Source organism: Anguilla anguilla, chromosome 3, assembly GCF_013347855.1.
Source record: "Anguilla anguilla isolate fAngAng1 chromosome 3, fAngAng1.pri, whole genome shotgun sequence".
NCBI lineage: Eukaryota > Metazoa > Chordata > Actinopteri > Anguilliformes > Anguillidae > Anguilla > Anguilla anguilla.
In genome coordinates, this window is record NC_049203.1 from 32942606 (window position 1) to 33230963 (window position 288358).

The 288358-nt window shown below is 41.0% G+C and overlaps 4 protein-coding genes across 12 annotated transcripts; 3 read left to right on the forward strand and 1 right to left on the reverse strand.

The window, feature by feature from the left end:
- Window positions 1-16445: 16445 nt before the first annotated feature.
- On the reverse strand, window positions 16446-19277 carry LOC118222371 (neurabin-1-like). Its single transcript, XM_035407919.1, has 2 exons — window positions 19060-19277; window positions 16446-18446 (listed from the first exon to the last, which is right to left on the reverse strand). Exon 2 carries the CDS (start codon window positions 18249-18251, stop codon window positions 16461-16463), a length of 1791 nt encoding a protein of 596 aa, XP_035263810.1. The 5' UTR covers window positions 18252-18446; window positions 19060-19277; the 3' UTR covers window positions 16446-16460.
- A 37808-nt stretch (window positions 19278-57085) lies between these two features.
- Window positions 57086-190428, forward strand: rapgef4 (Rap guanine nucleotide exchange factor (GEF) 4). Of its 7 annotated transcripts, XM_035409625.1 has the most exons (31): window positions 57093-57415; window positions 72227-72369; window positions 92486-92574; window positions 97698-97844; window positions 122476-122548; window positions 123834-123898; window positions 129768-129818; window positions 129939-130045; window positions 137348-137469; window positions 142466-142649; window positions 143501-143585; window positions 143692-143752; window positions 147345-147421; window positions 149546-149692; window positions 150876-150991; window positions 151446-151531; window positions 164753-164831; window positions 166164-166314; window positions 178665-178753; window positions 179926-179956; window positions 183581-183659; window positions 183825-183971; window positions 185096-185193; window positions 185477-185602; window positions 185723-185901; window positions 186101-186191; window positions 186581-186631; window positions 187513-187600; window positions 188682-188746; window positions 188835-188889; window positions 189335-190428. In XM_035409625.1, the coding sequence occupies exons 1-31, from the start codon at window positions 57333-57335 to the stop codon at window positions 189460-189462; spliced, it is 3093 nt and encodes a 1030-aa protein (XP_035265516.1). In that variant the 5' UTR covers window positions 57093-57332; the 3' UTR covers window positions 189463-190428. The 7 variants fall into 7 exon arrangements, 6 of the variants coding, with proteins under 6 accessions (XP_035265521.1, XP_035265518.1, XP_035265516.1 ...); XM_035409627.1 differs by lacking the exon at window positions 164753-164831 and having other exon boundaries at window positions 57092-57415; window positions 166178-166314; XM_035409626.1 differs by lacking the exon at window positions 129768-129818 and having other exon boundaries at window positions 57095-57415.
- A 1656-nt stretch (window positions 190429-192084) lies between these two features.
- zak (sterile alpha motif and leucine zipper containing kinase AZK) lies at window positions 192085-236706 on the forward strand. Of its 2 annotated transcripts, XM_035409018.1 has the most exons (20): window positions 192085-192267; window positions 196996-197185; window positions 198337-198424; window positions 210762-210863; window positions 211316-211381; window positions 211544-211572; window positions 211716-211853; window positions 214427-214513; window positions 216032-216106; window positions 217585-217691; window positions 222249-222384; window positions 228705-228749; window positions 228942-228972; window positions 229110-229249; window positions 229667-229729; window positions 229828-229920; window positions 232832-232948; window positions 233514-233588; window positions 233806-233956; window positions 234626-236706. In XM_035409018.1, the coding sequence occupies exons 2-20, from the start codon at window positions 197027-197029 to the stop codon at window positions 235291-235293; spliced, it is 2370 nt and encodes a 789-aa protein (XP_035264909.1). In that variant the 5' UTR covers window positions 192085-192267; window positions 196996-197026; the 3' UTR covers window positions 235294-236706. The 2 variants fall into 2 exon arrangements, with proteins under 2 accessions (XP_035264909.1, XP_035264910.1); XM_035409019.1 differs by lacking the exons at window positions 228705-228749; window positions 228942-228972; window positions 229110-229249; ... (4 more) ...; window positions 233806-233956; window positions 234626-236706 and adding an exon at window positions 223722-226375 and having other exon boundaries at window positions 192087-192267.
- Window positions 236707-260608: 23902 nt separating this feature from the next.
- On the forward strand, window positions 260609-266467 carry cdca7a (cell division cycle associated 7a). Of its 2 annotated transcripts, none has more exons than XM_035408209.1 (10): window positions 260609-260935; window positions 262105-262245; window positions 262405-262527; window positions 262751-262969; window positions 263058-263135; window positions 263592-263786; window positions 264147-264281; window positions 264373-264522; window positions 265546-265682; window positions 265895-266467. In XM_035408209.1, exons 1-10 carry the CDS (start codon window positions 260915-260917, stop codon window positions 265923-265925), a joined length of 1230 nt encoding a protein of 409 aa, XP_035264100.1. In that variant the 5' UTR covers window positions 260609-260914; the 3' UTR covers window positions 265926-266467. The 2 variants fall into 2 exon arrangements, with proteins under 2 accessions (XP_035264100.1, XP_035264101.1); XM_035408210.1 differs by lacking the exon at window positions 260609-260935 and adding an exon at window positions 261121-261215.
- The last annotated feature ends 21891 nt before the right edge of the window (window positions 266468-288358 follow it).

Genomic DNA, 288358 nt, shown 5'->3' on the forward strand with positions numbered 1-288358 from the left:
TTAAAACCAGAAGATAGACAAGTGTTACCTTCAAGAACATCAATGGCTAGATATTATTTCAGAAATTGGTGTGTTCTTTACAGGTATTCCCAACAACATGCATCCCTCCATACATACAAATTATACGTGTCAATGTGACCGCAGCAGCACCATCACAAAATAACCCTGAGCTGAGCCAGATTTTGAAAAGAGGGCAACTCACCCGAAAGCAGGTCTCTCCATCTGAGACAGAAAAGGTCACCAACAGAGTTCAATGTGGCTTAGTAAGCAGCTGGATCTTTGTCTGGGGGAAAACAACAAAATATAGTTTCAAGCATCAGTGATGACATGACTTCTGTCAGTAATCACTGTTCTACCTAAGACACACAGAGCCATGTCCTTGAAACCAGCTCCAGTCTTTCCTGGAATGAAGTTAGCATCATTTCCCTGGTGGCTGAAGGACCTAGATTTCAAAAATACTACCCAATCAAAGTGGTAGGGGAAGGAGCTGATTGAGACTAGGGGCTAGAAATGCTATATACTTCATATTCATTGAACATCTCCGTAATACATTAGTAAAATAATTGATGTTCAGATGTACTTATACATGTACAACATCTTTGTATGATTTCTTCTAGAAGCAGATAAGCAGTAAAGGTTAATTAAGAGAGCCCCATGAATGATTTATTTCAGAGAATTGGATCTGTAAAATATTTAGGGAATTTGGGAAGTGTCTGATCAGTGCTAATTTTGGTATCAGTGCAGTGCCCTCATTTCCCCGTTATTGCTAAGACTGTCACTTTGTAACCCTACACTTCACCACTAGTTCATCAAGTGTTCTGTGTATAAAATTAACTTTGTGAATCCAAAAAAGTTCATTTTTATTTCTGGCTGGTTGCGGTATTGCATTGCTCATTGAAATGTCATGTATCGAAGAGAATTCATTTTTAAAAAACTTTTAATTACATTTTATACTATTTTATTAGAGAAAATGTATCTTTTTCTTTCAAAATTATACTTCACCAAATTTTAGAATGCAGCCTGATGGGACCCTCAGGTGGGGTACCAATCTGAGGCATTTGCAATGGCCACAGTAAGGTTTCCAATATCTGGACAGGATCATCCCTTGTCAATGCCAGCTGTGGCCTGGGAGTCCTGTTGGGAGATGCGTAATTGGCCATAACAGCACCAAGAAGGAAAGGGTTGAGGAGGCAGGGTATTCCCTCCTTCCTTGTTCAGAAGGGATTCCCTTGGCCAATTAACTATTTGTAAAGTACTCCTCAGTTGCTAAAGGACATTGAAGTGATGAAACAAGCATAGCTTTATGAGTCTATATTGGTAGAGAGAGAGAGAGAGAGAGAGAGAAAAAAAAAAAAAACATTCACCCCATACCTTACATTAGACAGTTTCGGTCTTAGCAAGACAAATAGTATTGAAGTATGTTTTATACTGATAAAAAAATAGGATTAAGCATGATGAATGAAACTGTATATTTAAATGTTGGGCTGCTTTGAAACAAAACATAAATAGCTAAATATGGGCAGTAAGTTTTTATGAACTTTTCCTTTATCAGTGTGGTATGTTAAATTATATTTGTACACTATTTACCAACATTCATTTTATATTTTAAAGCTTGTATGGTCATCAAGATCTGAATGTTAATTATTCTGAAATCCATTTATACGATCACGCAAACTGATTGAGGACAGAGTGTAGCACAGTGGGTAAGGAACTGGGCTTATAACCAAAAGGTTGTAGGTTCGATTCCCGGGTAGGACACTACCGTTGTACCATTGAGCAAGGTACTTAACCGAAATTGCTTCAGTATATATCCAACTGTATAAATTGGATACAATGTAAAAATGCTATGTAAAAAGTTGTGTAAGTTGCTCTGGATAAGAGTGTCTGCTAAATGCCTGTAATGTAATGATTGAAATCAATTTATAAGGGAGTTAACTGCCTTTCTGGACAATATGTCCACTTGGACTACAATAACCAAGCAGATGGTGATCTATTTAGTTCACCATATTTAGAGCACTGCAGTTTTCGCAGAAGCCCCTGGGATGAGACAATATACATATTTCATAGCGAAATACTGTTGTTTTTTTTAACCTTTTGTAACAATAAAACAGAATCCAATGCAGACCAGCAGATATATTTCCTGTGCCACATAATCAAAATAAGCTTTTTAAAGGCTTTATTTCCAGCCAGCTGTCTCCTGTTCACTTTCCTTGGGATGAACCCATCTCATATAGGCTTTTTGTTTACTTTTGGTTATAAGAGACTCTGAAACGTGCTGAGCATGGATGTTGTAAAATCTGTTGAAATAAATGTCTTAAAAATGTCAGTACACCAGTACTTAGACCAATCAGGTCTTCATAAAGAAACTGTGAAACTGTTTACTGGCATTTCCTGGGGTGTGTGTGTTGGGTATTCCCGATTGGTGTTTTTTTTTTTTTTTTTTAATATATATATTTTTTAATTTATCTCTTCTCTGTGCCTCATAGCAAAGGCTTCTGGTTTAATAAGAATGTGTTTAGATATAAATTACATTTAGGTCTTCATGGGAGCTGCTTTGGAGCACAGCCACAGGGCTCAGAATGCACAAACGAATAATGTTATAAAAGTACAAGAAAAAATAATAGCAGAAAATATGCTAGTGCTTAATTTTTTTAAATATGTCAAACTGACTTTGCTGCTTGTTTCTATATTGAAATATCATTTTTGTCATAATTATTCACATGTTTTCTAGGGTCTATATGCTTTAGTTTAAAATAAATAAAAACAAACAAAATTAAACCTAAACACTTTGTCTCTAGCTATTTAAAACTTTTTTTTCCATTTAGAGACTTTTGATTATGTTTGATGGATTTTGCTCATTTACAGCTTTGGAACCTGGAAAACAAGCCACTCAATCAGACACAGCAAATGGGCTGATGCATTTCTGCATGTTGTTTGCATGTGTGCGTTTACTGCTACAACTGCACTGGATAATCTCCTAGCAACCACGGCTGGGCTCTGAAGGCAGGCAGGCAGACAGCCACTGGGCCTGCATTTCTCCTGAGAGTTCAATACAGGGCATTGTCATGATTACTGTTTCCATGGCAACTCCTCAAATAGTTTTTTTCTTTGGTATCTAGACAGCAAAGGGAGACAGGAGGAGTCAAATTTGGCTGTTGGTTAGCAAGGACTGATAATGTGTTTTCAGCATTGGTCCATGAATCAGATTACATGTCCCTGAGGGAATACTGGGATACAGTGTACAAAGCAGGCAGACGTGAGAACTGGTTGGGGATAATTGGTAGAACCTAGTGTTCTATTTACTAAGCTACTTTTCTGGTTGTTGTTTTATAATGCAGAATTTTCTTTCAAATTAATTTAAAGACAGTTAGGTATGAAAATTAATTTATAATTTTGATGTCAGAAAACAGTAGCATCCTTTGATTCAGCTGTACTGAACTGACCGATCACTATTTGCTTGTTATTTGTCTTCAAGCTGCAGGGGATCAATGCGATTAATGGTAGCAGCAAGACATTGTTCATCAAAAAAAATTCAGATTACCCACACGCTATGTCACGTAACGGGTAGGGGGGACCCAAACGCAGATAGAAAAAAACACAAACTCAAAAAGGGAAAATTAACAAAGACTTTACTTACATGACAGGGGACAAAAAAAACAGGAAACCAAAAGGCCACGCAGGGCACTACCAAAAACACAAAACAGAAAACTCTAAATTCAAAACACACACAGAGCAGAACACAGGTAGGACAGAAACCAGGCAGGAACTAACAGGCAGATCACACAGGCGGAAACTCAGTCACACACACAAGCAGGACAAAGCACAGGCAGGCAGATACATGTAAGTCAAACAAACACAAGGAACCAGCACCCGAGTCAAGGGAACAAAGAACTTAAATAGACGGGGGTAACAAGACACAGGTGAACTCAAAACAATCAAACCAGAAAAGGAGGGGATAACAAGACACAGGTGGGAACAATGATAGAATAACGAGACAAACAATAATACAATTAACAGGGGGGAGCAGGACACAAAACAGAAGTGCCGCCATCTGGCGGCCCAACAAGGGAAACACAGACAGGAAAACACAGAACCATGACAGTACCCCTCCCCCCCCAAGGGACGGCTCCTGACGTCCCAGTAGGCCGACCCAGGGAGGGAGTGAACAGAGGGTGGGAGCTGGAGACAGGACTCGGGACTGGGACGAGACGAGACCGGACTCGGGACTGGGACAGGACAGAGGGGAAACTCAGGACTCGAACGGGGGAACAGGACTCGGGACTGGACTCGGACGGGGGGACAGGACTCGGGACTGGACTCGGACGGGGGGGACAGGACTCGGGACTGGACTCGGATGGGGGGACAGGACTCGGATGGGGGGACAGGACTCGGACGGGGACTGGACTCGGACGGGGACAGGACTCGGGACTGGACTCGGATGGGGACAGGACTCGGGACTGGACTCGGAAGGGGACAGGACTCGGGACTGGACTCGGACGGGGGAACAGGACTCGGGACTGGACTCGGACAGGAACAGGACTCGGGACTGGACTCGGACGGGGACAGGACTCAGACAGGAACACCGGGAGACCTACAAGGACAGACAAAGGGACAAGCAAGGCGGGGAGGCACATGGCAAGTCCTATAGACACACTAAGGGACAGACAGAGAGGGAAGGAGAGGGGTGAACTCTGACACACGGACTGACAAACTGGCAGACATGACAAAAAACACGCAGACTGACACACCGACAGACAGGCAGACAGGCGGACGAACAGATTGGCCGACGGGCCGACGGCCTGGGGGGCAGACAAACAGGCCAACGTACTGGCTGACACACACGCGGGCAAACAGACAGACAGGCAGGCGGGCAGACAAATAGACAAGGGGGCAGGTGAACAGGCAGACATACGGTGGGGAACATGGATAGGGCGCGGTCTCGGGGCACTGGGTAGGGGCAGCGATGGTTTGGAAACATTAGGGGAAGCACGAACGCTGGGGGAGCACGAATGCTAGGGGGCAAGGCAGGTGGCTTCGCCTGCAGAACAGCGGCCAGAGCAGACCGCGGCGGACCCTGCGGGACAGACGGGGCAGGTGGCCTCTCCGGGGCTCTGGAGGCCTCTCCGGGGCTCTGGACGGCTCCGGAGGCCCCCCCAGGACTCGAGGCGGATGCGGAGCCCCCCCCCCCCCCGAGGGTCGAGGCGGCTCCGGAGGCCCCCCCGGGTGTAGCAGGCGGCAGTGGCCCCTGCGGAACGAGGGTCAGAGCAGGCGGCCCACGCGGAACAAGGGTCGGAGCAGGCGGCTCCTCCGGGACTCGGGGCGACTCTGGAGGCCCCTCTGGGACTCGAGGTGGCTCTGGAGGCCCCTCCGGGGCTCGAGGCGGCTCTGGAGGCCTCTCCGGGGCTCGAGGCGGCTCTGGAGGCCTCTCCGGGGCTCGAGGCGTGGGGGAAGCACGAACAGTGGGTGGAGCAGGCGGCAGTGGCCCCTGCGGAACAACGGGCGGAGCAGGCGAACCCCTGCAGTCTGGGCTGGGCAGGGGACTGGAACACGGACCCCAGCTGTAGGGAACCCAGCTGGGCAGGAGACAGGAACACGGATCCCAGCCATAGGGAACCCGGCTGGGCAGCCGGACGGGACCAGCGGGACCCCCGCGGGCCGGACCCCGGAAAAATGACCAGCCGAGACCCTTCAAAAGATGCAGAGCCGGGATCCGCTGGCTGAGCAGCTGGAGGTCTGGCCGACCGGGAGGCAGCCCGACCACGGCGCCTCCGTGACCGCCCGCCCCGGGCACTGGGAGGCTCAAGGGCGAAAACTGGGTCGAGCTCCCACCACCCTGGTGGCATTATAAACAATAAAAAAAAAAAAAAAAAAAAAAAAACTCTGCTGGGTCCAGCACTGGCTGGTTCCTTCTGTCATGTAACGGGTAGGGGGGACCCAAACGAAGATAGAAAAAAACACAAACTCAAAAAGGGAAAATTAACAAAGACTTTACTTACATGACAGGGGACAAAAAAAACAGGAAACCAAAAGGCCACGCAGGGCACTACCAAAAACACAAAACAGAAAACTCTAAATTCAAAACACACACAGAGCAGAACACAGGTAGGACAGAAACCAGGCAGGAACTAACAGGCAGAACACACAGGCGGAAACTCAGTCACACACACAAGCAGGTCAAAGCACAGGCAGGCAGATACATGTAAGTCAAACAAACACAAGGAACCAGCACCCGAGTCAAGGGAACAAAGAACTTAAATAGACAGGGGGTAACAAGACACAGGTGAACTCAAAAAACAATCAAACCAGAAAAGGAGGGGATAACAAGACACAGGTGGGAACAATGATAGAATAACGAGACAAACAATAATACAATTAACAGGGGGGAGCAGGACACAAAACAGAAGTGCCACCATCTGGCGGCCCAACAAGGGAAACACAGACAGGAAAACACAGAACCATGACACGCCACTTCTCTTGGAACTTATAAATTAGCAACATGACCCTGGAACAAAGTTATCTTGTTCTTTCCCAGGGCAGCCACTCATAGAAGAAAGTTCATTTGAGTAAACATGAGGCTCACCTGCTGTTTCTGGTGGTTTGCTTGCCTTTCTGTGAAATGGAATCAAGGGGGTTCTATGGCAACAAGAAATGTAAATATTTAGGCTTGCCAATTGTATACATATTGTCCGCAAGGTGAGGATTAACTGAAATATGTTTAACTTTCCGAACCCAGCAGTTTTAACCGTAGACATCCTCATTTGACGTCCGGCACTCTGAATACCAAACACAAGTGCATCAACACCTCCCTTACCCAACATGTAAAATATATTTATTTGATTTAATTTGGTAATTTGGCAGAGCAAACTGTTTGGATCAACCTTTATCAAAAAGTACAACTCACAACCAGGTGAAAATTAAGAAATGTATTAAGTTACAACAAATATTCACGTCTAACCTAAAGACGAAGTTCAACTACCTTAAAACAATTAACACAGGTTACAGACATAGACAGTCACACAAGAAATAATGAAAGCGGATACCAAACCACAGCTTTTGTCCCAAAGTAATCCAAAATGCAAAAACCAAAAGACAGCAGAATATTCCAAGAGAACCAGAGATCAAATGTAAAATGTCACAAACTTCTTCCTTGTAAGTTGCCCAAACTAACTGGAAACTAAAAGAAAGCCGCATATTTTAACTGGTGAAAAAGAGGAGGGGGCAGGGGCATGGACACCCCCCTGACACACACACACACACACACAGTTACGTCCCATAAGTCATCTGCGTTTAATAACCAGGTGTATGCTACCGGACGCAACACTAAGCCACCTCAATATTAACCACAACCCAAAAGAAGACCCAGTTAAGCATAAAGTGATATGTTAAATGCAAGGTGATTATTTACAGCAAAGCTTGAAGTTAGAGCTATTTGTCCTAAAGGACTTATAAGTAGGTATATACAGGTATATCACAGGTTGCAGGACCTCACCAGGCAGGTAGATGTCACCCAGCAAGATCATCTGGCCTAAAGGTCCGACCTCCAATTCCTTACAGATGTTAGAAACAGGGGTATCGCTGAGTATCACTACAATATGCACTTTCTGTAACTAAAAAGTAACATGAAGGCTACTATAAGTAATGTATCATGTTATAGAAGATGTCTTTAACACGTTGCAGACAACAGACAACGTGGACTATAGGCAGTAGTCTAACCAAGACTAAGACCAAGACTAACTTAGAAAGATGCACATCATAAATATATAGTCCGGAATCTTTCTAACATCGCTGCTTCCTGACGGTTCCAGCACCCCACAACAGGCATCCTTTAGAATGGTTGGCAAGCGATGGCGTGCATTGTCTCAGGCGCATCTTTGGACCTGCATTTCTGTGACGTCATTATGTCTGTCTGTAGGGGAGACAGAAACAACGCGGCAGCAAAAAAATGGAAAAACCAAAAAAGACTGGGACATAAAACATGCAGACACACAGATTCACACCTCATATGGTAACCCCCCAGTTCCTGCTCTGTCTTAACTCCAGGCTATGCTGGCCAAGCACTTTGAAGCTTCCTATGGCTGAGAATAGCCAAATGATGAATTACATGTCTGACAATATATATGTTTAAGGGTGTTGAACTGGTGGGTCTTGCTTAACTCAGGTCTGAATTCAAACAACATTATCTGTAATTTAAAATAAAATGTGAAAATTCCGTTGAGTTAATTTGATAATTGCTAAACTCACCAAAATGTTTTTAAAGATAAAAAAGAATAACTGAACTTATTTGAAGATCCCAGTGTATGATTGAATCGCAGGCTGTCTGTATCCAAAAACTCTTAAAGTAGCTTCCTTCCTTTCTTGACCTGATCTATGGAGCCTTTGTAGATGAAAGCAATATGACTGAAATCTCACCTAGTCAATCAGTAGCCAGTGAAATAATAAAGGAAGGCAGGAAAGATGGCACTTCTGAACATTTTAAAGCAGGGTAAGAGTGCAGTCCCTTCTTGGTTTTTAGCCTTGTCATGGTGGAAGGGCTTGCAATGTTTATAATCCTCAGAGCTATGTTTTCAAGGGCTTATATCCCCTGACAGCGTCTCCCGAACAGGTCTGGGGTAAGGACCCAGACGAATATGATCCACATCGACCCCTACTGAATGGGAAAAATAATAAAAATTTAGTTCACCCTGCCTGGAACAGGGTTGCCTGGACCCATCCCTGAAGCCAGGCCTGGGAGTGGTGTCCACAGATAAGCAGCTGGTAGATACGCAGCCCACGTACCGGGCTCAAGAACATTACCTCAGTGGTAGGGAAGGAACCAGAGCTGGTGAGGTTGAGAGGTACCCACTAAATATAGTTTAGTTCACCTCTACACACAGTGGCTCTGAAACCAAACTCCTTGACAGGGTATAGTCTCTCTCCTACTCAGGAGTTGTCCAGGTCCAGGCTGGGCTATACTCACAAGTCCCCCGCTGGCAGATGCTCAGCTTTAGTTTACTGCAGTGGACGAGAAGGTTACCTCAATGCCACTACGTGTTATATGCACTTATGCACCTAACAGTAATCCAGATAAATCTGTCTTCTTGGAGAAGGTGGAAGGGGTGCTGGAAAAGGCCCCACCTACTGACTACTGGGAAACTTCAATGCTCACGTTGGCAATGATACTGAAACTTGGAGGAGCATGATTTCCCAAACAGCCTCTCCGATACCTGAACCCAAGCAGTGTCATGTTATTGGACTTCTGTGCTGGTCTTGATTTGTCCATAACAAACACCATGTTCGAACACAAGGGTGTTCATAAGTGTACATGGTAGCACAGTACCTTAGTCCAAAGGTCAATGACTGACTTTGTAGTTGTTAAATCAGACCTGTGGTCATTTGTTTTGGACTCTCGGGTGAAGACAGGAGCTGAACTGTTAACTGATCACCGTCTGGTGATGAGTTGGATCATCTGACAGAGGAAGCTGCCAGACACACCAGGAAGGCAAAACATGTAGTAAGGGTTTGCTGGGAATGCCTGGTGGAAGGCTTTGTCCAGATGGATTTCAACTTCCACCTCCAAGAGAGCTTCTCCTGTATCCCAGAGGAGGTTGGGGACATGAAGTCCGAATGGACCCCTATGGAAGCAGCGGCTAGGGGCTGTAGTCTAAAGCTAGTTAGTGCATGTCCTGGTGGCAACCCAATGACCCTGGCTGATGTGTAGGATACCTGACTCAGGAGACATGTACCAACAGCCAAAAAGGATGCAGTTTCGCCAGTTGCATAAGCCAGGGCATGGGGAGGAGTTTTGAGAGGTCTTGGAGAAGGACTTTTGGTCGGCTCAAAAGAGGTTCTGGAAAACAATTAGATCTTTCAGCAGGACACCATCCAGGTTGTTGGAAGGTGGAAGGAATACTTTGAGGAACTCCTAAATCTGAAAGCTACACTCTCTGTTCAGGAGACAGAGTCTGGGGGATCAGAGCCCATCTCTGTGGCAGAAGTCACTGGGGTGGACAAGATTTGTCCATAAATGTTGAAGGCTGTGGATGTTCTTACCATGTCGTGGCTGACACAATATCCTCAATGTTGCATAGCGGTCAGAAACAGTGCCTTTGGAGTGGCAGACTGGGGTGGTGGTTCCCTTCTTTAAGAAAGGGGACCAGAGGGTATGTTCCAATTATCAAGGCATCACACTCCTAATCCTCCGTGGTAAAGTCTATGCCAAGGTACTAGAAAGGAAGCTCCAACCAATAATCAAACCTCAGATTCAGGAGGAACAAATGCGAGTAGGCTAATTCAGTGCTGCTAAACCTAGTCCACACATGCGAAATGAAATTATATTGGTGGGAGGTCTAAGTTTGAATCTGATCCAAATCTTACCCTATCATTATCCTAGTGATTATTTTGCTATATATATTCGATATTATTCAGATAATAACAAGTAATAACATTCTAAAACCATTGTGACGTACTTGAAGTTTCGTTGCAGGGTCCGTTGCTATGCCGACGCAGCCAGCCTTCCTACATTCTTTGGCAATAAAGATTCTAAGACAACTCAGCAATTTCTCTGGTTCAATGGGTTATTTTCCAGCCTGAAATGTGATTGTATTAGTAAATGGCTACACACAGCATCTAACTTGCAAGCAGTTAGCTATCTCCCTGGATATAAATTAAATGTTTTAACAGAAAATAATAATACATGCGATTTTATCCACGGAAATGGCTATACAAAAAGGAAAAATAAATGTTGTGGTTGCGTTTGCTTCTGTCTGGTTCGCCCAGCTGACCAATCCTGCTTCAGACTGATGTTAGGACCACCCACTCAATTAACATACTGACACAGAAATATAGAAATAAATAAATGAAGAAATATATAAATTAGTAAATGTAGAAATACACAAATAAATAAATAAACAAATGTAGAAATGGATAAATAAATAAATAAATAAATAGCCTTTTTCATTACCAAAATTTATTTATTCATTTATTTATGCTTATGTCATTTTTTGGTCCCCATAGAGCCACAGCCGTTTCCACAGTCAAATCGAGTCATGTTGAAATTTTATAAATCACTACTTTGATGTGATTTTCTACGTACGCGCCTCACAGTTGATCTAAAATACGTTTTATAAATGAGGCCCCAGATGTAGTAACCTAGTATGAAAGTTCACGATGTCCTCTATTCTACTGCCCGCTTGTGGAAAATAACACGCAGGCCAGTTTAGAGGGAGCGTCACGTGCATATTGTGCACGACAATAAGCAGCTTATTTTTGTTAATTATAGGCAAATGATATTTGAATATATTTGAACACTAACTAATTACAGAAGATAATATTTGAACTCAATTTCATGGCACTTTTGACAGCCTTAGAGGTGATGGGTTTACTTAATCTTTAAAAAGTCATATACATACTATAAAATAAAAATCAGGCAAAAATGAATATGTTTTAAAGGTACAGTGTGTAGAATTTAGTGGCATCTAGCAGAACAGACTTGGCAGAAATGGAATATAATATTCATAAGTATGTTTTAATTAGTGTATAATCCCATGAAAATAAGAATTGTTGTGCTTTCGTTATCTTAGAATGAGCCCTTTATCCCTTTATCTACATAGGGAGTGGGTCCTCTTCCACGGAGGCCGCCATGTTGCACTGCCATGTTTCTACAGTAGCCCCGAACGGACAAACGGCTCTAGAGAGGGCCTTTCGCGTTTTTTTCCCCCACGTTTTTAATTTTGGTGGGTGGCGTGAATGCACCAGTTGGAAGACAAAGAAGAGACTGAGTGGTCATATATTGTCTTGGACAATCCGTTTGTGAAATATACACGCATTTGCGATCCCTGAGTACCGTCCAAAATAGCCGTGTGTAATACCACACATGTTGTTTACGGCGTTGTCGCCCTTTTTATTACAGTCTGGCTTGATTGACAATCCATTTATTCAGTAGATGAGAGTATAAGCTTTCTAATGATGTATAACATGTCTAATTTTGCTTTTGGAATAGTGTTTTATTGGTCAGCGTAATCGAAAGTTTTGTTATCATCGCATTCACTCTGTGGTAGCAATAGAAGAAGCTGCACCTAACGAAATGTTGTCAATGATTTTTCGTAATTCCTTGGAAAATACTATTATTATTGAGGACTTAGCTAAGCCATATGTTTGCTGATAGACCTAGCTGACATTGTTTTCTGGTATAAGACAGAAGCGGATAGAAATATATCTTTGATTTACTGTCTCTGTCTATATCTATTGAAAACAGATAAGATTTCATCATTGCTATGTAAGTATTGGTGCTCAAAATATTTCCTTTATATACGTTATTTTTTAAATTTACACTGTAATGTAAGCGTTAGTTAGTAGGCTAGTGTAATAGTTTTTGTGACGCATCATGTCTTTCTATAATTTACCATGCAAAGCAGCTAACGTTAGCAATAAAACGCTTACTTGTAAGCTATGACCTATAGTTTTACAGACTAAATAACTAAATATAATTTATAAATCTATCAAGGAACCTCATCACTTGACACATGGCTACTCAATGCTGTCGTAGATGATGACATAATTTTTGGAACTTACAGGCCACCATAGCTTCTCCTACGTTGTTGAAAAGGGAGGGTTGAGGGGAGGTGGGGAGGGGGGGGGGAGGAGGTATTCAGTTGGTTGCAATCTGCAACCTCACCGCTAGATGCCACTAAATCCTTCTCGCCTAGTTGTGTCACACTTTTTGAAAGTGAAAGTTCTCATTGAGATTTGATGAGAATGCGATGCAGTCGTTCTTGAACTGACAGCACGGCGGCTACACACCTTGTCACGCAGTTGCTGTTGAGGTTTTATACCTTAAATTATTTTTTATCGGTGGCGTTGAAGAATGTTAGCTCAGTGTCGCAAAGATTTAGGGCTGGCCCGAATGCCATTTTATGCGCTTCGGACATTCGTTGGTGTTTCCAAACGAAGCTCCGAATGTTCGTTCTCACAAAACACGTTTAATAATTAGGAATACCGCAGACCTATTAGCTTTCATAACCGAAAGCTGCAGTTCATTATAGATCCAGTGGGGGACATTGTATAGCCTAGCCGTGAATGAAGGCCTTCAAGTTTCATATGCCCGTTTATTGAAAGGATCAAATTATACAACAGTTATTTCCAAAATTAAATTTTAATGCACAAAGTCATAAATATATAAAATCAGCAGATCAGTAGCCTAGTAACAGAAAAATGTAACAGGTGCAATCTCAGGGGATACACCTATAATAATAAATTGGCTATTATAATAATAATATAGTAATAATAATAATAATAATAATAATAATTATTATTATTATTATTATTATTATTATTATTATTATTATTAAATTTCTTTGACGCCAATCACCGTAACAATGCCTGTAACAAAGTTAGCTAGCTAGTTTAACTGCCTAGGCTAGCCTACTAGGCTAGCTACAGGATATCTTTTCACTGACAAATTCATTATACACATACTTACAGATTTCAAATGAGCACTCAGATTTGTTGTGTTGCCGTGGTATGCCAGTTGCTTGTTACATATTTGACATTGAGCCTTTTTCTTGTCATCGGTAATTTTGAAGTGTTTCTACACAGCGGATTTCTTCGCAGTTGCCATTGTGCTAATGGACACATGGACTGAAGCGTTTGTAGAGTGAGTGACGCACCTTGCGTGCTCTGGCTTATTTTATTTTATTTTATTTAGGTTATCTAACCTATCCTCAAATTACAAACAATACTACTACTACTACTACTACTAATAATAATAATAATAATAAAAACTTAAAAAACGAATTATCCGAATCCTGAATTGAGATTCGAATGCCAATATACTGAATGAATTCAGAACCATTTGAACGTTCGGAGCCAGCCCTACAAAGATTACATTTGACATTATTTTATGAAATCCAGTCAAAGTGAAAGCAAATAACAGTTTTTCTATTGCATTCTTGCAAAGCATTTTGAGGAATGTCGACTTCATTTTTGCCATGTTTGCAAGCACACACCTGCATTACCACTTGAGAGCTGATCAAGCAGCATATCACAATCTCACTAAAAAATGACACCAGACTAGCACTAGGCCTAATACTTTCAAACACAACCTTACAACATCTCAGAATAGGACAATGTAAAATGAAATGGGTACAAAATGTTGGCGCTTAAAAAAATGGGTTTAATCATTAAGAGATTTTCCTAAACGTTTAGCATTTTTGTTAATGTTTACGGATTAAAATTTAGAAGTCACACCCCTAGTGTGCACGTGTACACGCGTGTGTGTGTATATACAGAACTGATAAGAAATCACCTCACCTACCCTTTACTAATAAAACCTGAGAGGGGGGGAAAATGAGGAGAGAGAGAACAGCATGCCAGGGCAGGACCATGCTGTTTATGGGGATTCTAACAAAGATCATCCTTTCAAAATTTCAGGAGGAGGAATGTACTCCTACAGGGGTATTGCATCATAGTTTATTGTAGGCCTTTCGAGCTAGAAAAAGGGCGTGTGAGATCTCGTTGGGGTCTTAGTCAGTGTAATGTTACAGACTGAACAAAACATGAGAAAAATCCACTGTTTTTGAGGTGTCGATTTAGGCAGGTTTACTTGAGGCCTACAGAAGAGACTGGTTTTGTTATTGACCAGTGCTGTTCTCACACTCAGTGGAGGTTACTGGATTAAGGTAGCACATGGAGCCGAGCAGGGCACTAGACCTATAACTGGATAGTTGTGGGTTTAAATTCAAGTGCAAGCCCTTAATCCATCTGATCAGATGGTCTCAAGATTAACTTTGTAAACAGATAAACTGAAAGAAAAATGCTAACATGAAGTTGCCTATTTACAGAAAATGGCACCAGGGGAACAAAAAAAGTTGATATGACACATTATGAATGTTTATCTGAAAGGGGATCTTCATACATAAAATGTTGCCAAGATCAACGAATGGACTGTAACAGCAAGTGAGGAGCTCCGACACATAGTTACCAACATGCCTGGACGTGTGGCTATCCTCTGCCCTGGCTGCAATCAATGTCTCTGTGGTGCCGTGCGAGGGTTCACAGTTTTTGTTTTGACTAACTGGGGAGGGGCAAGCACCGCTCCTAGGACACCCTGCAGAAGGCCACAGGGCCACGTAAGCCCAGCCGCTGGGGGGCCGGCAGATAATACAGGAAGTGCGTGAACTGATGGGCTCTATTTCAGGCTCTGGATAAACACCACATTGTTCCAGAGGTAGTGGAATGCACTGAACCAATTTGTTTTCACATATTCTGACAAAATATTGATTTGGAGTAAGGGTACCCTCCATCCAAGCTGGGCCAGTGTTGATGTAGTCAGGAGCAGTGGCGCAGAGACATGACATCATGAGCACAGGAATGCCAATGCTACAGCAGGTAATTACTTTGTTGCGCCCTACCCACCACAAAACAAAAATAAAATAAAATAAAAGATAACATACAACCTCATTTATAGCAAACAGTAATCATGAACAAAAGAGGATAGCCTAATCCTGTCTGATGAATAACACACCAGAAATGTGACTAAATGGATATATAGTGGAATGGTATGTGCTACTCAGAATTTTTTTTCTTCATACTTCTAGTAACAGATTTAAGATTATAATCCAGAAACCTGGATAGCAATCAAATGACTTCAAGCCCCCAAGCTGAGACTTTAAATACTGTTCTGAACAAACCCACTGAAATAATGTTTGTTAACTCAAAGGGGTTTAGAGAAAGGCTCTTGGACTGTGTGGGTCATGCTCTTTACACTACAGTACTGCACTGCTTGTATGGGGATGTGGACCTGCCATTGGGTCCAGCTCTGTCAATGCCATCATCACTGAGAAACTCCTCATACATGCCCCCAGCGAAATGTCAACAATAATTCCAAAAATACTCCAGGGTCATTCCCTTCTGCACGACTGAGCAACACACATAAACAGGTTTACACAACTCATTACTTACACAGTAAATATGATGTGAAACACAGACATGACCTTCAGACACCTACTGTATTAAATAATATTTAAATAGCAGTCTGAGGACAACTAAACCAAAGATAGTCAGTGTCTTTGTTAGCTACCCATTATTTGTATTTATGCAAGTCATAACATTAGCGTATGCTTAGGTAATAAAAGACTTTAGCTAAAAGGAGGCAAATACATAGATTACCCAGTCAAGTCTCATACCACAGTGAAAAAAAGTATCTGAACATGTGATTGTTTGCAATAAGCTTTCAGAATGAAAAATTTTGATTAAGAGGCACACAATGTCAGAGGGCATCAGTTTTAGCACAGTCCAAAATACTATGGCTTTGAAAGGAATCCACACGAGAGAATCTGCGTTGTTAGCCTGTCTTGTTAGCAGGATGACTATCAAACATGAAAACACTTAAGAGTGTGTGACCTGGCATTTCTTAGTATTCCATGTGATAACTTAACTGAGGTGACAACTGCTTTCAGTGCTGTTCTCTAGGGGGAAATAAACAGTTACAAAATGTAAATGTATACCTGGATTGGTGCGGTGGAGAATCTGATCTTCCTCCGCGGTCCTGGGTCATCCTCATCTGATAGGCCAGGCACCTCCTCATACTCCTCAGAGGAATGGGCCTCCTCGTGATGTTCCTGATCCGTGTCCTTGTCATCCACAAATGCGGCGTTCTCAATGCCATAGACGATGGGAGAAACTACCGCCCGGGGACTTTGTTCCACCTGATCCTCCTGATCACTCTCCTCCTCCCCACCTTCTTCCTCCTCTCTGTAATCCTTGCTCTGCCTCACTGGCTCAACCTTGTCTCTGTGCTCCTCAACTGATCTCAATTCCTTCTCTTCACTGCTACTTCCCTTTTCCTTTTTTTCCAACATTTCTGTGACCTCTGACTCCTCACCTGTTGCCTTCTGAGAGAAGTGGTTTGTGGGAGGCTCTTCCCAACTCTCAACAACAGGGTCAACCACAGGCTCCTTTGGGGCATCTGGCTTGAGCTCCACTAAGGAGTTTGTTATGTCCTCCTTTGTACTGTCCCCTCTTAGCTTCTCTGGGAAATCTCCTCCCAGCTCACTTGAGCTTTCTGCTTTAGGCACCTCTGTAAGGTCTGTGTTTGGTTCCTCAAAAACACTGTCCTCTAGGTTTTTGTCCTCATTTTCCTCACTCTCTGATGACTCATTCTGGACCACCACCAACTCCGCTCGGACCACCCCTACTCCTGCAGTATCCAGTTCGACAGCCCGGTGGGGCAGCAGATCCCCAGTGCTGCGCTGCGCCATACCCTCTTCCCTGGCCACGTCCAGGACCTTGGCTTTGCTGGAACCGTACAAGGAGCTGGCATATGCTGAAGCCTGTTTCAGATCCGTTGCAGAAGGATTGGGAGGTTTGGTTGTGGCAGTGCCAGCAGAGGGTTTGCAAAGACCATCGCTAACTCGGGAGGTGGGTTTGTGAAAGTTTTGACCTTGACCAACTGGGGAGATGGCCAACAAGCGCTCAGAGGCACTGGACAGATTCCCACTGTCCACTGCTCCGGGTGTGGTCTTGTTGCTCGTCTCCTCACCATCACTGTCTGCCATGAAGTTCTCCAGCCTTCTGGAGATGGGGCCAGCATTCAGAGAGGACCTAGAGCCCTGACGCTTTTCTTCACTGTTGCCCCTGTCATCCTGCTGGGCTGTTTTGTTAAGTGGAGTAGGGCTGAGATCAGCTCGGACACTAACAACGGCAACCTCTGAAGAACCAGAGCATCGTCTGCTAACCCTCCCCTCGTCAGTCACGCTGCCCAGAGAGACCCGACCTGTTGCTTTAGTGGGGGATAGTTTTTCAGGCTGATCTTTGATGCCCTTCTCAAACAATTTCCTGGTCACAGAGAACTTCTCTGCCAGTGCTGCTTTATCAATCTCCACATCATCTCCCTTAGGCGATCTGTCTGAGCCCTGAGACTCTGGGCTGTTAACACTACCTAAACTAGCTCTATGAGCACTGGCTACACATTGTGGTTTTTGCAGAGTAACAAGCGGTGAATCGCTTTTGATGGCTGTTTTCACCTCTTGGCTCTCCTGTTGCTGGCCATCCATTTGCAAGAAAATGTTTTTGATCTTATTCACCCTGTTGCCGAACGGTCTTCCCCTCGCCTCCTCCCGGGGCTCGCTAGAGCCATTTGCATAAGACTTGGGAGCACTGTCGGATTTAGCCCCATCAAAAGAGCATTTAATTGCGTGGAAGTCTGACTTGTAAGCATTTCTATGAGGAGATGAGCTCCTTAGGGTCCTGTCGCTTTTGCTTTCGGTCTTGATCATTTTTCAGAGGTGAAATGGACAATGCAGATAAGACTTCTAACTGGACAGGCGTAAAACAAGTTATATCCATCCAAGTCTTTATTTCTCGGTCCGTTGGCGTTTCATACGCGCCCTCTTTTTCCTACTTGAACTGTGCCATGAGTCCTGCTGAGCTGTTCCCGGCGCCTTTCTTCAGTTCACATAGACTGCGGACATCTACAACAATAGGACATTTCTCGTTAGAACTTTTTAGGGTAAACTAGCCGAATTTCATAACATTCTTCATGTTTCTCTGTATTCGGTAATGACTATTCCAACTGTTTCATCCAGAGCTCAAGTTTCAAATTGCAGCAGAAAAGTATTTCGATAAACTATAAAAATGTAGTGGATTAAAATGGGAGACGCGGTCTCGTCTGTACTATAGCCTAGTTCGCAACTTTGCCGAAGTGATTTTGAACGTCTGTTAATAAACCGCAACGTTTAACTCGGCCACATTTCCTGAATCGTGCTTAAAAAATCCACACCTAGCCACCAAGCTAACTATTGTCACGAAATGAAGAGCAGTACACTAAGCTTTCGGAGTAGCCTATTAGCAGACAAGTCGTGTTTTTAATGAAAAATACCAAATTACTCACAAAACTACAAAACTCATACCGTTTCCACAGTTTGTATATACTTTTGTTACAAATTAGTCCCTCTGAGTCTACACTGAGTAATTCTTTACTGCAGTTCGCGAGCTCAGTAAGTTAACCAGATCACAGTAAGTTAACCAGATCACAAGGTGAAGGTCTATCAAACTTCTTCTATTCTCAAACATTTAATGATTTACCTCTGTTTCCTGCGTTTTCTGTGTCTTATGGAGACGTCTAAGTACTCTTTCGTTCAATTTACATTCCCAAAACTTGTCACTGCTTCACCGCCATCATTCCTCTCTCCAGCGTTTCTTTCCTCCTTCTTTCTCCAAGCACACAGACCTGTCGTCCCGACGCGCGTGCCTGTGACTATCCGGCGCGCCACACCGAGTACACTCCGAGGTCGGGGACGTGCGCATGAACACATTCCAGGACCAGCAGCCCTCCCTCTCTCCTCTCGACTGCATGGCGGCGCCGGCTTTACATACAGGACAGGAATGGCGTGGGAAAGTAATGTAGTTCATAAAGATGCTCCCACCTACCGCACTGCAGTGATATAAGACTCAATCTTAAAGGGTAGGAAGTGTGTGGTCTAAAAACATTTGAATGCATGAAATGCCACCTTTTCTTGAAAATATACATCTTGTAGATATGCTCACTCTCACACGCACACACAATCACAATCCATCAATCAACCAAAACTATGATATGATTTGCTCTTAATCTGAAGAGGAAAATAATTGTTTTCCTCTTTTGCTGGAAATATTTAAGCTAAGCTTGCTCTATGGGTAAATGGCCAGTCTATACCTATACCAGCTACCTTTCCTGGCTGTGATTATTGCTCTCACTCCAGTCTACTGAAAGTGCACCAGAATTACTACTGAAAAACAGCACCACTGAAGCTATCTGTTTAGGTGTCTGTTATTTAGAAATGCCACTCAAATGAACACTCAGTGGCCACTTTATCAGGTACACCTATCCAGTACCAGGTAGGACCCCCTTTGGCCTACAGAACATCCTGAATTCTTTGCTAAATGGATTCAACAAGGTACTGGAAACAATCCTGAGAGATTTTGGTCCATACTCACACAATAGCATCATTATACATGTACTCTCTTGTGCCACTCCTGTTACATTTACCTCCATCCAGCACTTTTGTGCCTTGTATCATTGTCTTGATATTGTAGCTTGTAATGCCTCCTAGTGACTTAGCATAGGTTAGGTCAATGTAATGTTCACTGTGTGGACTGGACTTAATGTGTTCATGGCTATGAATAACTGTATGAGTATTGTACCTTATCTGACGTGTTTTTTTAGTTCTTCCAATTATCTTTGTTATGCACTTATTGCACGTCGCTTTGGATAAAAGTGTCTGCAAAATAAATGTAATCTAATGTAATGTATTGCAGTGCCTGCTGATTTTTTGGCCACACATTCATGCTGCAAACCTCCTGTTCCACTTCAACCCAAAGGTGCTCTATTGGATTGAGATCTGGGGATTGTGCAGGCCATTGAGTAAATTTAAGTCATGTTTGTGGAACCAACTTGAGATGATGTGTGCTTTTTGACATGCCGCATTAACCTGCTGGAATTATCCATTTGAAATAGTGGCCATAAAGGGATGCATAAATGATCAGCAACAATGCTTAGGTATGCTGTGGCATCCAAATGATGCCCATTTGGTATTATTGGTACCTAATGTGTGCCAAGAAGACGTTCCACTGTCCATTACACTACCAACAGCAGCCTGCACTGCCGTCGACACGTGGCAGAATGGATCCATGGATTTGTGCTGTTTACACCAAAGCCTACCACCTGCATGTCACAACAGAAATCAAGATTTGTCAGACCAGGCAACAGTTTTGATGATCACGTTCCCACTGTAGCCTCATCTTCTCATTCATCACTGACAAAAGTGGAACTCAGCATGGTATTCTACTGCTGTAGCACATCCACTTCAAGGTTCAATGTATTTTGTATTCAGTGATGCCCTTCTGTACAACACTGTTGTAAACAGCTTGAATGAGTCTGCTTATTTTCCTCTGGCATTTCTCATTAACAAAGTATTTTTGCCCATAGAGCAGCTGCTCACAGAACGTTTCTTGTTTATCGTTCTCTGTAAACTTTAGGCTGTAGTGCATGAAAATCCCAGGAGGGCAGCTGTTTCTGAGATGCTGGAACTACCACGTCTGGCACCAACAATCATACCTTGGTCAAAGTCGCTTAGATCACACGTCTTGCTCATTCTAATGTTTGGTCAAATAACAGCGAAACCTCTTCATCATGTCTGCATGCTTTATATATTGAGTTGCAGCAACATGATTTGTTGTTTGGAGGAGAGGGCAAACTTTGTAAGGCAATGGCTTACTCTGCAAATTGAGGGTGTTGCTTGTTATCTGCTTTGTCCACATTGAAAGCTGTGCTGTAATCTTGGTAGCTTATAGTGGCAGAGCAAATCAAGTATTTTACTTGTATATTTAAGCATTAATCACACACTTTTATACAGAGCAACTTACAAGCCAGAGTCTTTACGCGAGTAACTGTTCATTGCATGGTGATTAATTGACAGAGTCAATTAATCACCATGCAATGAACAGTTACTCACACAAAGAATTAATTAAATGAACCCCCAGATTGTGCCCTTCAGCCAAACAGCCAATTCTGCCTGTGGATTAGCAGTAAAGCCTTCACATTGGTGTTCCTCAGAGAATCCCAGCTGAAACCATGTAGGAAAAAGCACATTTACATGATTAACCAAATGTATTTAGTATGCAAAAACATTTAGATGTTTAATCTCAAGCAGTATATCCTGGTAATAAATACACTGGAGCCTATCCCAGCATGTATTCCACGAGAGACAGGAATACACCCTGGACAAGTCACCAGTGCACCAGTGGCTCTGAAACTGTGCTAATGGACTGCACAGTGAAAAGAAGGTGAGTCCTATGGCACAGTGGCTCTGATACTGTGCTAATGGACTGCACAGTGAAAAGAAGGGGAGTCACATGGCACAGTGGCTGTGATACTGTGCTAATGGATTGCATAGTGAAAAGAAGGGGAGTCCTATGGCACAGTGGCTCAGATACTGTGCTAGTGGACTGCACAGTGAAAAGAAGGGGAGTCATATGGCACAGTGGCTCTGAAACTGTGCTAGTGTTCTGCGCAGTGAAAATAAGTTCTGTCCTGTGGCACAGTGGCTTTGAAATTGTGCTAGTGAACTGGATACAGACTGAACGTTATATGGAGAAAACATACTCATTTTAATTAATGGAAGATGTCAGATCGTAGCAAAGGAACACAATAATAATCACAACTGGGCATTCAATTTAGGAGAAAAAATCCTGAAACTCAGAGTATCTGGAGTGTTAGAAACTTGGGTGTTGAAGTATTTTTGAGTATTAATAAGCTCTGTCTGGCCTCGCTAGCAAAATTAATGTTAAGCCTGTACATAACTCAAAGTTGATCATCTTAAATATTTAAAATTGTGTCAAACTGACCGTTAATGTGAGCAAGGAATCCTCCTTAAAACCAGAAGATAGACAAGTGTTACCTTCAAGAACATCAATGGCTAGATATTATTTCAGAAATTGGTGTGTTCTTTACAGGTATTCCCAACAACATGCATCCCTCCATACATACAAATTATACGTGTCAATGTGACCGCAGCAGCACCATCACAAAATAACCCTGAGCTGAGCCAGATTTTGAAAAGAGGGCAACTCACCCGAAAGCAGGTCTCTCCATCTGAGACAGAAAAGGTCACCAACAGAGTTCAATGTGGCTTAGTAAGCAGCTGGATCTTTGTCTGGGGGAAAACAACAAAATATAGTTTCAAGCATCAGTGATGACATGACTTCTGTCAGTAATCACTGTTCTACCTAAGACACACAGAGCCATGTCCTTGAAACCAGCTCCAGTCTTTCCTGGAATGAAGTTAGCATCATTTCCCTGGTGGCTGAAGGACCTAGATTTCAAAAATACTACCCAATCAAAGTGGTAGGGGAAGGAGCTGATTGAGACTAGGGGCTAGAAATGCTATATACTTCATATTCATTGAACATCTCCGTAATACATTAGTAAAATAATTGATGTTCAGATGTACTTATACATGTACAACATCTTTGTATGATTTCTTCTAGAAGCAGATAAGCAGTAAAGGTTAATTAAGAGAGCCCCATGAATGATTTATTTCAGAGAATTGGATCTGTAAAATATTTAGGGAATTTGGGAAGTGTCTGATCAGTGCTAATTTTGGTATCAGTGCAGTGCCCTCATTTCCCCGTTATTGCTAAGACTGTCACTTTGTAACCCTACACTTCACCACTAGTTCATCAAGTGTTCTGTGTATAAAATTAACTTTGTGAATCCAAAAAAGTTCATTTTTATTTCTGGCTGGTTGCGGTATTGCATTGCTCATTGAAATGTCATGTATCGAAGAGAATTCATTTTTAAAAAACTTTTAATTACATTTTATACTATTTTATTAGAGAAAATGTATCTTTTTCTTTCAAAATTATACTTCACCAAATTTTAGAATGCAGCCTGATGGGACCCTCAGGTGGGGTACCAATCTGAGGCATTTGCAATGGCCACAGTAAGGTTTCCAATATCTGGACAGGATCATCCCTTGTCAATGCCAGCTGTGGCCTGGGAGTCCTGTTGGGAGATGCGTAATTGGCCATAACAGCACCAAGAAGGAAAGGGTTGAGGAGGCAGGGTATTCCCTCCTTCCTTGTTCAGAAGGGATTCCCTTGGCCAATTAACTATTTGTAAAGTACTCCTCAGTTGCTAAAGGACATTGAAGTGATGAAACAAGCATAGCTTTATGAGTCTATATTGGTAGAGAGAGAGAGAGAGAGAGAGAGAAAAAAAAAAAAACATTCACCCCATACCTTACATTAGACAGTTTCGGTCTTAGCAAGACAAATAGTATTGAAGTATGTTTTATACTGATAAAAAAATAGGATTAAGCATGATGAATGAAACTGTATATTTAAATGTTGGGCTGCTTTGAAACAAAACATAAATAGCTAAATATGGGCAGTAAGTTTTTATGAACTTTTCCTTTATCAGTGTGGTATGTTAAATTATATTTGTACACTATTTACCAACATTCATTTTATATTTTAAAGCTTGTATGGTCATCAAGATCTGAATGTTAATTATTCTGAAATCCATTTATACGATCACGCAAACTGATTGAGGACAGAGTGTAGCACAGTGGGTAAGGAACTGGGCTTATAACCAAAAGGTTGTAGGTTCGATTCCCGGGTAGGACACTACCGTTGTACCATTGAGCAAGGTACTTAACCGAAATTGCTTCAGTATATATCCAACTGTATAAATTGGATACAATGTAAAAATGCTATGTAAAAAGTTGTGTAAGTTGCTCTGGATAAGAGTGTCTGCTAAATGCCTGTAATGTAATGATTGAAATCAATTTATAAGGGAGTTAACTGCCTTTCTGGACAATATGTCCACTTGGACTACAATAACCAAGCAGATGGTGATCTATTTAGTTCACCATATTTAGAGCACTGCAGTTTTCGCAGAAGCCCCTGGGATGAGACAATATACATATTTCATAGCGAAATACTGTTGTTTTTTTTAACCTTTTGTAACAATAAAACAGAATCCAATGCAGACCAGCAGATATATTTCCTGTGCCACATAATCAAAATAAGCTTTTTAAAGGCTTTATTTCCAGCCAGCTGTCTCCTGTTCACTTTCCTTGGGATGAACCCATCTCATATAGGCTTTTTGTTTACTTTTGGTTATAAGAGACTCTGAAACGTGCTGAGCATGGATGTTGTAAAATCTGTTGAAATAAATGTCTTAAAAATGTCAGTACACCAGTACTTAGACCAATCAGGTCTTCATAAAGAAACTGTGAAACTGTTTACTGGCATTTCCTGGGGTGTGTGTGTTGGGTATTCCCGATTGGTGTTTTTTTTTTTTTTTTTTTAATATATATATTTTTTAATTTATCTCTTCTCTGTGCCTCATAGCAAAGGCTTCTGGTTTAATAAGAATGTGTTTAGATATAAATTACATTTAGGTCTTCATGGGAGCTGCTTTGGAGCACAGCCACAGGGCTCAGAATGCACAAACGAATAATGTTATAAAAGTACAAGAAAAAATAATAGCAGAAAATATGCTAGTGCTTAATTTTTTTAAATATGTCAAACTGACTTTGCTGCTTGTTTCTATATTGAAATATCATTTTTGTCATAATTATTCACATGTTTTCTAGGGTCTATATGCTTTAGTTTAAAATAAATAAAAACAAACAAAATTAAACCTAAACACTTTGTCTCTAGCTATTTAAAACTTTTTTTTCCATTTAGAGACTTTTGATTATGTTTGATGGATTTTGCTCATTTACAGCTTTGGAACCTGGAAAACAAGCCACTCAATCAGACACAGCAAATGGGCTGATGCATTTCTGCATGTTGTTTGCATGTGTGCGTTTACTGCTACAACTGCACTGGATAATCTCCTAGCAACCACGGCTGGGCTCTGAAGGCAGGCAGGCAGACAGCCACTGGGCCTGCATTTCTCCTGAGAGTTCAATACAGGGCATTGTCATGATTACTGTTTCCATGGCAACTCCTCAAATAGTTTTTTTCTTTGGTATCTAGACAGCAAAGGGAGACAGGAGGAGTCAAATTTGGCTGTTGGTTAGCAAGGACTGATAATGTGTTTTCAGCATTGGTCCATGAATCAGATTACATGTCCCTGAGGGAATACTGGGATACAGTGTACAAAGCAGGCAGACGTGAGAACTGGTTGGGGATAATTGGTAGAACCTAGTGTTCTATTTACTAAGCTACTTTTCTGGTTGTTGTTTTATAATGCAGAATTTTCTTTCAAATTAATTTAAAGACAGTTAGGTATGAAAATTAATTTATAATTTTGATGTCAGAAAACAGTAGCATCCTTTGATTCAGCTGTACTGAACTGACCGATCACTATTTGCTTGTTATTTGTCTTCAAGCTGCAGGGGATCAATGCGATTAATGGTAGCAGCAAGACATTGTTCATCAAAAAAAATTCAGATTACCCACACGCTATGTCACGTAACGGGTAGGGGGGACCCAAACGCAGATAGAAAAAAACACAAACTCAAAAAGGGAAAATTAACAAAGACTTTACTTACATGACAGGGGACAAAAAAAACAGGAAACCAAAAGGCCACGCAGGGCACTACCAAAAACACAAAACAGAAAACTCTAAATTCAAAACACACACAGAGCAGAACACAGGTAGGACAGAAACCAGGCAGGAACTAACAGGCAGATCACACAGGCGGAAACTCAGTCACACACACAAGCAGGACAAAGCACAGGCAGGCAGATACATGTAAGTCAAACAAACACAAGGAACCAGCACCCGAGTCAAGGGAACAAAGAACTTAAATAGACGGGGGTAACAAGACACAGGTGAACTCAAAACAATCAAACCAGAAAAGGAGGGGATAACAAGACACAGGTGGGAACAATGATAGAATAACGAGACAAACAATAATACAATTAACAGGGGGGAGCAGGACACAAAACAGAAGTGCCGCCATCTGGCGGCCCAACAAGGGAAACACAGACAGGAAAACACAGAACCATGACAGTACCCCTCCCCCCCCAAGGGACGGCTCCTGACGTCCCAGTAGGCCGACCCAGGGAGGGAGTGAACAGAGGGTGGGAGCTGGAGACAGGACTCGGGACTGGGACGAGACGAGACCGGACTCGGGACTGGGACAGGACAGAGGGGAAACTCAGGACTCGAACGGGGGAACAGGACTCGGGACTGGACTCGGACGGGGGGACAGGACTCGGGACTGGACTCGGACGGGGGGGACAGGACTCGGGACTGGACTCGGATGGGGGGACAGGACTCGGATGGGGGGACAGGACTCGGACGGGGACTGGACTCGGACGGGGACAGGACTCGGGACTGGACTCGGATGGGGACAGGACTCGGGACTGGACTCGGAAGGGGACAGGACTCGGGACTGGACTCGGACGGGGGAACAGGACTCGGGACTGGACTCGGACAGGAACAGGACTCGGGACTGGACTCGGACGGGGACAGGACTCAGACAGGAACACCGGGAGACCTACAAGGACAGACAAAGGGACAAGCAAGGCGGGGAGGCACATGGCAAGTCCTATAGACACACTAAGGGACAGACAGAGAGGGAAGGAGAGGGGTGAACTCTGACACACGGACTGACAAACTGGCAGACATGACAAAAAACACGCAGACTGACACACCGACAGACAGGCAGACAGGCGGACGAACAGATTGGCCGACGGGCCGACGGCCTGGGGGGCAGACAAACAGGCCAACGTACTGGCTGACACACACGCGGGCAAACAGACAGACAGGCAGGCGGGCAGACAAATAGACAAGGGGGCAGGTGAACAGGCAGACATACGGTGGGGAACATGGATAGGGCGCGGTCTCGGGGCACTGGGTAGGGGCAGCGATGGTTTGGAAACATTAGGGGAAGCACGAACGCTGGGGGAGCACGAATGCTAGGGGGCAAGGCAGGTGGCTTCGCCTGCAGAACAGCGGCCAGAGCAGACCGCGGCGGACCCTGCGGGACAGACGGGGCAGGTGGCCTCTCCGGGGCTCTGGAGGCCTCTCCGGGGCTCTGGACGGCTCCGGAGGCCCCCCCAGGACTCGAGGCGGATGCGGAGCCCCCCCCCCCCCGAGGGTCGAGGCGGCTCCGGAGGCCCCCCCGGGTGTAGCAGGCGGCAGTGGCCCCTGCGGAACGAGGGTCAGAGCAGGCGGCCCACGCGGAACAAGGGTCGGAGCAGGCGGCTCCTCCGGGACTCGGGGCGACTCTGGAGGCCCCTCTGGGACTCGAGGTGGCTCTGGAGGCCCCTCCGGGGCTCGAGGCGGCTCTGGAGGCCTCTCCGGGGCTCGAGGCGGCTCTGGAGGCCTCTCCGGGGCTCGAGGCGTGGGGGAAGCACGAACAGTGGGTGGAGCAGGCGGCAGTGGCCCCTGCGGAACAACGGGCGGAGCAGGCGAACCCCTGCAGTCTGGGCTGGGCAGGGGACTGGAACACGGACCCCAGCTGTAGGGAACCCAGCTGGGCAGGAGACAGGAACACGGATCCCAGCCATAGGGAACCCGGCTGGGCAGCCGGACGGGACCAGCGGGACCCCCGCGGGCCGGACCCCGGAAAAATGACCAGCCGAGACCCTTCAAAAGATGCAGAGCCGGGATCCGCTGGCTGAGCAGCTGGAGGTCTGGCCGACCGGGAGGCAGCCCGACCACGGCGCCTCCGTGACCGCCCGCCCCGGGCACTGGGAGGCTCAAGGGCGAAAACTGGGTCGAGCTCCCACCACCCTGGTGGCATGATAAACAATAAACAAAAAAAAAAAAAAAAAAAAACTCTGCTGGGTCCAGCACTGGCTGGTTCCTTCTGTCATGTAACGGGTAGGGGGGACCCAAACGAAGATAGAAAAAAACACAAACTCAAAAAGGGAAAATTAACAAAGACTTTACTTACATGACAGGGGACAAAAAAAACAGGAAACCAAAAGGCCACGCAGGGCACTACCAAAAACACAAAACAGAAAACTCTAAATTCAAAACACACACAGAGCAGAACACAGGTAGGACAGAAACCAGGCAGGAACTAACAGGCAGAACACACAGGCGGAAACTCAGTCACACACACAAGCAGGTCAAAGCACAGGCAGGCAGATACATGTAAGTCAAACAAACACAAGGAACCAGCACCCGAGTCAAGGGAACAAAGAACTTAAATAGACAGGGGGTAACAAGACACAGGTGAACTCAAAAAACAATCAAACCAGAAAAGGAGGGGATAACAAGACACAGGTGGGAACAATGATAGAATAACGAGACAAACAATAATACAATTAACAGGGGGGAGCAGGACACAAAACAGAAGTGCCACCATCTGGCGGCCCAACAAGGGAAACACAGACAGGAAAACACAGAACCATGACACGCCACTTCTCTTGGAACTTATAAATTAGCAACATGACCCTGGAACAAAGTTATCTTGTTCTTTCCCAGGGCAGCCACTCATAGAAGAAAGTTCATTTGAGTAAACATGAGGCTCACCTGCTGTTTCTGGTGGTTTGCTTGCCTTTCTGTGAAATGGAATCAAGGGGGTTCTATGGCAACAAGAAATGTAAATATTTAGGCTTGCCAATTGTATACATATTGTCCGCAAGGTGAGGATTAACTGAAATATGTTTAACTTTCCGAACCCAGCAGTTTTAACCGTAGACATCCTCATTTGACGTCCGGCACTCTGAATACCAAACACAAGTGCATCAACACCTCCCTTACCCAACATGTAAAATATATTTATTTGATTTAATTTGGTAATTTGGCAGAGCAAACTGTTTGGATCAACCTTTATCAAAAAGTACAACTCACAACCAGGTGAAAATTAAGAAATGTATTAAGTTACAACAAATATTCACGTCTAACCTAAAGACGAAGTTCAACTACCTTAAAACAATTAACACAGGTTACAGACATAGACAGTCACACAAGAAATAATGAAAGCGGATACCAAACCACAGCTTTTGTCCCAAAGTAATCCAAAATGCAAAAACCAAAAGACAGCAGAATATTCCAAGAGAACCAGAGATCAAATGTAAAATGTCACAAACTTCTTCCTTGTAAGTTGCCCAAACTAACTGGAAACTAAAAGAAAGCCGCATATTTTAACTGGTGAAAAAGAGGAGGGGGCAGGGGCATGGACACCCCCCTGACACACACACACACACACACAGTTACGTCCCATAAGTCATCTGCGTTTAATAACCAGGTGTATGCTACCGGACGCAACACTAAGCCACCTCAATATTAACCACAACCCAAAAGAAGACCCAGTTAAGCATAAAGTGATATGTTAAATGCAAGGTGATTATTTACAGCAAAGCTTGAAGTTAGAGCTATTTGTCCTAAAGGACTTATAAGTAGGTATATACAGGTATATCACAGGTTGCAGGACCTCACCAGGCAGGTAGATGTCACCCAGCAAGATCATCTGGCCTAAAGGTCCGACCTCCAATTCCTTACAGATGTTAGAAACAGGGGTATCGCTGAGTATCACTACAATATGCACTTTCTGTAACTAAAAAGTAACATGAAGGCTACTATAAGTAATGTATCATGTTATAGAAGATGTCTTTAACACGTTGCAGACAACAGACAACGTGGACTATAGGCAGTAGTCTAACCAAGACTAAGACCAAGACTAACTTAGAAAGATGCACATCATAAATATATAGTCCGGAATCTTTCTAACATCGCTGCTTCCTGACGGTTCCAGCACCCCACAACAGGCATCCTTTAGAATGGTTGGCAAGCGATGGCGTGCATTGTCTCAGGCGCATCTTTGGACCTGCATTTCTGTGACGTCATTATGTCTGTCTGTAGGGGAGACAGAAACAACGCGGCAGCAAAAAAATGGAAAAACCAAAAAAGACTGGGACATAAAACATGCAGACACACAGATTCACACCTCATATGGTAACCCCCCAGTTCCTGCTCTGTCTTAACTCCAGGCTATGCTGGCCAAGCACTTTGAAGCTTCCTATGGCTGAGAATAGCCAAATGATGAATTACATGTCTGACAATATATATGTTTAAGGGTGTTGAACTGGTGGGTCTTGCTTAACTCAGGTCTGAATTCAAACAACATTATCTGTAATTTAAAATAAAATGTGAAAATTCCGTTGAGTTAATTTGATAATTGCTAAACTCACCAAAATGTTTTTAAAGATAAAAAAGAATAACTGAACTTATTTGAAGATCCCAGTGTATGATTGAATCGCAGGCTGTCTGTATCCAAAAACTCTTAAAGTAGCTTCCTTCCTTTCTTGACCTGATCTATGGAGCCTTTGTAGATGAAAGCAATATGACTGAAATCTCACCTAGTCAATCAGTAGCCAGTGAAATAATAAAGGAAGGCAGGAAAGATGGCACTTCTGAACATTTTAAAGCAGGGTAAGAGTGCAGTCCCTTCTTGGTTTTTAGCCTTGTCATGGTGGAAGGGCTTGCAATGTTTATAATCCTCAGAGCTATGTTTTCAAGGGCTTATATCCCCTGACAGCGTCTCCCGAACAGGTCTGGGGTAAGGACCCAGACGAATATGATCCACATCGACCCCTACTGAATGGGAAAAATAATAAAAATTTAGTTCACCCTGCCTGGAACAGGGTTGCCTGGACCCATCCCTGAAGCCAGGCCTGGGAGTGGTGTCCACAGATAAGCAGCTGGTAGATACGCAGCCCACGTACCGGGCTCAAGAACATTACCTCAGTGGTAGGGAAGGAACCAGAGCTGGTGAGGTTGAGAGGTACCCACTAAATATAGTTTAGTTCACCTCTACACACAGTGGCTCTGAAACCAAACTCCTTGACAGGGTATAGTCTCTCTCCTACTCAGGAGTTGTCCAGGTCCAGGCTGGGCTATACTCACAAGTCCCCCGCTGGCAGATGCTCAGCTTTAGTTTACTGCAGTGGACGAGAAGGTTACCTCAATGCCACTACGTGTTATATGCACTTATGCACCTAACAGTAATCCAGATAAATCTGTCTTCTTGGAGAAGGTGGAAGGGGTGCTGGAAAAGGCCCCACCTACTGACTACTGGGAAACTTCAATGCTCACGTTGGCAATGATACTGAAACTTGGAGGAGCATGATTTCCCAAACAGCCTCTCCGATACCTGAACCCAAGCAGTGTCATGTTATTGGACTTCTGTGCTGGTCTTGATTTGTCCATAACAAACACCATGTTCGAACACAAGGGTGTTCATAAGTGTACATGGTAGCACAGTACCTTAGTCCAAAGGTCAATGACTGACTTTGTAGTTGTTAAATCAGACCTGTGGTCATTTGTTTTGGACTCTCGGGTGAAGACAGGAGCTGAACTGTTAACTGATCACCGTCTGGTGATGAGTTGGATCATCTGACAGAGGAAGCTGCCAGACACACCAGGAAGGCAAAACATGTAGTAAGGGTTTGCTGGGAATGCCTGGTGGAAGGCTTTGTCCAGATGGATTTCAACTTCCACCTCCAAGAGAGCTTCTCCTGTATCCCAGAGGAGGTTGGGGACATGAAGTCCGAATGGACCCCTATGGAAGCAGCGGCTAGGGGCTGTAGTCTAAAGCTAGTTAGTGCATGTCCTGGTGGCAACCCAATGACCCTGGCTGATGTGTAGGATACCTGACTCAGGAGACATGTACCAACAGCCAAAAAGGATGCAGTTTCGCCAGTTGCATAAGCCAGGGCATGGGGAGGAGTTTTGAGAGGTCTTGGAGAAGGACTTTTGGTCGGCTCAAAAGAGGTTCTGGAAAACAATTAGATCTTTCAGCAGGACACCATCCAGGTTGTTGGAAGGTGGAAGGAATACTTTGAGGAACTCCTAAATCTGAAAGCTACACTCTCTGTTCAGGAGACAGAGTCTGGGGGATCAGAGCCCATCTCTGTGGCAGAAGTCACTGGGGTGGACAAGATTTGTCCATAAATGTTGAAGGCTGTGGATGTTCTTACCATGTCGTGGCTGACACAATATCCTCAATGTTGCATAGCGGTCAGAAACAGTGCCTTTGGAGTGGCAGACTGGGGTGGTGGTTCCCTTCTTTAAGAAAGGGGACCAGAGGGTATGTTCCAATTATCAAGGCATCACACTCCTAATCCTCCGTGGTAAAGTCTATGCCAAGGTACTAGAAAGGAAGCTCCAACCAATAATCAAACCTCAGATTCAGGAGGAACAAAGGTGAGTTTCATCCAGGCTACAGAACAGCTTTTTACCCTCTCGCAGAGGGGGACATGGAAATTTGTCTATCCAGACTACCTGTGTTTAGTGTATTTGGAGAAGGTATATGATTGTGTTCCTCGTGGCATCTTGTGGGAGGTGCTGCGGGACTATGGTATGTCAAGCTTGTTCAATGTGGATGTCCGCATTTGGGGAAGAGTCCGCCTTGTCTCCCCTCCTGTTCCTGGTATTCATGGACAGGATCTCAAGGCGTAGCCGTGGTCTGGAGTGTGTCCGGTTTCGGGACATAGGGGTGGTATCTCTGCTGTTTGCAAATGATGTTATCCTTTTAGCCTCATCGTGCTGCAACCTTTGATGTGCACTATAATGGTTTGCAGCTGAGTGTAATGTAGTTGGGATGAGGCTCAGCATCTCCAAGTCTGTGGCCATGGTCCTCTCCCATAAAAATATGGCTTGTCCCCTTCAAGGGAGGGGGTGGGGGCAAATGCCGCAGACAGAGGACTTCAAGTATCTTGGGGTTTTATTCACGAGAAAGGGTAAAAGGGATACCGACCGCTGTGTAGGTGCAGTGGCTGCAATAATGTAGGCATTGTATTGGAGGGTGGCAGTGAAGAAAGAGCTGAACCAAAAGGGAAAGCTTTCGATTAACCAGTCAATCTTCATCCCTGCTCTTACCTATGGTCACTAGCTATGGGTAGTGACCAAAACAGTGAGATTGTGAATACAAGCAGCTAAAATGGGTTTTCTCTGCAGAGTGGTGGGGCTTACTCTCCTTGATGTGGTGAGGGGTTCAGCTGTCTGGGAGGACCTCACAGTAGACCCACTACTCCCCCGCATTGAGAGGATTTAGTTAAAAAGCATACAGTTATTCATTGGGATTCATGGCAATTCTATAGGCTGCTTGTCACCTGCTTCAACAGCTGGTAGCCTGATCCTTAAGTTCATGACAAAACATATAATAAATAGTTGTTTTTATAATTATTTATAAAGGTATTTATTTTGGTTCTCATAGTTATATATAAAATGTAAATGCATTTGTATTTTATAGTTTTTTGTTGTTAAACATTGTTATTAATTGACTGAATTGGTTCCAGTGTTATCAAAATGAAAAAAAAACTGTTTTATTTAACCATTTCAGGCCTCTGAGCATATTTCCACCAGGTACTCTGCTGATATTTTAATTTTTATACATTATAAAGCACTGGTATGTATTATTAACTTGGCTGTGGTTACTCCGATCAACATTTCCTTAGAAAGAAAACATTTTTTTCCTCCTATAATCGAGCCTACAAGCTAATCTATATCATATCATTTCTAATAGAGGAAAAGCTTGTGAACAAAATGAGGGGTTGCATGAGGGGGTTGTGTATTGGATAAACCTGCCTACTCTGTAAAAAAAACTGCTTGTAGTGAAAAAACATAAAAAACACAGGTTCAAAGAGTTAAGGTGGTTCAGGAATCTGATAAGGATGCCCCCTGGGTGCTTCCCTTTGGGGTGTTCCGGGTACGCCCAGCTGGGAGGAAAGCCATGGGTCTGGGATTGCCTTTGGATCCCCCAGGATGAGATGGAGGAAGTTGCTGGGGAGAGGGACATCCATGCTGCTCTGCTTGCCCTGTTGCCATGGCGACCCTGACTTCGACTTAGCAGTTATAATTTGGATGGATAAGAGTGTAATATAATGGTTAGGGAACTGAGCCTGAAACTCAAAGGTTGTAGATATGATTCTAAGCTTGGGCCCTGCTATTGTACCATTGTGCAGGATATTTAACCTGAGTAACTTCAGTAAAATGCTGGGTTGTATAAATCCAAATTATGTAATCTGTGTAAGTCTCTCTAAATAACAGCATCTGCTAAATGCCATGCAATGAATCTTAATTTTATACATTCATGATTTCTATCAATAATTTCAATAATTGAACAACCATAGTAAAAGAATAGTAGTGCAATGAACTATTGCTTCTTTTTTCAAAGAAAGTGCTCAGCACCCTATTAGAGATGGCAAATAACTCGGCTTCACCCCATCATGCTGTGCTATGCTAAAGCAGCATACACCTCATGGTTTGTAGTATATTTGTCTGATTATAGAGTTCAGCCAGCAGAAGGATCTTATTTTCATAATCTAGGATCTGGAAGTACTTTAACTCTGATAATTGTCCTACCATAGAAGTAGTTATTTACTCTCTGAGGCGCTGATTTATTTTATTCAATTTGATCTATGGTAGAATCGGCTGTAGCTGCAAACATTGAGAGCTATTTTAAAAGGCTTAGTGTAAAAACAGCTTAACAAGGCAAAAAATACTTTTTATTTTCAGGGAAACATGTAGGAAACCATAGGCCTTACCAATAGTGAAGAGAAAAATAAAATGTGCATCTTTTTGATTTTTACAAAATGTATTTAATGCAAAACTGCCCAAACAAGGCGGCTTAATGTGGCTTAATTAGCTGATTTTTTCCTTAATTAGGAATTTTACACCTTCTCCTCTGACCCCCTGGTCAGAGGGGAATGTGTAAGATAAATCAGGATGTATTTTAAAAAAATCTTAGGTCAGAATTCTGAAAACAAGAGTTCAATGCATGTTAATGACATGAAATCTTGATTAAGAAATTCGTATTTTATTCAGGCAGCAGGGGTATGTAAAGAGACAATGTGATTAAATTTTCAAGTCAAAATACAACCAATATTTATAAGTAATAATCCTGATTTATCTTACAAATTCCCCTGTGACTATAGTGAAGTCTCATGGTCCAAAATATATTTAGTACAATGTTCTGTTTTTCTGTTCAAATTTAACTCAAGCCCCATTTTTGGGACCGCTTGGCACTACATGAATTACAAAAATAAAAAATAAAAAAATACAATACAATACAAAAATTATTTAGAATGATCAGATGCAGTATGGGTCATATTAATATGTAGCTAATTATTATTTTTACTTTCAGAAAGGTCTATGTTTCTGATTTATTTTCAGCCAGCAGTCAATTAATCATGACACATTCTGTAAATAAGCCTGCTTTTAAACTCTGACTTGAGTCATGGAGTGAATTGGCACAAAAACCAATCTTTAGTCAGGTCTGGATTTAAAAGTTTTTAACCATGCAAGCGTGAACAATTTACCTTTCACAGAAGCATACTTTAGTAATTTAGATTTAGATTTAACTAGATTTAGATAACAGTAATAATAATTTGATATAATAAATAATTTGATAAGAAGATGAACTCTTGCTTTATTATTAAGAACTGAAATAAACTGTCAAACACCCTGTACAGATGAGATTTTGAAGCTTTACTGAAACAATTATCATTGACATATCCAAGGTTGTATAGGAGCGTGCAATATGGTTGCACCGTGGTTTGCACATTTGTATGTATCATGATTTTATCAGAATTTCTAAACTAGATTGTACACAAGTTTGTCTCTGCAACAAACCTTAGGGTGAAATAATGAGTTTATTTGTATGCACACCATAAAAGTATACATACAATAAAACAGAAATACAGCAGTTTTCAGCAATTTTTTTATGGGACATTCCTGTAGTACTTAGTATTGTTATACAACAACTAACATACTAGCCTTTACTGGGGTTATGTTTTTGCATGGACACTGACAACTTGAAATTGTGGAGGCAGAATTATATCTTTAAAGCAACCATTGTGCTCTGATGGGTGTTGTCTTTATTAGCTGCATGACCTATACCCACTGATAGGTAATTCAATTTCACTTATAGTGTGATAGCATGAATTTAAATACAGTATTTAAGGTTTTTGGGTAATATTTACCCAGCAGTAAAAACAGAAAAAAACATTGAAAGATCTTTGATGTGGTGGGGAAAGCCTCACAGATGTCAGAAATACTAAATTAGATCTAATGTAAAATAGTTGAGTATTGAGATATAAACGGTATGCCAACTGCCCACTGGTTTGTGGCACTGGTTTTACTTTTCATCAGTTCTTTATTGTTGGTAATGAAATGGCAACTTCCCCCTCATCTTCAGGGTCCAAATGAACCTATTCTGAGTTTAACAGCAGTGAAGACCCCTGAAATTTAATTTCTTCAGATGTAATTACTTTTCCTAGAATGACCCTACCATTAGAGGCTAACACTGCCTTTTACATATTACTTTAAAATTGGTACACCATTAGGGTACAAAAAACAAGTGGTGCAGACCAGACCATCCATCCATCCGTTATCTATACCTGCTTATCCTGAGCAGGGTCGTGGGGGGTGCTGGAGCCTATCCCAGCATTCATTGGGCAAGAGGCAGGACTATACCCAGGACAGGCCGCCAATCCATTGCAGGGCATACGCACCATTCACTCACACACTCATACCTATGGGCAATGCCTACCTGCATGTTTTTGGACTGTGGGAGTACCCGGACGTACTCCACACAGAAAGGCTCCAAGCCGAGATTTGAACCCACAACCTTCTTTCTGTGAGGCGACAGTGCACCACCTGCAGAATTATCAAATCAAAATGAGTCCAGAAGAAGGAGCGGGAGGTAGGCAATCTTTTTTTTTCTTCATTAATATTACTTTCTGAGGTGAAATTTCAAAACCATCAGATGCCAATATAGTCTAGCTAAAACGTTAAAATGGGTTGCTTCGGTGGATTTGACCAAGCAAACTATTTAGGCTACATCCGACGTGAGATCAGTTAGAACAAACAGAGGTCAATGAGTTAATTTATTAGCTTTGCGGCTGTCAACTTTGGCATGAAATTGAGTTTGAGTTTAACCTTCTGAAATTGGAATGAATCCTAAAATATTTGAATGTCCTTTGCATATGTATTTTGTCCGACATAATATGCAATATGAAATATGAAGGCCAAAGCATTATCATCCAGAAGGGTGTATTATAACAAGGGCCCCCAGTCTCTCCCCACCATATGACCTGCATGGATTTAAATTTTAATTTCAATGGTTATCCTGAAGCGGTCCCCATAGGCACTCCAACAGCACTGTTAAGCGACTATTCATACAATTGAGTTACACACTTGATCTAATGTGGGGAGAGTTAGGAAGGAAAGTAAACATGGATGGAAGTTTAAATGCTCTGAAAAGCATATCTTTGACCCAGTGGTCCTTATTTAAAAACACATTTAAAAACACTGCAACATGTCCACAGTAGTAAGTGATCGTTTTAAACATCGCTGTCAGTGCCTGTGCTTAATGAGTGCCATATTACTTTATCAACTTAGGTGTTTCAAATTTGATAATTGTCTAAGAATGGGCTTGACAAAGAGGCCATCGTGGCCTCTAGCTGGTGGAGGACTGAAGTGCCATGAAAAAAACAAGGGGAGACTATGTGCAGCAGTCAGTTTTCAATACATTAGTGCTGTTCGTACAACTGACCAAGTTTCGAAAAATGAATCCAGCAAATAAACAGGTTGTCTGTTACAGTAATGTAATTTGCCATGGCACGCCATTTGTTAAGCACAAACACAAGACGGAACAATAATCCAAGAGTGCATTTCAATATTGTCCAAAACTTCTAAATGATCCTTTTAAACGTAGATAAAGTTACAGTAAGCGACCTTGTAGGCCCAGGGAGCTAGGAAGAATAAGTAAATAAAAGTATAGTGTACAGCAGTGAACAAGGTTAACAATTCTGGAAACTGTGATTATTCACACTTGAATTTTAAAAAATATAAAACCAGAAACTCCTAAGATATACTCATGGAGCATGTGAAAAAGATGAATGGACAACAATGTTTAACTACATTATTTCCCCTTGGTCAAAGACTTCTGAACTGAAGTACGAAAACACGAAATAGCCATCTAGACATAAATTAATTACCACCAGATTAAACAAACAGGCCATGGCCAATATGGAAGTACATCAACAAGCCTCCCAATTTACAGTGTTGTATGTTATAAGATCATATAACATATATCAAGTTTGCTGATGATACGACAGTGGTGGGTCTCATCAGCAACGGCGATGAATCATCATACAGGGAGGAGGTGGTGCAGCTGACAATGTGGTGTGAGAGTCATAACCTCTCCCTCAACGTTGATAAGACCAAGGTGATGGTTGTGGATTTCAGGAGAGCCCGCACACAACACCACCCCCCGCTGACTATCGATGGCGTCGCCGTGGAGAGGGTCAGCAGCACCAAGTTTCCGGGGGTGTACCTGGCGGATGACCTGACCTTGACCACTAACTCCACGGCAATCGTAAAGAAGGCCCAACAACGGCTTCACCACCTCTGGAGGCTGAAGAAGGCAAGTCTCCCCACTCCGACCCTCACCACCTTCTACAGGGGCACCATTGAGAGCGTCCTAAACTACTGCATCACTGCCTGGTTCGGGAACTGTAAAGTGTTTGAACGAAAACAACTCGATAGGATAGTGAAGACAGCTGGGAAGATCACTGGCGCCCCTCTCTTCTCCTTGCTGGACATCTATCACCAGCGCTGCACCCGCAGAGCCGTCAACATCATAATGGACCCCTCCCACCCCTCCCTCAGTCTGTTCTTCCTCCTACCGTCTGGGAAGAGGTACAGGAACATCCGTGCTAACACCACCAGGCTACTCAACAGCTTCTTTCCGCAGGCTGTCCGCACTATGAATATGAACACACTGCCCCCCCCACCCCTGAACCCCCTCAGCATAGTCACTCACTCCGGTGACTATGCAGGCTGTCCAGGCTATGAACACACGGGGGATTCACTCTTGTGTATATGTGCAATTTTAATACACATTTTTTAATATTTAAAATTTACTCATTTTAATACACTTTTTTTTGAGAAAGGACAACAGTTTGTTATCTTATCTTTTTAACCGTATATCTTTTTAGTTAAGTAAGACTGTTTATTGTAGATTGTATATTTATTTGTGTGCACTGTTGGGCTGGGAGAAACGGCATTTTGTTCTAATGTATGAGAGTACTGAGGAATGACAAAAAAAGAAATCTTGATCTTGATTTTACTCTTGATCTTCCTGCCTCAACACCATGGTGATCATGAGCCACATATTTAAGATTTCCAATATTTTCCTCTGGCTCACAAATAGAGCCAATGTGATGAATTAATGATTATTTCCTACATCACAGTGCAGTATTTTAATTTTTTGTAAGGCACACAGGTGACTATGCAAAGAATCAATAATAATAATAAAAAATAAAAAAAACATTTTATGTATAAGGGAACAATATTTTACTAATTTGCTTAGGTTTTCTCATTCTTTATTAAAAGTACTTATGATGTTATGGCTCTATGATCTTTTGTATTGTATATTTATGCAGAGAAGTCAGCAGTTGGTGCTGTTCATCTGTGACCAGGAGGTTTTTACTTTGAACAACAGGATGTTTTTTTAGGTCCAGCTGAAACAGATTATGCCTTCATTGGTTTCCCCTTATGGGAAAAATGAGGCTCCCTGCTGACCTCACAGATTGTGGGACAGTCTGTATTTACATTGGCAAGACTTTTGTCGAGTTGTGCTTTACAAATGTGTGAGTCATTCATTAGCCAATTCTCAATATCTAGTTCAGTGCAAAGGGAAAAAATGATTTTACAGAATTTTGTTTGAACTTTTCCTGTTTAAATGATATTATCTTTAGTACACTTCTGCCCTGCTTGTAAAGTATGACAGAAAAGCATGCCATTCCCAATCTGGGTTTCTTCTAGGGAAATTTGTGATTGTGCACATTAGCTATTATTGCAAACAAAACAATGACATTTTCGCATTACTCTTTCAGGGCCACCTTGACAAAATACGCAATAAAAATATTTAGAGATTGAATTTCAGGAAATAATGTGAATGATTTGTACAATATAATGTCTGAGAAGCTGAAATGACAAAATGCATTTCTGCTTCCCCTCTTTTTCTTATAAACAATAATATACTTTGTATGTGAAAGCAGGTTATTGTTCATCTGAAGTGAATTGTTTTTATTAAAACAGGTGTTTGTTAAGGTGTTTAATAAATGGATTTCAAAGATTATGCCATTGAGAAACGCAGGCCTCCATCTGTTTAAAAACGTGCTACCTTTCAGTACAGGAAGGCTCTTTGTCATGGGTCTGCACATGTTTTGGCAAGCTCTGCTGAGGCAGGATGGAATGTCTGCCCAGGATCTGCAGCATGCCTAGCCTGATTGGTGCTGCTGAAGATTGAACCCTCCTTCCCAGAGAAAAGGCAGCCCTTTTATCACGCCCTCCTAAGGTAGGGCTGAGGCCAGAGGAACTTTGCACCTGCAGCTCACACCTCTAGGCATGACGCGTGTTGTGTCGTGGCCACCGTGGGCTCACTTACTGGGCTCAAGGTGTCATTATCAAACAATGATCCACAATCGACTTTTGTCACTTTGGCACAAACGGTTTAGTATTTATTGTATGGTCTTCTGAAGTACTTTTCCTGTTCTGCTATTTCAGCTGCTATGGAATTTACTAGTGTCCATGTATTGGATTTCAAAAAAGGAGGTCAGGGGCGGGTGGGTGTGAACACAATACTATTCTGCTATTTGTTTTCATGTAGTCTGTGGAACAAACAAAAGCTAATTGGAAATTTTCTGGAATTTAGACATCTCACCTGGACAGATATTTTTGGTCCCAAAAGAGGAAATGTCCAGGAAAAAGGTCAAGGAAAATTGAGCCTAGTGCAATGAGAGATAACTTTTAATGCTTGCAAACTGTCTTTTCTTGATATGCTAAGAGGCTTGATAACTAACATGTGATGTCCTGTTCAAATTAATGTTCCATAAAATTGTTTAATAATTATTTATAAAATTCTATTACAAACCTTGATAGGTGACGATTTATTAGCTCTGCCACAGTGAGGTATTCCCAGATAGCTTCTGACTTAAAACATAACACTGGCTAAAACTTAATCAGATCACAGAAAACAAGTCTCAGAGAAAGGGCCTGGGTCCACGTTCGTATCAACAGCCTTTGTATCATTTGATTAAGTCAATACTGCCATCTGTTGACAGTAACTGGAATAACTCAGGAACAGCACCCCTGCATTGCATTTCTCTTGTTTAGTTTGAAGACACACAGAAAGAAATAATAATAATAATAATAATAATAAAGTGTTTTCATATTACGATCCTTTTTATCCTTTAAAGTGAAGGCGGAAGAACTTCATCAAATCAATTCTATTTGTATATGGCTTTTGACAGAGAACTGTCACAAAGACACTTTACAGAGTAGCAGAAAAAAGCAATAAACAGGACAGCAAAAACAAGACCTGAACCCCTAAATAGCAAGCACATTCTCCCAGTCGGGAGAAAAACCCTCAAACAGTGGCAACAAACAATTCTCCAATGGGAAGATATCTCAGGAGGAAGCTGCCTATAGAGGGGGAGCCCATCCTCCACTGGCCGGCCTGGTGTAAAGTACGGCAGTGGTAGAATGGAGTGTAACAGAAATATAATAATGTATCTATCACAGCAATTAAAATCGGGTTGAAGTAAAGGTGTAAACTCAGGGTGAGGAAAACAAGGCCAGAGTGCTGTGTAAACTCAGGGTGAGGAAAACAAGGCCAGAGTGCTGTGTAAACTCAGGGTGAGGAAAAAAAAGGCTAGAGCGGTGTGTAAACTCACGGTGAGGAAAACAAGGCCAGAGCGGTGTGTAAACTCACGGTGAGGAAAACAAGACCATCGCGGTGTGTAAACTCAGGGTGAGGAAAACAAGGCCAGAGCGGTGTGTAAACTCAGGGTGAGGAAAACAAGGCCAGAGCGGTGTGTAAACTCAGGGTGAAGAAAACAAGGCCAGAGCGGTGTGTAAACTCAGGGTGAGGAAAACAAAGCTAGAGCGGTGTGTAAACTCAGGACGAGGCAGGGGCAGTAGCCCGAGGGAAAAAGAAACAGAGAAGATGATGTTTGGCACTATAAAGACTGCCAACACGCAGAGTAAATGTACAGGAGCCCCAACCCGATTTCAATTTATGCTCTAACCCTGCAGGGCTAACTCAGATCATACATTCATGCACTAGGCTGAACTATCAAGTGTGTCAGCTGCGTTAAAGCCAACTTGACGCTAAACTACCAAGTATTTCAGCTCTGTAACGGCCTGCTTGACACCTCGTATGTGTGTAAACAGCCCATTAACAAGTACTCCTTCAATTTTATAAGTGAGCATCTGGTCCTACTGGCTTGAGAAGCAGTACTGCAAGCATGCCTTGCTCGCTCAGCCATCCAGACAACCGCATTTAACTTCATAAACTCTATGATTATACTTGACCATTTAACAGGATATAGGACTATAGGAATGGCTAACTATAGGATTGGCTGAAGATTAAAGTCTATACTTAAAAACAGAGAGTGTGTCTGAAGCCTGCACATGCATAGGAAGATTGTTCCATAAGACAGGAGCTCGATAAGAGACGACTGTACCTTCCATTGTAATTTTAAATATACATGGAATTTTTACATAACCAGCATCTTGAGAACAAAGAAATCTTGTAGGAGAGTAAGGAATAAGTAACTCACAAAGATATTCTGGAATCAAACCGTTTAAAGCTTTGCAAGTTGTGGAATAGCCTGTCAGGTCAGGTAGTAGAGGCAGAAACTCAAGGATTTTTTTATATAAATGGGAGGTTTGAAATAGGTCTATAGTTAGCTAGGTCTGTAGGATCCAAATTTGATTTACTGAACAGTGGCTTGATTTCTGCCATCTTAAAGGGTATGGGAACACAGCCAGATAACAATACAGAATTAATTATATAAAGCATTGGATTGCCAAGAACAGGCAATAGCTCCGTCAGTAGCTTTATGAGTATGAGTATCAAGAGTACAGGTGGATGATTTGGAAGAAGCTAATTTGACTATTTCGCTCATAAGTATGGGAGTAAAGGATTCAAGTCTTTCTGCGTGTCTAGGAGGCAGGTCTGTTATATCAAAAAGCTGTTCGTGATTAGTGCAAAGGCAGATATATTTTCTCAAATTTCTGTAATTTTAAAGCAAAAGAAAGTCAAGAAATTGTTACTGCTACAAAATGCTGAGGCCAGGTGAAATACAGTTTAGTGGAGTGTAGGGATGTATCCGAATCCGAATAGTGTATTCGGGAAAGCACAAATAATGCGATGGAAACATATTTCTTCTACCCGAAGTTGCTCGTTATTATTCAGATTCGAGGGGGAAAAAAGTCAGCTCCATGTCGAGTTCTCATAGCCTCTATTTAACGTTACACGGGGAGAGAGAGAGAGAGAGAGAGAGAGATGAAAAGTACAGTATGAGGATGTAGAAATATATTTAATATTTAATTATATGCCAATATGAAATCAATTTGATGCTTTGAAGGCACAACAATTGCATTGCCAATGAATATTAGGTTAGAACATATGCCCAATTTAACGTGACTTCCGGTATAAACCACGCCCACTTCCAGTCTTCTATCCGAATACAGAAACAGAGAGAGATAATTTTGTTGGTTGAACAGATAGATACAGATTAAAGCCACAAGCGGCGTTGGGAGGGGTCCAAGCATCGGCACAATTGCGCCCCCTATGGAGCAATTTTTAAATGGTTTTGTTCTCATGATCATATATCTTCACCCAACATATCTACTGCATCGCCATGGATGTCTCCTAGCCGCTAGGCGTAAAGGCTTTTACTATGTCATAACACTAAAGGCTGTTTTATACTTCTGCATAGTACACGTAAAAATGGGTCTGTGTAGGGGTTGTGCGCAATGTGAGGCATGTGCAACGGTTGCAGACCACGGCCACGTTGAAGACGCAGACCTCCTCCAGAAATTAAAAGCGCGTAGTTAGTAACCAGTGCCCGCATACGCTGTAAAGAAGATGATTAGTTGACTGCTGACATGAGGTCACTGGCATACGGCTTTGACTAATAGGTTAGAACAGTTGATTCATAAAACCAATTGGCAACGTTAAATATGCGACTAAAAGTGCTTTTGTCAGGTGAATGTCTTCATTGCAACAAGTTACATCTAGCTGAGCATTTTTGTGGTCATTGGTGCAGTATTTAGTAGGTTTGGAAATATGAATGAAGGTGTTGTATTTTGAACTGTAAGGGTCAGTAACAAAATCTAATTGTGTCGCCTGAGCAACCTGTGCAATATGCCACACAAGTGATTTGGCCTTTCGCGAGTGCCGCACACAACGGAAACTATGCAGACTACGCAAAAGTATAAAACGGCATTTAGATGGTTCGGCGTGTATGTACAGCTGCAGAGCTTCCACACCGCAACTAAAATAGGTGTCAGACACATATTCCAATCCATTGCTCAGCTTATCAGAGAATGCACATTTCAGAGCGCCTCAGAGACAGATGGAATAATAACACATAAATACCCATTTCAAATAATAAATACGACATTGAGAAAAAAACGAAACAAAAGACGAAACATCAACTCGCGACCTGCATGCTGCGCGCAGAGGAGCCTACCGTATTATTTTAGACATTGGCAGATAAGCAAATTTTCGGTTACGCTGACCTATAAAACGCTATTCCAAAAGCAAAATCGTTAGACAGCGTTAGAAAGCTTATGCTCTCACCTACTGATTAAATGAATTGTCAATCAAGCCCAATTGTACTAAAAAGGGCGACAACGCTGTAAGCAACAGGTGTGGTATTACACACAGCTATTTTTGAAGGCAGCCTACCCAGGTATCACAAATGCGCATATATTTCACAAATGGATTGTTCAACACAATATATGACCACTCAGTCTCAAAAGGGACATCTCTACGCGTAAAACCAGTGGTAAGATTGTATATTTATTCAATGTTTAGTCCCAGATATTGACTGTAGAATGACATGGTATAATTTTTAAAAACTTTGTTTCGTTTATTTCGTTATTCAATGAGCAGCGTTTTCAATGCTGTATTGGCATATTTTAGGGCTAATGTCGGGTTTATCTTGTTGCTACGGAATACGATTTCTCTCTGCATAAAATACTAACAATAAAATGGTTTAGCTATTTCTCAGCATAATGACAGATTCGAAGACTAAACGAACTCACCCGATATTGTCTACAAATGGATCCATGCCAAAGAAAGTAATGATTCATCTTCTCAAAAAGCTTTTACTAACAAACTTCTAGTACCAAAAAACGAAATATCAACTCGCCATCCCTGCTACCTGCGTACTGCGCTCAGAATACCGTATTATTTATTTAGACATTGGCAGACTACAGCATAAATTGTGTCTTTTGTTAATATTAGTAATTGCAGCGAGAAACTGTAGACACAAGATCGTTTGTTATGTTATAGTAGCAACAGAACGAAGCGGACTATATATTATGTATTACCCTCATTGTTTTATTATACTGGCGTGTTTTCGCGGGTTTGCAAAGAAACTCAATATTGTCTACAAATGGATCCATGCCAAAGAAAAGTAATTATTCATCCTCTCGAAAAGCTTTTACTAACAAACTTTTAGTAGCCTAGCATGCACTCTGGCTGGCACTGTCTTCCATTGCTTCCCCGACGTTCAGACCTTCCCCTCACTGAGAAAAACTGGACCCTACAGTGTTGGATTACTTGTGTCACCAGGGATGTCTTCTAGCCGCTTGCGTAAAGAAGTTTACTAAATGTCGTAACACTTTAGATTTGGAGCTACAGCTCTTCCGCACCCCAACTAATAATAAAGTCCAAATGGCAGGCAAACAATACGACGGCCATAGGTGGTCCAATAGCAAAGTTGTAGAGCACATTCAGATGCATCAGTCGATGAAGTTTTGTGTTGATCTGACTTACGGTGTGGGAGTTATGACCTTATAAACATGACCCTTTGTTATAGCGTAATCCTAACAGATACAATAGGGTTCCACCAGCTTCGCTGCTTGGACCCCTAATAATGACGTCTCTGCACACCCCTAGTGGAGTGCTACTTGTGTTCCAGTTGACAAGACTTCTGCTTAAAGCTTGAATATAGTTAGTATACCAAGGGTCAAGTCTCTTCTCTATAACTTTTTTACCTTTTAATAGAGCAACTACATCAAGGGTTTTTCATAGCACAACAGCCAATCCCACTGCATGATCATCAATAGACAAGGAGGATGGTGAAATGCTTAAATCAAAGTACTCTGTAAGTGTATCAATAACGTCTGCAGCAGTGGCAGAAGTGATATTGTGACCTGTGTACATTATAGGTTCAGATGTTATGGGATGGGCTAATAGCACATGGAGTGTTAAAATAAAGTGGCCTGACTAAATAGGATTATGTGGGTGGATTATGACATTGCTGACATCAACTCCAAAATTTAAGACCGCATCTAAAGTATGACCGCAATAATGTCGGGGACTGACAAGGTTTTGAGTAAAGCAGATTCATTTTAAGATTCATATGTTAAAGGGCTGTCTGGAATTTTCATAGTGCAGTTTAAAATCACCTAATATCACTGCTTTGTCATAGCTTATATCTATGTGAGAAATAAATTCTGCAAACTCATGAACAAAGCCATACTATGGGCCAGGAGGTCTGCACAGTCAATAGGGGCAATAGGCTGAGAATAAAAATAGTTCCTACAATCATCAAGCTGAGAAAGGTTCATAACTAGCACTTCAATTTACTATAACTACTATACATAACTATTCACTTTAATTGTAAATAGTAGCAACACCACCCCCTCTTCGATGAAGACATTTGACGATATATGAAACCAGGTGGAGAGAACTCATTTAAAGAAAAGTTCTCATCCACTTTCAGCCATGTTTCAGTGAGACATAATATGCCAAGACAATAATCAGTGAGTAGTTCATTCACAAGAGCTGCCTGAGAATTAAAGGATCTTATCTTTAGTAGTCCAAATTTCAGAACAGTTTTATTGCTGGAATTAATAGCAGTTTGTGGCAAACTTTTAAATAATTTTAATTTAAAAAATGTATTTGGGTGAAATCTAATCTGTAGATTTGGGAAGCTAGCAGACATCTGTGTAGGACAAAATGTCTGCAATCTGTTCTTGGCTCTGAACAGTCAATATTGAGAATTCAGATAAGAGGCTACGTTTCTAGAAAGAAGAGCGGTGCCTACACAGGATGGGCGAACACCATTTTTTTCAAGAGATGAGGCTTTCCCCAAAAACTTCAATTATCTACAAAACCCACATTGCTTGATCCACCCCACTCAGCTAACCAGATAAAATAGACAGCTTGCGGGTCTGGCGCATATGGAAAGGGGTCCTCACTGGATTCGGAAGCCACACTGTAAAGCGGTGTTCATACCACACCCCCTGCCAGTTTACTACATTGTTCAAGTAATTTGGGTCTGTGTTTCTTCATCATGTCACCTCAAAAAATGTGTTTCTAGGAGTTTACATTAAAGTTAGCTAAAAGAAGCTAGCAAGCTATCTAGCCTGCTTTTATAGAGTGCTCCTGCATTATGGCAGAGGGTGAAAACCAAGGGTTAAAGTTGGAGCAGGGATGGCCAAAAAGGCCATTTAATAAAAGCTGAATATATCTGTCGAACACCGTGACTACCCTGGTAGGGACAGAAGAGCTGGACACGGAGATGCGGAAATTCCGGATATCTCCAGCGTTTTATTGGGAGTCGCGAGAGTGAGCTTAATCATTAACGAACACAAACGAAAACCTCTTTGCTTGTCACCCTCATGGGATCTGGGCAAAAACAACAAACCAAAACAACAAAGACAAAATAAATGAAATTATACGTCGCTTTTCGGCCTTCTCCGTGGCACGTGCTCTCTCTCGCTCTTGTGGGGGATCCCTGGTCTCAGGCGCCTACTGTGGAAAGAAGGACACTTTTAAATCCTGGACTGATTCGTAACATCATCCAGGTGTGTGCCTACTTAACCAGTGGGTGTGGTCCGCTAATTGCCCTGAATTCCTCCCGCAAACCGAGGGCTGCCACAATAGCACTACTAATTTTACTGAGAGATTGAACTGTGTATTTGAGCAGAAGCACTTCTCACCAATTCACAAGCCAAATCCAAAATTCAGGAGCTTTGTTATCTTAGCAGGTAGCTGGAACATTTATTCAGCAAAAAGTAGAAAACTACAAAAAAGTATATAAACTGTGCTTCATTACACCAGGCTGAATGTATAACTTGGTGGACGGCATACCTGTCATCCCAATCTGTACTATGACTGATAGGTGCTATGTTATTTTAAAGGAGCTTGTAAAAGCAGTATACCATATTCTATTTTTGTGGTGGGTGTATACTAGTGGTTTTAAAAGCCTTGCTGTGGCTTATTGAGCCCTTTGAGAATGACCAGTATTTACAGCTGGTTGCCAGGGAAACTGTGACAAGAAAGGAAGCATCGTGTCACTGCCATTATGGATTTGGTCATGTTTTCTTTCACTCAGAAAGCACTGTCTTCAGAGTGGTAAATGAGCGTTCACTAAAAACCTGTGGGACTGAACCAGATGTGTGATTCTTTTCAATGTGATAAACTGATTTATTCCTCAAACCAATCACACATTGCCCAGCAGGTTGGATCAAAGTAACTAAGGTTGTATTCCTAAGGGTCTACTCTGTTAGAGTTAACTTTACTAGTCATGTTTAAAAAACATGAAATTTGTCTTCTTGGTGCACAGACAAGGAAAAAGACAGAAACAACATCATACAACAGCAACAACATCATATATAACACTGAAACATAGTCATAGTCATCACCAACATGTATAACATAAAATATGAAATTAGATAAAATATAAAAATAAATTTATCTAAATAAATAAATTTAAATAAAAATAATAAAAATACTACTGCTGCCCAGAAACACTGGGATCTCATCTTTTAGATTTTTGATTAAAAAGGTGTGCTGCACTGGGGAGAAAAGAAATCTGGAGTGGTTTGTGCATGTCTTGGGTGGGATAATCTGAGTACCACTGCTGAGTGTAACTGATGTGTCTCGTCTATGATTATCGGATTTATTTTGTCCAACATGAACCTTTGACATAGTAATGCACTGTAGCTTCTTTAGGTTTGCTCTAGAGAGCCCATTTAACCACGCTGTTTAACTGTTGCTTTACAACTGCAAATGTGACCTGCTAATATCTCACATCATTAACTTCTTCCAAAGATATGAGTGAAACTTTTAATTTTGACACATACGGTACCACATCTATTTTAGATAGCTGGTGCCTGATCCCCTTGGAGCATGCAGTTTGAATTCCACTGTTCTTCTGAAGCCTCAGGAAAACCCTTTCTTTGCTTGCACACAAAAGTCAATGCTGTGTTTCTAATACAATGATCCATTGCATAGAGGCCTGAAATACACAGCAGAACATACAGCCCTAGAGTGGAATGGGCTGTGTGAGTGACACCCGTCCCTGGCCCTGTCTGTCTGGTCATTTTAATTACTAGCATGTTGCCGCATTGGGAGCCTTTCAAATGCATGTTCTGGATGCCAATCGCTCACTAACTGGCTCCTGAAGATATTGGGAACAGACTGGGTGGGTATACCCTTGTCCTCTGCCAGAACCCCACAGCTAAGAGTCACCAGGGTGGACTCTGAACCTGCATGACCAGGACAATTAACATGATGATGACAACCAGCCAAAGACAAGACCATATGCCTGATTTTATACAAGCACAAAGTCTGTCTGTCTGCCAGCCTACCTGTCTGTCTGTATACAACATCTTTCCATCAATGCATTGAAAGAGCATATCTCCTCATACACTTTCCAGTGTTGCATCCGTGTCTGACATGTTCTCCTTCACTCTTCTGGTCTTTAAGAATGATTTAATAAAAACAACCTCTGCCAGCAATGCTGTGATGCTCAGATTAGCACATGCACTGGGTTCAGCTGTTCACACTGAACACTAAGATATTCCATAATTTTCATCAGGTCTTCTGTTCATCTGTCGTAATTCTTGCTATGTGACATGGCTTCTGTGAAGGTTTTCATTTCATTCTTTCAGTGTAATGCAATGGAAAAGTATAGCATAATCCTGGTTCACCTTAAGAGAGGCACAAAGTTGTACTAATCAGATGACTCTAGGAAATGAAGTACACCTCAGACAGATATTGGATAGCTACACAACATGAAGGTGCAAACGAATACAGTCCATCCATCCATCCATCCATTCATTATCTATACCCGCTTATCCTGGGCAGGGTCGCGGGGGGAGCCTATCCCAGCGTGCACTGGGCGAGAGGCAGGAATACGCTCTGGACAGGCCGCCAATCTATCGCAGGGCACACACACCATTCACTCACACCTATGGGCAATTTAGGCTCTCCAATCTGCCAACCGGAGTCCCCAGAGGAAACCCACAAGGACACGAGGAGAACAAGCCAAGATTTGAACAGACGACCTTCTTGCTGTGAGGCGACAGTGTTACCCACTGCACCACCGTGCCGCCCAAAGAATACAGTACCCTCCAAAAATATTCACACCCTTTATAAAGATGTGCAAAGAAGGCCTTATAAAATAAATTATGCAGGGAATTAGTTATATTGTATATTGCTTTATAATAATTGCTTATAGGAAAACAAATCTACAGCTATAAGTTTTTTCCCCAAAAGACAGATGTCTTGTGTACCTTGTGCACCCTCCCTTCACTAGGAGTGCACTACTGAGTCATCTTCTGTAATGTTTCATTAGATTGGTGAACATTTGACCAATATCCCCCAGCTTCACTGCTTGGGCCCCTATTGTTTTTGTTCTGATTTTTATTATTACTTTTATTATTGTTATTTTAAAATTTTTGGTATAAATTCTTTCTTATCATGAAAATTGGTTGGACTGTTAAGGATGAGGGCCCCTACGATATGTATTAAAATTTCACTGATTTGCCAGTTCGTGACACTATTGCAATCAATCATTTTTTCAATATTTAAACTATTATACGTTGGCCAAAAAATGGTTTCTCGGACCATTAAAGTGCATTTGGTTAGATTTTTTTACTGTTTTTAATCTTTTGAATAACATTTAAACGACATCTCTTTTGAAGGTGACTGACTTTATTTGCAGAAAACTTTCACTAATACGGTCAGGGGACACTTCTCTTTAAAAATAATGTAAATTTAAAGAAAGTTGATACTCCAGAAAAAACGGTCAGAGTGAGCCAAAAAATGTATGTTAAAAAATGTATTAACTCCCAAATTGTTTGATAGAAATGTGGCAGCTGCATTGGCATTATAAACCAAAGGACAGTGATGCAGGAAAGTCACATGGTGGTGCTGTAGAGCACAATATTTTAAAAAAAGCATAAATTAATGAAAAATAACTGTTGCCTTTTAGACATTTAAAACTTGCTGTAGTGACCAATTTAGCCTTCTGGAACATAAATCTGTACCTTATTTGTCGTGGCCATCTTGGACTGCCACCATTTTGGATTGATGCTATTCTGAAAATGTTATTAGCCATTTTACTACACATTCTGTCCCCAATTCTGCCTAACCACAAGGCTGAGACCTTGGCAGATTGTTAGAGGCACTTCTCTATAGCCACTTACTGATTTTCTCACTGATTGGGCACTTGGTGGTGCTAAAGCTTATTTGAATATTCAAAGAATCACACGTATTGTACTTTGTATTGTCCTAATGTTGTAGCTTGTACTGCCCTCTAGTTAGAATTAGCATAGGTTAGGTTCACTGTGTGAACTGGACTGTGTTCTTGGCTATGAATAACTGTACAAAATGAGTATTGCACCTTATCGAACCTGTGTTTTGTAGTTGTTCCAATGACCTTGATATGCACTTTTGGACGTCGCTTTGGATAAAAGCATCTGCTAAATAAATGTAATGTAATGTAATGTCTCTCAAAAAGTTCTCTAAAGAATGTTTCTATCAAAAAACTTATGGCTGCAGTGTTCATTTTTTCTTATAAGCCTTAAATTAATCAAATTATATCTATTAAGTCTTGAGTTAGTTAATTGGCTTGCTACCTGGACTAATTGGTAGGGCACATCTTTCTGAATAAAACAAAATTTGAATGGTGTTGATTGGTTAAAAATATCGGAACAAGAGCTAATTTTGTGTCCAACCTGGAAGCCTCCTTGAATCTTATTGTTTTGGAAGGGTTCAACCTTATTTGCAGTGGCCCGCTTCAGTGTCTGCAAATATTTGCCTCAACCATGCACAACACCACCAGATTTCAAACATGAGCTTACTTTCTGACAGTGGCGGTTGCTGTGCTGAAAATTAACAGGGAAGATGCCTTCCCTTTAACTGATCATGGGTCTCAACCCGTTTGCATTACTTTTCATTGATTATCAAGAGTGCCAATGATCAGAATAACCAGACAGGCAAACACACAGCTTCTTTCTTCAATTTCAATTTAGGAAACTCAATTTTAATCACTAAATGCATGTAACAAAATAAGATACCCACCCTGTTAACTACATCAGTTGCCTTCTGGACAACCTTCAATTAAAACTAGAAGATCTGCCTTTAAATTACAAAATCTGTGCACTGCAGATCTTTGTCATCAATGTCATCAAATCCAGTCCCTCTGACAACCCCAGGCTCTGAAATCAGTCACTGTGTAGCTGACTTGGCTAAAAAATGTTAGCTAGTAAGCGGATGTATTAAGCCCACTGTTATACTGTAGCTATGCTGTACATTAGGTATAATCATGTAACATATCTGTAACTTAGTAGCTATGTTTCTAGTTACATATGCTGTTCAAGCAATAAATAAATAAATAAAAATAATCCAGTTCCAGATGCGTTTAGCAGTGTTTACTTGATGGCATTTCACTCATAACTTTGTCTGGGTCTCATATAGTACAAGCAAAAATGTGGGTCTCTGCATTTATTATCTGTCATTAGCAGGGAGGTCAAACATTTTGAGTGCAATGCAATCTAAATGGGCATTCCACACACAAACATAAAACAAAATTGCTATCTGGACCCACTTTAACAGGTCATTTTACAAGGAAAGGTGATATGTTCTGAGTAAGGACCCACACGCAGACCAGGGAAATCCAAAAAACGTTGTCTTTAATCAGTCCGAGGTTCGAAGCCAGGTAATCAGAGAGAGGACGGTGCCGAATCGAGTTTCCAAAAGAATAGTGAAAAGACAGGCAAAAAATCAAAAACCAGGAGATCAGAATGGCGAAGGTACAAAGGGACAGGCAAAAGAGAAGTCAAGGCAAAGCGAAGGTCAAACCAGAAGCAAACAAAACCAAAAGGGGCAGGCAAACTCGAAGTCGGGCAAAGGGGTGTCGCAGGAATCTCGATAGACAAAGGCTTACTAACAATCGGCACAATGAATTCGATCAACGTTCTGACTCTGAGCTGGTGAAAAAGACTGACATTTATACACTGGGGAAGGTAACAATCAAGGAGGGGTTAAGTGAGTGAGGGAGGAGTAACAAACAACATCCAGGTGAAGAACATTAGGAAAACTAATTCAATGACAGGGGACTGACAAAACGCGGACTGGAATCACATAGACAACAATGATAATAGACGGCCTGGGTGAAGCAGGTGAAACACGTGCAGAGAGAGAGAGGTGCAGTTAGAGCAAGAGACAGGTGCAGGCAATTGCAGAACTCAGCGTTAGAGCAGGCTAGAAAGAAAAGGGGCGGAGCTACAGCGCAGCATGGAAAAGGGGAGACTGGTTAATGTATTAGTATAGTGATCTGAACTATCAAAAACCCAAAACTAGTGTGTGTTAGTCCATTAGTAATATTCACATGTTAGTATATTAGTGAGGTTAGTACTTTACAATCTATAAGTTAGTAGGGATTAGTAGAAATTAGTAAAACTAGAAATAAGCAGGAAGTAAGTAAAGCGAGACTGGAAAGAAGGGGGGAAACCACGAAAACCCGGAACCACCCGAATAGTGAAATCACACAAGTACAGGGGAGTGAAGGAGCTCAGGGAACACAGACACAGAGACAGTACTGGGGAGACAAGTGACCGGGAATACAGACTACAACAGAAAGGAAAAGGAAGGTCAAGTAAATATACAAAATCAGAGTAAATAAAGTTATTAAATCATTTCAAAAGTGCACCGACAGTTCAGCGATGTAACTTTTTAACTTTAGAAGTCAGAAATGATTATTCTAATTTCTAATTTATGAGAGTCACAGAATTAGTACATAGATGCAGCTCTTCACAAGGAACAAATCTGCCTCTAGGACTGAAATTTTGAATAAAGTTAAACACTTAAATGACCTCTCTTTCAAGACTGTTTGACGTATTGGCATGCAGTTTGCACCATTTTATTCAGAAGACACTTCTTTGATATGCCATAAGTTATGCCATGTTAGTAGATATAGGCACACAAAAATACCAACTTTAAAATTTTGGACAAATCAAAACTAACGGTGGTGCTATAGAGCTCAAAATATGAAGAAATTCAAATGTTCATATAAAATCCGTTTTTTCACAGAGATCTTGAAATATCTACTCTGATCAATACCTCATTTGGAACATATTCATAATCTCTATGGGTCCCCTCCATCATTAATTGGCTGCCATTTTGGATGGTTTAATTTTTATTCCGCCAGTTTTGGATACCAAGGCTTGTGATATCAACAGGGATTGACAAAAACTCAACAAAATTTACAGTTTAATTGAGGAGCTCCTGAGCCATAGGATCAGGTGTCACACAATTTGGTACACACATGTAACTCCTTACCGGGAACAAATATGCCTTAAAGTCCCATGGACTCCACCATTTAGATTTTTTGTAAAACACTTTAACATCTCCTCCTTGTTACATTTTGGCATTCTTCAGGAGACCCTTCTTTTTAAAAGTTGTTCTAAGAAAGTTGCCATGCCAAAAACATGGCCACATTAAGCCAATGAACTTTCGGTGGGTGTGACCTGTGTTAATTGACAGTTCTGTTATATGCGCAAGCCCCAAGAATTTGGCCTGATTCAACCATGGGGTAGCGTTATAGAACTCAACGATTTTTAAACTGACCAAATTTGGTGTCGATTGGCCATTTGTTGGCACTATAGCAGTCTTTTACATTTCCAAGAATTAAAAATGGGTAAGTCCTTCTCGATTTGACATAGGAACTTTGCTCTTCTCATGCAGAATAAATTTGCCTTAGGGACCCATAAACCTACTATTATGCATTCACTGCCATTTTGAATAAATTAAAAACACTTAAAATTCATCTCCTCCTTGACGCTTTGACTGATTTGAAAGGAACTTGGAATATAGCATCTACCCATGAATATCTGAAATCGCAGCATAAATAAAGTTGTTACACTTAAAAACGTGCCCACAGTAAGCCAATTAATTGGCATGTGGGCACAGCTTATCAAAAAAAAACGCTAATAACTTTGGTAGCTATGTTGGCATTCACAGCACGAGCCAAACACAAAGGTATTGGCTCAATTCAATCAAATGGTGGAGCTATAAATTCATAAAATCATAACAAAACCGCTGGTGTCTTCAAAAGGCAATCAAAAGCCTAGAATCAAGATTAAATACTTAAAGCCCTCCTATACCTGCATTATGGAAGCAACTGAACACACCTGGCTAATCAGAAATACCTGCAAAGCCATTATTGTGCCCTGAAATGGGTGGGGGTAGGGGAGGGGTGAAACCAACATGCATAATACCTTTTAATAAAACTTTTTTTTAATAAATCTGCACTTTAATCACACGTGAACTGTTTGACTACAAATCTAAAATTGTGGAGCACAGAGCTAATATCAAACATTATGCAGCTCACTGTATATGAAACATTGCCCCTACTCCCAACCAACAAATGTGGATTCAGTAAGATACAATACTTAGTTCTATCATGTTCACTATCACTATAATGTTAGCAGGTGTGCATCAGATATGTATGTGTGCACTTTCAGGGATGACCCAGACTCACCCAATGTCCCCTTTATAGCCACCTCACTGGCACTGTCTCCCTTGCCGTAGCTTTAACTATGACTGCAAATAGCAGTAGAAAAGTCCTGTGAGCCTCGTCCCTCTGCTGCCCTCTCCACAGGCAAAATCTGTAAACACAGCCCTACTCAGCAACAGGGTCTCTCAACACTGAATTCACCAATACTCTCCATTCACATGTCCTTCCTCCAAACTGGTCTCTTCTTCAGCAGTAACAAAACCTGAAACCAACACCTCTCACTCAGGTATTTGCAGGGGTAGAAGACGCATGAATGGAGCCCCCTTAAACCCACTCACAGTTTGCCACATTCACAGGATGCTATGCTTTTCCAAGAAATGTCCTGGGCTCCTGGCCTCTGAGTACAATGGAATGCAAGTTCCTTGTTGACCATGAGGTCAAAGAGTTAAATGTGTTTCTTGCTTTGTCTCACAGGTACCTTCCACAGATCTCAAAGCTCCATTGTGACAAACAAATTACTTGACCTTGCCAGCCCCCTATGATATCTAATAAATAAATAAATATGTGACTGATCATATTTGGACAAAAACGATAAGCCGTATTAAAGCGAAGTAAGGATGTACGGTTCCGCCTATTAACCCGACGTATTTGGAAAAGTTTTCCAGTAAATAGACTTCAAAAGCACTCCAAATGCAGGTCTACCAAAAACGATGGAAAACATGTGATGTAGAACTATGTAAAAATAACGCATACATACAAATTATCCAGGTGTGACCATCTTTTTCGTATAGGCCTACAATCTGATTTCTCTGACGTAGGCTATAAAAGAAAGGTCACAAAACCAAACAAAACACTCAGACTAAAATATAAATGTAAAAAATGCCATTATGTCCAACTTTGCTACATATGAAGAACCCGCGAGTTCTTCTTTGACGGGAATAGTCAGGCTACTGCATGTGTTTGAACGATGTTTCCTCAGACCACAGAGAATAACAGAGCCTGGTAAGAAGTGAGGGTGATGTAAATCGTCTTCCAGCAACACCAGGTCCATGATCTCGCCAAAGATGGTAGCGGCACACACTTCTGCCCATGCTTCTGCGTCTGCAGAATGGATTATTTGCCTTGATAAAAGGTGAGTTGTAGTCGTTTCAGCGCGATTAATTAGCTACAAAATCGCGTGCTTTATTTCTAAGGCGGAATCACTGACTCACAAGCTGACAAGTAGGCTGTAACATAAAACATTGAAAACCTGCGCACTCCCGGCTATTTCTACCATTGTGTGCTAGATTGCTTAACGAACGTGTCAACAATGTTATTTTTCTGGTTATTTATTTACAGATAGTGTACATTATTTCCTGGAATCAAATTGATAAATCTGTCGATGATATGATGATGCAAAAATCACCGCAGCAGATAGATGTCCTTTAATAATCATGCATTTAAAACATATTTAGATTTAGACACAGAGGCTTGATATTTTGAGATACTGAATGGAAATGCAAGGGCACCTTGTTTATTGCTTATCAACAAAAAAGTAATTTGTATACTTATAAAATATATAGCCACGAATAGGCTAGCAGTCTGAATAAATCCAATATCATTGTCAAGAGGGAGGCAGAGCCGCAGTGGCTTGCATGCAGCAGACTCAAGTCCTCGCGTTACAGCCGTTCGCTGTTTAATCGTGTCTGAATTCTTTAAAACCAATCCCTCGTTTACGTATGACGTTAACGTGAAAATGGGTGCTTTGATTGTTACTGTCGGTTTTCACTTAAATAGTCCGTAATTGTGGGATTTGGGGTTTCGGTTGTCTTCGTAGGCTAGGCTATAATATAGCCTATTTCTGCGAAACAAAGGAGCGATAATCGAGGATAGTGTTCGTTACAGAATATTGTTTATAAATCTGAACCAGAACCCGTTTTGCAATACCATATAGCATATTTCATTTGTTTGTATATGTCTACTGTCGAATATAGGCTATTTGCCTACTCGTTAGCCTGTTACAACCTACACTATCTTAATTCTCTCGATCGAATTATCTTCTTTGGTCATCAGTCTCAAATTGAGATGAAAAGAAAACATTGATGGCCAGAAACCACGCCTGAGTGATGCTAATTTTACCCTTCCTACCCCTATTTGCCATTTCTTTTTTCGTGAGAAAGAAGGTACTGGGGTAATGCACTGGACTTAAGTTCCCTGCATTACAGGTGCAGTGGTCACAACAGCATTATTCTGGAACATTTCAGCAGGAAGCATCCTGCAGAGTGCTCAGGCTAATTACCATGGCAATTTGAACCACGGGGAAGGCATTCTCAGATCAGTTCATAATGTATTTATGACACATGAGCTCCTTGCGGGGACCTTTTAATGGGCCCCTGAACATGTGCAGCTCAAAGATGTTGCGGATCATCTCTCTGCAAATCAATACTCTAACATTTATTCTACAAATCCTCTTCCGATCTGCAATTGCAGGATTTTCAGGTCACATAATAAGGATGATTATCACTGACCCCTGTCACTCAGACTCTAGAAATTAGCTAACCTTTATTGTCAGGTATTTCATGAGTTCTTTGGAGAGGTATTTCAAGTGTTCTATCCTGTAAAAACAATGAAGGTGTTTGTTTAAATTAATTCCACAGTTCCAAAATTTGTTGAAAACAAAGAGTGTGTAGCATTGACGCCAAGCTATTTTAACAGTTGCCTATTTGATATTGAATAATTACTTCTTTGACTTGGCATACCCACTGCTGTTTGTGGGAGTGGTCAGTGGAACCTCTCACAATAGGTGAAGTAGAATACTCTGTACACGAAGCTGTGTCTGAACAGCTAGTGAAAAGCAAAGATCAAAATCCAACGGGGGGGGGGGGGGGGGGCGGGGGATGGCTACAGAGCTAAAAATATCACAGGTGATAAAGGTGGGAGGCTGTTTTTCTTTCAGGTTGCCCTAGATCAGTGGTAACCAACCCTGTACCTGGAGATCTACTGTCCTGTGGGTTTTCATTCTAACCCTAACAAAGCACAATGCATTTAACTGCTAGAGTCAGGTGTGCCAAATTAGGGTTGAAATGATACCTACAGGATGGTAGATCTCCAGGAACAGGGTTGGTTACCAGACCATTAGACTCACCAGTCTCACTTTATTAAATGTTGTAATGATGAGAAAACTACCTGTCTGCCAGATTACTCCTCTAACACAGATGATGCAGGGCAGCAGCCTTGTTTTCTTCTCTGCTGGCCCTAGGCAGAAACAGTGGCTCTGTTCCTTCAGTTCTGCATTACATCTAGTGTCTGAGGAAGGCCCCAACATTAAACTCCCTGTCCCTGGTGTACCACGAGCATGTACGTGCAGTAGGGCCTGTGTTGTTTGCTTCTCTGTGAGTGGTGTTAAACAGAAACTAGTGGGCTTGCATGACACTCCTTGTGATGCGTTATGGTGGCAGCTCAGATCAGTCATGCTCGCTGACACAGGGCACATCAGAACCTGGACTTCACATTTAATAAAAATATCAGTTTTCTAATCGTGACACACTGATTCCAGAAAAAGTGGACTGCCAGAAGCACCAAATTTTTAGTAGGATATACTGTGCAGTCCATACGTATTTGGACAGTGATTCAATTCTTGTTGTTTTGGCTCTGAACCCCAATGCACTGCATTAGAATTGAAACAAGGAATATGGGGTGCAGACTGTCAGCTTTAATTTGAGGGTACATCTATGTCAAGTGAACCTTGAAGGAATTACAACACTTTATACATAGTTCCTCCATTTTAGGGGACCAAATGTAATTGGACAGTTGGCTGCTCAGCTGTTTCTTGGCCAACTGTGTGCCATTTTCATCATTAGTTTGTGCATAATAAAGCTAACAAAAGGTCTAGGTCTATTTTGGACAGATGAGACTAATATTAACCTGTACCAAAGTGATGGAAAGAGGAAAGTGTGGAGAAAGAAAATAACTGCTAATGATCTAAAGCACCCCTCCCTCATCAGTGAAACATGGTGAAGCATAATGGTTTGGGCATGTATGACCGCCACTGGAACTGGTTCATTCGTGTTCACTCATGATGTGACTGCTGAGGGCTGTCATCCCTGCCCCATTACGGTAACATGTCACTGACAATATGCTTCATCAAAAACTCAAACATTGCAATGTACACCATGTTGTACCAAAATAAATTTTAAAGAAATAAAAATGTACACACGGTAGCTCAACCATGTTTTATTAGTAGGCCTGTTTTTCACATTCTTAAAAGGAAAAAAGCATGTTTTCTTGACTGAAGTCTATCACCAGTCTATCAATGTATTTTACTGATATATTTGTTCCTATAGCGGCAACTGCCTGCTATTCAGTTGCCTAAAAACTGCCTTTTTTAGTTTTTTAACACCCAGCCTTAATTTTGCATAGCCTATTATTATTAGGCATATGATCATATTGAACCATGGTTGTGTTAAATGGTGGTCTTAAGTGATGTTTTTATTGTATATAGGTTATTATAGTACACAATAACAAAAAAGTCTAGCAATAGACTGGGCAACTGAAAATTTCTGCTAATCAATATAAATAAAATATTAAAGACCCTGTGCAGTCAAAATCAAGATTTTAAAATGCTTATATTATGACCAAAGTCTATAAGGTTACTTACACATTGATTTTGAAAGTATTTCATAAATGTATGTAATGAAATTTTTTTTTTTCTCCTAAAAACTATACAGTGCTCGACATTGCCGTCTGGTGGAGTATTTGGTATTAGTGGTTTTGAGACCAAGATCGTGACATCACAAATGTTTCTAATTTGCATTGACCAATGTGCGGTGGCCAAAACACTCACCCAGTATGAATATTTATGATTTGATGCTATCGACAATCTAATTAAGCCTTTGCTTAATACGATCAGTTAACGTTAAAGTTACTTAACATTGATATAGATTATATTACAAATCATAATGTTAGCCGTCCTAACCTCAATTTACTTCGCTGTCGATGATGTTTAGCCCGAACGGAGGCTTACCGGTTGAACGGACCGGTTCCGGTAAGCATCCGTTCGGGCTAGATGACGTTCTGCTATTAATCGAATCTATCGAGCCTACAAACTATAACGTTACCGTTAACCTCATCTCCCCAATTTACTTGCTGTCTGGCTATCGATAATTTTGCTAATGTAGCAATGAGGCCTAGAACTAACAGCGATGGGCTCATACATAATATGTATATTATACGGCTCAATATTTCTAATGCTGTTATTGCTGTACTCGTTATCCATTATTACGGTCGTATGATAACTAGCTAACGTTAGCTAACAACTGACGTTACGTGGAGTGAGCGCTGATCCAGGTCAGTGGGAGTGAGCGGCCCCGGTTTGTCAATCAAAAGTGAATGCATAAATAATTAGGACAGAACTGGCACGCCCGACCGGTCTTGAGTCTGTTATATTAAGAAATTCAGGTTTTACATCAAAGCAGGTTTTTTTTTAACTTTTCAAAGTCTAGTAAGTAGAAAATAAATAAATAAATAAAACACACACACACACACACACACATATATATATATAGTAATTTAGTAACTAAAGGAACAATTTAAATGTAAGAAAAGGAGGCTGCACAGGGTCTTTAATTAGACCTTAAATAAACGTATTGTAGACTAAAAAAATCCTTATGTGGAGTTATAATGTGATACACAATTTTGGCTTGAATTTAAACTCACATTTTGATATATATTTTAAAGCAACTGAACACTCAAGATTGCTTAGAATAACTGACAGTGGTCAAATAACATTGGTGTTGATTGGGTTTATATAATTTGTGAGGATGACGATGTTGAGAACTTCTTTGAAGTCACAATACCTGTTGAAATGGCTACAGGGTGAGGAGCGAGGATTTCTGAAACTAACACCATTACCCGTAAAACAACAAACGGCTAAGGCTGCCTTGCACAAATACAGAATGAAATAAAACTCACGTGAATTTATTTTCAAGTAATTTTTTCCCGAATACTGTATAGTACTCAAGCAGTTCTTGTTATCTCTTGATATCACAGTGAAAAATAATGCAAAAAACATTGTGATACACTGTGGTACACATACCTAAATGCATGTTTTTCTGTTCTCTATGGTATGTAGATGGGACAACATTTTACAAATTTTACTATTTATGATGACTCCAAGGGAAATTTTACATTCATATGAACGCCCAGTAAATTTCAATGAGCATTTGCCATGTCCTAGGTGAGAAGTATAGCCCTTGGAGATACTAATGCTCCATATCATGTACAAAACGATCACAATAAAATAATATTCCACCAACAGAAAAATGTTGGCAATGTTCTAGCTTCATGGTAAACTGGTGCATCAAACATAGCACTTGACTAAGCTACCTACTGTATGAATGCTTATATTACACTACAGTATATGAAATACCCACATTAGAGAATAGCACAAACTTCTTGAAAAGACACTCAATTTCATTGTGAGTGTTATGAATACTAACAAAGCAAGCTGCTACAATCTACCAAGCTAACACTGCCCAATGTACACTAATAATGCCCCTATACTGACAGCTAGGCCTATTATTAGTTAGCCCCAATTAAGCCGCGTTTCCACCAAAATTACCCGGAACTTTCAGTCCCAGGAACTACTTTACCAGGAACTAAAAGGTTCCTTCAGCCAATGGTTGTCTGCGTTTCCACCGGGGTCTAAAGTCCCGCGAAGATTAGGCAAATTAGCCCACTGACGTATGAAAAAGCGACGTTGTCGTCGGTCCATCTGTCATATGATTTCTTCTGTAACCCCATACTACCACCGAAGTAGCCTACATTATTTTCTAATAACCGGGACAGCCCGGAGGGGTTTATTCCACTTATATACAACGGGTTACTAACAATGACTATATATGGTTACTTTTGTATTTATTGATTTTTATCGATTTAATCACATGGAATTGAAATATTCTTCTGTAGCCGTTTGGGCATATTTTACCGTTGTCAAGCAAAACTGTCGTTGGTAGTTGAACTTGGACCGTTATGCAACAAATAGGATATAACAGACCAATAGTCAGATTGTAACTGTTTTATATATCCTCTCAAACACATTCATTATGTTTTTATGCGAACATTCGCTTTCATGTCTTGACATCCGAAGCGACAGAATGCATTCACATTTCCAATATAACTGGCAACAACAGCAGAAAACATGCACACGTTGTAAACAATTTGCTGTTTGATTACTTTCTCGTCGTCAATTCTATATAGGCTAATCGCAAAATGACAAGAATAGAACGAAAACTCGGACTTGCATGAAAATTTAAATTAGTAGTGGTACAGCCACCGTTTGTTTTCCTTCGAAGTTACTGCTAGCCGAGCAGCGAAGTGTGCCCTTCAGATGCGAACCATGCACCATAAATTAGTCCATAGTCTTCCTGGTCTTTTTGTGGAATTGAAGAATGGCAGAGTAAAATTACGGCAGTCTGAAAAAGCTAAAGGTACGATTACTAGAATTAACCTGTTATTTTACCATGACAAAAAGTGCGGAAGGTGATTTCCAGTTTGCTTTTACTGTATCACCAATGTGAATTACGCAGAACTACCGCATACATCACATAACTGTATCAAACGTTTTGAGTCAATTACAACGGGCTAACAAAGAAAATCCGGAAGAAAATATTCAGTAACCGAATTAATCCGTTTGAATGTTTTAGTACGTAATATGCTGTCCCAGCACGAATGCTTAGCATTTTATAAAACGAATACTAAAGCAAGAAAAGAACAGAAGAGCACACGTTATAATTCCAAGACGTTGGCAGGCTATAACCAAAAGTAGGCTACTGCGCTACATAACATACACGTTTGATTTGAAGTTATTATGAAAATAAATCGGGTTGCGCCTGCATATTTTTAAACATGGCGCCTGAAAATAGACACAAAAAAGTGCTGCGAGTACTCGACCAGTCAGAAATGTTCAGCGCTGCAAGCTCCACCCAAAAGGTTCCTGTACTTTCGGAAAGTACTACCCCCCGAGCAGGAACCTTTTGGGGGGTAAAACAAAGCCCCCGGAACTAAATTTAGACCCTAGTTCCTGCGGTGGAAACGCACTGAGTTCCTCAAAAGGTTCCTAGTTCCGGGGTATAGTTCCTGCGGTGGAAACGCGGCTTTACATGCAGTATATTCTGAGCATTATTAGCAAAGGCTAACAGTTGTCTCTTACGAGCAATGCAAATATAAAAAATATGACACAACTTAAATAATTGACAAACAGTAATATGTACATGTTCATATCTATGCTTGCTAGACTTCATGCTTCTTCTTCCTCTTCTGGCCCACTCCCCAGAGTGTTTGCTTTAGCCAGGCTGATGAGTTGACAAAATTGGTAAAATCTTTTAAAAGCCAAAGGGAAAAAGCAATTACGCCTCAATGAGTGCTTCTATATTACTGTGTAATGTTACAGCTTACTGCACACTGCTGTGAATCAACAGTTAAAGTTGTTGCTCATGGCTGTAAATAAATACATTTAAAAACAGACATGTGATACACTGTTGGAAAGCTTGCACTGTTCTCTATTGGGCAAAAGAGGTATCAATCAAACCAGAAGGAACTTAAAAGAATTACCATGTCCTAAAAAACAAGTGGGGTTTTGTGTGTAGCCGGTATAAATGCCTACCCCTTTCTATTTGCATATTTATTTCTCAAATGGTTCAAGACAATAAAAGACCACTGAATCGTTACATGTAAACCAATGGTAAGATTGTAAATTTATGCCATATTCAATCACAGATATTAATAGTAGAATGACTTATTATACAAGAATTCCTCTTGTTTATCGCGCTATTCAGTGGGCAGTGCTATTCAGTTTCACCACTGTATTGGCATACCTTCAGGCTATTGTTGGCTTTATCTTGTTACTATGACTCAATACAAATTTTTGTTGGTGAATATTTTTTTTCACTACCAGATAGACGCTGTTGTTCAGTGTTGTCATGCTTGGGGGGCATAGACACTGCAGGGAGGGGTTGATTGTTAAGTGGACAAACTACATGACAATGGTGGCACTTAGAAACTATTTGGCGTAGTCCAAGATTCAATATTCAAGATTCAAAAAACTTTGTCTATCACATAGTGTTAGAAAATTGTCTTAGGTTAGGGGCTTACAAACAACATAAAAACACACACCCACAAAAGGCTCACAAAATTACATTAAAAAACAATTCCATAAATAATAGTTGTGCAAAGCTGCATTAAAAAGTAGTGACAGTCTGTTTGTCCTTGTTTAAAATGGATATTGCAGTGGGAATGAAAGAGTTTTTGTGAGTTTTCTTTTTGGCCAGAGGTGCTCTGAAGCGGCAGTCTGATGGGAGTAGCTGAAATGAGTGGTGAAGGGGGTGTGAAGGGTCCTTAGTGATGGAGTCTGCCTTTCTTTTTACTGCGTGATTGTAAAGGTCTGAGAGTTGGGTGTGGTGCCGGTGATTTTGGTTGCCTGCTTGATGATTCTTGTGAGTTTTTTCTTGCTTTTCTCTGTGAGGACGTTGTACCAGGATGCAATGTTGAATGTGAGGACTGATTCGATGAATGACCGGTATACTGCTGTTAAAATGTCCTGTCTGACATTAAAACACTTCAGCCTCTTCAGGAGAAACATGCGCTGTTGGGCCTTTTTGTAGACCTTGTCCACATATTGTGTGAAGGACAGGTGGTGGTCGATCTCAGTGCCCAGGTACTTAAAGGAGTACCATGGTGGTTGAACGTGACACTTCCCAGTTGTCTTTAGGCAACAACAAAACAAATGTGCATAATTTTTTTATTTTTCAGTCATTTCAATGTACTTTAAAACGTATTTTTCTAAGCCTAAATTTCCCACTATAAAAATTCACCCGAACCGTCTGGGCGTGGTAATGAGAACTGTCAGTTAGCTATGATTGACAGACTGTGCCCTGTTACCATAGCTACCCCCATGATACGCGCTCTCTTTGGGAGACTGAATTTTCACAAGCTTAGTAGTATATCAAGTATCGATAGATAGCTAAGGTAAGGACGTTGACTTATATCCAATTATAATTTTTGCTATCTAGCTAGCCAAGTTAAGATAAAAGCACAACTATAACGTCCTATAACGTACTATAACGGCAGGACGGAGTGTGGCACAGTGGATAAGGAACTGCGCTTGTAACCGAAAGGTCGCAGGTTCGATTCCCGGGTAAGGACACTGCCGTTGTACCCTTGAGCAAGGTACTTAACCTGCATTGCTTCAGTATATATCCAGCTGTATAAATGGATACAAATGTAAAGTGCTATGTAAAAAAAAGTTGTGTAAGTCGCTCTGGATAAGAGCGTCTGCTAAATGCCTGTAATGTAATGTAATGTAATGTCCTCATAAAAGCAAACTAGCAAGCTAACTTTATCGAAAACATTGCCTTATGAAAGCAAACCTCCTAGCTAGCTAACGTTAGCTAGCTAGCTAAATGAATATAACCAGAAATAATCTAAAGGCACTCACTTTAAGTGAACCTAACGTTAGTCAAATATTTACATTGTCTGAACAGCAGGACGGTGTGTCCTGTCAGATTTCTTTACGGGGCGTGGGAATGGTAGTGGTTACTGTATTCGTGACGCAGCAAAATGACAACTTTCTCAACCGGTTGAAAGTAGGACGATGAATTTAAAACGCATATTTCTCCAAAAATACAGAACGGACATATTTAATACTTTGCTCATTGTGTTTCGTCAATGCCTCTTGTGCAAATAGCACATAACACCGAGAAAGTGTGAAAATCACCATGGTACCTTTAAAGATCTTGACCTGTTCCACCACCTGCCCCTCCAGCCTGAATGGTCTGGAAGGCAGGGCACATCACTGCTTTTAGAATGAGTGCCTTACCCTAGACTATGAGTATTCAATCTTGTCCAGAAATGGCTGGTATAGGTGCTTTAGTACTCCTTAATTGTCAGGGTCCCAAAGGGAGAATGTATTGGAGTTGCAAGATAAGGCAGTAAAAAGGTACCTTTACTCTACATCCTTTACACTAATCAGAGTCATAGCCCAGAGCCAGTATGACACTGTAGCAGACACATCTTATAATGTGAGTATCACAAGATCCCTATTATAGTTACCATTTTGTAGGATAAGGAAGCTGTGGAATATAAATTTTATTTGTTGGTGTGGTCATTAATTTCTCTGATTACATGTGGATAAAACCAAGGACATGTTCAAGGCTTTAAGTACAATCCAGACACACCCATTTCAGTTATCATAAAGACAAAAGAAAAAGATTGTAGACAATTACAAAAATCTGAGAACCATCATTGACAAAGATTTACAGAACATACTGAATAGGAAAACACAAAGGCAGCTTCTTTCTCAGAAAAGAGATCTCACAAAAAAAAAAAACTTTTGTGAGATCTCGCAAAACTTTTACATAGAAGAAAGTAATATCTATAAATAACAGCACGTATGTACTTATGGGTAGTTGTCACAGTGTCATCACTTCCTGGGGAACTGCACACATGGAGGAGCAGCTGCTTGAGTTTTGCTTTGAACTTGGCTTTAAATATAAGGATGTTAGTTGTTAAACTATTTTGAATACATATGGCCTACACCCAGTCATTCCTCTGCCAAACACATAAATACTAAGCTAATCTGTATTTATTTACTGCTGTGTGCATATTGGCAAGGAGAGCTAGTTAAGACTATTCTGAATCCGTATAGCCTGGCTACACTCAGTAATTCCTCTGTCACACGCTACATAAATTCATAATATGTGTTTATTTTCTCCTGTGTATGTGTTAGTTAGCGAGAGGGATATAGGGAGATGAACATTCTGGTTTCACCATGCAGAAATTAAGGCCCTTTTTATGAATAGTCCCGCCATTTCAGGGCTTCATAATGTTTGGAACAAATGGAGTCAGTTGTTTCTGATTAGTCAGTAGTGTTAAGTTGTTTCCTTAGTAAAGGTATAAGAGAGTTTTCAGTATCTGGTCTTGATTCTAGCCTTTTTATTGCCTTTGGAGTCTGTTATTGGCATTTGTCAACATGAGGGCCAGAGTTGTGCCAATGAAAGTCACACAAGCACTCTAGCACTCTGTCAATGTGGTGTCCAAATATCATTTATCAGTTGTGACCAAACAAGTGTGCTCGTCTGCGTAATTACTGCTTGCGTCTTGTTGGTCTTTCAAGCCTAATGGGCTGGAAGCCTGTTGTTTTTGTGTACATTTAAATTAATGCAATGCTATTTAATGAAGTGGAATTGACTGGACAAAATAAAACATCGACAATAATTATATTTCCTTTTTTTCTGGCGAACCTGCAGACTGTAAACTTTGGTTACTTGTTACCATTCAGCGGGAACATCAGATACAGAACATGAGAACAATTTTACATCATTTTGTATAGAGATTTGTAAATTTGATTAAATGTATACGTCTACATAGAAAATTCACTGTGTCCAACCCACATTAGTCAGACTTACTGATTTACTATAAATTTTGTGAGTTTAATGTCATATATTTGTCAGGGTTATGGGGACCAGGACCCAAACACAGAGTGGGAGAACTCAAAAAAACTCCAAAAGGCGAATACAAACAGACTTTAACAGAGAACAAAAGCTGGGAACGAAAAAATGAGGCCACGCAGGGCAACTTAGAGGAACACAAAAAAATCCTCCAAAAGAAAACAGCGGAACTTCCAAAACCCAAAAACACGCAGAACAAATCGGGCAGGGCAGAACACAGGAAGGCAAAACAGGCAGGCAGAATAACGGGTACAACAGACGAGCAGAAACGCACACAGGCGGAAACACAAGGAACCAGCACCCTAGTCTGCTTCTTTGGTTTTTATTGGCGGTTGGAAAACTTAAATTAGTGCATTACCGCCACCTACTGTATGCATTGCTATCTGGTTTAATTCTCTCAAACAATAAATAAAACAGCCCAACCCTCCCATATCTGACTTGCGATTCTTTATTTCCCTATATCCCTGGCATCTGACTCCCTCCAAACCCTTTCACTAAAATTCCCTGTATTTTGTCCCCCTTCACATCCGTTATTCCCAAAATCTCTTTCACTGCGTCCACCACCATCTTGATACTCTCTGATTTAGTTTCTATTTCACTAGCACAATTGATCACTATCGCTATAAAGCCAAGAACCTTCTTCTATCCATATACATCATTTCTCCGTCACATCGCACTTGATCTTTTCTTCCTGTTTCAGTTCTGTTCCTTCCTCACAGCTCCCGTTTCTGTCCTCACTCTTCATTGCTTCTGCATATGTTATTTTATTCTGCACTCTTGTTCTTTCCACCTCGCTTTCCCTCTTCCTTCTTTCACACTGTTTTGCTCCCGCCTCATGATTTCCCCCACAGTGAAAACATATTGCCTGGTCTTTAGACATTGTGCAATCCTCATCCGAACATCCATCTTTCCCACACCTTCTACACCTGTGATCCCTTTTCCTACAAACTGCTGCCACGTGTTCATACTCCTGGCACCAGTATCACCTCAGTGGAACCTTTTCATATACCCTCACCCTGTAACTAACATGGTCTAAATAAATCCTCTCCGTTAGTTCTCCTTCAAATTCTAACAATATTGAGCCACTTTCTTGTTCTTTACCCTCCCAATAACTTTTCATTCGCCTCGCCTCGAATACTCCCTCCACCTCCAAGAAGCAGTCAGCATATACCGATACCAGGACCCCACTGATCACCCCTTTCCGTAGCGCTCTTTCCCTCATGAAAAAACAGACAACTTTTGTCAAACCAAATATTTTAGCTTTAAGCGCTTTATCCCTCAATCTTTTTGACTGGCACTCAATGATTATAATTCCCCCCCTGGTTACCCTCACTGCCCTAACTTCCCCAATCTCCACTCTTCTTCACTAATCTCCCTATTTCATGGACGTCATTAAAAACTCCATTTGCTTCCCATCCAGACCCGGGCTTAAGATCCACCTTCGTTCCTACTACAAATTTCTCATCCTTATTTTCATTTTCTATTCCTTTTTTCCTTTTCTTATTTCCACCTTCTACCACTTCACACTCCATTTCGTCCCTCCAGCAAGGAGCGACTGAGTCGGTTGCAACTCTTAAAACAGACCGTTCTAGCAAACTACTAGTCAGCAACGACCCAGCACCCTAGTCAAGGAAAGAGAGAACTTAAATAGGCAGGGCAACTAATAAGACACAGGTGAACTCAAAGAACAATCAATCCAAAGAGGGAGGGGATAACAAGACACGAACAGAAACAATAATTGAATAATTGAAAATCATAATACAATTAACCACAGGGGAACGAGCAGAACACAAAGCAGAAGTGCCTTCATCTGGTGGCCCAAAAAGGAAAAACAGAGACAAAGGCAGAATCCTGACATATTTATACTTTACATAACATATTAAATTCTTATTTTATTTGTATGTACCTTCTCCTTATGAGTATACAGTATAGTAGTCTATTAAAATAATTACATTTCAACAGTCTTAGGTGAGCTTTGAAATTTGTGCAAGGCCTGCAGAAATACAACGGCTATTTTGCAGGTATCCCATATGAGGTTCAGATAAGAGGACTGTTTCTATTGTTTTACCTGTAGTGTTTCTATTTGCTCCCTCCTACAGCACAGCTCTAAGTCCAGAATCACAGAGATAATATATATTCTAATTCAAATTAGACTGAAGCATTCATGGCAAAATCTCTTGTGACTACATGTCTTTCATTCTTCACCTAGTAGTTTTCGTTGGACTTACAGCATATGTTGTTTTGTTGTTTGTGTACTTTATATTCTGTTAGTGACAAATTTCCATGTGCATTAATATTTAATGTCAGCATTTTTCTAGCATCAACAATAGTATGCCAAATGCACATGGCCTAAGGCTTAAAGCAGAAAAAGACAACTGTTGATCTGTGAAATATTTATACTGATGTGGCCCTTCAGCATAGATGGGAGATAAGAATAGTGTTTTGCTGAAATAGATGGTTCAGCTCTCCAATGATCTTAGTATCTGAGTGTCTCTGGTCGGAGATGCAGGGGTGGGTGGCTGAAATACTCTCACTGCATCACAGAAGGCAGAGTGCTTAATTAGAAAAAGAAATGGCTGCTTGTTAATACTAAATATGTCCACAGAAAATGTGTAGAGAAAAAATCTGGTAAAGTGGTTTCCCGTAAATATGCTAAATAAAATCATTCTCAAAGCTTAAATCTATCCATGCCAAATACACTCAGGCAAAAGCCTGATAAATAGGGCATTTGTTTCAATATGTTTGACATAAATATATTTATTGTTTTCTGAATTATTAAATATTTGCCTATAGCAACATTTTTTTTAATTCACTTAATATTGGACTAGTGTTTTTTCAGTAATTGTTTATGCAATTTTATTTATTCCCACATTTGGAATGCCTGAAATAAAAGAAAATTGTATTAACATTCAGACATTCCAAATGGAATAAATAAAATTTAATTAACAATTACTTGCACTAATAAGCATGCAGCTGGCTACCACTTCTTTTCAATCTGCACTCCACCAGTTGAGCTACACAGTTGTAATACTGAGGGACTTCACAGTTAGCTCACTCAGTATAGGCAGGCTATGGTCTTGCCATACAATGTGTGAAAGTACAGGAAAGCCTCTGTGATGCCAAAAAAGTGGGAGGAGCAGAGAGGGGGCTGTTCCAGTGCCCCTGGTTCCCATTGAAGCCAGTGGCATAAGGGTGGCTTTGAGATTAAGTAGAGAAGTTTCATTATCATTTCCCTGGTCACAGCAATGTAGATCAGTTTTGTGACACACAACACACAGAGCAGAGAGTGCTCAGCATGGTACAATAGATGTAGCATGCATCTTCAGTATATTGGCTTCAAATCATTTTGATACCAAAATGTAGGTGGGATTGGTGTTTGTCAGAAGAGTGAACTGAGCAATGAGGGATATCATTCATTGTTTGGCTTGGTGTTATTTTTATTACAAATTGTTGACCTCTAGGCCTGCAGAACGATCTGGAGAAGACATTGACATCATATTGGCCCGTCTGAAAGATGTGAAGGCCTTTGAGAAGTTCCACCCCAGCCTGCTTCAGCAGATCTGCCTCTGTGGTTTCTACGAATGCCTGGAAAAAGGGATCACATGTAGGTCATCTTCAGTTTCTAATAATGTCTAAATACTCTGCTTTGAAAAATGCTGAATACTTTAAATGTATTATCATTATGGATGGCAGTTGTGTTACCACCTTGTGTGTTACCTGTATTTGCTAGTTTTATTATTTTCCAGTTTTGACAAATTACCTGGCCTGTTTCCCAATGGCAATGGAACTTAAAGGGATAGTTCACTTTCTGTTTTTTATATATTTAAAAACATTTTTTAAATCTAAAATATCCTTTATTGCACAGAAAAATTGTCTGGGCCAATGAAAACACACACTAAAAGTGGAACTATTTCAAAAACTGCCCCAGAAAGTGAACTCTATCCCTTTAAGCTTTTATTCTGGGTCTTGCAAGGTCTTATAACTAATATGTGAAATTTGAATGCTTTCCCAAAACACCATGTGGAGTGCATCATAGGAAGCTGGAGTTAAGTGTGTCATTAGAGGGGATGCCCCACACAGAAATTAAGATATTTAGCAATGCATCTAAAATACAGTTAAACATTAATTAAAAATAAGAACACATTTTAGAAATATTTCTCTTGAGTTATTGAGGACAGTACTGTCTATTAGGACTACAATGTTTTTACCTGTTACAGTTGAGGCCAAAAGTTTCATACACCTAAGGTAAAGACATTCAAACTCATTTTTTCACAACTCCACACATTTCATGTTACCATACATTTCCTGTGTTAAGTCATATTTTTAAGTCATTGCAAAATAATAGCTAAGAGACAGATTTATTTCAGCTTTTATGTACTATATAAGATTTTCAGTTGGTCAAAAGTTTACATACGCTTTGTTAGTATTTGTTGGTGTAGGATATGTAGTGTTTAGATTTTGGCCTTAGAGAGAGAAACAGTGAATAAGAATGTGCCCTGGCCTCCCCGTCACAAGCATCAAAGCAAATGTGATTGGGGCAATTTAAAATCCACTGACACCCTAATCTAGGCAGACAATCTATGGGTCTCACCTCCTCAGAAGAGACAAACTAGATGACACAGGACACCATATCGGGGGTCGAAGACCCTGCATGCCTACATGCCTAACATTTCCCATTATTTTAAGTTGAATGCAATCTTTAGGTAGGCCAGTCCTTGTCATAAATTAGTCTGACCCCCTTCCCTTCTATCCTACACCTTAACTCGGCATCACCCAATCAGGGCAAAACATCCTCAAGCCATGCTGCATAAGGTATTTACCACAGGAAAAAGGTTGTTGTGTTGCATTTGGTTTTGGAGCCTTGCAGAAGAATAGTTTTCTCATTTTATTTTGGTGGTGGTCAGGGGTTAAATTGGGATTTGGGAGGTGGGTGGAAAAAGGTACAAACCAATGAATGTCTCAGCTCAAAATAGTTGTATCTTTAATGTGTTGTGCACATAATTGTAATTAAGGAAAACAATGTTTTAAAAATAATATTGATGCAAGCTTTTACATAAAATATTTCAAGTTTGAATGTCATTAATGCTGAGAATTTTTTTACCCACAAAAATAATCGGTCATCCTCCTCTTTTGTCCTCCCTTTCTTCCTCCAAAACTTTCCTTTAAACTAATCACTGATCTCAAACTGTTTTAATTAATTTTCAGTTGATTAAAAAGCATGCAAATGATCTGACTAAGCAATTGGAAAGGGACACACAGCTTCTTTGCATTGTGTTAGGGAGATTAAATGATAAATGCGATTTAGAAAAATCAGATTTAATCACTAAGCAGTGGCGGAATCTTCCCGATTTTCCTTGAGTATCAATGCAATTAATCCACAAAATAGGCTACTCAATAGCAATACTATCATATATAGCCAGCTCTCCCCAAATAGGCAGTTTTAGCGAGTAGCCTAGGCCTTATAGCCTACATTCATTTTCATTTGCAGTACGAAATTGTGCACATTTTTAATCAACATTATTTGTGGAGACATGCACTTCTTTCTCCGCACTCAAATTCATGGCAAATATCTGCAATGCGTAGATTGTAAACAAAATTGAAGTGTAGGTTTTGTTTTTGCTGGTTATTCTGAAAGCTAACACGGTAGATACCAGACTGGTTGGTGTATCTTGTTTGTTAAGTGTAGACTAGGCTACTAGGTGATTAAAACTGATTTTTAACGGATAAATTGAATTTATGATTTAATCCCCCTAACACGGTATGAAGAGGCTGTGTGTTAGGCTACTTGCCATTTGATTAGTCCGATCGTTGGCACGCTTGATAATAAAGGAAAAATTACTAATGAAAACAGGTTGAGATCAATGATTAGTTTAAAGGAATGTTTTACGCCCCACCAATTTTCAGCTCACCAGTCGCCGCTTGAATAAAACATTATGTATGTGGGAAATATTCAATCCTAGCTTAGCTACTGACCAGCAACCTGCTGATTTTGCTCAAGCAATCAAAGTTGCCGTTAATAATAGCCGGCGTTCGTGGGGGCTGTTTATTAATCTCTCTTTAAAATGTTGCATAGATGAAATTACATGTTAATGAAATTACCTACTGCGTCCACTTCCAAACAATCAAAGATATTTTTCTTTCTGTGTCTGTCTATATAAACGACTGTTCCTCCTGAGTTTTTTTTCTTCGGATTTTTGATTGGTTGAGCGAGTAACTGGCTAGAGGGAACACATGGACTGGAGCATACGAAAAATGGACTGTATTCTCATAGTTATTCGTAAAACTGCCGGTCAAAATGATTTATTTATTTACCAAAGGTGGGTGGACGCCATCCACCCCCAATTTAACCCCTGGTGGTGGTTCTTTGGTGGTGTGTTTTTAGCTGGTTTTCTTTTCATCCTGTAGCGCTTAAACTGGGAGTGAGTAACACTTTGGCAAGGTCTGGCATATCCGTCTCTCTCTCTCTTTTCTCGTATTTCTAGATTAATTGTTTAATGTTCTCTTTCATCATCTCATATTCGAGATCCACCTATGGGGAATGACATCTGGTCATGACTCCTCGGAAGCATCCAATTGCACCACAAGTCTGGTTCTGACAGACAGTAGCGCGTCCAGTGCTACAGGAGGCACCGCCCTCCTGTAAGAGCATATAGGACGCTACAGCGCTACTACTCATCAGTTGACATTCGCTTCTCGCGATCATCCAGACTGTGCTCACAGCCTCAACCTTGCATCTCACAAGAACCTTATCAGTTAACTGTCCGCAGGAGGACATATCCTTGGATTGGCCTCCGCTGGATATGAAAGGCTTGAGAGTTCGGTCAGTGCTGATAAGCTCACTAGCTTGTCGCCCTCACTCGCTAGCTCCCTTCTGTATCCGGCAGCCCACGCCTTCGATACACCTCCTTGCTCACGCTAACGTGGAACAGGACTTCTGGCCAACCACGCTAGCCTGCTCGTGCTTAAAGCCAGCCACCCACGCTGCCTTTATTAGCTTAGCCAGTCTGCTAGCTTCCCACTACATGGCTGTTTTGTAAGCCCGTCTCTCTTGAATTCTCCGAGAGCTACGCTCGTGAGCCTATCCGGGCGCTTACGGTGCTCTCACTGCTGCCAAAGATACCCATCCTCTCTGTGTCATGTGCTTGGGTTTTCAACATGCCCAGGAGGCCCTCTACACTTCGGAGAGTTGCAGCCACTGCCTGGCTTTGCCCAGGAGGTTGCGGTGGCGAAGATTGAGAGTTGCTGCTACCCACAACAACGACCTCGGTCAGGAGGACTCTGATAAAGAGGACGACAGCACTACGGCCCCTCGGCCCCCGCAAGGCCCTCCGACCCTGAGCTGGGCTGACCAGTCCAACCCAGACATGTTGGGCCTTCCCCTCTCCCTCTACGGTACCCCTATAATGGAGGAAGAGGCGCCTGGTTCGGAGCACGACAACGTGGCAGTTGTGTATAATGACTCAGGCGAGGAGGACGCCATTCCTTCCACCCAGTTAGCACTGGCTATGGGGACGGCTAACGCCCAACCCCACGCTGTGCTTCTGGAGGTGTGCGAGCGGGCCGCCGCCCGTCTCCACAAAAGGGCATGAGACTGCAGGGCCGTGTGCACACAGAAATCACACACAGAAATTGAAAAGAAATGTTGAGAGAGAAGTCAAGAATGCCCAAACGAAAATCTAAAGATGTTCAGTAGTTCTGAAGTGGAGGTACTGCTCCAGGAAGTGAACAGCAAACAACCTTTCATATTTAGTAGCATCAGTAGTGGATATAAAATAGCACAAAAAAAAGATGCATGGGATGCTATTACTCGTTCAGTGAACGCTGTATCCGGAGAAGGTTGCACAACTGATGAAGTAAAAAAAAATGGTTTGATGTCAAATCTGAGGCAAAACAAAAATGCTGGTGGAAGTGGGCACAAGGAATTGCATGTTATGCATTCAAACGACAAAGCGCTTCTCGTCACATTAATACCGCAAATTAAATCAACCAGCAGTAAACAGCATCGGAGAAACTAGCTGTTTCAACCCGTTGCTGCACAAAAAATTTATTGCCAGTCATTTTGGTGTCAGCACCCTCTGATGGTGTCACCCTAGTGACGCCTCTGAATAAGTGCTCTCTTCTTCAACATGTCCATGCGTTTAAAAAGTGTTACCTAAGTGCTTAGTTTGTATTCAAAATTTAAACATTTGCTTTTGCAGTATAGACCAAACATTACATAATTGAAACCCCCAAAAATAAAAACTCACTACAATGGTTTGATTTTAATCATTTATTTACAGATGAACTCCCGCTGAGGCAACCACCATCTGAGGCGGAACCTGGAACCTTAATGCTTTGTAAAATAATGAAAATAATTATTAAAAAATATTATAAATGATAAAAATATTATTGTAATTTAAATCCTATAATATCATACAACTGTAGAATTAAAGAAAACGCAATAACCAATTTTTCACAAACGTCAGCACTCAAATGTGCGTAAGTGTGCTCTTGAGTGTGCGTAGATTCTGTTCTGACCTAAGAACAAATCCCAAATAAGAAAACATGGTGAATGTCAGAATCTTTGTGAAAACTGCGTAAGTGGGTTTTCAGAAGAAAATTATTTTCTTCTTAAAACGGTTGATGAATGAGGCCCAATGTTCTAATTATTTTTCATTATCTGAGCAATTGCTGCATTTTGTTCACACTAAAGTACTTGTACTCTATATTTGGTGCTGTGCTTCATATCAGTGAGTTCAGCACTGTCCTCTTCTACTTGAACAAAAATGAAACCTATATGTTTAATTAGTAGACATCGTAGTAAGAGCTGTAGAACAACTGATGGTGACATTGTAAAATAAAATTTTAGGAATTGGTCCAGTTTTAAAATATCCCAGAAAATCACAAAACGTCTTGTTAGGAAGATACAAATTTACAGTATTGGTTGGTGTCTAGTTCAGATGTTGGATTCTTTTTCCTTGTTGCAACTTGATAGTCAATTTTAGTCCATGCACCTTGATAGTTCAGTAAAGTAGCAGCAGGGTCCCTTATTTTCCAAATTGATAGAGGGAAATGGCCAGTGTCTGAATTTTGCATTGATTGGCCATACACAGTAAGCTCCATAATGTTTGGGACAAATATATTTTTTACTTGATTTGGCTCTGTACTCCACAATTTACATGCGGATACAGCGCACATTCTCAGCTATTTATTTAAAGAGCATATTGAATCAGTGTGTAGGAAATGATGTAGGAACTAGATTTTCATAAAAATATACTTATATACATACAATACAGTGACTTCTGGGCTGCGGTCGAATAGTCAAAAAAATTATGTCCTATGTCTTTTCCTAACCACTTTTCCTTGACCTCGATGGAAAACATCGTGAGGTCAAGGAAAGATGTGAATGAGAATTCATAAGGACTTAGGAAAAGACAACCGCGGTGCTAAGAGAATCCGACTGCAGTTACACTTACACTAGGCTACGTAATTATGCGACGGCGGGTGTTATTGATCTGGGTCTGCCCTGGTGAAACTACAATGTTCCGAAGATGGACTACTAAAAGTGCATCTTAGATACTTCGCCCCGTGCGTTCTTACCATGTTGTTTCATGCAGGCTATATAAACGTGGACAACCTGGTGAAAAATATTACTTCATTACCAAGGTTGGAATTGAAATAAAAAAAGGAATATAGGCTACCAGTTACAAAAGTGAAACGAAATGGTTGTCACATTGAGAATGGTTGCTCATGCTCACCCTCCTGTCCACTCATATTTATTGACATGAATCCCAATTAGTATGATTGTATGAAAATAATTGTTAAATTTAATGCAAGATAGGCATAACATGTTAGGCCTACAAATCTACTACTGTCATCATTCTTAAGTTTCAAACATGTTGCATTAAAAACATCATCTGGCTAAAAATGTCTCATATCCATTTTTCTTGAAAGACAGACTTCTGTGTTATGGTTAATATGCTGATTATGATCTGATTATAAGCCTATGCATATAATAGCATAAGAACCACCACACAACTCAGTCATGTTGATCGTTTGTTTTCGTGAACGGTCGAATGGTGCGTGTCTTTAAATGTTGCTGCCGCAAGGAATTGTGGGACGGCATTATCTCCTTTCATTTAGCAAAGGATGGTCCAGTGTACCCTATGCTAAAGGAGATAAGGACGCATTAAAGCACCTTTCCTTAGCATTTAGAAAATTCGACCAGCTCTCATCATGGCTGCCACTTAGATACTTCCAGGTCATTTCACTCAGTTAGGAACCGTCCTAAGCAAAAAAGACTATACGTCCGCAGCCCTGGAGTCATTTCTGTGAGAGAATTTTACTTCCGCATCTAAAAACGCCAAACCAGAAGTGACGTAACAGAAGGGAGAGCAGTCAAGTTGAACAATCCACATGTTTCTTCAGAAGCCTATGGGTGCTGCCATGACAGATGCCATGCCACTTGCCGGTTTTCTGTGTCCGGGTGCCTTGCAACTGTATGACTGAATGCCACCATGAGAGCAACAAACATAGCTAGCCCAAAGCAACGTTATATTAATTAGCTAACTTATAAATGTTAAATTGTTTTTAAAATGAGCTCAGGTTCAACTTGTGCCGTTGTTGGTTGTCACAACAATTCAAGGAAACTGAATATTTTGTCAGAAACTTCTTGTGTAGAACATCAACAATTTCGACAAAAATGTCCGTGCCCTGTGCCCTACACCCTGCATTCCATGCCGACGAAGGAGGAACGGAAACTAGCGTGGCTTGTGGCTTTGAGACTAAAATATCCTCCGAAGAGAGTGTATGTTTGCTTGTTCCACTTTGTCGATAAAAAGCCCACGGTACTGCACCCCGATCTGGAGCATTCCACCTGCGCTGCTCATCTGTACATGCGAGCCCTGTCTTTCCACTGACCACTGCATTCTGCACCTGCAATAATGACATCTTCATCATTTGTACACTTACTATTGGCATTACTCTTAAGCATGAAGCATATATCCTTTTCGGCAATAAAAGCACAATTAATTAGTGTCTTTGTAAATATATTTAATTGTTCCAATGTTTAAACAATAGAAAGGAGATATTTGAGTTTATGAATACCATCCATAGAATAGCTGCTGTATGGCTACATGACTTCCCTAACCCGGCAATGCATGAGCAGCCAACTGTCTCCACGACTCCACTTTTCTTCAGCATTACCCAACCCACGCTGTATGTTTAGCTTGATTGACGCTCTGGCTGGGCTCTACTGCTGCCTTCAGAAATATAAAGTCGCTGTGTTTCTTGAACAGTACTTTACACCTATTTATTTACTGTGCAGATAATTATATGCTTCTGTGCTTTTGTAATTCCGTAATTCTTCGCCATCAATACCTTCAGAAAACACAAGATAACTGGAAGAGTGCACTCAGTAGAGTGCAGATCTCCACCCGGCGTGTTAGCTTTGCTGATGCAACAATAGAGGCTACACAATCAATGCAACCAGACAAATACAATATTACAAGTTTTTACCATGTCCCACTGAAAATCCCAAAAATGCTGATTCAGTGAAGTAACGCTAAAGGTGGTGACATGTTAGCTAATTGCATTCATATCAGCCATGATGTGTTAAACAGAGCTAACATTGACGTTATAGTCTGGCACTTTTGTTTCAAATCTGGACAGGAACAATTCCAAATGACCAGCGATGTAAAATATCAATTTCAATGTGAAAACGCCAACAAAATAACTGCCACAGATTCAAACATTAACGTACCCTGTTAGTTGGCGGATTATTTTGTTGGCATTTTAACGTTGAATTTGACATTTTACATCGCTGGTCTTTCATTCCAAACGGAAGCGGTTGTTGATCACTTGCGGCCCCTACCGGCCGGTTAGGAGGAGTGAGGAGTTAGCAGCCAATGTATTTCAATGGACAAGGATGGAGATTAATTCAAATAAAATACTTGTCGTTGACCAATTTGCAAAATATTCGAGAATTCAGGTCCTTGGGCTGCTGTCAGCATGCACAACAAGTAGTAGGCTGATAGGCCCAGTAGTATGCGAGATTAGCTGCGGACAGATACAGAAACAAACAAACACACACAACCAAACCAAGTGGCCAAAACCAGACTTCATTTTTGAAGCTCATTTGCTGGTCTTGTTGTTCCTGGTTGCTCACTAGCACCACTATGGTTTGCTCCAGTATAGGTGTTTTCATATCCGGTTTCCATGTAAGTCTACGGTACAAATGCGGTCAAAATACAAAGTCAAAAAATTTTTCTCATGAGTACAAATAGTCACAATATGTGTATTTTATTCGTCTTATGACTGTTCGTGGGTCGATTTCATGATTTATTGTGTCATTTGGGCACTGTTATAATATTTGTTGTGGACCAATGAGGTACAGTTTGCGTCAATTCCTGATTACTGCCGAGGACTAAGCTACAGTAGGGGCTACAGTCTATGGTCACTGGGGTGGGAGGTGGCGGCTCTTGGCCTTGACATTGCGGCTCCAACCACGGTCCACCTGTGCGAAGGCAGAAAATGCAGGCATCCCATTTCGTAGTGATTTCATTATGGCGTGTGCTATTTACAGCTGCAGTAGACGACCATAAAATAATCCTCCTCTCAAGTTTTTCGGTAGCCGAGTCATTTTTACTATTTCCTTTAGCGTACTTAACCAAATAATTAGTTGGCAGAAAGCGTAATCAGCTTGCTATATTTGGAAGTCCAGTAGCCTATGCTAAAACAGCTCGCAACTTCGGCTACCAAGCCATTTGACTAGCTAGCTAACCCTAACCGGCAAATATTCAATCTGTCAAACGTGTTTGACGGCTTGTCAGTCGTGTACATTCCGTAAATGTCTACCTGGGCCATGCTTCACGCATGTGACAAAAGCCGCGTTTCCACCGCAGGAACTTTACCCCGGAACTAGGAACCTTTTGAGGAACTCAGTGCGTTTCCACCGCAGGAACTAGGGTCTAAATTAAGTTCCGGGGACTTTATTTTACCCCGCAAGCCCTGAAAATTTCTGATTGGTCAACTACTTGCAGTGTTTTGTTTCAACCGCCATTTTAAAAAATCTGCAGCCGCAAACCGATTTATTTTCATAATAACTTGAAATCAAACTTGTATGTTATGCGGCGCAGTAGCCTACTTTTGGTTATAGCCTGCCAACGTCTTGGAATTATAACGTGTGCTCTTCTGTTCTTTTCTTGCTTTAGTATTTGTTTCATAGAATGCTAAGCATTCGTGCTGGGACAGCATATTACGTACCAAAGCATTCAAACGGTTTAATTCGGTTGCTGAATATTTTCTTCCGGATTTTCTTTGTTAGCCCGTTGTAAATGACTCAAAACGTTTGATACAGTTATGTGAGGTATGCGGTAGTTCTGCGTAATTTACATTGGTGATACAGTAAAAGCAAACTGGAAATCACCTTCCGCACTTTTTGTCAGGGTAAAATAACAGGTTAATTCTAGTAATCGTCCCTTTTGCTTTTTCAGACTGCCGTAATTTTACTCTGCCATTCTTCAATTCCACAAAAAGACCAGGAAGACTATGGACTAATTTATGGTGCATGGTTCGCATCTGGAGGGCACACTTCGCTGCTCGGCTAGCAGTAACTTTGAAGGAAAGCAAACGGTGGCTGTACCACTGCTAATTTAAATTTTCACGCAAGTCCGAGTTTTCGTTCTATTCTTGTAATTTTGCGATTAGCCTATATGGAATTGACGATGAGAAAGTAATCAATTCAACAGCAAATTGTTTACAACGTGTGCATGTTTTCTGCTGTTGTTGCCAGTTATTTGTGGAATGTGAATGCATTCTGTCGCTTCGGATGTCAAGACATGAAAGTGAATGTTCGCATAAAAACATAATGAATGTGTTTGAGAGGATATATAAAACAGTTACAATCTGACTATTGACTACTGTTATATCCTATTTGTTGTATAACGACGGTCCAAGTTCAACTACCAACGACAGTTTTGCTTGACAGCGGTAAAATATGCCCAAACGGCTGCGGAAGAATATTTCAATTTCAGGTTATTAAATCGATAAAAATCAATAATTACAAAAGTAACCATGTATAGTCATTGTTGGTAACCCGTTGTATATAAGTGGAATAAACCCCTCCGGGCTGTCCCGGTTATTAGAAAATAATGTAGGCTACTTCGGTGGTAGTATGGGGTTACAGAAGAAATCATAGGACAGATGGACCGACGACAACGTCGCCTTTTCATACGTCAGTGGGCTAATTTGCCTAATCTTCGCGGGACTTTAGACCGCGGTGGAAACGCAGACAACAATGGGCTGAAGGAACCTTTTAGTTCCTTGAAAAGTAGTTCCTGGGACTAAAAGTTCCGGGTACTTTTGGTGGAAACGCGGCTAAAGCTACTATAATCCAGATTTGGGGATAAACACTGCAAAATTTTCAGTTTCACAAAGCGAATTAAGGGTCTTAAGGTTTATTTGCTGAATAACATACAACACACGATGAAATCACACACACAGAATTTAACGAAATTAACCATCTTTGTAAGACTGGCATTTAGAAAGGAACATGTTTTTAGCATTTAAGAGACCGACAAGAGCATTTAAGACAGTGGTGCTCAGAATCAGTCCTGGGGGCTCCTTGCGTATATTGGCTTTTCTCCATTGGTTTTGATGATTTACAAGAAAAAAATATTAATAGCCTAATAATAATTAGAAATTCAATGTACATTATTTTTGTCTTCATGCACCAGGTGGAAATCTTGCTGTACAAAGTGCGTTGTCATATTTACACGTCTGCAGATCAGTTATTAAAATACTTGGTAGATTTGTTAATCACCACTGACAGTGTTAATTTTTATTCGGTAGAAAGTGACTTGCGAACGATCAGTCAGCTAGCGTCACCCAGCAAGTGAACACCACAAACGGCGATGGAGTAGCTAGTAGCAGTTACTGGCTCATTCACTGACTGTGGCGAATACCTACGAGGATAACTTGCTCGGTTAACAGCAGGTCTACCAGACAGTTATATGAAAATTTGCCTAGTCAAATCACCAGTAGCCTACACATCTCTGATTGATTGACCATCAGTGTAGTCGATGTTCTTCCCCTGTGGTTCATATTGCTAATGCGTGAGCTAACCACAGATAGCCTACCTAGCTCACTGGCAAGCTGACATGCTAGCTAAGCATATTTGTTTTGCTGAGAAACATAAATTGAAGATAACTGAACATAATTGTATTATTAATGTCATACATATAACGTGATTACATGACACAGTACAGTCACGGATGGAAATTAAACTCCGTAAACATTTGATAATATATTTTAAAACATAACGGCAGACAGTCAGCTAGCCTCAAGTTCGTTCTGCAATCGTTCGTTCAGGTTGATGGGCTTTTCCGCACCGTACTGTCAATCACATTGTAAAAATCACAGAACCACTTAACTCTATGGTTTTGGCTCCAAATCGACAACATGGCCGCGCCCGCCATTGAGCAAAACCACGCCCATCCGGGTGAAATATCAAGTTTTCAGGGAGTCCCGTTGAGATCCATTCTTCTTACGGTGAAGCTACACTATACGCGGCGACGGTGTCTCCGTGCCGCGTCCCCACAATCGGCTGTTTGTGGGCGTGTCACCTATATTTGACAGACAGTTGTGTTTGTTAAATGTTGACCGGGTTTAATATCGTGTTTCATATTCATTGTCCTGTCTGAATAAAAATAATTTTTGCAGTAACCTAGATCTGAAAGATGTTAGTCAGCTGCCTAGCTAGGCTGTTTAATGTCTAGCTAGGGAGTAACAACCAACAACAAAAACATTGTCTGGCTAATTAGCCAGATAATGCCTTCAAAGTTACTGCTAGGTGGCTGGTAGAAACGAACAACTAGTAACTAATACATTAGGAAGATTTTTGTTTGTTTGTTATTGTTTGTTGTTACTAACTATAGCTAGACATTAGACAGCCTAGCTAGGCAGCTTATTAACATTTTTCAGAGCTAGGTTACTGCAAAATGATTTTTATTCAGACTGGACAGTGATAGTAGCGTTCCTCTTATCAATGTCTCCGTAGGAGATTTTATTAAGTCGGGAAACCCGATATGGAAATTACGAGTTAGGTCCTCCATTGTGGAACGATAGAATGTAGAACTAAAATTAGAAAAAAATAGGGACAATTTACTTGACGGATCATTAGATCAAATCAGATTGGTTACCGCGACGCGGCGAGGGGGTCAAAGTTGAATTTTTGCCATCTCCCCCGCGGCCTCGCCGCCTCTAGCCGCGCCGCCGGCAATCCCAACATGCATTGCGGGGTCTGGCCGCCACCTCTCATTCAAAGTGAATGGAGGCGGTGCCGCCGCGCAGCGGGGCCGCGTATAGTGTGGCTTCACCGTAAGCGGCGTGTAAGCAGCACAGCGCGTCTTTGTCACGCAAAGGCTTGCTTAAAGCTCTACATTCCTAGTAGCTCTCGCAGTCTGCAGTGGGATTACATCATGTATTTCACGTTTGTTCATGACTGTTGGTTATGGGTTAAGTGAATACTTGGTGAGAGACCTTTTTCAGTTTGCTAATTTGGTAATATTTTGTTAACACATGTAAATACATGAGAAAGTAAAGGCTTTAAAGAATTACCATAAGCTTAAATCGCAACGTAGCCTACATAATAATCAATCTCAAACTGTATTCATTTATTTGCTTGGTTAACAAGCGTGCCAACTTTATGAAGAATATGTAATGATCATAATAATAATAAATAATCCATAATCAACCGTTGGGAATTCCCGTGTCGTCTTGTTATTCACGTCAAAACATTTATATGATCAGATTTAGTAAAATCAGTTCATCGTCAAAAAGATTGCGTAACAGTTTAAACTCGAAGGGATATGAACACCACAACTCCATGAACACCGGAAGCTTTGAAGTACAAGTGCAATAAAGGCTTGCTTACAACTTCATTTATAAAATAGGTGCATTTTCATCGGCAAGACCACTAAATCTGATTTTTTAAAGCTCTGTGGATTATCTGATTCTTATTAACAGGCCCTTTTTGAAAGCACGGCGAACGAAGACATCAGAGAAGTCAAATAGGCTGAGCAATTGTTGGTTAAAACTACCTTCCAACACTCAAGCTAACAAACTTCTGCTCGGTGCATTCACTTCTACATCATTCAATAGGCTACGTCTTTCTGTGGTGTATTTTCAAATTTACCCCACTCCCTCTGCAAAATAAAATAGCGAAACTAAGTTTGAATTTTTCCCAGGTTCCAGTTTTTTTTCCCCCCTGCAAGGACAATACAAAAATGAAAAGGCTTGTATTTTTTAGCTGCTTATAAAATATATGGTAGGGAACTAGTGACACACCCCCAATAGCCTAATATAAGGATGAAATATAAATCAGAGGACATTGCCCGCTGCCGTTGTAATAACAGTACTTCAACTACGCTTCACTTACGTGCGTAGTACGCGCATCGTGCGCTCGCGGCCGCTACGCGTGCCGTGGGTGTCCGGCTTAAGGCAGACACACTCCCTTCTGTTACGTAATATGACGTGATGTTGAAAAAAGAGCCGTTTTTTTGTGCCCTTATGTCTTGTAAAAATGATTAAATCCTGCATTAACTTTTCAAATGGTCTTTTCAGACAAGGTTAAGTATACATTTGAACCAAATACTGATGTTGTCTGTGCAAAGGTCCATCAGCATATACTTTTATCAGAAGCTCAAAAGTTTTAATGTTGACTCCACTTGTATGAGAATGTTTTATTCTTGTTTTATTGAGTCTGTTCTCACCTTCTATTTTATTTGCTGGTTTGGGTCACTTACCTTGAACAGGTTAGAAAGAATTGTCAGAATGTGCAGTAAAATTGCAGGCACAAACCTAAATGACCTCTCCCAACCTCACAAAATCAGAGCCACAAAGAAGGCCCAGTCAATCTTTGCGGACCCTAGTCACCCCTTGTTCAGTTAGTTCACGTTACTTCCATCTGGTCGCAGATATAATCTGCCAAGATGCAGGACCAATAGATTTAAAAACTCATTTGTCCCTCCTGCTATTGGCCTTTTAAATAATATTAGGTAATTCTATGTTTTTTTTGTGAATTGTTTGTGTGTTGATTGGTGTGTGTTGCTTGTTGTTGATGTTTGTATTTACTGCTGGCTGTGCAACAAATTGCCCCTTGGGGATAATAGAGATTACCTTACCTTACCTTACCTTACATTTCGTAAAAAAATTTAACCTGCAAGATGCTCTTTAAGGGTATTTTTTATACATTTTTGTTTCAATATGTATAAATTACAGCAATTATAAAATATATATGTAGCCCCCATTTCTGGACACCATGATGTTTGTGACATTAATGTTATGTAAATGAAAGTAGTCACATTTGGTACTTTGTTGCATATCCTTTGCATACAATGACTGCTTGAAGTCTGTAGCCCATAGATAGCACGAGGTGCAAAGTCCCTTCTCTGGTGATGCTCTGCCAGTCTGAACTGCAGCCATCCTGCTTGTTTTGGGGGCAAGTTTTTTCTATAACATATTTAACAAATGTTCAATTGGTTTCAGATCAGGTGAATGACTTGCCCAGTCAAGAATTTTCCGGTTTTATCTTTTAAAAACTCTGTTGCTTTAGTGGTATATTTGGGATCACTGGGATCACGGAAGTCAAGAGAGTTATTACCTGTGGCAGCCATACATGCCCAAACCATAACACCCCCAGTCCCCCACCATAATGTTTCCCAGATGAGGGGGGTGCTTTGGTTCTTGAGCAGTTGCATTTGGTCTCCACACTTTGTTTTTGCCATCACTCTGATACAAGTGAATCTTGGTCTCATCTGTTCACAAGACCCTTTTCCAGAACTCTGCAGGCTCTTTTAGGTACTTCTTAGCAATCTGTGTCCTGGCCATCCTGTTTTTGCAGCCAACTGCAGTGCCGTGAAAAAGTATGCCCCCTTCCTGATTTTCTCATTTGTCATGCTGAGGTTTTAGACAAAGGGAATATGAGTAAATGCCTAACATATTTTTCTAATTATTACATTTATAATTAGCAAAAACCCATATCACCCATATGAAAAAGTAATCGCCCCCTTAAACTTAATAACTGCAGCCAAAGGCTTCCTGTAATTTGATATCAGTTTTTCATGTTGCTGTGGATGAATTTCACCCCATTCTTTGCATTCAGACAAATCAGTAGGTTTTCTAGCATTAGCTGGTCATTTCAGGTCCTATCACAGCGTCTCTATTTGATTCAAGTCAGCATTTTGACTAGGTCACTCCAAAACTTTCATTTTGTCTCTTTTCAGTCATTCAGATGTGGACTTGCTTTGGATCATTGTCTTGCTGCATAACCAAATTACATTTCAGCTTCAGCTTGCAGATCACCGGACATTCACCTTATTAATTTTCTGGTATGGAGCAGAATTCACGGTTCCATCAATAATGCCAAGTCGTCCAGGTCCCCATTACCACCACTATGTTTGACTGTTGGTATGATGGTCTTACTGTGAAATGCTGTATTTGCTCTACACTAGACATAATGTGACCCGTGTCGTGCAAAATCTTTCACTTTTGACTGTCTATATAACATTATCCCAAAAGGCTTGGTGATCATCCATGTGCTTTTTTGCAAATGTGAGACAAGCATTAATGTTTCTCTTGTGTAGTAGTGGTTTCCGCCTTGCTACTCTCCCATAAATCCCATTTTTGCCCAGTCCTTTTCTTATTGTGAAGTCATCAACTCTGTCCTTAGCTGAGGGTAGAGAGACCTGCAGGTCTTTGGATGTTCTTTTGGGATATTTTTAGACTTCTTGGATAAGTTGTTACTGCGCTCTTGGAGTTTTGTCTGGCTGGCTACCCCTGGGAATATTCACAACTGTTCCAAGTGTTTTTTATTTGGAGATAATGGTTCTCACTGTGGTTTGGTGGAGTCCTAAAGCCTTAGAAATGGCTTTGCAACCCTTTTAAGACTAATATATTTCAACAACTTTTCTCATCTCTGGGAATTTCCTTTGATCGTGGCATTGCATGCTTGTAGAAAATTTGTGGTGACTACTGAACTCTGATCGTAAGGGTCAATATGAGTGAGGTTTAGATTCAACTGAACTAACTGCAATCAAGCCTGGTTGTGCTCAGTTAACTGAATCTGTTTATGAATAAAATCTGGTTAATTGCTTGATTGAGTAACGAAGGGGGCAATGACTTTTTCACACAAGTGATATGAGTATTTGATAACTTTTTTCATTTTTCATTAAGTAAATAAACTAATTTTAAAAATGTGTTTTGTGTTTACTAAGTTTTCCTTTGTCTAATATTACAATTGTCTTAAGATCTGAAACCATTCAGTGTGTGACAAATATGCAATAATATTAAATCAGGAAGGGGGAAAATTAGAGCAATCCAACTGGGCACAATGCTATAAATTATCATGCTTAACAACATGCTGGTTGGAAGGTGAGTGTGATGTACAGTTAAGCCCAAAATTATTCATACCCATGCCAAATTTTGAGTTATAGTGAATTTTTATTTGACGAATAGGTTTCTTCTGGTTTCTTCTTAATGAAAAATGTTATCTGTTTCTATGTTTTTTTTAAACATTTTTACAAAAAATGCCATGTCCAAAATTATTCATACCCATTGAAATTGTCACACATTTTTGAGGAAATGCAAGCTTCTATACCATTCCAAATGGTCCTGGTAATTTCTACCATGTTCTAGAGCATTCTAATCAACTATAAATTGAGAACAGCTGTTGCAGTTGTTCTGTAGTCAGTTTCTAGTCAATTGCAAGTCATGGCTAAAACAAAAGAGCTCAGTGAGGACCTCCGGTTGCTGCTCACAAGAAGGGGAAAGGCTACAAAGCCAAATCCAAGTGTTTTCCAGTGCCAGTGGCCACAGTGCAAAAAATCATCAATAAGTACAAGGAGTTACACACTGTGAAAAATCTCAAAGGGTGTGGTAGGAAGCCAAAAGTGCTGGCAAGAATGGTAGTGCGAGAGGCTAAGAAGAACCCAAGGATCACCACCAAGGCCATCCTGAAGAATCTGTGCAATTCTGGTACCAACATCTCAAGGCAGACACTCCAGCGGACACTGCACCAGGCTGGACTCCATGGACGCCGACCAAGGAGGACTCCACTTCTCCAAGACAGGCACACAAAAGCTCGCCTAGCCTTCGCAAAAGCTCACCTGGACAAAGAAGAGAGCTTTTGCTCATTAATTCTGTGGTCGGACGAGACGAAAATAGAGTTGTTTGGACACGTGGATGTGGCTTTCATTTGGTGAAAGAAAGGAGAAGCATTCAACCCCAAGAACACCAACCCCATGGTCAAGCATGGTGGTGGGAATGTAATGCTTTGGGGGTGTTTTAAAGCCAATGGGACAGGCAACCTTGTCAAAGTAAACGGCATCATGAGAAAATAGGACTACATTAAGATTCTGGAGGAAAACATCAGGCAGTCTGCAGGAAAACTTGGTCTTGGGCAGCACTGGACCTTCCAACAAGACAATGATCCGAAACATACAGCCAGAGTGGACAAGAAATGGTTAACAGAAAACAATATCAACGTTTTGGAGTGGCCCAGCCAGAGTCCAGACCTGAATCCCATCGAGAATCTGTGGAGGGAACTAAAGATCAGAGTGATGGCAAGGAAGCCTTCCAACCTCAAGGACCTGGAGATCTTCGCAAAAGAGGACTGGAGACATGCAAAAAGCTTGTTGGCAATTATAAGAAACGTTTGACTGCTGTGGTGGCAAATAAAGGCTTTGCTATTGATTACTGAGAAAGGGTATGAATAATTTGGACATGGAATGTTTTGTAAAAATGTAAAAAAAAAAAAAAAAACCAACATAAAAATAGGTAGTTTTTTTATTAATATCTCTACCACAATGTCTTACCGTCTTTTGTCACCTTCTTATGCCATTTCCAGCCAGAAGAAACCTATTTGTTAAATAAAAATTCACTATAACTCAAAATTTGGCATGGGTATGAATAATTTTGGGCTTAACTGAAGGTGGAGTCGCTCGATCAGTTGAATAGGTAAGATAAACAACTCAACTTAGAAAACAAATCATTACCCCTGATTTAGTAAAAGAGTCGTTCAATTCGAATGAATCTTTTGCAAACTGCACACCACTAGTTTGGTGTGGAAAAGGGGAAGCCATTCACCCATTTCTTTAGTTCCAAGACACACAGCTTGATCCTTGTCGGATGCCTTGTGGGACCTGTAGGACTTATTCAGCTGGATAGGTCTGCTGTGTGGGGCTTTTGTGGTGCTTCTTGGACCACTACTTAATCACCCGAGTGTCTCGTCTGCGTTCTTTCGCGGCCAATAACATAGGGAAGGCCTATATTCAAGCTTGTGTTGCTCAGTTGTGGAGGCCTTGTAAACTCTTGCCTGTGTGCGTTCACACAATTTCAGTTTCGGTACAGGTTCGGGTTTTAAATTTGGCAATACCAGTCGAGTTTGGTCTGGTCGGGTCTCAAGGCCTCGGGTACAGGCCGGGTTCAGGCTTCAATTTCATGCCGGTGCAGACCTCTAGGGCAAATGCTTTTTCATGCCAGTGTATGTATGTATGGTGGCTAGAGAATAGGGATGTATCCGAATCCGAATACTGTATTCGGGAAAGCACAAGTAATGCGATGGAAACAGATATTTCTTCTACCCGAAGTTGCTTGTTATTATTCGGATTCGAAAAAGAAAAAAAAGTAAGCTCCATGTCGAGTTCTCATAGCCTCTATCTGACATTACAGGGGCAGAGAGAGAGAGAGAGTGGGGCGGCGGGCGGGTAATGTTACGCACGGCTGCTAGTTGTATCTGGAACTCCGGCACACACACCAACAAACTTTGAGCCACTGCGCTCAGACAGTTCATAAAACTTAGTTTAGTTAAAAATAAAAAAAAAATTTAAAAAGAGAGAGATGAAATGGTACAGTATGAGGATGTGGAAATATTTAATAATTATATCCCAATATTAAATCAATTTGATGCTTTGAAGGCACAACAATTGCATTGTCAATATTAGGTTCGAAAATACAGCACTTGCCCGATTTAACTTGACTTTCGGTATAAACCACGCCCACTTCCTGTCTTCTATACAGATACAGATACAGATAATGACGTCTCTGTACACCCCTACTAGAGAATGTATTTGTCTCTTGAAAAGTTTTCAAATTTTGTTGCCTTTGGTGGGTACAATACATGTGACCACTTTATAACCATTGACTATGACTGTAACAGGGATTGTGATTTTTAAAATACCCTTTTCCTCTTGATCTGTGCGTTTATACAACTTTATTCCTCAGCTGTCTTAAATGCTCCTTGGTATTTATGACTTGTCTGATTAAGCGAACAGACACATTTTTATTTTATTTTGTTTTTCTGAAATCATATGACCCACAATTATTACACATATACAGAGGCCATTCAAATATCAGTGTGATATATTTTATATTGTTTTGATATTAATATGTTTTATATTGTTTTGCTTCTTAGATAATATTGAAAGGGGCCCATTCACAATAACATGAGGTGAATTACAATTGCACATTGGTCCTTTTTCTGTGAAAGACCCATTAAGAGTCAGCCATTCATGAGTTGTAATGAGGCACCTAAAGGGGTTAAGACAAAAGAAAGTAGCTATTACAGTATATGCATTTAAGTGCTCTTATATTTCACATTTGACAAAGCCTTTAACTCTTAGGTGGACTCTTTCGTAGACCCTACCACTAGTGATGATAATGATGAAGGTTGTGTTCTTTTTCAGTGTACCGTCAGGGAGACTTTGGAACAAGCTGGTATGCAGTTCTCTCTGGCTCACTTGATGTCAAAGTATCTGAGACAGCCAACCATCAGGCAAGTACAACCAGAACCAAGAATAACAGAGAGACATGATACAACTCATATATCTGTGAACTGAACTAGCACTCAGAAGGCCTCAGGTTTTAATCTTGGGTTTTCACTACACTTGTAGTTTTGTTGAAGGTCCTTAACGAATTGGGGGGTGGAGAGGGAAGGTGACAGGCAGGGGGAAAGGAAGCTCATTTCGGTACATGTCTTCCATGAGCATATAATCTACAATATATATACAATATATAATATTTTACTCCTCTGAAGACCGGCCCTAGCATTTTGGTGGCCCTAAGCAAATGTGTTTGAGTGGGGGGGGGGGGGTGTTGCCATTCTGGTAGAGGATGAATAACGTAATTGCGAAGATAACGTTATTTACCTTGAATAAAAATTGGATTGTGTGGCCCCACCCTCGTGGTTGTGTGCCCAGCCCCCAGCGGTTGTGGCCCTAAACAACCACATAGACCGTTTATGCCACGGGCCGGCCCTGCTGAAGACTCATAATATAATTTTCTTACCAAGTGTCCTTTTGGAGTCTCTAACCCACCTAGACATAATTCAGGGAAAAATATGCTTAATACAATTTTTGGTGCCATTATCATCAAATTTGAACCAGGATTTATCCAGCATTCTGGCTGTATACATTGTGTTTCTAAGTTGGCCTGGCACTGCCAACAACATCTAGATCTAGCGAAAATCATTATTTGTTTTCTCGAGAAAACGAAATAATTAAGTCATGATCTTGAGAAAACTATTATTTGGTTTCTGGAGATAACGAGATAATTAAGACGTGATCTCGAGAAAACGGGATAAAAATAAATATGCATACAAGGCCGCTCTCGGCTTCCGTAGGGATCCATATTTTCTATTCATATCTTTCTATTTCTCTTGATTTACTGCTGCTGACATAAAGACTTCCTTTTAAGTCCAACGTCATTTAATTGCTTAATATCAATAGCAAATAAGTCAAATTTAATTGGACAATTAAGGACAAGAGAAATAATAGCCTGCTTGGCTGCATTGGGTTTTGTTTAGAGAAAAAGCCCATATGCTGGTTTATTTTTACCAAATGAGGGGAATATGCCCTCAGCACTGTTTAAAAAGTTCAATTTGTCATCAAGTTTGTCATTAATGTCATTATACGTCATTATAACCATCCCTGCAACATTATTTATCACAAATCTAAAAACCTTTTGTCAAACATACAGCATTTCCTATTTCTATTTGTGCATACGCCTGTTGCTTACATTTTGATAATTTAGTGTCTTGTCATGTGTCAGTATTAGTAACGAGAGTCATGCAGTGGCTGAAGAAAGAACCCGACTTGGTTGTGCACATAGGCGTTTTTACCATACGTCATAGGTAGGCAATTGCTTGGGGCCTCGTCCGCCAAAGGGCCTCGTGAATTTGTGTTTCCTTTTTAAAAAATTTATAAAACATTTTTCCTTTCTTGTCACTCCAAACGAATGATAATCTGTAATAGATAAAATAAATCTGTCCATATGTAAATGTGGGCATATCCAATTAAATATCTATATTTGCCAATATTTATTATCACCCACATATCACATTTAATGGACTATTCCACCTTGACCTTCCTGTACTTTTGCCTGCTGCATTTGCGCCAAATCAATGACGCAGCAGTTCGAGTTACCATCAGAGACAGACAGTCACTATCTTTCTTACAATGAAGCGTTTTCAAAGTGGATTTGAGAAGAGAAAGAGGAAGAAGGAAGATGCCCAGTTTAAGGAAAGTTTGCATAAACTGACAAAATTATTTACTAAAACAGCCAGAGACTCCACGATAGAGGAGCAACAAGTAGAGTGAGAGCACCTATTATCGACCACCCTAACCGCTAGTATATTTACTTCGTATTTATTAGAGAGAACTGGACACTTACCTGTTTAAATGTAAGTCCTGTAAAAATACACATAATAAACTGTCTAAATGTAAGAAACCAACTTCATACATATACATTTAGTTATATTAATACAGCCTTATTTACTATATCAACTTTAAGACAAGCAACACGCTCGGAATTACTCATCGTGACCCATTAAATCTGCAGACGTTGCTTCAGAATTTCAAACTGCTTTCCTAACAGCTATTTTGCGTCCTGCGACTTGGGTTACAACTGTGAATATGTACGGATTCCTAGAATGGAGGATGACAAGGACATTTTTTCCTACATAACTAGGTACAGGTTGTTACCGATATTTCGCCTATTTCATATATAGTTGCAAATCAGTTTACATTTTCCTGTCTGTCAAACGAAGGTGGTCGATAATAGGTACTCTCACTCTAGCTGACGTTACAACAGGTGTAACGTTAGTTGAAGAAGCTGAGCTAGCTAATGTTAGCAGCCTTACTGCTGCCTCAGCCTGTTGTGCACCCACCGCACCTACTTCAATTTTTAGCGTTACTGCATCTACTGGTTGCGGTGAACCAGCTGCAGTGGTCTCCAACCCTGGTCCTGGAGAGCTACAGGGTCTGCTGGTTTTTGTTTTCACCTTAAAATTAGCACCCAATTGAGACCCAAGACACCAGGTGAGTTGAGTTACTGTGTAATCAACTGCTCTAATTGATTCATGAAGTGCAGAGTCACTATGAAAACCAGCAGACCCTGTAGCTCTCCAGGACCAGGGTTGGAGACCACTGAGCTTCAGTGTAGGAGGAAAGTGTCAGAGGCGACACTGACAGAGAGCAGCAGCCCACCACAAACTAGACACCCGCTCGGACCGGGACTTTTACCCCTAGGGAATAGTGGATGTTCAAATGCTTTATCAAAAAGCATGTACTATACTTTTGTCTTGAAAGAATTAAAGATTATATACTTATAATCTTTTTCTTGCCATATTGTCTTCTTCTAACTGACTGAAGGTCATTTGAAGTTCTTCAGTTAGAACAGTTAGAATTCTCATTTGGGTCTGTCCTTAAGTTCTGCGCCTTTGTTAACTGAAAAGAGCTGTCTCCAAATAGTTTTTGTTCACTAGTTATGATTGCGTTAAGCAAAATGGAGAAGGGCCTCACATTGGTCTTTATCTGGGGCCTCAAAATCACTAAAACCACCCCTGGTTGTGCAGGCTCATTCTCAAACTGGTTCAGTGAAAAACTGCTCAGAAATAAGCCGTCTACTGTCCATTGCAGGTGAATTTCTACAGTAGCATACACCGTTGTTCGGCTTTTCACAAATGTTTGTGCAACATTTAGCCTGCATTTAAAAATAAAAATGTAGCTAGTTACGAAATCATTCGCAACAAATGATTGATTATAACAATATAATCTATAGGGTGTTTTATTATAAGAGTATATGATGCACCTCCTGTTAAAATGATTGATCGGTAAAGTTTGACCTTTGACCTCTGATTGATCGATCAGTTTTCTATGATGCACCTATTGTCAAAATTATTGATTGATAAAGTTTGACCTTTTTGACCTTTGACAAGGTTTGGTTGGTGAGGGATAAGGGGAGGTGCAAGGGGGTTATGGTTGCCAGATGGTGAGAGTAAAAAATAAATAAATAAATAAAATTAATTTTTTAAATAAAAAAAAAATAAAAAAATAATTAAAATGTTCAAAATGCTTGGTGTAACTAAACTCCTTGTGGGGCAAAGTGCTTGTGCAACTTGAAACATTTATTTATTCTTTTCCAGTAAATCAAGCAATATGTGAGAATATGTAACTAAGTTTTAAAGCAGTGGTTTGTATGTCAGTTTAAAGAAAACAAGCCCAGGCAAGTATGCAAAGTCTTAACAAGCCGATAGGGTGCCGATTTAAATGTGTGAAAAAAGAAAGCAATGAAACAATGTAAACTGTTATAAAAGCAATGAGTACTAAAAGCAAGGATTTGTAAAACAGTTGAAAACAGGGAAAAGTTGTTACATTAGTAAAGAAAAATGTATAAAAAGCAAGCAAGCAAGGCAATGTGCTATGAAACTGCATAAACTGTTATAATAGCAATGAGTATTAAAAGCAGGATTCGCAAAATAGTTGAAAGCAAGCAAGCAAGCGTGCAAAAAGCGGCGTTATTGTGAAACAAATCGAGAGTGTTAAAGTGGTATGAGAGGTTTTTAAGAAAGCTAAAGTAGAAAAAGTACACGCGTTAGCCAATTTCCTGCGACAAACAGAAGTGGTCTCTAGGTAGATGTTCACAGCTGACTCATGATCAGTTTGCTGAGTCTATGTCTGGAGGGATTAATGTCTTGCCACAAATAAAGAAAGCGACTGAAGCCTCAGCTGCATCAGCCTCTATTCTCTATTGATTCCCCTGGATGGAGTGCACAGTCTGGGAGAATGCGATGTGATTTTCATTGCCGGGTGAAGACTTTAATAGTCGGCTGCTGGTTCCTTTTTTCTTTAATTCTTCCTTTTTGTGGTACCTAGATCATTTTATGGGTTACTCTAATTCATACACCCTTGACAAATAATATTTAAATCAATTAACTGGAATCCTCATACATGTGGAACTGTGGTTCCTCATTTTACCTCTAGCTAATTTTGAGGTACAAAGCATTGAAGCACAGCCTTACTTCAGAGTACTTTGTGTGTGAGATTCCTGTCCTTGGGGACTCAAGATGCCCTTTGACTGCATTTTGCCTTTCCTTTGTGCTGATTGGAGTGATTGAAGGAGACCATTCAACTGAACACACTCTTGCACTCCACTACCTAGATCTGGGAGTGCTCTGAAATAATGTGGCCTGCTTTGAGAGGCCCTCATTGGTGGAAAATTTGCAAATGAACAAATACAGTTAGTTGCATAACGTTTGGGACAAAGACATTTATTCTTGATTTTGCTTTGTACTCCACTATTTTAGATTGCACATGCATGTGGTTAAAGTACAAGTTAACAGATTTTATTAAAGGGTATGTTAATACATTTTGGTTTTTCCATGTTGAAATAGCAGCACTTTTTATACATAATTCACCACATATGATTACAAATCTAATCAGAGTACAGAGCCAAAAAAAACAAAAAAACTAGGGTTTTGCCCTAAGCATTATGGAGCTTACTTTATGTCTGAAGTACCTGAGGCCCCTTCCCAACATGGTGAACAAATGAACCATGCAGGAAGACAGGCTGCCAGGTTTGTCACTGCACATTGTGTTATCTTTTCTGTGCTTTCTAAAGGATGCTGTCACTATCTGCACCCTGGGGATTGGCACGGCTTTTGGGGAGTCCATCCTGGACAACACTCCACGGCACGCCACCATCGTCACCCGGGAGTTCAGTGAGCTGTTGCGCATCGAGCAGAAGGAGTTCAAATCACTGTGGGAGGTATGTCTGCAGCAGGCTGCTGCATGACTTGGTCTCTAGAACAGTGTAAATACTCAAATGCTCAAATACTCAACTAGTGCATTACTTTATAAACAGTTTGGCTTTTCTGTGAAAGTTTGTTGTTGCTGTGTGCTGTAAACCTTGTTTTGTCAACAAAAAATATCCATACAATATTGCATGTTAAAGTATAGGTTAGCAGCTATAAACATAATTTATCTGAAAGTTTAAAAGAGCAGAGCACAGGAGATTTGTGCAGGATGTATTCATGTGATACAGCATTGGCAGCCTAACTTTGGCACTTTAGTTATTTATGCAAACTAAAATAGGATGAATAGTAAACAATTTTAGAAATTTGAATTCTACACTCATGCTGGTGCTTTTTAAAAAGTCATATGTCAGATTTATGTAAGAATGCCTTTTTTAAAACTACTGTACAGTAGTAACAGTATTTCAGAGTTTTTTTTTTTTAAAGTTTTTTTTTTAGAACAATCCATTGTTTTCCTTGGTCAAGTAAATAGCTGGTGATTCAGCCAAAAGAATATACTGTGTAGGCTTTGTATTGGGTTTGGGTCTTGGAAGATTTTCTAAATTCTGACTAATTTATCGGCCTAATCAGTCTACGGTGGTACCAGTTGTAGCCACTAGGGGTCAGTGTGTTTTTTGTTTAAAGATAAAAACAAACCCAGCTCCACAGTACTCCTCTTAAAAAGCAGCTTATGTAGGGTGACCATACATTGAATTTTTTAAAAAGACAATGGGGAGGGCAGGTGTTATGAACATAATACTATGCTATTTTTTGTTTATATATGGTCTATGGAACGAGCAAAACTTAACTGGACATTTTTAGGAATTTAGAAATCCTGCCTGGACAGATATTTTTGGTCCAAAAAGAAGAAATGTGCAGGAAAAAGAGCATTATAAGAACATTATCAACAGCTCTTCCAGAAATAGGTATGTGCATGCATGTTTGCTAATCAGCCTTGATCTGATTGGTGTGACTTTAAAGCAGTGAATAATAAATTCTAATTTAGGCTGTATAAAGGGATGATTATGTTTCAATCAATCAATCAATCAATCAAATTTTATTTATATAGCGTATTTTACAACAGTTGTCACAATACGCTTTACAGACAACCCTAGCCTAAACCCCAACAGGAGCAAGCCTAAGGCAACAGTGGCAAGGAAAAACTCCCTGTGGCAGATGGGGAGAAACCTTGGAAGGAACCAGGCTCAAGGGGGAAACCCATCCTCCTCTGGTCAGCTCAGGGTGCCGACTGGTGACCAGCATGTCAGCCAGTTTATGCAGAAGATATGATATGTGATGTGGCTCAGATGATGGGTGGGGCCGGGTGGCGGTGATGGGGAACAGCAGGTGGCGGCAGATGTGGGCAGGGTGGAGGCAATGACGAAGGAGGGGCTGGACCGCAGAGGTGGGAGAGACCAGACGACTCTCGAAGCACTCTCGAGGGTTGGGGCAAGAGCCCCGCCGGCAGCGTGGGGAAGAGGGTGGAAACAGCAATTAGGGAATTTGCAATATAGCAGACAGTGAGTAAGTGCCAGTGGTATGTATTGGGGGACCCTGCCAGGAGTAGAATATGGCTGCATATCTACTAGGACAGGGATGGAGAGCCCATGCAGTCATGAGGGGTAGACAACCATACCCGCCTATCAAGAGCCAGCCCATGTAAAGTCGGGTCACAGCTGATTGACAGGTGACAGTAAGGAAAGGATTGCCACCTACAAAGCTCTATGACTACAGGCTTCTCGCACCCCGTCTCCAGACTACAACTGATTGTAAGCCTGAGCATAGAGGTGCGTTTTTAATCTAGATTTAAATATTGAGACTGTGTCTGACTCCTTTATAAATTTTGGAAGCTTTGGAAGTTTCAATGGTTATGTGGAGCTAGAGCTGAATATAGCACAATTTGTCCTTGATTTCCTCTACAGGTTGGAGTATTTGCAAACCATACTGGGAGCACGAGTTGGTAACCTTGACCTTGTCTTTTAATCACATGATCCACTCAGACCTTGTTGATAATCTGAGTTCAGTTTACACACTTATTCACTCGAAGTTTATCTAAATGGCTCTTTTGAAATGTGAACCTCTTCCCCCAATTTGTATCTGAGTCTGAATATATTTGAATCTGAGCTAAAGCAGTGGGTGACATTCTAATGTCATTATAGTAGGGCTGCCCAGTAATAGTCGACCAAACCGTTAGTCGATGAGAAGAGTCTTAGTTGACCAAGTTTTCATTGGTCAGTTAGTTGCTGGAAAAAAACCCCCTCAAACTCCACTCGGGAGCTGCGCCTTGTCGTTAAAAATGTTGGGCAGGAAATCATCTAAGGTGTGGAATCATTTTGAGCGTGTAATGGCCGACCCCAAGAAGGTGACATGCAAACTCTGCATGCAAAGATGTGTTTGCAACGTAGGTATTTTTTACTTTCTGTCTCGTAGCTTTAGTTCAGTCCCTGGAGTCCGGTTTGCTGGCGGACATCCACTCGCCATGTACAAAGTATGCATGCGCTTAACGTGGTAGTATAACGAATTGAAAACGCTGTAATCTTCGGCACGGCCGTCTATTCCACAAATGAAAGAGAAGTTAGGGCTACGACCATGTATATTTTTTCAATTTGTTTTTTAACAAAAGGCTGTTTTTTTATTTATCATGTGTTTTATAAGTTATTGTGTTGGTGTTACAAGTTCATAAGTTGTGTGATTTTATACTGTGTTGAAATAAATTAACGAAATGTTCAGTCTCCTTGCTGGTTGTTCCGACACATTCAGAAACATTACAGCTTTTGCCGTTAGCATTGTCATTAACAGGCAGCTTGCTTCATGTGTGCGCTTGTAAAATTTATATTTTAAAGGCTCATTATTACGGTTTTGTATTTCTGTGTAATGTAGCACAGTGTTAACAATGTTACTTATAACATTCTTTCTCAGCCCTGGAACTCAAACCATTTTCTGATGCTCCCCAAAAAATGTATTTAAATAATTAAATTAATGTCATAAACGTGCAACGACTAGTCAACTAATGGCTTGAACTAACGACGACTAGTCGACTAGGAAAATCTTTGGTCGGGGGCAGCCCTAATTTATAGTGATTTTGAGGACACCTAATTGGCTTCTCTATGCTCAAAATCAGGCCTTTTTATCTGAGTATATTTTTGTAGTATACAGTATATATTGTGTGTCTTTACTCTCTCAAGGAGGTTAGGTGGAGGTCTTTCTGAATAGGATAACAGTACAGAGTAGAGAGAAAGGGGCCAGTGGCTGCAGAATTGCACTAGGTAACACCCATGTATCTCCCCTTCTCTTCCTGCCCACCCACCAGCCCAAAAAATACACTTCAGCAGGAAGGGAGTGAAGTTGGGGGGACGTGACATGCCGTCTGGTGGTTCCTGTCCCAGTAGAGACACTGTGCTGGTTTCCTCCTTTAGCGGTGTGGGGGGTGGGGGGGGGGGCTTCTAAAAGGAATGGAGAGTGCCACTCATTTTCAATGGGACCAGGCCCTCTTCCCTCGCTGGATGTACATCTTGAGCAGGGGCGTGCCGTGTCCTGAGGAAAGGGGGTTGGATGATATAGGTCAATCTGAGTTGTCCTTTGTTTGTCAGACAGACACTGATTGTACATCTGTGCTTGGTTGGCTGAATGTGTTTTCATTTCCTCATCTGTTGTGTAAGTACATGTTTGCCCTCTGGTATCAGCGCTGAAGCTATTTTTTTAATGGACAGACTGAATTTAAGGAACATAAAGAACAGTGCCTGGGGTATTTTGAGTTTATATTTACAATTCAAAAAATGAGTGACAATGGCAATAAATGGGTTTCTGAGAAATTCTAATGCACAGCAATAATGCACATTTTTGCTGAAAGGATCCTTTATATTTTGTATTTTATTTTGTGTGCTATTTTCTACTCTGCTTAGAAGACAGCATCTGGGATATTGCCAGTTTTATAATGATTCTAAGTGCCACAGATTACACTGTGCATTTGAACCTTGGAGAATGACTGCCTGTTATTGCTGTTTTAGATGGCAGGCTTATACTGTAGTATTATTTTAATGTATGAGTACTATAAATGTGTGTGTGTGTGTTTGTGTGTGTATATATATGTGTGTATATATATATATATATATATATACACACACACACACATATATATGTATAATGCAAATATTTTGAAATGGGTTTCCTTCAAAAATGTGAAGTGAGGGATGTGGTGTATGGTATAATCATTTTTTCCTAGGGCTTTTATGTTTCGTTCATGTCTCCAGGTCGATGGTGCAATCAATATTATTCAATATTGTTTGCAGTAAATTAATGTCAGAATATAATTAGATATGATTTCTTTCGATTTAAAAATGCTAAATAAATCTACTGCAGCTCATTGCAAGTTTCTTAGGCTGTTCCGGTTTTCCTCTTTGGGTAAGCATGTTCCCATACTGTGTCTAACAGTCAGCCTCTCTGAATAATAAAAAACAGTGATACCCCAACAGGCAATAACAGTAAAATGTGTTGTTCGCTCCTGGTAAAAAAAAGTGCTTGGGTTAGTGGCTTGCTTTTGTGGTCTGTGGTTTCTTTCTCCTTGGAATAATGAATACATTTTGAAATATCTCTGGCTAATGCGTAGTGAAGTAATTAAATATTGTGTTTTACCCTTTCAATATTATCAAAAGAATTCAGAGCTGAAAGCAAGCCTTTGTCCATTGCCCATAGTCAGAATGACATGCTATCCATTAGCTTTATAAAATGTGTAGCTAGTGACTATCACATTGCCTCTGTGCTCATTACAATAATTCCAGTGGCATCATCCCTGGTTGTGTGTGAATTTTAATCCTAATGTGTTTAAAATTTTAAAAAAGTGTAGAAGAGAAACAATATGAATGTATGACTCAAGAATATAGCTGTGTCGTAGAATGGCTTTCTGCACTGTATTAGTTTTTAAAAAATGACTGCTGTTTTTTCCCAGTTCAACATAGAAACTGGGCAGCTCAGTCAGGAAGCTGCGTTCAGAGCACACCGGTATTCACTCACTTTAACCTGTTGAGTCTCTACATCTTGGCTGTTCTTCATCCATTTGTTTCTGACCTAGCCATTTTGTCATTTGTTCTGGCTTGAGAGGACTGTGAGCATAAATCTTGAAGATTACAAAATGAATACTTTTGATATCACAAACAGGCAGTAAAACACCCTTTTCTCAAGCCCTCCTTAATTGGCGGTGAAGGTCATCATGGTCCATAGTGTATTCACCCCAATGCAAAAGAATTATGGATGTGTACTCCATACCAAACTACACTATTTCTCAAGAAAGAAGAGCTCATTAGCACTCAGCTTGACTAAAACAAATGTACATAATGGCCCTGATATGTCTCAGGTGTGTATTAATGTGTTTAACTGATTATTGTTACTGAAACTGGGCTGTGTTACTGACTGACCTTGTAAACCCTGCATGTATCAGCCAATGACAGGTGACAGTCTTTTTAGAACAGTCTTAGAGAAAGAAATTTCTCTAAGTGCATATACCTCTGAACAACAATAATGGGGGTTCATGCCACTGGTAATGCTGAAAGGTTTAAGGTAGTAGGTTTAAGGTTCTTGGGTCTATCGTTTGTACAGTTTACAAGACTATGGGACTGAAGCAGCAACATTGTTGTTCTGGAGTGCTGTGGTTGACCAGTTTAGGCTCATTGGACAGACATCTCTGAAAAGGGTACCAGGTGGGTTGTAGTCATATGGGATGCTCTATCTCTCTTAGTATTGTCTGGCCTTGAACCCTTGCCTGAAGCCTCTAGAACAGAAAATAAATAATAACCAGAATAAAGTTTCTCAATAAGGAGTTGGGCCACCAGAACAGCTTCAATGTGCCTTGGCATAGATTCTCTGAAGTCTCCGGAACTCTACTGGAAAAATGGAACACCATTCTTCCAAAAGATATTCCCTCATTTGATGTTTTGATGATGGTGGTGGAGACCACTGTCTAACATGTTGGTCCAAAATCTCCCATAGGTGTTCTGTTGGGATGAGGTCTGGTGACTGCGAAATGTTTCATCATAGGAAAAAAGATCACTCAGAAAAGCTTTGTATAGATTTGCAGCGACGTTTCCCTCTAAGTGGACCCAAACCATGCTCAGAAAATTCCCGCCACAGCATAACACAGCCACTGGACTCCCTCACTGTTTGGGTCAAGCATTCTGGCCTGTGCCGTTCTATTGATGTATGCCACACATGCCCTCTCCTACTTGTCAAGAATATGGTGAAGGAGGACTCATCTGACCATATCACTTTTTTCCACATCTCTGTAGACCAGTGCCTATGGTTTTTGCATTGCTGAACTGTCAAATGTGCATTTGTCTTTGTAATGAGGGGTTTATGCACTGCAACCCTACTATAGTATCCTTCTCTATGTTGTTGTTGACGGACTGTTCCTGCTGACACAGTCTGATCACATCCTGCAATGACATTCTCAGTCACCTGAGGAAGAACTGCTTTTCTGTTTTCCCTTACATATCACACTAATGTGCGAGCATCACGATCATCGAATGTGTGCTTTTGACCATAATTTCGAACCCTATTTACTGATGTCTTTCCCATAGATCTAAGTGCAGATGTCACTTCAGTCAGTGTGCCTATTGAAACACTTGCCAGTTTAGCAGTCTTTGTGACTGAAACTCCTGACATTCATGCCCCAATAATTAACCCTCTTTCAAAGTCACTTAGATCTTTTCCTCTTGCCATCTTGATCTAAAATTGAGGTCAACTGGGCCTTCTCAGCATTTGTATACATGCCACAGGGCATGATAGGGTGTTAATTTCTTAATTGTATTATGCAGTACAACTGTTTGGAAGCATCTGCATTTGTTATGGTTCTCCACTAATTTATTCAAGTTTTTTCTTTAATTTGTCACCTGTCTGTGTAAATATGTAAATATAAAGGGCAGAAAAGGGTATGCATACCACACAAGCAAGGGTGTGCACAAGGCCTGGCTAAAGTTGCCCGAGCAACAGCCCATTTGCCCTCTTTGGCTGAACTGCCCCTCTGGAGGAAAATAAAATAAAATTTAAAAAATAATAATAATAGTTTTATTTTTTCTGTTGTGGCTGTGTCACGCCATTTTTTATTTGGGTTGCAAAAATGGTCCAGGTGAGGCAATGACATTCTAAAACAGCTGTTATATCCATTGTGATGTAGTTATCGTTTCGTTACAGCGTCAGTTTCTGTTGCGATAAAGATTCTAAGACAACTCAGCAATTTCTCTGTTTTAACAGGTTATTTTCCAGCCTGAAATGCAATCGTATTAGTAAACGGCTACACATGTGATCTAACTTTCAAGTAGTTGGCTACCTCCCTGGATATGAAGTAAACGTTTTTACCAATAAATAATAATAATAAATGCAATTTTATCCACCAAAATAGCTATACAAAAAAATTGTAGTAGACGTCAGAAGGAAATGTCACTGACTAAAAAATAAAAGAAAGTTGGCTCTCTCGCTTTTCCAGCGGAATAAACACCCTGAAGTGAAGTACAACATTACCTACTGACATAGATAAGATCACTGTGAGGTTGCTTTCGATTGAGGATTTCAGCTGCATACTCCCGTATTACTGAAAATGCTGTAGAGGTGGCTAGCTATAAGTGCGGCGTATGAGTGCTGTGCGTTGTGTTGATGGTAGCATAGCGCTGGCTAGCGCTAGAAGCTAGCTAATTGTTAAATAGTCTGCTTAGCTACACCACTATATCAATACATATTATATGTATTGATATAGTGGTGTAGATTTCGGGGGGGACACAGGGGATATGTCCCCCTCAATATTTAGAACACGTGCATTTGTCCCCCCCCAATAAAAACATGAAAGAAGCATTTCCACCATAAATTGATGCAGAAAAGGCACAAATCGGTGCATACAAACACCAGAATGCAGGAAATTAAGTGTTTGACGCTCAAAATTTCCTGGGGGAGGACCCCCGGACCCCATGCTTAATGTGTCCCTCCCAAAGTTCAAACGAAACCAACACCACTGTGTATATAAATATACATATATATATATATAGGTGGGGGGAGGGGGGTGCCCTTTTTTCAGGTTAGAGCAACAGCCCCTCAAAATGTCTGTGCACGTCCCTGCACCCAAGAGTGGTATCTCTAGAGGATGGGTTGTCCAGCCCTTGCAGGAATTGGACCTGGCACGTCACTGATGAGCCTCAGGGCACCCAGATGGCCACATCCACCAGGAAAAGGGAGTTGGGGATAGTGGGGGACTCAGTAATTAATGGGGTAGACAGCACAGTCTGTTCGCGTAAAACAAGGAATCTCATATGGTGTGTTGCCTGCCTGGAGCCCAAATAGAAGATCTCCTGGAGCATGCAGACAGGGGATTCAGTGGTTATGGTTCATGTAGGGGGCAATGACATAGGTAAGGGTAGGTCTGAGACTTTGTAGGACAAATTTGTGGAGTTAGTGGAAAAGATTAGGAGCAGAACCTATTTACCAGTTTTTTCTGGAGTACTAATAAAGGAGTAAACTATACGATACAATCAGGTCCATAAGTATTTGGACAGTGACACAATTTTCATAATTTTGGCTCTGTTCGCCACCACAATGGATTTGAAATGAAACAATCATGATTTAAGTGTACACTTTCAGCTTTAATTTTAGGGTTTTGCCAAAAATATTGTATGAACAATGTAGGCATTACAACCATTTTTATACATAGCCCCCCAAATTTTAGGGGCTCAAAAGTAATTGGACAAACTAACATAATCATAAATTACATTGTCATTTTTAATACTTGGTTGCAAATCCTTTGCAGTCAATGACTGCCTGAAGTCTTGAACCCATAGTCATCACCAGACGCTGGGTTTCTTCTGTGGTGATGCTCTGCCAGTACTGCAGCTGTCTTCAGTTCCTGCTTGTTCTTGGGGCATTTTGCCTTCAGTTTTGCCTTCAGCAAGTGAAATGCGTGCTCAAATGGATTCAGGTCAGGTGATTGACTTGGCTATTGCAGAATATTTCACTTCTTTGCCTTAAAAAAGTCTTGGATTGCTTTCGCAATGCTTTGGGTCATTGTCCATCTGCACTGTGAAGTGCCGTCCAATGAGCTTTGGAGCATTTGGCTGAATTTGAGCAGATAATACAGCCCTATACAGTTCAGTCACATAATCAATAAATACAAGGGAACCAGTTCCAGTGGCAGCCATACATGCGCATGCCATAACACTACCTCCACCATGCTTCACAGATGAGGTGGTATGCTTTGGATAACGAGCAGTTCCTTCCCTTCTCCATACTCTTCTCTTCCCATAATTTTGGTACAAGTTGACCTTTGTTTCATCTGTCCATAGGATGTTGTATCAGAACTGTACAGGCTTTTTTAGATGTTTTTTGGCAAACTCTAATCTGATCTTCCTGTTTTTGAGGCTTACCAATGGTTTACATCTTGTGGTAAACCCTCTGTATTTACTCTGGTGAAGTCTTCTCATTATTGTTGACTTTGACACAGATACGCCTACCTCCTGGAGGGTGTTCTTGATCTGGCCAACTGTTGTGAAGGGGTTTTTCTTCACCAGGGAAAGTATTCTTCTGTCATCCACCACAGTTGTTTTCCCTGGTCTTCCGGGCCTTTTGGTGTTCCTGAGCTCACCAGTGCATGAGAATGTACCAAATAGTTGAGCTGGCCACATCTAATGTTTTTGCTATCTCTCTGATGGGTTTTTTTTCAGCCTAATGATGGCTTGCTTCACCGACAGTGACAGCTCTTTGGATTTCATATTGAGAGTTAACAGCAACAGATTCCAAATGCAAATGCCACTCTTGAAATCTATTCTAGACCTTTTATCTGCTTACTTGTAAAAGAAATAATGAGGGAATAACACACATCTGGCCATGGAACAGCTGAGCAGCCAATTGTCCAATTAGCATTAAAAAGGGGGGGGACCATATATAAAAAGTGCTGTAATTCCTACACTGTTCACCCGATTTGGATGTAAGTACCTTCAAATTAAAGCTGAAGGTCTGCACTTTGAGCTCATATTCATTAATTTCAACTCCAATATGCAGTGATAGACAGCTAAAATAACAATAACTTTGTCAATGTCCAAATATTTATGGACCTGACTGTATATAGACAGGACAGTAATACGATTATGATTGCTTATTAGAATATTCAAACGTTTCTTTCATTGCTGGAGTAGGAAAATGAAAATCCAGGAGGATGTCAAGTGCAAGAATAAAGAAGGAGACTTGCTTTATTAGAATAAGGATTTTTCTGATGCCTAATTAGTTCATTCAACTTAGAGTTTTACCAGAGAGGAGGTTACTAACAGGCGGGAAGGCATATTCAATACTCGGAATGTCAGATATTGAAATAGGGGATAAAGAAGTACTAGATAAATTATAAGACAAATTTCACAGGAATCAGTGCTGGGACCACTGCTCTCCCTCATTTATATAAATAACCGTGACAGACACATTTAAAGTACAATCATCCAATTTACAGATGAAACAAAACAGGGAGGTTTCACTAACAAGTTGGAATGTGCTGAAGTAAGAAGAAGATTTGAACAGAATCCTTAAGTGGGCAGAAACTCTGCAAATTAAATTCAATATCGCTCAGTGTAGTTCTACAGTACATGTGGGAACTAAAAACATAAGGCAGTATTGAGTATAAATCCATGGAAGTTATCTCATACAATAACATTGTGAAATCACACTTAGAGTTTTGTGTGCAGTTCTGGAGACCGTACTACAAGAAAGATATAGGGCTCTATCTTACACCCGGCGCAAAGCGGCACCAAGCACAACGCAAGTGTCTTTGCTAGTTTCAGTTCGACGCAGTTGTCATTTTCCCATCCAGCGCCCACGTTGTTTAAATAGCAAATGTACTTGCGCACATCTGAGCGTCCATGGGCGTGTTGGTCTTAAATGAAGTGTGGTCAGGCGCATTGTTGGCGCATTGCTGCCTTGAGGCAGTGGAATCGCGATTGCGTGATTGACTAACAAAAACCTGGTCTTAAGTCAATGGCGCAGTATTTTACTGTTATTTTAAGGGCGCATTATTATGATAGTAATATGTACCTACATAGGCGGGTGCACAACGCACAATATTTAAAAAAAAATACATGTCATAATGGTTAGTCATAATATTGGTAATATAATATTAATATTATATATATTAACATAATATTCATAATGTAATATTTGGTGGAATCCCGCTGTTGCCGTAGATGGTACACATTTTGGTCACTCTTGCTATGTTTGATTTGCTAGTTAGGATTGCTTCCTCTTGATGAGTTAAAGGTGAAAAATATGTCCTCTACGGTGTGGCTATAATTTTGTGATTTACAGCCTTAAACCAAAATTTAAAAATGGCATAGGTCACATTATGAGAGTTCAAAAAATATTGCTTTAATCAATTTCAATCTGTTACATCTACAGTATATAAAGAGTATGATCCTGTTTTTGGAGATCGATTCATCTCCACTTTATAGCAGCGTGGGTGCGCAGAGATGATTTCATCCTAGATTTGTTGTAAAGAATGTTGTAAAGCGCTTGTCTCTGAGTTTTGTAATGCACTTGTTGTAAGTCGCTCTGGATAAGAGCGTCTGCTAAGAACCTATAATGTAATGTAATGTAGATTTACTAATCAAATCCTAATTCACATTTGTGAAACAAAATAAAACTTAATTAATAAGACTAATTGATGAGATAATTTGATACACATCAAATTATCCTGGATTGTTTAAGCGATGTACGTGAAATAGGGCCCTGGTCAGTCTCATTATTTGCCTCATTTCCGGCATGCTGTGGGGAAATTTATAACACATTAGATACACTACATTTCCAAAAGTACATGGACACCTGAACATCACATCCACATGTACTTGTTGAACATCTCATTCCAAAACCATGGGCATCAATATGGAGCTGGAGCCCCCTTTGCTGCTGTAACAGCCTCCACTCTTCTGGGTAGGCTATCCAGTAGATTTTGTGCCTAAGGCCTGGCTTGCAGTCGGCATTCCAATTGATCCCAAAGGCGTTGATCCCAAAGGCGCTTGCTTGCTGGACGGTTTCGTGTTTGTTTTTCATAAACATGGCTTTAGACATTTTTCGGTGGAAGTTTAGCTCTTGGACAAGTGATAAATTATAGGAAACACTGCTTTAGACCTACTTCAGGGAAACTGTTTATTTTTTACTTTCATATTTTTGTCATTTACTTTTTATATTTTACCTTTCCATTATTCTCCAAGTTAATGGTGGTCTTCAATCTGGGGCTCCATCACAAGATCCCTGGGATCAGGAGCTATGCTTCTTTGTTTCTTGTGGGGTGGGGTTCTGTGTAGATATTTAGATTGTGGTTTAGACTGATATTTAATGTATTGTCTTGTGCCAGAAGCATCGACACGTAAACAGCTGAATATGAAAACAGCAAGGCTCCAGGAGTGATGTAGACATAGTCTACAATCAATATACTGTTTTTCAACATTATCATTTCATTGCTCACCTCTATGACTTTGTTGAATTGGTTAGCCAGTTTAAATTGGTGAGTTTTTACCAGATGATATGAATAAGTATAATCACTATCTGTAACAAATCCGTGACAAAGGAGCACTAGTGTTAAGTATAAAGAATTGATAGCTATTTTGTAATTATATAACTGAACATTTACAGCCTGATCCATTGGGTGGTGGTAATGTATGGTGCCTTGATCTTCCAACTGCATGAGATTTTTATATAAATCTTGTCCACTAAAAGTGCACATCAGTCTTCAATGTAAATATCACTTAAGGGTTTTAATAATTGACGTAGCTCTCATTGCCTTTCGGGACCCCGGGAGCCTCTGCGCTCTCTTCTCCATTCCAGTTGTATAGTGGTGTGATGCCTGCACTCAGTGGACCGCGATGATTGGAATACAGCAATCGCCTAGCAACTGCTGCGTGAGGGAAGTCTGGCTCCCGCCTCGCGAATCACATACGACCCCGCGTTCAGCTTTAATGCAGCTAGGACATGAACTGGAGCTGAGACTTAAGCACCGTGCACCTTGGAGAATAGTCGCCGTACGCTGTCTCGCACTGTCTTCTGAAATGTTCCTGTGGGCTACAGGTACGATCCGCATATCTGGAGGGTGGTAGAAGGAGTGCGCACATATCGGGATATGTTATCCCGTCTGTCAATTTGCATGGGGTGCTGATACCTCTCCACTCCCGGGTGAGTCTTGCTCGTTTTTCTTAAGATTGTCAATCTCCTGTTTAGCTACTTCTGAAAAGCAGAAACTTATTTACCGCTATGCTAATGCGCTGAAAATGTACGAACAGTTGAGTTTTCAAAGCATAGCCTACTTATTTAAACCTTTATGAAACGTATTTAGATACTGTTGAAAACTGTTGAAAATAAATATCACAACACAAAAGACGTCTGAAATCAGGAAGTATGGGCTGGCTTGGCAGTTACTGAGGAGCCACCTGTAGCCTATATATTGACCCTTATGTAATCGTAGATAAATTATTCGGCATATGTAGGCTACAATATTGTGCATCCACGTGTGAAGTACAATCCAGATTTAAATATGCTCACGCATTTGTTTATTAGCCTATCTATTTTAAACAGATTTTCACATTTTTATCTATGGGTTTTGCATTATAGAATTGACTTTTTGTTATTCCTTATAAAGCAAATATAGGCCTAACCTACATTTTAAAAAAAATGTTTATATTGATGGTAATAATCGGCAGAATTAATATGTGTGGAGGTAGGTGTTCTGTCAATTGACATGGATGAGATGATATTCACATTTTTGGCCTTATTTATGTTATAACTTTTTCATGATCACATTTCAATTTTGAGGTGAAATTGGTGGAATTAAGTATTTCATAGATTTACCAAGAATTATATTTAGTGTTGTTTCTCCATCTCATTTGCTGTTCTACAGCAGCAGAAGTTGGCTACTCAATGGGGTTTGGACCATACTTTCCAAGATGTTTGACTAAAGGAATTTAAAGGTTATTAGAAGCTACTTTTCTGTTATGAAAGTTTCATGAAGTCTTCTTTTTGTTATTTTTAGCCAAATGACTGATGACTGGTGACTGATGACCCGCATCAAAATTCAATTTACTTCACACTGAAATATGGTGTTCTCTTGGTGTAACGCCTAAGGCTAGGTGGGGGTCATTTTGTGCCTGTGTGTACTCAGTCGTGAAAAAAGTAGATGACTGAGTCTCTCATACTTCCCCCCCCATGGAGTGGAGATAGCCATGTGTCATAATAAAATTGGATAAAGCCTGCTCTGCCATCCTGGGATGAGAACATCATTAGTAGAGAGTTCATAGTTCATAGGCTTTGAATTGCAGGAAGAAAACTTGGACATTGTTCACCAGTACTATTGAATGTTCAAATTTGAACAGAAATTGAATAAATACACTGGCCTATGTGAATGTATACAGCAGAAGACACAATGTTGTAGCCTATACTTTTGTGTAGTACCATGGTCGCAGTAGTGGTTGAGGCTTTTACAGCAAATAGGACATCACACTTTTTTTAAAAACAAGCCAAAACTGATGTATGCCATTTCTTTTGGTTTAAACTGTACCATTTTAATATCTTGCTTATGTCTTAATTTCAGTCATTAGAACAGAGTATCCACTTGAACAGTGTCTCAGATTGTAAACCTCTCAGACTGCTGTCATGATGGGATGACAAGCAAAAGATTGCATCATCCCAGTTTGGTGGCACAATTGGTTTGATATCTTTATTTATTTCAGGCAAAAACCATTACACACAGCAATTGGTTGCCTAAAAATGTTACGGCTTTAAGGACTTAAAACTCATTAGTTGCACCTGTACAGGATTCTTGCTGAGAACAATTAGTTGCATTCATGTAGCTGAAAATGCATTGTGGGATACTCACTGAGAGAGTTGTTGGTGGTATTGGGAAGTATATCCAACAATTATTTCCAACATGATTACTGTCAGACTGGTTGTTCACAAATAAATAATGTGACAGAATTCAGTTAGGATTCAAATTATTTCCATTACATTATTACATTACATGCATTTGGCAGACGCCCTTATCCAGAGCGACGTACAACAAAGTGTATAACCGTAATCAGGGACAAGTGTGTTGAAAATCCTAGAGGGAAGTATAACCATAACCAGGGACGAGTGTGTTGAAAACCCTAGAGGGAAGTACAGTTCCAAGTGCAGGGAGCGACCGCGTAGTTTAACCCTGTAGGTTAATCTCATTTCCAGCATTTGAGACATTAAATTATTACTTAGATCACCATTTTTATAAGACATGTGATATTATAAAATAACTTGTTTCATACATCTAAACATATCACATGCTTCCAAATAGGTTATAATCCCAACTGAATCATGTACCTGAAGGAATACACCTTAAGGAGTACTGTAAGTATAATAGGAGGGGCTTGTGCGTGAAAGCTGGTTACATTTCAAAGCATGACAGGAGACGTTAACCAGATTTACAGTACAAAGCCAGACAACTGTCGCTTGTTTGCCTCTGCAATCTGATCACCCCCAGACTACTTAAAAAAAGAGAACCATCATGGGCTAAGGTCTATCTGATTGTTTGGTGCCCTGGGCTGGGATATGTGGCTGTGGAGATGTCTGATGTCATCCAGATCCTGCCTTTCACTCAGCCTGGTAATCTTCTCATCTGTTGGAAAAGCCAATCTAATTTAGAGTAATTGTTGGTTACAGGCTGCAGGCCCCCCACTCCCATCCACTCCCTCTTGAAACAACAGCCCTGCTTAGCCTGGGCAACCCAATGATGAGGTCGTCTTCCATGATGCTGTGCAACTGTAGGTGTTTCGGACCTTAATGACATGCTGATATGCCTGTCTTGTTCTGGCACTTCAGAGTTCTGCAATTACTCCTGAGGGCATTCAGGGTTTGTTATTTAGTGGTACTTCTTTTTTATTTTTTCCATGTGTAAAATTAGCATTTTCTGGGGGACTGTGTTCAAATTTAACAAGGAACTGGGAGCAATGGGGTCCATTCTGAAAATTGTGAAATTTCTCCATTGACACTTGAGCAAATGCAATGTTTCCACTGCTAAGTGGAATATGATTGTGATTCACGTTTTATATTTAAATAAAAAGCACTCTTGTTCAAAGAACCACATTTATTTTCAGCAGATTTAGGCTGCCATAAAAAGTAAATACAAAATACAAAAAAAGTTTAATTAAATAATGAAAAATAAATAGTTTGCTCTTGCTTTGAGGAAAGCTCAGCACAAACATTTACTAACAAAATACTGTTTCAGTAGCGCTCTGGGGATGAACTGAAGGAGAGCTGAAGGAGAGTTTCTCTGTGAACCCACATCTAATAGAAATAGAGTACAACTATTATGCCTCCGTGATGGCACAGCCGTGGCTGGAGGCATTATGTTTTCGGGTTGTCCGTCCGTCTGTCCGTCCGTCCATTATTCCGTCCCGATTCTTGTGAATGCGATATCTCAGGAACGCCTTGAGGGAATATCTTCAATTTTGGCACAAACGTCCACTTGGACTCAAGGATGAACAGATTAGATTTTGGTGGTCAAAGGTCAAGGTCACTGTGACCTCACAAAACACGTTTTGGCCATAACTCAATAATTCATACGCTAATTATGACAAAGTTTCACACAAATGTCTAATAGGATAAAATGATGAAGTGATGACATTTTATATCCAAACGGTCAAACAGAGCACTGGCTACTGGTTGGCGGAGGCATACAGCTGGTGGTATTTCTAGTCTATCTTGCCATGCATTACTTGGATGTTTACTGTTTTCAGTTCAGTGCCATAAAATGAGCATTAGCATATTCTAGGGATTATGATTGCGACTGGAGACATAAAATTGGTGCATTCTTTATGCCATGCTGCAGTAAATTCTTTGCCATATTCGATGTACTTCCTCACTTGTATGAAATTGTTTTTGTGCAGTGGTTACTGTACTTACTTTGGAGTGTTCGCTCCGTGCCACTGTACTGTCATACATTTGCTGCAGTCTGCCCTGCTACAGTATACTGGGCTGTACAGGCGTGTTGATGCATACATATTATGTAACCAGCAACGTAGATGTTAGCGCAGCAGGTTCTGGCAGTTGATTACAATTCTTCGCATTTCACTCAGCTGCTTATAGATTTTATCATTGTACGTTGTTAGATATTAGGGATGCATGATATTGGATTTTTGCCGATATTCGATATGCTGATATTTTCAAACTCATTTTGGCTGATTGCTGATACATACATCTTTTTTTATTTCACTGAAGAGAAAACCAAGTCTCTCCTGTACTAGAATTAGCCTATTACTCTTATTGTGATGGCCTACTTGTTGTAGATACAGACATAAAACATTTCCTTTGATTCTACCCTAAATGTATCCTTTTACAAATGTAGACATTCACTCATGAAAAATAAGGAAATCATTTCAACTTGGACTAGATGTAAAATATGCCACATTTATTTTTTAAGTAACATTTTCAAATAAAAATGTAAATCTCATCCTACTTGAACAGGTTTGTATGATGCTTCCCTGAGACACTCCTGACAAAGTAGTTGACATAGTGCAGAAAAACACATTGTTCTCAAGTGCACAAAATAAAAGCAGCTGTAGTCCTGTAGACCTAAAACTTCAGTCCTTAGGACCCACTTTAGAGTATAATGAAGAAGGCTGAAAAAAACTTCAGCTGACTAGTAGGCCTATTGCTTCTACTTAAAACTGTAAAAACTTAAAACCAAGCTACATATGCCCTTTTCTGTGAGCCACAAAGAGCACTATAACAGCCCGGTGACAGACAAACAGTGAGATCTCTAGTGCAAAAAATAAAAGATTTAGCTAATCCTTAACTTGAACTTTAGTCCTTGCCATCCTTTTGAGTCCAATTAACGAGGCTGACAAAAAACCTAAGCTGACTGGTAGGCTGGTCTATAGCTGACAGTGCAATAACGATTTTTTTCGAAATCAATAAATACGCAACCCGAATCATGAGAAATGCTATATGCTATGCCCCAAACACCTCATTGCGAAAGAAGACAACAGCTGATATAGCAGAATAATAATCGAGACAGTCACACTATTCATTCGGCTACTTTACCCAGTCCAAAAATATTATATGATGATAAAGATTCTAAAAATAGCCTACATTAGTGTATGATTTAAGGCTTATGCCTACCTGTGATGCGGTTTCGATTATGGCTTGCTCTTCAAACACGACATTCTCCTCCAAAATTTCTTCATACATGTCCAGCAGTGATCCTGTTTGGGTCTTCTTCTCTGGGGGATCCTCCGTGCTGGCATCTCCATTGCCGCCCATTTCATCCAAGAATTTAAGCAGCAGGTCGCGAGCACTCCTCTTCTTGTCCACGTCAAAGTACCAGTCTTTGTATCGGGCATCAAGCATGGTTGCAACGGAATGAAGTGCCTCACATTGCACACCGTTGAAGCGATCACTGACAGTAGGGTACTTTTGACTGTCTGCACGCATCTGTCTGTGTCACTGGGCCTGCCAGACATGCATGTCAGTGTCACAACAGTGGGGATCACCTCAGCAGCAGAGGCCTCTGCAGAACTAATCTCTCTGGTCAGCTGCTCAAAGGGGGCGAGAAGTGTGATCATATTTTCTAGAATTCCCCATTGATTTGCCGTCAAAGTTGCAGGGAGCTCAAAATCAGCGACATGTGCACCTAGTGCCCTCTTCTGCTCGACCAAGCTTTGCATAATATAAAATGTTGAATTCCATCTGGTCATGACATCTTGTTGAAGTCGTTTGATCGGCATCCTGAGCACCTTCTGTACACCTTGTAGGCGAGTGTTTGAAAGGCCCCTCTATTCTCCTTCCCACGGCCACAACATCCGCGATGCTGCGCTGAGACAGGACACCTTCATGCACAACCAGTTTCAGCGTGTGTGCCATGCATGCTAGACTTGGCACACCGAACTCCATCATTGCTTTTGCCTTGTTGCGCGCATTGTCACGTAGCACTACATGCACCCTTTCTTTTGCTATTTTCCATTTCCCAAACATACTATCAAAAGCGGATGCAATTGCAGCTGCTGTGTGAGAACCTGAGCACTCCTGCGAGTGTAGGACAGCCTTTTTAAGGATGAAGTCCTCGTCAATCCACTGGGCAGCGAGGCTCAACATGCTGACAGGGCTTACACTCAATATGCAGATGACGTGGTAAAGCTAATATGAGTGGCATCAGTGAGGCGCTTCTCTATGTGATTGGAGACAACGCTTTGCAGTTCAGGTAAGGCCACATCTGAAAAGTAACGACGGCTAGGCATAGCATACCGTGGCTCTAAGTACATCATCAGCCTGAGGAAGCCCACATCTTCCACCACGCTGAAAGGCTGGTTATCAAAAGCAATGAATTCAATGATTTTGTTGTTAAGGGCTGTCACCTTTGGGTGGTCGCTACTATATTTCTTAGCTTTGTGAAACCTTTGACATGTTTTCGCTGGCGCCGCTTTTTCTTGCTTACTTTTCAGAAACTCTTCGTGGTGTTCAGGATGATGGCTCTTCAGATGCATTATTAAATTTGTAGTGTTAAAGGAGTGTGGTTTTACCCCTCCTCGCATCACTGGTGCTTTACAAGCATTGCAAATAGCAATTTTGTTATCCGTTTCAGGTACTATGAAATACTTCCATGCAGCTGACATGCTGGCGCTGTCACGACAAATTTCATCCCCCCTACAAATTTCATCCCCCTATTCCCTTCTGGGGTTATGTTTCCAGCTACGTTCCTTGATGAGTAAGTTAGCGTCAACTTGACAACCTTGCCTGCGTGGTTGCCAAGTGTTCTCAGCTGGTTGCTAAAGACAGTGAGAGATCACTATCCAGCTGGCTAGCTAGGAAAAGAAGCTATTATTATATAAGACTAAGAGAAGCACTCTCCAGCTAGCTAGCTAGTGATCTGTACATCTGGCTGTCTCACTGGCTATCTATGTATTTCTCTTGCTAGCTAGGTAGCGATCTATGAATCTCGCTAGAGAGAGCCTTTTCTTAATTATTGTATTTACTGTTTCACCTAATTTACACATGACATTACACAAGCTAACATACACAAATACCACTCACACACAAAGTTGTATTCTGTTCATATGTTTATTGTTTGTTGTACTCATGTTTTTGCGATATGTATATATATATAGGCCTATACGTCATTCCAATAAAGCTTATTTGAATTTGAATCTTCTGGCAGAGAGATCTGACTAATCAGCGTAATGTAATGGCGCAGCGTAAACCTGGAAGGGAATAGGGGAGATGAAATTTGTTGGGGCTTATAATAAACATTTAGCGTCTTTGCGTGCGCATAGTTACCACGTCACCTTATCAGCCAGGCACATCGGCAGAAATTTTCATATCTGCCGATGCCGATAATTAACTTCTTAAGTTTTTATCAGCCGATACCGATGTCGTGCCGATATCATCGTGCATCCCTATTATATTTCGTTGTTGAGTTGGATTTCAGAATGATATCAATGACTGAGGTGATGTGATCGAGAACCATCATAAAAATAAGGTCATAAAGTTAAATAATAAATAAGCCATTCAGTCCATCTTGGCTTGTCATTTACTTACAAACTGGAGAGTATGCAGCACTGGACTTTGTTCATCCCTTTTATCCATTAAAAAAACTATATCAAATCCCCTCTTAGTTTCCTTTTGATAAACTTGACGGGATTACGTCTTATGCCTTTCCTTGTAACATTTTATATACAGTATCATACCAGGAACCAATTTAGTTGCCCTTCTTTGTACTTTTTTCTGAGCTTATTTTTTCTGAGCTTCTTTCTTGTTGAGCAATGCCCAGAATTGCACATCATACTTTTAAGTGTGGCATTGTTCAAGATGACATGACATGTATAACATGTTGAATATAAGTTTTGACTTAGAGATGGATATGTTTTCTTTTATCACAACATTCTGTTGGTCTGTTTCTACTGCTACAACACAATACCTACACCCTGATTAACTACTACGCACAAATCTTTCAAAATGAGCACATTCAAATTTTGTTCTCCAGTAAAATGATCCTGTCTTTAATTTTTATTATTAACACATAGAATATGACTTTTGCTATATTGAATATTATTGGGAAGTTTTCCACCCACTTCTGGTTTCTAAAATTTTCTTTGATTTCTATTTGTAACATTACTGCCATTTAGCAGGCACTCTTATCCAGAGTGACTTAACGTTCAAACAAAAGTGCAAGGATCTGAAGCTGGAACCGGGCGGTAATTCCGGTTTACACCGTTCTTTTGTTTAGAGACAGTCAGAGAGAGAGTGTTTTCCCCAATGCATTATATAAATAAACAAAAAAGCTCCTATCACCCTCATAGTATCCAGGTAAAAATGATAAAACAAAGACAAAATAAACCAAACAAAAAAGACAGGTTTTCAGCAAGATCTTTTGTCATCTCTCTCTCTCTCTCTCTACTCTCTCTGTGTGGTGAGAGTTCCCAGTCTCAGATGCCTACTGTAAAAAGAAGCCCATATTTAAATCCTGGACTGATTTGTAATGCAATCCAGGTGTGTGTGTTAGCAGGCGTGGTCCTCAGATTGCCCTGATTCCTTCTCACAAACTGAGCCCTGTCACATACCCAAATGAGCATTAAGCTGCATTATATGAACAAGAGCAAAGGACTTCAAGTTTTGAAAATGAAAAAGAAGTTAAACCTAGTCTGTGTCATTAGATGGCCAAATTATTTGCTATTCTGACTGCTGTGGAAAGCTCATTCCACCATTGGGGATTCAGAACTTACAGGAACAGGAGGTTGCTGAACCGAAAGGTCACACCTACTTTGCACACAGGTTACTGAGGTCCTCCACCCAATTGCTGCTTTCTGTTCCTTGGTCTTGGATACAGCTGAAGGGTGATAGGGTCTTTTCTGTGACCGCCTTGAGACTGTGGAACAAACTGCTTCTTTTCATAAGGTCAGCACCTGCCATAAACATTTTAAAATCTCTTCTCTCTTTTTTCCCTTGCTTTTAATTCCAAATGAGATCTGTCCTTGTTCTTTGTTTTTGTATTCTTGTGTATTATTATTTTCTCTTGTTTTGAACATCTATGTATTTACTACTTGTACAGTGCTTTGGTTGATGGTAGTCATTTTAAATTAGATGCTGGCATCTAAAAACAGCATTGTCTTAAATTATTGCTTTCATCAGTCACTGATTCAAGGTGCACTACTGTAACATCTACAGTCAGTGGGTTTACATGATGTTTGAAAAAGTCGATTTATTGTTTTATTCCGGCTAAAACTGGACTTTTAAAAATCATGTAAACATTGTAGTCCGAGTAAAATTGCACAAATTCGATTTTTTCAGAGTCGGACTAACATACCTAGATAATGCGGATGGGGGTCGATTTACTACGCCCTATATACACTTCAATAGGCCAAAAATTGACAGAAAAATTGACTATAATCGAATGTTTTTCACATTTACTGTTCGATTGAGCAAGTATTACATTACATTACAGGCATTTGGCAGACGCTCTTATCCAGAGCGACGTACAACAAAGTGTACAACCATAACCAGGAACAAGTATGACGAAAACCCTAGAGAGAAGTACCGGTCCAAGTGCAGGGAACAACCGCATAGTTCAACTTGGACCCTGAAGGTTAACCTGATTAACACTAACAACGAGAACAGCAACAACGCAGTCTATGGAAAAATACAAGCAGTAGTTAAGACAGGTGCATTAACTAAGTCACCTACGAAACAGCTACCTAGTTACAACCCTAAGCTTACGGTCATTTAAGAGATTACAGGGAGGTAGGGAGGGATGGGGAGAGGTGCAGCCTGAAGAGGTGAGTCTTCAGTCGTCGCTTGAAATGGGTCAGTGTCTCAGCTGTTCTGACCTCCATGGGGAGGTCATTCCACCATCGTGGGGCCAGAACAGACAGGAGACGTGTTCTGGAAGCGCAGGTGCGAAGAGGGGGAGGTGCCAGGCGTCCTGAGGTAGCAGAACGGAGGGATCTGGCTGGCATGTAGGGTTTGAATATCTTGTGGAGGTATGCTGGGGCTGATCCCTTGACTGCCTGGTATGCTAAGTACCATTCAAAGTACATTTTTATGGGTTAGTGCTGTCCGATTGTGCTAGCTATTTCACAATAACCTTGTACGGTGATCAATAAAGGCTATCAGCACAGTACCACTTAATTATTGTCACTTCTATCACCACTGCAACATAGGGGCGACATAGCTCAGGAGGTAAGAGCGGTTATCTGGCAGTCGGAGGGTTGCCGGTTCGATCCCCCACCCTCGGTGTGTCGAAGTGTCCCTGAGCAAGACACCTAACCCCTAACCAATGGCAGGAATTAGTTCATTATTCAGATTTGACAAAAAGCAAAAGCTGACATTTTGTCATTTATGTAGTCCTACATATATAAAGTGTGGTCAAACAGTAATGAGAAATAGTGTGGTTCTTTCCGGTGCACTGCAAGATTCTCAGTGCTGCACTCAGACCAGCTTTGGACATTCGCTTCAATTCAGAACTGATGCAGATCCTCTTGACCTACATGTAAACGTGGCCAAAATTATGAGATTTAAATTGAAATGTTACGTCACAGTAGTGCACAGCTGCAGTCATATTCCATGTTAATTGCACTTCCTGTGTGTGTGTGTGTGTGTGTGGGGAAGGGTGGGGGGTTGCAGCCTTTTGGAAAAACGAATGTAGGAATTTGCCCTGCAGAATTGATATTATAATGTTCTCACAATATTCACACAACCTTGCCTCTTTGTAATTTTCCTGATAAACTTTTCTGAGCCGATATTTTTTGTCTAAGTTATGGGTGTGGTGGGGGTTAAGCCCATTCAGGGATTTACTGTCAGGCTGACAGAAGTTAACACTGATTTGTTGCTGATGTTTGTGCATGCTGCCATGTGTGGACCTTCTCAGTCAAATCTGTGGGCATAATCTGGTGTAATCCCCATGCAGTTTTAGAAACCACAGATTGGAGGGGCTTTGTCCTGCCAGTGTGATTCCAGTAGTCTTGCACACCGGCACCCTGCCTCGAACAATGAAACGTTTTAAAGGTTTGCAAATTCAATATCAAATCACTGATGGCAGAGAATCTTCTACAGATATTCCGTTATGCAGAAAGTTAACCGCATTGACACTCTTAAGACAATTCCCCCATTGCCAAAATAGATGAAAGTAGATGAAACTATTTTTCTACAAGGCTCATGTTTTCCATCAGGGGCTCAGCCTAGGATATGGGCCTCCATTACCCACCTCCAACACTATTTTCTTAGAAAGTCGGCATTCAGAACCCTTTATTTGTGGGTATCCATCATAAATATTGGAATTACTTTGAATCCGTTTGAAGTCCTCTCTAAATGGGGCTCAGATCATAAAGCGGTTGAGTGCCTTTTCATACCAGCTGTGAGACTCAGCTGTGTAATTACATAACCCTGAGTTGAGTTGATTAAGAGAAAAAGTGAGAGAGCATCCTTACAATGAGTAAAAAAGATACAGGCAAATGAAACGACTATCAAAACAAGTTCTACTATTTATAGGGGGAAAAGGAAGCGTTCATTGAAGCTCTTTATCTTTTGATGATCAAAGTTATTGTGGAGATGTGTATTGGTCTGTAGCACTCATTCACTTTTGTTTTCTTGTAGAAATACCGTCAGTGCATGGCCGGTCTCCTTGCCCCCCCTTATGGTGTTATGGAAAGTGGACCAAGCAGTGACAGTGAGTATTGGGCTCTCCTTTCACTCACTCATTTTCTTATTCAAAACAACTTAAAGCACCACGTAAGAAAAATTTTAACCAATTGATTTTTTTTGTGATTGACTACTACCTATGCAGGTTTTACATTAGTTCATGTACAGAACACTGGAGTACAGTGCCTTTGTTCTGACAAAAGTATATCTGACTTTGTGCACCCACAGTTTTCAGAGTGATATAATCTGGGAATCTGCAAATAAATTTTAAAAAGAAGCATTTTTGTTGATAAGACTGCTATTGCACAGACATGGTTTGTGATGTCTTATAAATGTGCTTGTTTTCTGTGGTGCTGTCCCTAAACTGTGATTACATTTTTATTACGCCTCCCCAAAATGACCTTTTAAAGAAATCAAGACACATTTATGTGTCTGCTTAAATTTACTTTATTATGATTTTGTTCCAATTATTTGTGCAACAGTAGCAGTAGAGATAAAAATGTTGAGTGATGATTCAGGTGTGGAAGTGATAGTAAATATTGTGGGAGAAGCCATTTATAAGATCAAAGCCAATCTGTCATATCACAGGCAGAGAGTTTGTTCATCAGACGGGTTTACTCACCAGATGTACGTATTGTACAGCTGGTTTCAGTGAACCCATATATACTAGAAACAAGTTATAAACTTGATTAATAAATGAACGTGTTACTCATAGAGCTGGTTTCTGTAACTCCTATTGCATACATTTTTAAAAGAATTAAAGTGCCCCTTGCAGTTGAGTTGCCTGTGGTTGGATTCTTTTGTTTGACTTTGGCAGGTTTTTCAATGATTTTGTTTGTTTCATGTTTGAATTATACGTCAGAGAATAAATTTTCTCTGTGATGCATCTATAATGGAAATAGTTGATTTTGAAGACTGAAAGTCATTGGGCCTCATTCTCAAAACTTTTCTTAAGTTACTCTTTATATACTTTTGTTCTTAAAAATGTTCCTACGGAAAACCCATATGGGACTCACAACACATGTGCAGACCATTGTTTTTGTGCATATTCCAGATGTATGAGATGATGACTGCTGACTGTTTGTAAATCTTGTGCGCAATCCTGTTCATGTTATTAGCATATAGAAACAGCCATGAACAACAGATTTTAAAAAATGAATGCCAAAATGTTCAAGGAAACGTTCTTACACATAGGCTAGTTTACACACAGTTTATGATCAAATGTGAGCGCACGCATGTTTTTGGAATGAAGCCCATTGACTAAATATTTATGAACTAATAAATATGTTGAGCTTTTATTAAACTTTCCCCAGGAATGCCAGACAAAGCGAATATGAGCAACCTCACCTTAGGTTCTATGCCAAAAAACCTGAACAAGGTAAGCCTTCCTCTATAAATTAATAATGAGGCTTCTTTTACAAACTGCATTAGTGTCTGACTTCCCATTTGTAAGCTGGCAACAGAAAGTGCTATTTATTCCAGAATAATCTTAAAGTAATTCCAGGATTCAAATTCAAAACATTAAAATGCAATTTTGTTTCATAGCAACAAAGTGATATGGGGAAAATCACTGTTGTTGACTGAAGAGCTCTGTGTAATTCAGTGTAATCCAGAGGTTCGTTTCTGTTCATTCATTTTATGTCAGATATTATCCCATCCTGAGTTTCAGTTTACTTATTCATACCATGAACCTGCAGTGTGAACTGTAAAGTTTACAGTCACCAAGTTTTGCAAGCGACATACCAGTGGCATTGTTGAAGTAAGAAGCAATTCATCAAAAGTGACGTAAATCTTAAACACTCAACTCTGTGAGATGTGTCTGTTATGTAATTTTGTTAGGATGGCTGGTCACAAAGTTTCTCGCAGAGGAATGTTGCTGATACTTATCTGCTCACTGCTGACGTGGGGACTAATGTGTTCACATGCACTTTGGTTACGAGCTGTCTTTAGGCAGGTGAGAAATGTAGACTCTTTTTTAAATCGGGCTAAATTTAAACAAGACATCAGGAAGATCCTGCTTCCGCTCGTGAGGACATTTTTAGTAGTTCCTGTCCCACCTCACTGTGGCCAGTTCCTGACCTCGGCAGAGATAAAAAATTTTTTTTAAAAACAGTCCTGTTTCCCAGTATTTTTCTGCTGTTTTTCTGATGTAAGGATTTGTGTGTTGTTTTGGAAGTGCATCTTATGATAAGCAAAGGTCTAGCCAAGGCACATTGTTATTGTTAAAAGTTATTTCAATGGCACAATCTATGACTTTGATGCTTTTTTTTTACTGACCTTTAGGACAGATTTAGTTTTTTCCAAATTTTTTTATTCTTTCCAAATTTTTGCCAAATGTTTGCTTGGGGATTTACATAGAATACTTGTTAAAAATACTGGAAGATGAGGAAAAACTGAGGCAATCAAGGATGCCTTTTCAATAGAAAAAACATTGTAGTGAAATAGTATTGTTTAAAGGCAGTCTATGCAGAATCTTTTACTTGGAAATATTATAAAATAACCATGCTAAGGCATATCTATGATTCACTGGCAATCTATCTTTGTGCACCTTTTACATGTATGTGTTATTCTGTGTTCGGGACGTTTATAGGCGTGGTGCTCTTTTCTGTATGGGGAGGGGTGGGCATGGCTACAGAGCCTGAGGTTTGGGATCAGATTCCAGAAGTTCTTGTTGCTTGTTAGCTGCTATAATGAGGGATACTAAGAAGCCTAGATACAGCAAAGCAAAAAGACAAGCTGACAAGGCTTGTTCAATAACTATAGGCAACCTTGGAATTGCTTTTCCTCGGTGGAGCCAGCTTAAGTTTGCCAAGGGGATGAAAAGCGAGGCAGAGTTTTCCGTTGGACCGGTAAGTAACATTACTTTCAGCTAGCTAGTTACATTAGGCAGCTAGATTCCCAAGGTTGGGCGGCTTTTGTATCGAATTCTCCCATCAAGATGTATTCCCCCCCTTATGGGAACTGCTGTTACTGTTTATAGTTGCAACTTATCTAGCTTGGTAATTCACCAGCATTTATTTTAATTGAGAACTGAATTGGTATAGTATGCATGCTACAGTATCTAGCTACATTTAGGCAACTTTACTAACAAAGTTTCAAACAAAGACTCCTGTCCTCATCAGGGTTCACTGATAATAAAACGCAGCATAACTGCCTAGGCATCAGTAGTTCACCTGCATTTATTTCAATCAGGGGAACTGAATTTGATACAGCATGCATGCTATCTAGCTATGTTTAGGCAGCTTTACTAACAAAGCTAACAAAGTTGCAAACAAAAACTCTCGTCCTCATCAGGGTTCACTGATGATAAAACACAGCATGTTGTTACATGTTGCCCCATCCCTGCACTTCTTGGTAAATTGTATTTGTCCTAATACTCTAGCTTAATCTTCTGCCTAGTTTGGCTTTGCAGATGTTAGACCAGGATAGTGTTCATTGTTCTCAGCTAGAAATAGCTGTACAAAATAAGTAATTGTACCTTACTGAACCCGTGTTCAGCAGTTGTCTACGATCATGAAAATGCACTTCTTGTACGTCGCTTTGGATAAAAGCGTCTGCCAAATGAATGTAATGTAATGTAATGTAGCATAACTTCCTTGGCATCAGTAGTTCACCTTCATTTATTTCAACCATTTACTTCTAACTCTGTATCTCAGGAATATAATAATGGAATATTACATGACATTTTATATGGCAGTGGCTTTATCCAAAGTGATGCCCAAGAACTGCATGTTGAAGGACTTAGGAACAACTACACAACACAGGTCAGATAAGGTAGCTACAGTTTGCAGTTCCAGTTATCGATAACCATGAACATATTAAGTTGCATTTGAGAAAATAAAGATGCTAATATTTGAATAGTCTACAAATAACTTCATGAAAAAGTCATTCACTTTACAAGTGTGTTAGCTAGCTATAGTGTACCTGTGGGCTGCTAACTTATTCCACACACGATTCCATGTTTACATCCCAATTCTAAACTAAATGTCCAGAGTAGCTGAGTATCGAACGAGGAAAAAGACAAAATGGCTGCACTATGGATTAGTATTCATATTGCTAAAAATGCTATTTTCAATATCTCTGATCTTTTTGCTTGACATTTGGCTTGTAGCACTTGAGGGTGCATCCTCAATGGAGGTGTGGGTTAGGTTGAGGATGGAGGAGGAGACTTTTTTGACTACAAACACAGAGTCTAGAACAGCTTCAGAAAACCTGCATAGTATACCTTTAATGCAATACATCAAAAGTAGCACTGAAAAAAGTACATAATCTCAGTATGTTGAACCTTCCAGGAAATCCCTTCCAGATGGGAACAAGACCCTTGTAAAATATTAATGCTAAGCCAAACATACATATTTATCCATTTTAAGTAAATTTATCAGTGATACATGGCAAATGCTCTCAGATATTAACATTCACATTGATTTTATTGAAATGACTCCTGTACCACAACAAATCATGACTGATGTGGGAGATTTGCTCAGCAACAACTAGGGATTAAGAACCTCATGCACTCAATATCAGTCACTGTAAAAGAGGCAGTACTACTAAAATTACTACAATTTTGCTTTAATATCTAAGTTAGCCTTTCTAAGCAATACACATTGTGTTTTTAAAGTAGAGCACATTGTTGCGTGGGGAAAATAAATTATTAACAGAGTATCAGTAATGTCTGTGGAACTGAGGAGCTTAGATAAATGCCAGTGGACGAGAGGAAGAGGTCACACTCAATGTCATACTCTCTGCTCTTTTATGTGCTCTGTGCATTTATTTGTGTTGTATTTATTTTGCATTGGTCCTTAAACTTTTTAATATTGGGACCCAAATTATAAAATTAGTAGGCCTACCTTTCAGGTACCAAATATAAATACTAGTTTAGCCTAGTGGCCTACAGATTAATTATATGACCCACCGCATACCCTCCCGCAACCTATTTGAGTTTCAACCAGTATATTAAGAAACGCTGGTGTGGAGGAATATTCTTCCTCCATTACTATGCTGTTCACATTTACCTTACATTTATTGTGGAATGCTTTGGGGGTGGACTTGCTTATCGAATGCATAGAACCCCACAACATTCTGCATTTTCTTGTAATAAATGCAATTATTTTGTGGTCCACGTTATTGTTTTTACATAAAGATTTATTAGTGTGATCATGAGGCAAAATAATGTTTGAGCAGTAATCAAACAGGATTCCTCAGATAAAGTCCTGTGAAAAGGCCTCATCTGCACACATCGCTTGGGCCAGGTAGGAGCTACGTATTCTACCCAGTAATTGTTAGAACACTGTTGAAGGCCTAGATGTTGCTGTGGAATGGAAATTAGGTATCACTCATAATTGAATTCTTCTTCTCATTTCATCCTAACCTTTTAATTTTTTTAGATCTGAATATTTTGAATGCACAATACAATCTCCAGGGGTTCAGTCTTATTAATTCATTCAGTGATTCTTTTGGTACTTTAATATTGCTGAATATAATTTTTTACTGAAAACTGAAGGATTGACAGTTTGAGAGGTTGTCCTTTGATCCATGTAAATAAAAGTATACATTTATTCATTGTAGCCATGTATTTGTTCTGTAGTAGAGGGCTGCAGCTTTGGTTGATGGACTCATGGTTTTTAGTTACAGTGCCCCTCCCCCTGGATGGTGAACACACTCCTTTGTAATGTTAAACAGCAGCTGTTGGGGAGGGGAACGGATGTTGGTTACAGCCACAATGCAAAGCTTCTGTCCCCCCCCCCCACCACCACCACCACCACCACCACCACCAGGTGTGAGGCTGAGGAGGAGCGTGTGGCTCCAAGTGTTCCTCTGTGTGATTACTTTGTCACTCCTGCCATGATGTTTCCTTGGAAACCGCCCCCCCCCCCCCCCTTCCCTCATGGAGTCCTGGATGGGTGGCAGTGAGTGACATTTGTGCAGTTACTATGGCGACTGAGACAGATGTGAGGTTTACAGCCCAGTTAGACAGCCAACATAAATGAAAAACATATATTTTTTAATCATTTCTTTAAAATAAATAAAAATAAATAAATAATATATTTATTTATTGTATATATATATATATACATACACACGCATATACATACTGTATGACTAATTTATGCTGGAGCCTCGATGATTGGTATAGTGGTATTATCTCTGAGATGAAACTAACCAACCAAATGAACATATTGTTACATATGAACTCAAAGTTGTTTAACAATAGATTATTCTTTTCATCTTACCTAACTCACCTTTATGTAGCTATCTGAGAAGCTAACTGAGGTCTGTACATACATTAAATTTGTCTAATCTCAGTAAATAGTTGATCTGGCCGCAGTACTTCACATTAAATTTTTGAGGTGAGGTTTTTTGTGTTAAAAATGTAATTTTAATAAAATTGGCCCTTTGCAGACATACATTGGTTGAACTAATTGACCAAATAATCCAGGTTATGTGTGTCATTGAGTCCAGTTAGGAAAACAGAATTTTGAGAAGCTGTCGAGTGGTTTGTCCTGCTAAAACACTAGTTCTCAGTGGTTATGTCTGCCAATTGGATCCCAACAATGTCAGGGCCAAGTAACGAAGAAGGGCAACTGTGCACAGTTATAATATCTCACTAGTGAACTGTACAAGAGATTCAAGGTGAACTAAGAGAGTCTTCAGGTTGAGTTCTGTTAGTAGAATGAGGGGACATAAATGGAAATGAGTAAAAGGTAAATTCCATACAGACATTAGGAAGATGTTTTTTGCACAGAGAGTGTTCAATGTGTGTAATAGCCTGCCAGGTCACATTGTAGAGGCAGGAACTCTGGGGAGACCAGGCTTGATAAGGTGTTAGAAACTATCTAGTCTGTAGGTAATCAGAGCTGTAGGTATAATTTTGTCAAGAAAATTGTGAGCATCGTTGGGCTGAATGGCCTATTCTGGTCATTATGTTATGTTACGTTTTGTTATGAATAAAATCCAGTTAAAAATATATACAGTGAAAAAATAAATATCATTCAAAGAAAAAAGAAAAATGTCAATAGAATGACTATGGGACTCGGAGCACTTTTTGAGTTGTTTAATGATTTTTATATAGTTGTTTGAGCCTTTGCCCTGACATCTACTGTTCAAAACGTGTCTTATTTTTTGTTATTCCTTAGTTTTAGTTTCACGTGTATACCTGAGTGTTCTTTGTTATTTTTAATTTTTGTGTGCATGTCCGTCTTATTCATTTTTTTTTTCAGTTGTGTTCACATTTCACATTTATTTTTCAGACCCCTCTCATTGAAAGTCAGGCCAAACCTCGCCCTAAATCCGTTCTTCAGGTACTGAGAGCTTCCCCGCAGACTGAGCTGAAGCCGTCATCTTTTGGAAAAGCATCATTTTCAGATCTGGTTCGCTTGCATACCCCTGAGAACTCACTGGCTGCTATGTCTTCATGTCAGGTTCCATCAGAAAAGATCCTGAGGGCCGGAAAGGTTTTGCGCAATGCCATCTTGTCCAGAGCCCCTCATATGATCCGAGATAGGAAATATCACTTGAAGACATACAGGTAGGTTTTACACAAATTAGTTGGATTTGTAATGGGAAGCCAATGACTATGGTACTGTTTTACACAGTGCCTGCTCTGCATTAGTACTGCTAGAATGCCCTGCTTCCTGAGTTCTTCATCATAGCGTTATGTAAGAGAATGAGGATGAGAGGCAGTATGATATGAAATGTGCAAAAAGTCACATTCACATTCTGTGTGATGACATAAACAGGACTTTGAGAAAAGAGTACTACGTTGGAGCTAAGCTCCTGTGAAAAAAATGTGTATGTGTGTATGTGTGAGCATGATTGTTTGTGTTTTTTTTGTTTGTCTGTGCATGTGAGTTTGTGTGTGTGAGAGTGTGTTCAGTCATGTGAGACTTCATGCGCATGTGCATATATGTGAAACAATTTAAAGGAATGGACACTTGGGACATATAATAAATGATCCAGAAAAATAATACATTTATTCCACCTGATATAAAGTTGTGTGCATCTGCAGTTGCATATGTGGATGTGCATTTCAGTGCATGAGCATTAATCTTTTCAGCACATTTGTTCTGCAGGCAGTGTTGTGCTGTAATAGAGCTTGTTCAGTATGAGAGCCCACTGCTGGTCTGTGTTTATATGAATGTTTTGTCTGGACACAGACCTGTTTCAGTCTGTATATGTGTGGAGTGTGCGCATAGACCTGGTTAAGTCTGTATATGTGTGTGTAGTGTGAGCACAGACCTGGTTCAGTCTGTATCTGTGGAGTATATGCACAGACCTGGTTCAGTCTGTATCTGTGGAGTGTGCGCACAGACCTGGTTCAGTCTGTATATGTGTGTGTAGTGTGAGCACAGACCTGGTTCAGTCTGTATCTGTGGAGTGTACGCACAGACCTGGTTCAGTCTGTATATGTGTGGAGTGCGAGCACAGACCTGGTTCAGTCTGTATATGTGTGTAGTGTGAGCACAGACCTGGTTCAGTCTGTATATGTGTGTGCAGCGTGAGCACAGACCTGGTTCAGTCTGTATCTGTGTGTAGTGTGAGCACAGACCTGGTTCAGTCTGTATATGTGTTCATTGTGTGGGCAGAGCTGGTTCAGTGTGTATTAGTGTTGCACGGTATACCGAAACTTTGGTACTTTTTTGGTACTTAAAAAAAAAGAACGGTTTGGTATTAGAATTTTCCGACGTTCAGTACTTTTAGGTCAAATGTAAAAGCCAGGGAAATGTGTCTCCCGCATTACTGATTGAGAGGATGAAAGGTGTAATTTGTCTGAATCTTCGCTAGATGGCAGTAGCAACTAAGATAGCCAAGTCAGGTGACGTGCGCTTGTGCATTCAGACTCGTTGATACAGCGCAAGCTTCGAGTCAGTTCACTTCAGGAGCGACTATCGATACTTACATATTTCTGTTATTTAATATGGTGTTGTTCTAACACTATAGGTGTTCTAATTTGGAAATATTTTATTATAGGAAGATGCTGTATTATTAAAATATGCAGTTTTTGGATCTATTTTAAAGTGAAAGACCTGTTTAAAGATTCTTTATTTTACAATTGTTTAATTTTTGAAATATATTTAATATATTTGTCTATTGTTTAGTGTTCTAACACTATAGGCCTATGCTTATTAATATGTTGAACAGGCTTCAACTTAAAGGTTGTTAATAAACCGTGAATTCGAAAATGAGGTCAACCCTTGTGGACATTACGTTTCTGATCTATTAAGGTCATTTCAGTATCGTTAGGTACCGAGTATCGAATCAGTATCGTGTTTAAGTTTCAAATATCATTCAAGTATCGAGTATCGTGATACTAAATTTTTTATCGGTATCGAAGTCAAAATTTTGGTATCGTGACAACACTAGTCTGTATTTTAGGGTACGGTACTCAAAAATCTTGGTATATCTTCACTGATCTTTACCAAAAACCTACATATCGCAATAATCTGAGAATCGCAGTACAATAAGATGCCTCACCGACCCAATGGCAGCCCATTTTGTACGTGCTAAATGTAAAAAATTTAAAGTTGTAATTGTAAAGTCTAAAGTTATAGTTATAGTTTAGGTTTACTGTCATTCCTTCTCCTTACAGGTTATGCAAAGAGTAGAACGAAATATAGTGCCCCCGGGGCCATAGTGCAATACTTAAAAACAGAAAAATTAAACAAGCACTAAAAACAACGCAATAAAAACAGAACGTACAATAATAAAAGTAGCAAACTTAAAAACTTCACTTAAGATGAAGTGTAAAAACAGCAGAGTGTCTGACTGTTAAAGTGCTGAAGTGCTTATGTAAGTCTAAAAAACCTTCAGGTAGGACAGTTCAGGAGACCAACAGCCTGTGGAAAAAAGCTGTTTTTGAACCTGGTGGTTCTGGTCTTGATACTCCTCAGCCTTCTTCCAGAAGGCAGTGGATAAAACAGTCCTTTTTTACAGACTTGTAAGATGATCTTTTGTAATTGAACATGTACTGTCTAATGCCATTTCATTTGGTCCTTTTGTAGTTTACTCTGTAATGGTACCTGCTGTGCAGACTGTATAATCTAAACAAAAACACATTTTGAACATACTCATATTCCAAGGTAATCACATACAAAGCACTGTCTATAAGTCATTAATTCAAACTTTTAAAAACTAGGCTTCCCATTAAAAGTATTGATATCAAAATGAGGCCAAATTACAACAAACATAAAACATTCTAAAGCAATGCTACCCAATGTTCTCTAAATTATTTCAAGTAACTTGGCCCTGTGTTTTTTCAGACCTAGTAATTATAACTGCAATACGGTCATTTGCGGAAAATACAGAGTATTAAAATAGCAGAAGTCTTAGTTAGATGGCATAAAATTGCCTGGAATTAACTTTAATTTGGTATGCTTAGACAGTGATAGCAAGTCTTTTTCATTATTTTAAAATGAGCCTACAGTCATAAACTGCGTTTCCACCGCAGGAACTTTCCCCAGGAACTAGGAACCTTTTGAGGAACTTGGTGCGTTTCCACCGCAGGGACCTAAATTAAGTTCCGGGGACTTTATTTTACCCTGCTCAGAACTTTTGGGGTGGGGCGCAAGCGCTGAATATTTCTGATTGGTCGACTACTCGCAGTATTTTATTTCAACCGCCATTTTTAAAAGTCTGCAGCCGCAAACCGATTAATTTTCATAATAACTTGAATTCAAACTTGTATGTTATGCGGCGCAGTGGCTGATTTTTGGTTATAGCCAGCCAACGTCTTGGAACAGATGAGAAATTAAGATTGAGGATTATAACAAGTGCGCTTCTGTTCTTTTCTTGCTTCAGTATTCGTTTCATGAAATGTTAAGCATTCGTGCTGGGACAGCATATTACATACCAAAACATTCAAACGGTTTAATTCGGTTGCTGAACATTTTCTTCCGGATTTTCTTTGTTAGCCCGTTATAATTGACTCAAAACGTTTGATGCAGTTATGTGAGGTATGCGGTAGTTCTGCATAATTTACGTTGGGGATACAGTAAAAGCAAACTGGAAATCACCTTCCACACTTTTTGTCAGGGTGAAATAACAGGTTAATTCTAGTAATTGTCCCTTTTGCTTTTTCAGACTGCCATAATTTTACTAATTTATGGTGCATGGTTCGCATCTGGAGGGCACACTTTGCTTCTCCGTTAGCAGTAACTTTAAACGAAAGCAAACGGTGGCTGTACCACTGCAATATTAATTTAAATTTTCACGCAAGTCCGAGTTTTCATTCTATTTATTCTTGTCATTTTGCGATTAGCCTATATGGAATTGACTATGAGTGTCGAAGTAATCAATTCACCAGCAAATTTTTTACGACATGTGCATGTTTTCTGCTGTTGTTACCAATTATTTGTGGGATGTGAATGCATTCTGTCGCCTCGGATGTCAAGACATGAAAGTGAATGTTCGCATGCAAACATAATGAATGTGTTTGAGAGGATATATAAAACAGTTACAATCTGACTATTGGCCTGTTATATCCTATTTGTTGCATAACAACGGTCCAAGTCGAACTACCAACGAGAGTTTTGCTTGACAACGGTAAAATACGCCCAAATGGCTGCGGAAGAATATATCAATTTCAGGTGATTAAGTCGATAAAAATCAATAAATACTATAGTAACCATATATAGTCATTGTTGGTAACCCGTTGTATAAGTGGAATAAACCCCTCCGGGCTGTCCCGGTTATTAGAAAATAATGTAGGCTACTTTGGTGGTAGTATGGGGTTACAGAAGAAATCATGCGACAGATAGACCGACGACGATGTCGCTTTTTCATACGTCAGTGGACTAATTTGCCTAATCTTCGCGGGGCTTTAGACCTCGGTGGAAACGCAGACAACAATGGGCTGAAGGAACTTTTTAGTTCCTTGAAAAGTAGTTCCTGGGACTAAAAGTTCTGGGTACTTTGGGTGGAAACGCGGCTATAGTAACAGTAAGTGACATTGTGTTGGCAGACGCTTCTAGATGTATCCATAGCAAGCAACAGGTTATAAAGGTTGATTCACAAAACCAATAGCCAACATTAAATATGCTGATAAAAACACTTTTATCAGGCAAATGGCTTTAGCACTGTACTAATATGACCTGGGAACTTCATGTGATTTAGGAATGAGTGGCATATTAATATTTTTGGAATATAAATGAAAGGTTATGTAGAGTGAGATACGCAGCTGACTGACTGTACATAGGCTATATGTGACGGGTGCTGGAGAAAAGGTCCGCAAGTCGCAAATCTTGAAATCGCGCTAGGAGGCAAAAAAGGTTTTTAAAATTTTTTTTTACTGTTTTCCTTTTTTTCATATTACGAAAGTTAAAGTGTTGAAGAAGTCACTCAATAGAATAAACAACATTTTTAGGGTCACTAAATACTTATAATTTGTCAGCAAAGTCGGCTTGTTTTAGTGATTCTTACAGCCGGGTTTTGGAGGCGTGATGGGGGTGCAGTTTAATTAGCATGTTTGAATTTGTTGGCTATTGTCACTTTGTTTCTGTCAAGCCACCGTCCATAAATAAAGCCGTGTGGTTGTAGCCTATGTTTGTTTACTGTGTGAGGTTGCTACAATGGCGGATGCTCAATCAGTAGGTGAGAGTATAAGCTTTCTAACGATGTATAACATGTCTAATTTTGCTTTTGGAATAGCGTTTTATAGGTTAGCGTAACCGAACATTTTCTTACCATGGCAGCATTAAAAGACGTTGCACCTAACAAAACATTGTCAACGATTTTTCGTAATTCCTTGGAAAATACCATTATTATTGAGGACTTCTGGGCATAGCTAAGCCATATGTTTGGTGATAGACCTATCTGACATCGTTTTCTGGAGCAAAACAGAAGCGGATAGAACTGTCATTGATTTACTGTCTCTGTCTCCATCTACTGAACATAGATAAGATTTCATCATTGCTATGTAAGTATTACTGCTCAAAATATTTCGGTTATATACGTTATTTTAGAAATTGTATTATTTTTGCATTATGTTTAAATTATATCTATGTTTCATCGTAAACCTTCATAAGGGGCTCATATGCTTTACAATGGACAAAAAGCATTATATTCCTTTTTGGAGAGATTTTGGATTTGTTTCTGGACCCTGAGCTATTTTAGACCAGTGTTAATAATTTAGACATTTTGGGTAGATATGGAGATGCTGGGTACACTGCTTAGTTTTTGCTTCATAGATCTTTAGTAGTTCTACATATCCACCCTTAGATTTTATGAACTTGTGGTCAAGAAGTTTTTGATCTAGGACATGTATACTTTAACCCGCAATCTCCCAGTATTTCATTGCAAACTAACTAGGAGCAAATTCATTCATTCAAATTCACCCCTAAATGGGCAAGGATTGACAGGTACTCTAGTGGTTGGGGTGGAGTTAACTAGCTATTGTTCCCACCCATTATCTCCCTGTGAGAAGTGTGAAAAGTTCAAGATCTTTCAAGGGGATTTTCTCTGCTACTTGATTTTAGGAGTACCAACATTCAAATAAGCATATCTTCTTCAACTATTTTCAAATTTCAAAGTATGACACATCATTTGAAAGCTTATAATCTGCACTTTCATAATCTGTAAAAAACTGAAAAATGACCTTGCCCTACTTGCGGATCAAAACACCAGCACCTGTCACATATAAGCTAACTGCCTACCTGCAATGCACATGCAAAGACTGTAATTCATGTAGCATTAGCTGAAGAGTCACAGATTATTGAATGCCTACATTATGTATTATATTGTATTATCTATCTGGTTAGCTTTGTCTTTCATTATTCTGGCTAACTGGATGAGTGATACAGAAAACGTTACATTGCTTTTAAAATACACAGTAATTGCTTTCTTCTGTAACTATCAGACAACTCAGCCTGGCCTACTTCTATGAATAACCATAGCAACAGGTTGATTCCTAAACCAATGGCTTAGGTTAAATATGCATATAAAAAGGGCAAATATGTTAGTTCCAACACAGTACATATAGCTAAGCATTTTTGTGGTTAGGGGTCCAGTATTTATTATAGTTTGGAAATTAAAATTGTCAGAGGAAGTCGTACATAGCAACTGCCGGTTGATTTAATTAGCGGTATTAATGTGATGAGAAGTGCTTTGTCGTTTCAATGCATAACACGCAATTCCTTGCGCTCACACCCCCTTGTCGACAACATCGGGTGACAACAACCCTAGTGACGCCACTGGCTGTTTGTAAGCAGAGATTGGTGGACTACAGTGTCAATCACGATTTACTAACGTTCATTGGCTGCTTTCAAGATGATATGTTTTTATTGGCAGATGTATCTAAATGTCCAGTGGGGAGAACTGTTGATTGCAGTACTGGAGTATTTTTAATGATGTAATCAGCAGGAAAAAGGAGGGGGGAAAAGGCAAATCATCCAAGTTTGGGGCTTTATTGAGTGGATGTGTAAAGTTGTTTGTGAATCCTGTCTTTTTACATGTGGTCAGAAATTGTTGATTGGGAGGGCTTCTTGATTGACATGGGAGGGCTTGTCGAGCTCCTCAAGCTCAGGCTTCTCATTTGAATTTGCCATATTGATGAAGCTGGGCCAAACGAACACCCTGCCCTGTGCAAATGTGAAATCATGGATGGCAGCTCACAAATTTAAGTTCAAGTACTGAACAAGTTCTACACGTGCATTAAAGTCAGACTTTAATTATTCCGTTTGTGACAAATGGAAAGTCCCATGCCAAATGGTTTGGTATGAATGTGTATACTGTCACACCCCTACTGTATATGTGTATGTTGTGATCACAGACCTGGTTCCGTCTTTGTTGTGTGGGCAGGGCTGGTTCATTGCATGTTTATATGCATGTTCTGCAGGCAGTGTTGTGTGGGCACAGAACTGGTGGACTGGCAGATGCAGCAGAGCCCCTGTGTTCACTCCCGTACCCAGGCTGTGGGCATGTGGCAGGTGCTGCTGGAGGAGGGCGTGCTCAACCACGGTGAGACCTCCACCCATCTTCATCTGTTCGGAGAGGCGGGCTCACAATCAACACAGCTCAACAAGATCAAGATTAATAATGCATGAATCTGTCCACAATAACGTTTGGGACATAGACATCTTTTTTTCTTGATTAACTGTTTTAGATTTCTAATGAAACAATTTGCTTGTGGTTAAAGTGCAGATTTTCAGCTTTTAATACAGGGTATTTTTATGCATTTGGTTATACCATGTAGAAGTAACAGCACGCTTTATATATGGCCAACACCTGCCCTCCCCCTCAATTCAGGGCACAATAATGTTTGGAACAAATGGCTTCCCAGATATTTCTGATTAGCCAGGTGTGTTCAATTGCTTCCTTAGTGTAGGTATAAAAGAGGTTTCTGTATCTGGTCTTGATTCTAGGATTTTGATTGCCTTTGGAGTCTGTTATTGGCATTTGTCAACATGAGAGTTTTGCCAAAAAAAATAATAAATAAGAAAAAAAAAACCTTTGGCCTTCCAAAATCAATTGTTTGGAACATCATTGAGAAGAATGAGACTACTGGTGAGCTGAGTAATCACAAAGGACCTGGTAGGCTAAGGAAGACCTCTCCTGAAGAATTCTCACCATTATGAAGAAAAAACCCCAAACAGCTGTCCAGCAGATCAGAAATGCACTTCAGGAGGCAGGTGTGGATGAGTCATCCACAGAAGACATTACATTACATTACATTATAGGCATTTAGCAGACGCTCTTATCCAGAGCGACGTACAACAAGTGCATAGGTTTCATGATGTAGAGGCGCAAAAGAAACACTAGAGACTTCACAAACAGAACTACAGAGGCTACACTACAAGAGGCTACAAACCACTAGTTCGCTGGAAGACCAGGATGGACAGGCTGCAGCTTGCTAAGGTCTTGTGGAAAGATGAGTGCTTCATTTGCTTAAGTGAAGACTTAAGCCCCCAAAAACAAACAGAAGCTGAAAATGGCTGCAGTATAGGCTTGGCAGAGCATCATCAGAGAAGATACCTAGCACCTGGAGATGTCTATGGGTCACAGATTTTAGGCAGTCATTGCATGCAAAGGATAGCCTATGCATCAAAAGTACCAAACATGCCTACTTTCATTTACATAATATTAATATGTCCCAAACGTTATGATGCCCTGAAATGGGGGGGGGGGGGGGGGGGGGTGATGTGTAAAAGTACTGTCATTTCTACATGTTGAAACTAAAATGTTAAAAATACCCTGAAATTAAAAGCTGAGAATGCACTTTAACCACATGTGAATTGTTTGAATATAAATCTAAAATTGTGGCTTACAGTACCAAATCAAGAAAAAATATGTACAGTGAGCACCATAATTCATTGGACAGTGACACATTTTTTGTTATTTTGGTTCTGTACTCTAGCACTTTGAGTTTGAAAGAATACAATGACAATGAGGTTGAAGTGCAGACTGTCAGCTTTAATTTGAGGGTATTTTCATCCATATCGGATGACCCGTTTAGAAATGACAGCACCTTTTGTACATGGTCCCCCCATTTTAAGGTACTACAAGTATTTGTTGAAGTGGCTTCACAGATGTGTTTCATTAGGCAGGTGTATTCATTTGTGTCCTTTGTGAATGCAGAAGAGAGCTGTTGATGTCTAGTCTTGATTCTACCCTTTGCAATTGCCTTTGGAGATTGTTGTTGGGGTGTGACAACATGAGGAAGACAGCAGTGTCAATGCACATTAAGCTGGCCCAGAAATGAAAATCAATCAGGAACATTGCAAAAACCCTGGGCATGCCCAAGTTAACAGTTTGGTTCATCATTAACAAGAAAAAAACAACTGGTGAACTCAATTATGTCAAAAGACCCGGTAGACCGAGGAAGACCACTGTAGTGGATGACCGGAGAATACTCTCTATGGTGAAGAAACCCCCCCTGACAGCCCAACAGATCAAAAACACACTCCTGGATGCAGGTGTAGATGTGTCAAAGTCTGCCATACGTAGAAGACTACACCACTACAGAGGGTACACTACAAGATGCAAACCACTGATAAGCTTGAAGAACAGAAAGGCGAGATTACAGTTTGCTAAAAAGCACCTAAAAGAGCCCCAAGAGTTCTGGAACAATGTCTTGTGGACAGATGAGACAAAGATTAACATGTACCAGAGTGATGGAAAGAGGAAAGTTTGGAGAAAAAAAGGAAATGCCCATGATCCAAAGCCAGAAGTAGAACAATGAATTCTGAAGTCTACAGAAATATTTTATCTGCTCAGATAAAACCAAATGCCTCCAAACTCATTGGACGGCACTTCATCATGCAATAAGACAATGACCGAAAACATACTGCTAGAGCAGCGAAGGGGTTTTTTACGGCCAAAACGTGGAAAATCCTTGACTGGCCGAGTCAATCACCGGATCTGAATCCAATTGAACATGCATTTTACATGCTGAAGAGGAGACTGAAGGCAAAAAGTCCTCGAAACAAGCAGGAACTGAAGATGGCTGCAGTACAGGCCTGGCAGAGCATCACTAGGGAAGATACCCAGCGTCTGGTGCTGTCTATGCGTCGCAGACTTCATGCAGTCATTGCATGCAAAGGATATGCGACCAAATATTAAAAATGATTAGATTAGATTACTTTATCTACATTATGTTAAACTGTCCAATATTTTTTGATGCCAGAAAATGGGGGGACTATGTACAAAAGGTTCTATAATTTCTAAACGGTTCATCCTATATGTATGAAAATACCCTCAAATTAAAGCTGACAGTCTGCACTTCAACCTCATTGTCATTGTATCCTTTCACACTCAAAGTGCTAGAGTACAGAACCAAAATAACAAAAATGTGTCACTGTCCAATGAATTATGGTGCTCACTGTATTTGTCCCGAGAATGGAGCTCACTGTATCTATCTATCTATATCCTGTATATTCTACCCTCTGCCTACCATATTTTTTGAGAATGGACCTAATGAATCCAAATCAGTGCAATAATAGGTTAACATGCACAAGTCACTGCAGACACGTGTGAGCACTTGCGTGTGTGTCTGTGTATATGTGTGTGTTCAGGCTTAACTGCATAACAAACAAATAATATTCCCAGATTTCAATGCATAAAGTGTACACATTATGCATTGTAACTAGAGCCCGACCGATGCCAGATTTTTGGGTCCGATGCCGATCCCGATTTTGGAGAGTCCTAGCCCACCGATTACCGATGTTTTGACCGATATTTTGTCAAAAAGTGCAACATTTTCAAATCAATTAGAAAAACTTTTAATATTTTATTAAAGTTTCTATATTTAAGAACATTTAACTTATAAGCAAACAAATAAAAATAAAAATAAACACACAAAGAAATTTTTAGATAAAAAAAGTGAAAGATGATGTTAAATTAGATACATATATTAACACCATCTTTAAGTGTGTGAAATCAAAATAACTCCACACCTTGCTTTTACTCCTTTCTTTTCCAGCCATCTATAAAAAATTAATTAAGAAAAATCAGTTTTCCAGCTTCGAATATGTATTTTTATGAATATTATTATTATTGTTGTTGTTGTTGTTATTAATTTGTTATTATTTCTTAGTATCTATTCTCAGTACATTAATTATATTTTCTTATTTTATTCCTACTACATGATCTCAAAGAGTAAGACTTTATCTAGCGGAGCTAAAGAGTGAATCAAGTGTAACGTTAGATGAAACTAAATTGACTGGAGGAAATACGTAACGTGAGGCTTGTCCATAAGAATTCGGTGGTGAAAAAAACTACAATGCGCTTTCGTGCAGGTTACCCGCGCTAAGTGTTGGTTGATTCACTTCTCCAACAGCAATCCTTCTCTCATGTTATCATGACAAAGCTAGATAACATGGCTTAAAATGATACCCCTTAGAAGTGTTTTATCGGCGTTTTTACTGTCTGGTTAGCTTGCTACGATGACACGTGACTAGATGACACACTCGCTTGCAATAACGCGTTGGCTATTGACACAGCATCATATAGTAGCTAATATCATTATCTCAGATAAAAAACAAACGTGTGATACATTCAATCACCATTTTATTTTGGCTGGTTATTTATTTGAGAATACAGCGATGTCCTCTGGAAATGTAGATCCTACGCTGCTTATGTGCTCACTGCCACTTCATAAAGGCTTGCTAGCCAGCTAACTTGCTAAAGTGAACCAAATATGTTAGCTCGCTCGCTTGATAATGAGGATTGATAAACATAGTGGTCACATAAACGCATTTAATTAAAAACTTTCACTAAATATACATACCTTTATTGCGGCAATCGAATCTGTGCAGACAAGTCTTGCAGTGGAGAATATTGGATGAGGCACGAGTGACAAACGTCTTATTACAGAATTAGCGCGTCAGCTGCTGCAGTTCACACTTGTATTAGAGCTCCCTCTACTGGATAATTCTAGTAAATAGCAATTACAACATTCGAACAGACAAGTACAGATAAATAATCAATGTTTTTTTTGTTTATTATACTTATTTAAAAATCGGGACACATCGGCTACATAACTGCCGATCCCGATGTCCTCAAAAAAGTAAAATAATGGCCGATATATCGGTCGGGCTCTAATTGTAACACCTGTTTGAGTGTTCTATTGGTGGGTGCCATGTGGAGCCACATTTTGAAACAACTTCTCCCCTTTTTTCTTTTGGTCCTGTTTAAAATGCCTCAATGTGATTGTGGACCTATCCAATCACTGCGGTGGCCTCCTGCATTCATTTAGAGGGTGCACATTTGCACACATATCCCCCAAAACACAAGCAGCTTCTGTTTCTGCTGAGGCCAGTTATGCTTCACCTCACATGATTGGTCACAGTCTGCACAGGCATGTTCAGGATTCATTTCTGAATTGGAGGACACATCAATTTACAAAGGGCACGAAAGGCTTTAGCTGAAGAGCTTTCTCTGAACATGCAATTCAGCAACCTCCATTATAAATGCACATTTTAAACCTCTGTGTGTGTTGAATATGTTTGCGTGGCAGTGGACCAGGAGCTGAACTTCCAAGACAAGTACCTGTTCTACCGTTTCCTGGATGATGAACGAGAGGATGCTCCCCCACCCAGCGAGGAGGAAAAGAAGGAGAGTGAGGAGGAGCTGCAGGATACGCTCCTGCTCCTGTCCCAGATCGGCCCTGATGCCCACATGCGCATGATCCTCAGGAAGCAGTGAGTACTCCCTGGGGAGGTCACCACCTGCAGGCCAGTAGCATGCAGCTTGAGTGATTTTCCCACCTATGTATACTATCTGAGAAGTATTTATATCAAAGTGAGGCCAAGTTACAACAAGCAATACTGGCTTAGATCACACATTAAGCTCTATTCTGAAGCAATGCTACCCAGTGTTTCCTAAATTATTCAAAGTAACTTGGCCCTTTGTTTTTTCATCCTGCCATCTGAAGAGAATGTGGTCATTCAAGTTTATGTGTCGCATGAAAGTGTCAAATGCCAAACATTTATAGTGGAAGTAATCTGCAATCCAGCTGTGTTACACCTAAAGATTTTTGAATGACAACAATACATGTTTGAACAATTGCCTGCATCCAATGCTTTTGGGTGAATGAATAGCACATCAAGAATAAAATTCATCTGAGATTGTGAAAAGAGCTATATAAAATAAATGTATTATTGTTGTTGTTGTTATTATTATTATTATTATTATTATTATTAGTAGTAGTAGTAGTAGTAGTAGTATTGTTTTTAAAATTTATATCAAAACTTATCATTAGCTTATTGTTGTATTTCAATTTGTTTATTTAACGGTAGGATGGTTCACTAATCCAATACAGCAGCCATGTCTCATGAATGAGTGATATCAAATTGTTCAGTAAATTATGAAGTTAGAGAATGTTCATTGGTTTTTTGTTACTTTGCATAAAGGGTTGACTTGTTTATTTCAGTATCACTTGAGATAAGTGGCAGTCCTCTCACACATCAATTAAATGAAATTCTGTCCCTCCAACCGAGGGATTGATCAGATGTTAAATGTTTTTTAACATGATACTGACTTCCTCCTGCAGGCCAGGGCAGAGAACAGTGGATGATTTAGAAATTATATATGAAGAGCTTCTTCATATAAAGGCTTTATCTCACCTCTCTACCACTGTGAGTACAAATTATTCTTCTCTCTCTCTCTCTCTGCAGTCTGACATGGCTCCAATGTTGTTTGGCTAAGCGATTTGAAAATGAGCTTCCTGTTATTGTACTGCAGGTAAAGAGGGAGTTAGCTGGCGTGCTGATATATGAGTCCCATGCAAAAGCCGGAACAGTGTGTGAGTAAAGCAACCTCTGTCCACATATACTGCTTTGTTTCTCTCTATCTTCATGTGTGAGGTGCCTGCCGAAGTGCAAGTCACAGTCACTGAGCCCTTCCCTTTGGAATGTGAAGATATTACTATGTGAAGTACCAAAATGGGTTGGAGTCAAAAGTCTGGATTAGTTATGGTTGTGATTGGTTCTGCTGTGCTTTATCAGACCCCAATGCAAGTGGTGGTGTATAACATCAGATCAGACATGTTTGACCACTCCAATGAACACATCTGGATCATCATCAGGTTTTACAATCAGTTGGAAGAAGAGTGAATGAATACCCATAATACCCAACGTTAGCAAAGAATTTCTGAAGTAAGTCTCTTTCAAAATAGCTTACAGTTCCTTTTAACATCAAGGATTCACAATGATTAGAAACACATTGTGCAAAATTTTCACTGCCAAAGGAGTGTGCCGCTATACTTTGCAGAAAGGATTAATGCCGTTCAATGGTGGCTCTTCCAAGATGCATTCATTTTCTTGGCAGTCTCATTTTTTATGCTGTATTGCCTCTTTGAAAGGCTAGATTCAATTCAGTCCCTTTATATGGGATTGTAAGGCAGTAAGGAAATCCAGAAAGTACTTATGTAAATGCAAAAAAGATAATTTCAGCCTTCAATACTTTAAATGTTATTATTCGGTGGAAAATTTCAGAATCTTATTTGTGGATGAGAGGCCCTCTACATGAGGCTTCTCTTTTGGCCCTTCTCAACATCCCTACCAGAATTGAGAAATTATCATGTACCAGCAACTTTGAACATCTCTACCAGAATAGAGAAATTATCATGTACCAGCAACTTTGAACATACCTTCCAAGATCAGATAAATGGTTTTATATCAACTTTGATGTATTAGAAACTTTGTTATACGAATAACTTTGTTATGCAAGATAAAGGGAAATGCTGATGCAGGCTCACCTAGCCACCCCAGATGTGCACATAGATAGCCGTATATGCAAAAGCAGCCTCATCCCAAATGGGAATCATTTTTTCTCATCATTTTGAAAAACAAAGACATAACAATATTGAATACACCAATCCATTTACTAACTTATGAAATTACTTGAATGTTACTTCAAGGACGTATACACCCATCTTTTAAATGTTGTGAAAACAGAACGAAAATCAAACAGGCCTGGGAAGAAGAAATTGGTATACAAATGCAGGATGTATGCCTTGAAAACATACACAAATTTGCTATAAATGAAAAGCACAATTTATTAGTTTGTAAAGGTGAATCTACTCTTATATATCTCAAATTCCTGGATGCAAAAGTTTTACATTAGTGTCACCGCTCTGCAATAGGCGTAAAAAGTAGAGGGCACATTATGTAACAGATTTTGGATATTTTGCCATGTCACCTGAGACCCCTGGGGTAAACAGAAGAGTGGGATAAAGGGACAAATCCACCTGCATTTTTATTATTCATGAGAGGGAGAGGACATTTTTGAGGCCAATAAAGAAAAACTTCACTGTACACCCTCACGGGATCCTGGATAAAATTATAAACTTAAACAATGACGTAGAATAAACCAAAGCACAATAAAAGCTTGACGTGAAGATTCTTTGTCTCAGTTGCCTACTGTGGAAAGAAGAATGCTTTTAAACCTTGAGTTTATTAGGTATTTAGATCGATTAGCTAGGTAAATAGGTACATTTCTCTGATTAACTTTCCCAAACTGAGCCCCACCATGGATATATACTGGAATACACATATTTCAGTATGCTGAGTCAAATGTCTCTTGAAGTTTTTAATAAGAATGGGAGCCTAGTCTACTAGTAGCCAATAGGTGTCCCAACAGGTGTAAAACATAAAATTCAAGTTATTAGTTAAATGAGTTAATACTGTGTGAAATGTGAAAACTAGATGCTCTACCCACATTTGAAATGTGGATAAGAGAACTAGGCTGCATAAGGAAAAGTTGCATTTTACAATGAGGAAACAAAACCTGTTTTGTTATAATGTGGCAACCAGTCCTGGAACATTTAAAGACAATTGAGTGGGGAGTGGAGTGAGAGCTCCGAGGATTCATGCTGGACTAGCTGGCATCTATGTAAATGGAGATTTTAGGGGAGGTGTTTTATGTGTTCCCCCATTTTGGAATAGCTAGTTGGAATGGGAAATTGTATACTGCTGTGCTCATGTTCCAAAAAAATACTTCTGCAAAGAATGCACTCATGTTTCTTTGCTCAAGTATCCTTCGGGAGCCTCCTAGCTCCTACAAGGTGCCTATAATGGCTTGAAATGTCTTTGAACATGATGGACCTCGATTGATTTCCAGGTCAGGCAAAGACTGTGGAGACAAGGATAGATAAAATAAGCGGTCAGAGTGATTTCCCGTTTCCTTGATTCCTCCGTCTTCGCGTCTTTTGGAAGACACGTCCTCTGATAGTTTACGTTATAATCAGTCAGTGATACATTCATTTAGTTGGCTGCCATAAATAGTTTTGCTGTCAGAAGTGGTTTAGCACCACTGGAATGAACACAGGCAAGACCTCTACTTCTCCAGAAATTAAATGCTTAAAGGTCCAGGGAACCGTAATCTGTGAATTATTTGCTGATGTGTTGTTTACTTTATTACATTCATAAATGCAGAAAATAAATATTTTTAATGATTCTTTCTCAAGCTTGTGCTGAAATTGTCTTGCTTTCCGCTTTGGTTAAACACCAAGTTTTCAGTGGGTGAGGTACAATGTATGTCACTAAAACGCTACAACCTGTGAAATCCTTTCTACTTGTAATATGTCAATGATGCTCTTGCCACTTTTGTGTGGGCAAACTAAAATGGCAAAGCATTGTGCCTTCCCTGGATGCTGAAAAACCAATGCGCTTTTTTCTTTTTCAAAAAAAGAAGAGACCTACAAGAAATGGGTTTCACTTCTGGAGGCCCACGGGCAGTGCAATATTGCAATAACCCCAACAGTTAATATTTGTAGTGCCCATTTTCATGAGGAAGACTGCACCAACTATCTACAAAAACAATGTGGCTTTGCTAAAAAGGTAGTGCTTGTTCATGGTGCTCTGCCTTCCCTCCCTTCCAATTATTGCTACCGGTGGTCACAGAACAGACGTGTGATGGACCAGTAAGTAGGCCTACCATTAGCTAGTGATAATTAAATGGCTTTCAGGCTTAGGTATGTGATATTAGATAAGGGCTCACATATGTGGAATCATACATTGAATGATCTGCAGGTTTAACTAGCTTATGTTGCTTTCTTTTATGTTGTCTACTCCACTAAACAATGTGCTCGAACGTAGCAACAAAGAATGGTTGTCTTACAGATGAGTATTAATGAGCGGACGATATACGCTCACCCTGTTCTTATCTGCTGCACAGGTCATGATAATTTAATAGTGTTTACCTCAATTTAACGGTTATAACTGGGTCAAAAACTTGAAAGAAATATTAAGAAGACAACCAACTGTAAAATCTTGATTTTTCTTGTTATTTATTTATTATGAAAAATCAGTTTCCCTCATGTTGATCTTAGAACTAATGTACCGTTCTGCACTGACAGTGCTCCAAGGCTAAGTGTTGATTTCATCTCTCTGCAGTGTTTAACCAGGGAGAAGAAGGGACATCATGGTACATCATCCTGAAGGGCTCTGTCAATGTCGTCATATATGGCAAGGTATAACTGCACTCTTCATTGGCTGCACTGGTACCACTCTGCAAAATCCTACCCAAGACTACACAGCCACCCAAATGCCAAATTCCCCAAGATACTGGGGATGTTAACAGTTAATCTATGAACTGTTCAATTGATTTTATTGATTTCTTCATTGGGGCGGCACGGTGATGCAGTGGGTAGCACTGTCGCCTCACAGCAAGAAGGTTGTGGGTTCGAATCTCAGCTTGGGGCCTTTCTGTGTGAAGTTTGCATGTTCTCCCCGTGTCCGCGTGGGTTTCCTCCGGGTACTCCGGTTTCCTCCCACAGTCCAAAGACATGCAGGTAGGCCGATTGGAGACGCTAAATTTCCCATAGGTATGAGTGTGTGAGTGAATGATGTGTGTGCCCTACGATAGATTGGCGGCCTGTCCAGGGTGTATTCCTGCCTCTCGCCCAATGCACGCTGGGATAGGCTCCAGCACCCCCCACGACTTTGCTCAGGATAAGCGGGTAAAGATAATGATGGAATTCTCCGTTGTTAGACACAAATCTCCTCGACTAGTGGAAAGTTGACGAGTCATGTTTCCCTCGACTGGCAGCATTAGCAAAACGTTACTTGCCTAGTCCTGGCACATCAGTTCTATCTGAGTAGGTTTTCTCAGCTGCCGGTCTCGCCTTCAGCAGACTGTGCACCAGACTAACTCCACAGCACATAGACATGCTGTGTTCCTTAACAAAATGCTTTGGTATTAAGTTAGGTAATGGCATACATGCTGTTTGTTAATGTTATGGCTATATGTTACAGCCTTCCGGAATATGGCCTATTGGCGGTTGTTTTGATGTGGGTTTCACGGAGCTCAATTCGATTTTACGCCTTTACTTACTTTTTTGTTTACTGCACATGAAGAGGTCTTGACAAAGTGGGGAACCTGCTACTATATTGTTAAATGAATAATCTGTTGCTTGATTTACACTATTGAATACTTCGATTAGATTTTTTATGCTTTATTTTTTTAAGTTATGCATTAATAGACAGCATTAATAAGCAATACCTTTTGACACCACTGCAGTGGCAGTTCAGTCAGCCTATAATAAAAATGTCAGCAGTCCCTCCTCTTTTGTGCAGATTTCTCAGATTTTTCCGTGAATCTATATTTGTGTAATTTTCTTTCTTGCCATTATGGCCTTAATACACAATGCAAATCCTGTGATTAATTATTGTTTTAGCATGTCTTAATAAAAACTCATTAATAGTTTTTTTAGTCATTCCTTTTATAGGTCATAGTAGATTTGAAGCTTTTCAGCTAATCATTATTAATTGATTAATGGGCGCTGACAATCAAGAAAAGGAATTGCACAAAGTTTGCATCCCTACTACACACCCACTCAAATACCAGTCGTATTCAAGGCTACTCACCTACCCAAATACAAATCCTACCTAACTACTGTTAAGACTGTCAGCCTAGCCACCAAATGAACTTTTGTTATTAAGTTTATTTTTATTCTTAACTATGAATTTTATCTGTGAGTCCAGACTGTATTCCCCATGAATCACTGAATGTTCGACACAATATACAAATATAGTTAATAGCCTTTCTAACCACAGATTTTATATAGCACTTCATAAAGCACAATCTAAAATTTTATAAAAGCTAAGCCAAGATTTTAATGGTAGCAGTGTGATATTAAGTGGACAATGATACTACAGAGAGCCAATTGAATGCAGTAGAATGATTGTAGTGGTTAAACAAAAAGCTAATGTTTTAATACGGTTTTCGCTTAACCACATCTGTTCAAGGTTTGGATTTGTTCTGAGATAGCAAGGCTGCACTTATGACTTGTACTTACTTTTGTAGTACCAATCATGAAAATGGCTTGCAAAAGTAACCAGAGTGGGATTTTATTTCTAGTAATACAGCTTACATAACAGGTGAACAAACAATTCTTAGAGAAATAGAAAGTCATAAAACTTAATTTTAAGAATCCTTCATCAAAAGGCATTTCAGGCACCTTCTGACCTTGTAACTCACATTGTAGCCTATCACAGATAACAAGTGTGAAATGGCTTTCGCAATTCAGTTTGTAGTGTATTGGTGTGCTGGTTATGTGACCAGACAGGCAGTGTAGCTCTTCCCTCTTTCCAAGGGTGTTGTGTGCACGTTGCATGAGGGGGATGACTTTGGGAAACTGGCTCTGGTGAACGATGCCCCGCGGGCTGCCTCCATCGTTCTGCGAGAGGACAACTGTCACTTCCTGCGGGTGGACAAGGAGGACTTCAACAGGATCCTGAGGGTGAGTCCACCAGGGTTACAACCTCCATGGTACCATCCTGGTAATTGCTACCAGAAAATAATCCCTGGCCCCCCCTCCAAACACCATGCTTGGGAACGTCTGACCTTATTTGTGGTAAAAATTGGATGCAACAGCTTTACCTTAGAGAGCCATTATGGAATCTGGTATGAAAGACAAACAAGGCTCCTATTAAATATAAGCTAAATAGAAGCTCTGTTTCATAATCATTAAAATTTAGCTTTTGTCATTAAAGTATTTCTGGGAGGTGACTTTGTACTTTCAGATGATGAGCAAGAGGACAAGAAAAATGCAACATGTACATTAATTGTTGCAATGACATTTTATGTGCTCATGTATTTATGGATTGACGAAAGCCAAATTTGACAGGAATATAAAATTGAAATTGACTGTGGAACCTGCAGATATAAGGCATTTGTGATTTAAAAAAGCAGCTATATAATGGAAAACTTGGAAGAAGCTTATTTTGCCCAAAAAACCACATATTCCTTCTTTTTCAGTCATTTTAATTGTTTATCTTGTTGATATTTTCCCCCTACTGGTAGATGAAGATCATTCCACTTTTGTTGCTGCCTTGGTAATACAGATGTAGACCATGATACATTAATATAAGCCAGACATTCCATCCTTCACAAGCAAACACATGTACAGTAAAGAAGTTGAGCACAAAGTCATCTGTTTGATAATACCACCTTGTCTTTGCATACATTCTAGAAAACACACAACTATTGTGCAGTAAGCAGTTCTTTCTTCCTTATGCACTCATTCTTTGTTTCTCTGGCACAGCCACCTTGAGGTTGCTATTCTTGTGATCCAGAGTGAAGATGTGTAGGACAGATTCAGTTTCTTATCCTTGGTAAATCTCAGATAAGCACTTTACTGAGAATCAGCTGACCAAAATGTGCACACCAGCTTTATGGCTGATGTTCCTTCATGCTTTGCTGCAGGGGACTGTCATCTGTTGTATTTATTTCTGAAACTGCTGTAATTTATTTTACACAAATAAAAATAAACTGGAAGAGAGCTTTTCCCGGGTGTAAGTAATGTTCATGAAGATCAGTAGGAAGGAAAATGTCAGTGTTTTCTCTGATTATGGAGCAGGACCTTACACATCTTTTGCCTGGCTGTGCATTGCTGTGAATGAATGTGAACAATGCTTCTGCAGGATGTGGAGGCGAACACAGTCCGTTTGAAGGAGCATGAGCAGGATGTGCTGGTCCTGGAGAAGAGCACTGCCAACACCCGCAACTCGAGCCATGGGGCCACACCTTCCCACTTTAAGTACTGCAGCCTGTCACTTATACTAACTCAGCAACCACTAAGTGTTTCTAGAACACTGGAGAACAGTCTAGTTAGATCTTCTTTTGGTTGTGGGATAAGGTTATAATAAGAACACTCCCCGAACAGTCTTAAAACATTTATTTAGATTTAAATGTATTGTGGTAAGCATAGCCTTTGCTATAATTAATTCCTAGCATGGTACTTTAGCAAGCTAAGATTTTATAGCAAGCTGAAATTATAGTTTAAATAATTTGGTAGTGGAAAAAAAAACAGTATATGCAACAAATACCGTTTTGTATACAATATAAAAAAACATCATGAACAAGTGTCTGCTTTATTTTATGTGGCTGAATGCTGTTGCTAGTTGATTGGCTTTTCTGATCATGATGTTACACTAAAGTAGAAAGAAATCACTGATTACCAAAGTTGTAATGATGCATTTCTGGGATTCCAGGTACACTGTGATGTCAGGAACACCAGAGAAGATCCTAGAACACTTTCTGGAGACTATGCGACTGGATTCCCACTTCACAGAGTCAGGTACTGGAATGCCTCATTCCACTATCACCTGTCAGGTTCATGCTTTACCACAGGTGTTACTCTCAACTAACGTTTCAGCTGTTGAGACACAATATGTATTAGTTTAGTTTTTTCTCAAGTGGTTGTGCATTTTTATTGTTTTGCAGTGCAGAGATTACTTAAAACACAACTCAATGCAATCAAAGGCAATCATTCCTATTCCCTTATGCCATTTTATTCAGTGTAATACTTGTGAGCATTTTCATGTGTTTCTGCTTAGAGTCTCAATAATAGCAAAAGATAGGCTCTATATTTAGATCAGGGGCAGTATTTCTTAAATCAGTCAACCCAATAAAAAGTATTTGTTCTCTGGCATTTTAAAAATGTAATTGACACAAACAGAATGTATAAGAATGAGGAAAAAACAGAAAACCATGCCAGCTGGGGAGAAGACTTCTCAGGCCTTAGGAAAAGCTGGGAGAATTGTGGGGAAGTAATACACATAGCAGAACAGGAACACATGAAGCCTTTTAATGCATACACCCGTACAACAAGCAAACAAAAGATGGAAACACCAATGCAAAGTCACATAATAGGATGCAGCATGGTTTTAGGTAGAAGTTTGTGGAGAATATATTTGTAGTAGCTTGCTAGATTTGCCTTGCACTTTGCACTTTGAAATGATGCATGAATATCACAGACCTTGGGCCTCATTTATAAACTGGTCTTATAATCAAATGGTATCTTAAAGACCCTGTGCAGCCTCCCTTTTCTTACATTTAAATTGTTCCTTTAGTTACTAAATTACAATATATATGTATTTTTTCTACTTATTAGACTTTGAAAAGGTGAAAAACTTGCTTTGATGTTAAACCTGAATTTATTAATATAGCAGACTGAAGACTGGCTGGGCGTGTCAGTTCTGTCCTAATTATTTATGCATTCACTTTTGATTGACAGTCACTCCCACTGACCTGAATCAGCGCTCACTCCACGTAACGTCAGTTGTTAGCTAACGTTAGCTAGTTATTATAGGACCGTAATAATGGATAACGAGTACAGCAATAACAGCATTAGAAATATTGAGCCGTATATGTATGAGGCCACCGCTTACAGCCTACAATATAAGACCCTAATGTCCGCTGTGACTGAAAGATGGTCTTTGTTGCTCAGCTGAGTTTTCAGTTTTGACCTTCTCTCTGCAGCAAGGTTCTCTGTTTTCAGTGTCAATGTTCAGCGACACATTGGGCTGTACTTACTATCAGCCACTGACAGAAAGTGAGGAAAACTTTTGTTTTCCACGATAGACAGGGCAAGTTGCAATCGATTGCCAAGTCAGAGAGTATCGCATTGGTGATACCTTTCTGCTGTGGATGATTATGGATGATCTGTACTGCACTCCACAGCTCTCTATGAACTGTGAGATTGGAGGCTGTTGTGGTTCACTTGTGATGTTTTTGTTCATCTGGTATTCTTCAAATCTGTAAGAGATAATTATATCAAGCAGTTGTCAGAAAATGCCTGACAGCTCTGTATGATATTGTGATACTACTCTACTCTGTATCACTTATTAATTTCATGATCAACTTGTTGGAAAAACACTCTAATTTCTATAAATGTAATAATATGCAGAATCAGGGTAAGTAAGTCTTCCAACTAGATCATTTGGGCAAGAGCTGCTTGAGTACAGCATTTCAGTAGCCCACTGAAAAAAATAAGGATCACCGTATCCATTTTAAAGGTAGGATAACAACCAACATTGCCTTTCCACATGGACCAATAATTTAGCAAACCTCTGCCTGCCCTGTACAGTCTATGGCACAGGAGTCTTGTGTTTGAACTTTATGTGTTCCCTTTTTTCACTTGCAACTCTCTCCTCACACTCACACACATACACACATGTTCGTATTGCTATACTTGTGAGGACTTCCCATTGACTTACATTCATTCCGTAACCTCTAACTCTAACCCAAACCCTAACCCTCACCCCAACCACTACATGCCTAGCCTTAACCCTAACCTTAACCTAATTGTAACCCTAACCCTAAGTCCTAACCCTAAAACAGCCTCTTTAACTTGTGGGGACCAGCAAAAGGTCCCCACCTTGCATAATTTTCCTCATCTTTCTATCCTTGTGGGGACATTTGGTTCTCACAAAGATAGTAATACATACCCACACATACACACACATACACACTCCCTCTCGCTCCTACTTTCCCTCTCCCTCTCTCTCACCTAACCACACACAAAGCCATAGAGGTAAAGAGAAGTGGCGGAAGAGAGAGACTGTCACCGTTGCAGTAACGTGTATCAATGGTTTTAGGAACAGCAGTGACATTAGGCTACTGCTGGTCATCCAGCAATTGCAGATAGCTAACGTTATTTACTGATTTTATAAGACAACATTAAGCTGCCAATTCTTGGGTGTAATCATCATGTTGCTAAACTGTGTCGAGAGCAACTTACTGTTCTTTGTGCAGCCTCAAATGCCGAACAAAGTTGGAAGTTGTGTTGTCCCCATCCGTAATTTTCGGTCCGCATATTTTGCATATTGAAATTTGTTTTTTGTTGACCACGGCGTAGTCTATGGGCTCAAATTAATGCCAAAAGTATTTTGTATTTGTAAGCAATGACTTGTGCTTGCAACTTATGGTTCGTGTTTGTACTCTGCAAGTTGAACCTTTCACTTACACATTCGCTCTGTGGTAGCAGACGCTGAACCTGACGAAAACGTTGTCAACGATATTTCGTAATTTCTTGGAAAATACTATTATTATTGAGGACTTCTGGGCATAGCTAAGCCATATGTTTGCTGATAGACCTAGCTGACATCGTTTTTTGGAGCAAACAAAAAAACCAAAAAAAAAAACGAGCGAATAGAACATTATTATCGATTTACTGTCTCTGTCTCCATCTACTGAACACAGGTAAAATATCATCATTGCTATGTATTACTGCTCAAAATATTTCGGTTATATAGCCTACGTTATTTTTGAATATATTTTTAAATTGAGTGTCTTTAAATAGGTTAGTGGTATTATATAATGTGGATATTTCACACTGTAATGTAAGCGTTAGTTTACGAAATATTTTTTACGAAATGTAGGCCTATACTTAACCTTGTCTGAAAATGACCATTTGAAAAGTTAATGCAGGATTTATTTTTTACAAGACATAAGGGCACAAATTCAGAGGAAGTAGAGGGAGGAGAGAGAGAGAGAATGGGGAGAGAGATGCAGCAGTGAAGTCAATTCAAATATTTTTTTTCAATTCAATTTGCTTTATTGGCATGAAATACATACAGTAAATATTGCCAAAGCATTACATTAAAAAAAAAAAAAACACAAATACAGAAATTCCAAATAGAGGGAGAAGAGAGAGAAAAAAGCAATAAACTATTTCTACTAGGATTTCATTAGCTAATTATATGTACAAGTTGAACAGGTAACACATATCTTTTATCTGGGTAGTTTCTCACTGTCCCTCAGGTTGTGACAGGCTGAAACATATTCTGCTGCGAGAGGGGCTGTTGACCCTTCTCCCAGAACTATTTTTATCTTTTCTGTGTTTGTCAGGGAAGGAAACGATTTTATAATTTTTGAAAATTTGTTGAAATACGTTTTCCTTATTTCAGAATATTTTTCACAGTCTAGGAGGAAGTGCATCTCTGTCTCCACCTCTCCTGTCTTACAGTGACCACATAAATGTTCCTCTTTTGGCAGCCATGACTTTTTATGTCTACCTTTTTCTATTGTTAAGGTGTGGTCACTGAGCCTGTACTTGGTCAGGATCTGTCTCTGCTTCATATCTCTGACAGAGAAGAGATATTCTGCCTGTATGTATTCTCTGTTTAGGGCCCGATAGCAATTCCGTTTATTTTGGAGTTTGGTACAGGTCTTCCAATGTTCCAAATATATGTTTTTGATTTGTTTTATAGTTTGGTTAACTCTAATTGTGAAGCAGTGCTGATCTGAAGCTGGTTTGTGTTAGTACTGGTTAGTTTAGATAGGTTCAGAACCAGCTGACTGAGGGTATACTTTCCTGGGCTTACCTCTTGGGTTTTTAGAGCCTTATATTGTAATGAATTTTCCGGGCTAGTTTTTAGATGCTCGATAAAATTTAGTGCCCTTTTCTGGATTTGAATAAGAATTGGATATCTGCCTAATTCAGCCCTGCATGCATTATTTGGAGTATTTCTGTGTACCTGTAGGATATTTTTACAAAATTCTGCATTAACTTTTCAAATGGTCATTTTCAGACAAGGTTAAGTATACATTTCGTAAAAATGATTACATTACTAACTAACGCTTACATTACATTGTGAAATATCACACTGAATATCACATGTGCCTGACCCGCAAGCGTAGATATGAATTAACTCAGCGACAAATACTATCTTTGAAAAAAAGCGCTATATTCTGTAACTGAATTTAGAACAAACCTTCCATGCTCAAAAATATAAAAATGCTAGTCAATCTGTTTATAATACCATCATAGCGCGGAGTGTTTAAAACCATAAAACCACCCCCTTAATAAAATAATTTTTTAAAAGCTGTATGCTACACGTTAACTTTAAATATAGGCCAACCAGTCTGATTTTGACAACTTTGTGGTTTAACTGGATCACGTTTTAGTTTATAAAACTCAGAAGTAACTTAAACATCAACTGAGCACTAGTGTCTTACCAGCCTACTAGTTAAGTATTTTAGTATAAATTCTGCAGCCTACTTGAGAATACTTGGTGTACTAAATGTTGCAAAGAAGTGTAATCTTAAGTATATTTTCCTTATGTATAGGCCTATAGGCCTACTTGTTCAAAAGTGAACGAAGTAGACTTTCTTATTTTAAGAAATAATTATATTAGTGTGCTTTTACAACTTCATGAGGTCCATCTTGTCAAAGTTCCTTTATTCAAGTAGTAGGATGATAGGACAGCACCTTATTCCCAAATTCCCCTCCTCAGTCGGTGAGAATTCTTTTAAGAGCTCCAATCCTATCGAAAAATTTCACAATGCATTACGCTACATCCTCAGCTTGGTTAGACTTTAGTGGATATGCCTCAACCCACTTTGTTTTGTGGTAAACTGAGTTGCCGTCAGTTTCCCAGAGACATGTCTCAGCTACAAAGAGACATGAATACACAAAGCTTTGAACTGAGATGTGTTGTTTCTGGCACTGAGGGGAGTTCAGGAATACGGTCTTATTTCCATGAATTTTCAATGATTTCTCAATAACAACATGACAACTGCCTGTGCAGGCAGTTTCATGAACCCAAGAACATGGCTGAGGCTCACTCACTTTTCTTACATACTAATTATGGTTATGCCCCTGAATTATGCTTGAACAATTAACAACTTTTAGTACATGAAGTATACTCATGTAGGCTCCAGAAAATTATGCTAAATTACAGAACTAGTAGGCTATTAAGCCACGTTCTGATTGGATGTTTCAGTTACTTTTGAGTTTTATTACGTTCAGTCCCAAAGTTTTCAAAGTCAGGCTAGTGGGTATATATTTAAAGTTTGCATGTAGCCTACACTTTTTCTTTTCCATTTTTTTTTTTTTGGGTGCAGCGCTATATGGATTAAAACACTCCTCGCTATGATGGTAGGCTACCATAAACAGATTGAGCATGATTGACAAATGTTTTTTTTTTGGTTTTTTTGATGCATAGTAGGTTTGATCTAAATGCATTATTTTTTTATTAAGGGGGTGGTTTTATGGTTTTAAACACTCCACGCTATGATGGCATTGTAAACAGATTGACAAGCTTTTTTAGATTTTTGTGCATGATATGTTTGAATAGTTACAGAATATAGCGATTTTTTCAAAGATAGTATTTGTCGCCGAGTTAATACATGTCTATGCTTGCGGGTCAGGAACTTTTCACGGTGAGAAGAAATTTTAGGATAGCACTTCCGATATTTCTTGTGTGCTGTGACGGAAACAACGATAGATTTACCCAGGAGCCACATCTGTTCGAAATGTAAACAAGTAAGGCATTCTTCACGGTCGGGAAAAATTTTACGACAGCGTTTCATGCACATTGAGCCAGGTAGCATGCGTAAAACACCTAAAGTAAAAAGACAAACAGACCTTATCTTGATCTTGATTGATAGTTGGCACGGCATCTGGTTTTAGAAATGGTATCTTGGCAAACACCCATCCTCTTCTGTTCATAATTGTAGAATGAATCAGGGGTAAAATGTGTACTGCACAATTTTGTCACCTTTGGTATTTCTGTTTACCGTTTTGTTTTTTTATATAATCGATCCAGACCTTTCGGAGACTTGGATCTTTTGGCAAGGCGTGAAAAGATGCATTCCTATCTCTGCAATCTTTAATCACACAATAAGGTATTGTTGAACGGGATAGCAGCAGACCCGCGCAATATTGTAGGGCATACTGCCAGTTTCCATTGCCTGCCACTGCAATAGAAGATGAGGAGAAGGAAATACTAATCAGAAGTTTCTCCTAAGACTTTCTTTTGTAGGAGGTGCGGAGTTGGGATGTCAATTTTTTCAAAAATTGAGTTTGACTAATCTCATAAATAAGATAACTTGTTTGAATTTGTTCAAATTTTCTTCAATAAAACATTGCCAAAGTTTTTCTTATGGGCCAGTTTTAATTATTTCCTGGTAATTCTGTAGTTAAATAGCTTAAACTCCCTGTGCTGTAAGTAAGAAATAATAACAGCAGTATATTGGTTTTATTAAAAATATTCTTTACCACCAAACATTTGTGTTCGATCATAGAAACAAAATAAAGCCAACAACAGCCCAAAGGTATGCCAGTACAGTGGTGAAAAATGCTGCTCACCGAATAACTAAACAAGAGGAATTCTGATGTAATTATACCATACCGTTCTCCTATAAATATCTGCAACTAAATATGGAATTAATATACAACCTTATCATTGGTTTTACATGTAAAGATGTCTCTTTCAGGGGCATTCATACCACTCAACTTAACTGGGTGTCTTTCTATTAGGCTATTCTCTGATGTGGGCAATTCTCATACTGTAGTGTAAGTGTTCATAGGTGGCTCAGTCTATGTTATGTTTGATGTTTGGTTTTTACCGTGAAGCTAGAACATTGCCAACATTTTTCTGACAATGGAATATTATTTTATTGTATTCTTATTGTACATAATGTGGTGTATTAGTATCTCCAGGGGCTATACTTTTCACTTAGGGCATGGAAAATACTCAATAATGGAAAATAATTGAAATTTGTTGTGTGCTGATATGGGCTAGATGAATGTAAAAATGTCCCTTGGAGTGATCATAAATAGTAACGTTTGTAAAATGTCATCCCATCTCCATTCAACAAAAGATTACATACTGTAGAGTACAGAAAAGAACATACAAGAGTGAATGATTGCATATTAAAATATCTGTACCACTGTGTTTCTATGTTATATCAATGTTTTATCTTAAGCCTTCATTAAGGGCACGTTGATATGATTTATAATGGACAAAAGGCAGAATGGCCTCTCTGATCTGAACCTGAGCGATGCTATGTTATTGGACTTCTGTGCTGGTCATGGTTTGTTCATAACAAACACTATGTTCAAACAAGGATTTTCATAAGTATACATGGTACCAGAACACCTTGGACCAAAGGTTGATGTTTGTTTCATCAGACCTGCGTCCATTTGTTTTGGATACTCGGGTGAAGAAAGTAGCGGAGCTGGTCACTATTTATGGCGCTTTTCCACTACCTTGCCTTGCTGTGCCGGAATCCGTGCTCCTGCTTTGTTTTGCTTTCTTCACCGCCAACTGACCCATGCCGGGCTGCAAGTACTCTTAGCTACTGCTCTGGGGTAGGTACCAAAGGTACTATCCATGCTGTAATTCAATACTGCAGACCGTTGAATGGTCAGTGGAAATCGTCACAAATACGTCATCCCATGTTCATGTTTGTTCACCGGCAGCAACCGCCATTTTAAATACCTGAACAGCAAGAGAGAGTAACGTTAACTAGCGAATTCTACAGTCAATACCTGGGACTAAATATTGAATAAATATACAACCTTACCATTGGTTTTACACGTAGAGACCGAGTGGTCATATATTGTCTTAGACAATCCGTTTGTGAAATATACAAGCATTTGTGGTGCCTGGGTACCTTCCAAAATAGTTGTGCATAATACCATACGTGTTGTTTACGGTGTTGTCGCCCTTTTTAGTACAGACTGGTTGATTAACAATTCATTTATTCAGTAGGTGATAGTATAAGCTTTCTAACAATGTATAACGTATCTAATTTTGCTTTTGGAATACCGTTTTATAGGTCAGAGTACCCAAAAAGTTTCTTATCATCGCATTCACTTACGCATTCACTCTGTGATAGCAGTAAAAGACACTGCACCTAACGAAACGTTGTCAATGATTTTTCGTAATTTCTTGGAAAATACTATTATTATTGAGGACTTCTGGGCATAGCTAATCCATATGTTTGCTAATAGACCTATCTGACATCGTTTTCTGGAGCAAAACAGAAGTGGATAGAACTGTCATTGATTTACTGTCTATGTCTCTATCTACTGAACACAGATAAAATGTCATAATTGCTATGTAAGTATTACTGCTCAAATATTTTGGCTATATACGTTATTTTTGAAATTGAGTGTCTTTAAATAGGTTAGTGGTATTAAATAATGTGGATATTTCACACTGTAATGTTAGCGTTAGTTAGTAGTGTACTAGTTTTTGTGATGCATGCAACAGTGATGACGAGAGTGTTGGAACATTGCCAAAACATGGTGGACGGTGAAAATTGTTCTCATATCGCATCATATCATATACCCATCCCCATACAAGAAAACATACGAGAGTGCAGAGTATAGAAATACATACAAAAGTTAATTATTACACATTTAGGATGCTTTACTCCTCCCATGACTCCTCCTACCTTCACGAGTCTGTTGTGTAATGGAGAAGCGCAACAGGCAACACGGCACGGGTAGGATACGAATGCTTGCCGTTCTGTACCGTGCCGTGCTGCTCAATGGAGAAGTGCCATTAGTAGTGAGTTGACCAGCTCCTCCCCCTTTCAGCAAAAGGGCAATGAACACACCCCCCTTGTCGGGTTCCTCCTGCCAATTTTATTCTCGCCATTTCTTTGAACCCCGGCCAGTTGTGTCCCAGAATGAGCAGGAGGGGGTGCGGGGACTAACCTCAGCTACCACACTATGCTTTTCTCCCCAGACTGAAAAGTCTGAGCAGTCGGATAGTAATGTATATCCCAGTGCACTCAACTAATGTACACCTCCGTGAGTCTATCGATTGGTGGAACCAGACGTTGGTGCACAAGGATATGAGAACAACCCGAGTCCAACAAAGCAATGTTTACGATGTTCACGTCCATTAGGGGGCAATCCTTTCAGATATTACATTACATTACAGGCATTTAGCAGACGCTCTTATCCAGAGCGACTTACACAACTTTTACATGGCATTTTTTTTACATTGTATCCATTTATACAGCTGGATATATACTGAAGCAATTTCGGTTAAGTACCTTGCTCAAGGGTACAACGGCAGTGTCCTAACCCGGGAATCGAACCTGCGACCTTTCGGTTACAAGCCCAGTTCCTTACCCACTGTGCTACACTCCGTCCCATATGCCCCTTACGCCCGCAGCACCAGCAGCCCTGCCCCAGCGTTTCTGGCGCACTCGTCTGAGCCATGACCGGGGAAGGAAAATAACTACAATTTGGGGCTGGGGAACGGGTGGACGGAGGTGGGGATTTAGGGAAACTTGGGGAGGAGAGGGTAACAGGGGAGGAGGAGAAAGAAGGGTAACGGAATGGAAGTTTATTCTGTGATTATCTCCCCTGTGATTTTCTCCCCATGTCCTCTCCAACGGACAGATGGTTCTCTGCCAGTTCTATTACCGCACTCAAGGAGGCAGGTTGGTGACACCGGAGCCAGTCCGAAGTCCGTTTCGGGAGTCCCCTGACGAACTGCTCCAGTGCCACCTGCTCCACCATTTCCTCAGGAGTGTGGCACTCTGGTTGCAGCCAGCGTCGGCAGGACTCAAGGAGCTGCTGGGCATAAGCGAAGGGCCGACCAATCGAGGAAAATGCCAGCTCTCACATCTTCCTCCGGTGGCCCTCAGGCTTCAGTTCCAACCTTTCCCAGATGGTAGCCTAGAGGGTAGATTAATCGGCCAGGGCACTGGCTGGGAGTTTGCTGGCCACTAATTGCGCCGCCCCCAAGAGCAAGGGTAGGAGGCGCAGCGCCCACTCCTCCACTGGCTAGTTGCGTGCAGTGGCCCTCCTTTCGAACAACTCCATAAGCACCTCTGGGTCATCCTCTGGGCCCATCTTCTGTAACTTCACGTTGGCCAGGAGGGTAGGGGCGGAACTGGTTGCTCTTTCCCTCAGCAGCTCCGTCAGGATGGCTCGATCCGCAGCCTGCGATGCAGACATAGCTTGTATAGCCTGCTGCTGTTGTTCCTGCAGACTGCATAGAGCCTGGTGTTGATTCTCCTGCAGCTGCTTCACCATTTGAATCAGCGTAGAGGTTTCCATTGTCGGAGGCTCTTCTGTCTGGGCTTCGGCACCAAATGTCACACACTGCGACACACCCCTTTTCTGAACAGAAGAGTTGGACACAGGGAGATATGAGAATTCGGGATTTTCAGGTCTTTATTTAGCGTTTTAGAGAGAGAGAGAATCCAGTCTCTACAAAACAAACAAAACAGCTTGGCTGTAAAAATAATAAAGAAACACAATAAACTAAAATAACAAAGACATAATAACTACACAACACTTTCCAGCCTTTTCCCGTGCTGGTACGTTCCTCTCTCTCTCTCTCTCTCTCTCTCTCTCTCAGTTTGCTTCTCTCTCGGTCACAGACCCCTACTGGGAAGAAAGCACACTTTAAATACCTGGATTAATTACTGATGCACTCCAGGTGCGTGTGCCTACTTAACCAGTAGGTGTGGTCCTCAGACTGCCCCGAACCTATCCCACAAACCAAGCCCTGCCACACCCTGTTTAAAACCTCTATTGTGGAAGAGACTACTAGGGGCTGTGGTCAAAAGCTATTATGTGCACGTCCTGGCAACAAACTAAGGGTCACAAATACAAGCAGCCAAAACGGGGTTTCTACTCAGGGGTTTCTACATAGGGTGGGGTTTCTACGTAATTGATAATCAGTTTTAGGAATGAAGAGTGCAAGAATCGTGATCAGTCCTAGGGTGTGTTTTATTTAAGACATGGTAAGATGTCATATAAATAGTGTGCTACCGGAGAAAGATATTATTTCATCATGACTGCACTCAAATTATTGGACATTGCATTTGGAAAAGAATGAGTTTTCAAGACCCTGAACACCGTTTACAGCCGCTGAACAGGTGCGTGTAAGAGCGGAGTTTTCGCTCACCTTTGAATTCCCTAGCATTACAAGCGCTTTTGACTGCCCACATGTTGCCATGCAGGCACTGTTTCTAAATTTAAGTTAATTTGAGATTGACATCACAGGTGCATAAGATGCAGACACGCCACTTTAAACCAAAGTAAGGAACTTTTTTCTGTCTAATTTTTTAATCAACCATAATTACAGCTTGGGAAATTATTTTAAGATTACATTTAGTTTAAATCCAAGAACATTTTTATAAATGAGGCCCCTGTATTATGCGCTTCCACCCACTGCTGCACTGATGCCTTCTCCATGGAGTTAGACTGACCTTAGACAACGTTGCTTGTCAAAGAAGCAAGCAATTAGTAAGCTGAGTTGTTGTGGTCACTGAGGCTGGTCGCTGGTCGACTCCTACAGTCACCCCTCTTTCAAAGTCACTGGCAGCCAAACAAGCCACTGTTACAGACAAGCAAATGTGTCCCAACATTTTTACATGGCAATGTGTATGCAGGAATGTAATTTCCTTACTTAATGGTTGAGCCACACCCAGTGTTGGGGAAGCTACTTTGAAAGCATAGCTTTGCAAGCTACCAATTACTTCACACTGGAAGAAGTTGAACTACAGCAAAGCTACCCTAGGGAGAAATCTAGTTGGGTTAACTAAAGCAACTTAGAAAAATTAATTCAAACTACTTTGTAAAAAAATGTTCAAATTTGTCAGATGAACTAACGCTACAAACTTAATTTAATTAGACTAACGTTAACGTTCACTGAATTAAATCGCTTGCCTGTATGTAACATTACAATGTGGTTAACTTATCTAAACTTAGCTAAATTAGTCAGCAAAGTCACTGTTAATACACTCATCCATATATGTGTTCTTAGATTTGTGTTTGACAGTAGAGAGTGTATTTACTCTCGGCTTGCATAGCTCACAAGGTAGGTTTTGATGGTGGCGCTAGTCAGTGTCATGTATTTGCTTAAGTATGGCCATGGTGATTCTTCCTCAGGCTGAGATTCGGGAGGTTTATCCATGATGAGGCTATCGCTATGCACATGCACTACACCAGTGGTGTCAAACTCGTGCCATGGAGGGCCGTGCGTATGCAGGTTTTCATTCCAACCAATTAATGCTGCCTTAATTGAGTCCAATTACTCATTCAGCCATATGCGTTTAACTGCATTGAAGCACAGAATATAAGAAAATTTTTATTTAGACAATGCGGGTCACCATAGACGTCGGGTCACCATTGTGCACAAACCTGCATCCCTAATTCAGCAAATAATTTAACTAATTATATAATCAAGATCTGAGGCTGGAATGAAAACCTGCATACACACGGCCCTCCATGGTATGAGTTTGACACCACTGCACTACACAAAGGTCAAGTGTGTGGTGGTGGCTGCCTGACGAATGCACTGCCTGGGCATGCCTTCACAGCGGTCTGGATGAAAGAAAAAGGGGGCGGGGCTGATCAAAGGGGGTTCTATTACAGTAGAGAAGCAATGGTAAAATAAAAATAAAAAATCATTCCTTTCTTTTTATGGCCCAAAATTGTTTGTAGTTTCAGTAGTTAACTACACAAACAATGGCAAAAAAGTAATTTAACTACTTGAATCACTATGCAAATATGAATGTAGTTGAACTACCAGCAAGCTACTGCAAAATGTAGTTAAACTACTAGTTTAATTACATGTAGTTCACTACTCCCCAACACTGGCCACACCAGTGTGTATGCCTCCACTGTCACTCTAACGTGTGTAAGAGTTATGTCTTTTAATGTCTCTGCTCTGGCAAAAACTACGGAAACATGCTCTGTCTGTTAGTCTTCCCGCAATGAAGGTATGACGTGCCTCTTTTTTTCCCACAGACCCTGCTCTGGATGACTTCGTTCTAATGCGCTGTGTCTTCATCCCCAATAGTCAGTTGTGCCCAATGCTTATGGCCCAATATCCTTAACACTCTCTTGCTTGCCACTGATTATTTATTAACTTAATTTTCCCAAATTGTTGTTTGTTGTTATAAAAGAGGAATGGTTTGTGGTATGGCTAAAATGTATAAACAGGGGTATTTTTTCCTTCCTGCCTCTCTAAAATAGAAATAAATGGGTGGCGCTAGCATGTGACCACTAAATTGTGACAGGCCATCAGTAGAGCTCTTAGGTAGCCCATCAGAACCACAGGCAGCTATCTTTAGATCGCTACTTGCGTTCAAATTCAGAATTATTATCCTAATGTATTGTTCATCATACTCATCTCCATTAGATTCAGTCTTCATTGTCTCCCCATTAAAGGTCACTCCACCCCTAGTGATAGGTCAGTCCATACAACTCACTGCTTTCTGTCAGGCACCTTTAATAGACTGCAGAACATTTTCTGATTCTGTCAGCTTTTGTTAAAACACTTTTGCTGAATAGCCTTGTATTGACTCTTAAACCAGCTTCTGTGGTATTTGCTTGCAACTGACCTGTTAATAACTGACCTATTGCCTATTACTTACTATTTCTATTCAAATAGTTGGTGTTTTATGTAATAGAAAAAAAGACAGAACAGATTGTTTATCTGTCCAAAGCAGCTACCATAGCTTCACTGAAACGGAGTATGAGCATGATCAGCAATCAAACCTAACATTAGTTGCCTGCAGTTCTGGAATGGGCTTGGGTGACAGGATGCAGCATTACTGGGATGGCAGTTGTATGCTAGATGGATGGATAGTTGCAGGGCAATATTTAAATTACTGTGCTATTGTGCATATCTTGAATTGATGTACAGTGATTTCATTCTCCTCTATGACTGAAAGGATTCCTAATTTATGTGGCCTACTTATATGATTTGCAGGTGGGATAGCTGTCCATTATTCTGGGTTACAGCTTAAAAAAATTGACAAAGTAGTTTGAACTTGCCCATCATCATTCTCATGGAACCAGGCAAATGGTACCCTCCCAAATGACACAGAGCTCACAACAGCCACAGCCTTCTCAGAAATGGCATTAATGAAAGTGGTATCGGGTAGTAGGTAAAAGCTGTATTTTAACAAATTTGGAATGTCATTTAGCCCATTTCCTGGTTATACTGGTGACACAACCTGGGTGGGACACAATAACACAGGAAAGTTCAGCTGAACTCTGGCCACTAGAATACGGGGAGACGAGATGGTGTGAGAAATTTGCTCTAATCATAGAATAATGTGCAGAAGTGTATTCATCTGTACTCTGGCCACTGGAAATGGGGGAAATGGGAGCAAGGCCTTTCATTGTGCTTTCTTCCTTAAACACGGCGCACCTACCATGCTCAAGCATCCCAAGGCTCAGAGCAGGAGAAACTGGACTACGCCCTGAACAACAAGCGGCGGGTGATACGCCTGGTGCTGCAGTGGGCCTCCATCTATGGAGATCATCTCCAGGAGGAGGATGCCTCACTGGCTTTTCTGGAGGTCAGTCTAGCCCTTCACAGCCCTTTGTCTCAGTATATTCGCACACATCATCCTCTCATACACTTTTTTAATTTGAGTCAAAATTAATGTAACTATAAATAATGTTATGGGTATGCCTATGGAGGCATTTTTGTGGAAAAGGTCACAAATCTGTCAATGGTTTCACAAATCTGTCAATGGTTTCACAAATCTGTAGAATGGATTTACAGATCTGTAGCATAGAGTCATAAATCTGTCAGTTAATGTGAGAATACACACAAGAGCAGTTACAACTACAGCAAAGACACCTTGGTAATTACAACCTCGCAAAGCTGTGGATTCAGTGCTCTTGACTTTTGCACTAAATTTTGTAGTGAACCTTCAGCAAAAAATTTGCTAACTTTTAAAATGGTATTCGTAACTGTAGGATGCTAATACTCTGGTGGGGAGGGTCAATGCCTGTTCTTTAGTTAGTGCGGTTTAAATTAGCCAATTGCAGAGTTTCTGTAGCATTCATCAGTGTGTCCTCAGGCTATGTAGTTTTAGTTTGACTGAGATTTCTCTATAGCCCTGGCATGGAACGCGAATGTTCTCCGTACTAGAGCTAAGCATCTCTTTTATATTGCTTTTATACATAAACAAGTTATTATTTGTTACTAAATAAAACACCTGAACTGGTGGATTGTGTTGTGGACCCATACTCTCAGCTCCGGAATAATGAGTAAAAGCAGGCTAGTGGGCTTAGTGTTACGAACGCGACTCTGAAGGACCCAAGTGCAAAACTCGAACACAGAGAGATCAGGGATTTATTAGAGGATTGTACAGGGATGACAAGGGCTTGGCGAGGGCGAAGCAGGAACTGGGGAAGCGGAGCCGAGGTGCAGGGAAGTAACTGGGTCCGTAACTGGTCCGGACAGGACGGGGGAAGATGAATCGCGGCAGGGAATTGGCGAAGAGACGAGCCGGGCGGGGAGCTGTCACCGGACTGGCAGGACGAGGACGGGACTTGGCTGGACTGGACGATACTGGACTGGACTGGACTGGACCGGACTGGACTGGGCTGGACAGGACTGGACAGGGCTGGACTGGGGGGCCGGCGAAGGGCGAGCTGGATCCGGCAGCTAAAACAGGAGAAGGGATAGACAGGACAAAGACGGGACCCGGAACAACCACGAAGACTAGACTATGAACAGGACAGGTGACAGACATGCAACACGACAGGGACAGGACCGACTAGCAGAGTAGGGGAAGCAGGCGAACGCGCGGATCTGTAGAAACGAGAAAAACGCGAGTTTAGACAGCAAAATAGGGAAAACCGACGTAGCGTATCAGACGAGCTGAAACAGCGATCGGGTGAAGATATGTGGATGAGCCGAGAATAAATGCTGGAGAGACAGCATGCAGAATGCAAAGAGCACAGGTGAGTCAGATCAGCCTTGATGCCAGAGCTGGGGCGAGAGTCCGCCTACGCTGCAACAAAGAACAAAGATCGTACGAAAAAGACAAGATACGTGAGGCTAACAGAAAACATGAGAAACATGAGGGATATGACACTTAGCTGTTGCTGGCTAGGAAATAGAGTAGCCAAACACATATCACCAACACGACAGTGTCAGAAGTGTCAGAAGTACTTTAAAATTCACATACCCCTGCCAACGGTCAACTGTAGAAATCTGAACATTTTTGCGACATTAGTAAAAAAGTTTTCACGGACTGATATTCTTTCACAAAACGGCTAGCTAGCTACACTATACAGTGAGCACCACCATGCTAGAGCAACGAAGGGGTTTTTAACGGCCAAAAAGTGGAAAATCCTTGACTGGCCGAGTCAATCACTGGATCTGAATCCAATTGAACATGCATTTTACATGCTGAAGAGGAGAGTGAAGGCAAAAAGTCCCCGAAACAAGCAGGAACTGAAGGTGGCTGCAGTACAGGCCTTCACCAGGGAACATACCCAGTGTCTGGTGATGTCTATGCGTCGCAGACTTCATGCAGTCATTGCATGCAAAGGATATGCGACCAAATATTAAAAATGATTACTTTATCCTACATTATGTTAAACTGTCCAATATTTTTTGATGCCCGAAAATGGGGGGACTATGTACAAAAGGTTCTATAATTTCTAAACATCCAATATGTATGGAAATACCCTCAAATTAAAGCTGACAGTCCGCACTTCAACCTCATTGTCATTGTGTCCTTTCAAACTCAAAGTGCTAGAGTACAGAACATGGGCGTTATTAGGATTCAAAGACATCAGGGGCTTAGCCCCAAGGGGAGTTTTATTTTGACTTGTGCGCAAATTTTGTTGGGGCCAAATTATTATATTATTACACATGCAAACATTACTGTAGATTACAAAAAATAATAGTGACAGTGCTATACTTATCTGGCTAATATAGGGATATAATGTTGAATGAATGTAATATGTATGTATGTGGTTATATTGCAAATCAGAATGAAGACAGATAGATGTAGTGACATAATTAATGTAACTGGTTATGTTACAGTAGAGAAACTGACTAACAGAGTAAATAGCTACGTGATTCAATATAACTGGCTATTCAAACACACTTAGTTACCAGAATATGTATAAGATATACTGTAACTAAATTAATAAACAAAATACTACCCATAAATAGCTAGCTAACTACCTAGCTGCTTATCCTATGCAGCTGTGAGTGATGATATGTAATGGCTTTTAAAAAAAAAAAAATCTTTCATATTAGCATGTAAACTGACAAGGCACTGGGCAGGCAAGCTAAAAAGAATACATAGCTAACAACGTTAGCTGGCTAAGCTAGCCAGTTACGTTAGCTAGCTTAGCTAACGTTGTTAGCTAACGTTAGCTGTACTAACGTTACTGAGCTGGCATCATGAATAATAATTTTGCTGACGTTACACTTCTAAATCTGATTTTAGCTCACTAATAGCCTAATTTTAGTTAATCACAATTAGCTGCATGTATAGCCAGTATCATCAACCCTGTGCTGCCCATTACAAACCTGAAGCTAGCTTTTCTGCACTCTCCGGCTGCTGACTGGCTCTCAACATCCGCTGTAACGCTGTCAATCTCATCTTTATTCTTCTGAATCTCCCCCTCAACAACCTGCCCTGATATTTTCTTTAAAAAGTCTCAGTCTGTCACTCAGAACTCTGTGACTGTAGCCATTGAATCGTCTGATTGCAACCTACTGCGCCTGCTAAAACGGCTTGCCATAGGGGTGATTTGTTTACGTTAGGGCTCCATTAAACGGAATGATATTTGGTGCTGTATCTCTTTTTTTTGGGTATCAAAAAAAAAAAGCTTCTTTTTTTTGGTGTCAAAAGGTCTGGGGCTGGACGCCCACCCCAGAAGCCCACCCCTAGCGACGCCACTGGTACAGAACCAAAATAACAAAAAATGTCTCACTGTCCAATGAATTATGGTGCTCACTGTATGTCCAAAAGTATTTGGACACCCCTTTTTTATGGTTTGAGCTAGTTCCGGTGAAGGGAAATCTTAATGCTACAGCATACAATATAGATAATTCTGTTCTTCCCAAACAGTTTGGGGAAGTCCCTTTCCTGTTTCAGCATGACAATGCCCCCAGGCACACAGCAACGTCCATATAGAAATGGTTTTGTGAAGAATGGTGTGGAAGAACTTGACTGGCCTGCACAGAGCCCTGACCTCAACCCCATCCAACACCTTAGGGATCAATTGGAAAGACAACTCACTCTGAGGACATCCGAGAGAACTATAACCGAGTGAGTGAGCTGTGAGAGGATTGCACAAATTTCCGCCTGTACAAAGCAGCATGTTTTCAGTGTGGGGAGGAAGACTACTTCCAACATCAGTGCTCAAGGTCTCTGAGCCCTGTCCCACTTAAGCCTTCAAATGTGCTAAGCAACTCTGCTTCCCTCAAAAGTGCTTGCAATGGTGTACACGAGAAAGATAAGTGTCCCAGCGTACTCTTAGGTTGAGATTCCAGCAGGAGACCATGTTTGCAGATCCCAATTCAAGTCAGTGGGGAGGTAGTCAAAACAGTTGTGGACACTGGCGCTGAACTCTGAGAGCACATACAAGCTGTTGCCTTTGCAGAACAGTGGAAACCTGTCAAAGGCTAGCATGCAGAATGCAGTGTCTGGGAAGGAGATGCCAGCTTTCAGTGGGCTGTGGGTGACTTTAGACATTGGAAAGTCAGAAAATTGATTGGGATGTTTATGTGACACCAAGTCATGACTCCCTTCTTCTAGGACTCAACTTTCTGAGAGGCGGTAATGTAACCATTCAAACCAGTGGCAGCATCTCCATTGATGGAGAAGCAGTTCCTGCCCAGATACTGGTGGGGACTGGACCAGACTACTCCTTGACTCAAGTGGCACTTGAGAAAGACATCATCATCCCTCCTGAGTGTGAGTGCCTAACCTGGAGGGAAGTCAACCACCCTTTACCTGGTACCCCTGCTGTACTGGGACCAATACACATTGCCAGTGAAGTTTCCTCTGGCAGCATTGCAATTACATTGAAGCCATGAGTCCCAGTGCAAGTGTGCAGTTTTCCCCTGTCAAAACTACACTCTCCAAAGGTACTTGTCTCAGGATTTGAATTGAGGCTTATGCAGAGCTTACACCACCCCATCCTGAAGCCAGCTCGGGCATAACACCACACAGGCTCAAGGAAGGCTATGAAGTTCCGGAAACCTGTGCACAGACAACCCCCAGTCTTAGCCAACAGGTCTGTATCAGTAGGGTGCAGACCAAAGTGCACTGGTCCTGCCAGAGCACCTCCAGTCCTTATGCACTGGCTCCAGTGAAGACCTCTGTGCAGAGCAGCACTGCTCATTCCTCTTCTACTGCAATTCAGCTCATTCTTTGCTTCCGAAGACCTGGACATTTTTTCTGCCATCACTCATTGCAAGCAAGCCTGTGTGATAGCTTGCTCACAGAACACCACTGTTTTCAAGGTGAGGAGGACAAGCACCTGCAACCCTCCTGCAAACTAGTCTGGTGTTGTTACTTCCTTGTCCCCAGAATAGGCATCACCAGTGGTGCTATTCTGCAACAAAATGGGGGTGTACTGTGGTGCAGTGATTGCAAGAAACTGCTAGACAATCAAGGACGCCTCCCCTCTACCAAAAATTGAGGAGTGCTTGGTTTTTCTCTGTGGCACCATGGTTTAGATTTACAATGTAGGTATTGGCAGATTAAAGTTCATAAAGGAGAAGGCTTTGAAACAATTTGAAACAAAGTATAGTTTCTTAGAGTATACAAGGATGCCCTTTGGACAGTGCAATAACCCCAGCACATTGCTGAGGCCAATGGAGCTGATCCTCCCTGTACTCCAGTGGGAGACACTTTTGATTTACCTTGACGACATTATAATACTGGGCCATGATGTTGACCAGTACTTTGACAGACTGGCTGAAGTTTTGAGTGGTAGTATAGCTATGGGCTTAAGTTGAAACCCTCAAAATAGAAAAAAGAAAAGAGAAGAAATGTGCCCATCTGACCCCAGCACAGCAATGCAACTGCATAACTAAATTGGAGCTCCAAGATATTGTTCGCTTTACTTGTCTGTTTCACCATTATCTGTTGGTTCATTTGAACTGACCACAGTAGCCTTCCCTGGCTGTTCAGGTTTAAGCACCCAAGGGGGCTCTGTGGCTGGAGGAGTAAAGCTAATATGACTTGAACACAGAGCAAGTCTGCCTATGCAGTGTCTCTCAGTGCCCCTGACAACATTGTAAAATGCGAGTGCTAAGAAGCAGGGAAAGATGTAACTAATCTACCAGGTTAAGGCTGCACTCATTGTCAGAAAGTCCATCACATCTGGGTGTAATTTGAAGAGGATGTGGATGATGTAATCCTCCAGGCAATAAGACTCACAACGAGGGGTGAGCACAGATTTGTTTGAGAGGATCGGGACCAGTCAGCCCTTAGGACAAACCTCAGAGATTACTCTTGCAAACTAGATGCAGCCCATGGATCTGGTACAGCTAGCCAGAGAACAAAAGTTGGACCCAGACTTGTCCATTCTGCATCAGTGGAAATAGGCTGTTAGCCTAGCCTACTACCACTAATACGGCATGGGTGGGAAATTCATCTTTTTGTCCAGAGCTGCAGACATGCAAAGCTTTAAATACAACCATCTGCTCTACAAAACTACAGAACTATCTAGCTGGTTCAATTATGGAACACTCACATCTGGACATTCTGGGTCCACTCCAGATATCCCAGGATGGCAATAAATACTGTACATCGTAGTAATCATTGATCAGTTCACTCGCTGGATGGAGGCCTTCCCACTGCCAGACTAAGGGGCAGAGAACACAGATAAGGTACTCATCCTGGAATTTCTCACTCTGGCACTCGCCTTTATACACTGACTAGGAGAGGAATTGTGAATTGTGAAAGTTCCAAGAAGTCTGCCACCTCCTGTAGGTGACTAAAACTAGAACAACACCCTAGCATCTATCTTCTAATGATCAAGTAGAGCGAAATAAACGCAACTCACTACAGGACGTATGCTGTTATGTTGAGCATAATCAAAGGAATTGGGACCAGCAATTGCCCCCATGGCTGCCAACTGGAATGTACCACATTCTACCACTGGGGTCACACCCAGAAAAATGATGCTGGGAAAACATATTCCAACCTCAAGACATCTCGCTGCATACAGCAGAGTTGCAAAGTGCAGACAAGGATGTAGCAACATTTATACTGACTTTCAGTAGGGGCTAAAACAGACACATGAAGGTACCCGACATGTCCTTGCAGCAAAAAATACGACGTGGGCTAATGAAAAGTCCTACAGTGTTGGGGATCTGGTGTACATGAGAGACAACAGTACAAGGAAGACTTAAGCCAAAAATGGACAGGACCTTTTGATATCTGTACATGCCTGGGACCTCTCCTCTTTGAAGTTTAGGTCAGCGAGGCAAGAAAATCCTACCTCATGATCGGTTGTCTCTGTGCCCAGGGATACGAGGATGGATGAAGTGTCTAACAAGACCAGATCATACACCAGCAGAAAGAGTCACCCTAGTATGGGGACACTCAACACACCTTGTACAAATACAGATGTTATCCAATCAACCGATTAGAATAAAATAAAAGCTGGGTAATTTTGTTCCCTTTCTCCTACCTTGCAGACATTGAAACCAGCCTAGCAGCCTGTCCCAAAACCTATTTGTGTTTGTGTTTCTGAAAATAATAATAAACACAGGTAAAATGAAGAGTTATTTTTTAATTGTAAGGCAGTCTATGAGATGCTTGTGGAATGAACTGCTGTACTAATCACCACTGCCTACATGGGTGGACTACGTAAGCGGGCCATCCCTCAACGATCTGTGGAGGAAGTGGCTGCTGAGAAAGCAAGGCCAAGGGATTGGAAACCACTGGCTTAAGGCATGAAATGTGGAAGATGGTGTGGACCTGCATGGACCATGACAGGAGGAGCTTGTAAGTGACTGAATTGATACCCTGCAGGATCCTGAAGGGACAGACGAACTTGGGGGCCAACTTCCAAGATCAAATGGAGACAGTCCTGTGGATGAGCACTGGTATTATGGATGTATTCAGCCCAGGGGAGTAGCTCCATGATGATGAGTTGGCAATGACGTGACAACTTAGGCCAGGTCCTGGTTGATGCACTCTGTCTGCTTTTTGGACTGAGGATGAAACCCAGAGGATAGGATAGCGGAGGCATCTATAAGAAAGCAGAAGGCCCTCCAGAACCTGGAGGAAAACTAGGGGCCACAATCAGACACAATTTCCAAGGGGATACCATTGACCCTAAGCACATGATGAATGACCACCTGAGCAGTGTCCGAGGCAGATGGGTGCTTAGGCATAGGAACAAAGTGAGCAGCCTTCAAGAAATGATCCACAATAACCAGGAAGGTGGTGAACCCCTCCAAAGGAGGAAGATCAGTTCTAAAGTCCAAGGACAGGGACGGGTGGGTATGGGCAGGGGATGTAGCAGACCTGCCACAGGCTGGCGAAAGGTCTTACTCTGTGCGCAGGTGGAACCATCAGCAACAAAGGAATGGATGTCAGACTTCATCAAGGGCCACCAGGACCTCTTCTTCATGTAAGTCCCACCCCTCATTTAAGGGATAAGGGTTTTTAGTGTGATTTTGAGTCCCCGGTAATCAATACAGGGCTGAAGGCTGCCATATTTTTTCACTCGGCCCCAGAGGGTGATCTGGAGGATCAGATGTGTCCTGCAAGGAGCACCTCTTTTATGTAGTTCTCCATGGCAGCAATCTGAGGAGCAGACAGAGAAAAACCCTTCCATGAGGAGGGGTCTTGCCTGGCAGGAGCTCAATAGCGCAGTCGTAAGGTTGATGAGGTGGTAACTCCTTGGACAGCTTCTTACTGAATACTGAGCAGAGGTCCCAGAACTGGGGTGGCACCGGTGAGGGGTCCGGTTCCTCACCATCTGAAGGTGCAGGCTGGGACTCAGGAGACACAGGCATAGGAGAGCTAGGGAAACTAGCAGACATAGTTAGACAGTGAGTTGCACAGTAGTCCCCCGATGTTATCACTGTACTTACAGGCCAGTGTTGGGAAAAACACCTCTACGAATTGTAGAAAGGATAAATAATTAAAATGTGTCCGTTTTAATAATTCTCACAAGTAGGCACCACGAAATGCACAAGATATAAATATATTAGCTTGTGATGATCAAATGGTGAAAAAGTATAATCAGTCTCACAAGCAGTCGCATAAAATTAATTCAATCATGATTATGAATTTTAACATTAAATATTAAAACAATAACAAATGATGTAACATGATGTGCAAGTTCTTTGAGGTGGTAGGCTCAAGAGTTTATCCAAATAATGATCAGACCGACAAGGTTTTATAAAATATAATTTATTAAATAAACATCTAAACTAAAATCATTAAAGGCTAAATAAAGGAGGATATGCAAGGGATGACAAGACTGTGTGTCTAGTCGTGTGTTCAACATGTGGTGCAGGAATACAAAGGTTCCTCTGTTAGGGCGATCGTATGAATTTATGAACACGTTTTTATCATGTGTTGCTAAACCTTGCCTGGAAATCAGGGGAATGGCGTGAATAAAAGGATACTGGAGTTAACTACGTCCAGCTGATTTCAATGTACCTTTGCATTCTAAATATACAAAACCATATATGGTAAATGGACTGCATTTATATAGCGCTTTTATCCAAAGCGCTTTACAATTGATGCCTCTCATTTGCCAGAGCAGTTAAGGGTTAGGTGTCTTGCTCAAGGACACTTCGACACACCCAGGGCGGGGTTCGAACCGGCAACCCTCCGACTGCCAGACAACCGCTCTTACCTCCTGAGCTGTGTCGCCCCTATATATATATATATATATATATATATATATATATATATATATATATATATATATATATATATATATATATATATATATATATATATATATATATATATATATATATATATCCAAAGATAGGTTGGTACATGAGAGATCACATGCACAGATCTTGGTTAAAAGGAAGGTGGACTGTAAGCTAATGTTCGTAATAGAGTATATACATTAGCTATGCGGGCTAGGCGACTGTATCTAATTAACAAGAGACGTGATATAATCTAAACACAACATTACATACAATCAGTACACAATTCCTTGAAAACAAAGGACAAACATAAGTTAGTTGATGCCTGTATGTTTGTTAGTCTTACTGCGCATGGTTTTGTGTGGTGCTGGCTTGTCCAAGGGAACTCTTGACTTAGGCACCTGCTGTGAATCTTTCCTTGCACTGTCAGTAGAAAAGCCAGTCTTTGTCTTGGTTCCCTTTCTTCCTAAAGCTGGAAGTTACTTTGCTTGCCGTCACAGGAAAGTACATGGATTACATGCATTTGACTTGTTGCTATGTTGCAGAACGATAGCAAGTGTAAAGTTCAGAGGTGGGTAGTAACGCGTTATATTTACTCCGTTACATTTACTTAAGTAACTTTTTGAATAAATTGTACTTGTAAGAGTAGTTTTAATGCAACATACTTTTCACTTTTACTCGAGTATATTTGCGAAGAAAAAATGTTACTTTTACTTCATTCCGCTCGTTACTTTTATTTTTTACCCATTTTTTATTCAATGCACGTTCTGTTTGTTTCATTCTCTCAGAGAGACTTCAGCCAAAGAGGCTGACTGGTCTTTGCTTTGGCTCTGTCACAGCCCCAAATGACTCCGTTTCACCAAACAAACGTAGCCAGTCACAGCACACAGAAGGATGAGTGGGCGACAACAATGGCTGAAACAACGGCGGGTGATTCGTAGGAGGGAGAACACCCCTGGCCTCATGTTCAAACTATGTTATACCACACGCCTTGTTTACGGCGTTGTCGCCCTTTTTAGTACAGTCTGGCTTGATTGAAAATTAATTTATTCAGTAGGTGAGTGTATAAACACTAAATTACCACTATAAGTGGTCACAATTTAGTATATTTTTTAAAAGTACACTTACGTACAATTTACAATACACTTACAATAAAGTACACTTTTTATACGTATGAAATACCACTTCAAGTATTGCAGAATTAGTATATTTATTTTTAGTACATTGAAGTTGAACTTAATGACATCTATTTTGAAGTACACTTTTTAAAAGTATGTTAAATATACTTTAAATTAAGCACAAAAAGTTAAAGTATACTTGTAATAGCTTTTGTATACATAAATTATATTTCTAATACACTTAAGTATACTATTTTTTCACTTGGGAGCAAAGAATAGAAGGGACGAAAGAGAGACAGGAATGCACATTCTACAGGAAGTACCCAGTTCATGTGATCAGTGTGATCCTGTGTCATGACATCATTGCACCAAAATGGCGCCCGGTCCTTACACCAGTCGAAGTGAGGGTTGTGCAGGGTAAGCCATGGATGTCTGAGCACCAATGGGACCTCCACCAGGTAAAACTGAATAGTTTTTAAATGGGAACTGAAAACCATAAGCAGGAGGGTAGAGATGAGTTGTTTGAACTGGCCTGAGCTCAGGGACTGGCTATTGAGGGCTACCACGAACAGGAGTTGAGGTAGGTTAATAAGCGGCGGTTTCTACTGAATGGCCAGTGAGTGGTCTAAAGAATTGCCCAAGGCACTCAAGTCAATAAGAGTGGAGACTCGTGGGCAATAAAGTGGGCAGGAGGCACAGAAATAACCAGGCCGATAACACGCTAGTCTCTCTCCTCTTGTTCTGCCTCAGTGCATGGGTTCCTCCAGCAGAGGGGTCCGTGATCCAGTGAGATTTAGCCAGAATCCAGTTGGTGCTGGGCAGATGAGTGAAGAACCAGGCAAAGCTTGTGCTGCATTAGATGAGCAAGACAGGAGGCAATGTCTCTCAGTCGGAGGTGGCAATCCTGATCTGTCATTCCCTCACTCACAAAGATAGCCATCTATTCAAATGACAAGGTCAATGAGCGGGTCTAGACTGGTGGGCAGGTCCGTTGATGCCAGCTCATTCATTAGCGTTTCGGATTGACCCCACTGAAACAATGCCACGAGTGCTTCCTTGTTCCACCCACTCTCAGCAGCGACAGTACGAAATTCCATAGAGAAATCTGCCTGACAGCACAAAGAGATGAGTCGCCTGGTTGCCTCACTTCCACTTCCAGGGAAGTGCTGTTCATCTTCTGTCCAGCTGTAACTGAAGCGATTGCGAGGTTTAAATGACTGGATGAGGAGAGGCCCACCCTACAGAAGCACTTGCCTGTGGCTCTTCAGTTTGTACCATCCCCCTTTTTACTTTACAACAGGGTGTGGGGGATTGGGTTCCCATATACTCGTTAAAGCAAAGCTAATAAGGAAAGAGAACTACTGGGTACAAGTATCTGTTGTTCTATGAGTTATTAGCTAGCTTTAAGCTCTGCAGACCCTGTCTTTCCTTTGCTGAAAATTTGTCTCAAAGATTATGGGCTGGGGTGTTGCTTAAGTAGCCACTGTATGCAGATTCAGTCGCAAATGTGCATCTTTGCCCTCATTGCCCAGCAGGATGGAATTGTGTAAATCCTGTGTAAATCCAATTCAGATATGCTCCTTAAAGCTCACTAGTAACTCATCAAACAACGGGGTTGGTACCCTGGAGTTATTCATAATGGAATATTAGCTTGTTTTGAGTTATGGTGATCAGAATGTGATGTTTTCATGAATCACACTGTAGTTGAACTGTTTGATTATTCATGTTAACATCAGAATATGAGTGTACATGTAAAATAAGTAATCATCACTTCATGATATTATAGCTCCCCTGGTACTCCTCTTCACCAATATACAGGTCCAAAGCACACAGATCCAGTATTCATCCATAGTGTGTTACCGAGAGTTCTGCTTGTCTGTGAGTGATGACTGAGTGTTCTGTGTTACAGGAGTTCTATGTGTCTGTGTGTGATGACTCCAGGGTGATCCCGGCCCTGAAAGAGATGCTGCCGGAACTGGAGAAGATCGTCAAACAGAAGTATGCTTTCAAAAATGGTTGCCGTACTGGGGGAAAATGTTAGCAAATATAGTTGGTGAAAGAGTGAGATTTCCATCAGTAAATCCATCTGCTTCCATCTGCTTTTTGTGACTCAATTCTCCACCAAGAACCAAGCCACACGATTTTTAGGTACCAACACTGCCAAATACATTATAAAAAGTATCAAAATGGTAAAAATGTGAAAGATTCACATCAAGAGACAGACAACTTAACCAATCGCTGTCGCTGACAGCATGAAATAACGGAGTATGAGAGATCAGTGGAAGACTTTTCTTCTGTGCCTGCAGTATAGGTTTAAAAGAACATCACCTCACCACTTGCCCCAGTGTTACACAGGGGTAAACACTTCAATGTGTGTGTCTATCTCTAAGGTCAAAGGCTCAATGAGGTCTCACTTGATTGTCTCCTTTACTGGTATCATAGAATCACAAACAATGGACTCACTGTTGTTCCACATCAGCAGCAGCTGCTGAATCACTACCACTCATTCCAATGTGCTTAAATTTGGTTTGTCAGTGTTCTAATTACTTTGTTTGAGTTGATTGCGGAAGAAATAGTAACCAGCTCATTACAACGTCAAGCACTTAGCTGTTGAGCTGTCAATAGCATTCTAATTTTTGATACTAACAGTGCTTGATTATGGAAAAAGGCATTCACCAACACTTCACAACCCATTCCTGTTTTAAAATTGGGAAGAACATAAAGCCAGCATACATTTCACACAGTCAAATATCCTCTGTCCTCATTTGTTCTTCAGGGTCATAGAATATTTATCAGAAACTGAATAATATGTTTATTAATTACAGTTCAGTGTAGTGTAAAGCTTGCATTCTGAACAGTTGTACATTATTAACAATGAAAAAGTATCTTTTTTTATTGCAGAATTTTTAACGAGAACATGATTTCAAAACTGTAAAGGAAAGTTCCACAAAGATGCTATGAATTAGTCATGTGCAAAATGATGGATATTTCAGTGCTGATGTATCTCTTTCTACTCATATGCCTCATTGAATCTGAAGGTGCAATAAATCTTTTGCAATGCTGTACATGGTTTAAAGATAAGTCTTTATATCCTTCATGGATTTGTATCATTGTTCTATTTCCAAACACTGGTATGGTACAGTAAATCCTATATTTCTGTTCATTTCTAGCTCTGATGATGCAAAATCCTCACAAAAAAAGGTAAGATTAAATTCAGGTTTACATTTTGTGTATTTGTGTGTTCTTAATATAAAATACATATTTACAAAAAAACAAATGCAGAAAATGTTTTCAGTTCTCGCTGTAGAAGGATAGGATATCTATCTGATGGAGATATAGCTGTATTATTGTGATTACCATACTATGGATAACAGCATTGGTCTGTTATAATGTATGACATAACACCTTTAGAAATTACCATCAAGCAATACTGGAGTGAGGAGAAGTCAATGCAAATCTTTCCATCTACTATATGTGTAAAATATTTGTTAATATTAAATTATGTAAATATTTAATATTTAATCTAAATTAATAATCCTACAGGTGCTTTGTGCTAAACATTGTGAATAATTAAAAAAATTGCCAGGCACTATATTTTAAGGGTAATGGCATGCCATTGTTGAACAGCATGCTTTTTTCTCTCTCTCTCTTTCATTGTGTACTCAAGAGTAGAGAAATTTTATTTTTTCTTTGATGGGAAGAATTTTCTTTCTTTTCTTATGTATGCATATATCAAAATAATATCAAAATAATCTTTTTCCATGAATCCCATTGTGATGTGTATTGTATATGGCTAACAAGGCTATTAGTGAAGATGTTGGTTTTTAAAGTGGGGAGGGAGTCAGTGGACACATAGCAGAAAGCAGATCAGTCCAGAGAGAACAGATTATGGGAGAGTGGATAGTTTACAGTAAACCTTGCTTACTGTATTTTTTATTGAGCCAGTCACAAGCTGTCCATCAACCTCTGGGCCTACAACCTATGTAGTTCAGGCCTTGTCACAAGCTTTTAGTATGATTAAAGCTGCCTTTATTCCATGTGGTGCAACTTTACCTTTCAGTTACTATGTGATTCTAGATGTGATATTTATGAGATATTACACCTTACTTTACTTTATGCTTTTAACCTCAGTTTAGTTAATTCACTTTTATTTGTATTGCACTGGTCTCCCATTTCAGCAATTTTGTATACAGTTAAGCCCAAAATTATTCATACCCATGCCAAATTTTGAGTTATAGTGAATTTTTATTTGACGAATAGGTTTCTTCTGGCTGGAAATGATATAAGAAGGTGACAAAAGACGGTAAGACATTGTGTTAGAGATATTAATGAAAAATATGACCTATTTTTATGTTTTTTTTTTATTTTTTTTTTACATTTTGACAAAACATTCCATGTCCAAAATTATTCATACCCTTTCTCAGTAATCAATGGCAAAGCCTTTATTTGCCATCACAGCAGTCAAACAGTTCTTATAATTGCCAAGAAGCTTTTTGCACGTCTCCACTGGGATTTTGTACCACTCCTCTTTGGCGAAGATCTCCAGGTCCTTGAGGTTGGAAGGCTTCCTTGCCATCACTCTGGTCTTTAGTTCCCTCCACAGATTCTCGATGAGACACAGGTCTGGACTCTGGCTGGGCCACTCAAAAACGTTGATATTGTTTTCTGTTAACCATTTCTTGACCACTCTGGCTGTATGTTTCGGATCATTGTCTTGTTGGAAGGTCCAGTGCTGCCCAAGGCCAAGTTTTTCTGCAAACTGCCTGATGTTTTCCTCCAGAATCTTAACGTAGTCCTCTGTTCTCATGATGCCGTTTACTTTGACAAGGTTGCCTGGCCCATTGGCTGAAAAACACCCCCAAAGCATTACATTCCCACCACTATGCTTGACCGTGGGGATGGTGTTCTTGGGGTTGAATGCTTCTCCCTTCTTTCGCCAAACGAAAGCCGCATCCGTGTGTCCAAACAACTTCATTTTCGTCTCGTCCGACCACAGAATTGATGACCAAAAGCTTTCTTCTTTGTCAAGGTGAGCTTTTGCGAAGGCTATGCGAGCTTTTGTGTGCCTGTCTTGGAGAAGTGGAATCCTCCTTGGTCGGCGTCCATGGAGGTCAGCCTTGTGCAGTGTCCGCTGGAGTGTCTGCCTTGAGATGTTGGTACCAGAATTGCTCAGATTATTCAGGATGGCCTTGGTGGTGATCCTTGGATTCTTCCTGGCCTCTCGCACTACCATTCTTGCCAGCGCATGGGTCACTTTTGGCTTCCAACCACGCCCTTTGAGATTTTTTTACAGTGTGGAAATCCTTGTACTTCTTGATGATGCTTTGCACTGTGGCCACTGGCACTTGAAAACACTTGGATATGGCTTTGTAGCCTTTCCCCTTCTTGTGAGCAGCCACAATGCGCAACCGGAGGTCTTCACTAAGCTCTTTGGTTTTAGCCATGTCTTGCAATTGACTAGAAACTGACTAGATAACAACTGCATCAGCTGTTCTCAATTTATAGTTGATCAGAATGCTCTAGAACATGGTAGAAATTACCAGGACCATTTGGAATGGTATAGAAGCTTGCATTTCCTCAAAAAATTGCGACAATTTCAAGGGGTATGAATAATTTTGGACATGGCATTCTTTGTGAAAATGTAACAAAAACATAAAAACAGGTAACATTTTTCATGAATATCTCTAACACAATGTCTTACTGTCTTTTGTCACCTCCTTTTCCAGCCAGAAGAAACCTATTCATCAAATAAAAATTCACTATAACTCAAAATTTGGCATGGGTATGAATAATTTTGGGCTTAACTGTAGGAGAACTGTTACTCCCCTTATTCCCTGATTTTATGTCTATGATGCTATGCATGCCTCATGAGTGTTGCAATTGAAAACCAAACGTGGCAACATATAGGTTAGTATGGTTCTGCTTACAAGTGTGAGGGGAATGGGTAGTGTTCGGAGGTTCAAACGCACACTGCATTCACTACAAGTAGCCCCTAAATCCCGAAGGGCTAAACAAAGGGAAGGAAAAAAAAGACAAAGAAAATAATAGTAGCGAAGCCGATCTCCGGCAACGCTAAACCAAGAACCCAAACACTGGTAGGCTACTTAAATAATAAAGGTCCCGGAAGTTCCAACGGGAAACCCTTAGACTTAGGGTAAACACTCAGCTAAAATAAATAATCTGAGTGCAACTCAGAAAAACCCAAAAGAAATACAAAACCAGGACAACGTCCCAAATACCCCAGCTCGCAGAGCTGTAAAATAATAAAGAACTTTTTCTTTTTTACTAAAGCGCTAAACTGCGCTTAACACCAGCCCCGAATGTACCAGACAAGCAACCTAACAAATATAGCTCACACAGAGCACTTGTCCCACCATCCTATTACCTGGCTCTGGTCTTTCTGATAGTGACACAGACGCAACGAACCCTGTCACGTTACAGGTTAAATAGCCGGAGAACAGGTGAGCCCAATTGGGACTCAGGGTGCTCCCCTGGTGGCCACGCCCAGCCACTGCACCCTGAAACCATGACAACAAGGGCCCAGGGGAGAATCATGGTGTGGGTGGGGCTGGAGCACACATGATCTTGGGCAGTGGAATAGTACTGATTTCAGTGGGATAGTACTGAAACTCCCAGAGAAGCTGGAGAGATACTGTCATTAGGGTTAATCCCTTCTGGGAGTCTGGGTTGCTCTCTTCTGGGAGTCACGGCTGGTCTCTACTAGGACTCACAACTGGACTTTGGGTCTTATGGCTTTGTTCTGTTCTTTAATTTTCTCTCTCCACTGCCTGGTTGCAACTCTGATGCACCTCTTGTTTATCTCAGCACAAGGTCCTACTGCGGCAGTTCAGCATGGGTGATGAACGGCTTCAGAAACGACAGCCAATCAAGAGCAATGATGAAAGTAAGTTTGTATAGGGAATACCTCATTTATTAACCTAGACTTTGTTTACAATGAATGGTGTTCACCATTACACACAGTCCAGTGATATTATTTTAACAATGTAACCCTTGAAGCTAGTCTCTGATATGTATCCAGTCTCCTTACACCCTGTGTCCCACTATCCAGTCCTGTTTAAGGTGTACTGCGTAGACCACACCTACACCACTATCCGAGTACCAGTGGCTGCTTCAGTGAGAGAGGTAATCAGCGCTGTGGCTGACAAACTGGGGTCAGTGGAGGACCTCCTTCTGGTCAGCCTCAGTTCAGCTGGAGGTGAGGACGATCTCAGCTACATGCTAATCAAATGAGCAATGTGAGAGAGAGAGAGAGAGAGAGAAATCATTTTTTCCATTCAAGCACAAGAATCATGATTGTCATATAACCATTAACTACCGATCAGTTTATTTGGAGGCTTGGAATGTGTTTGTGCAGCTCATATCATGCCAAGCCTTCCCGCTGGTGCCCTTGTCCAGTGTGTGTGTGAATATTCCGTTCTCCTCTGCCAGAGTGCATTTTTTCCTGTCTATACAGCCAGCGACTGACCTTTGAATGCGTCCTTTGAACCAGCTGGGTATATTTAGCCTGGCCTAATCAGAATAAAATATGTGTTATTTCTGAGATCAGATCTGAGCAGCGGTAGTGCATATATAACGAGTAAGGAACAGGTCTTGTAACCTAAAGGTCACTGGTTTGATTCCCAGGTAGGATACTGCCATTGTACCCTTGAGCAAGATACATAACCTGCATTGCTTCAGTATGTATCCAGCTGTATAAATGGATGCAATGTAAATGCTATGTAAAAACTGTAAGTTGCTCTGGATAAGAGTGTCTGCTAAATGCCTGTAATGTAATGTCATAACAGCATCACAAGTAACTGTATTTTGCGTTGTTTTTCCTTTTTTTCCTTCTATGGGAATTTACACACATAGATTGTATACACTGTAATGGTAGCTCTGTGGTAGATAAAGATATACTACAGAGGGACAAAAGGTTTCATAGTTTTAAGTCAATATTTTAAAACCTGAAAACAGCACCCAACACTAATTTGTAATGGAGTTGCTAACTAAGCTAGCAAGAAAGGGGGGGAGTGCTATTTTTGACTGCTATGGTAACAGGAGCCCCAAAACCCCTCTACCATGTAACCATATATGCTCCTCGGATTAGAGATAAGCTACAGGTCTCATGTGGGTTATTTTGAAAACACTAACTGAAATATATTTTAACATTTGATACTTCCTTTCTGGTATGACTTATTTATGTATTTATAATATAATGCATTTGCCTTTCTGCTTGACATAGATACAGTAGGTAAAGTCTCACCGAAGCTGGGCTTTGTTGTGTTAGTGCATGCAATGCTGTGTTATCACAAGGGGACACACTGTACCATTCTTTTGCAGACAAGGTGGTGCTGAAGCCCAATGACATTTCAGTCTTTTCCACGCTTAGTATCAATGGACGTCTGTTTGCCTGCCCCAGGGACCAGATGGATTCACTGGTGTGTAAATGCCTCACAACAAAATCATCTTACACTGCATTCTCAGTCAGAGTAAGGAAAATATTATACTACACAGCTCAAACATAACCCCAGCCATGAAATTGTCTAATTTTGTTTCATATTTTCACCTGATTAGTTCACATTTCAAGAGTTAGTTTAGCACATCCACTCCTTAGTGTAATTTTCTACTGACATATAGAAATGCATAGCATATATAAATTTATCTGGTGATGGGAATTGCACAAGGAAGCTGAATTAAATCATACTGTTAATTTTCTTTTAGACACCACTGCCTGAGCAGGAAGGGCCATCTCTGGGAACCATGGGAACTTTTGAGCTGATGAGTTCTAAAGATCTGGCCTATCAGATGACTGTTTATGACTGGGAACTCTTCAACTGCGTACATGAGGTTGGGCCCAGCACTTGAATTGAAGCACTGTTGATAAATTATTGATCCTTGATGAAATATGGGACCAGGTCATCTTGTCGTAATCTCATAACAAGTTTTGTCACCTGCCTCCCTCTTCAGCATGAGCTCATATACCACACATTTGGGCGGCAGAACTTCAAGAAAACTACAGCCAACCTGGACCTGTTCCTCAGGAGGTTTAATGAACTGCAGCTGTGGGTAGTCACAGAAGTGTGTCTTTGTGCCCAACTCAGCAAGCGTGTGCAGCTGCTTAAGAAGTTCATCAAGATTGCAGCACAGTGAGTCACACCTCCACACAGGCTCACGCCCGACACACAACCACACCCACAGGGCATACAGCCACACCTCCACATATCTCCACAGCCATACATGTGCCCACACAAATAAACACACACGCACACATAGCTCACGCTTCACAGGAGGAGGAATCTGTCTCACACTTGAACCTGATGTATGATTGTGATTGTGTGTCTTCAGCTGCAAGGAAAATAAGAATCTGAACTCCTTCTTTGCCATCATCATGGGCATGGGTAACCCAGCTGTGAGCAGGTTGAGTCAGACCTGGGAGGTTGGTGTCCATACTGCACCACTGTCAGAGCTGCTGCAAAACTCATTTAAAACTTGCATTTGTCAGTGTCATTTTCCATTGTCTACCATCATCACAGGAAGCCCCGTCCATGCGTTTTCCTCTGTTATTAACTACTGTCACATTTTCCACTTTAGTTTGCACTGTCATATACCTCAGTTATCAACTAATTTTATATCCCTCTGTACACTATCTCTAACATTTACCACTCTCATATTCCTCTGGCATATACCACTACTCTTTCATTAGTCACACTTTTTTTGCTAATATTATATTTTGCAACGATTTCCTGCTGTCATTTGCTGCTTTGAATTATTGCACTATTCTTATGTTCCAGTATCATCTACATTTTCCCTCGTTTTTGTTGGTAGAAACTTCCTAGCAAGTTCAAGAAGTTCTACGGGGAGTTTGAAAGTTTAATGGTGAGTAAGAAGTTGGCTCCAGTTTATCAGTTTTCAGTAGATACATTCCCACACATGTACACATATACAAGCAAACACACAGACACATGCATTCATAAGCACACACATTTGAATGATTGATGTTTCCTTTTCCTATGCATGGAAATTTAATAAAATATTGGCAGAGTCTTTCATTTTAATTAACACTCTAGTTTAACTAGTAGCATATGGAAGGTAGAAATTTGGGCAGTGTGTTCTATGTAATATACCAAGCAGAAAATCTGCAATAAAGTCACACAATAGTAAGTTACGCAAATGTAGTCACTTAATGCCACAGGTCTGAAATGTAGTAAGTCATAGAGGTGTGAATAATTCATGCATTCAAGGCCACTTTTGCAGACACGGATTAAGCCTAGTCATAGACTAAATTCAATTTTGAATGGAGATTCTCCATACAAAATTCAATTTAGTCCAGAACTAAGCTTAATCTGCCCTTGAAACTGGCCCTATGTCTCACAAATATGTCTTAATGCAATTATCATGACATCTGCGTATCTAAAATGAACTATAACCCTTATATTGTAAATCTGACCACAGTCTTTAAAGGTTGTAATTTGGCAGCTTTATCAGGTAGTGCTGTATATTTTTCTGTTACAGTTAATACGGTCATATCACCCACTGGACTACAATACAAGCAACATCATTGGCTTTGCAGTCAAGCAAAGGATTAGCTATGTTTATTTTTACTTCTCAATCTAAATATGAGTGAAATCTGTCCATATTTGCTCTGCTTGTGTCATCCATTTAATTTCCATCCATGCTGCATACAAGTGTCCACCTGTCCAAAATGGTTTGTCGTTTTCAGCAGCATAATAAATCACACTATCAACCCATTTCTCCAGGACCCATCCAGGAATCATCGGGCATACCGGCTCACAGTGGCCAAGCTGGACCCACCCATCATCCCCTTCATGCCCCTGCTCATCAAAGGTAAGGGAGGACTCCACATGCTCATCTCTGTGGTCCCTAACACGTTCCAATTTCCTGCATGTTATGAATATTGGTGCAAGGACAATACCATGCCATTTGATGTTCTATCCATGGGCATGCCCCCTTACAAACATTCATAAACTATAACTTGTTACTGGAAACTCCAGGACCTCCTGTAGAAAGGAAGTAGAGAATGCGGACTCTAAAAAACCAGTAAGGGCTTCCCCCAAGGCTTTCAGGGAGGCTTTCAGGGTTCACCTGGGCAGCACGGGTATAGTTGCACTTATAGCAACGGCAAAGAGTTGTCCTGTGGGACATATCCAGCTAAATCCCTCATTCTCAGCGCTGGGTAAAATGCAGTCTATGCCAGTGCTCTCTCTGGATGCTTAGGCAATAGGCCATAGCATTGGCCAGGAAAGCAGCGGTTTCTGCCAACAAGGTATCACTTCCCTCAAAAAGCTGTGTCCATGACCCTGATCTGTTGGGGCCCTATGGTCTGCCTGCACCAGGTACACAAACTGCACAGCCCACACATGCAAGAACTGCAGCTCAGCTGCCGGTTGCATTGCCCAGGGGTCCAAAAAGGCAGCTGACTGCATGTTTTTCAGAGTTTTTTTATTTTTCCCCTGTGGCTGGTATGCATCCTCCTTGACAGAGGAGGTTAGCCATTCTAATTGTTATTGATCATCACAAAATTGAAGGGGAAATAGCTAAATTGAAGGGATGAAGTGAAATAGGGAATAAAAAAGGATAAGATAATAACATTTTGATTACATGAATGCACTTCCTTCTAGGTCATTATGTTCAAATAAATAATGCCAGGGGTACTTAAGAACATGATAATAAAAGACAAAATTCACAGCCAGGAGAGTCCAAAATACATTCAGAAAGATCACCAGATTGTAAGGATTACTTCACAGTAACTAACTGGAAATAAAGAGGGCTGGAGCACTCAGAAACATTTAATGAAACAGGGTGAAATACCTTTCAGTCCTTCTGTATACTGTAGGTTATTATGTCTTCTGGTACCCCTTCTGTATTGCTGTATGTGGAGTATAATGCATGTTCATTGTATTTTCAGACATGACTTTCACTCATGAAGGCAACAAGACATTCATAGACAGTTTGGTCAATTTTGAAAAAATGGTAAGTAGGCACATCATATTTTCATGGCAGTTCCTATTGTGGATGGTGGTCTAGTTTCTGTTCCTGAAATCCTGACATTGCTTTTCAGAGGATGATTGCAAACACAGTGAGGATAGTGAGATACTGCCGAAGCCAGCCTTTCAGTAAGTCTGTGCCCATTTTTGCATCTCACAGCTTGCTTGTGCTATTAAAATCTGTGTTAAACCATGTTGTACGACACAGCATGAATCACGCTTCAGTTTTTAATCCATGGGTCCTCATGTCTTGTAATAACATTATTTTCTTTTTGCTTGTATTTTTTAATCAGGGAGGCAGATGCTTGAACTTCCTGTTTTTGCCACATAGGAAGGAGTCTTATAGTTTGCATATCAGATTTAGTGCTCATGTTTGGCCTATGATGATGGAGATAATGTGATTACAGGGGCTGTGATTCTGCTGCATGGGACCTGCTACGATATCTGCATTGTGTTGTAACTAAAAAACTGGCAGATCGCTGCCCTTTGGCCTTCTGTTCTGAACCTGGAAGGTTGTAGTCCTGCAGGTATTTTAGGTCCCCCCTGATCTTCCTCCCTCTTTCTCTTTTCTCAGGTCCAGAGGCATCCCAGGCCAACAAGAATCACCATGACGTGCGGAGTTACGTGCGACAGCTGAATGTGATTGACAACCAGAGGACCCTTTCGCAGCTCTCCCACAGACTGGAGCCCCGTCGGACCTGAGCCATTGCCGATAAACCACACAATACTACTCATGCTGCTGCTGTACCTACCAAACATAACCAAGCTTGATGTGGAATTTGTACCATACTATATGAACCCCCATTCATGCACCCAGGCTGTTCAGCCCACAGATAAGCAGATCTGAGACTGCTCTACACTCCTCATAGCCATCTCCCTCTATAACTCCTTTACTCAAAGGACACAGTGTTTCTCATGCCCATTGTCAGTAGCATTTAGGTCCTTTTTGCCCTTTATATTTTTTTTGTTTTTCATTTTCTCTGCCAATGTGTCTGTTCCAATCGCTACTTGCGGTTTTAAAGCATTTATTTCTATCAGAGCTCTTTCCTGCTTAAACCTGTCAATTTACAGAGGTCTTGCTAGAATAAAAGATGAAAGAAATTAAGATTGACCCACCCCCCACCCCCACCCCAAACTGGTTAGAAAAGGCTTTTAAAAGTTAACAGACTGAAAGCCAAATGTGAAGCATAAATGTTCTGAACATTTTTGGGAACTATGTCATTCATGAAGACAGACACTGCCACAGAAGGAATTATTTAGTTTCATTCCATTATTTCGCCATTAGTATATAGTGAGGATACTCTAGGGATTATCAGTAAACTTCAAATATTAATATTATTTCTGTTAGCCATTTAAATGTTCATATAATAGTCTTTGATTAATCCTTTGTTTTATTACTGTATGCCATCATTTTCCCATCATAGCATTCAGCTCTATTCATGTGGTTTTGTAAATCAGTTTATTGATACTTTGGTTTGTGTGGCTGTTATCTTACACATATGGTGAAAATTGCTTTGATTTATTTATTTTGACCTCAGCATGCACAGATTAGAGATAAACACTGAGAGCAGCTCCTTTTCAATGAGTTTGTGAGGTGTAGTGTCTATAAACTTTATATTTTATGTTCATTCTGTAAATATGATAAATGTATTAAATGTATTTGAAGACTGTTGTTTCATTTCTTAATGTTAAAAAGAATTGTATTTGAAAAGATGCTTACACATTTTCACCCAAATTTAGAATGCTCAATCACAACAGAATATTTGCAGCATCCTGTGTCAAGGCAGAAAGGCTGCACCTAATATGTGTGTCCTATAAAGTGAGTGAAACTAGGCAACCACTTACTTTTCTGCTCTGAAATCTGCAGCTGGAGCAGGAAGATTAAAGGCACCCCACTGATCAGAGGGGTTGCTGGTGTTTGATTAGGTAGAGGATACCTTGCTGACCAAGCCCCTCCCCTACCTGGACGATGTTGGCCAAGCAAGTGTCACAGCACAGAAGTCCCAGATTTGGTCATTGACAAACAATGCAGCTGTGTTCTGCTCACAAGTCACAACATGAGCTGAAATCATTTTTTCCATGAAGGTCCACTTGCCCAAGTCAAATAGCTGACTGTCACTAGTTGGTGAATTATCTCAAGGCCATTGCTTCCCTTATTCCTCTGATGACACGCTACATCTTTGTTCTTGCCCTTTTATGCTGGCATGAACATTGTACTTGTACATGAAATTGTAATGTAAGTTACTGTGGATAAGAATGCTTGCTAAATGACAAAATGTAATATATGATGTTATTCTGTATTCACACAGACAGCTATGTTAAGATTTCAGGTGTACAGCACAATCAAGACCTAAAACACATGGTGGCACTACAGAGCTCCAATCTCCAAGTATTACTTTCAAACCTTTGTGATCTTAATAGAAACATGTATCTGGCCACAATAAACCAATCAAATGACAGTACTCTTCTGCATTATAAAACAAATTCCCTGTTACACATTGTCCTATGGTCATGCAATTTAGTATTAATTTGTTGTACGTCGCTCTGGATAAGAGCGTCTGCCAAATGCCTGTAATGTAACGTAATGTAATGTAATTTACACCTTAGCTCACAATTTGCACAAGTTCACTTCGATTGGCCTCATGGGGGAGCTACAACATGAAAGTTGTCTTAAGGATTGTACCACATGTAAAAATTCAACTATGACACATAACGTATGTTGTCAGAAATAGAACAGCTGTCTTGTAGTCGTTGTAAGAAAATGTGAATCCGAAACATTTTGATATAGACCGCTAATTCACAGGACATTAAGGGGATTACCTTGGCTACTTGTGTCTGGCTGCTCAAAGCAACCATTTTTGAACCATTGTTGAGTGTCCCTTGAACATCTAAGCCATTAGAATTTATATTAGCATGGTGCTGAATCTAAATTGGCCCAGCGGTAAACAAAACTAATTTAAGTTGGAAAAAATGAAAAAGAGTGTCACGCATGTGATTCAATTATAAACTTTATAATGGGTATGCATGTAGTAGGCCTAAGTGCAGGAGCTCAGTTGATGTATTAGTAGTTGGCAGTTGTTATGTCCACGTGAACAAGGTTGATATTTAAAATAAAATAAAAACAAAACATATCGATACATTTGTATTTAAATGTAATGAGCAGAGGTCTCCAAGACGAAAATGAAACTCGGGGTAAATAATGTCGCCCATCCAACCTGGCGCTTCGGCATTTCGAGGGATCCTATTGCATTCTGGGGTGAATGGGAACGAAAAGATTATGAAATCTGTCCGATGGGTGGAGCTGTTGCCATCTCATTTTGTGCGAAGAGCTACTTCAGTACACATAGCCTACTGGAAATCTGTACAGTCCTGTTAAGGAAGAAGTTCTGCAACTCAGAAATCCCAGGGGAGAAAAGAAAACGTCACGAGTACGAGGTTTTAAAAATTTCATAAGAGGGTTAATCAATTCAGGACGTGTGACGTGATATCCGCGAAGACAAATAAAAGGTACGTGTGCGTTGCATTAGACCGAGTTCTTGCTTTCTTTGATTTTCTTGAGAGAAGGAAAATGGAGTTTTATACAGTTCTGAATTGCTGCTGAAGCGACACTGGTGGCATTATGAGATTAACAGTCATTTCACTATTTTATGAGTTTCGTTGTTTGGTAAAAATGACTTCTTTTTAAATCTTATTTTTGTGTCCAGGCATAGCCTATTCGCCCAGTTAGTCTGACTAACATTGCTATAGTGAAAACTTTTCAACATTCTAGGTTTGCGGAACAGACACCGTAATCGGTTGTCATTTCACTGGTGAATGCACCGGAAGTTTCACAAGGAGCATGGTCGTAAACGACCAAGACGCTTGTTAATGACGGTAGAAAGCTACTTTCTCGTCAAATTCGGACTTGAATCTAAATGGTCAGTCCACGATGGGTGTGAAATGGCAATTAGTTTATCTGGAACCATAGTAAACTGTATACCCTACTTCTTATTGATTTTTTCTTAAAGTGCATGTTTTAATTGTCCCCATGAGAGCTGTATGCTTAAAACAGTGGCAGTCAGCTGTCTCGACTAACAATTTGCTTGGTACAAGCGCCTATCCAATTGGATAGTGTCAGATAAACAACTAGACAAAGTACAAAATAATGTCTTGAGTAGGCTAGCTACACTGGGAATGACATGGTGACTGCCACGCGTTTTTAAATGAGCGACACTCACCGTGTGTCATTTGGCGTTCCTTCAACAAAGCAAATAGGCTAAATCAGGCCACATGTAATGCTAATTGTATTTGTTAAGCAAATTTTTCAGTTCCTGCAGGAATCAATCCAGTAGGCCTATGTTAACATTCAGCACAGATACACTGATTGTTGGCCGTAGAAGCTATAGCCTATCGTAAGCGAAATAATTAAAGTAGGCTTAGAGCAAAAGTCCTGCCAACGAAATGTATTGCCTCGTTTCACTCAGGATCCCAGAAGCTGCTCGTCTGGGGGCATGGGTGATTCGTTACCTATAGGCTATTTTGCTTGTTTATTTATTTATTTATTTATTTATTTATGTGTGGTAATGTATGCGAACAACGCGGGACTGGACTCTGTGGGAAGCCTAGCTGGGTTCAAGTCCCGGGGACCTTGAAGTTGGAAATATTTGTGACCGGTGATTAGCACAAACAGTGAAAAGTCATTAAAAAAAAAAATAATTACACCACAAGTGTGTTATTTTTGTGTTCTTTATTTGCATTATTTGCTTCATGGATGAAATTAGAGCTTATATTTAAGTGGTGGCAGTAGGCCTAGATTAAGTGCAGCGCAAGAGCAGGATACAACGGCGCTGGAGCTCTCCTCCGTCGCGGTAACCCTGGCGTTTCGAGTGGCTGTGGAGCTCGTTTCAGCCTTTCGTGTGTTGGGGGGGGGGGCTAAATATAGCATGAATGCCAATAAATCATCCGAGAACACTGGCTCCCCTCTGTGACAATGGAGGCATTTCCTGCTGGTATAGGTAAAAGTCCCAATTCAGATCCAGGTAACAGCCTCTTAAAAGCCATAATTGCTCCGCCGTCTGTACGAATCTCGTGATGCAATAAATGAGAAACTATTTCCTGAAATATAGGGATTATTTTTACAAGGTATTTGGATTGTTGTGTGCAAATAACAATCGTCACCGCGATGTTGTTCGCCGTGCGACAGGTTGAGGTTCCGTGTCCTTGTGTTTGTTGCCTACCCGCTGAGGTTCTCAATTAATAACTAGGCCTAATGAAAAGGTGAAAAGCAGAGGCCCCGAATTGCAAAAGCTTCTCAAAGCTTAGCAAAGCACAGGTGATGGTCATGTAGATACCAACGTGTGTCAAGTTGAAATATGTTTGGTCCAGTGTGACAGATGTGTACGCCTGTCACATATCTGAATAGGCTACAAGTGGTTGAGTGTGTGAGGTGTCCATCACACATAGCCTACGTATTCAGGTGGTTGGGAGTATAAGATGCATTTGCATTTTTCGTGCATAGGGATGCAGGTGCATGAGTGTATAAGATTTACATGTGCACAAATAGGAATAAAGGTCTGTGTGTGCATGTGTGCCATGCATGTGACTGACAGTGTAGATTTTCCTTTTATGCTTTACTTTGATGGTTACTATTATGATTATGATGATTATTATTGATTTCAATTAGTTAATTCATTCATTTTGATTCATTTTGTCATTTACCACAGAGAATCAGGCACATAAAGACCGAGGTACATGTCTACTCCAGATATTGGACATTAATATCAACGCCCAAAGTGCAATGTAGTGATTCTACTATACTGTAGGTACTGACCAATAAATACAGAACAATCAAAAATACATTCAGTAAATACAGAAATGGCACTGCAATTAATACATTAACCTTACCACAAACCACAAGCTCAAAGACAATTACCTTGATTAAAATGCCTGATACCAGCTGTCAAAATGTCCAGTACACACCAGTAATAGATCATTTTGATCAGGATGATGATTATGATGGTGCAATAAAATTGTTATTGAATAATATTAGGCATGATTGATAATAATTCAAATATTATTGTTTTTATTTTTATTATTATTATTATTATTATTATTATTGTTGTTGTTGTTGTTGTTGTTGTTGTAATGTTAGTTGTTGTAAGTCTAGGAGTAGTATTGCTATTTTCAGGGGGCATGTGCACAGAATATTAAAAATTAGAGTGGAAAGTAAAAATAACAGATAAGAAAGTAAAAAAGTGGTAAAAACACCAATCCTGCTGAGAGCACACTGGGTGCACACGTATTCCCAGTAAGGCAACAGCCATCATACACCTACAGTTGAGGCCAAAAGTTTACGTACACCTAGGCTAAAGACATTCAAACTCAATTTTTCACAACTCCACACATTTCATGGTTCCATACATTTCCTTTGTTAAGTCAATTAGTCAATTATCTACTTTATTTCCATAAGAGGTCATTTCAAAATAATAGCTAAGAGACAGTTTTGTTTCAGCTTTTATGTAGGCCTACTATATCAGATTTTCAGTGGGTCAAAAGTTTACATACACTTTGTTAGTATTTCATAAAATCATAAAAAAGCCAGAATGAAGTTTGTAGGTGATCACCAGGATGAAGACCGAGCCTTTTGGAGGAGCGTTCTCTGGTCAGATGAAACAAAAATTGAACCATAATGATATGCGATATGTATGGAGGAAAAAGGGTGAGCATTTCATCTGAAGAACACCATCTCAACTGTGAAGCATGGGGGTGGCAGCATCATGTTGTGGGGGTGTTTTGCTGAAAAAGGGACTGGTGCACTTCAGAAAATAGATGGCCTCATGAGGAAGGAGGATTATCTAGAAATGCTGTAGCAACATCTCAAGAGGTTAAAACTTGGCTGCAACTGGGACTTCCAGCAGGACAATGATCTTAAGCATACCTCCAAAGTTGTAACAAAATGGCTTAAAGACAACAAAGCGAAAGTTTTGGAGTGGCCATCACAAAGCCCTGACCTGAATCCCATAGAAAATTTGTGAACTGAACTGAAAAAGCGTGTCTGAGCTAGGAGGCCCACAAACCTGACTGAGTTACACCAGTTCTGTCAGGAGGAATGGGCAAAAATTCTGGCAAAGTATTGTGAGAAGCTTGTGGAAGGCTACCCCAAGCATTTGATTCAAGTTAAGCAATCTAACAGCAATGCCACCAAATGCTAACAAAGTGTATGTGAACTTCTGACCCACTAAAAATATGATATTGTACACAAAAGCTGAAATAAATCTGTTCATTAGCTATTATTTTGAAATGACCTCTTATGGAAATAAAGTAGATACCCTAATTGAATTAACACAGGAAATGTATAGGAACATGAAATGTGTGGAGTTGTGAAAAATTGAGTTTGAATGTCTTTAGCCTAGGTGTATGTAAACTTTTGGCCTGAACTGTAGACCGATCCACAGAGTGCCAGAATATTCAGTGGCTTCGGTCGTGTATATTCTGCGCAGTGATCACAGCATAGGGAGAATGCATACCTAGCGTGCCAGAAGTCTTATACAACCTGACAGTGGATACTCGTCCTCTCTGTGGCACGCTGGCCACAGTGACTCACTGGTGTTGGTCTGGTGCAGGCGGGTGGAACATGACATAAATCATTGGCTCAGGTCAGCCATATCACAGGGCTGTTCTGCCAGGATATCCAGTGAAATCAGGGGGACTCTCTGCTAGGGTTTGTTCCTTAACCCAGTGTTAGGGTGAGCCATTTGGAGAGGTATTGAAAAGATTTGGAAATGCTATAGTTAGCGTGCTATTTCTTATTTTTCTTAGACTTGCTCTCACTTATCTCTGGCTGTCCTCTGTTATTAATCTTTTTGTTGCAAATATTTTTGTACATGTGAAAGAGAACCATGTAAATGTGTCCTTGTTTTTCATACTTGCTGTATTACTCAATGTTCAGTTGTTTAAAAATGTTCATAAATGAGGTAAAGTCTCTCTCAAACCTTAAACAGAGTTATCATGTGGGCAAGGTGTGATGTCATTGAAGATGGGTATCTTGGTGTGGCATGCCTGTTCATTTCCACTGTGTGTTGTTTTTTCTAATTTATCTTTATAATCTTTCCATTTCTATTATCATTATTTTTTTATTGTTTACTGACTCATTGTATTGACAGCTGGTAAATGAAGACCTTTTAAATGTAAAAAAAGGCCTCCGTCTGCCTTTATCTCTCTCTCTGTACCTCTCACTCTCTCTCTGTGGTTTTGCAGAACCTGAGCTGTTGTCAGGTGTCACTATGCAATGTCGTCTCTCGGTGCGTCCTTCGTGCAAATCAAGTTCGATGACATTCACTTCTACGAGAACTGTGGTGGAGGCAGCTTTGGAAGCGTATACCGAGCCAAGTGGATCTCGCAGGACAAAGAAGTAGCAGTGAAAAAGCTGCTGAAGATCGAAAATGAGGTAGGAGTCATAATTGCTCACTCCTTTTCACATACTTTCTTTTTTTTAAATAATTGTCTGTATAACACTTTTAATTGCTCTCCCATTTAGTGGGTTGTGGTGACTTTTGTTCCTGTCAGTTGCTTGCATAGTCATTATACCCCCTCCTCTCACTGGAGGCTGTGCCTGTCTTTGAGCTCTTCCTTTTCATATCAAGATATTCTGCTGCGTGGAACATATCCTTTAGAGCAGAATTATTGGCAAATGAGATCATATTAGACCCAATTAAAGCACACATTCTGAACCTGGAGATAATTGTGAGATGATACCTTTATTGTCTTAGGGGTAAAAAAACAGATCTGAAACATCAATTCAAATGACTTCTTTGCCTTTGTTTCCATTATATAGCATTCCTGTACACTTGTCACAGTTCACCTGTTTCACTGACTGCACAGGTGATGTGGCAAAATCATTCATCATGTATTATTATTTCCGCAATTCCAAAGTGAAAGGGAATGTTCAAGGAGTGCAATTACAACATTGCTTCTTCACACGGGGCTTGTGAAGTTTCAAGGAAATTTTATTAATACATATGAATTCATCCATTAACTGTTTTCTTTCGTGGGATGTTTTAGACCACATAGTCAAAGTCGATGGGAACATTGTTTACATATATACAGCAGTTAAAAATATACTTTTCCTGTGGGAATTAAGGTTCATTAATAATCATCCAGGGTAATTCAATGAGTGATAGTTGCAATCAGTTAAAGTGTTTGGATGGACAAGTCAAGTATGTGTAAATAAACACTGATTTGCTGTGGTGTGCTTTCCTTCTAGCTAAATACATTCTTAGGCTTAGTTTTCAGTAAATTGAAACTTCCCCTGTAAGCAACTTCAAGCTCAAAGTGTGCCTGTGAAATGACCACTTTTGCCCGAGAACAGCACTCGGAGTACCCTTGAAGCATTTATTCTGTCACTAGTGATTGGATGCTGCTTCGTGCTTTGATTGTTGCTCTAAATATAATCAGTATGAGTTAGCACAGGTTGTTTTAAACCTGGGAAGAAGCATGAGCCAGGAAGCATTGGTCATTACATTTAGCATCAGTAGTCCATCCACTGCAAGGACATCTCTGACATACAGCCACACTGACCTCTGTGTTCTCCCCAACCAGGCTGAAATCCTGAGTGTTCTGAGCCATAGAAACATTATTCAGTTCTTTGGAGTGATCTTGGAGGCGCCCAACTATGGCATTGTGACAGGTAAGGCCTCAACCCATCCTTTCCTGTGTGAAGGGTTCAAACCGGCCCCTTTGAATTGCGAGTTATGAAAGTCAATTTCTGCCTCTGTGATCACAGTGTTTAAATGCATTTTCTTCATTTTTGCTTTTTTTTGTTAATGTTTGAAGTCCATAATAATTGCAGTATTTCAGACAGGCTTGGTACGCTTACCATGTGAGTCTTGACTGTGGTGGCTGGGAAGACTTGGTGGTACATGGTGGGTGCTCTTTCTCTGGCCAGGAGCAGGAAGCCGTGATGAAAGAATGAGTCAGTGATCATAATTCTATGGTTGAGTGGAGGTGGTGAGTGATAGTTGATGCAGGAAGTGCTGCCTTTGTCTCAGGAGCACCATCATCAAACCAGGTGACATTTTAGCTGTAGTCACCTTTCAGGGAAGCGCAGTTAGGCGCACTGCACAGCGGCCACACCATTCCATTTTCAGTAGTGAATGCACTCTTGACAAGGGAAGCTAGATATCCTCCAACAATGTTTGCCAAAGGTAGATTATTTATGATAGCCATGATCATTTTGTGTGCTTCTGTCGGCTTGTTTCATAAAAATGTGGGACAGGCCTCTGGGTTGTTCTGCAAGGCTACTGGTGGATTTCCACCGTAGTAGCATAGAATTGGGCTAACAACATAAAGAAATTGAAACACCTCCACTGTAAAAAATGTAGGCCTACTTGAATTCTACGGCAAAAGTCACCATAATACATTTCACATTTGTGAGCCTGCTACTGTATGCTAAACATATTGTTACTGTTATTTATATGGTGAAGTTTTGGCAACCCAGTTGCCAGTATTTTACTGTAAAATTCACAATTTTTTTTACAGTGCAGTGGTCATGTAGACCAGAGAAAAATCACACACTGACAGCAAGCGGTGGTGTAGAAAACATCATTCACTCTTAGGGAATGTGTTTGCGGTTCTCAAACAGCAAAAAATGCATGAATGACATATTATACGTGGTTTAGTTCTGTAGCACTGGGATGATGCAATCTTTCTTACATTTACATGATACAGCCCGTTGACCATGTGGGAGTAACTCACATGTACAGTAGAGACTGTTGGTGAACTGGGATATGGGATAGGGATTTGTGGAAAAGAACACGGAGCATAATATGTAACTTGAAAGCAGCCTATAATGTAAACACAGTTTGGACTGTGTGCTTAAGATGTGTTAAAAGATAATGTAGGTTATGTTATATTAAATATGTAACTGCCATGTTAAGAAATTTATTACCTAGCTAATAAACCTTATGCTTGGACAATGTTCTAGTGTCTACCTTTTGGATATAAAATGTCTCTTTTAGTAGATCAGAGGTAGTATATCCATCAAGTCATTTTTGTCGGCTGAATTAATTAATGTAATTTCAACTCATGCAGTAGAGTTGTATAATAGTAGGGATTAGGTGGGTAGAAACATGTTTAACCCCTTCACACAAGCCCCCTAGTGGTCGGCATGCCGGCGTACCCAGATTACTGAACTCAGACATTAAGTGCTACTGCAACCAAAGTACAAGTTAAAAACAGAAATGCGTTGTTTAATTTCATAAGTACACAATACACAACAACTATGCCGAATACGGAGTTCCGCAGCGCCACCATTGTCGCTCTGGTCGTTCATTTAACACGCCCCCCTCCCTGCAGTCTCATCTACAACTACACCCCCCACCCATGACATAATGGACAATATTGTCTATCTTGGCATTCATAAAAATATTCTTTCACCACAAAAAATTGTATTCCGTCATAGCAACAAAATAAACCCAACAATAGCCCTAAGATATGCCAATACAGCAGTGAAAACGCTGCTCACTGAATAACGAAATAATCAAGAAAAAGTTTTAAAAAATGATACCATGTCATTCTACAGTCAATATCTGGGACTAAATATTGAATAAATATACAACCTTGCCGTTGGTTTTACACGTAGAGATGTCCCTTTTGAGACTGAGTGGTCATACATTGTCTTGGACAATCCCTTTGTGAAATATACGCGCATTTGTGACGCCTGGGTATCTTCCAAAATAGCTGTGCCTAATACCACACGTGTTGTTTACGGCGTTGTCGCCCTTTTTAGTACAGTCTCGGCTTGATTAACAATTCATTTATTTAGTAGATGAGAGTATAAGCTTTCTAACGATGTATAACATGTCTAATTTTGCTTTGGAATACGTTTTATATGTCAGCATAACCGGAAATTTTCTTATCATCGCATTCAATTACGCATTCACTCTGTGGTAGCAGTAAAACAAAGACGCTGCTAATGAAACATTGTCAAATTTTTAGGAATTTCTTGGAAAATACTGTTATTATTGAGGACTTTTGAGCATAGCTAAGCCATATGTTTGCTGATAGACCTAGCTGACATCGTTTTCTGGTGTAAGTCAGGAACGGATAGAACTATATCATTGATTTCCTGTCTCTGTCTCTATCTACTGAAAACAGATAAGATTTAATCATTGCTATGTAAGTATTACTGCTCAAAATACTTCGGTTATATGCGTTATTTTTGTGAGTGTCTTTAAATAGGTTAGTGGTATTATATAATGTGGATATTTCATACTGTAATGTAAGCGTTAGTTAGTAGTGCAATAGTTTTTGTGAAGCATGCAACAGTGATGATGTGAGAGTTGGAGCATTGCCAAAACGTGGTGGACAGTTGAAAATTGTTTTCATGTTGTCCCATCCCCATACAAGAAAGCATACGAGAGTACAGAGTATAGAAATACATACAAGAGTTAATTATTACACATTTAGGTACTGTACCGCATTGTGTGACAATATTTTTGCATTATTTTTTGACCTGATAGCAATGTTCCATCTTAAAACTTCATAAGGGGCTCATGTATATGCTTTATAATGGACAAAAAGCATTTTATTAATTTTTGGAGAGATTTTGGATATGTTTCTGGACCCCTAGATATTTTAGACCACTGTACTGACTGAAAGCTTGTAATTCCCACTTGAAAATGATGCAACAGCGAGTTTCTTGAGTCAAAACAGTTGATTTGTAGTGAAATACGTGAATATGTTGTGATTTACAGCAATGCATAATTTAGACATTTTGGATAGATTTGGAGACGCTGGGTACACTGCTTAGTTTTTGCTTCATAAATCTATAGTAGTTCTACATATCCACCCTTAGATTTTATGAACTTGTGGTCAAGAAGTTTTTGATCCAGCACATGTACTGTATAGTTTAACCTGCTGTATATATGCAATCTCTCAGTATTTCATTGCAAACTAAAAAAGTGCAAATATTTTGATTTTTTGTCTTGACAACTGCATTTGTGGCAACTTTATTTCTTACAAAATTATGAATATAAACTAATCTGCGTTAGTATTGTAAATTGTACAAATGTCCTGCTTCATTTAAGCCATTTTTCAAGTCTGGTGGTGTGGTGTTCACATCTGGAGTTATAAGGCTTTAAATAGGGTACCCCCTAAATGGGCAAGGATTGGCAAGATTTGGCATGTGCGCCAAGGGGTTAATATTATCTTGATCCCGGATATTGTGGTGTATCTCTCTAGTAAGGCAAACTGTACAGTCTGATCCCTGCTTTTGGGGAAAATTACTTAAATGACCTGATTTCTAGGGTTGCCTCTCATCAATACATCCACATGCACAGACATGCGCACACACACACATGCAGACACACACAGTAAGAGATGGCATGGTCTGGAAACTCCTCTTCTACATTTCAGTCACTATTTGAGGAACAGTGTACTCATGACTGACCATCTGATTTCTCCATATGTAATCTATGTGGCCTAGATGGCAGCAAGATGAGTGCATTCTTATGACCTCCTCAAGATTTCAGTGGCTGATTTTTATACTGGTAACAGGCAGTAGGCGCCCAGCTCTACAGTCTACGACAGACATCATATTTCAGTATACCGTTTGACACCCACAATAGATTTGGCCAGTCATCAGGGAGTTGCCATCTCTACTATTTATCAAAGCACAATCAAATAAGGCTGACCCTGACATTTCCACATTCATCAGCAGTGTTATAAATTTCCCCTGTTCACTCATTTACCAGAAGACAACACTCCTGCTTTCCAATAAACCATATTCATTGGTTGATATCCTGTTTGTCTTCCCTTCTTGGATACCATAGCACCACCCATCCATTTATCGGTTAATGATTACCAAACAATTACTTGCCAAATGCATGCACTACTGCCAAATTGTGATTTTGTAATAACTGGTAATGCACTTTGTCATGGTTTTAATTAAAAATTGTTTGCGTAAGGTTATTGAAATGGTTATTGTTCCCTTTGAGAAGCCTGCAGTTTTGTTAATTAGAGCCTAAGTGTTGGATATTAATGATTCCTAAGGTAGGCCTATATGTAATCCAAAGTCATACCCAGAGAATGTGATCACATTTCTTAACTTCCCATTTGAATGGTTAAAAAATCATTGTGGTCATGTAAAGGAAGTGGCTGTATTTCTGAGCACTGTTAAGAAACAATTGTGAAGCAGTAAAATGTTACATCAAGCAAATGGTTTGCATTAGGTTATGGTTTGCCCTTAACAAGAAAAAGAAAAATCTGCAAACAGTGTCATTTACAATTTGCACTTACTGTACAACGAAAAGTCAGGCAAATATTAGTGTCATTACAGCAGACTTTAAAATAATCTCTGCCAGGTAAGAGAAATTTACACTCTAATGTAAGTGCTTTTTTAATTCTGAAAATGAAATGTAACCAGATGGGTCCTTGTTAAAAAAAAATTGCATGCTTGTCATAATTATAAACTGGTAATTCAGTTCCCTCAGTTGCCCAGAGTAGTTTCAGTGACTCAGTGTTTTTATCATTGGTAGCCATCAGATATCTGGGGCCTGGGGTTTGAACCTGTAACTGCATGGGTATTCTTCTCAGAACAAAGCAGTAGCACTCCCTTGAGAAACATCTGTTATCATGCTGGTCTCTCATCAGTGTGCACTGACTAAATAATAATAATACAACTCAGTGTTACTTTCCGAGCATGTTTTGTGGGCTCCTTGTCTACTTCTCTTGTACCCAAAATTAATTATATCTGTCGAGACTTAATCTGAATTTACAGAGTCAGTTTCATTTGATCCAATTTGGAAAATTACATATACGAAACAGTTAATATATTTTTCACTAAATGCCAGTTCAGTTCTGCTGCTGAGCATCGCAGATTCTTTGGATGTGCACAGGTCTCCACTTGGATCCGGCCGCAAGGGAGATATTGGAGAAAAGGTCTGTGCTTGTTCCTCAAAAAAGTTGTCGAAGAGAAATAAACCAGCTTGGTTTATTTCGCAGACGGTAGCAGGCCAACTCTGTCTCAACGATCAGAAAAGATGCGGGTTGGGGTGTGCAGCAAAGTCCATCAGGGTCCTTAAGGGGGGCGTCTGGTCGATTAGACAAATGTCTTTATCACCTGAGTAAAGTTTGGTGAGTTTTTATGCTCAAAAAGTCACTGATGTGACAGAACCCCATGTGCGTTACCTGGAATCACATTGTTAGATGATTTTTGGGACCCGGACATTTGATTGGCTCATTGTATCGCAGCTGTCAATCAAACATTTAGTACTACAAGGGGAAGGGGATAGGCACTTCATCATGCCTTGGTTGACCACAGATGTTAATTGTGAATGTGACTCAGAGGACGGTCAGTCCTGTGGTCAGGAAGCCAGAGGCCACAAATGTTCCTGTGTATATTTACATTGTTACACACTTGTGCTAGCTGCACAGGTGCAAAAATGCTAAAATGAATTAATTGGATTTTGTAACACTGCACATGTGTATAGTAATTAATCACAAAGAAACTATGTTTTAAGTGAAATGTTTGTATTTTCTAAAAGACTTAAATTAAATTGATTAGCCCTAACGCTAAGATCAGCCTGTATCAAGTGTATCAGCATATTTTTTTAATGACTGCTACACCCTGTATGTGTCTACTGTGCTTCAAACAACATGTACTCACTTCTGGGCAGATTGCTTAAGATTCATATAAATAAATACTTGGAATTATTATTTAGGTAACCTTCACTGGAAATTATTGAAATTATTCAATTAAAAACATAATCACAAAACAAGTATTATATTGGATGTTAGTGAATCTGATGTTTATATCATATTTTTTTACACTGCACTACATATGTACATTGAGTATAGCACCATAGCGGTGATAAATATCCCTCTCAAACACACTGTAAGCCCACATTAAATACCATTTAACACCTCTCAACCTCCACATTACTTTCCACAAGTAATCAGCCACACGTAAGGAAGTTTGAAGTTCTCATTTACAGAAATATTTACCAAAATGCAATGGAATTTCCCATGAATAAGAAAAATTGAATTTGCATGTTATGTTTGTTCTTTACAAAGAAATGCTCCCACGTTTCACAGATTATGATGGAAAACTCACAGTAACGCTAACCGTAATGCAATGTTTTGAAGACGTAACCCGTCCAACAAGGATACAGGGTAAAACGGTAGCAACAGAACACTGACCTCTATGATAGCAGTTGTATTATCCGTGGATGTAACTAAGACTAGCTCTTCTCATGATGAGCATACAGATAGCTAACAGCACTAAGAAGCCTAGGCGAAGACAATCCTAGCAGTATAATCTGAAACCCTAACATGTTAATGCGTATATACAGACACCATGCATTTAAATAGCTAGAATGGCTAAGTTAGATCGCAAGTCTACGTAACTAACTTAGCTTAATGTTAGCTACTTGCGGTAGTGACACTTGCACTCATAAAAATGAATGAATACGTTTGTATCACCTAGCAGTTGCTGAATAATGGCAGACCAATCAAACATAATTTAAATATACAAAACAAATCATGAAAGGGAAGTTTATTAATTAACGTTCATGCCAGCTAGCGATATCAAATTAGTTGGATAACTAGCTAGACATGACAGTTTCCACCGGAGATCCTACTAAAAAGGTCACCTTATTCACCCCAGCTGTAATTATCTTACATTAGCTAAAGGCAGCAAAGACATTATCATACCTAATGTTAACAAAACTGGCTAGCTACATGGTTTCGCCCTTGCACTGGATCAACACATTATCGTTAGACAAATTGACTGCTTGCCATTTCAGACGAAGTTAGTGTGTGTATGACTTAGGCATGAGGGTCTCACATTGTTAGCTATCATGTTCGTTTAGAACTTTAGAATGATTGATTATTCAAACCTTGACAAGCTAGACTGTGGGGGGAATTTGGATAGATGATAGCAGTGTACACTGTATGCAAACGAACAGTCTGGAAAGGACTATGCATAACATTCCAGAAAATAGGCCTATACAGTACCTTCAGTACTATTTCAGTGGTCAGCACCACTATGATAGAACAGAGAGTTTAAAAGTCAGTCACAAGATTCATTTTCATATGGCTTTCAAATGTAATGGTCATACTGAACAGACACAGTCTTGCGTCCATGCTTATGAAGAGCCACCCTTTGCCTAGTCAGATGAATATTAACATTCCAAAGCAGCTTTGGGGGACATTTTGGCTTCTTACCATAACAGGATTTCAGATCTGTATGGATTACCTTGCATCTCCCAAAATCACCACTTTGAACGGCATAAGATTTTTAAGCACAGCTTTATCGCCTAATGTCACTTTCGCTAACCCTAACGTTATCGTTTCGCCTACTTTAGTTAACCTACTTAGCGCGTACCACCGATACAGATGTTTGGATACATGGAGGACAACAAATAATGTTACAGAAGTGATGACATGCCATAGCTAGCTAGCTATATAGTTAGCCAAGTTTTACTCATGACACTTTGTACAGGTGCTCCGTGGGTCTGCAAGGTTTCGTGCTTGTTTCTGTGCCAGTTTCTTGCTGGCTTTGGCTTCAGCTCCATGACTCTCCGCCTTCTACAGCCAGTGATCAGAAGGCAGCCTGTGGTTGTGTAAGGTAAATCGAGGGTTTGGAGGTGTGTAAGAGCATGCCTGTTATAAGGTTTTGAAGCAACGCTAAAGCATGTTTAGCAGCTGGCAGAGGTGGGTGAGTTGGAGGAAGGTGTAGGAGCCAGGGGTATTTGGAGAAGTTGAGGATCAGGCAGGTCACTTTATTGAGTTGTGGGGGTGGGGGTTAGACAGTTAGTGCGTTTACATGCTTTGGAGCTTTAGAATGTCGCCAGCAGTGTATGCGCATGAGCTCGACAAAGCATTTCTCACAGAAAAGGTTGTTTGTTGCCTTTTTTTAAGTTCATTACAGTGGTGATAGAAGTGACAATAATTAAGCAGTACTGTGCTGTTAGCCTTTGTTGATCGCCGTACAAGGTTAATGTGAAGTAGCTAGCGCAATCGGACAGCATTAACCCATAAAAATGTACTTTGAATGGTACTTGCTCAATCGAACGGTAAATGTGAAAAACATTTGATTATAGTCATCGGCACCAACATTTCCTGTCACACCCTCAATAAACGGCAAAAGTCCTAGTAGAAGATTGAATGAAATCTTTTAAAGTTATATATTTTCTGAAACGTTATCGATTCTGCTTGGCCACCGTGAGCGTATAGTTGCTATGTAAATTACAGAACATGCGCAGAACGCCTAGGCCAGTTTTTGGCCTATTGAAGCGTATACATGCCGTAGTAAATCGACCCCCAACCGCATTATATAGGTATGTTACGTATGTTGACTCTGAAAAAATCGACTTTGTATGATTTCAGTCGGACTACAATGTTTACATGATTTTTAAAAGTCCAGTTTTAGGCGGACTAAAACAATAAATCGACTTTTTCAAAAATCTTGTAAACTCACTGAGTGATAGCAGTGATGATAACAAATGGTTGTCGTAATTGGCTAATAATACTTGACTAATACTTTAATTGGAGAGGGCCTTGAAAACCAGGGTGCTGTTGGAAACGGTGTTTGTGGGCCATTAGGGTGGATTCTACCCTCTAGACCTGGGGTAGACAACCTTGGTCCTGGAGTGCAGGTTTTTGGTCCATCCAGACATTTGACTACATAATTGGATTAACTTTTCGTGGCCATATGCTGGAGGTACTCTGCATTGCGCTTTTCAGACTCAGACTTAGTCTATTAATAATCCATCAAACTCTTGAAAGTAAGCTCAGATGCAACAAAAGCCAGAAACATCATCAAAACCCCAGGACCAGGGTTGCCTGCTCTAAACCAAGCAGAAAACCAGTGTCCCAGTGCAGCAATGGTGACACCATTGTTCAGATGGGACTTCAAGCTGAAGTGCTGGTGACTCAATGTATGTAAAAATACCTAGGCACATATTGCAAATAGTAGGGGTTCCCCTAGTGTCCTGGATAAATTGCAGATAAGGCTAACTTGTGGTAATTTAATCATATCTTAAATTTAATCAACTAAATAGACTTCACACCCAGCTGATATATGATGATTGTACAAAATGGTTTGCATGCACAGGGATGAGTGTGTACTGTAGGAGCTCATGGAATTATGGACCAACCAATCAAATGAATGGGTATGAAAATGGAAGCAGCATATACAGTTATGCATTTTCAGTCCCAAGCTCCTTACTATCACAGATACAAAAAAATGTAATAATATAATATAATATAATAATAATAAAATGTAAATAATACTAGCTGCTTAACTAACTAGAAGAGTGCACTCAGTAGAGTGCAGATCTCCGCCAAGCATGTTAGCTTTGCTGATGCAACAATAGAGGCTACACAATCAATGCAACCAGACAAATACAATATCACAAGTTTTTACCATGTACCACTGAAAATACCAAAAACGCCAATTCAGTGAAGTAACGCTAAAGGTGGTGACATCTTAGCTAATTTCATTCATATCAGCCACGATGTGTTAGACAGAGCTAATGTTGACATTATAGTCTGGCACTTTCGTTTCAAATCCGGACAGGAACAATCTGGACGGGAACAATTCCAAAAGACCAGTGTTGTAAAATATCAATTTCAACATGAAAATGGCAGAAAGATAATTCCCACAGATTCAAACATTAACGTACCCCGTTAGTTGGCAGATTATTTTGTTGGCATTTTAACATTGAAATTGACATTTTACATCGTTGGGCTTTCATTCCAAACGGCTGTTGATTACTTGCGGCCCCTACCGGCTGGTTAGTAGGAGTGAGGAGTTAGAACTCAAGGTATTTCAATGGACAATGATGGAAATTAATTCAATTCTTGTCGTTGACCGATTTGCAAAATATTCGAGAATTCAGGTCCTTGGCCTGCTGCCAGCATGCACAACAAGTATGAGGCTGATCGGCCCTGTAGTATGCGAGATTAGCTGCGGACAGATACACACAACAAACAAACACGACACGCGCGCCCAACGCATAATCCCCTCCAGCTCTCGCCTATAATAATAATACTAGCTGCTGAAGAATAGTGTCAGCAAACTAAGGGCCACTATATGACCAAAAGCATCTGGACACCCCTTGGTCTGTGGCTGATTTTCATGGTTTGGTCTAGGCCCCCTTAGTTCCAGGCAAAGGCAAATTTTATTGCTACAGCATTCAGTCACATTCTAGATTATTCTGTGCTTCCCCAACAGTTTGGGGAAGGCCCATTCCTGTTTCAGCATAACAATGCCTCCAGGTACACAGTGAGGTCCTTAAAGAAATGTTTTTGTAGATAACAGTATGGAACTTTACTGGTCTACACAGAGCCCTGACCTCAACCCCATTCGAAATGTTTTGGATCAATTCGAAAGCCAACTGGAGACCGGCCTAAGTTGCTCATCACTGCCCGACTTCACTGATGCTCTCTGCTGAATGGAAGCAAATCCCTGCGGGAATGCTCCAACATCTAGAATGAAGCCTTCCCAGAAGAGTGGAGGTTGTAATAGCTGCGAAGGGTGGACCAGCTCCATATTAATGCCCATAATGTCCACATACTTTTGGCCATTTAGTGTAAACATTTTCATTAGATATTTATTACGACTGGTTTGATGTAAGCATAAGATTTTATGGTTTATGATAGTTTGTTTCATAAATGAGGCTACAGTGATATGGTTATGATTCCAGTCAGTAAAGGGTTCAAATATTTCAAATTAGTGTATTGATAATTGGTTTAGTGATATTTGTATGTCAGATTTTACTGTTCTACTCTCATATATTTTAGTGTTTTTATTAATAGAAACCTGTATGTCTGTCAGTGGCTTTCTCATGTCAATGCAATGTCTGACTACTGACTTTCCTGGCAGTGGACCTGTAATACAACCCAGGAATTTTTTTATGAGGTGGAGCATATCACTCAACTGCACCCAACGCTGTTCCTGGAGATCCACCGTCCTGTTTTTACTTCAACCCTAACAAAGCACACCATATAGCTAGATAGCTAGAGATCTCATTGATCTGCTAATTGGTTGAATCAGGTATGTCAAATTAGGGTTAAAATAAAAACTTACAGAGCGGTAGGAACGGGTGGACACTGCCCTGCTCTAATGCATCACTGTCCACAGTTTGCCTCTGATGAATAATAATGTACTCATACATGCTGCTACTTTATATTCTGCTGGCCCTCCCCCCATTCCTGCTTTTAACGACAAAAGACCAGTGGTGCAGTTTCAAAACATAAAGCAAGTTAATAATGGCTGCCTTTGTGAATAAACAAAATAAAATGACTGATCTGTATGGGGTGTTTTATACAGCAGGAATCCATCCGTTGGCAACATCGTTCCTCGCTTCCTAGTTTTGCACGGGCAGTGTGTGCAAACTGCTGTGCAGCTGCCAGTGTTTGCACCAGGGGTAATTAGTGTTGCCACGCTGATTGAATTGGGCTGACGTTCACTGGATATGATCATTGCTCAGGCGTTAACCTCAAACTGCAGTCATCAGCTTTGCCCATTGAAAAGTTCAGAACTCACACTAAAATCAGTGCATTATATAGATTAATCACTGTGGAAAATGTGGGAACTGTAAACTGTTCTTTGCAGGAGACGGTGCAGTCTTATTAGAGCTGGTGCTAAGATCTGTCTCCCCCAAACAGTGTGATAGACTCTCTCACAGTCCTAAGCTGTGTCCAGGTTTCTTCAAGTGATTGTGACAAATGAGCTCATCTCTCATTTGACAGGCAGTAATCATTATCTACTGCCTTCAAAAAAAAAAAAACTTTTATTTGCCTGGACTAGGCCTGTGCATGTTTTTAGTGTTGGGAGACTTAGTCTTAGGGAGACTGGTAAGAGCAGGGTGTTTGTGGAACACACTGACAGTGTGGGGCTGCCCTGAAGTTCTTCCACAGGTCTTCATGTGTGTGTGTGTGTGTGTGTGTGTGTGTGTGTGTGTGTGTGTGTGCATGTGCACGTGGGCATATGCGTGTGTGTCCATGTTGTGCTCCAGAGTATGCGAGCGGAGGATCCCTGTATGAATACCTGTCCAGCGAGGAGAGTGAAGAGATGGACATGGAGCAAGTCATGACCTGGGCCATGGAGATTGCCAAAGGTAAGGCTGCATGGATCTCTCAGTCGTCAGTATGAGGTGGCTGAAGAGATAGTCTGATCACATTGGTGAGGAAAAGTGAGGGTTTCTTTCATTATATTAAAATATTCTTGCAATTTTTCTGGCAGATAATGACTTAAGTCCTGCCCAAACCCTAGTCCTTTGCCCTGTGTTTGAACGTTTAGCATCCAATACTGCCAGAACACACTGTCATGTCTTGAGTATGTCTCCCAGGCACGCGTTGACTAATTTTCTTGTCATTGAATGCTTAATCTCATTCCAAAAAACCTTCTCTAGACACAAACTCAGCAGATCATTGACATTTAAAATGATTCAGGCTTTAATCCTAGATATCCCCCCTTTGAAGGGAACTGGAAGTGTAAAGATGGTAGTGCTGCTATTGTAAGTATAGTTTCTTATGGTTCTTAAATGGAATCTTTATCTTTTCCCCTCAGGAATGCACTATTTGCACTGCGAGGCCCCTGTGAGGGTAATCCACAGAGATCTGAAATCCCGGAATGGTAAGAAAACAAAATGCCCCCCAACGCTGCTTTACAATGTTAATATTCATCAGTCTGGGCAAAGGGTGGCTCTTCATAAGCAGTCTGACCATTACATTTGAAAGCCATATAAAAATCAATCTTGTTCCTTGTGATTGACTTTTAAACTCTGTTTTATCATAGTGGTGGTGACTGCTGACAAAGTGCTGAAGGTACTGTATTGGCCTATTTTCTTAAATGTTTTGCACATGCCTTTCCAGATTGTTTGTGTTTATTTGCATACAGTGTACCCTGCTATGCTAATTATAGAGGACATCCTCTACCCAAATTCTCCCCACCCGCACTCCCAATCCAGATCTGTGACTTTGGGGCCTCCAGGTTCCACTCCCACACCACACACATGTCCTTGGTGGGAACATTCCCGTGGATGGCCCCTGAGGTGATTCAGAGCCTGCCAGTTTCAGAGACCTGCGACACGTACTCCTATGGCGTGGTGAGTGACACAGCGGAGGGCAGGCCAATTGCTGACAACCGTGTGGCTCTAGGGGGGAATGTTAGGAACAATCAATTGCTGAATTCTACTGTATGTAATTAACAAATTCCCATGGGGACAATAAATATTAACTAAAAAGGAAGTGTATTGCAAAAATGTAGAGAAAGTGTTTGCCTTTACAGGACATAGCAAAGCTAAGAATTTACTGCTGGTCAATTTAATACAATCAGTTACAGTTGGTTTCTTGCTTATCACACAGACCCTGTTTCATTTTTAATGCTTCATTTGAATCATTAGTAATCCTGGTGTTTTTTTAAACTGAGTGTTCTCTCTTATTAATAGATAAAACTGTATTAGTAGCAGGCATTGCTGAGAGATGAGATGAAGCCTTGTCAGATTCCAGTAAGCATGTGCTTGCATGTATGTGTGTGTGCACGTTCGTGGCACTGAAAGCCTGCCTGAATTCCTCAGTGGTGAGGGAGACTCAGCCATGTATAGGGTGACGGAATGAAATGGGCTCAGTCTGTGTCACCTGGCCATACTGGGTCCTGGCTTCTGAATGCCAAGGCATTGGTGGACAAGCAGCACAGGGGAGTCTGTGCCAACTTTGTGACCTGGAGTATGTTTTGTAGTGTGGCAGCTAATGAGCTGGGCTTGCGAGCCAAGGTTCAGTTCATTGTGGGACACTGCCATTGTACACTTGAGTAGGATTAGCCTGCTCATGATTGTCCCGCTGTTAAATGGATATTGTGAAAAAAATTGAAATGGTAAGCTGTGCAAGTTATTGCAAATGAACGGTGGCTGCTAAGCAACTAAATGACCATGCACTGTTTGGTGCAGTCGATTCACTGTCTCGCACTTGGACGTGTGGTGTAGTTGCTTTTCCATAAAATACCTCTTGACACAAATGATACAGTTGAGGCCAAAAGTTTACATACACCTAGGCTAAAGATAGCCTAGATGATATGATGCAAACTCAGTTTTTCACAACTCCGCACATATCATGTTACCATACATTTCTTTTAGAAATATATGTATTTAATGTATTTAAGGGCCTACCTTTAGAGCCACTGCCTTTTTACCCTTGATACCATGGAAAATTCAAGCAACACAGCCAAAACCTCAGAAAAAAAATTGTGGACCTCCACAAGTCTGGTTCCTTCTTAGGAGCAATTTCTGAAGGTACCACAAGCATCTGTACAAACAATTGTATGTAAATATAAAAATCTTGGGATCACACAGACACTGCATCATTCAGGAAGGGGGCACAAATTAACTCCCAGGGCTGAATGAACTTTGGTCCGAAGAGTCAACTGAACCCCAAGACAACAACAAAGGAACTGGTGGAGGCATCAGGTACCAAAGTATCTACATCCACCATTAAGAGTATCCTACATCACCATGGCCTGAAAGTCTGTCACACAAGGAAGAACCCCTTACTCCAAGACCGGCATAAAAAAGCCAGAATGACCTTGCGGGTGTTCTCCAGGACAAAGACTTAGCCTTTTGGAGGAGTGTTCTCTGGTCAGATGAATTTTTTTTACTGTTTGGTCATAATGATCCACGCTATGTATGGAGGAAAAAGGGTGTGGCTTTTAATAAGAAGAACACTGTACCAACCGTGAAGCATGGGGGTGGCATCATGTTGAGCGGGTGTATTGCTGGAAAAGGGACTGGTGCACTTCAATAAAAAGAGGGCATCATGAGGAAGGAGGATTATCTAGAAATACTGAAGCAACACCTCAAGACATCAGCTAGAAAGTTAACTTAGTCGCGACTGGGTCTTCCAGCAGGACAATGATCCTAAGTTGTAACAAAATGGCTTAAAGTTGTAAGTCCAAAGTTGTAACAAAATGGCTTAAAGACAACAAAGTGAAAGTATTGGAGTGACCATCACGAAGCCCTGACCTGAATCCCATAGAAAATTTGTGGACTGAACTGAAAAAGTGTGTCTGAGCAAGGAGGCCCACAAACCTGACTGAGTTACACCAGTTCTGTCAGGAGGAATGGGCAAAAATTCTGGCAAAGTATTGTGAGAAGCTTGTGGAATGCTACCCCAAGCATTTGATTCAAGTTAATCAATCTAACGGCAGTGCCACCAAATACAAAGTATATGTAAATGTTTGACTCACTGAAAATCTGATATAGTACATAAAAGCTGAAATAAATCTGTCTCTTAGCTATTATTTTGAAATCACCTCTTATGGAAATAAAGTAGATACCCTGATTGACTTAACACAGAAAATGTACGGTAATATGAAACATTGAGTTGTGAAAAAATTGAGTTTGGATGTCTTTAGCCCAGGTGTATGTAAACTTTGGCCTCAACTGTATATATCACGACCAACTGATCAGTCACAGAACACATAGGTATCATTTAACCTGCATTTCTCATTGGACCTTCCCTTGATAAATGTCAGTTATACATTTGTATAACATGAACCCCAGGGAAAGTGCTTCACTAGACTTACCAAACAAACAAAATAGTAATATTGTGCAAAATGTACCTTGCTCTCTTCTCATCAGACTGCCCTAGCTTTTCTTTTAATAGCACATATCCTTTGATTTGACAGGTGCTATGGGAGATGTTGACAAGCGAGGTTCCATTTAAAGGACTGGAGGGACTACAAGTGGCCTGGCTGGTGGTGGAGAAAGGCGAGGTACAATAAAATCACCTCCTCATTGCTCTTAACGTTACGCCAGGACAGCTTAGCTTTTCTTGGGGTTCAGCAGAGCGAAAACACTTGCCAGCTATATTTCTTAGAAAATAAACATGTCTTTAGTAAATGGAAACGATATGATGCAATCATGAATTCCGTTATGAAGTCAGCCTGGGTATTTTTAGCACTGTGATGTCAGGGCTCCTGCACAGTTCTTGCCAGGACAAGAGTCAGTGTGTGGTGTCTGCAGATCATAGAGAACTTAACACTGGGCTTTCTATGTGTGTTTGTGTGTGTTTGCAACATTCACAATTCTTGGATGTCTTCCTGTAACTTTACAGTTCTAGCGCTTTTAAAGTCAGGTAATCTGTACTATGTGATTATATCAGTAATTCATGTACATGTTCACTATTACTCCTCAGCGTAGTTTGGGACCTTTCCCAAAATAACATAGCCATAGATAGAGGAAGTTAGAGTGGGGATCCGCAGTTCCAGCATCATAAATAAACACTACCGTATGACAGAGTTAACTAAGCACCTGATCTGGTCAGCCTTATATAGTTTGAAATAGTCAAGCAAAATTCAAACCTAAAATCTATTTTTCATTTTCACTGTCCATTTTCACTTATCCTAACTTACAGGGATAGTTCACTTTCTGGACTGTTTGAATATTATCTGATTAATGAAAAATTAGGTATGCTGCCTGAGATTGCAGCACTCCAGGAAATAAGTACAGATTCCTGTATGAACAGTACTACACATGAGAGAAGTTCCCTAAAGCAGCAACAAATCGACAGGACTGAAAATGATTTGTGTTTGTGCATTTGCCACTTACAGGGAAAAATTTATAAAGACATCTTCATTTAATTTTCACCAAATACCTTTAAACAACCCAGATCTGTTGAAAATGTGGCAAGTTGTCTTCCAGCACGATCTTAACACACCAGTTCACTTTGATCTCTCAGCCATTATCTTTTGCAACTCCTCATCTGTAAGCTCAGGTTCAAATAAATAACATTTGGCAAAGTAACCAACTTCCTTTTGTTTCAGGGTCAGACATAATCAGTTTCAATTTCAATTTGTAAGTAGCTCGGCTAACGTTAGGCATGCAGTAACACAGGCAGCTACCCCTTGACCAGGCCAGATGCACCTAAACCAGCCTCCTTAACCATTGGAGAAATGAGCTGCTTATGAACTGAGAAAGAAAGAAGTACTGATATGACATAAAAACTGATGTTTCCTTTTATAATTGTGAATGAGCTCTATAAAATTAATGTGTTCATATATATGCTCCTGGAGACGTAACATAACATTGCTGTAAACACTGCTTTGGATTTACTGAAAATATATGAAAGACTCCAGGAAGTGAACAATCCCTTTAACTGCTGGAACTTAAAAGATCATCTCAGAAAAGTAGCATTTTTTAATGCTGACATTCTGAATGGTACAGAGCACTGAGCATTAAAGTGTTGTAAGGTGACGTATATGGTCATAATGTTCTGACCGACTGTGTTACAGAGACTTACCATTCCCAGCAGCTGCCCAGTTAGTTTTGCCGAGTTGATGAGGAAGTGCTGGATGACTGACCCGAAGGTGAGATTCCACCCCTGTTACTTCCAATGCATCATGGGACAGGTTCACTTTGCCAGGAACTGTGAACTGTTGGGATGGGTGGACTTTGTGAAACATGAACAACATTTCTCTTTGATATCAGTCTGCTAGAGAAATTTCCCCTCAGCTCTGTAGAACTGCCTATATTCAGGGAAGGACATTCATGATCAAAGCTAACAACTGACAGATTAATGGTATCCTAGGATGGTGTTTTAAATCTAAACTTTTTCCAAGTTTGAGATAAACCACTTAATCTAGATAGCCCAGTCAGATAGCCAGTTTGGTCATTCAGAAATTTCTCCATTTTAAAAAACCAAACGCTATCATCTTTCTGCTTTAATATCTGTGACTAGGTTTCATTATTGCATCTCCCATTCGCTGAATAGTCAGGCACTTGAATTAGGCGCATGCAAATAGATTATAATGCGCTTTGCAAAGAAAAGCCATATCTCATCCATGGACATTGAGCCATAAGGACTCTAGTCTGTGGCAGAAACTATTGTACACAAACTATTGTGCGTGTTTTACATAGGAAATGGATTCAATGTAGACCACACACTATATGACCAAAAGTATCTGGACACCCCATGATCTGGAGCTGTTTTTCATGGTTTGGGCTCAGCTCCTTAGTTTCAGTGAAGGCAAATCTTAATGGTACAGCATACAATCAAATTCTAGATGACTCTGTGCTTCCCCAACAGTTTGGGGTAGGCTCTTTCCTGTTACAGTGTGACAATGCCGCTGGGCACACAGCAAGGTACATATCAAAATGTTTTTTTCGAGTCAGTGTGGAAGAACTTGACTGGCCTACACAGAGCTCTGATCTCAACCCCATCCAACACATTTTAGATCAATTGGAAAGCCAACTGGGAGCCAGGCCTAGTCACCAAATCAGTGCCCAACCTCACTAAATGCTCTTCAGGCTGAATGGAAGCAAATCCCTGCTGCTATGTTCCAACATCTAGTATAAAACCTTCCCAGAAGAGTGGAGGTTGTTATAGCAACAAAGGATGGACCAACTCCATATTAATGCCCGTAATGTCCACATACTTTTGGCCATGTAGTGTAAATATTTTCATTAGATATTGATTACAACTGGTTTGATGTATGCTACATTTTATGGATAAAAAATGGCAGTTTGTTTCATAAATGAGGCTACAGTGATATGGTTATTATTCCAATCAGTAAAAAACTTCATATTAATGCCCATAATTGTGGATGAGATGTTGGATGTCAGATGTCCACATACATTTGGCCATGTAGTGTATAACTGAATACTTTTCCAGAGCATAAGAGGTAGCACATCATTTTAGTTCTTTCATGTCAGGTTTGATTTTTAATTTGACAAACAAACAATGCCGTCCTTTAATTGGAAATATAAAGCAACTGCTTCAAATAAATGTAACTTTTGATTCTATTATTTTCTGAATGTGAACAGATACTGTGTTTTTTTGTCCCAGGAAAGACCAATGTTCAAACAGATCCTGACGACTCTGGAGTCCATGTTAAATGACAGCCAGCTTCCTGACCAGTGCAATTCCTTCCTACATAACAAGGCTGAGTGGAGGTGCTGTACCTTTCATACATACAATTTTAACTGTGGGTCAGTTATAAGTGCCATTTTCCACAGCTAGGGGTCGGTTTATGTCAGCACATTAGCAAAACTGTCCTGGTTGTACCAGTAGAATCTTATCAGAACTGCTGATTAAATGAAGAATGAATGCTATAAGGCAATTTGCACAGATATAGATAGAGAGAGAATACCTTAAGTACCTTCCATCTGCTGCTACTTCCTACTGCCATACATCACATCTAAAAAGACTCCAAAAGTTGTTTGCAAGTGAAAGTGCTTAATTAGGCTCAGGCAGCTGTAGGAGGATTTGGATCCAGCAGAGCCTGTGAACCAGCTGTTACCTCAGCTTTATCTATGTGCTACATTGCTTTCCTGTCGGAAACATGGCATTGCATTATGAAGCCTTACTGTACGATCTTACTTGTAAAATGCAAACCCTACCATCCTTGGGCACCTGCAGATAATTTGTGACTCAGTGAGAAGCAGCGGGCATGGGACTGTGAGGTGGCATGGTCACCCCGCTGGCAGCTGACTATGGGTGATTGACAGTGGAGAGGATTGGTGCCTCCGACGGGTCACCTGCAGGAAACAGGTGTCCCTGGAGACAGTAATTACTATTGTTCCCTGCAGGATCTGAGCAGCTGTTCTGCCCTGGCTATGCTGATACAATGTTCATCGAGTGCCCCTGGTGGGTTTGTGCTTGGCATTATCTAACATGAGAGAGGCCAGAGGCAAACACCATTGGACTTTAAAATTAAAGTGACTCCAACACTGCAAATGCAATACCTCCTCCTTCCATGACTTTTCTGAAATATTTGGGCTTAAATAACTGCGTTTTTAGATTTTTTTTAAATCGTCTCATTAAAGAAATACAGGCAGTTTGTGCCATTTCCTTCATAAAAAACCCCTGCCAGACGATAGGTAGCAGGTGCTGCCACCTAGGTGTGAATGGGTTGTTGTCTCCCCCGGCATACTATTCAGTAATTGAATGACTGACACTTTGATACAAATTGCTTGATCAAGCGCTATCAAAACAAATTTTATATTTTTACATATACATATAATCACAAAAAAACAAAATTAATACATTGCAATTGTTTGATGAAAATTATTGACTTTGATGATTGACTTCAGTGTGGGGATAAATAATTTGGGCATTGTAGCTATAGAAATGACAGACTTATAACTTATTTTGTGTTTTGGCCTTGTTTGCACATTTTAGCACTTTTCTCAGTGTGCATGTAGCCTAATGCCTTCACACAATTTCCCTTAGCCTATCTAACAAACCCGCTATAATTTAGAGATAAAAAAATTCTGAAATTGATAACAGTTGTTTCTTTTGTTTCAATATAGTTTTAAAATAGTTTTGCAATGTATGGTTTTCAATGAAATTAGGTTTCTGTGGGTGCAGAACTCTGTATGCTGTAATGCTGGATCAGCTTGGCTGTAGAAGGTAGTAAAAAACGCAGCCTTTCTAGTGTTAAGAGCCCCTTGTAGGCTGCTGCTGTGTTTGTTAGAGCCCCTTGTAGGCTGCTGCTGTGTTTGTTAGAGCCCCTTGTAGGCTGCTGCTGTGTTTGTTAGAGCCCATTGTAGGCTGCTGCTGTGTTTGTTAGAGCCCCTTGTAGGCTGCTGCTGTGTTTGTTAGAGCCCCTTGTAGGCTGCTGCTGTGTTTGTTAAAGCCCCTTGTAGGCTGCTGCTGTGTTTGTTAGAGCCCCTTGTAGGCTGCTGCTGTGTTTGTTAGAGCCCCTTGTAGGCTGCTGCTGTGTTTGTTAGAGCCCCTTGTAGGCTGCTGCTGTGTTGTTAGAGCCCCTTGTAGGCTGCTGCTGTGTTTGTTAGAGCCCCTTGTAGGCTGCTGCTGTGTTTGTTAGAGCCCTGGTAGGCTGCTGCTGTGTTTGTTAGAGCCCCTTGTAGGCTGCTGCTGTGTTTGTTAGAGCCCCTTGTAGGCTGCTGCTGTGTTTGTTAGAGCCCATTGTAGGCTGCTGCTGTGTTTGTTAGAGCCCCTTGTAGGCTGCTGCTGTGTTTGTTAGAGCCCCTTGTAGGCTGCTGCTGTGTTGTTAGAGCCCCTTGTAGGCTGCTGCTGTGTTTGTTAGAGCCCCTTGTAGGCTGCTGCTGTGTTTGTTAGAGCCCCTTGTAGGCTGCTGCTGTGTTTGTTAGAGCCCCCTGTAGGCTGCTGCTGTGTTTGTTAGAGCCCCTTGTAGGCTGCTGCTGTGTTTGTTAGAGCCCCTTGTAGGCTGCTGCTGTGTTTGTTAGAGCCCCTTGTAGGCTGCTGCTGTGTTTGTTAGAGCCCCTTGTAGGCTGCTGCTGTGTTTGTTAGAGCCCATTGTAGGCTGCTGCTGTGTTTGTTAGAACCCCTTGTAGGCTGCTGCTGTGTTTGTTAGAGCCCCTTGTAGGCTGCTGCTGTGTTTGTTAGAGCCCCCTGTAGGCTGCTGCTGTGTTTGTTAGAGCCCCCTGTAGGCTGCTGCTGTGTTTGTTAGAGCCCCTTGTAGGCTGCTGCTGTGTTTGTTAGAGCCCCTTGTAGCGCTGCTGCTGTGTTTCTTAGAGCCCCTTGTAGGCTGCTGCTGTTTGTTAGAGCCCCTTGTAGGCTGCTGCTGTGTTTGTTAGAGCCCCTTTTAGGCTGCTGCTCTGTTTGTTAGAGCCCATTGTAGGCTGCTGCTGTGTTTGTTAGAGCCCATTGTAGGCTGCTGCTGTGTTTGTTAGAGCCCCTTGTAGGCTGCTGCTGTGTTTGTTAGAGCCCCTTGTAGGCTGCTGCTGTGTTTGTTAGAGCCCCTTGTAGGCTGCTGCTGTGTTTGTTAGAGCCCCTTGTAGGCTGCTGCTGTGTTTGTTAGAGCCCCTTGTAGGCTGCTGCTCTGTTTGTTAGAGCCCCTTGTAGGCTGCTGCTCTGTTTGTTAGAGCCCCTTGTAGGCTGCTGCTGCAATCCTGGCCCATCACAAGTCTGCTTCAGACTGATGCTTCACTAATGAGCATTACTACAGGTTTGAGGGTGGTCAGTGAGCATACGCACCCCCCCCCCTCCACCCCCCACAAACACACACACACACACACACACACATACACACACACCAGCTTCTCCCATGTGACAAATAGAATGTCCACTCCTGTTCATCCAGCTGAGACACCAATCCAGAAGGTTCTGGCTATGGTCTATATTAAGTCTGTCTGGAAACAAGCCAGGAGACTCCTCTGTTTCCATTGCAGCTGTCTAAAGCAGAGACACATAGAAAAATCAAGATACAGAGTAAGGTGTAGAGAGAGGACAGAAAGACAAATAGGAAAAAATAATGAAAAGAAGAGAAAGGGGTATGAGGAGAGAGAAAGAGTCAGAGAGAAAAGGAGGGGAGAGCAAACAAAAGTGTAAGAGCCAATAGGAAATGTGAGATGTTGAAAAAGAAATGGGGGCAGGAGAAGGGAATGGATGAGTGTGAAATTCCGAGAAAGATTGTCAGGAAAGTGACGAGCAAGAAAAGTAATTATGAGGGAAGTTTCGAGCGTGAGTGGAAAGATTGTTGTGTGTGTGTGTGTGTGGTGGGGAGGGCTAGCAGGATGGGGGTGGGAAGTTCAATCTGCGTCACATTCCTGTTTATAAATAGCTGCTCTGGGAACTGACTGTAACTGGCTCTGACTCAGCATGAGTACCCATCATGCACCACACTGCCCCACCTGCTGGGCAAAGCAGACCACGCTATGTTCTCGAATGTGTCTGCACAGTGTCAAGACAGTCAATCACACCACTCCTGAGCCCCACCCACATTTCTCAGGTTATACTTCACACATGAGCATGTTAGGATGCAAGGACCATCCTGTCCAAGAAACTTTTACCATTATGTTGTAATGTTTAATGATAGAATACATTCAGCTTTTCACTGAAAAAGAGAGCACAGATTCCTGGATAATTAACAAATTAGTATATACCAGTGGGAACTTACAAAATAAATACAGGAGTGCTAAGCTTACATTTAAACTAATCTTTATGTGTAAACATTCTGCTGCATATCCAGACTTTGAGGACATTTCTTTTTGTTCTCAATACCTGAAACCAGGGGTTTATTTTACAAAACAGGATTACTGAGTTAGCTGGATAACTGCGCTGAGTAAAGCCCAGAATCCTCCCAAATATGGAACATGGACTGAAGTAAAAAGAGCTGTTCCAGGTTATCCAGTGCAGATATCCGGCTAACTCAGTAATCCTGCCTCATGAAATACCCCCCAGAGAAAGTTTACAACAATGAAGAAGACTTAACATGTTCAAGTTCTGTAATGTAAATCGTCTGAAAAAGCAGAAACCTTTCTGAAGTTTGTTGTTAGCCTTTGTCTCTCATGGCACTGAAAGCTGATGCAATTTCTGGGAATCTGATTGCTTAACCTCTTTAAGTTACATAGTACTCTTTGAAACCAGTAAATTGCTGCGTTGTCATTTAAATGATTTTAACTTGAACCACAGCGAAAGGATTATCTGCCAAAGATAAGAAGACAGGATGACAGGTTGCCATGTTGTCTGTGGGTATAATGACCTCAGTGTGTTTAATATTGAGTGTGTAACCATGCCCTCTGCAGGTGTGAGATTGAGGCTACACTGGTGAGGCTGAAGAAGCTGGAGAGAGACCTGAGCACCAAGGAGCAGGAGTTGAAGGAGAGGGAGCAGCGACTCAAGATGTGGGAACGCAAGCTGATTGAGCAGTCCAACACCCCTGTGAGTCATTCAACACTGCATAACCACCAACACACTGAACACCAACAGCCCTGTGTATCATTCAACACCGTTTGAACACTGACCTCGTACACCCCTATCAATCATGTAACACTGCCTAAATTATAATACACTAAGCATTCCTGTTAATTCACTTAATACTGCACACTGGGTCCAGTTTGAGCATCACTGACACACTCATTAAATCCCCAGCCAATGAACATTGTCTCTGCTCATAACTATCACTTCACCCCCCGTGATGTGCTTGTTATGTCGAACAAGTAACTATAGACGGCAGCTACAGGTGTGCATGTGGAATCGGCTGTCCATGAGGGATCTAAAGGATTCTACTGTCTTACAGGTGAAAGCCCTACCCCCTCTTAATGTTAGTGAGAAGATGAACTGGTGAGGTGCACTGAGAATGGCTGAGTTTTGCTGCACAGTTATTATGTCAATATGTGCTGAAAGTGACGGCCTGTGGGAATTCTGGGAAATATAGCTCCCACTCAAAGACTCACTCATGGGGAGATTTTTTTTTTGGCATTCATGCTTGCATCCACACAGTTATATGGCCTCTTGCACTGTCTCTTATGCTTGCGTTATGCTATATGTGTTATTATTGGTGTTGTGGAATTAAATTAACCAGTATGTTAATTGTATGCTGTTCAATTTCACATTTCTCTGAACCCGACTTGCATTTACAGTGTAGTGTGCATTTACTTCTTGTATTTACTTGCAATGTGAACATCCATATGAACATCCAAAGTCAGTTTCTGATTGATATACTGGCTTTAGTTACTTTGTTAAAAAATAAAGCCATTGTTTGAACTTGCCTTAGTATAAACCATTGTGATCTTGCATAAGGTAACAGGTAACAGGATTGGAACTGAATACAAGATGTAAAATCATCCAGGGCAAGTACGCCAAAGAAAATTAATTTTAATTCTGTAAATCGTTTTATTGTTAGGGTATTGTTTATTTGGCCTTTATATAACAAAGAGATCTGATCAAATATAAATATCCTTAGCAAGAGAGAACTTTTTGAAATTCTGATCCAGAAGATTATTGGTTCAGAGCTTTATTTTCCAGTGGTTTCTCACATTTCTTTTTCATTGCCTTTCATTTTACCTTTTCTCTTGCATTTTCTCTTCATTTAACTCTTGTGGTGGTTCTCAAATCATCATGTTGCCTTCTTGAAAAATATCAAAATCAGAATATTTAAAATCTAATTAACCTCTGAATTTCCTTCTGGTGTTTGTGGTCTGAATCTAACCCTGCCTTTCTTTCCACCTTTTCTCTCTGTCTCTCTCTTTCTCTTCCTCTGCCTCCTCCTCTTCTAGCTTTTCTTACCTGTTGCTGCGAAGATCAGCGCGGAGTCATTCTATGAGTCTAGGACGGAGGAGTCGAACAGTTCTGAGATGTCGTGTCAGATCACGGCCTGCAGTAACGGGGAGGTAGGGGGGGTGAGCCTGCAGGCCATGATGAGGGGCTTCGGGGACATGTTCTCCATGGAGCCTGTCCAGCACTCAGGCATGCAGGTCAACATGCAAGCGAAGCAAAACTCTTCGAAGTCCAGAAGCGTCAGAGAGGGACGCAAACTCAACATGGCCATTGGGATGGAGGCGTTCGGCTGGTCTGATGACAGTGACTAGGGCCCCTCTCCTCTGGAGGGGGGCAGGGCACCGAGGGGCAGGTGGGGTTAGAGCAGTTGTCGTCCAACAACACTGGCCTTTGTTAAAACTGCTGCCACAGCTGCACTGCTACACCCTCGCAGGAGGTCACAGCACCACGGGTGAGAGTGGCTTCAGGACTCCCACGGTTGTCAGAAGCGCCTTTTCATTTAAAGTTTTTCGCTGCTCTTTTGATCGATCCCATTTATATCAAATGATTAACCATTTTCAAGGAGGTCTTTTTCACAAGAGCTATCATTTATTCCTTTTTTTGCATTTAGTTCTATGGGAAGCCTCAATCACTTGATTTCTTTTTTAAAAGAGTGATCAGGCATATCAAAACCAATGGCAGTAGGCTTTAGAAAGCTTTTGAATTCCTTCCTGGTGCTATGTATAGAATGTTTTAGGGAGCCGTATGCCTTCACAGTTCTTACAGATGTCAGCTGGGCCTAATGTACTGCATATATAGCGCACCATGCTGTGCAGAAAGAGCCAAGACAGGAAGCTGTATTGAAGAGGCAATACATCCATAATAGAGTGACATTTCACTGACATTAAGATTGGCCCATTATAGGACCCGATAGCAGGCGATGTGGTCTCCCACCAGGACGGATTCTGAGACGGCCACCATGGACCCTAGAGAACTCCTGTCGTGTCAGTGGGAGAGCAGCGAGCCGTCATCATAATTAGCACCCAGCCCCCACCGATTAGAGGCCGTGCTCGCGTAGCACCTAATTCGTGCGCTTTTGATACCAGTCCGCTCCAACAAAATGCTTTTGTTTCTGTTTGAGTTGTTGAATCATGCCCCACATGACACCTAATCAGGTCGTTCAATTTTGGTCACATGATGGGCTTTCAGTCAACAGGTGTCACAGATGTGTGCGCTGAGGGGGACACAGACTATAAGGTGTGAACACCTGGAGGAGGTATTTTACTAAAGCTTAGGGGGTGGGGACACACATATACTATATTCATTGTATATGGTTGTGTCTGCATGTCTTCACCTGTCACACTGCTTTAATTTCTTTGTTTAAATACTTTTTTGTTCTCAGTTATTCATAAAGCATACAGAGGACGAAAGAGGAGCGGTAATCTCAGGCAAAAGGCGGTCTGCTGTATACCAAATAAACCCACATAAGTACAGTATACAAAATAAAACTCACTAAAACATTCAAATAATTACCCCATTACCCTCGTACCAGGCCAAAGCCCATCCCACCCTACCTACCACCTTGCCACCATCTTAAGGGGGTAAGAAAATGAAATATCCTACTTCTCAGGAGTTTAGAATTCAGTCCTTTCAATGCGGACTGGTGTCAACTCTTCAACATCAATATCATATTTAATTCATACTCTTTTTTATTTATACTAATGTAGCTGTGGTAATATGTGGTGCATAAATTTCAGCTTTTTAAAATTGGAGTACATGACCCTTTGATCAGACAGTGGCTACTTTTGTATTATTTGTCTAGGAAATGTTTGTTTGCTTTTAAGCAAACAGTTTTGAACACAGGCCAGTGTTTGGGTTGATGCCATCCAAACTGAGCTCTTAGGATGCCCCCCCCCCCACCTTTCTCTGTATCAAGATTATCTGAATCTGTAGTAAACAGTGCACGTATGAACGGCTTTTGAGACCTTTACAGCATTCCAGACAGTAAGTCAGGAGCGCTTTTCCGTTAGACTCTAGCATGATCCCTTTCTTGTTTAACCAAAACAGTGTGGTCTTTTCATGAGCACTCAGAGCCATCGAAAGAAGTAGCTAGTAAAGACTTACCCAAAAGGATCTCTTTGTAGAATGTTGGGGGAAAAAAAGGTTTTTGTTTTTTTCTGACTCCGTTCAGATATAGTGGATGACATACCATAGGACTGTGGGTAATGAAGGAAGCTGCTTTTGGTGGAAGTTAAATGAAGTCTCAGTGAAGGTGGACCTGAAGTTTTGAAAGGGAACCCCAGCGCAGTTGAGTTGGCAGTATGTATTTGCTTTTTAACCATGTCACTGGTTACTTAAAAAGGCTTCCTCTATACACCTGTCTGTTACCATTGGTCACTTTCAGTGAAATTACCAGGATTGTCTGTTTTTTTGAAAAAATCAACCACTTATAAGCTTTTCTTTCCAAGTATTAATATATAAAATTGCAGTTTTGTTCTGCATCAAGGATTTAGCTCTGGTAATTTTTCCCCTGATATAAAGACTGAATGACACATACTGTGACACAATCCTATTTATGTTCCACATCTTTTTGACAGGCCTTTTGATTTGAATTTATTTTTCTGCTTTCTCTTCTCTGTTCTTTTTTCAATAAACGTTTGACATGAAAAACCTACTTTCTGCTTCTTTCTTCATGTTCCTTGTTTTCCCATATTGTTTGTTTTTTCTCTACCTTCTTGTGATATCTCCAAAAGAAACTGGAGAATTCCTTGCCTTAGCCACATGTGAATTTCTTGGCTGCAAACTTGATTGTGACTGGAGTTTCCCATGCACAACAAATGCAGAAAACTACATATATCTTGTAAATACCATTTTACCTAATGGGGACTTGTGATTGCTTCCACACTATTTGAAAAAATGTGTTGTTACCTTTTTGGAAATGGACTGTTTGGGAAAATGATCAGTTAGATATACCAAGTGGCAAATCTTTATTTTCTAGGATTTAGTTTGTAATAGAACCAAGCCTGGGACCATCAACGCAGCATGTGACTGAATGGGTCTTCAGGAAAAGATTAGCAATACAGTAAAAACTGAAGATCTGTGGAACTTTGTATCTGATGGAAAATAATCCAACCATTTGTATCTGAAAAAGGAATCTACCGTCAGGAACCGGTGGTATAACTTTCATTTAAAAAGTGGTGAGAACATTTTTGTATTGGTCAGAGGAGGGTGGGGGGCTAGAATCCACTACCCTTTTATTTGCCATTTTTATTGGGGACATATCAACCCTGTCAACACATAAAAATTACACCCCCACAATTAATCCATTGCCCTCCAACTACAGAGTTCATGTTATACAGATGCACTTTACAAGTGAAATATTTCATGGTTAATATTGACCCCTAGTAGTGTGAGGTGATTACTGCAGGTCATTGCTGATATGGGAAATGCTTACATTACTCCAGCTTGCCATTTATCTTAGGGGAACTGCTTTAACCAAACTAGTGAAGCAGTTAGTACTGTCCTGGGCTGTGAATGGAATTTCTCTTACTATGCAATTTGTGCTTACTCCCCCATCTATATGTTGATATGGATCTATTTCCCTTTGTCAACAATATTCTTTGGATTTTAACAGAATTCAGTCATTTGTGAAATATGGAAGGGCCCCATGAAGTGCAATATGATTTCATTTTAATGAAATGATGTATGTAATGGAACTTTGGTGGCCTGGGTGAGATTTTTTATGCTTGCATAATGTTGGAGCAAGCAGAAGATTTACTTATATTTAGGGGTTTTTACAATGGCTCCAAGGAGAAGGCTTTCATATCACTGTCGTTGTGATACAATACCTTTGAAATTCTATCTGAGAGAGCTGCCATTTCCTGCATGTGCAGCCCTGCTATGAGATGATGCCAATCAAAAAGAGAATTTGGAGCGATAATTCATTCAGTCAGATATTCTCTCTTCAGTTTTCCGGTGCAATAATCCTGTCACCACATACTGTTTGAATAATACTGTTTCAGGCAAATCATTATTTTTGCAGCTGATTTTCTGTCTAATTACACTAAGTGGTCAATAAATTGCCTGCCAGCAAGATAGGCCAAGAAAGACAGACATACTACATTCTTTCAGAAATTATTTTCAGTTTTTTGAACATTCAACCTAGTTGTGAATTGAAAAACAAGTGATATTATATACAGACTTCATTTGAGATATCATATAAATTCAGAAAATCCCAGTGGTCACCATTTTGCTCTTATTTGCATAAAAGGCACTGCTCTGGGCCAGTTCTTCCAACATGATCTCAAAATCAGATTTGACTGATTGACTAATCAAGTCCAGCAGAAACAAATTACGTCCACCATAGTCTGTGAACAGATGGCTTCATACGGTTTTTAAATTTTCTCCCAGTTTTGAATGGTCGGTTACTTCTATAGGTCTGCCCCATTCCTACAGCCTCCTTTGTCAATTTGAGAAGGTAAACGCTAGCATGCGAGTCCTCATGCTACGTCATGCACCACTCTTTCAACGAGCAGAGCACCCGATATCCGAGATAAGTTGCTGTTCAGAAACTGTTCCTCATCGGGTGACACTATGGGCAAACTGCTCAAGTGACACCTTTCCAGTCCACCTTTTTTCAGTCACATCACTGCAGTGCAGAAATGCCCTCAATGGGAAGCATCACCGCTTGGATATTATATATAAAGGTATCTGAACATAGGTGCACAAAGATATTTAAAAAATGAATCTTCAGAATCTGGTGTTAAATTAATTATAAAAATCTAAGTATTTGGAGTTGTGTTTTGTTATTCTTTTTTCCCTGACAAAATAAGTGAGGCTGCCACAGAGAATACAATCTTAACTTCACAATACTGTCTGAAATAATGTAGGTTACAAACACTAAGAAGTTCAGCTTTACGATATGAATAGAAAATAAAGCATTGTGTTTATGTGTTGCATGCATTCCTCTGTACAACAGCTACTGTACATCTTTTCTCCTGCAGCTTCTTCCAACCCTCAATATTCATGCCTGGACAGAAGAGCATGTGGTGAGTTAGAAAAACATGCCCTTTGGCATATCACTCCTCACAGTATGAGAAATTGAGTTTTGTATTAAAGAGTAAAAATGGCAATAATGGCATAAATGTATAATTCAAAGTCGAGGACAAATCTCTGTGTGATAGGATTTACCTCAACCCTGAATCATTAATACGTTTTGATGTTAATTTTTTCTTTCACAGCATTTCTGGATGAGGCAGATTTTTGCGGCAGGTAGGTTAACATGCATTATAATCTCTGTACATGAATAATAAGTAAAATCTCCTAAATTAGGAGCCAGTTACAGCTTTTGGTAATGTGTATGTGCCTGTGCTTCTATGCAAGCATGTCTGTGTTTAACCTGTTTCCAGGCAAGGGGGCATGTGACATGCAGATGTATGCAGACCTGTTTAAGGAGAACCACATCACAGGGAGGAGGTTGCTCCTGCTCACAGAGACAGACATGAAGGACCTGGGGGTCAAGTCAAAGGGTCACATCATTCATCTTAAGGTACTAAATCCCCACTCCAGCACAACCCCCCTGACAAGTGAAACACCATACACGATTTCCTACTGTACATTACAAATACTACAGGACCTAATTACAACCAAACAGAGAAGTACAGTTATTCTGTTTAATCCTGTCATGAATGTCTGTCCTGTGGGACATTTTCCTAAGGGCACACAGACTACAGTCCTTTTATTTAGCCTGCTGTGATTCTTTGTATTATGCCTGTATTCTCACCTTACTGATAGCTGATCTCAGATATCCTGTTCCTTACCCACTGTGCTACACTCCGCCCAACTCAACTCCTAGAGAGCCTGATCAAGGAATGAACACTATAAATAAACTGAAGTGAGGCTTCTTAAAGGAGGAGTAAAGCTGGGAACAGGTGGATAATAATTTGTTTTTGGTTTCTCCTTTCAGAGTGAGATTGAGAAGTTAACCAATGATTACTTGGGATTGTTCCATTTCCCGCCATTAAGGAAGGTAAACCCTCCCAATGCTAGCATCCTTTTTATACCATATTGACAGCCAGGTTATTTGTTGTTTCTAAGTTTTCTGCCTGGGCAACAACTCTTCCACAGGATGAGGGGGCAGAAGAGGAGGAGGATGAGAGGAAGGTTATTGGCCTGGAGCTAGTCTTTGGTTACCACTGGAAACCTGGAACAGGTCCACAGGTACAACCTTGCTGGTAGAATTACTGAAGTTGCAACCAAAGTTACAGCACAAAAGTGGAAGTAAAAAAAAATGCTTAAAAAATATAGTCAACAGAAAGAAAATAATTTGCGTATTAAATATATAAAGGAAACATTACCCATCAGAGCACACATTCATTGTTCGGACCTATCATTTTGAATATATTATTAATGTGTCATTTCCAATCCTGAAATATAACCTGTTGTGATTGTTTTAGCTAATAAGCTGTCAGTGCTAATTGAATCTGAAGCTTTCGTTCAATGTTAGTATGCCGGTTCTATGTATGTTGCAAATGTGCCATTTTTATATTCATGTTATAAGGTGCCTATTATTTTCCCCATCATCCACTGGCAAATATCGACCACGTCATGTTAAAGCATGTTTTCTTTTGCACAACAAAACATTTATTGCTCTTTTTTATATTTTAAAAAAAGAAATGGAATAGGCTAGACAAATAAATCTTTCATCTAAAGCAATGCTTCAAATTCATTCCCACTTGCTCCAGGTCTTTTGTCTGGGTCTTAAAAAGAGTGGAGGAGGCTGCTGCAGCACTTGGCTGTTTGAATATAATCAAAAATGCCCCATTCAGCCAGAAGTCATTTTCTTTTTAAAAGGCAAATGTTATTTAATCTTTCAGCTGTTCATTGTCCCATCATAAATAGTCTCTTTTCAGTGCGTTCGGTGGGGCTGAAACGAGCCCGCTAATTGCCTCCCATTTCAACTGACATGTGGTGGTTTAGTGGGGAGAAAACACAGCAGGGAGAAGGAAACAGGAGGCTGAGAAAATGAGAGCTAATTATTTTTCCCTGCCTGGTGTCAGGTCTCGTGTCAGCCTTGTTTTTACAAACTGGAAGGTTTTTTGCACTAAATAAAACAAACCCGCGCCATGTTTTTTTGCACCCCTCTTCGCTGGCGGTGTCATGGAAGCAGCTGCACTTCTCAAACACAAAATGAGGGCCTTGCGATTGTGCGGCGACCATCTGACAGCCACCGAGGGTCCCTGCTAATGAGGATATCACCGCGCTGCCAAGCGAAAGGTGCTGAATTATGTATGAATCTTCATTAGAAGCGCTCTGGTCCTGCGCATCATTACCAGACATTGTTTCTGCCGGAGTGATTAGACCAATCGTGGACTGCGCACCCCAGAGCGACTCGACAGGGCCGGCGCAGGGTCGTTAGAGCGCCTGTGAGCCAACAGCTTCCCGACGCTTCTACTCTGAGCCCCATCAAGCCCCTTGGGACTGCACCGAAGTGGGTCATGACTTATCTGGCGAGGGCGTTAGCATCACTCTGTGATCTGTTCCCCTGTGATCCTTGTGATACAGATTGGCCAGGATCATGAACTCTGCATGGTTAAACTGTGACCTGTGGCATAATATCATAGCTGCATTGTGGGAAAGATAGAAAAGTGGGAATCATTATGCCTTTGTCAGCATGCAAAATGCTGGACTACTGCTCCGTTGAGATGCAGTTCTTACTGAGGGATTTTCTCACCATCTCAGCGATACATTACTCACTGGAAGGTAGTACAGAGGCAAAATATTATGCTGTCATTATGCTTCAGCATTTCAGGTGTTGGTATTTCAGAACAAATATTTTTTTACAACTTTTTTTTACATAACTCTGGCAAATTCGTCTACTATATTGTTAGGGTATGTGTTCTTGTTCCTGTTCCAAGAATGAACAAACGAATGAATGAATGAAGAATATGTTTATCTGCAGACCTACGTTTTCAAGACTTTTTTCTTTAGCATCATCCATTATATTTTTCATGCTTGATAATAGTGCTATCCTGCATCAAACAGTAGGCAAAATCTGTGATATTATTCACAATTTTGATAAAATAAACTCTCCTTTACAAACTGTCAAAATGAGCATGTGAGAGTGAATTCAGTTATTCTTTGATCACAATGCATACATTTTTGTTATTTTTGTCAATTTACCAATGTGAAGGTGTATAAAACTTGAATGAATCATAAGAAATGGAATTCAACATTTCTGCGTTTTTATTTTATTTCTGAGTTTATCTCCCCTCGTTCTTAAACTTTTTAATATCGGACCAAAATTAGAAATGCTTTTTAAATCAGGACACAAATGGTAAATTTTGCACTTTCTGGGACCCATCGGAATACATATGCCAGCATGGCCAAGTGAACTAGACTCATTTCGGGGGCCCACCTCATACACTCCCGAGACCCATTTTGGGTCCCGACCCATTTTTTTATTTTTTATTTCTGTGATTCATCATTAAGTATTTCTGATTTTTGTTGTGTTAATATCCTGATTTTAAATTTGTAGTAGAGGGAAACCTCTACTACAAATCACGCTCAACTAACGTGTCCTGCCTTAATCTCCTTGTCTTATTTTATGATATCCTTTTGAAACCATTTGGTGTAGCCATGGTATGTTTCTATGGTAAATAAACATTTGAAAAATCATGACTAGCTTTAAAATTCCCAATTATATCTTCATGGAACAAGGAAATTTATCCAGACAGTACGTTCTATTTACAATTACGTGTAAATGACCTCTAGGCTGTGCTGTTGGTTTAAGTTAGACAGTTATTTGATAATCTCCCTGAACTCACTGCTGGATTTTTCTGTTATTGCTGAGATTTGACATTTTTACATTTTTTTATAGGCCAGTTTGCAGAATACCTACAAAGGGTACGGTGATGCTTGTTTAACTTGAAATAACAATTACGAATGTCCAAAAAAAATCACAGGTCCACCCCATTGCAAACTGCCAGAAAGCGCAAGCTGTATAGCCAGGCAGCCATTTCTTCCTTTCACTCAGCATCCACCACTCATTCATGAGGTAACGGGCCAGTTCATTCGACAGGGCAGAGTCTCAGAGCTCTGGAGCTCACTCTCTTTCATATCTCTCTTTCAGGACTGCAAGTGGAAAATGTACATGGAGTTGGATGGAGATGAGGTTGCAATTACCTACATTAAGGACGTCACCTTCAATGCCTACAGACCTGATGTGGATGCTCTTAAGATGACCAAGGTGTTATCTCATTGATATGCTAGTCTAATGGGTGTGTGCAGGGAGAGAATCATTTGTAGCATCACCTCTTTGATCACTGTTTGAGTTCTCTGCATATTGTAAGCACACATGGGCACACCACTTATAAATCATTTGCAGGGTTTTTCCCCGCTGGTATACCTCATATGGAATACTTTCACTTCACACTTGTTTCTAGCACACAAATGGTTCCAAAACATTTTGTTTTTGTGGGCACCCATCCAAATTTAACAGTGCTTTGCTCAACCCCTGCAAGCAGACATTCTTCTAACCTGCTTGATACATGAAGATAATTTGGTAAGGTTGTGTAGCTGAATAAGTGCTTTTTGTGCATTTACATCTGTATGATCATTCTAAAATTTTGAACAGCACATTATAACAAAAAACATCAGATTAATATGCTTATATGTTTTTTTTAATGAATATAATGGAGAGATTACCCACAGTTGAAAACTAGTTGCTTATCCAGCCTATTTTGTTCTTGCTACTCTCTGTTGATTTCAGCCTAAGTTGATTAAGTCAGTTAAGCATTTAATTCTGTCTGCAGCCACCATTTGTAATGGACAAATGGATTGTCGGACTGTTGGATAATCAGGTTGTTGACTGCGTGGTTAATTATGAGGTAAGCTATATTTATAGCATATTGGATGTTTTCAATAAGAAAACTCTATGCACTGGCCTATACACAAGATATTTATTGTCACAGTCAAATTTACATTATGTAATTCATTATGTTCATTACAATTAAAATTGTATGCATCACACATGTATTATGATTTTTTTTTTGACCAAAAGCAAAATGGCCCCTGATTCTGTCATTTCATTTGTTTCCACTTTAGAACGATGTGAGATCCCCCAAGGTCACCAGACACAGCCATGCCATACAGTGGAACCCCGTCAGTGGCCAAGATAACATCATCACCTTGGAGCTAGTGATACAGTCTGTACAGTCTGACATGGAGGGGAAGCCTAGGAGCAGGTCGAACTCAGGTATTTTCCTGAAGTGTGCAGGACATCAATATGTCATGTTTTAAAAAAGATAAAGTGATCCCCTGGCTGAAGAGAGTCCAGTAAGCTGAATTCTGAGTGCAAGGTGAACTCTCTGTCCCACAAAACTGCAATATTCAATGCAACTGGTGCACAGAGACTATCAATGACATTCTAGACAATGGGGCAAGGCCCTTTCCTGTTTCAGCATGACAATGCCTCCGGGTACACAGTGAGGTCCATATAGAAATGGTTTTGTCGAGAACGGTGTGGAAGAACTTGACTGGCCTGTACAGAGCCCTGACCTCAACCCCATCTAAAACCTTTTGGATCATTTGGAAAGCCAACTGCGAGCCAGGGCTAATGGTCCAATCATTACCTGACCTCACTGATACTCTTCTGACTGAATGGAAGCAAATCCCTGCAGCAAATATACATCTAGTATAATGCCTTCCCAGAAGAGTGGTGGTTGTTATAGCAGCAAAGGGTGGACCAACTCCATATCAATGCCCATCATTTTGGATGAGATGTTGGATGTCAGGTGTCTACATACTTTTGGCCATGTAGTGTATGTGAAAAGATGTATATGATACATTACAGTGCCCTGACTGCACCTGTAGAGCTGCTTTCCTTGTGTTTCTAACTGGCATCACATTCACTGTCTCTTCCCAGACGTTGATCCCTGGTGGATGTTGAGCCTGAGGCAGAAGCAGCTGAAGAGCGAGTCTGAGCAGCAGTGCATGGCGGTGACTCCTTCCAGCTGCTCTGAGGCGAAAACCCTGCCCCAGTTCCTCAGTATGTGTGGAAATCAGACCTCCTATGCAGCGGCCGTCAGGAAGTCACCCAGCCGCAGCCCATTATTGCCCTGGCCAGACTCTCGGAGCTTGTCCCCCACCTCTGGGCTGTCCAAAAGGCTCTCATCCACTCACCTGGGGTCAAAGGGCAGCAGTCCCACCAGCACCACCTCAGAGAGCACGTCTGAGAAAGAGCGCCCAATTAACGGTGGAGCCTGTTCTGGATACCGAAAGAACAGTTTCCCTGGCCATTTGCCAATGGTGGCCAGAGGGCACAACGGGGACTTTCGTTCAACCACTGGAAGCAGGCCTGGGAGGGGGCGGACCAGGTCTCTCAGCTCCAGTGCACAACCATACAGCCATATCAAAGTGATACCTGGTATAACTGTGCCCCCAAACAATACCAGGACAGAGCCTGAGGAGGCCAAGACCAGTGAGGGTGGTTGGATCAAAGTGGAACGTTCAAAAAAATCACAGAAACAGGACAATAAACAGGTTAGAGGTCGGTCTTGGAGAGGTGGGAGAGGTTTCCGTGGGCGAAGCTGAAGCCATCTCTGAAAGCCATAGGGTTTTTATGTAGACCTTGTGATTGAACAGCACAGTAGATTTACATGGCTTCTCATTAAAAGAAAGGAAAGACTATTATATTTTTATTTTTCAGAAACATAAAAAACATGTCAATGAGCACTGTTGGAACTCTTTCTTCTACTGTATGAAGTCATCTTTGCAAGGAGGGACTCAACTGGTGGCATTTTTAAATCACATCTTTAAAAAGTCAAATTTTTGTTTCTGCACTGTAAAAATATTCCCTGCACTGTGTTTGGAAAAATTATTTAACCACTGTACATCCGTTCTACTCCAAAGACAGTTAAAATCACATTCACTTAAATTATTGTGAAGTCTTATCTACAGTATAGTAATCATTGCAATAGTAACCAAATAGGTTTTTTAAATGTAGAAATTTAATGTTGAATTTTTCCAGATATTTATATTTATTGCATGATTAATGCAAATGTTTGATATATTTTATTTTATGGTGGTACTGGGCTACTAGGCTAGGTCTCCACAAAAGGAGATTTTATATTTAGTCTATATATTTAATAAATGCAGGGGTGGAATTGGAAACAAATTCTAGGAATATCAAGAATTTGTTTTCAAAACCAATACAGGACATGTTTGTGAGAGTAAAAACATATACACTAGATGACCAAAAGTATGTGGACACCCCTTTTAATTAGTGGGTTTGTCTACTTCCCATCCCAGCCACACCCATTGCTAACAGGTACATAAAATCAAGCATACAGCCATGCAATCTCCATAGACAAACATTGGCAGAAGAATGGGTTATACTGAAGAGCTCAGTGACTTTCAATGTGGCACTGTCATAGGATGCCACCTGTCCAACAAGTCAGTTTGTCATATTTCTGCCTAGCTTCAGCTGTCCTAGTCAACTGTAAGTGCTGTAATTGTGAAGTGGAAATGTCTAGGAGCAACAGCAGTTCAGCCACAAGTGGTTGGCCACACAAGCTCAGAACAGGACTGCCCAGTGCTGAAGTGTTAGCGCGTAAAAATTGTCTGTCCTCGGTTGCAACACTCATTACCGAGTTCCAGACTGCCTCTGGATGCAACGTCAGCACAAGAAGTAGTCATCGGGAGCTTCATGAAATGGGTTTCCATGGCCGAGCAACCACACACAAGCCTAAGATCACCATGCGCAATGCCAAACGTTGGCTGGAGTGGTGTAAAGCACACCAACATTGGACTCTGAAGCAGTGGAAACACATTCTCTGCAGTGTTGAATCATGCTTCACTATCTGGCAGATGGACAAATCTGGGTATGGGGAATGCCGGAGAACACCGCTCACTTCACAATAAGTTGCAAAGTTACTTTTATGTCTATGTATTTTTTCATGAATAAAGCCTCATGCATAATCTGATGATGTGGCTGGTCTAACATTACCATTGGAAATGTGTTTTTTTGATTAACATTAGTGTGCGCACAAAAAACTTATAGGCTGTAGATGGTTTGAATGTAACAATGGACTGTGAGTACTTTGGTTTCAATTGTAGTTTTTCCGACTCAGTGAAGTTATGAATGCAGCTGACTACTGACATGTCAGAGCTGTTTGTAAAAATTCATAGTGCTAGGCTAAATAACATTGATGAACGAAAAGCATCAAAGAGGAGAAAAAAGAATGAATTACTTGGCCAATATTCGGGAGGAGAAAACATTAGGAGAGAACGCATTATTCAAGTGTTGCCGAATATGGAATTTGTATTTGGGACCATCCCTTAGATTTAGCCATAATTAGTCCACAATTTTTCTGAATATCTGATGACAAAGGTCCAGACTTTATGCATACTAAATAAGCAAAAGTTTTACCGTACCATTTTGAAGATGACTGAAGGTCATTATAGCTGCATATAGGAATATATGACAATACTATCTTTGGGATTACTATTCCACACTTTTACCTGATTGGTGAAATGCCCACATCATATACATACCAAATATGAAGCTGATTTACTGTGTGAATTTTATTACATGCCCATCGAGGGTCATTATAACTGAATATGGGTGTATATGATGACACTATTTTTGTGAGACCAATAAACAGGCTTTTTCCAAAATTAGTTCAGTTTCAACAGGCTGATCATTAGACATTCCCAGATTATATGCATAGAAAATAGGAAGACGTTTTACCATAGAAATTTTCAGGTCACATAGTATAGGAAAATGGCGAGCATTGTTGGGCTGAAACGCCTGTTCTTGTCATTATGTTATGTTGTTATAACTATATGAGCATATATGACAAAACTATTTTTGAGAGTCCATTACACACAATTTTTTCCATAATTATTTCACATTTTCAACTGATTGGTGATTAGTAAGGTCTGGACTATTGGCATACCAAAAAGAAAGAGGCTTTCTGTGGAAATTTTGAGATATGCCCATTAAAGGTAATTATAACTGCATATGGGCTTATATGGCAACACAAACTTTAGGAGTCCATTACACAGGATTTATCCATAATTAGCTCACACTTTCAGTTGACTGGTGATTAGGAAGGTCCAGTCTATGTATACAATACCAGAAGAGGATTTACTGTGGAAATTTGGAGACATGCCCATTTTAGTTTCTTATACCTGTATATGAGCATATCAGGAAACATCATATTTGAGAGTCCATTACGCAGGATTTTCCATAATTAGTCCACACTTTCCCTTGATTTCTAATGTGCAACTGATTGGTGATAGCAAGGCCCAGATTACATGCATGGCACATATGAAGAGGTTTCACTGCATACATTTTAAGATATGCCCTTTTATGTTTGTTGTATACAGGCATACCTGGCAACACATTCTAGGAGCTGGTGCCCAATTTTTTTATTTTAAATCATTTTATTGTCTGCAAGCTCTGTCCTATTGTGCACAGAAGGTGGAAAAATATAGGGCTCTACTATTAGTTTAATTCAAACACACCATGGGTAGCCACAGACATTAAATTAGGCACAGTAACTGGGAAAGCAGCCAACATGCTACATGCAAGGGTTGCTGTAAGCTACCTTCACTTAGCCACTATTGAGAAAGAGTTCTTTCAAGCTGACATTAATGACATCTGTATCATAGATATGTATTAATCAAGTTGTTTTTCCTGAAGAGAGATAAAAAAAAGTGTGTGTGGCTACTCACCTGGCTACAGTAGAGGCGGTAAGGAAATGGCCCACTCCTGGGTTGCAAAAAGAGGTCCAGGGCCTTGTATTACAGGCACATCATTAAAGACTAGCTAGCACTGCCACTCCTCTGCATGCTGTTACTGAAAAGTCAAAAGATTCTAGTGGTCCCCTGCCTGCCATCAAGCCACTGCCTTCATGCTGGTCAGTTCTACTGGGCCCGGTGCAGGAGAGCCGTAGAAAGCTACTATTGTCACTGTGACGCCTGCACAGCTAAGAAGGGGCCAGAAGACAGGGTGAGGGCATCACTTCAGCAGCAGAACAGTGGGGCACCGAAGGAGAGGGTGACGTTCGTTGTCTTGGAGCCGTTTCCGGTCACCAACAGGGGGAACCACGATGTGCTGGTGACCATGGATTTACTTCACAATGTGGCTGGAAGCATATGTGGTTCCTTCCCAAGAAGTGTCAGTAATGGTGGAGTGCCTGGTGGCCGCCATGTTCTGCCTCAAGAATTGCACCCTGACCGATTTCAGGTCTGCCACCTGCTTGGCATCAAGAAGACACGCATTACATTTTACATTACATTACATTTATTTGGCAGACGCTTTTATCCAAAGCGACGTACAAAAAGTGCATTTCATGGTCATAGACAACTACTAAACACAGGTTCAATAAGATACAATACTTATTTTGTACAGCTATTTCTAGCCAAGAACACAGTTTAGTTCACACAGTCAACACTATTCTGACCTAACCTCTGCAAAGCCAACTAGGCAGAAGAATGAGCTACAGTATTAGGACAAATACAAATTACCAAAAAGTGCTGGGATGGGGCAACATGTAACAAGTGTCATAAAAGGGGGGGGGGGGGGGGTTGGATTTAGAGTGAAGTATACAGCGTGGTGGTAGTTAGTCTTGGTACAGTCTGAAGAGATGAGTCTTCAGGCCACGGCGGAAGATGGGTAGTGAGGGGGAGGTTCAGAGAGGGACGGGGAGTTCATTCCACCACTGGGGAGCTAGGGTAGAGAAGCTCTGTGATCCCTTTGGTCGGGTGGGAGGGGTTACAAGGCGCCCTGCTGCCGCAGAGCGGAGTGGTTGAGCAGGCACATAGGATCGAATCATGTCCTGCAAGTAGATGGGGGCTGTCCTGTTGGCTGCAGTGTAGGCAAGGGTCAGGGCTTTGAACTGAATCCTGGCAGTGACCGGTAGCCAGTGGAATGATCGCAGCAGAGGAGTGATGTGGGAGAATTTGGGAAGGTTGTAGATGAGTCGGGCAGCGGCATTCTGAATCATCTGTAGTGGCTGTATAGCACAAGCTGGCAGGGTTGCAAGGAGAGTTGCAGTAATCAAGGCGAGAGGTCACCGTAGCCTGGACGAGCAGCTGGGTGGAGTGCGTTGTCAGGTATGGTCGAATCCTTCTGATGTTGTACAGAAGGAATCTGCTGGACCGTGATGTTGCCTTGATGTGCTCCTTGAGGTCCAGTTGGTCATCCAGGACCACCCCCCAAGCTCTTGGTAGAGTGAGAGGCAGTCACTGTAGTGCCATCACCGTGATTGAGAGCTCACACAGTAAGGAGGTCTTGCATGAGAAGAAGAGCAGCTCAGTTTTGTTGAGGTTGAGCTTCAGGTGGTGGCTGGCCATCCAGGTGGAGATGTCAGCCAGACAGGAAGATATCTTATCATCGACCTGTGTGGCCGAGGAGGGGAAAGAAAAGAAGAGTTGCGTGTCATCTGCATAACAATAATAGGAGAAGCCATGTGAATTAATAACTGAACCAAGAGATTTGGTGTATAAGGAGAACAGCAGAGGACCCAGTACAGATCTCTGCGGCACTCCCGTAACAAGGGGATAAGAAGCAGAGGTAGACCCCATCCAGGTGACCTGGTAGGACCTGCAAGATAGGAAGCGAACCAAGACAGGGCAGTCCCAGCAATGGCCATCTCAGCCAAGGTGGAGAGGAGTATTTTATGGTTGACCGTGTCGAAAGCTGCAGACAGGTCAAGAAGGATCAGGACAGAGGAGAGGCGTGAGGCTCTTGCAGTGGCAAGTGCCTCCATCACAGCCAGGAGCGCAGTCTCTGTTGAGTGCCCGAATCGGAAGCCAGACTGGTGAGGGTCTAGCAGGTTGTTCTGATGGAGAAAAGAGGTTAGTTGTTTAAGAACTGCTCGTTCAAGGGTTTTGGACAGAAAGGGTAGAAGCGATACGGGTCAATAATTAATTACATCGGAGGGGTCTGAGGTGGGTTTTTTGAGAAGTGGAGTAACACGATCCATCTTAAAATCAGAGGGAACATGACCAGAGGCAAGAGAGGAGTTAACAATGGAGGACAGATAGGGAAGGATCTCGCTGGAAATGGATTGGAGAACTGTAGATGTAGGGTCAAGTGGACAGGTGGTTGCACGATGAGAGGTGATGAGTTGTAGTACATCGGAGTCCTCCAGCATCTCAAAGGAGGTCAGTGTGGCTGTGGGTTTGTCCCGGGGGGTTAGGGGGAACACTGGATGGGCAAAGGAGTTCCGGATTGTAGCCACCTTTCCTTCAAAGGTGGCCAGAAAGTCATCTGCGGAGAGGGAAGAGGGAGGTGGGGGTGGAGGGGAAATGAGGAGGGAATAGAAGGTGGAGAATAGTTTGCTGACTAGCAAAAAGATTATCTAAATTACACACAACTATGTTCTCTAACTAGCAACAGCAGAAACAAAACAAGTAAAGATACGCTTATCTGAAACGCGGGTACAGCAGAAGCGATGACACAATCATATGCACCCTCCACTGCACCCTCAGAGCGACAGGCTAGTAGAGTGGTTTAATCACACGCTGGCCACCTAGTTAGCACTGCTGACCTCTCACCGACTGGGACCTGCACCTGTCCCTGGCCCTCCTGTCCTACGGGTCGTCTGTGCAGAAGTCCATTAGCCACACAGTGGTGGCACTGTTGCTTGGTTGGGAGCAGCAGACACCAGTGGACCTCTGTTTGGTTGGCCTCCTGACGACGGTCTACTCAGCAGGCCTGGTCCTGAGTATGTGCACTAGTTACAAGACCGTTTGGACAGTGTCCACCAGCTGGTGAGAAAGCACCTTAAAGCCACTGTCTGGAACAGTGCAGTCGTAGTTTTCCTTTTCTGCTATACCCCGGCATTGCTCCAGACTATGTATATAACCCTCATCAATTGACGGACTGGTCGCTAAAGTTGGACAGTGACTGGGAGGGCCCCTGCACTGTCCTCCAATGGTTAGTTGATGTGGTGTACCAGGTCCACCTCGAGATTAGACCGAGCTCCACGATCAACAGGCACCACAGCAAAACACTGGTGAACAGCAATCATCACTGCCCAGCAGCAGTCAGCAATCACCACTGCCCAGAAGCAGTCAGCAACCACCACTGCCCAGAAGCAGTCAGCAATCACCACTGCCCAGCAGCAGTCAGGAACCATCACTGCCCAGCAGCAGTCAGCAATCACCACTGCCCAGAAGCAGTCAGCAACCATCACTGCCCAGCAACAGTCAGAAACCATCACTGCCCAGAAGCAGTCAGCAATAACCACTGCCCAGCAGCAGTCAGAAACCACCACTGCCCAGCAGCAGTCAGCAACCACCACTGCCCAGCAGCAGTCAGCAACCACCACTGCCCAGAAGCAGTCAGCAGCTGTCGCTACCCTGAGGTAGCCAGCAATCACTGTACTCTCGGAGGGTCTATCTAGCTGCGGGACTGAATGTGGGCACTGTGGTAGAACGGACCTGCAACAAGGCCACCATTTTTTAAAGGGGGGCATAGTGTAACGACGACTGGCTAGTTAACTGCTTGTGGACAACCGCTTGTGCACAACTGATAAACTTGCATGTTATGTGCGACTAACCAGTAAAGGTGTATTTGCATATGAGCCACAGGCTATGCATAAGAAGGGCGCCCAGCCAGTACTCGCAGCCAGTTACTGCAATCTTGTGCTAGTTGATGCTTTCAGTGCCTAATAAAGCCTGCCCTCATGGCTGCATTGGCCCCTGCCTCTGTTTCCCTTAGCTATGCTGCCATAGCCTTCATCTGCCAGGGTTTTCCTTATCAGACGCAGGCACCTGTCTCTTCTGCTCTGCTTGCTATTCTACCATTTGAACCCTCTAACAATGTTTTTTTTTTTTTTTTCGTTTTCCTCGGCTCTGGGCACCTGCCCGGAGCTCTAGCCCAAGTTTGCTGAGTACCCCCCCCCCCCCCCCCCCACCCGGCCCGGAGCTCCAGCCCTAGACCAGCTAGACCAGCTGGGCACCCCCGTCTCCTTCCACTGTTGATTTTCCATAACAATCCGGTGCCTGCCCGCGGCAGATGTGTTCCCCCTCTGAGTCCGGTTCTGCTCAAGGTTTCTTCCAGCTATCAGTCAGGGAGTTTTTCCTTGCCACTGTTTCCCTAGGCTTACTCTTTGGGGGCCGGTTCTCTGTAAAGCTGCTTTGTGACAAAACTCCTTTGTTAAAAGCGCTATACAAATAAAAATTGATTGATTGATTGATTGATTGATAAATAAATGAGCGTAATGCCTCAACTGCAAGAACCTCCTAGACAGCGGGATTCACTAACAACTGTATATTTTTCACCTTCTGCACACAATAGGATGGAACTCACTGACAAAGGCAGAGAGGATATTTGTGGGTGAAACTGATTTAGACTTATCAGATGAGGCCACACCATAGGCAAAGACAGAGTCAGAGATGGACAGATCAGAGGACAAGTCCAAAGAAAAGCAGGAGAAAACTGACCACCATACAATATGGGCCAGGAGCAATAATATACAAATGAATGTCATGCTACTGCTACTGCTAAGAAGAAGAAGAAGAAGAAGAAGAAGAAGGAGGAGGAGGAGGAGGAGGAGGAGGAGAGGACAACATAATTGTAATCAAAACATGCGTTTAAAAAAAAAAATATATGTCTTCTATTTTAATGCATTTATTTTTTGCAAATGTAAAATTAATAAATGGAGTCAATACATATAGTGAGCTCCATTATGTTTGGAACCAAGACATTTGTTTCTTGATTTGGCGCCGCACTCCAGTTTTAGATTTTTTTAAAAACACATGGGGTTAAAGTGCACATTCTCAGCTTTTAAGGGTGTTTTTAATAAACTTTGGGTTGGCCATGCAGAAATTACAACACTTTCTATACATAGCCCCCCATTTAGGACATATTAGTCTCCAATCTTCAACTGGACTCAGTTCAGGTGACATGACTTCGCCATTCAATAATTTTCCTGCTTTTGGCTTTGGAAAACTCCTTTGTTGCTTTAGCAGTATGCTTGGGATCATTGTCTTGCTGTAGGATGAAGCGCTGTCCAATGCGTTTGGAGGCATTTGCTTGAACTTGAGTGGATAAGATGCTTTTGTACACTTTAGAATTAGCGTGGTTGCTTCGCACTTCTTCTTTCTTGCATACTTCTTATACTTCTTAATTTCTTTTCGCCTAAATTTCTGCGCGCTACTCCTCCTACAGCTTTTAAGGTAGACATGCCATTCTAATTAATAAAATTCAGCTTGGTTCAGAGCTGTGTGCTTGTTCATACTTCTTTTGTAATTCCAAATTGTTTTCCAAATATTTCAAGATTTTTGGGAAAATATTCCCAATAGAGAAAATTGAAAGGAATGGTAATATAACAATAATATCAGTACAGGCATTACAATTACAATTATAAAACCAGAATTTCAATTGCAAATTGGCATGCCGTTGCAAGAAAACGACTGGTATCGTGAAGTCAGTAGGCTTCTTCATTGTAATCCAGCTGACATAACTATGCTACATTAATATTTCAAAACTTGATGAAAACCAAACCTCTAACCACAAAAATGCTTTGCTATATGTAACATGTTGCAACTAAGACATTCGCTGGATAAAAAAAGCTTTTTATCAGCAAATTTAACAAATTTAGCTGCTGTATTTCATCATGTAGGCCACAGTGCATGTTTGTAGGCAGCTGGCTCTCAACTCTAGCTCTCTCTTAACTTTAAGTTAATTTGAGGTCTTCTAACTAACAATTTTGCTACAGTATTTTAATACTTGTTATTTTCAGCATATTACCATATTGCAGTTCCATGGTGAAACACAACTAGGCTATCTAGACTTGTAGCTGCCATTAAACAAATACGCCTTCCAAATCTATATTGGTCTTACGTTTGGGAATGTGCTGGCTAGGCTACACTTTATAGCTAACCTATATACCACAAAGTGAGTACTTATGACTATGATGATGATTATTATTATTACAGAAGAGTATGATGAAGAATACATCAATAATTATGTAATAACAACAGCACATAAATAATACAATAATGGGTAGTGACAGTGGGTAGCACTGCTGCCTCACAGCATGAAGGTCCTTGGTTTGAATCCAAACTGGGTCTTTCTGTGTGGAGTTTTCATGCTCTCCCTGTGCCCTGTGCATTTCCTCCAGGTTCTCCGGTTTCCTCCCACAGTCAAAAGACATGCAGGTAGGTGAATTGGAGACTTTAAATTGCCCATAGGTAAGAGTGAGTGATCGAATGGTGAGTGAATGGTGTGTGTGCCCTGCAAAAGATTGGCGGTCTGCCCAGGGTGTATTCCTGCCTCTCGTCCAATGCACGCTGTGTTACGTCGCCTGCCACGCCTTTACCTCGTAGATATTTTATTTTTTGTATGATCTTTGGAGGCGTGGTTTGTCACTGACATTTCTCAGCTGTTGCCAGTGTCTCACTCAGCAGGCATTTACATTACAGGCATTTAGCAGACGCTCTTATCCAGAGCGACTTACACAACTTTTTACATAGCACTTTACATTGTATCCATTTATACAGCTGGATATATACTGAAGCAATGCAGGTTAAGTACCTTGCTCAAGGGTACAACGGCAGTGTCCTTACCCGGGAATCGAACCTGCGACCTTTCGGTTACAAGCGCAGTTCCTTACCCACTGTGCCACACTCCATCCCCATTTGCACGCCTTTCACTCGTTTCTGTAATTGTGTGCACCGGTTTCCACCGTTCAAATTCCCTGTTCACCAGTCACTCAGTGCGAGATTGTTGCCCCAGTTTACTGTGCCAGTCAAGCGTTTGTTCCTGCTATTCTGATTGCCTGTTCGTTTGATCCTTGCCTGTTTCCTGACCACCGGTTTCTGCCTGCCCATTTCCTGACCAGACTGTCTCATTTTGACCCTGATTCTTCGCCTGCCATGTACGAACCTTTGCCTCGGACTGCCCTGAACACCGACCCTCGTCTGTTACTGGACTACGGACCTGCTTCTGCCCCTTTTGTACTGTTGCTCCGCTGCTTGATTTAATGGTTTACAAACTTTGCCTGGACTTTGATTAAGAGACATATTATTCCCTTTTGTACTGTGCACCGCTGATTGATTTCCTGGATCACAAACTGTTGCCTGTTAAACTGACTACAAGTGTGCTTATCCCTCAAATAAATCTCAGTTTAATTATTACTTCAGTTTCCGTCTGCATTTGGGTCCTAAACTCTCCAGTTCGTCACACACTGGGATAGGCTCCAGCACCCCCTGCCACCCTGCCCAGGATAAGCGGGTATAGATAATAGATGGATGGATAATAATAACAATAAACCTATACCTGATTTATCTTAGTTATCCATGCTATAGCTTGCCAATTAAATTCACCCTTACAATAATGGTCATAAGGTTAGTCTAGTAAGTTTTTAAGATACTACAGCATCTAACTTCTTCATCGAGTAACAGCTAAACAACCACTGAAGCAACCACACTAAAGTTTATTCATAAACTTTACATTCCAGTTCATTCTGCTGCTGCTATCCACAGTTACATAATCAATAAAGACATGAGCCAGTACCTTGTGGCAGCCACACAAGTCCATATCATAACACCCCCATCACCATGTTTCACAAATGAGGCGGATGCTTTGGATCTTGGGCAGTTCCTTTTCGGCCACCATTTTTCACTCTGAAGAGGGAAACTTAGTCTCATCAATCCACACCTTTTTCTAGAACTCTTTTTTGACCTGAGTGCTGCCTTTAATACCATAAACCACCATATCCTCCTCCATAGGCTAGAAAAATCAGTTGGTGTCACCGGGCAGATCTTGTTGACAGAACTCAGGCTGTTAGGGTGAATGATAAGTCCTCTGAGTATTCCAGGGTAAACTTTGTAGTAGCTTAAGGATCTGTGCCGGGCCCTTTTTTCCTTGTACAACTCCAGCTTGGGGACATCATGAGCAGACATGGTGTTAATTATCACTGCTATGCAGATGACATGCATATTTTAAGCCAGGTGAAGTTGATCCACTAGCTAAGCCAGAGGCCTCCCTTAAAGATGTAAAGGTTTGGATGAAACAAAATGTCCTCATGCTGTATTCTGATAAAACTGGACGTAGCTCCCAAATCTCTTAAGAGGTAAAGGCCAATTCATATTTTCCGCGTCCGCGTGTCCGCGAGGGTCCGCGTGACGTAAATGTCGTCATCCGCCCATGTCCGCAAGGGTCCGCGCGGACCCCTATGTGGACGTCCGCGTGCAGCCCAAAATTTGTAACTGCGGGCTGTACGCATAGCAAGCGCACCGACTGCGCATGCTCCAGATAACATAATGAATGCTTGTATTGAAGAGAGGTTGTGTGAGGAGATCCACCTTTACCCACATGTATATTGTCTATATGGGTAGGCTATTCATAAAAATATTCTTTCACCACTCAAAAATCGTACTCCTTCATAGCGACAAGATAAACCCGTCAATAGCCCTAATATATGCCAATACGGCAGTGAAAACGCTGCTCACTGAATAACAAAATAAACGAGAAAACGTTTTTTAAAAATAACAGCATGTCATTCTACAGTCAATATCTGGGACTAAATATTGAATAAATATACAACCTACCCGCGTAGAGATGTCCCTTTTGAGACTGAGTGGTCAGATTGTCTTGGACAATCCGGTTGTGAAATACACACGCATTTGTGATGGCTGGGTACCTTCCAAAATAGATGTGCGTAATACCACACCTGTTGTTTACGACGTCGTCACCCTTATTAGTACAGTCTGTCTTGATTGACAATTCATTTATTCAGTAGGTGAGAGTATAAGCTTTCTAACGATGTATAGCATGTCTAATTTTGCTTTTGGAATAGTGTTTTATAGGTCAGCGTAACCGAAAATCTTTCTTATCATCGCATTCACTTACGCATTCACTCTGTGGTAATGGAACTGGAATGGAGTGTGGCTCGGGAAATGCGCATGCGTGGAACACCAGAACGACGCGGACCCTCAATTGTAGTATGAATGGAACCATGTACGCGTCCGCGCGACCTGTATGAGTTCGCAGCTGTACGCGGACGCGAACGCGGAAAGTATGTACGAGCCTTAAGTTCCTCCAGTTTTCCTTAAATATAAATGGCTTCTCTGTCTCCTCAAAAGCAGTTGTTAAAAACCTTGCCGTAACTTTTGATTCAGATCTCTCCTTTCAGGCACACAATAATAATACAATACGAGTGGTTTTCTTCCACCTAAAGAACATATATAAATGAAGGAAACTGTTGTCTCTCCAAGATGCTGAAAAAACGGTAAATGCGTTTGTATCCTCTCGGCTTGATTACTGTAAAATTGTATGGTCAGGTTGCACCACTCGGCCATGAAATGTCTCCAACTTGTACAGAATGCAGCTGCTAGAGTCCTTACTAGAACTAAGAAATCGGGGCATATCAGTCAAGTGTTTAAATCTCTTCACTGGCTGCCAGTTAAATCTAGAATTGACTATAAGATATTGCTGTTAACGTACAGTATAAAGCTTTAAACAGTTACTTATGAGTTACTTATTCCTTACTCCCCTCCAAGATTCCTGTTCACAGTTATGTGAAAATTCCATATATCTAAAAATATAATGGGTGGTACAGCTTTCTCTTATAGAGCTCCTGTCTAATGGAACAATCTCCTTATGTATGTGCAGACTTCAGACACTTTGTCTTTAAGTGTAGGCATATAACTTATCTCTTTTGTCAATCCTATAGTTAGCCATTGATATAGATCTATATCCTGTTAAATGGTCAAGTATAATCACAGAGTTTATTAAATTAAATGCAGATGTCTGATCTGGGCAGGGAGCTTAGTGTCTAGTATCAAGCTGGTTGCTATGGAGCTGACACACGTATGTAGCTTAGCGTCAAGAATCAAGCTTGTTGCTTTTACCGAGCTAACACGCTAGGTAGCTTAGCCTCAAATGTCAAGCATGCTTTTTACGGAGCTGACACATTAGGTAGCTTAACGTCAAGTGTCAAGCTGGCCTTTACGGAGCTGACACAATAGTTAGCTTAGCTTAGCGTAAAAGTGGCATTGCATATACATACATTTACTGTGTGTGTTGACAATCTTCATAGTGCCTAACCTTATCCTCTCTGTTTCTTTTTCTGTTTCTCTTTCCATGGGGCTCCCACCCTTATCTCAGTTCAAACACTGCTCCAGCCTGTTTCCTTGCCCCGAGTCCACAGGATCGTTCCACCTCTGTCCCTTGCTCCATGGTCATGGCATAGAATCAAGACTAGATACTTAAAGCACTCTTATACCTGCACCAAGAAATCAATTGAACACACCTGACTAATGAAAAACACATGTGAAGCTATTTTTCCCAAACATTATGGTTCCCTGAAATGGAGGGACAATGTGTAAAAAGTGCTGTAATTTCAACAAGGTAAAACCGAAATGTATAAAAATATAGAGAATCTGTAAAAGCTGAGAATCTGCGCTTTAACCACGTGAATTGTTTGATTGTAAATCTAAAATTATGGAGTATGGAGCTAAATAAAAAAAAAAATTGGCTTTGTCCCAAACATTATGACACTCACTCACATGTACAGTGAACACCAAAATTAATTGGACAGTGACACATTTTTTAAAATTTTGGTTCTGTACTCTAGCACTTTGAGTTTGAAAGGATACAAGGACAATGAGGTTGAAGTGCAGACTGTCAGCTTTAATTTGAGGGTATTTTCATACATATCGGATGAACCGTTTAGAAATTATAGAACCTTTTGTACATAGTCCCCCCCCCCCCCCCCCCCATTTTCAGGCATCAAAAAATATTGGACAGTTTAACATAATGTAGAATAAAGTAATCATTTTTAATATTTGGTCGCATATCCTGTAGACTTCAGAATTCATTATTCTATTTCTGTCTGCAGTCACATCATCGATGAAGACAAGTGAGCCCGTTCCACTGGTAGCCATACAGGCCCAAGCCATAACACCCCCTCCACCACGTTTCACGAATCTGGTGCTATGCTTTGGATCATGGGCATTTCCTTTTTTTCTTCACACTTACCTCTTTCCATCACTCTGGTACATGTTAATCTTTGTCTCATCTGTCCACAAGACTGTGTTCCAGAACTCTTGGGGTTCTTTTAGGTGCTTTTTAGCAAACTGTAATCTCGCCTTTCTGTTCTTCAGGATTATCAGTGGTTTGCATCTTGTAGTGTACCATCTGTAGTCCTGCTGGTGTAGTCTTCTACATATGGTAGACTTTGACACATCTACACCTGCATCCAGGAGAGTGTTTTTGATCTGTTGGGCTGTTGTCAGGGTTCTTCAGCACAGAGAGTATTCTCCGGTCATCCACTACAGTGGTCTTCCTCGGTCTACCGGGTCTTTTGACATAATTGAGTTCACCAGTTGTTTTTTTTTTTTATAATGATGAACCAAACTGGGGCATGCCCAGGATTAACTTGGACATGCCCAGGGTTTTTGCAATGTTCCTGATTGATTGATTTTCATTTCTGAGCCTTATGACAGCCAGCTTAATTTGCATCGACACTGCTGTCTTCCTCATGTTGTCACACCCCAACAACAATCTCCAAAGGCAATTTCAAATTCTAGAATCAAGACTAGACATCAACAGCTCTCTTCTGCATTCACTAACGACACAAATGAATACACCTGCCTAACGAAACACATCTGTGAAGCCAATTCAACGAATACTTGTAGTACCTTAAAATGGGGGGACCATGTACAAAAGGTGCTGTCATTTCTAAATGGTTCATCCAATATGGATGAAAATTCCCTCAAATTAAAGCTGAGTCTGCAATTCAACCTCATTGTCATTGTATCCTTTCAAACTCAAAGTGCTAGAGTACAGAACCAAAATTTTTAAAAATGTGTCACTGTCCAATGAACGATGGTGCTCACTCTATATAATGCATAGATTAAACATCAATTTATGAGTGGAAATATGTTTATATTGCTATAATTTTTACAGCACAAATTATAGATACCAGCGGGGGCCAACTTTATATCTGCTGCTGAGGTTCAGAGCCAAAAGCTGGCCCCTTAGGGCTTCCCTCATATCTAAGGGACTTCCCTATGTTAATGTGTGTCATGGCCAGCAGCCTACTTACGAGTAAGGGGAGTTTGTGTGTTGGGGCAGATTTGGACGTAGCCTATTTCAAAACTTGGATAACTTAAGATGTTACAAAATAAATGGCAATATGCTTTTATTAGACTGAATAGAATTTCTAGGGACGTGTAGGTTTTTTTAAAAAAAATAAGCAAATCCTTTTTTTTTCTTGTACACAAAATTTTGAAGTAGTTTATAAATTGTATAACTGAAGTATAGTGCCAGGAAATACTTTGAGTGGCCTATTTAAAAGTAAATAAAGTAGTTAAAATATACCTAAAATAAACTTGCAGTACTTAAAGTTACAATCTCGAAGATTTCCGTTTCATTCACTTTGGCGGTACCAATGGCGAGAAGCGGTAATTGCAGGTGTGTTTTTGGACCTCACTTCCCATAGATCCAACCGGATCCAACCAGTGTCGCCTGTGTGACAGTTGGCACCTGGGCCACGCCAACTATTATCACTTACTATTTACTGAATAAAAAATGGTTGTTATAAAAGTAACGTTATGTACATACTCATTCATTGTCTAACATTAGGCTAACTTAAGCTGTCTTTACACTGCTGAGCCGGGTTAAAATGCTGTAGCAGACCTGGGGTAGAATTAGTGATGATCAATTTCCACAAACGTTCTTTATCCACCTTTTGTCCGGTATGAACGTCTTTACGCTGCAGAAAAGAATTTGGGGGATTCGCTGTGGTTCGTGCAATTATTTATCTCGTGCACAATAAAGTCTTTTTCGTGAATGATTGTTGCGTGATATTTTTGAAACAACCGCCTTGCAAAATGTTACCCTTAGTGTTTCTGGTTTTGCTAGCTAAACTGTTCGAGGATAAAGCTGACCTGGGTGTTAAATTAGCAATCAGAACAAAAAGAATAAAACAAAAACAAAGGAGATTTCATCAGAAAAAGGCATCAAGGCTGAAGGAACATATGAGGAAGCGTAATAAAATAATAACAAAGCTAATCCATACTGCCGTATTCTTTTATTTAGTTTTCTCCAGCTTGACATCTTTACACAGAAATCAGACCCGGCTCTGCTCCACCTATACCCCGGCTTTATTCCAATCATTATGAACTTGATGGCAATGTAAATAACAGTAACGTTAAGGCCAGTTCAGATCTATGATTCGCAACGAGACAAAACAGTTTCAGAATGTTGCAGATTGCAGCGGTGTGAACTGGTTAGTTGCAGAGCGTCTGAAGCCGTTCCCTGGGGTCTCAAAAGACCCACCTTGTCAAATCGCCAAGTGCAGTTTTAGAACGTTTACAATCAGACGTCTTGGAATTTTGCAAGTTGCATCCAGTCTCGTTGCGAATCATTGATCTGAACTGGCCTTCTTTAGTTAGCTACACTGCAACGTTGCACAAGGTAGCATTGCATTCGAGAGACGGTTTGTGAGGTCGGTACCGTTAGCTAACGTTTTTATAATTGTTAGCTGACATTAGATTGTGTTATCTACATTAGCTAGCTAGCTAACGCAACGTTACCTGATATGAGAGATGGATACTGTGCGCAACGTTGTCTAAACTAATGTTGCCTTTCTTGACATGGTCCGGTGGCTAGCGTTAGCTATGCAAATAGCTATGTAATTTAGTAACGTTACATTGTCATGAAATGTAATACGAAATCTACATCAACAAATAATATGACCTCTCATGTTACACAAAAACTTTTTAGGGTTCCATAAACCCCCCCCCCCCCTTCTCTGTTATTGTAACGCTAGCAGACACCGTAAAAAAACAGTACGCCGCTCCCACACAACTGAGTTGAACAGCGAGCCTGTTGCGTTAGCTCCGCCTACCCTATCTGGCGGAACAACCACTGATGGGTGATGGAAAACGCGTCACTAACTATGCGCCGCTTGTTCCCGGGAATGTCGCCACAGACACCCAGTTCTTTAATCATGAATTTTTAATAATAATAATAATATAAATTAATATAATAATAGGCTCAATCACCATTGTGTTACCTAATTCGGCGATAGATAGTGACTTAACAGACATTTATTTTAATGAAAATCTTCGAGATTATTACTTTAAGTATACTTAAAATATATATATACTTTTATGGACTTCAATGCATTTCCTTAAGAGATTGCCACGAATCTTGATAAAGATGAGCAATAAGGGCTATGAAAAATGTTGTTTAGCATCATTGTAGGAGGCACTATTACATGTATGAGTGACATTTCAATGTTTAATATCTTGTGATTTAATTCACAGAAAAGCTACGTAGCTAGTTAGGTTATGTTAATTTCACAGCCAGTGAGATCTGCCGGGCCAGACTTGGCACAGATCTGGCCCGAAGTCGCTTGCTATCTGGGTAACAGCTTCAAAATCCAGTTGATATTGTGGCGACCCTGGGGTAGCTAGCTAGGCAGCTAGGCAGCTAGCTACGATGGCCGTCGCTGGCACCATGTAAATACTTGCTTGTGCATAGCTGTGTGTAGCTAGGTGTAGCTAATGTGCTTTTGTGTGTTAAAAGTGTAGATATCCGTGTTACGTGTGCTTGTACAGTTTTGTTGTGTATTGCGTCTCTTGTAGTTGTTGTTGCGTTTCCCTCGTGTTTCTTGCCCCTCATCTTGTGTGTGTGTCGCAGCTTGGAGCTGGGTAGAGGCAGGAGCGGCCGCGATTGGCTAAAAAGTTAGAGCTAGGCAGCCAATCAGCGGTTGCTCCGGCAAGTAAACCTTATTTACATAGCCTGTCGATATAAGGGGAGATTCCGAGCAGGGTGAGTCAATGAATACATTGTGCCTAAAGTGCTGTAACCGTCTGAGAAGTAAACCAATAGTCCTTTTTAGGACTGGTTAAAATAAACTGAAGCTCTGTGCGAGCAATTCGTAAACTCCAACTCCTGTCTCTGTCTCCATTTGTCAAGCGCGCCACAATATTAATGGGTGGAATTTATCTCGTAGAACAAAACATAAAACTCTCTGAGGCTTACGTTCACCACAGACCTTACTTTCGGCAGAAAACAAAATCCCTATGGGAGAAAAGCATTGGAAATCTGCAGTGGGAACCCATAGCTCAAAAATGCGAACTTACTTCCGGGTTTTAGGACTACAAACTGTAACACTCTATCACCAAAAAAGAAAAAGAAAAGGAAAAACTATTGCTTTTACAGCTCTATAATCTTTGTGGTAAAATCATTTATATTTCTGAAACCCATTCTCTATCATTTCACATGCAAACCCCATATAAGATCATTTCATGACTTTTGGACGGCGGTCCTGTAGGCCCACAGGACGAGGGGGAGGTGCTGGTCCCAATTGCGCTAGTGCCAACTGGTGAGGATGGTGAGCTGGGTAGCCAGGGTCCTGTTGAACCTCTCCACCAGACCGTCGCTCTGCGGGTGGACAGGGGTGGTCCGGGTCTTCCTGATCCCCATGTGCCGGCAGACCTCTTCGAAGACCTCTGCCTCGAAGTTCCGCCCCTGGTCCAAGTGCAGCTCCTCTGGCACCCCCAAACCGGCAGAACATCTCCTCAACGAGCTTCTCGGCGGTGGTGGTGGCGGTCTGTTCAGGGACCGCGTACGCCTTGGGCCACTTGGTGAAGTAGTCCATGGCCACGAGGACGTACCAGTTCCCCGACTCAGTGGTGGGGAAGGGGCCCAAGATATCAACCCCCACGTGCTCCATGGGGGCCCCCACCAGGTACTGCTGTAGGGGGGCGTGCAAGCGCTGGGTCAGCCCCTTCTAGGCGGTGCAGGCGTCACAACAATGCATATGCAGTTCAACGTCCCTGCTGCACCCCGCCCAGTAGAACTGCCCCCGCAGCCGGTGGGACGTCTTGGTGACCCCGAAGTGTCTGGCCCCCACTACCCCGTGGACCAGCCACAACACCAGGGGTCAGAGTGCCTCGGGGCACCAGCAGCTGTAGCAGGTCGGCTGCCCGTCCTGGTGCCATCCACCACCGATACAGCAGGCCCTCCCGCTCGACGAGCATAGCCCACTGGGCATAGTAGGCCTTAGTCTCGGGGTCGAGCGCCAACACCTCTGCCCACACCGGTCGCCTCCCCGTCTCCAGCCATCCCCAGACATGGGACAGCACATGGTCATCCAGCTGGGCCTGTCGCAGCTTCCACCTGTCGAGACCCAGGCACATCTCGGGATCGTCGTCTGGAGGGCCGCCACCCTGACGAGCGCCTGGCCGCGCTCCTCCTGCCACTCGCAGTAGCGGCAATCCAGGGCTACGCAGGGTCGTCGGGAGAGGGCGTCGGCGTTGCCATGGAGCCGGCCTGCCCCGTGCTGGATCTCAAAGTTGTATTGCTGGAAGGCCCCGATCCAACGGGCCACCTGCCCCTCCGGCTCCCGGAAGCTGAAGAGCCAGGTGAGGGAGGCATGGTCAGTCCGGAGCAGGAAGCGTTTCCCACACAAGTAGGGCTGGAAGTGGCGCAGGGCCTCCACCACGGCCAGGAGCTCACGGCGGGTAACACAATAATTCCTCTGGGGCTTGGCGAGAAGTAAGTCACCACCCGTTCCCCATCCACTCCCTGCTGGGACAGCACAGTGCCCAGCCCCACATAGCTGGCGTCGGTGTCCGCTATAAACGGCTGGCCAGGGTTGGGGTAAGCCAAGACGGGAGCCTCGGTGAGCGCGGTGCGGAGCGGGTCAAAGGCCGCGGCGCAGGCGTCGTCCCACTTGAACCACTGACCCTTGTCCGTGAGGCGGTGTAGCGGGCTTGTGATGGTGGTGAAGTTCCTCACGTACCGCCGGTAGTAAGAGGCCAGGCCCAGGAAGCTCCGCAGCTCCGTTACGTCGCGAGGGACAGGCCAGTCTCTCACCGCAGTCACCTTGGCCGAGTTCATGGCCACCCCTGGAGCCAGCGATGTGGTCGAGCACGTCGTCAATGCGGGGGAGTGGGTATAAGTCCTTCTTAGTGGCGTTGTTGAGGCGTTGGTAATCAACACAGAACAGCCAGCTGGAGTCCTTCTTGACCACGAGCACGGCTGGAGCTGCCCAGGGGCTGTTGGAGGGCTCAATGATGCTAGCCGCCGCCATCTCCTGGATCTTCTGTTCTGCTGCCTGTTGCTTGGCCAGCACCGATGGGGGCACAACCGGATGGGTGCCGTGGTGCCGGTGTCGATGTCGTGTTTCACCAGCACTGTTCAACTCTGGCCGCGAAAATGTTGACAAACTCGTCTAGGAGATTATGAAGCTGTCGTTGCTGGTCTGTGTCAAGGCCCTCGCTGCTACGCTGCCAGAGGTCCCGTACGGCTTGCACAGTCTGGACCAAGAGGGTGGCCAGCGGCGGTGCTGTGCTTCGGTCGCCTCTAGCAGCAGGCGTGGTCAGTGGTGTCGGCGGGGGTGCCAATGCTGGGGGACCGCTCTCGGGAACCAGGGGGGCTGCGGTGGTGTGCCGGTTCTGCTGGGGAGGTCGCCTGGCAGCTTGCTTCTCACGGCCTTGCTGGAGGGCTACGCTCTCTTCCCCAGGCGGATGGTGGAACCGGGGATGTCGAGCCGTGCCCCCCGGCAGCGGCTTCCATCCCATCATCTCGGCTCGCTCTCCAGTCACCGTCCTCAGGCCCGCTGTGGAGGGGGTCCAGCCAGGTGGGAGCGTGCCCGTGATGTCAGGGAGTACGCCAGGCCGGATGATGGAGATGGTGGACCCGGGGTCCACCAGGGCTTGGCAGGGGTGCCCGTCGAGCTGGTAGTTGAGGTAGAGCCCGTTCGTTTGGCCCAGCCGGCCCACTCGGAACTGCTTTGGTTTTTTGGAGGGGAGAGTTCTTGGGCGGCAGTCTCCTCACTGTGTCACCTCGGTCTCGTTTCCCGCCGGCTGTGCTGGGCTATGCTTGGGGGTTGGCGCCGGTCAGTTGCGGGCTATGTGGCCTGGTTCCCCACATCGCTTTCACTTTGTAACACTTCTGGGGTCATTTTCACACCTACCCGGGCTTTTGTGTGCACCCCAGACAGTTTTTAGGTTGCTTGCTTCAATATTTAGATATTTGATACCCCTGTGTAAGCAACCCCCCCCCCCCCCCCCCATCGAAACCCATTCAACATCAAACTCCACGTTAGACTCATTATAAACACACGTCCCTTCTTCTCATGACTGATATTGTCCTTCTAATGAGTGCGTCACCCTTCATTTTTCGATTCTGAAGTGGACAGAACTGCAGTGTATCGACATCCATCTTAAGCCGCGTTTCCACCACAGGAACTTTACCCCGGAACTAGGAACCTTTTGAGGAACTCAGTGCGTTTCCACCGCAGGAACTAGGGTCTAAATTTAGTTCCGGGGGCTTTATTTTACCCCCCAAAAAGTTCCTGCTCGGGGGGGTAGTACTTTCCAAAAGTACAGGAACCTTTTGGGTGGAGCTTGCAGCGCTGAACATTTCTGATTGGTCGAGTACTCGCAGCATTTTTTTGTGTTTGTTTTCAGCCGCCATGTTTAAAAATATTCAGCCGCAAACCAATTTATTTTCATAATAACTTCAAATCAAACTTGTATGTTATGCGGCGCAGTAGCCTAGTTTTGGTTATAGCCTGCCAACTTGGAATTATAACGTGTGCTCTTCTGTTCTTTTCTTGCTTTAGTATTCGTTTTATAAATTTTTTTTTATAAAAAGCATTCGTGCTGGGACAGCATATTACGTACCAAAACATTCAAATGGATTAATTCGGTTGCTGAATATTTTCTTCCGGATTTTCTTTGTTAGCCCGTTGTAATAGACTCAAAACGTTTGATACAGTTATGTGAGGTATGCGGTAGTTCTGCGTAATTTACATTGGTGATACAGTAAAAGCAAACTGGAAATCACCTTCCGCACTTTTTGTCAGGGTAAAATAACAGGTTAATTCTAGTAATCGTCCCGTTAGCTTTTTCAGACTGCCGTAATTTTACTCTGCCATTCTTCAATTCCACAAAAAGACCAGGAAGACTATGGACTAATTTATGGTGCATGGTTCGCATCTGGAGGGCACACTTCGCTGCCCGGCTAGCAGTAACTTTGAAGGAAAGCAAACGGTGGCTGTACCACTACTAATTTAAATTTTCACGCAAGTCCGAGTTTTCGTTCTATTCTTGTCATTTTGCGATTTGCGATATGGAATTGACGATGAGAAAGTAATCAAACAGCAAATTGTTTACAACGTGTGCATGTTTTCTGCTGTTGTTGCCAGTTATACATATAAATGTGAATGCATTCGGTCGCTTCGGATGTCAAGACATGAAAGTGAATGTTCGCATAAAAACATAATGAATGTGTTTGAGAGGATATATAAAACAGTTACAATCTGACTATTGGCCTGTTATATCATATTTGTTGCATAACAACGGTCCAAGTTCAACTACCAACAACAGTTTTGCTTGGCAACGGTAAAATAAGCCCAAACGGCTGCAGAAGAATATTTCAATTCCAGGTGATTAAATCGATTAAAAAAAAAAAAAAAAAAAATACAAAAGTAACCGTATATAATCATTGTTGGTAACCCCTTTGTATATAAGTGGAATAAACCCCTCTGCGCTGTCCCGGTTATTAGAAAATAATGTAGGCTACTTCGGTGGTAGTATGGGGTTACAGAAGAAATCATAGGACAGATGGACCGACGACAACGTCGTTTTTTCATACGTCAGTGGGCTAATTTGCCTAATCTTCGCGGGACTTTAGACCGCGGTGGAAACGCAGACAACCATGGGCTGAAGGAACCTTTTAGTTCCTTGAAAAGTAGTTCCTGGGACTAAAAGTTCCGGGTAATTTTGGTGGAAACACGGCTTTACACTGGCATCTGGAACATATTGCATAAGCCCCTTATTGTGTCTAGCTACGCTACCATCTACAAAATCGTCTACACACTTTAATAAACATTAGCTATATGCTTAACTAGCGCTCATTTGCTAGCTAGCTCTGCGAGCCACCGCTACACAATATCATCTCAGATAGCTGTTAGCTAAATGGGGTGACAAATATTATTTTTTTGTTTGGATCTTTTGAACAGTGTTCGGCACAGAATCGTCACAGATCCAGCCCGGTCGCTTGCTATCTGGGTAGTCTGCTTAAATCTATAAGTGAACAAGACATCAGATCTGCACCGATTCTGGCCCAAATTGAGCACTGCTGGGCCATAATTGGCGAAGAACTCTGGCACGAAGATCCAAGCAAACAGATAACATTAGTTATCCATTATCAACGCAAATGCAGTGTGTAGCTAGCGAAGCTAGCTAGTAAGCGAGGGAATGTGTGTGTGGGTGTAACCAGCCACAAAAAGGTTTATGCAATATGTTCTGGATGTCAGTTTCCAGTATTGCCACCAATGTGGGCCCGTTTCACTTCAGTCCTGAAGTGTTAGATGGATTTCACCCTGCTAGTATTTCCTAAGAAGGAGCATATTCATGTTGATGGGACCATTTCTGCAATGTGAAACTGGAAGAGCAGATTCACTGCATTTGTTTACTTCCGTCCACATCAGAATTGTGACAATAAAGTCAGAACTATGAGAAATAAACTTGAAATTACAAGAAACAAGTTTGAATTCTGAGAAATAAAGTCAGAATTACGAAGAATAAACTCAATTGTGAGAAAAAAGTTACGATTGCGAGAAAAAAAGTCAGAATTAAACTTTTTTTGTGGTGGAAACGGGCTTGCATATGTGTATACTTGTCAAGTGAATTTTATATAATGTAGCCTACTCAACTTAAAATAAACACCGATTGTAAAATACATAGGCCTACTGTATATACGTAGCTTACATAAATACATAGAATACTTTGATATCGCCATGGGGACATTTTCCTAGCAGCAAATAACACTCACAGTTACAAACAGACAATGCGGAGAAACGCAGTCATTCAGACTACTGCTGCATACAGATAAAAAATACAAATATTTAGGTCTATTAAATAAATAGGGAATTGTACAAACCTATCCAGACATATGGTTACCATTAATGTACTGTATGCTTGTGGGTGAAATAATGTTTAGCCAAGTATTAGTATAATTTATTTGATAATGTAACATTAATAATAATAATGCATTTGGTTCATTATGTGCTTTTTAAACACCCAAACCACTGGAAGCAGACAATTGTTCAAACATGTAGTGTAGTCATTTTTTTTAAATGTAGGCCTAGGTGTAGCACAGATTTTACACTTTCTTCTGACACAAATTTTGAATGAGCACATTCTCTTCCAATTGTAAGATGAAAAAACACAACGCCCAGTTACTTTAAATAATTTAGGAAACATTGGGGAGCATTACGTTGGAATACAGCTTGTTTAATTTGTGTGAGCTAAGATGTTCCTTTAAACAAACAGAATCTTGATATCAATACTTTTAATGGCAGGCAAAGATTTATCAAGGCTGAATTTGTGACTAATAGGCCACACTGATTTGAATGTGTGAGTAACTTCGAATTTTTGTACGATGAAAACGCGTTTTCTTCAGATTTGTATTTACCTTGATGAACTACCTCCCACAACGGCTCCGCACTCCATATCGAGTGCGAATCAATGTCCAGGCTTACATAGCTGTGAGTATACATTGTTTTAATTACTGTAGGCCATATCCAAGGGATTTTGACGTTTGAATTGAATGAATTAATTCCTGTTGTGTTTATTGATAAAAATCCAAATGTTTGTACAGAAAAGAAATTTGAATTTTTCAAAACATCTGATATAAGACTGCATCTTAAAAAACTAAATCATCCGCTTATTTATCGTAACTGCCAATGTGCAACGATTATGCATCAAAGTTGGCAAAACCAACAATTTAAACAATGACGAGAAACAGTGTGCTTTTCTTGTCCAGCCCCTTTTGCAAATCAACAAGTAGAATTTAGCGCCACGGCGCAGGACCTGGAATGAGTTTTAAGTGCAGAGTCATGAACAGAGACAAATAAACCAAATAACCTGTATACTTTAGATGACAAATGATATACATTACATTTATAGATTTTTATTAATTTTATTTTACGTTGGCAATGAAGATTTGTTTTAACAATCTAAACTTACGTATAAGTATCTGTAAGGACTCCACACACGCGCGGGAAATCTCTGCTTAGGTTGTCTCTTTGAGTGGGTGTTCCTACCAGACTTTCTGTAAGAGATCATCACAGAAGAATCAGTGCAGAAGCGTCTGGAGAAGTCTCACATAAGTAACGAGTTTGGTTATTCTTAAGAATATATCCCACTGTACCAAATGGCTCCTTCTCGCACGAAGGTAAGAAAGAATGATAGTTTAGTCTCGCAGTTGGTTTTCTGAAAGTGTGAAGTTATCTTGTCGTTAGAGTTGTAACTAACGTTAGTCCAAGCATTGGTTTTTGCTATGTACAAGTTACCTTAACTGGGCTTGCGTCTTTAACTGACTATATATATCTGTTTGTTCTTTCAGTAAGTATACGTGTCAGCAAGCTCGTTTGACAGCTATTTTTACATCCCCTGCTCCTGCCAGCGTAGTAGCTGACTACATTAGCAGTTGGCTGAGGTTTGCTTGCAAGTTGGTGGGTTCATTAAGTCGACACACGCAATTCAATCTACATAACGGGTTATATGTACATTTCCTATCTCTTCTCTGACCTCGATTCATGTGTGTTATAGCTGCATAGCACCAACTTGTTTTTTACGAAGCTAGCGAGGTCTACAAGTTCACCTTCAAATATGTTAAAGTACTTGGGGCGTGGACTGAACTTTTCGCGCGAAATTTCACAGGCGTTCCACTTTTTTCACGCGATCCTGTAGGTTCGCTATTGAATTGAAATGTATGGAAACAGAAATGTGTTTATTGTTGACCACTGTCAGCCTATCGATTAATATATAGTCGCCAGAAGATGAACGTTTTGCAACTTCTATCCTGAACTGTCGCTCCATCAGTAGGGACCTAGTTTATTTTTTTGTTTTAAATAACCGTCTTTGATCATACTCCTCTGTCGAATTTAGCCTCATTGTGCAACTGTGTGAAGCACAGGATACGAAACAATCTTTTTAAAGCACTACTTATTTTGATAGTTGGTTACCTTTTGTTTCACAGTATTATTTACTTTGGAGTACCTATTTACGTAAGGTTAGTCAGTGAAACTGGCAAACATAATGACATAGTCAAACATAGGTTGCTGCATATTGGTTAGTGAACCAGATATGCAATGCAAGTTGCAGTTGTGTTACTCTATCATAACAGCCTGTTAGTTAGCTGGGCTTACATTCAAGTTTGCACAGTAGGCATAGTAACACAAACGGGGGAAATTACAATTAAGAAATAAGAATAATTCACTCTTCCTTTCTGTGTCATTGGTGTGGGAAATATTAGATAGAAGGCTAAATGTGAAAATGGTAACATCTCACCTGTTAGAAGAGTACATTGCTAATTTTGACTCCTTGGCTTCTCTGATCCAGCGGCAGCAGGCCCCTGTTACAGCAAGCACCAGGATGAATTTGCGGAGCTTCCGTAATGTCCCTCTGGTTCCCATGGAAACGTCTTCCTCCTCATCTGATGATAGCTGTGACAGCTTTGGTTCTGATGGCTTCTCCAATACTGTAAGCAGTTTTAATTGAAAGTTACATGCAGATGGTATCAGTTTCCCAATGCGTTAACTGATCATACCGCCTCCATGTTGGAATTGTTGACTTCAGAACAGTAAGTGGTTGGCCTTGATATAATGCCTATGCACATGCATACTATTTCTCCCATCATAGAAGAGACCATACACCAGGGCCAGGGTGACAGCAAAGATGTCCAAGGTGTTTGAGGCCACTTCAGATGAAGAGACATCAGATGGGTTTGCAGCAAAAGATGTAACCAATGTAATGGAGACCATGGTGAGTTCTGAGCTCTCCAAACAAATGACTGACTAATTCTGGCATTTAAATGAGGTCTAAATATCTTTCATAAATTCAACCCACAATAAAAGAAAAAAAAAAAATTATTTGAGGAATATGTGAGGCTATGGTTTAGGGTCCAGATAATATTAAAGTTGAATATTCTTTTGAATATTCATAATTCTATCATTTCTATATTCTATAATTCTTTTTTGCATTTCAGAATGTGGACTCTGACTCAGAGGGCTCAGAGCCTCTTCGTCATGTCCGACGTTCACAGACCTTGAAGGTGGCCTTGAAGTTCCCCAGCAGGAAAACGGTCCACAAGAAGGCATCCTCCACAGAGGCCCTCCCTCAGTCCAAAGACCCTGAGTCCAACTCTGAGGAGGGTGAAAGCTTCTTGGACAAGAGGGCGCTCAACATTCGGGAGAACAAAGCGATGGTAAGCAAGGTGCAGGCTTATGGGTGCATGGGTACTGCGGAGGCGCAGTAATGAGCTCTCACTGACTTGGTGATCGATGTCTTTTCAGCTTTCTAAACTGATGGCCGAGCTGAACAAAGTACCTGGGCTGATGCCCAAAAGGACATCTCTTCTCACAGCAAATACGGTGAGGATGCAGATAAATACTGCTTTGGCCGTTTTTATTCGAATGCGTTTATGAGCGCTGAAATCTTACACCAGTGATGCTCAAAACTGACCTTCAAGTTCAGTAGTACGGCTGGTTTTTTCTTCTGCCTGATAGTCCATAGTTCAACAATGTCACTGTTCGGCCACAGATTGTATACATCTGGTGCGTCAGGTTTAAATTGATCCCTGATTAGAGGGGAGGAATGAAAGCCAGCTGAACTACTGGTCCCACGGGCCAGATTTGTGTATCTCTGCCTTACACAGTCACTATGCACAACAGTGCTTTGCTTTTTTCTGCATATAAGATGGAAGCAGTGTACCCATTCCTTCTGTCCCAGGTGGGTTAGTTATAAGGTAGCAGTGTTGATAGAAGCGGTATGCTGTAAATTGGGATGATGTAGTTGAGTTGTCGGTGTGCATGTTGTTCTTTCTGCAGCCTCGACGTGTCCCCCGCCATTCTGTGGGAACTCCCAGTGCCCGTAGGAGGAACCCTGAGCGCACCTCTCGACCTCACACACGTTCCCGCTCCCTCATCGATGGCCCCCCCTCACCCCCGCCTGAGGAAGACCCGGAGGATAAGTTCAGTCTGGTGCGCAGGAGCCGCTGCTATGAAGAGGTGATAGAAGAAACGGTGAGTGTTCTACCTGGGAAGACATGGAGCAGTGGTTAGAGCCTAGAGCAATGATTACATATTCTGTTCTGTAGTTCATGTGACCTTGGTTTGCTAGATCTGTGATTGGTACAACATGCCATACATCTTGTATTCATGCAGTTGTTGCATTGATCAAGGGCCACTCTGTCACTTGCAATGTGATAACTTGATGTTCAGGGCTAGCTACTGCTCCATATCACCTCAATGCAAAGTTCTTGATAGGACCTTAAGACTTTCTTTTCTCCTGGATGAGTAGGTACACCTACAGATCAATGTCTTGTGACATTGTCCCCCCTCCGCCTTGAATCCAGTGTGTTTTATCTGTCACTCTGCTTGTAGAGGGAGCCTCGTCGGCGCAGCTACAATGGAACGATGGCCATTCTTCATGTGGTCCGTCCTGTGGAGGATGTTACACAGGCTGAGCTGGATAACATTTGTTTCAACGTCCGAGAGAAGGTCTACGACCGCTCCACTGTGAGTTTTTGTTCACGCTTCTTGTGGGTGAATGGTTGTATGGGTCTGATTTGCACTGTTATAATACATTGGTTTAATTGGGGCCCCATAGGGATCCACTTGCCACCAGTGTCGCCAGAAGACCAAGGACACCAAGACAAACTGCCGTAACCCAGAGTGTGTTGGAGTGAGGGGTCAGTTCTGTGGGCCATGCCTCCGCAACCGTTACGGAGAAGAGGTCCGAGATGCCCTACTGGACCCAGTGAGTACTGCGTCTTTCCTCAGTCTACTAATGGGAAGTGCCTGTGATCTAAGGGCTACGTTTATACTCTTATCTGGTCCAGTTCAGATCTCTGTCAGATTTCCTGTTTGTCTGATTGTCCACACTTAAATGACTTCCATGCCCTGTATGTTGAGAGACATTGAACTCATCACATCACATATGTGCAGAATAAACTGTATTAAAATGTCTGTACACAAGATGATTCAACAAAAGATATATGGTTTTATAAACAATCTTCAAGCTTTCAGTATGGAACCACTTTTATTATTTTTTATTCATTAATATTTCCCTGGTTGGCAGTGATGGCAGTAATCCAGCAATGCCAACAATGGTGGTGACAACAGCTGGTTACCATGGCATTCATGGCTGCTGTGATTGTCAATTCTGTTTAGAGAGACATGCATGAAAAGTCAGGACTGGGGAACGCGTTGTGGCCGCAGGGCAAGTGATGTATGATGTAAAAGAAAGCACTTCGATACAGAGAAATGTGATCTGCACACCCAGGCAGGTCACATTCAGAGAATCGGAATTGAATCAAATGGACACATTTGAATATAGTTAACTAATTGATAAAGCATTTGAATGTGGTTACCTGCCATTTGAAATTGTTTCCATGTGTTTTTTCCTTTTACTAGTGAAAAGCTCAGTTTCTTAACCGATATCCCCTTTTTTTTTTGGAGCATAGAATTATGGCTCATTACCTTTATTTTTTACGGCCGTCTTTGCTCTTCTGTTCCAAGGGTGTGAATAATTTGAGGGCACTGAGTCTATAAGCAGCCTTAAACAGGGTAAAGTGTGGATTTGGTCTCTGAAATGAAGTTGAATTATTTCACCATTCGCTACCTGCAGTTAGTCATATTTTGCTGAAACCTGTACTTTCTAAAGGGCTGCTATTTAAAGAGGTTTTCAGGGAGGGAAGGGAAGACTTGGAGTTGCAGGAAGGTCAGTATTTTGATTATGTGAATACTGGACATTGTCAGTGACTAGTCTGTCTTTCTTCAGGAGTGGCGCTGTCCCCCGTGCAGAGGAATCTGCAACTGTAGCTTCTGCAGGGCGCGTGACGGACGCTGTGCCACTGGTGTCCTCGTCTACCTCGCAAAATACCATGGCTACGACAATGTGCACGCCTACCTGCTCAGGTGAACATTTATCCACCTTTGGTTGAATTTGTTTATGGGGGTTCCTGGGAGGGTTGAATGATACATACAATTAACATTCTGCATGTTAAGGGTTTTTCTTATTTTATTATTTCATTTCATTTTTTAAAGGCAATGACCTATTGAATGCAAGCTTACTTCTCTTGAAGGCACTGGAGTTTTGGTGTGGGTAACACCTCTCTTTCTTTCTACAGTCTGAAACGTGAGTTGGAAGGGAGCCAGTGAACCAGTCTTGTGGCAGCCCATGCAATTTTTGGCCAGTGGCATCTCTTGAATCTGCGATGTGGCTACTTTGCAAAACCTTTATTCTGCGCCCCCTGTGCCCAATGTGCTTTTCCTGTTCCTGTATTCCAGATAAATTCTATAAAGTTTTAATTACATTGTTCTAAATGTATAATGCTTTATCAGTCCTTAAGAAAAAGCAGTTTTAAGCAGACATTTGCTAATATCAGTTGCTCGTAGGTCCTTAGATTGACTGTCTAGAAGCGCATATAATGAAATGCAATGTGCTAATTTTTTTAGTTTCAGGCTATTATGAACTCAATTAGAGTACATACAGTTGCTGTGTGCATGTATCAGTTTGGTTACTTAATTATTTTATACTTTGCTGAAAATTGAGTGTACCTTATAGCTCATCAGTTACATGAGCCTTTGTCTTTCCAGTTTTACCATCCCTGTTTATGTTCATCTTGCTCCAAGTTGGTGGAGAATTTACATAATTTTACCATTGCCCCACTGTTGATAATAAAGAGAAAATGTTAAATGTCCTATTGCGTTAAACAGTATCTGATGTTCATTTTTTTGCACGGTTGTCCTGTGCAGGTGGGCTAGTGTGAAAACGAGAGTGGTGGTTGCCAGAAAGCGACTGTTGTAGTTTCATTATAGCAACTTGTCATCAAGCTGTCTTAGCCTTAGCAGACCTTATTTTCGGCAAAAAAATGAAATGTCTATGGGAAAATTGCATTGGAAATCTGACGAGGGAACCCATGGCTCAAAAATGCAAACTTACTTCCGGGTTTCAGGACTACTAACTGTAACACTCAATTACCGAGCTAGCTAGGTTGCAACTATAAACAGTAAACAGTTCCTATAGGGGGGGAGACATCTTGATGGAAGAGCAGAATTCAATACAAAAGCTACTCAACCTCGGACATCTAGCTGCCTAACTGGCTAGCCAAAAGTAATGTAACTTACAGGTCCAACATAAAACAGGCCAACTCCACTTTTCATCCCCTTGTCGAACTTCAGCCACCGAAGAAAAGTAATTCCAAGGTTGACTCTAGTTTTTGAATGAGCCCTGTCGACTTGTCATTTTGCTTCGCTGTATCTAGGCTTCTTAGCATCTGCAATTGCAGCAGCTGACTACTGACAAACACTTCATTGAAATCTGATCCAAAACTACAGGCCCTGTAGCCATGCCCACTCCTCCCCACAGAGAAAATAGCACCATGCCCATAAACATTCCAAACGTATTTTAGAATAACAAATACAGGTAAAAGGTGCACAAATTCGGCTTAAGTATGTATATTCATAAAATAAAAAGAATAAATGAATTGAATTAAATACATAGACAATTATATATCACAAAATATACAGACAATAAATACAATAAATGTGTTGTGGTTTCAATTAACAATAACACAAAAATTAAACACATAAGTGGAGGCACAATGCACATAAACAAATTTTCTTTTGTCAAGTAGAAAAAAAACTCCCAGTATGACCACTAAAATATAAGACACATACAGTTAAGCCCAAAATTATTCATACCCATTCTAAATTTTGAGTCATAGTGAATTTTTATTTGACGAATAGGTTTCTTCTGGCCGGAAATGACATAAGAAGGTGACAAATGACGGTAAGACATTGTGTTAGAGATATTAATGAAAAATGTTACCTATTTCTATGTTTTTCCCACGACGCACAGGAACTGGCGCCGTGGGCTATGCATGGCAAATTGTCACTCAGTCACGGACGATCTGAGAGGGACGTTTAGTAGGAAGCATGCGCAGGTGGTGCTTCGTTTATTCGGAGTCGGTGAAACGCGAACATAGGGTTTGGGTTACCTAAAGTAACGTTAGGCGATAAAGCTGTGTTTAAAAATGTGCCGTTCGAAGTGATTATGGGAGATGCAGACAGATAAAGGCGTCGCGCTAACCTAGTTAGCGTGTACAGATCGCCTACTTTAGTTAACCTAATTCGCCACGTACTGATGCTATCCTGCACGCATGAGGAGCTAAGGACACACAGCTACAACCACCGATACAGATGTATGGACACTCAGAGGACAACAAATAACGTTACAGAGGTGAGGACGTGCCATAGCTAGCTAGCTATATAGTACGGAGGGCAAAACGGAGCTTTAGAATGTCGCCAGCAGTGTATGCGCATGAGCTCGACAACGCATTTCTCATAGAAAAGGTAGTTTGTAGCCTTTTTTTAGTTCATTACAATGGTGGTAGAAGTGACAAGAAGTAAGTGGTACTGTGCTGTTAGCCTTTATTGATCTGTACAAGGTTAATGTAAAGTACCTAGCACAATCTGACAGCACTAACCCATAAAAATGTACCGTGAATGGTACTTTCTCAATCGAACAGTAAATGTGGAAAAACATTCGATTATAGTCAGCAGCACCGAAATTTTCTGTCACACCCTCAATAAATGGCAAAAGTCCCAGTAGAAGATTGAATTAAATCTTTTAAACTTATATATTTTCTGAAATGTTATCGATTCTGCTTGGCCACAGTGAGTGAAACTAGGCGATCTGAGCGTATAGTTTCTATGTAAATTACGTCAAAAGGATTCAGCCTTGTTGTTTGCTACCTAAACTTCACAGCAGTCATTACCATTATCATGATTGTAGCATGAAGTGTCTATTTTCAAAATCCATTTAAACCATTCACAAATGACCTGGGACTTTGAAGTTATAAGGCAGGATGTATCAACTCCCCAGTGAAAATATTGACCTGCCTATCAGTCAGAATTCTGAGAGAACCAACTGCCATATATGAGCGCATAAAATCAACCTAAAAATATAATTTGCCAAGTTGCGCTGTGGGTCTGGACGGTTTCGTGCTTGTTTTACATTTTTACAAAAAATGCCATGTCCAAAATTATTCATTCCCCTTGAAATTGTTGCAATTTCATTTGAGGAAATGCAAGTTTCTATACTATTCCAAATGGTCCTGGTAATTTCTACCATGTTCTAGAGCATTCTAATCAACTATAAATTGAGAACAGCTGATGCAGTCAGTTTCTAGTCTATTGCAAGTCATGGCTAAAACTAAAGAGCTTAGTGAGGACCTCCAGTTGCGCATTATGGCTGCTCACAAGAGGGGGAAAGGCTACAAAACCATATCGAAGTGTTTAAGTGCCAGTGGCCACAGTGCAAAGCATCATCAAAAAGTACAAGGAGTTCCACACTGAAAAATCTCAAAGGGCGTGGTAGGAAGCCAAAAGTGACCCCTGCGCTGGCAAGAATGGTAGTGCGAGAGGCCAAGAAGAATCCAAGGATCACCACCAAGGCCATCCTGAAGAATCTGAGTGTGGTGTGGGGATGGCTGGTTTAAGCAGCCACACCTGCCTGGGTCAAGCTAATTAGACCTGGCCAATTGGATAATTGGTTAATAATTAGATAATTGGCCAGGCTAATTGGACCCAGGAACAGGAGTGGCTGCACCTGTGCGTAGTGAGGTAATCACTGCGCACAGGTTAAATCTGCCATCCCCACCCACACAGGTGAGCCTCTCTGTCATGACAGTGTGTTAACATCTGCTCCTCGGCTATAACATCTTGCCGACCCTTGCAAATAAACGTGGACTGTTTTAACATCTTCTCCCTGTGTCTCTGTGCTGGAGGGCCCCAAGAAAAGCCACTTCGGTGGCCTGTGGCAGGCGTGTTTGCCACAGTGGCGCCCAACGTGGGGCGCCTCCGGCACAGCACAGAGACACAGGGAGAAGATGTTAAAACAGTCCACGTTTATTTGCAAGGGTCGGCAAGATGTTATAGCCGAGGAGCAGATGTTAACACACTGTCATGACAGAGAGGCTCACCTGTGTGGGTGGGGATGGCAGATTTAACCTGTGCGCAGTGATTACCTCACTACGCACAGGTGCAGCCACTCCTGTTCCTGGGTCCAATTAGCCTGGCCAATTATCTAATTATTAACCAATTATCCAATTGGCCAGGTCTAATTAGCTTGACCCAGGCAGGTGTGGCTGCTTAAACCAGCCATCCCCACACCACACTGAGCAATTCTGGTACCAACATCTCAAGGCAGACACTCGAGCAGACACTGCACAAGGCTGACCTCCATGGACGCCGACCAAGGAGGATTCCACTTCTCCAAGACAGGCACACAAAAGCTCGCCTAGCCTTCGCAAAAGCTCACCTTGACAAAGAAGAAAGCTTTTGGTCATCAATTCTGTGGTCGAACGAGACGAAAATGGAGTTGCTTGGACACAGGGATGTGGCTTTCGTTTGGCAAAAGAAAGAAGAAGCATTCAACCCCAAGAACACCATCCCCACAGTCAAGCATAGTGGTGGGAATGTAATGCTTTGGGGGTGTTTTTCAGTCAATGGGCCAGGCAACCTTGTCAAAGTAAACGGCATCATGAGAAAAGAGGACTACATTAAGATTCTGGAGGAAAACATCAGGCAGTCTGCAGAAAAACTTGGCCTTGGGCAGCACTGGACCTTCCAACAAGACAATGATCCGAAACATACAGCCAGAGTGGACAAGAAATGGTTAACAGAAAACAATATCAACGTTTTTGAGTGGCCCAGCCAGAGTCCAGACCTGAATCTCATCGAGAATCTGTGGAGGGAACTAAAGACCAGAGTGATGGCAAGGAAGCCTTCCAACCTTAAGGACTTGGAGATCTTCACAAAAGAGGAATGGTCCAAAATCCCAGTGGAGACGTGCAAAAAGCTTGTTGGAAATTATAAGAACCGCTTGACTGCTGTGATGGCAAATAAAGGCTTTGCCATTGATTACTGAGAAAGGGTATGAATAATTTTGGACATGGAATGTTTTGTCAAATGTAAAAAAACATAAAAATAGGTAATATCTTTCATTAATATCTAACACCATGTCTTACCGTCATTTGTCACCTTATGTCATTTCCAGCCAGAAGAAACCTATTCGTCAAATAAAAATTTACTATAACTCTAAATTTGGCATGGGTATGAATAATATTGGGCTTAACTGTATGTACATACATCCTAGGATTATCGTTCAACTATTCTCTGCTTGTCTCTGTCGCTATTTCCTCCTCCTCCTACAACCCCCCCCCATCAGACCTCTTTCTGAAGGCTTTATTCAGACATGTCCTTGGTAGCACGATTCTTCCTAACAGCTCTTGAAATTACAATAAACAAACTACCCTTAATATAAATTCTACACAGAGCATACTCTTGAGAGAGAGACTTGCGAGTGTGTTATCAACCTAACAAAGCTGTTTTATTTTTGAGACAGAGAATTTGGCACCAATTACCTGCCAAATGCTGATAAATTTTAAATGTGGTGAGTGCACTGTCATATTCTGTTCTAAAATCTAGTAGGCTTAAAAATGATTTAAGTGCAGGGGTCATCACCGTGTCGGCTTGTGACTGACTTTTTGGTCAAAATGCGATTTTTACCACGGACATACAAAACTTGAAGTGGTCAAATATTACCAAAAACACACAATTGCATGCTAGACCTCACAATCTGCCATAGTACATATTTTAATATGCTACACAATTTATGATAGTATTTCTAACATTAAAAAAACAGTGCCCTACCTTGTTATGATGAAAACTTGGAGACTGGAAAGTCAGCCGTTGTATATGGGCAGGTGGCAATCCTAAAACAGGCATGAATGCGGCATTTCGTGTTTGAGATTTAATAGCGTTCATATGACTGAAATCTCGCTCACAGCTGCAGGTGTCTGGGCTTAATGTGAGCAGGAGTATTGTACGTTTGCTCAGTTCATTGTGCTCCTCGCTGTTCTCAAACAGATTGCAATGTATATTATCATGGGAAAAAAAGTAACTTTTTTTCCCAATCAATTTTTTTTTTTTTTTGCCACGGACACGTTTGTCCGTGTACGGACACGTTGATGACCCCTCTTCAAGTGCTTTCCGAACTTTGGGATTTACTAACCACTAAGGCCTGTGATTTGTTGTCCAGGAGGTAGGGCACACTCAAATGCATCTCAGCCTCCTAGTTGACAGATGTTGCAGAGGACGTGCATGAATCACATTTCATCAAAATCAAAATACACAGGCTGTTGGAGAATAGGCTCTAATATACTTCTTGTTGCATCCTTTAGAGTCTTCCCTCCTTTGGAAGCCAAATAATTGACCTATAGTTATATTTAACTATGTTCGTGAATTTGCATCATTTTCTCCTTATGGTAGAAGAGAAAACTCTCCAAATTGTGATGTTACCTGGATGTTAAATCAGGGGCGGCTCCATAGACAATGAATGCACAAAAGGCCTTTGTGGCACAAAAGCTCACTTGAGTTTTCACACCTAAGTGACATTTATATTTTGCCCCAGACCTCCTCTATTTTCAACCCCATTCACTCACCCCTGAGTACCTAACTGAGTCACAGACACGCAACTTCATTAGAAACTGCCGCCAATTATTCTCTCATAAAGTACTCGGACCGACATTAGACTGCATTGTCTGGTTGGGACCACGAACTGGACATGTACAAATAATTTGAAAACCAGACATCCAGGTAAAAGACTGGACATTTGGGAACCTTAGCTGCGTAGCGTAAAGTTACTTACAGATAACAGAAAACAAGCCAATTCTGTTTAGCTTTTTATCCCATTGGCGAACTTCAGCTGACACTACCAAGGAAAAGCAATTCCAAGCTTATAGTACATACGCATGCGCAAAACAATATACCAGGGATCAGCAACTCACGGTCCTCGAGAGCTGAGAGCTACTGGTTTTCCACCCTCCCTTTGCCTGGGAGTCAGGTATGAAGACAGTGTGGCCAGTTAGTAGCACTAATTACCCACGAGCAAAGAAAACCAGGGCTGGATTTGGATTTGAGGGCCTGAGTTGATGATCCCTACAATATATAGTTACAGTAACTGTAGTTCTTGAAAGAGCCCAGTCGGCTTGTCTCTTTGCTTCTCTGTATCTGGGCCATTAGAACAGCTAGCTAGCTTTAGCAGCAAGCACTCCCTTGAATATGACCCCAAACCACAGGCTCAGTAGCCACACCCATCCCTCCCCACACAGAGAAGAGCAAACAAATTTTTCAATAACAAATACAAGTGAAGGTGCACAAATTTGGCAAAAATGCATGAAGACAGAGATTGCCAGTGCATCATAGATATGCCTTATCATGCTTATTTTATTATATTTTCAAGTACAAATCCTGGATAGTATGCCTTTAAGATGGGTTTCATTCCCCTTTAAAACCCTCATCCAGGCCTTTATTTACATCCCAGCTTTTGAAAAACACTACCACAAATGAAAAAAATTACCATTCTCTCTTTTAGTTCATGGTTTTTGGCTAGCCCTCTCTCCAAATGCTGCAAAGTGGCCATGCCATTTAGCAGAAGGATGACATCTTTAGGAAGGGACATGTCCTCATTTGCTTGAATGGACAGAGTGTCTGTAGTATGGAGGTGTTCAGCGAGACCTCATGCATAAGCTCCCTCACTTCTGAAACGTCCCTGAGATTCTGAAGTATCAGTCTATGAAAATCATGAAACTGACCAAAAACACATATGACGTTAGCTAAATAAATAAATAGTTTTGGGAATAAAAGATTTCATTAAGCTTTTAGGTTTTTAATTTCTAGTCATCATTAACCTATCATAGATGATGGCTTACTTTCAGAATGGTGAAGGGCTGAATCCAGTAATGACTGGTCATGCCCTGTCTGAAATCATGTCTGCATTTTTTAGAGTATAGCAATGCTTCATATAAATATAGTAAGTCTTGGCTTTACTTTTAGTTCAAAACTAAATCAGGTGCCTGGACCTAGGCCATACCTAGGTATTGAATTACTATTTGGCTAGTATGTAATGATCATCAGCAAATAAGATAAATACTGTACCTCCAGACTGATGATCAGCTACACAGGTGTTCATAAGACAGGATGAGGAGTAAACTGCCACAAACCTGTTTTAGTAAAGGAAATAAGTTCACTTTAGAATGTGTTTGAACCATTTTGACCTTTGTGGCGTTAACAAGTGTATAGCACTGTACTTAACCCTAAGTACAGTGGAGTGAAATATTGGTTCTGAACCTTTTCATTTGAAAATAAGCATCAGCAAAAGATTCCAATATACAGTGTAGTATACAAGTTTCCCAAGAGTTAGTTCCAACCGAGCTATATGATTGGCTGGGCAGACATTCCATCCCTGTTACTTGTAACAGCGTAAGTGTGCCTCATCACTTCTTCTATAGAGATCAACTGAATGAACAGTTATGCTTAGTGAATGTAAACAAGATAAATAAATGGATGCATCAGTGTGTGTGTGGGGGGGGGGGGGGGGGGGGGGGGGGGGGTCAGGGTTGGGCTGAAGGTCACTTGCACTTAGGAATAATTTTCTACAACAAAATATTGAATCAATACAGGAAATATATGATTTATACACAAAATATATACTGAGTATACAGAATATTAAGGACACGTGTTCCTTCCCTGAAACAGACTGACTATTCAAATTCTTTTTGATTTCAATTGTTAAATACACGTCAATCAGTATAGATGAAAAGCAGGAGACAGGCTTAAGATTTTATAACTTGAGGAAATTGAGACATGGATTGTGTGCCATTCAGAAGGTTAATGTCATTGAATGAAGCACGGTAGTTACTGCCAGGTTAGCTTGTTAGGGTATCAAGAAATACAACACAGCTGGGTTTTTTTACTCTCAGCATAAAAGTGTCAATAATGGCCCACTGACCAAAGGGCATCCAGCCAATGACAGGCAAATGGTTTAAAACAACTGTCTCTGTCTGTTCATCTAGGGCAGTGGTAACCAACCCTGTTCCTGGAGATCTACTGTCCTGTAGGTTTTCACTCCAATCCTAACAAAGCACATCTCATTCAACAGCTAGAGATCTTGTTTTGCTGCTAATTAGTAGAGTTGGGTGTGCCAAATTAGAGTTGAAACGAAAACCTACAGGATGGTAGATCTCCAGGAACAGGGTTGGTTACCACTGATCTAGGCTGACTGAAGTGGACCTAGACCTGGTTGGTCATGGAAAGGGTGAGTGTCCCTAATATTTTGTACACTTGGTGAATAAACGCACACACGGACGCACACAAATGATTTGAACATATACAAAATATATCTTGCATACCTTCAGAAACAGTGTTCATAGCACAAGTGGAGCAGGCATATGATTCACTTGAACGTAAGGGAAAAGAAATCACAAAATAGTAAATAAACCCAGTATAAATAAATTGATATTCATTCTTGGCCAATCACTGGCTTTCTGATAGTTTCAATATTTGTTTTGGACCTTTAAAATTTACCTCCATGCTGGTGAGCAGTAGACCCCTGGGAATGGTCAAACAACTGAAGAAAACCTGACTATGAAGTATGGAGGCTTACTTTATAATGTGAAAGAGCCATGCAATGGTAACAGCAAAAAATGTCAACCCAGTCAATAATAGTTCATAGGTAGAAATGATATTACTGGCTCCACTCTACTGGGAAATTTAGTTTTGTTTTTGTAGTACAGTGTTTCACATACAATGCATTTATCTGGGTGGCCCGTCCAAATAGATTTGCCCATGCTAAAAGGGATTTTTGGCATTTCGTTGTTTATTTATATTAGCAACACACTATATTACACTGTATCAAGCCAGGTCTTGAAAATCCCCCAAAATTTCTGCCTCTGCTACATGATCTGGCAGGCTATTCCACACATTAGCCACTCTGCATGAAAAAATTCTTCCAAAAAACTGTACAGAATTTACCTTTTGCTATTTATGTCCCTTCATTCTACTAACAGAACTGAACCTGAAGAATCTGTTGCAAGTCACTTTTATAGGCATGTAGCGAACCTCAGATTTACAACATATAACGGGTAACGTTTGCTGCCACCGCCTTTGTTTATCCGGTAAGGTCCGGAGGGGGAAGGAAAACGTATGGCAAACAATATATTTTATTTAGGCTACTATTAAAAATTGCTAGTCACAGGATATAGTGGATTGGTATTTCCCCAGTAACACTACGTCTGGGCACGCACACAAGTGAGATTGCCCTACAGATACACAAGTGAGGATTACGGCACTACAATCATAAATACAGTTGCAATATAAGTAGCCTACACACGTGAGGATGACAGCACTACAATAATAATTAGCTAGCATAAATACAGCACACGAATACACAGCACATGTGAGTAGTGTGGTGGAAATTCTCTAGATCTCCAAGTTCGGTGAGAAGAGTCAAACAGACTTTCACACAGTATTCAGTTCAAACATTTATTTGGCCAAATAGGAGAGTTCACACAGAGATAAAAACAGTTTCTACATGAAGGCTCTCTGAACACTAGAGAGCCTTCTCTTTTATAAGCTTACACTTCATAGGCGTGCCTCACATAAAGTATAGCCTTCTCCCCTCCCTTACATCCTTCGGTTCAGCACAACACATCTTTTTAAGGGTTATTCCCTCACTAACGCTCCGTTCACAGGGTGCAGGCCTCCTTGTTATTCCTAGAATAGCTAAAAGTTCCATAGGTGGTAGAGCCTTCTCCTATCTTGCTCCCCTCCTGTGGAACCAGTTGCCTGCCCATGTTCGGGGCGCAGACACTATCACCTTATTTAAAGCTAGGCTCAAAAAGTATCTTTTTAGTCTCTCCTATATTTGAGGGGCAGGAGTGGGTGGCGGGCATAGCTATTGAGTCGCTGGTGGACTGAGCGATTAGTGCTGTCACTGGATCATCATTGGTAGTGCTGTGTTAAGCTGAACCGGTCATGGTCTGGCGATGACTGTCTCAAGCCTGCCCTCATGGCTGCATTGGCCCCTGCCTCTGTTCGCATGCAGGCAGCTCTGTCTCTTCTGCTCTGCTTGCTAATCTCCCATTTGAACCCCCTAACAATGTTTTATTTTTTCTTTTTTTCGTCTTTCTCGGCTCTGGGCACCTGCCCGGAGCTCTAGCCCAAGTTTGCTCCTTTGTCGAAAGCGCTATACAAATAAAAATTGATTGATTGATTGATGTTGTGACTTATGAGGTGAATGCATCATTAATAGGCTACTTCGGAATACATTTTCATCACCACATTATTTGCAAACACTACGCATTTCTTTTTACTTTTCTCTGTTAATCACATGTTAATAGTAAATAACAAAAATGTTTTTATTGTTAGTGTACATCAAGTGAGCAAAGTGAGAAAACTTTTTCAAATAAAGTGCAAATGTTTATTGGTGCAGAACAATGAACTTGAACTTAAAGAATTTACTGTGGACAGTGTATCTGTCATTCTCCAATAAAAATAGGAGTGATTGCCAGCATATGAAAACAGCTGACTTGGAGAAAATTTGGCAAAGGTTGGCCGATTCACCAAAAATCCCCAGTATTTAACCTTTTTGTACAAGGGCACATAAACTGCCCCCCACCATTCTTCTTTCCTCCTGTTAGAGGTTTTTGTTGAGAAACAGAAAGATGTTGATATTTTTCCCTTTCATTGTACTTCTTCTCTGGCTTACTAACTCTCCTGCCTTTGAGAAAATCATTTCTGAAGGTACAGATGAAGCAATAATTCACAGGTATTTCTTGGCAAGCATGCTTTGTTTGTTCATTCCTTTTCCACCGAAGTAATGGGTCTTGATCCCATGGAATCAAGAATCTTCTGAGAACTGGTGCATTTCAATTAAGATATCAGCGCCAGTCGTTTGACACTGCTGGGATGCAAGCACTTGCCAAACTAATGACAGTCAGTATGGAACTATGGGATCTGTACATAGTCCCACATGCGTGACTGACAAACAAGTCCAAGACAACAGTCACCATGGAGTTCCAGGGATAAGACCAGCTTGTACCTCTCCTGATGCTCCTCCCTCAGGCATATACAGCAACCCACCACGCATTAATGAGAGCATGTTTAACCCTCCACACATCCAAAAAGTTGTGGTTCAGCACATAATGCGCAGTGAGCTTTCGCCACCCAGCTATAGTCAGAGCAGAATTCGAACATTCTCCGGCAGGCTTCCCAAGCCAAATGGCGAAGTCGATTATGATGCTTGGCGTACACAAGTTGAGCTCCTCCTTTGTGACTCCTCACTATCTGAAAATCAAAAAGTCAGGCAGATATTGGAGAGTTTACTTAGCCCTGCAGTTGACATTGTTAAGTCTCTTGGCACCAGTGCACCCCTCAGTTCCTACCTTGAACAACTTAAAGCTGCATTTGGAGTTGTAGAAGACGGCGAGGAGCTGTTTGCCAACTTTTGAGCTCCAATCAGAATTCTGGAGAGAAACCCTCTACTTACCTCAATAGGCTTCAGGTTTTACTTACTAAGGCCATTTCTAGAGGGGGAGTTGCAGCCAAAGACTCAGACAAACACCTGCTCCGACAGTTCTGTAGAGGTTGCTGGGACCAAATTTTGATTGTAGGTCTTCAGCTTGAGCACCAAAAGAGTAGCCCACCTTCATTCCCCGAGCTGCTCCTTTGGCTGAGGACAGAGGAAGATCGGCGCTCGGCAAAACTTGAAAGAATGAGAAAACATTTAGGAAATGCAAAAGCTGCTTCACATATCCACTCAGTCTTTAGCATGCCTACCTATGATCATGACCCTGATGTTGTTGTTCCAAAGAAGCAAGACAACACTCAAAGGTTAGAGAAGGAGGTTGCTGAGCTAAGAAAACAAGTAGCATCACTGACACAGAAAGGGACATGTGACACAAAAGAAACTGACACCAGCAGCAGCCCCATAAGAAACAAAAACAGTGCAAAGGGTGATTGTCTTATGGCTAATGCGGTAAACCCCTGACCAGCCCTTAAGGCTTCCACCTATCCAAAGCCATGGTTCTGTTTCAAATGTGGCCAGAATGGTCACATAGCAGCTAACTGTGATATTGAAGCAAACCCTGCTCTTGTCTGCCAGAAGAACTCAGAACTCAGAGTCAGGCGCGAGAAATATCAAAAGAAACAACAAGCTTCCCCACAGACTTTAAACTTCTAGCAGCTCCTGCTGCGGGACAACTGGGAGCTGATAGAAAGATCTGACAAGTCCCATGATAATGACACATAGCTCAAGTGAGAGACCTGTACCCAGGCCCTTAGGGTCAGACAGCGAAGCCAACTCTAACTTACCTGACGGTCTCATTGGTCCACGCTGTGCTGCCACAGTTTCAGTCGAAGGAGTGCAGTGTGAGTCCATCTTAGACACGGGGTCACAGGTTACGACCATCTCTGAAACATTCCATGCCTCATATCTGTCTTCCTTGCCCATATGACCCATTCATTGCTTACTTGAAATTGAAGGCGCTGGAGGGCAAACGGTACCTTACCTGGGCTATGTTGAAGTCAATCTAACTTTTCCCCATACTGTCACGGGTACAGAAGAGGAGTTGACGGTCTTAGCCCTGATTACTCCTGAATGCCACTTTAACAGTAAAACACCCTTGTTAGTTGGCACTAATGTTCTACTACAGCTATACCAGCATGCTGTAGGGCATGAGGGATCCAAGTTCTTAAAGAGGTCAGACAACTATGCCCTACTCCTCCAGCACGTAGCCCACAGCAGTAGGAGTGAAAGTTGTAAAACTTGTTCTGTTAAGCTGCACGGGAAGGGTCCCATCTCCATTCCTCTCAAACAGAGAGTTCAGGTCTTGGGAGATGTCAGAGTAGACAAGACAAATCCCAACACCTCCTTTGTCCTTGAACCACCTGAGTCTTCCTCACTGCCTGGTGGTTTAATGCTTGAATGTGCACTTTTGAACATTTCTTGTAAGGCTGCCAGCAAGATCCCTGTCATCATCCAGAACATGACAGACCATAGTGTCACCTTACAGCCAGAGCATGTCATTGGTGAGATTTCTGCAGCCGTGTGTGTCATTACATTACATTACATTACATTACAGGCATTTGGCAGACGCTCTTATCCAGAGCGACGTACAACAAAGTGTATAACCATAACCAGGAACAAGTATGACAAAACCCCTAGAGAGAAGTACCGGTCCAAGTACAGGGAACAACCGCATAGTTCAACTTGGACCCTGATGGTTAAACTGAACACTAACAACGAGAACGGCAACAACGCAATCTATGGAAAAATAAAAATAAATAAAAATACAAGTAGTCGTTAAGACAGTTGATGCGCCTAAGTCACCTATGAAACAACTGCCTAGTTACAACCCTAAGTTTAGTCATTTACAGGGGGGAAGGGAGGGATGGGGAGAGGTGCAGCCTGAAGAGGTGGGTCTTCAGTCGTCGTTTGAAATGGGTCACAGTCTCAGCTGTTCTGACCTCCACAGGGAGGTCATTCCACCATCGTGGGGCCAGAACAGACAGGAGACGTGTTCTAGAAGTGCAGGTGCGAAGAGGGGGAGGTGCTAGGCGTCCTGAGGTAGCAGAACGGAGGGATCTGGCTGGCATGTAGGGTTTGAATAGCTTGTGGAGGTATGCTGGGGCTGATCCCTTGACTGCCTGGTATGCTAGGACCAATGTTTTAAATTTGATGCGAGCTATAACAGGCAGCCAGTGGAGGGTAGTGAGCAGGGGAGTTACGTGGGAGTGTCTGGGGAGGTTGAAGACCAGACGAGCCGCAGCATTCTGAATGAGCTGCAGGGGTCTGGTGGCAGATGCCGGTAGTCCAGCCAGAAGAGAGCTGCAGTAGTCCAGGCGGGATAGAACCATTGCTTGGACCAGGAGCTGGGTTGAGTAGGTGGTGAGAAAGGGGCGGATTCTGCGGATGTTGTATAGGAAAAATCTGCATGCCCGGGTTACTGCTGCAATGTTGGTTGGTTGGTCATGCCGTTGAGCTCTGAACAGTCCTCTTCACCTTGTTCTGAGTTTCCCAATGAGAAGGCCAATGAGAAACTAATTTTTGACCTTGACAATACACTTCTTGGGGACGAATGGAAAACACGCATCACAGATAAGCTACATTCAATACGAGATGTGTTCGCTGCTGATGAGATGTCTAATGGTCACACTAATGCAGTTAAGCACCATATTAGGCTAAGAGACAAAGCTCCTTTTAAAGGGAGACCCAGACCCATACACCCAAGTGACACGGAAGCTGTCGAACAACATTTGAGAGAGCTTCTCGACGCTGGGATAATCAGGGAATCTGAAAGCCCCTTTGCATCCCCGCTCGTCTTAGTCAGGAAGAAGAATGGGCAAATAAGACTGTGCGTTGATTACAGAAAGCTAAATGCACGCACCATAAAGGATGATTACGCTCTTCCTAACATCGAAGAGACATTCTCAGCACTAAGTGTGATGGACCTAAAATCTGGTTACTACCAGGTAGAAATGGTAGAAGACAAGCACAAGACTGCGTTCATATGTCCCTTAGGCTTCTGGGAATTTAACCGAATGCCACAAGGTATAACAAATTCTCCCTCTACTTTCCAGCGCCTAATGGAAAAGTGTGTTGGAGATTTACACCTGAACGAAGTGTTTGTGTTTTTAGATGACCTGATCGTCTTCTCTGAGACACTTCTCTGAGGAGCATGAGACCAGGCTTATGAGTGTTGCAGTGCCTCAAAGACTATGGCCTGAAATTATCCCCAGAGAAGTGTCACTTCTTCAAGTCGTCAGTGAAATATCTTGGCCATGTCGTGGATGCTCAAGGTGTTCACACTGATCCGGATAAGATCTCTGCTTTGAAAGACTGGCCTCGTCCTATAAACAGAGAGGAACTTGAGAGGTTTTTGGGCTTCGCTGGCTATTGTCAGCGCTTTGTTGAAGGCTACTCCAAGATAGCCAAGCCCTTAAATGCTCTTAAAGCTGGATACCATCATCCCCGTAAAAGAGGAAAGACATAGAAGAGACCTTGTCCCAAGGGCCCTGTGAACTCTCGGGTTCCTTTTGGTGATGAGTGGACTTCTGAGTGCGACCTTGCCTTTAAGACCCTTGTTGGGAGGTTAACATCCGCACCAGTCCTTGCATTCGCAGATCCCAAGCTCCCTTATTTATTGCACATGGATGCTAGCGGAGAGGGTCTTGGTGCTGCGCTTTATCAGGAACAAGGCGAAAAGCTGAGAGTGATAGCTTATGCTGGCCGAGGGCTATCCAAGAGTGAAAAGAACTACCCAACCCACAAGTGGGAGTACTTGGCATTGAAATGGGCGGTCTGCGAGAAGTTCAACGATTATCTCTATGGGTCAGAGTTCACCGTTCTCACTGACAACAACCTGCTCACTTACGTCCTCACTTCTGCCAAATTGGATGCAGCAGGACACCGCTGGCTAGCAGCCTTGTCAACCTACAATTTTAGTATAAAATATTGAGCAGGTCTTGCAAACAAGGATGCGGATGGGTTGTCCAGGCGGCCCCATGGTCCACCCCAAGACGATGATGCTTTCTTGAGAGAAAAGGAAAGAATCGAAGGCTTTAAAAGACAAGTCTTGAATAATGAGTCTGAAGTGATTTCCAGCGAGGTAATCTCTGCAGTATGTCAGCGTATCTGTAGAGGTACAAGTCTTGATGAATCAGAGCATCCTGTTATTGTTGAATCTCTAGCCCTGGATGCCTCAGCTATACCTGATTGTTTCGCCCATCCTGGGCAAGACACCATACCTGGAATGAAAAAGAAAGACTGGTACAGATTTTAATGGGAAGATCCATTCCTCCAGAAGGCCATTTCCTTTCTTGAAGCAGCACATAAACTGCACTTCAAACAGCTGAGCTGCAAGTCGTCTGAGGTCAGGCTACTTCTTAAAGAGTGGAAGAAGCTTGAATTTAAAGATGGAGTGCTGTACAGGAAATGTCTTGACCATGGCAGTGAAGTCTATCAGCTTGTCCTTCCCCAGCAATTCAGAGACTGTGCCTTAAGGGGCATACACGAAGAAGTTAGCCATTTAGGGGCTGAACGTGCCCTCAGCCTTGCTCGTGCCAGATTTTATTAGCCTAAAATGGCAAAGGCTATTGAAGAAAGATGCCAAACATGTGAAAGGTGCTTCAGAAGGAAAGCCAGGCCGCAGAAAGCAGCACCTATGCAGAACATACTGACCACCTATCCACTAGAACTGGTGTGCATGGACTATCTGTCACTAGAGCCTGACAGACGTGATACAAGAAACATCCTGGTCATGACCGACCATTTTACGAAATTCGCAGTAGCGATACCAACCAGAGATCAAAAGGCAAAGACTACTGCTAAGGCGCTTTGGGAAAACCTTATAGCTCCCTATGGTTTTCCTAGCCGCCTTCACAGCGACTAAGGAAGGGATTTCGAATCCCACACCATAAAGGAATTGTGTTCTATTATAGGAGCGGAAAAGGTGCGCACCACCCCCTAGCACCCTCAAGGGAACCCTGTAGAGCGATTCAATCGCACCGTCTTGAGTATGCTTGGAACCCTGGAGGAGAAGGACAAACATCACTAGAGAGACTACGTGAAGCCACTTGTTCATACGTACAATTGTACAAGGAACGACACACCTGCTACTCACCTTATGAATTGATGTTTGGAAGACAGCCTGCATTGCCAGTTGACTTCGTCCTGGGAACAAGCCCTGCTGCAGGATCTCACAGTACTCATTCCGAGTATGTTCACCAACTGCGCCAGTGTCTGCAGAAAAGCTATATGCTAGCTGCTAACAGAGCTTGCAAGAGAGGAGAACAAAACAAAACCAGATTTGACGCAAAAATCAGGGCAGCTGAGCTGGTCGCAGGTGACAGAGTGGTGGTGCGAAACGTTAACATTCGGGGAAAGCATAAATTGGCAGACAGATGGTTGGACCAGTCACTTTTTTTGGCAGACAGAAAGTTGGAACAGTCACTTTTTTTCTACTTTAATCACTTTGATTAAAGTAGAAAATTAACAATGATAAATAAGGAGAGATTCTTGAAAGCTGAAAGAAGTTATACAACAGCCACGGAGCTGCCAACCTTGTCCAAAATGGCGTGTGTATAGAACATTCCGGCGACTTAGCCGCTAGCTAACAGCGAATTAGTACTCTGGTTGTTGCGAACTTGAGAATTGTTACTTGATTATATGTTTTTTTAAAAACCAGTCGGGATGAGATAATAACCTGATGAAGTTACCAATGGTATGGTTATCTTAATTCTGTTGAATACTGTGCATTTAGGAAAAAAACGTTAGGTTAGTGATTGGTTAATTCAGCTACAGGCAGAGACGTTTTATATATTTTCTGTTCTTTTGTCGCGACTGTTATGTTCTCGGTAAGCTAGTTCATTAAGCTAGGCTGATAAGATTAAGTTCTATGCTAAAATGTGGAAGTGAAATGTTGTTAATATGTATAGTTATTGAGGTATGTGTAGTATGTAAGGATATTATGTATTGGTTCCTGAGAAGAAACACTAGTGAACTGTTAATATGGCTAACTGAGTGATTACTCGGCACGTTTTGTGCAGGCTGGTTTTTTGTTGAGGCTATACTACAGAACGAACTGTGCTGCTTGAGTCGCCGCCATCTTCAGTCGTCATCTTCAGTCCTCATCTCCGCTACTGATCATATTCAACCCGCTTCATCTTCTCTTGGGAGCCAGGAAGCCATATTCATATTGCAGAAATGTCGCACTTGTGTAATGTTTATGGTTTGAATGCACCGTGAAGATGTTGTTGTGAGTCTGTATGTAAGATCGGCAGTACCTCAATTATAATTGCTGTTTACAATCAACCCTAGTAATTGCTGCACTGCCATCTTCATCTTTGCACTAGGTCTACCATAGGCCCTTCTACAGTTCACTTGCTTTAGCGAACTACTTAGCTTACTGTGCTTTGGCCAGCAGGCTAGTAACATTACTGTCCAAACCAGATCCTACATGAATAACCACATAGTTATGCATGCTTAGCATTGTTTCCAGTAAGATGTTGATACATACAAATGGCACCAGTTTCGGAACCGACCGCAAGCAGACGGCAACCAATTTTTGTAGGGGGCAACAGGTTTTTCACTATCACTTTCAATCCCCCACTACCACTTGTCTACTATGCAGAAGTATGTGGAGGAAAGGAGGGGAGGAGGGGAGTGGAAGAAAGGAGAGAATAATGTAGCGTGAAGAAAATTGGGACTGCTTTCAAAGGTGACGGTGATATTGATTTTTTTTTATTCATTTTTTTGACTGCCTGTTTACATCTACTTTAAAAAGTGACCCATATCTGATACCTGTGCTCACACATAGTTTACACTAGAAACAACCCACATGTTTACACGAGGGTTTGGTTACCGATAAGAAAGTTAACAACCACACCGCCGCGGCCCAATCGCCATCTGCAATGGACGCAAACCGAGACAGAAATAATAATTAAAGCTATCGCTTTTCAAAGCATCTTAGGTCCACAACAAACATCCCCTGTATTTTGGCCTATATCGACTCTTCTCCCCACATACTTAAAAGGCATGTAATCTTGGTATTCACCCCTAGACTGAGCCATCCTCCATTTAACTTATTTTAACAATCACTGTAACCAGTGGAGAGTGGTTGTGCATGAAATATATGTTACGCATGATTCAAATGCGTAATTTTTTTATTTAAAGTTTGTTTAATTTGATCACATTTGATCTTCCATAGGAAATAGCTTTGATCTCATCTTATCTAGACACACTTGCCGCATCCCAGTAAACGTGATATGGCAACACCCTAGTTGGTTATACGGTAGGGATCTGGAAGATTTTCACTGGTTGGTAGAATAGGTTTAACTTACTAAGATAACTTGCCAAAAGTTTAGACAGTTTGCTTTCCAACATTGTTCTGTTGACAAATTGCGCACATCTTTGTTACATCATTACAGTCTACAAACTTTGAAATGGTCTACAGAGAGTTCTTAACTCTGCTGCCAAAGTAGAGTACAACACTATTGAAACAAGTAATATTTATTTTGAGATGAATACATGCATTGCATGTATTTAAGGCCCAAGACCCAAGTCCCCATTTGTCTAATGCATGTATAATCTGGTTAATATTGGCTGTTTTTATACCAGGCCTTCTGATTGACTGATAGCTATGCATGTATACAGTAATGTGTGTACAGAAATTCGTCATTATAAATAGAAGTTGTGTATTACAACACAAAAATATTGGATTTATAAAATAAGAATTAGTGTTACTATTCCACCTGAACTACGTTTTTATTAGAACTGAATTTAAAATCCTTATTATAAACAGACACAGTTAACTTGATGTTCTGAGACTGCTACTCTACAGAACCACATGTTAAAACCATTGCTCAGAAAGTCTGTGCAGGGAACCTCATACCTGTAATTTGTGTTGCACAAATATGATGTGCATATGTGGTGTGGCTACCTTGAAAGAAGCCTTGGTGGTGTTCCCCCTGCTGGGTCCAAAAGAGGAGAAAGTGCAGAGGACCATTACCCTCCCAGCAGAACCCACAGAGAGGAGCAGCGTGATTTATGACAGTGTCTGCTGGAATACTTCATTATATAACTGCCACTAATGGGGTGGAAACAATTAGTAACCTCTAATGGGAACCTCATACCTGTAAATCATGTTACGCTTAGAAAGCTATCTCTCTCTTCCTCACTTCTCTCCATATTTTTTCTCACACTGCTTTCTCCCCACTCTGTGCAGTCAGGTGATTCAGTGCAGGATGCAGTAATAATCTTTCTACTTGTTGGAGTCATCCAGTCACTCACTTCATGTTTTTTGTGACACCTGTGCCATGTTTTACCTGTATCCCATGGAACATGCGCATGTTATGGCTCTAGGATTATCTTGGGTTACATTGCTATTAGTTACTACCTGTGATAAAAAGTCCAAAAGAATATATGAATTCAACAGTACAATATGCTTGACAATAAGAGAAGTGTATATTCATAGGCTCTTAAACAGATCAGTTAAAGTGCCTGTTGTCAGCATAGGCTGAACCCTATTGCATGAGGTGTTATCACTAAGCACTTCAAGCTTGAGCTATGGTGTTAGCCAGCAATGGCTGGGATCCAACAGTGACAGGAGGCATTACGTATTACCTGTGGTTGGTAAGTTTTCACCAGGAGCATTCAGGGTACCAGTTATCAGAGAGATGTACGTCATCTTCAATGCAGAACCAGCTCACCTGTTATATGATGTGTTGGGTGTAGTGTGGCTCATGGGTACATAGAATATAAGCCTGCTAGTGCTGCAGCTGCCCTGCTGTATGTGCAGGTGCTAGTGGCGGCAGTGATATGTGAGAGTAGTACAACTGGTGATTCCAAAACAAATGAGTGCAATGAAAATAGTGGAGAGGTGCTGGAAAAATGGCACAAAGGTACAACATTTATCAAAAGGAACAAGTTACCTCTATACAGTGAAAAATTATTATTTAATTGTTTAGCAGTGCTAGATATCACATAAAAAACGCGAGAAGCAATCCCAGCAGTCCCCCCAATCAGTGACTCGTAACTTGCCCTCAGTGGGGTATGCAAAAATAAAAAGATAAAGTAACTGTAGTCACCGAGTCACTGATTGGGGGGACTGCTGGGATTGCTTCTTGCGCTTTTTATGTGATATCCATATGTTCGGAGCACAATTAAAAAAACGCTATAACAATAATAGTGTTATATAGTATTTTGTACACAAAACAGTATATAAACATTAGTCGCTGCCAGGATCAGGTTGAAAATCCTGACCCTCGCCTACACTGCAGCCAACAGGACGTCCCCTGTCTACTTGCAGGACATGATTCGATTCTATACGCCTGCTCGACCACTCCGCTCTGCAACAGCAGGGCGCCTTGCACCCCCTTCCACCCGAGTAAAGGGATCATGGAGCTTCTCCACCCTAGCTCCCCAGTGGTAGAACAAACTTCCTGTCCCTCTTCGAACCTCTCCCTCACTACCCATCTTCCGCCGTAGTCTGCGGATTCATCTCTTCAGACTATACCTGGACTAACTGCCACCACTTTGTGAATCATTTCACTTTAAATCCCCCCTTTCATGACACTCATGTTACATGTATCCCCCATTCCAGCACTTTTTGTAATTTTCTAATATTGTAGCTTGTTCATTTTTTGTGTTTAAAAATGTTGATTGACACTGAGACGGCTAGAACACAGGTTTGGTTCTCGACGCACCTCAGCCATTCAATGTATTTGTTAAATTCCATCAACTGCACACCTGATTCAACATAATGAGGCTTGATTAGCTGAACAAGGTGTGCTGGTGATGGACTTTATGGGAGCTGTATGGGATCACTTAGTTAGGGAAAAGAATAAAAAATAGACAAAGTCAAAAGAAAGTTATGACAAATCCTGTTAGAAGCATGAAATAATTTATTGCAGGACTAGTACCTTTAAAAGGTCCATGACAGTCTACCAAAGTAAATGGCTTCAGTTTTGCATTATAAGGGAAACCACAAAAATAATGACAAATTTTTGTTACTTTTCATTGTATACTTTTCATTGTAATAATGCTGAATAAAATTTGCTTTATAAATTTTTCTATGCTCAAAAATCTGAGATAATTCTTAAATGATACCATTGATTAGAGAAAAAAGTCTTTACCACAAAGTCATTTTCATTCTGAAAAAGATGTATCACTGTTATTGACAGCCCTC

What these genes read in the sequence shown, in the direction of transcription:
- LOC118222371 (XM_035407919.1), bottom strand. Translation starts at nt 18,251, where the DNA reads ATGATCAAGACCGAAAGCAAAAGCGACAGGACCCTAAGGAGCTCATCT.
- rapgef4 (XM_035409625.1), top strand. Translation starts at nt 57,333, where the DNA reads ATGATCTCGCCAAAGATGGTAGCGGCACACACTTCTGCCCATGCTTCT. An exon ending in AGTTCAAATCACTGTGGGAG is followed by an intron (nt 97,845 to 122,475) that starts GTATGTCTGCAG and finishes GTTTTCTTGTAG; the next exon opens with AAATACCGTCAGTGCATGGC. An exon ending in CCTCACTGGCTTTTCTGGAG is followed by an intron (nt 166,315 to 178,664) that starts GTCAGTCTAGCC and finishes TCTGTGTTACAG; the next exon opens with GAGTTCTATGTGTCTGTGTG.
- zak (XM_035409018.1), top strand. Translation starts at nt 197,027, where the DNA reads ATGTCGTCTCTCGGTGCGTCCTTCGTGCAAATCAAGTTCGATGACATT. An exon ending in ACACGTACTCCTATGGCGTG is followed by an intron (nt 211,854 to 214,426) that starts GTGAGTGACACA and finishes TTGATTTGACAG; the next exon opens with GTGCTATGGGAGATGTTGAC. An exon ending in GCTGGATGACTGACCCGAAG is followed by an intron (nt 216,107 to 217,584) that starts GTGAGATTCCAC and finishes TTTTTGTCCCAG; the next exon opens with GAAAGACCAATGTTCAAACA.
- cdca7a (XM_035408209.1), top strand. Translation starts at nt 260,915, where the DNA reads ATGGCTCCTTCTCGCACGAAG. An exon ending in AAGAGGTGATAGAAGAAACG is followed by an intron (nt 263,787 to 264,146) that starts GTGAGTGTTCTA and finishes CTCTGCTTGTAG; the next exon opens with AGGGAGCCTCGTCGGCGCAG. An exon ending in GTGCACGCCTACCTGCTCAG is followed by an intron (nt 265,683 to 265,894) that starts GTGAACATTTAT and finishes TTCTTTCTACAG; the next exon opens with TCTGAAACGTGAGTTGGAAG.